The sequence below is a fragment of the Podarcis raffonei genome, chromosome 2 (genome assembly GCF_027172205.1).
Source record: "Podarcis raffonei isolate rPodRaf1 chromosome 2, rPodRaf1.pri, whole genome shotgun sequence".
NCBI lineage: Eukaryota > Metazoa > Chordata > Lepidosauria > Squamata > Lacertidae > Podarcis > Podarcis raffonei.
Genome location: NC_070603.1, coordinates 61437664 through 61715870, shown reverse-complemented (window position 1 = coordinate 61715870; position 278207 = coordinate 61437664). Strand labels below are relative to the sequence as shown.

Genomic DNA, 278207 nt, shown 5'->3' with positions numbered 1-278207 from the left:
AAGTTGTTTTGGGTGGCTGTTGCATGAGAGCTGCAGTGTTTGGACCCACTGTTAAATCTATTGAGGTCTCTTTCCATAATGGTTTTCAGCATCTGGCTTGGAGGTAAGAGACCCGACTCTGAGAAACCTTAGAGAACAGGTGAGTTGCTGTAGGACTGGAGAAAGAGCAAAGGTTGTCTTAATCTTCAAAAGGGGGGGATCTGGCAAACCACACACCAGTCAGTTTGCCTTTGGTACTAGAGAAGATGCTGCAGTAAAGTTAATAAAGGGTACTGTATTGCTGGAATCATTGGTTGCATTTCTTATTGAGTTCCCTACCAGGAATGAACCAGAGGGGTAGTCTCAGCAATACCCTTGATAAACAGAATGTGAAGCAGCCAGTCTGTAAGCATCTTGATAAGCAGTGATTAGCAGAAGCCAGAATTGATTTGTCAATAATAAATTCTGCCCAACTAATCTTATCTTCCTCTTTTTCATTGGCTAACTAGTGTAATGGATTGTGGAAACACAGTGGATGTGATTTAACAAAGCATTTGGCAAAGTCCCCCGTGATATTTTGATTGGCAAAGTGGTTAATTGTGGGCTAGATGATAATACTGTCAAACAGATTCAGAGCTGGCTAGAAAACTACTCAAAGAGTGCTCATCAGTGTTATTCATCAAACTGGAGGGTTTTAAAGTGGAGTGCCATGGTGCTTCATCCTGGATCCGGTACTCTTTAGCATCTTTACCAATGATTTAGGTCAGGGGTGGATAATCTTTTGTTCTCCAGATGTTGACAAACTATAGCTCCCATCATCTATGACCATGGGCAATCGAGTTTTGAGTTCAGCACCTGAAGGGGCACAGGTTAGCCACCTCTAAGGATAGGTGGATGCTATCCTAATCAAATTTGCAGATGACACAAAACTGGGAGAGATTGCTTCAGAAGACAGGATTTAAATGCAAAATGACCTGGATGGAATGGGAAGCTGGGTCGACCTTAACAAAAAGAAATCCAGGTAAGCAAAATGCTAAAATCCTCCACTTGGGTGAAGTGGGGAGGGAAATCATGCCAAGGTGTAAGGCGAGAAACACATGGTTTGGCAGCAGTACATGTGAAAAGAATCTTGGGATGGCAGTAAATCAAAAGTTGACTTCGGCTTGCACAGTGGGGTTTCCCTTTCTTCTTGTCGCCCTTGCAGCCCCTTGTGTACCCTCCAGATCTGCTGCAGAGGGTTATGGAGTAAATTTAGGGGAGTATATGAAGGGTTGTGGGGAAAGGGGGTGGATCTTGGAAGTCTGTTTGCACACCATTGTGTACAACCAATAGTTTCCAAGTCATAGAAGTAATAGTTTCATTTTATTATGTACTAATAGGGAGACGTAATCTGGAACATTGTGACCAATTCTGGGCATTTCAAATTGGTTCAGAGGAGGGTCAAAGGTGTAGAAAATAAATCCTGTGATCAAAACTGAAGGAACTGAATGGGGAGGATTCACCTAGCCAGCCTGTCAGCAGAAGCCCTGTACAAGGACTTCCACTTGTGCGATGGGGCTACCCTCCCTCCACTCTCCCTGCCTGCCCTCCACACACCCCAAAATTGGCTCAGTGGAGGTTAGGAGAACCTCCAGAACTACACACAGGGAGAAAAACGCTATATTGAGTGCCATTCGGTATGTTTAGGCAGGAAAAGAGAATGCTGAGGGAGGACATGATAGTACTCCTCAAATATCTGAAAGACTGTCCCACAGAAGAGGGCAGAAGAAGACTGGACTAGAGCAAGTAGGCTTAAATTACAGGATGGCAGATTTTTGTTGAGCATTAGGAGAAATTCCTTAATGGTAAGAGCAGTTTGACAATGGAATCAGTTGCCAAGGAAAGCAGTGGCCTCTCCCTAGTCGTTGAAGTCTTCAGACAGAAGTCTGTTGGGACTGATCGAATTTTGGATTTCCTGCATGGGCCAAGAAGTTAGCAGGTGGACTCCAGTTGTATGATTCTATGAAGCAAATGTTATGGCTGCTCGTCGGACATTACAGCTGCACTCTATAGTTGCAGCATTACACATTGACCAATTTGGCTGCACTGATGTTACAGGGGAACAAGAAGTTGAAAACTAAGTCCATTCTCCTTAGTTTAAAAAAAAAAAGCTAGTTGGTCCTGGATTATTCACCCCGCCCCCCCAAAAAAAACACTTAATAAAACTTTATTGGTCAATTAATAGGCTGTTTTGGGGGGTATGTTTTTAGGGAGGCTATCTGATAACCAGGATGATAAAACCAGAGCCAGTTTTGATATTCCTAAAGAGTTTGCTATTAACATTTGAATATGTGCTGATGAAAAGAGGTCCTTTTCAGCTTAACAGCCTTCTGTATGAAATCAGTCCCAAAATGGTTTCTGTGTGGACTCCGTAGATTCCAACCAGTTCTAGAATATATTCATGAATAACAATCAAAGCCATATGTGCATTCTCTAAATGGCCATTCGCTTAAGTACATGCATCTTTTAAATTGCCTGTTTATGACTATAATGGCTAACATTATGTGGAAGTGGTGAATGATGATCTTGCGTTTTAAAAGTGAAAATTCTAATTTGTTTTCAGTGGCCCATAGCAGATATGTCTGTAGGAAGTAAAACCGAATTCCCAACAATGTATAATAGCACTCTGGAAAGATGACGTACGCTCTGATCCAAAACGGGTGTGCTTGTACATCTGCCTGAGGCAACAACATACTGTCTGATATTTGAAAGGCATAGCTCTTCATCTTTCTGCTCCTAAGCACTTGCATGCTGGTGCAGATAGTCCTAGAATTGTAGTAATTCCCTAACAATAAATCATACAAGAGTATTTGGTATGTTGTCTGAAAAGAATTCTGCAACTCCAGCTGATCTTAATATCAGGGCATCTTACTGGAAGGTAGACTTGTCAGACGTTGAACCGCAACTATAGATTGTGAAGATATAAAACAAAGCCATATATTTGAATAAGTGGCCTTATTTCTCAAATGTGCTGTTAAGCACCTTTTTAACATTGAAAGGCAGCTGAAAATTCACATAAGGCTCACAGCATTAGAAAAACTGAGCAAGGCTTTCTCTTCACTGTTTATTGAATTGGCTTCCTGTGGTGATGTTCCACATCACTACAGAACAGCCCTTATGTATCCAGCAGTTTGTTTGTTTGTTTAAAGTCTGTCTGGCTTGAACATAACTGCAAACAATCTAATAATTGTACATCAGGTATCTGTACATCAGGTATCTGTGAAGAGCTTAGATTCCTAAAAAAAATAAAAATTAACTTCTAGGAGTGCTTTGGTTTTAATCAAGTTTAGCTTTAATAGTTGTAAAAAATATTTGAAAGTGTGCATGTGCAGTCAACAAGAGTCTCTATGGCAGGGATAAGGAATATTTGGCTCCTAGGTGTTGTTGAATTTCAACTCCCATCAGCCCCGGCCAGCATGACCAATGGTCAGGGATTCTGGGAGTTGGAGTCCCACAACATCTAGAAGCCCCATCCCTGCTGTAAGGTTAGGATGGAATGAGCTTCTGTGCCTTGTTTTGTTACTCCGCACCCAACAAAGGGATACATTTTATTCAAGAACAATATCTCATATTAATTTACCCGCCAACTTCCTTCCCTTACGCCACTCTTTGCCTGCAACCAAAACTCCAGGGGGGAAAATGTAAAACTTCACAAAAAGTTAACCACACTTATGTAAAAGTAGCCAAAATTTGCATATACTGTTGATTTTAAGTAAACATATTTTAACTTTCTTGGGCAGGCTGGAAGATCCCAAAAATGGATGCAAAGGAGGCTGCTTTCCTGGCCACACTGCAATTTAAGTGGCCATAGCCACGCCCCCAGGCAAACCCGATTGGCCGGCTGGGGGCGTGACGCAGCTGGGGTTCCTACTGGCATGGGCTGCAATACTCTGCCCACTGCCAGGTTGCTGTGAGGACCTGGATTCCCGCCCGCAAAGCAGCCCCCCCGAAAAGAGGGAGCTGACTTGTCACTTGGTGACATTGACATTCTGCAGCTCCACTTAGCACCTGCAAGCATTCACCGAAGCAGCTCCAGTACATATAATAGCCCAGCACCTGGAGTACCTCAGTGAATGAGTGATTTGGGAAATGGAATTTTCCAAAAGACTTGTCATATATACCAGCTCTTTAAAGTGATAGATTACCTAAACTATTCCACAGTAGCTGGTAAAGACATTTCCCTCCATCATTTTAGTTGACAGAAGCTAAAAGAGTAGCTCGTAGCACCCATGTCCTGGTCCATTTTAAAGCATGCTGTGGCTGACCTAACCTCTCAGTAGCCAGCTGAGAACTGCTGCTGATGTTTAATTCAATTAACTGCACTTGTGACAACTCCCTCTGTGGCTGCTACGTGTGAGGAGCAAAGCAAATTATTCTCCAGAAATATCACATGAATATATTATACAAATCCTTTCAGTGAGCAGTGGCATAAATACTCTTGTTTAGCACAAAAGGATGTTTGTGGGGAGGTGAGGTGAGAGGAGGAAGAGAGGTAATTGAAATAATTCACCTAGATCTCATCAGAAGCAACTATGATAACCCCAGTGGTCTGTTATTTGGGTCAAAATCTCAATTAATTAGTAGACCTAAAGGCCCTGGTTTATCTACTTGTGCTCCACTTAGCTGTTGCATGTGAGTAGAACCACACAAGAGTGGATGGGACTTGCATCTCCCCCTCCCTTTTTACATTTAATGGTAACACTTTATTATAACAATATTAAAGAGATGGGAATTGTTACATTTGCCTAAGTCTGTATTGGATATAGATTTGTTCAAGAAACAAAAATAGGCCAGTGGTTTATATATGTTTTAACTAGAGCAGGATATTCTCTCTCCCCCCGTCCCCCTGGTGTTCCATCTTAAGACTCCCATCAATAAGAAACTAAAGAGAATGTTACCACAAAATAAGTAATAGGGATTCACAGCACTGGGACATTGGACCAGCCTTCTAGGCTTTCAGACAGGAGTCTCCCAGTCCTACCTGGAGATACTGGTAGGGGCCTTCTGGATGCAAAGCACTTACCACTTAGCTACAACTCAGTGCAATATAAAAGACTATTATTGATTAGATTCTAAACTATCCCACAGGAGCAGGCAAAGAAATGTATTTCTACCTAAAAGGAAACAGTTGCCAGAAGTGGCCTGTCCTGGTTTGTTTTAAAGCATGCTAAGGCCGAGTAATGCTGACATAACTGTTGGCAGTAATTCTTGTATTTTTGCTAATCATAAAACTATAACCAGAAAAACAAGGGGTTAATATAATTACCTAGCTTAAAAGGGTAAAGGGACCCCTGACCATTAGGTCCAGTCGCAGACGACTCTGGGGTTGCGGCGCTCATCTCGCTTTACTGGCCGAGGGAGCCGGCATACAGCTTCCGGATCATGTGGCCAGCGTGACTAAGCTGCTTCTGGCGAACCAGAGCAGCACACGGAAACGCCATTTACCTTCCCGCCGGAGAGGTACCTATTTATCTACTTGCACTTTGATGTGCTTTCGAACTGCTAGGTTGGCAGGAGCTGGGACCGAACAACAGGAGCTCACCCCGTTGTGGGGGTTTTTGAACTGCCGACCTTCTGATCGGCAAGCCCGAGGCTCTGTGATTTAGACCACAGCGCTACCCACGTCCCCTAATTACCTAGCTTCGAAATCATTAAAATATTCAAAAACTGAATGATCAGAATCCCAGACAGGAGACAATTAATTTTTCAGTGTCAGTGCTGCTGCCTTGAAATACGTTGCCATACTAGCAAGAACCTACTAGGCTGGTAAGTAATTTGCATCATCTGCCATTGGGATGGAGAGCAGAGTATATGCTTTCAGATATACAAATGCAGTTTCTTGGGGATGTAGTGCAACCTTGGAACAAAGCTTTCATGGCTTTATCAAAATAGTGCTAGCTATTGTTAATATTCACTGTGAGCCAAGGACAGTCCATGCATATGAAACAGCTGTTTTTCTTAGTTTTGAAACTCCAGTATGCGGCTTGTTTTTAATTAAAACAGCAACTGAAGCATATTTTCGATTACCTTATAGGTAATCTAAAACGCTAAACCAAGGTTTGATGCTACAGGAGCAAGCCCTGTGCTGACATGCTCCTTTTTTCACTTCCACACTCAGAGGAGCTTGTTATTTCCCATATTGAAACAAATGGTAGTATGCTATTACTCTGAACTGGCAAAATATGGTGTGTGTTTACTGTGCAAACCATGATTGTATCCAGGAATCAAACCCTGGCTATAATCCTAGTACAGTGGTACCTCTGGATGTGAACAGGATCCGTTCCGGAGCCCCGTCCGCAGGTCACGATTCGCCGCTTCCACGCATGCACATGACGTCATTTTGAGCGCCTGTGCATGCGCGAGCGGCGAAACCCAGAAGTAACGCGCTCCATTGCTTCCGGGTCGCCGCGGAGTGCAACCCGAAAATGCTCAACCTGAAGCTACGTCAACCTGAGGTATGATTGTATTCAGGGCAAGCACAAGCAGTTTGCCACTTTGGATTTATAATAATAATTATTTATTATTATTATTTATAACTCACCCACTTTACTGGGTTGCCTCAGCCACTCTGGGTGGCTTCCAACACACATAAAAACAATAAAACATCAAATATTAAAAAAACTTCCTGATATAGGGCTGCCTTCAGATGTGTTCTAAAAGCTCTTATCGTTATTTACCTCCTTGACATCTGATGGGAGGGCGTTCCACAGGGAGGGTGCCATTGCCTAGAACAGTAAACGATACATAACCAAATAATATAAAATGATTATTTTAAAAATGTCTTTGGAAATGAAAGAAGCAACACACAAACACAGAGCTCGCTCATGAAGCACCACCCGGTGGCAGCTGGAACCTGCATGTAATCCACCCGCCACCTCCCCCCCAGGAGAGGTGGCGGGCGGACACGGGCCCCACGCCGCCTTTTCTGGTGGCGTGGTACCTGCAGGCACCTAAGCCACCGTGTTACTCCCAGGAGAGACACGTGGTTCTGGCACACTGCAGCCCCCCCCATGGTAAGGGCTGCTCCCACACTAAGTAGCTGCCCAGTTGCACCCCACCGCCCTAGATACGCTAGTGGCTCATGGTTTGTATATTACGCATGAACCAACTGTACTCTCCCAAAGGTACAAACTGTTAACTCAGCAGATGTTTCCAGATGTTTCCTAAAATTACAAGTGTAAAGGATTTATACTGCAGACCCGTATGTGGCTACTTCCAGGCAAGCCCCAACAAGTTGAGTGGGACTTATTCCCTGGCAGTCTTCAACTCTTAAACCACAGTCCCAGAAAGCTATGTGCTAACCAGGGAGAACCTTATGCAAAAGCAGAAATGTCTTTGAAACTTGAAGCTGCTACTACAGACACACAAACACCTGGATGAGCAAGATGTTATTTCAGTTGAAAATCAGCTTACCTGTTTTGGTAAGCAAGCAGCTAAAGGATATATTTTCAAAGAAACTTTAAACTTAAGCGGTTGTCTCCCATGTACACACATATATTCTTAGTATAGCAATCCTTGTTATCTTCATATATCACTTCACTTTCAAGGAGTGAAACTGGAAAACTCAATTGATGTGTTGATGTGCACAACAGGACTTTCCTTTCCCCTCCTCCTGCTGTTCCCCTCCCCCTAGATTTGCATTGGGAGACTGTCTAGGGCAGATGGGGGTGGTAAAGGACAAGGAGAGGAAGGGAACTTCCCTTGAGAAAGTGGAAATCCTCTCACACCATGTTGGCTATACCCATGTTGGCTATACACAGAATTATTTGGCTCCTTAGGTACTGCATTTTATTATAAACAAGTAAAAATGCACATTAGAATTCAGATCTACTTAACTGGCAGCATACAATACCCATTGGGTTGCATTGCTATAGAAGATTTGTCCCTAGAAGCTAGATAAAGGACCATAGTTAATTTTAGAATAGCAGCTGGACCTGCTGAGAATATGTGTGGTTTTTGTTTTTTTAAAAATAGCGTATGTTAGGCTTTTACAATAGCTATGGCTATTTTTATAAAAAGTCATTTACAATGTTTTCCAATAATTCTAGCTCTCTCTGGTGCTGCCACTAACAGTGGTAGATGGCAGATTAGTGGTAATACCCCCACTTCCTAAACCCTGTGGGCTCGCTGTGACCACAGTGAGTGCTTTTCTGGTTACATAATATATAATCATTTTTCACACACACCCCAATCTACTGTGCCACCTCCAGGGTTGGCATAGTTTACAGCACATTTTCAGGGGGAGGTGATAAGGGAACAAGGCCATTTATGGTCCTTGGTTCTGAACAAATCTGCCCTGGGAAGTCCTGTTTTGGGCCCAACCAACTGGTGGAACACCAGAACTTACTGCAGATGCGCCTCCAACTGCAGAAGTGTTTGTAGGTCTCACTGTATGCCAGCAGAGCAGCCAGCAGAGCAGCACATATAGCACTTCAAAAAACCTTTGGGCAACTTTCAGATAATAATAATCTCTTGACGTCAGATATGATAACTAGAAAAGTTGCTTATTATTTAGGCAAGACAGATTCCACTCACCGCCAAAGAAACCTGTTCTCATTTATTCCACTACAAAAACTGTCAAGGCTTGATGATGTGCCAAACAACACGTTATGTTGTAATTTGAACCTGTGCTAAGCGGTGTGTGTGTGTTTTCAAATCATGTTTACTTGGAAGATGCAGAAAGGACTCGTTGAAAGTGAACGAGTTCTGGTTCTGCTATTCACAAGCCGTTTTTTAAGGTAGGAAATCCAGCACCTATTTTGTCCAGCAGAAAGCCCAGCGCAGGATTCTAGATCATGGTCTACAATACATAATTAAGGTTGCAAATGTAAACTCATTTTGGATTGGGCAGCTTTCCAAGTAACTAGGACTGGGGCATGAGGCAAATGCTTGGGAACAGCTTCCATCCAGAGAACATAGTTGTGCAGAAATCTGCAAATTTCAAACATTTCATTTATTTGTGTATAACCCTTAATTATACACTTGTTATATTTTATAGACATGACCTTGTTGCAATAACAAATGCCTTTGGAAACTTATGAGCATGTTAAAACATCTTGCTTCCCTGCAAACCACCTTGCTTTATACAGGAAGATAGAAAACAATGTAACCATACATAAAATCAATTTTATTTTTATGAATACTGAGTGTGAGAAACAAAGTACCTGAATTTGCTCATATGAAATCGTACCAACAAATTGCAAAGCTATTGCGGTGTTTAATCCTGCAACTAGGACTGTATGCAGTGTTCTGCTTGAACACTGGTGTTTTTTTGGGGGGGGGAGGTTGGCAGCTTTGCACTTCTGCCCCATGTGTCTCTCAAAAATCTGCTCCTCAAGTTTGGAGAATCTTCGAAGCAGCAGCACAAACGGCTGCACCTTCACGTTGCACACGGCGCCCTTGGGCTCCCAGCCATTATTCTTACAACTGCATCCTTAGTAACTTGCCATGGATCAAAGACTTAATAGACAGGAGGGAAATCACTGCAAAACTGCATGTCAAAAATTATAAAAGAGTTTCTGCATTTCAGAATGCCAGGTTCATGCCTTGCAGTTTCAAATGTGTGTCCGCTCTGTTTACCTTCAAACATTTCACAGGATTTGCCATTGCTGCTCTAGGACTAGCTTATAAATGCAGCAGAATCACATGGTAAAGCTTTTCCAGGTTTGTACCACTGTTGGTGGGGGATTCCATGTCTGCTCTCAGATATAAAATTCTGGCATGTACAAAACTAGCATGCTTAGGGGAACGCGTTGCCTAGCTTTCTCCCTGGCATGCTATTGTGGAGGCAGTAGGAGGAACACTGAAGCATCAGAATCTGTAGTTGTATAGTGGAGGGGGGAAGTTCACCGCAATTTTGCCTACTGTATGAATTGCCCTTTATAGTAGAATTTACAGAGCAATCCACAGCCCTGTCTGGGAGCAAAAGGGTGGAATGGAGCCACAAATTTGACCACTGTATCTGAAGCCCTGTCCGCGAGTGCTGACCAGGATGGATGCTGGAGGTATTTTTCCCCATTTTGCCATGTTAACTCCAGGCTGGCACACCTGAGGAACCCAGATTGAGCCCCTCTCTGAGGAGTGGATTGGAATCTCCCATTTCGGGAGCTCCTGCCAGGTCATCACTACTGACAGATACAGACACAAAACAACACACCCCAGCCAGTGGATGGGGAACTCTGTTACATCCTAACCTCCAGCAGCAAGGGGTCAGGGAGTTAGAATTCTAGCCTTAGATGCATTCCTATTCATTTCAAACTTCAGAGAGGATCCAAAGAGCTATTTTAGGCATCCCTAAGGGGTTTGGGCATGTTCTTTTGAGATCTGATTAATATTCCCTTTTTAAAAAACAGTAGGCTGCCATATCATAACACAAACTAGGTCTGAATTCAACCTGCTAACTAAACTAATAGGAAATAATCTCTAAAAAGACAAACCATTTTAAAAGCTAAGAACATAAAGCAATGGAAAAGTAGAATATACAAACACTTAAGCAGTTCCCCAAATATGTAAGCATGAATATTATGTGTAGATATACCATCCCTCCCAATTGGTAATTTGTGTTTTCAGAAACAGCTCTCTTCATATTGTGACTTGCTTTGTTATTTGAAGTTCTCAAATTATTACCAATATTTTGACCCCCTTGGCAGACAAACAGTAGGGTACTTGGGGTGGGGGTGGGGAAGGCTGTTGTTGTTTTGTGGTTGTACATATCTTTACAAAATGTTAATGGTGATATACTTACCCTGCCTTTCATTAATACTACAAAAGAGCATGGTCATAAGTAGATGATAGCTGTTGGAGATGAGCCATCCCATGTGGCATTCTTGTTTTCAGTATTCATCTCCTCCCATGCTTTTTTATACTACTGTGGTGAGATTGTTATGAAACCCTTTTGTCAGTCACATACAAGCTAATTTACCTATGTACAGAATTTGTATTACAAGCCTAATTTATACTGTGTTTTAACAGTTTGCCTGAACTGTCTATGATTTCTAAATTTTGTAATGTGGGTGTAAGATTAAAAACATTGACATGTGGTTAGTCCAGACTTTTGTCTTTCTTCAGTGTGTACATATTTTTATTCTTGTTTTCCCCTGCTATGCAGTACATAGAAGCAGTTTCCTTTACCTCATCTTTATAGGAAAGGTACCTCCAACTCCTGAATCATTTTATTGCCCTTTCCCAGGTCTTATAATACAACTATTCTTTTCCTTACTTCTGTTCTAAATAGTTAAGGTGATGCATTTGGTTGAAGCATGGGAAGCATGGCATAGTGGTTAGGGTGTCTGACTAGGACCTGGAAGACCAGGGTTCAAGTTCCCACTCAGACATGAAGCTCACTGGGGTGACCTTGGGCCAGGCACTTACTCTCAGCCTAACCCACCTCTTAGGGTTGATGGGATTAAATGGGGAGGGAAAGAACTATGTATGCTACTTGAGCCCCTTGGAGGAAAGACACAAATGTAATAAATACAAATGTAATAAATAAAAATAATGGTAGTCCTTATATAGCAGGTGCTTACTGTATCAGTTTTTTTCAGTAGCTATTTTACACATCTTATTCTCACAGTGAAATACAGTGGTACCTTGGGTTAAGTACTTAATTCATTCCGGAGGTCCATTCTTAACCTGAAACTGTTCTTAACCTGAAGCACCACTTTAGCTAATGGGGCCTCCTGCTGCCGCTGCACCACCGCTGCACAATTTCTGTTCCCATCCTGAAGCAAAGTTCTTCACCTGAGGTAATATTTCTGGGTTAGCGGAGTCTGTAACCTGAAGCGTATGTAACCCAAGGTACCACTGTATAGCAACAAGCCTGATATCCAACATTTCTTTTTACACAGCTGTGGCTTAGTGGAGATCATGTGAATTTGTAGGCTGCTGGAAGCAACCTGGTGCTTTTTGCTGCCATGCAATAACCCCTGGACTGGGAGTTGTGCTTAAGCTCTCGCCGCACTAACCACAAACTGCTATGGTTTGCTTAGTGCAGCAGCAGAAAGGACCAGGGCAGAGCAAAGTGGTTGCAATTTTCTCTCCAGGAGCCTGCACAGTCTTACGGTACTAAGCCATAGTTTGATTTATTGTTTTTTGTTTGTTTGTTTACAAACTGGCTCATTGCCATTCCCTTTGCTTTACCAGTGTTGCTCTTCTTGCCTTAGTACTTAGATGCTTACTACAATTAATCTGCAGCTTTGCTAACATATGAACTAACATAGTTTTCTTTATTTCTGGTAAGCAGAACATAAAAACTATGGTATGGGAGGGATATTTTGGTCATTGAACTGTGTAACCCCTTCATGGTCTCAGAATAGACCTTGTTATTCAAAGACATGCAGAATGCAAGCAGGCTATAGCTGTAGCGCTATTGCCACCTGCTGAACAGTAAGAGAACAAGTAACAATTATTTAAAACTATGGTAACGTTTCCACCATTTCATCATTTTAACATAAACCAGGGTATAATTTAAGAGAACACGATAAAGATGAGCAATGGTCTAATGTGCAGCCTCATCACAGGTTCAGGACCATTCAGGATGCAGGGTGGATAAATTAAATTTAAAAAGCTTTAACAACACTATTTCACTAATCTATAAAATAATTTATGATTTACTTATTTCTAGCTCTCCATCATAAAGGCTCTGGGCGAACAGCAATATACTAATTATTCTAGCCTCCCTGTCCTTAATGTCTCAATGCCAGTTTGAATAGAAATATCTTTGTGAAAGTCCATACAGTTTTAAACCTTTAAAAAGGTTGTGTGTGTGAATACAAAACAATTACTAGTTTGCCAGTAAGCTTTTACAGAAAAGAACTAGATATGTGCCAGATTAAGTTACAGGATATATATTACCAGATGGGGAAAATACAGCTAATTTAACAGCCTTTAGGGATTTTTAGCATTGTTTGGAGAAGAATATTGTGGTTACTATGGCTGCAATCATAAAGTCCACTGGGAGTAAGCCTCATTTAACAAGACTTAACTTCTGTGTAAACATGGTTATGATTGTGCTATAAACCATTTCCAAGATTTCAGGGTTTTTTTAAAAAAACACCTTCATTTCAAAATATTTAACCGGAAGCACACATTTTCAGATTTAGCATTTGATTTATGGCACCCAAAACTTTCAGAATTTCAAGCTTCAGAAAAGGAAACACCCCATATTTCTTGCCCTCCCACCTCTGTTGTTTTAGAAAGCTAAATAAGTAAGTAAGTAAGTGAGTAATTTCAAGTTTCAGTATAATGTGTAACAGTTCAGTACTACTTAAGCTGCAAATTTGTGCCTACCTACTGGGGAATTTGTTCCATTAAACTCAGTGAGACCCAGACAGGTTTAGGTGAGACCAGGGATCTCCAACCTTTTTAGACTAGTAGGCATATTTTAATTTTGTGAAATACAACATGGCTGCCATGAGGAGCACGACATCCAAAATCAGAGAGAATACAGCCATTGCTGCTACTCCTGCCCACCCCACCCAGGAGACAACATCATGCTTACTACAGGAAGTCAGCTATGTCCGACTGCAAAGATCACACAGTACAGTATTGATTTCTCACCCACACACTCACATACACAATAATGCTGCTGCTGTCTAGTTAAAGGGAGCGTTCCCCAGTACCAGATAAAATACAAGGTAGCCACACCACACTCACTGCACTTATACAGACCATGGACACACAAACAGCTGCATCTTTTTCACTCATATGCACACACCATACACACATGTCACATATACATCTCTCTCACACACAGAGATCAACTAGTCATGCCGCCTTCTCACTTCACATATATCTCCCTTGCATAGATGGCACATACCGTCTCCCTCCTCTCATCTCGCACTGACTCACATGTACATAAATCTGTCAGGGTGGAGGTAAAACACCAACATGGTAAAAGGTAAAGGTAAAGGGACCCCTGACCATTAGATCCAGTCATGGCTGACTCTGGGGTTGCGGCGCTCATCTCGCTTTATTGGCCGAGGGAGCTGGCATACAGCTTCCGGATCATGTGCCAACATGACTAAGCTGCTTCTGGCGAACCAGAGCAGCGCAGGGAAATACCGTTTACCTTCCCGCTGGAGCAGTCCCTATTTATCTACTTGCACTTTGACATGCTTTCGAACTGCTAGGTTGGCAGGAGCAGGGACCGAGCAACAGGAGCTCACCCCGTCGCGGGGATTCAAACCGCCGACCTTCTGATCGGCAAGTCCTAGGCTCTGTGGTTTAACCCACAGAGCAGGCTAATTTCTCCCACAAACTGAGAATAATGGGGTTTGTACCTTTTGCCTAACATTTCAGGTTCTAAAAATGCTAGAAACTTTTTTTTAATGAAAGCTGGAAACCTACATATTATGGTTCATCCCAAAAAAGGCATCGAACCCCACAGCCCTAGGCAGGTGACCCCTGGGCTAGACAGTGTCCTGTATCTTGTCAAATATAATTGGCTAAGAACCTTTGGTATTAGCTATGAATGCCTATTACAGCAAAGTGACAAAATACTCGGGTTTTGAAAGTAGAGGGTGCTACTAATTCCATCCACCCTGCAAAATCACCTCCTCCTCAGTTGTGCTGACCCAAAGTTTCTCCTACCTTTTCTAGCCATACTCTTCCCAAAGAAAGATCCCGGGAGGAAGTATTTACAAGTGCTGCTACCTTTTATTATTGGAGATGCCCTCTCCTATAGGAAGAACTCATTTTGTGCAACTGTACCAGAACCACAGAAGAGGAGTCTGAGCCCTAAGAAAAGCCACAACTCCACAGACATTTTTTCCCCCAAGCCCAAGCATGCAAGGTAATGGGAAAGCACAACACATTATTATTTAGTAACATCTTAAGGATTGTTCCAACTTTAGCTCGGGGAAATCAATATAACCATTACTGAACATGTGTAGATGCCTAATAAGCCTGCTTTAATAGCTCACATACTTTATATTATGCATTATTATGTACAGCTAGTTATTGATGTACCGTATTATTAGCAGTATGTTACTTTCACCCGTGACCACCTCCAGCCTAGATATACCGGTAAATCTAATTTCAAATGTGAATGCAAAACTCAATTTCCCTATCCTCTACGCAAAATAACCTCCCAAACCGAGTATTCCTCCAAACATTCAAAAGTTCACTTCCAACCACTTATTTCTCCCCAGTCGTGCAATCTTGAACAGCACTCACTAGGTAGATAAGTCCCCATTAGATCACTAGGGCTTACACCCGAGGAAGAGTGCGTAAAATCGGGCTGCAACTGCGAGCACAGCAGACGGATGAGTTGGGAAAGAGGAGCTTGCTGCTCCTGACATCCAGAGCAAGCCTAAGCATGTTTGCTCAGACGTAGGTCCTACTAGATTCAGTGGCGCTTACTTACTCCCAAGTAAGCAAGGCTGTTCTCATCCCCACCACCATCACTCGTCTAGCCAACTTCTGTCTGTCCTCCCAGCAGCAGTCCCGCTGTGGGCGGGGCCTCAGCTGGAATGAAAACGCAGAATCTACATTCCCCGCGCCAATCCCGCTCTATATAGAGATAGGAAACTATAGAGGAGAAAATCCCATTGTCAGGAGACAGTTTTCAGGTTGCATTTCATGCTGTTTCGAATTCACAGGGCTGGAGTGCAGAACCTCGCAAGATCTTAAAGAAGCGTGACTCCCTCCCCGCCACTTCAAACAACAGCAAAACCCCAAAAGGTAGCATCAGAAACAGAGGACCCCCCCTTTCAAAAGTTGGGAACGTAAGAGCCCTGAGGTCAAAGGCTTATATAAAATCCCAACCAGTGGCCAACAACTAGATGCCTTCGATAGCAACAACAACATTTATACCCCGCCTATCTGGCTGCTTTCCACTAGCCATTCTGGAGCGCTTAGAGCGCTTATATATATATATGACCCGCGCACAGGAGAAGCGCTATTTTTGGCGCTGCTTTCTGCCGCAGCTGCTGATACAAACCAGAAACAAAAAGCGTAGTTCACAGCCCACGCAGAAGTCGGGCATTGTTTGCGTGTGTCCGCGCGCCTCTATTATTATAAGTCTATGCATCAGCACGTGTGACGCAACCCCGCAATGACGGGCGTGGCTAGGGAGAAGGAGAGGGAGAGGGAGAGCAGGGAAGCCGCCATTTTGTTTGTTTGCAGACGGAAGAAGACACGTTTATCCTTCGCAGCTCGCCGTTGAGCGTAAGTGGCGGAGAGACGGGAAGCGGCCTGTTTCTCTCTCTCTCTCTCTCTCTCTCTCTCTCGTTAGGCCTTTTGTAGAGGCGGGAAACCAGGTCCTTTGTTTTGCTCTGTGGAGCTTCAATTCCTCTCAAACCCCCCCCCCGACAGTCGTTGGGATATAGAGAGTAGGAGGATGCAAGGTAGGGAATAATTTTTTACGCGTTAAAAGGGTGCTTTTTTAAAAAAAGACCTCGCTTGGAGGGGCGGTTTTGAGCTTCGGAGACGGAGGCCTCCAGCACTTCCTAACATGTAAACCTTTCCCTCACCCCCTGGACTTGTGCAGCCTGAGGTGGGAGGGGCGTAGGTGGGTGGGCAGGGCCGGATTTAGGTTTGATGAGGCCCTAGGCGACTGAAGGTGATGGGGCCCTTTATATGTCCAGCTGTCCTTTGTCAACAACAAATTGTCGCTGTTTTTTGTGTTGAATATATGCTATATGGTAATTTATGGACCTAGTAGGTATCTAAAGCCATTTGCACATAACAAAATATGTGATATTTTAGGGAGCAGGCTAACAGGTGGGGCCCATTACTTACATCATAGGAGCCTACACAACACAAAACACTGTTGCTGTATGTAGGTTTTATTTTATTTGTTTTTTATCTTATATTTTGGAAATGTACATCTAGTTTAAATTTTTGGGCGGCCCCCAAGAGAGTGGGGCCCTAAGCTATAGTTTGTGTAGCTTATAGGTAAATCTGGCACTGGGCAGGGGGGAAGGACCCTTAAGCAGGAGAGCCTGAAGTCCCTCTCCTGATGAAATGTCAGCTCTCCTTGGATTGGGGACAGCGGTCTCTTCCATGCGGTAGGATGCAAGCGTGGCTTCCAGAGAGTGGCAAAGCCCAGCATTTCTAGTTTTAGAATTAAGCCTTACCACGAAGAAGCAACACTTCTTATAGCTAATGCATATTTTACACAGACAGCCTTGATGGAAGCATTGGGTTCAGGGTGCACACAGAATAAAACACCCAATTAGCTTTGGAATAGAAAGCATGTTTTGTTTCATAAACGTTGACGGATGTGACAGTTCAATCCGAGTGTTTAGACATGCGGAGCTTACCGTTAGAATTAATTTTAAAACATCCTGGAAGTGCAAACGAATAACTTTCTGACTATGGGAGAATACCTTTCATGCACCAAGCGATCGTGGGTGCAGAAATGTAGGCTTGGGGGTGGTGTCATTTTGCAGGCCATCTAGTCCAGCCTACTGCTTCATGCAGGAAATTGAGTCCCAGAGCATTCTTAGTTGATAGCTGCACAGGTTATGTCTCAATCCATTTGGGATTAGTGGAGATACCATTCAGATCCAGTGTTGGCTCCAGGCTTGAGAACGGCCCTCTTTTTATTTTAGAAATTCACCGACCAATTTTGAAACAGTCCTCCAAGAAGTTGGAGAATTTGTAGCTTTCTTGGCACCGCAGATATTCCAGGCTTGATGGGCTTATTGCATCACTATCTGCTTCACACTCTTCTCGTGCCATTTTGAGTAACCCCAACAGCTCTTCCCTCCCCAACTCAATGTAAGCTGAAATGGCTATTTAAATGAGAGTCCAATTAACCAAAATACAGGAGCTCAAATAAAAGTGTCAGTCAAAAGTGTCAGTCTCTTCCAACTCTATGATTCTATGATTCTAAAATTTTTCATCCTGGTGGGAATGGAAATTTGGTTACTCAGGTAAACAGCAGAGGGTAGGGAATTGAAGTCAACCACATGAACAGGGATTTTTGTTGTTGTTGTTGTCTTTAAAGTATGCCCCCCCCTTCTTTTTAGTATGTCCCACTTTTTAGAACAGGTTGTGGAGTTATATTGGATGGAATATTATACTCCGGTAATATTTTGATACATATTTAATTAATGTCCTGTATGGATATTTTAATCATGGAAAGCTGACACAAATTATGATTGAGTTTGATTTGTTTGTGTCCATAACTGCTGAAGTCTTGAGCGCTCTGCCTATGAGAAGACCTATTTTATTTATTCAAATATTTTTATGGTGCTTTCAGTTCCAATATGCTTGAACTTTTCAGGTTTTATATAGATCTGTAATATAATATTGAGAGCTAACAGATGATGAAATGTTATCCAGCAAGGTAGGATTTAAGTTACACAGCTAACCTTCAAATGACTAATGCACAGTGAAACCTTAAAGCGTATACCGTATTTTTCGCTCCATAAGACACATTTTTTCCTCCTAAAAAGTAAGGGGAAATGTGTGGGCGTCTTATGGAGCGAATGCAGGCGGGAGAAGCAGCTCTTGCTGACTTTTTGGCGAGGTGGAAGAAGGGACCGTCCCTCCTTCCGGCTCATTGGAAAGCCAGCAAGAGCTGCGTCGAGCGTGTCTGCCGCTCTTGCTGGCTTTTTGGTAAGGTGGAAGAAGGGACTGACAGGCTGACTGTAATTCAAGCAAAGGGAGAGCCGTTTACACGTGTGTAAGTAGCTCTTACTCTGCTTGCTTTACAATGAGCTGGAAGGAGGGGCAAAGGGCAGCCCCTTCCACCCCTCCCCCCAGCTGACTGTACCGTAATTCAAGCAAAGGGAGAGCAGCTTACAGGGCTTCTGCCCCAGTGTCTCCTCCTCCTCCTCTTTTTGCTCCTGTTCCAGCAAGGCAAGGCAGCTGCCCACTACAAGCATGCACAAATGTGAACTCTCCCTCCCTCTTCCAACTTCAATAAAATATTGGGGGAGCAGGTAAGCCCCACCTCACATACCGCAATTCAGCCTTTCTCAACCTGTGGGTCCCCAGATGTTGTTGAACTACAACTCCCATTGCCCCTAGGTACAAGGCCAGAGCTCAGGGAAGATGGGAGTTGAGGGATGATGGGAGTTGTAGTCCAATAACATCTGGGGACCCACAGGTTGAGAACTACTGCGGTCTTAAGACAAAGTGCATGCACACTATATGAATAACTGCCCATCAACATTGGGGGGGCGACTCCCTCAAATATTTAATGGGGGGGGGAGCGAAGGCACCTAGGCCTCTAGGAGTTGGCTTCTATGCTTAGGACAATTCAAGAAAGTGATGCATATGCTATAATATCAATAAACTTTTAGGGTGATACTGTAATTTTTTTTATACAGACTGTATGTTGGCTATGTTTACTGTGATGCCATTAGTTAAAGGTATGGTCAGCACTCAGTGGTAAACATTGGAGAAACCGTACATTACTGACAGTTTGTACATCACTGTATTTTCTTGCAGAAAACCTCCCCCATTCTGATAAGGATGATAAAGCAGAAAAGACTAGCATATAAAATTCCTTTTAAACTAGAGGTAGTAAAATATGCTAAGGAGCATGGAAACAGAGCAGCGGAGAGACATTTTGGGTCACCTCCAACTGAAAAAATGATAAGAGAATGGAGGAAGCAGGAGGATCAGCTGCAAAAAGCAGATAAAAGTAAGCACACTTTTCGTGGAAATGCTGCAAAGAGGCCTCAGTTGGACGTGGCCATGAAAGAATGGATCAAAAATCACCGGAAGAATGGCATCGCAGTCTCTACAAAAATGATAATATATGAAGCCAAACGCATTGCTGTAGAGAAAGGCATTCACGATTTTACTGGATCACCATCATGGTGCTACAGATTTATGAAGCAATGTGGCCTTGCTATGTGCACCAAAACTAGAATTGCACAAAAAATGCCAGAAGAATATGAATCTAAGATTCTGTCTTTTCATAAATTTGTAATTGATGCTAGGAAGAGAAATGGATTTGAAATTGGCCAGATTTGGAATATGGATGAAGTCCCGCTAATCTTTGATGTGCCATCTAATAGGACTGTTGATCTGAAAGATACCAAAACTATCGCCGTGAAAACCTCAGGACGTGAGAAAACCTATTGCACAGTTGTGTTGTCTTGCTGTGCAGACGGCACCAAATTGCCACCCATGTTAATTTTCAAAAGGAAAACATTTCCAGAAGAAGTGATTCCACGAGGAATTGTTGTACATGTTCATGAGAAAGGATGGATGGACGAAAATGGAATGAGAGTATGGGTTGAAAAAGTGTGGTCCAAACGTCCTGGAGGGCTTTTGAAAAAACCTGCCTTATTAGTACTTGACCAGTTTAGCGCACATATTAGCGAAATTACAAAAAAGTGCTTTAAAGAAGTGAAGACTCATCTAGCTGTAATTCCTGGAGGTCTTACCAGCCAGTTGCAACCTCTTGACGTTTCCATCAACAAGCCATTTAAGGTCTTTATGCGAAAAGAGCGGAACAAATGGATGGCTGCTGGTAATCATGATCTGACACTTACTGGACGAATGAAGGGGCCCACTATCACTCAAGTTTGTGAATGGGTGAAAACATCATGGCACTCAGTAAAGGAGGAAATCGTTGTACAGTCATTCAAAAAATGTGGCATTAGCAATGCTTTGGATGGAAACGAAGATGGTATTTTATATGAAGATAGCGAAGAAAGTGATGTCAGTGATTGTGAGCAACTGGAGCTTCATAAATTCTGACTCTAGCACTGTTGAGTTCTTAGGGTTCAAAGAAGACTAGAAGAGTACCCGAACCTTAAAGTCTCTCTTCATTTGTTAATGAATGTGATGATGGTTCTTAATGCCACTGTTGACTGCTGTTCACTTTACATGGTTGTAATATGATTCTGATATACCAGTTGTTTATTAAATCGTTTAGTACAACATTTGATTCAGAATATTTTTTTCTTGTTTTCCTCCTCTAAAAACTAGGTGTATCTTATGGTCGGGTGTGTCTTATAGAGCGAAAAATATGGCAGCTTGATTCTTAAGAACAAATTAGTGTGGGAGGGTAGTTTCACAACCAATTTGACATATATATAGTATATCAATCATATTTAACAATGGATGAAGAAAATAGGTTTTCATCCATAAGTATTTCTATTCATAAAACATAATGGGGTAGGATATGCAGTTCCATATCTTAAATACTCTTGGTTCTATCCTCTAAGTATATATTTCTAGTCCTTGTGATTGCAAAGTTTGAAATACACTAATCTTGATTGTTTTGTACAGTGGTACCTCTGGTTGCGAACGGGATCCGTTCCGGAGCCCCGTTTCCAACATGAGCAGAACGCAACGCACGTCTGCACGTGCATGGGTCGTGATTCGCCGCTTATGCGCGTGCACATGGCGTCATTTTGCACGTCTGCGCATGTGCGAGCGGTGAAACCTGGAAGTAACCCTTTCCAGTACTTCTGGGTCGCCGTGGGACGTATCTTGAAAGAATGTACAATGAAGCGGACGTAACGAGGTATGACTGTATATTCGTTGGTCTTGCCTTATGAGATAGATAATGTAACCTAGGTCCAAGTGAAACAAGGGCAGGGATACCAGAGCAACAAGATGGGGCAGCTGAAAATAGTCTGTATTGATGATATATTCTCACCCCACACTTGTTTTATTTCTTCACATTTTCAGTTGTAAATGCCTTTCACAGACTAAAGTTATTTCACAACCCAATCTCTGTATGTTCACTCAGAAGCCCCTTCCACTGTGTACTGTGGGACCTACTCCCAAGTAAGTGTGCACAGGTGTGTGCTATCTAGGCGTTAGCCCTGTTTAACATCTAAATAAACACGTGCAGGAGGGGGTTGTTAATCTCTCATCTTTATTTTCTCATTGAAATGTAACCTTTTTGCTTTGGTATATTTTCCTGTGTTAGATGAAGCACTCAAAGCCAACGCAGTGCTCTGGGCAGGGTGAAAGAAGGAGCTGGGATGAAGAAAAGAGCACACATAGCCAAAAGCGCAGGCGGAAGTCACATAGCAGTGAAAGAGAAGGCAGATACTATAAATCACTTAAAAGTGCCAACAGGTAAATGACTCTTGACTTAATGATCATCTAACTAGATGTAACTTAAATCTTTTATTGATTTACATTTGTCGTTTTTAAGTTTTCATATTGCAGTTACAATCAAGAATTTTTCACTGGTAGTTCACTTAAAAATAAATAATAGTTGCTGTGATGTTAATCATTATTTCTTTCAGCTTGAGAGTATGGAAATGAGCAAAAGCTTTTAAAGCACTATTTAAGAAGGTAATTGTGGTCCAGATTGCTTTCAGATATATCTCTGTGTGCACACACATATGTGTAGTTATGTGTATATGTAGACAGTACCGTATTAATACATCAGTATATACATATAAATGAAATAAGATTCTTTTCTAATCCATGCTTTCTCCCTCCATGCTTTCTGCCTGAAATTGCTGCAGCCATCTCTCTTGCTCACTGATTTGTCTGATCTGTCTCCCTCCCCCAGTGATTTCTGCCCACCAGCAAAACACAAATAAGGAAGTGGGCAGACTCTCGTTTGGTTATCTGATTCAGCTATTTGTGTAGTGAGGTTTTGATATAATACTTTGTGTTTGGATAAGTTGAGATTTTGGAGAAAGTGTTTCAATAGTGGGACCTTTATATTTACTGATATAAATAAAAGTCCAATTTGACTCGTGACTTGTTTTCTGTACTGCTTTGTATGGGTTTCTGAAATCAGGCCCTTTGAATTGGTAGTTATTTTGCTCTAGGCCTTCACTATTCACCTAGCTCTTGACTGTTTTTAGTTTTGAAGGTAACTTCATGAGATTTAGCAAGTGAGATAGAGCAAGGCTGATGAATAATAAAGCTGTCCTGAGAAAGCAGTCATTGCCTTTGAAGAAGAGGCAATTCATGACTTTCTTGTGAATCCAAGTGATGCATTGAATTAGTGATTTTCCTTTTGGGAGCACTCCATACTTGCACAAGTTATTTAAACGCAGGTTTTCATATTGTTGCAATGTACATGGGAAAGTTTACTAGACTTTCTTGAAAATCTAGCAGGAAGGGTGTAATTCTTGTGATGAGCTCAAGATAATAAGTGTCTGTGATGGGATGATGAGCTGCTTGTGCGTGAAATTCCTAGTCCCTCAGAGTTTGGCTCAGTCCACAAACCTCTGTCTGTAACGGAGCTCCTTAAGCATGGCTCCGTTAGTCGCTTGTAAAATCCTACAGTGGGCGTTTACGGAATTTCTTCCAGCATAAAAGCTCCTTAACGGAAACGCGCCTTCTGGACTCTCGGCGTGACAGTTTCCGACGAGGAGTGGGTGTCCCTATAGGAGGTCCTGAAACCTCCCCACTGTTTTCGCTGGAAGTGTCTCTGAGCCATCCCTCCGCCTCACTTTCCCTTGGAACTCCTTCTCTCCCCCTGCTGGTTCCCTCCTCAGCTAATAAGTCTCTCCCAACCTCTGTGAGCCCTTTCACCTCCTGTGCTTCCGATGGCAGTTCCCTGACAGTGTCTTAGTATACTTTTAATTCATTTACATTTTGATGGTGGGTAGATTTATCTTTCAACAAGATTTTTTTAAAAAAAAGTTGAAAAAATAATTTTTATTTCTTTTCAGCAGTTACTTGGAAGATAGATCCATAACTAAGAGAGACCGTCATGACCGAAGATATGTTGAGGAGTATATAAATGACTTCCGTGATGTAGATGACTATAAGCATTGCAGAGAGTATGAAAAGAGTCGCCAACATCATTTTAGCAAATCCTCTGGTCAAAGTGGGAAAAGTAGTCATAAAAGAAAGCATAAGAAACATGACCCCCATGACAGCTTGTGTTCGGTATGCATACTTTAAAAATGTATTAACAATGTATTAGTGTTTTAAGTTTCTTCACGGAGTATCAGATTCTCTGAGTATCAATATTTAAAAAGTTTCAGTTACCTGAGCTACAATTAAACCTGGGTTCTCTTAATCTGCTGTAAATATATACATAGCATGTATTCAGACATTTGAAAATGTTTACATAGTGAGTGGTGCCAACCACATGAGTTTTTGTCTGAAGCTTTCAGAAACTTGAATGATTTCTTAGTTGAGCTGGTAGAGAGAAGCAGTCAAGTGCTGTTCTCATTTGAATGAGTTTTATATCCTTTTGAAGCCACTCTTTCCATCCCATTTCCAAAGACACAGAAGGTATTAATTTACATGGAATTAGGCTGTGAAAAAAGTCTAATGAATTCAGCATGTTTCTATTCAGTAGTTTAGTTCAGTCCCATGCAAATTTTGATCATTCACTGATCTGTCAGAAAGCATTCCCTCTACCAATTAGCAAGGAAAGGAGTTTGGATTTTCCAGAAACAGTATGACACTGCTGATGTCTACATTCAAATTTAGGATTATTATGGTTTAAATAGTATTTGTACTTCTGAATCAATACACTCAGAATATTAGATTGTAGACTGCATTTCATGAATTATGAATATTTTCCCTTTAGCTTTTTGAAATATGGAAGAAAAAAATTAATTGCTTTGAAGTTCTGCTTTTTTAATAATAATTATTTTTTTAAAATACTTTGCTAGATATTCAAGGAGATCAGACCTAGTTATGATTTCAAAAAAGTAGACACAAATGACAATTTTTTTTCAAATAGCAAAAGTAAATATTTACATTGCAAATTTAAATTTTAGTCTTCAATTAATCCATAATTTGAGAAAAAAATTGTGTTGTGTTTCTGTTGTCTTACTACTCTTAAATATTTATCTGAAAATCTGTTCCTTGCCATGTTTTTCTTCTGTAACATAAACTGTGCCCTGTGAATTTCTGGGGACTGAATTTGAAATTGCTCCTGCCAACTGTTCGTGGCCTGGTGCGTAACTGAATGCCTGAATATCCCCGCTGAATGAATTGCGTATTCTACCCTGAATTCACTCTGATATATTGATTGGCTGGACGATCTTGGTGCCGTTTCCAGAAGAGTCACCGAAGGAAAAGATCCAGGAGTGTAGAGGATGAGGAGGGTCACCTGATCTGTCAAAGTGGAGACGTACTAAGAGCAAGATGTATAGAATATTTTTCAACCCTTTTTTTAAAAAATCAGCAAAAAAATCTGTTTAGACTAGTATGTTAGAAGAGGAGTAGGGGTGGGGTGGGGATAAAAAAAAAATCTTCATTGCCCTCTCTTTTCTTTTGTCTTTGTATTATTTTACATTTCTTTTCATTTCTGTATTCTTAAATATTGCTATTCAATGCTACAATAGTAAATGCAGCTTAAGTTTAGACTGATAGCTAGATAGCTGTTTCATGACACCTATCCAATAAAATAATGCTTTCAAAGGCAAACACTAAGTTAGTGTTTTTACTACGACATGCTTAACAATGTTAATCTTTGTTCAGCTACTTCAATAAAAGCTTTGGTTTATTTTTTAGATGAAATTATTTCAACTTTAGGGGAAGGTGCTTTTGGAAAAGTAGTAGAATGCATTGATCATCACATGTAAGTATGCAATGTTTTCAATAGTATCTCTGAAACAATTTTTTCCATCTGAAGGTAGAAATCCAATGTACATGCTATCCAATGTACATGAAGTTTTGTGAGACTTAAGAACAGAAAATTAGACAATAATATTTCTGTAATACAGTATTTTGAAATAAATAACAGGTGCATTTCAACAAACACACCATCCCCAGTAAGAAGCAGTTCTCCCCACCACCAGCTGTTTTTTCAACTCTCCTTGTGGGCATCTGGGTGCACCTGGCTTTAATTTGTGTAATGCAACTTTCAATCATACTTGGGCTAACAGTAGAAGTTATTTCATTCTTAACATTAATAATTAGATGGTCACTGCAGTTGCTATGTTCTTCTGTGAACGTGTACAACAAATAAAACGGATGATAGCACAAAGTTGTTAGCTTTTTTGTCTCAAAAATAAGTGTTATAATAAGTGTAAAATAACCATGATTTACCGATGCATCCAGTCTACAGTAGAATGCTTGACACTTGGTTGAAAATGGGCAAATTTAATTGACAGTATTTTACTTTATTCCATAGGAAAGGGATGCATGTAGCTATAAAAATTGTGAAAAGTGTTGGTAGATACCGAGAAGCAGCTCGTTCAGAAATTCAGGTATTGGAGCACTTAAATGCCTTGGATCCTGGCAGCAGATTGTAAGTATAAACTAGAATGAAAACATTATTTTAAACAGTATTCAATTACCAATTGTTTTTATTCAGTTATTGTTCTGGTTGCTTTCTTTTTTTTCTAGCTGTTGTGTACAGATGCTGGAATCGTTTGAACATCATGGCCATGTTTGCATTGTATTTGAGCTGCTGGGACTCAGTACTTATGACTTTATTAAAGAAAATAGCTTTTTGCCTTTTCCTATTGAACTTATTAGGAAGATGGCTTATCAGATTTGTCATTCTATAAACTGTAAGTACGTTTTAAATTTTAAAGAATTTTTCCATAACCTGAAATTATAGGCATTGATTTGAGTTTTGCGTTCCTACTTTCTCTCTCTCTTTTTTTGGCAGTCTTGCATCACAATAAGTTGACTCATACAGATCTGAAACCTGAAAATATTTTATTTGTAGAATCTGATTATATAGTAAAGTATAATTCTAAAATGGTAAGTTCACTTGCTTTAAGACTTCTTCCCAGTGGGCTGTTTCTACTTTTTTATGGTCAATACAATTTCATGCCATATACAATTTCTAAGTTTTGCTCGCATCAAGCAGCCTTTACCATAACACAAGATGTATTCAAGTGCATATTCAGGTATTCTACTTAAGTGCTTTGTGGCTGCTAAGACCAAAATCTATTGATAAATGATAGTAAAGGCCTTGAACAGAAGATCAGTCATTTTTTCACATTTATGTGAAGATGCAGCAGATGTGCTGATGACAAAGCAAACCAGTACTTGTACTACTAATTGTTATGTTGATGTGATTTCTCACAAGGCTTATGGATATAGTATAACTAAGGAACTGTGAAACTATGGATTTTTGAATTTCCTATGTAAAAATTAGTTCACCTAGGTTAGCTGTTGTATCATTGCTCTTAATATGAAAAGCATGGCTTGTTAAACTACATTTGCCTTAGGTAAGTATAGAGGCTTCCCCCACCCCCAAATAGGAAGAAGGAGAGTCAAGGGTATTACATTTTGCCAATTCCATGTGCATGAACAGTAGACACAGGACGGAGTTAATCTGCAGAAAGCATGGTTTGTTAAGTCTTTGTGATGAGAGCAGGTTAACAATGAGATTCAACTTCTTTTTAAAAATTAATGATGTTCATTTTGACTTTGTTACAGAGGCGGGATGAACGGACACTGAAAAATACAGATATTAAAATTGTAGACTTTGGAAGTGCAACATATGACAATGAACATCATAGCACTTTAGTGTCTACGAGGCACTACAGAGCACCTGAAGTTATATTAGGTTAGTAGAGAATTTTCCTGGAAATGTAACAATTCAATGAAACATATTTAAATAATATTTATATAATTTAAACATTTGAAAAATTACTTTTAATATTCATGTATAATATTACTGCTTAGTTGTGTTCCATAAAAGTGGAGGAAAATAGTAAATCTAAGAATGGTGGATGGTTTATGAAATAACCTCAAGATTGTTCAGGAGATGGCTTTCTAGTCTGGATTGAATTTTCAACTAACTAATGTTTTGTGAATTGTGTTATAGCCCTTGGGTGGTCCCAACCCTGTGATGTCTGGAGCATAGGATGCATTCTGATTGAATATTACCTTGGTTTTACAGTCTTTCAGGTATGTGTATGTCATTTTTATTTAGAACTTTTCACTTGAGTTACAGTTCAAAATCTGGTTTAAAATATATGTTAATGCTTTCATTTGATTTTTGGCATTTCTACAAGTATGTAGAGTTGAAATGCTCGAAATGTTAAATGTACCCTAGTCCTGCAAATGTTTCATAACACACTAACATTTAAAGACTTTGGCTGAGATTGTTTGGAGAACAAAGTTACTTTGTAAAATGTGTGGAAAGAGTTTGAGCTGCATCCATTAGAGCCACTCAGCTGACGGTAAGGTCTCCACCTGCAGATCAGGGAAGGAAGTTTTCAGCTCTTACCCCAGGGTCTCCCTTAAATCCTCCCCTGACAGTCCCCAAACCCTCTGGAGCAGATTTAGGGTGGGCTATGAAGTCAGAAGGGTGCAATCGCCAAAAATTGCACCCCTTTCTGTTCGGTTTAAGGAATCTGTACCATTAACTGAGTGTCACTGTTGGATACAATCCAATATATTTATGGTATACTTGTCGATAACATCTTTGGAGGGACTGCATGCTTTTTGGTATAATGTAGATCTGAAACTGCTGCACATTACTGGGGCTTCTATCATGCTTATGCCAGAATTCTATCTGTTATCAATTTTTATGGGCCAGAACAAGGATATGCTATTCAAGGACCTGCTGTTATTTCTGTTGGTCATTGCTAGACAAACAGTTGCTCAGCAGTAGAAGTTTCTGAACACTTGGGACTTGCTGTGTGTATTAGAAATGTCTGGTTGGTGGTGACAGCAGAAAAACTGACACATAAGAGACAAGGAAAAACCACAGCCCTTTTATGCCACTTGTTGGATATTTATTACATCTGCTTCTAGCAACAGCCTGCAAAAAACACAGTTTCAGTTAATTTCAGTTATTTGGGAAGTTTAATGTTTTTCTGACCTCATTTGAGACTTAATTACAAATTTCAATTCTCTGTATGATCTTGATTATACCAGTTCTTTTTTCTGTTTTCTTTATTCTGTATTCCTTGGTTTGTTTCCTTCTGGTGTTCCATAAAGCTGAAAACCTGAGCGGTGGGTGGGAATGTTATACTTAGAAGATTAACAACACTGAGTTAGAGGGGGAAAACAACGCCTCTATACTACTGTATAACTTTTTAAAATCATGTTTATGGGCAAAGTATATTTTGATTCTAACTTCAGCAGTTGGTAATGTGACAAAGAATAAATATTGCATACATTCAATTCCTGCCCCTCCCCTTTCCAGACACATGACAGTAAGGAACATCTGGCAATGATGGAGAGGATACTAGGACCTTTACCCACACACATGATTAAAAAATCAAGGTAAATTTATTTTAAATTGTATAAATGTTCTATACAAGTGGTTAAAAATATGCTGTTTTCTGTTTTTGTAAACTACTTAAGCATGAAGTTATAATTGTATATGCCACTTACACATTCTGCAGTTAAGAAATTAAACTGAACAAAAATTTCCATTTCATTGACTGTTGGAATTCTTACATGATTTTGTGATTGTTATTACATAAAAATGCTAAGAACAACAGGAGACACCAGTAGTTATTATGAAACAAGGGGAGTTGGTCTGTCCAATTGAAATTTATCACTTCAATCCTGTTGAGCTACAACATACATAATGGATCTGAATATGTACTCTGGGCTCTCCCTCTCTTTCTCCCCTGTATTTGAAATTCGCAGTTGATTTTAGCAGCAGCTGTTTAATTTCATTGTTTGACTTGTAGAGACCAAAGTGGTAGGGAAGCTCTCTCCCCCCCCCCCAACTGCTCTATATTAAGGTGCTGCTGGAGGATTTCTAGACCTTCCTCTTGGCTTCCTGAGGAGGAGAAACAGCAGAGTAAGACCACAGCAATCCATGAGTAAATAACAGAAGGGTGATGGGGAAGTGAGGAAATATGCTTAAGAGATGAAAGAGCACAGGGGAGCTTAGGTAAGAGACTTGCAAGGATGGACACCCATTCTTTGAAGCTTGCATTTAAGCTGCTAGATTTAAGACTGATATCCTATGTACACAGTAGAATACATCCACTGATCTCAGTGGGACCTGCTTCCAAGGACACGTGAGGTAGCAATGGCCACAAAGCTGACAGTGGTCAGATTGTTCAGAGGAAGAACTTTTGGAACCTTAGAAACTATTGTCGGGAAAAGATCTGATGAAGATTATACCTGTCAGGATGTGTAAAGGAAGTGGCCCAGAGCTCACAGAAATGGTGAGAGAAAGGAATCAAAGAGAATCAGCTGGAAATTAAAAATATCTCAAGGACAAGGGGAAGAAGGCTGCACTTCAACAACTAAAAAAGAAAGGATATATTTCATGCAGCTTTTTTGTATACAGGAAACGTTACTTCCACCATGACCAGTTGGACTGGGATGAACATAGTTCTGCAGGTCGCTATGTTAGGAGGCGGTGTAAACCACTAAAGGTAAGAGCACTATTTTCTTCCCTCTACTTGATTCTGGAATCCAAAGAGATGTATCTAAAGTTTCTTTCTCTTTTTCCAGGAATTCATGCACTGTCATGATAAAGACCATAAAAATCTTTTTGACCTTATTCGTAGGATGTTGGAGTATGACCCTGTCAAGAGAATTACTCTAGATGAAGCCCTGGAGCATCATTTTTTTGACCCTTTAAAAAATAGATAAACTCATTTGATCTATCTTCCTCCAAAGAGACGATAAGACTGTGTCAGTTAACAACATAATGTGAGAAGATGTAAATAATAAATTATTTTTTCAATTTATTTTGTAAATATTACCATAATTTTTTTGTATCGATGCTGTGGCTCTCTTGTTGAACAGTTGTGGTATTACTGATCATGGATGCATTAATGTACACATTAAATTTTTTCATTTTCTACAAGTGATTGCACTTTTTTTAATTGATATTTTGAAGACTGTAACATGGTTAAACATTGTTGGACCATTTTAGTACCGAGTGTTTTTGGGACTGAAGTCAGTGTTTGGTAAAGGTCCTTTTTTAGGCTCAATGTTTCCTTAAATTGTTGTGTTTAGGCAGGTTTAAAATTTTATTAACCTTTTAAAACACTACAGTATTTGAAATGAGATCTAGTTTGATTGCCTGCCTGCCATTTTATTTTTCAGAATATATTTACCAGCTATTTTAATTAATGAGTGCATTGTTTCCCCATTTTTATTAAGTTGATTTGTAAAATCTACTTTATTTCATTTGGGAGATATTAAAGACAGTTGAAAAGTAAAAGCATTGTATTAATTGGGTGAAATCCAGTGTTGTTCATGTGTGAGCATTCACACTTCCACTCATGTAATGGGACTTACCCTTTTTCTTCATGCCTACAGAATCAGCTCCACAGGAATCTGATCCTCTGGAGCAGATTTGGTGGGGTCAGCTGCAAGGGGGGGGGGAGGAAAGTCCAGTTGTGCAAGCAAAACTTCACTTGTCCACTGTTGGATTTCACCAGTTGTCCTTATGAATGTGATTGTTTATGGTAGGCAGATTGTGCTCTCGGTGCTTGAATATTGGGGGTGTGGATAAAAAGCCATGCTTTACCTTTGCCAAAAATTGCTAGATAATTCTACTTTCTGGTCTGCTAAAGAGACCAGAAATTGCAGCTAGCGATATTATTCACATTTTCATTATCAACTTTAAAGTAGCATGTGTCTCAGCATTGAATCTTTTAATATTATATTTAAGGTCTGTTACAGCATTTGGATTTATGTAATGAGCCTTGTAACATGATGTTTAACATCCTGTATAGTAACTTCAATCCAAGGAAAAGTAATAATAAATGTACTTACTACATGTATAGCCTGTTCTTCACCAAGATCAGTGTACATAGGATTCTTCTTATTCTCACAACAGTCCTGTGTGGTAGGATAGTCTGAGAGATGGCAACTAGCAGTCAATGATGTTAACAAAAGAAAATGTCAGGGAATATGTATTGTCACAATCCAGATAGGGTTGTCAAATCAGCCAATTTGCCCAGTCAAATGATATTATTTGGTTGTCACTGTGTTGGTGACAGCTTGTAGCAAGAATAAGAAGTGAGGAATTCTTTTCTCCAACCATGTAGAAGTCAGACGCGGCAAACCTAGAAGCACAGGAATACATCTCCTGCTGCCCACCTGCTATAATTACAATAATCTCCAACTAAAGAGGAAGACAAGTAGTCATCCCTGGGCAAAGGTGACCTATCAGTCAGTGGCTCCTCATTGCTGCAGGAACCGGCGAGCACACCTTTTGTTGATCTATCAAGCTCCAGTGAGGAGTTAGACTGATCTAAGAAAACAAAACTCAGTACAGTGGTACCTCGGGTTACATACACTTCAGGTTACATACGCTTCAGGTTACAGACTCCGCTAACCCAGAATTATTACCTCGGGTTAAGAACTTTGCTTCAGGATGAGAACAGAAATCATGCTCTGGCAGCGCGGCAGCAGCGGGAGGTCCCATTAGCTAAAGTGGTGCTTCAGGTTAAGTACAGACCTCCGGAACGAATTAAGTACTTAACCTGAGGTACCACTGTAGTGTTTGAAAATACTGAAAGTACTACATGGAGTAAAGTACAAGAGATGATGCTGCAAATGAGACAATGCATTTTGGGAAGTTATGAAAAGCCAAAAATCTAATTAGAGTGAGTTGGGTTTAAATGAAATGTAAACTAGTGGCAATGAAGCAGGTTTGCATAGTTGCATTCAGAGAACAAAACTTTGTTGCTCCTGCCTGAGATAAATGAAATAAAGAAGGAAACCAAATACAGAAGCCCTCAGAAGGGATTCAAATGGTTTTCATTTTGATAAGAATTTTTCAAAGTGAAATGGTGGAAAGAGCAGATTTCAAACTAATGAGCACGAGAAGCTAGCAGTGGTAAGTAAGCCAAGTTATTTCATATTTAGAAATGGGTATGATATTGAAGTAGGATAACTGAGCTGTCTTTGTAGGTTGGTAGTTTACATTTTAATTTAAGGTGGGGCATTTCATCCTGGTAAACAGCATAACATTTATATTTACTTAAGAGCCCAGGGCAAAGGAACATGTATTCTTCCAGATGTTGGGTTTCAGCTCTCATCTACCTCATCCAGCTTGGTCAGTGGTCAGGAATGATGGGAGTTCTCAGACAACATCATCTGGAAAATAATTCACAGGTTCCCTGCATTAGATGATCAGTCACTGGATATGTACCATGCCTTTTTGTTAACTGATCTATATAGAGCCTGATGGGTGGGGATCCCCAAATTTACAAATTTAGTCATTTACAAACACAGTTTGAGGCATCATTTAGGTGGAAGTATATTGCAAGTAAAAAGGTAGGATTATTACAGACTAAAAGTAAAAATACCCTGAGATTATTTTATATCCATTTATTCACTAAAGTCTATTTGGAAATGCTCTCCTTTTTGAATTTTTTAAGGTGTGTCTGCATGGAAAATAGAACATTGTAAGTGTTTTGGGGTTTTTTAGACTTAAACTGAATTACTAATACACATTTTAATTGGAAGTGCTTGAAGCAGGCGTGTACTGGCTGTTATGAGAGTGGTAATATCTCTGGTGGGTGACACAACATGCGCCTTCTGGGATAATTTGCCACCTTTGGTCCCTATCCTGTGCTCAAGTCTCCATGTGTGACAGTAATGCCACCCTGAGAAACGGCTTTGACAAGTCGGCTAAACTAGGTGAGGGTAGCCAGTGGGTCTGGTGAGGTGAGGTAGAGACTTCCCCTGCATGCAAAGACAGGCTCTGGTGGATTGAGCAGATGAGACCAATAGTGGGTCCAACGGTCAAGAAGACAGTTTCTGTGTGTGCTGTAGAGGGAAGTGAGGGGCAGATGGGGTTTGTTAACCTGGGAAAGTAGCCCATCTAGGAGAAGAAAAACACTGATCTTAAACCTTCACTGCCTTGTGGGACATCTTTGGGAGAAGAAAAGGCTGTGGAGGAAACCCTACACAAATCCAGAGTGAAGTCCCTAAAACGGTTGGATGGTGCCTTGTACGCCTCCTGAGAACTGCAGCCAAGCTGGTGCCAAATGTTTTGCTCTGTTTTATTTTGGGCCACATCAGCAAGGCCTTGTAGTCTGGACAGCCCAGGACTTCTATACACACTGCCCAGGTTTGTGCCCTGGAAAGATCACTTCGGAGCTGCTAACGCAGCCATTTGACTTCACCCCTGGAGGCACACTGTCTCTAGAAACATGGATACCAACAATAGCTTGAAGTGGACATGACAAGCGTCTTCTTGTAAAAATGAGTATCAATGGTCCTGTTTGGCAGTGTTCTATTTAAATATATTGATGTTTGTGGTATTAACTCTCAGAAATGGAGGGTAGGGGGTAGAGTTATAAGAATGTTTAGGAGTAGAGAATAAAAGACAAGATTTTTCTCAAGACATTTTGAACGTATTTGCAATTTGGGCATTCTTTTTCCACTAGGTGGCACTATATGCTAGTATTTAAACGCAATAAATTCTGAACTGTTACATTATTTTGCTTTCCATTTCCAGCCTTTCCTCTGAGGAGCTCAGGGTAGTGTACTTGCGGTCCTTCCACTTAACATTTTATCGTGCAAAACCTTGTGAGGCAGGTTAGACAGATGGTGACTGGCCCAAGGTCACCTTGTAAGGTTTATGACTGAGGATTTGAACCCTGGTCTTCCAAGTCCAACACACCCTAACCATTATATACAGGGTTTAGAACTGGGGCTAGCAGCCAACACAGAACCAGAGTTTTCTATTGCTATGTAGCCAGGATAGGAGTATATGTTAAGAGCTTCCATGCTGAGCTGCTGTCAGCAAGAGACTTAGGCCCCATCTCTACTATCCATTTGAAGCAGTACCATCCCTTCCCTCAAACGGAGGTTTCTTAAAGGTGCTGAGAATTGTTAGAAGACCCCATATTCCCCTCACAGAACCATAATTTAATCCTCCTTCCCAGGAAACTCTGGGAAGTGTAGTTCTCTGAGGGGAATAAGAGTATCCTAACAAGTCTCAGCACCCTTAACAAACCACAGTATGATGCAGCTTAAGTGCAGATGGGACCAAAGGTGCTAGAGTCTCACAATCTGCTTGAATGCCATTTCCTTTGTTTTCCTTTCCCTGAGTAGCCCACATAAAATAACGGGAAAATCCATAATTTCTGCATTGTGGTAACTGGGCAACTGCATGCTTCCCTTTCTTCCCCTCCCCAACAAAATGTACCAGTAAAGACATGCATCTCTTCAGATTGAACCTGAAGTAGAATGAATGAGTTGCTCTGGAATATTTGTTTTCAAGAGGGGTAGCTGTAGTAGTGTCTTATAGGAAAAACAATGAAAGAATTTCTACCTTAAAGACTTAACAAATGAAATGCAGAAAGTACAGGTGGTGATAACTGTGCTATTGACACTGACCATACACACAAAACCAACAAAAAAACAAAACTGACGATGAAGAACCTGTGGCAATCCATAAGTTGTTAGACTCCACATTCTATAAGCTCCACAGGTTCCCTATCCATGGTGTAATGGGTAATGTTAAAACAGCTTGGTTTGGCTTCCCCTTCAAGCTACCTGAAGAGTTCCCTGCATGTTTGTAGATTATCTAAAAACACTTTTTTGTGTGTGCCATGAACAAGTCAGATGAAGAGGAGCATTGCGAAAGAGAATCCCTTTCTCTCCCCCTCCCATCTTGGGTTTGTAGAATGGGATCTTTGGCATTTCCGAATTGTGTAACAGGAAATAAACCCACAAATTAGAATATGTTATGGGGACTTTGTGAATTAAAATGGTTAGGCATACCTGGGAATGTTATCAACGCACATTTAGATTTAAGGAACTTCCAGATGTTCGCTTTCGACTGTGCTTGTGCCAAACCAGGAAATGAAACAGGAAGTACCTCATAAAAGTGGTTTTTGTTATGCTGGTGGACTGTTGCTACCATTACTGGTTTTGGATGGCAGTTGCTATTTTGTTCCTCTGTCTTGATCCTGCCAATACTTTTTGTAGTAGAGGGCATCAACGCGAACCAGTTACCTACAGAGAATCACAATCTTAGCAAAAGACAGTACAGTGATACCTCGGGTTAAGTACTTAATTCGTTCCGGAGGTCCATACTTAACCTGAAACTGTTCTTAACCTGAAGCACCACTTTAGCTAATGGGGCCTCCTGCTGCAGGAGCACGATTTCTGTTCTGTTCTCAACCTGAAGCAAAGTTCTTAACCTGAAGCACTATTTCTGGGTTAGCGGAGTATGTAACCTGAAGCATATGTAACCTGAGGTACCACTGTAGATTAAAATTGCTACAATTCTGCACATGTTGAACAGCCGCAGAATTAAAAGTATAACAGTTGAATGTGGTTTTATATTGTTTTCAGTTTCATTTTACATTACAGTCAAACCTTGGTTGTCAAGCATAATCCATTCCGGAAGCCCATTTGGCTTCCGAAATGTTGGCTTCTGATTAGCTACAGGAGCTTCCTGCACTCAGTAGAAGCCACGTTGGACGTTTGGCTTCTGGAAAACGTTTGAAAATCGGAGCATTTACTTCCAGGTTTTTGGTGTTTGGGAGCAGAAACGTTCCAAAACAGAGGCGTTTGGGGACCGAGGTTTGACTGTATTTGTTTTTTAGACTGTAAGCCGCCTAGAGATGAAAAGTCGGCCATCATTCATTTGATGGTTTTTCTGCAACAACAATATTTACAGAATAGGTGCATGTTCTTAGTAGCCTGGACAGAGCTGATCAGGAACATGCTCTAAGAACAGAGGGAGAACTTGTTTTTTCTAAGAACACTTGGTTTGCCCTTAGGCACAGAGATTTGATTATGTCAATGTCCCATGAAGCACAATCCTAAGTATTTTTATTCAAAAGCAAGCATCAGAATTTAATGGGGCTTACTTCCAATTAAATGTAAACTTTATTTATTTTTAATATGTTTAATATGTTAAATTTATTTATTTTTAATATGTTGGCTTTCAGAGATTACCCTTCCCAAGCAGGAAGCCAATATTACAGTTCTGAAACATGAAAAAAACGATAACCAACTGTTGCTGGCATCTGTCTGTCTCAAGATACAATCTGTGTGCCTCTGGGGGGTGAACTCAAACTGCTGTGTTAGCAGCACTGAAGTGATCTCCCCTGGGCAGTGTGTGTGGAGGTCCTGGGCTGCCCAGATGACAAGATCCCCCTCTCAGCCTCACTGATGTAGGCTAAAGGAAAGCAGAGCAATATGTTTGGCACCAGCATGGCTGTAGGAATTGCTGGATGGAGACGTACAAGGCACTATCCAGCCGTCTTAGGGACTTCACTCTGAATTTGTGCAGGGTTTACTCCTTCATCTTTTCTTTTCCCAAAGATATCCTGCAAGACAGCAGAGGTTTAGAATCAGAGTTTTCCTTCTAGATGGGCTACCTTCCCAGGGATGGGGTGTATAAACAACTAAGATACCCCAAAAGATTATAACATCAGTTGTTAAACTCGTCAGAAAAACAGCATCAACAGGTTTCTGAAAAGCAGCAAAGCAGACATCAAAACAGGAGCAGTTAAGTATAAAGCAAGTGCAACAGAACTTCCTCCCCTGCCCCATGCTCCCCAAATGTGCTCTGGGTCCCCCCCCCAAATCTTCTGGAGCAGATTTGGGTGTTGTGCAATGGCGTGCAGGAAAAGGAGACGGGGGAAGTTCTGTCATGCTCATGGCAGTTCTTCAGCACACAATGATTTAATTGGTTACAACCCAGAGTGACTGGCCCAAGACCACCCAGTAAACTTCAAGACTGAGTAGGAGTTTCTTTTCAGTTGTAGCAGAACACCCTAACCACTGCACCACCCTAACTCACAGGGACAGCTTATTGTTACTGAAGTAATCAGGATTCAGCTTGCTAGAACTTGTCTTTGCCATGTTGTTTTACCAGATAGGAGCAACCTCAGCCATTTAGCAGGCCCAACTTTCTCATTTAGTAGTGGACATGGATCGTAGGACCACACAGAGAACAGGATTATTTTTCAAATGAAAGCTGCAATCCTATCCACACATTAAGGAATGCAGCCCATTGAAAACAGTGGGACTTACTTCTGAGAAAACGTGGGCAATTATGAGCCAGATTCCCAGCTTGTCCTTATTTTATTATGATCTGCTCTGAAAAGATTGGTGGTGCTCACTTCTCCTTTTTCAGTCTAAACTGTCCTGAAATATAGCCGTTTGGAAATTACAGAGTTTATTTTAAAGTTCCCTGTTTTATTTTCAGAACTCCTTAATTCTGGGAAACAGTCGCCACAGAGACTGAATCTGTTCTAGGGAAGGGAATTAGCTCAGTGTGTAAGGGCCATGGTTCTGCCACTGGGGGTTGCTGGGTTGTGGTGACCCATGGCACAGCCTTTTTGGTGGTGGTTCCCTGTTTGCTAAATCCCTTGCTTAATGATGTATTTCAGTCTCGCTTGCTATTGGCTTTTGGGATAAATGTTAAAACATTCCTGTTTACCCAAGCATCTGATGGTTGAAAGTTAGTTGTACTGGTTTAGTATTTATGTGTTTACCACTCTGGACCCACTTTGGGGAAAGTGCAATATATAAATGTAATAAAGAAATAAATACAGAGCTCAGTGGCAGAAGCATCTGCTTTGTATGGAAAGGTTCTCGGGTTCAGTCTCCAGCAATTCCAGGTAGGGCTGGGAAAGACCTGCCTAAAGGCCTGAAGAGCCATTTCCAGTCTGGGTAGACTGTAGTGATCTAGATGACTCGTGCGACGCAGTTTCCTGTGTTCCTTTGTTGTTGTACACACTGCTTAAAGTACATGAGAGATGTGTTGCAGCGCAAGCAAGTGCTAGAAGCTGTGTTCTCCAACCTAAACACACTTTCCTCCCATTGCTACAAACTTTCTGTGGTTGCTAACTGGGGACAACTCAGGGACACTGTATTTTTTTCCAGCTGGTAAATGTATTATGTGTTTTCAGATCCAATTCAGTATATATTTCAGCATGCACACTGAACACACTGCAACTTACTTCTCTGCTATTCATTGCCCCACCTTTCCTCTTGGAGCCCAATCCTAAATGACTGTACTCACTTTTACAGTTAATGGGATTTGTGTTTTTCAAGTTTAGTATAGACCCTTCTCTAGCAGTGTTGCAAGTTAGCCTCACATCAGCCAAAGGAGCCAATCCTATGAATTAGAAACAAGCCAATCCTATGAATTAGAAACTCAGAAACAAGGCCAGAGGAACACACAGGATTGCAACCGAAGTTGAGCTGGGATTTGAATTTGTGCTGCCCACAAGAGCTCTAAATAAATGCTTTGGGGGGTCAGGGTTTTGGAAACGGGCACCGTCGCTTTGCCCTGGCTCAAATTAATACCAACCCTCCGGCTGTGATCTCCTACCTGCTTATTTGGGAGTAAAAAGGTAAAGGGACCCCTGACCATTAGGTCCAGTCGTGACCAACTCTGGGGTTGCGGCGCTCATCTCGCTTTATTGGCCGAGGGAGTCCGCATACAGCTTCCAGGTCATGTGGCTAGCATGACTGAGGCGCTTCTGGCGAACCAGAGCAGCGCACAGAAATGCTGTTTACCTTCCCGCCGGAGCGGTACCTGTTTATCTACTTGCGCTTTGACGTGCTTTAGAACTGCTAGGTTGGCAGGAGCAGGGACCGAGCAACGGGAGCTCACCCTGTCGCAGGGATTCGAACTGCCGGCCTTCCGATCGGCAAGTCCTAGGCTCTGTGGTTGAACCCACAGCGCCACCCGCGTCCCTTATTTGGGAGTAACCCCCAGTAATTCCGTGGGAATACTTTCGACTGGCATGTTGCACAGTTAATTTCCCTGCAGTTCAAATACTAAGGCGCAACGCTACGCATATCTACTAAGAAGTCCCACTGATTCAACTGCACCTCCTTCCAGATAAGTGGGTGCAGGACTGCAGCCTAAGGACACTGATATGTTTTAAAACAGTTTTCTTTCTCTCTGTGTGTAAACCTTCCTGCGGGTTTGAAGGACGGGTTGCCCATAATAAGTGAAGCGTCACAAACACATGCCTCTTTCCGAGTGGCTTCGTTGGGGTCTTTCGGGACTTTTGTGGCCCTTCCGTTTCGCAAAGTCGGGGCAAGGAAGAGGAGCCTCAACCCCGCCGCCTTCCACGTCCCTTGACAGACCTCGCCGGCTGCCTCCAGCGCTTGGAAATAGTCCCGGTGGCTTCAAGGGACGGGACCCTCTCCCAGAGCAAGCGACGGACAGGACGGCAACGATCACCCTCCTCAAAGCGCGGAGGCGCGCGGAGAGAGGAGAATCCTGCCGCATTTGACACCTCCGCAGCTGCAGGCACGACTCGAGACTCGCCGACGAGCCCCTTCTTAACCCACCTCCCGCTTTGGAAGCGTCCTTCTCCCCTTTCAGCCGGGGCTATTTGCGCAGCTCCCGCGCGCGCTGGGAGGAGACTGAGGAGAAACCATGGGGGGGGGGAGAGGCTACCCGCATCGGAATCCCCAGGGAGGACGAGGAGTGGGCTGGCGAGCTTCTCCCCCTCCCCAGTCCCAGAGCGCTGAGGGAGGAGGAGGAGGAGGAGGAGGAGAGTCCACCACCCACCTACCTCCCCGCCCCCGCCCCGCGCAGCTGGAGGGCCATGCTAGGGAAAGAGGCCACGCTTCCCAAACTTCCTGCCCCACTTTCCTCAACAGCCGGCTGCCAGGAGGTGCCGCCGCCGAGCGCGCCCCAAGTGTGAGGAGCGAGGAGAGAGCCGCCTCAGGAGCCGCCGCCGCCTCCCCCCTGAGGGGACCGTGTGCCCGCCACCCTCCCCGCGCAATGAGCGAGCCCCGGGAGAAGAAGGCGCCCGCGGCTTCGCCCCCCGGCGGCACTGGCAAGGGCCCCGCCGTCGTCTCGCTGCTCTTCTCGCTCCTCTCGGTGGGCGCCTGCTTCCTGCTCAACGCCAAGACCTCTCGGCTCGAGGGCCGGCTGGTGGCCCTCGAGGAGGAGTTGGCCGCCGGCCGCGCGTGGAGCCCCGGCGAGCAGCTCGGCGCCGAGCCCCTGCTCGCCCTTCTGCAGCCTCAGGTGGACGGGCTCCTGCAGGAGGTGAGTGGGCAGGGAGGCGGACGGGCTGCAGGCGCCTGCGACGCCTAGGACTCTGGAGGCGGGCAGGGCTGCGGCAGCTCTCTCCGTCTCCAACTTCTCCAAAAACTCGCGGTGATTGACAGGGATCCACCGTGGCGTATGCCGAGAGCCCTGAGCCGCATGAAGAGTGCCTTCCAAGGCTGACCAAGCCTGGGAGCTTCACGAACGGGTCGTGGCCAGAGCTTTCGATCGGATGAAGCGCTGGCAGACCGTCGCTCCCCCAAGCGCGCGCTGTGCTATGTTCGCCTTGAAAGTGCCTTCCAGGACACTGGTGTCGCTTCTGCTGCAGCAGGCGAATCGGGTTACCACTTCTCACTTAGCTGCTGGAGGGGCAGGCAGACTAGCGTCTCCCGCTTCTTTGAATGCGAAGTTTATGGGGTGCCCTTGGTTGCGTGCTGTTATCCTCCTCCTCCCTCCAAGGAGTTTGGAATAGCGTTCCTTATCCTTCTCTCTCCACCCTCTTCCTCATTAAAACAGCCTAGGCTGAGATATATCGACTGGCCCAGTGTCTGCAGTGAACTGAGTGGCTTAGAACTCGGATTTCCTTGGCCCTTGTCACACACTGCCAGGAAAATATGTTCAGATTCCAGGGCTATGGGTTCCAAAAGGTGGGGAGCAAAAGAGTGCTTTTGAGCATGTGCAGAATGCTGTCCATCAGTACACTACAGCCAGCTCCAGTACATCTGGGATTAGAGGAGAAAGAGCTTTCAGATTAAAGGGTGTGATTTCATAAAATCATAGAATTGTAGCATTGGAAGGGATCACAAGGATCATCAAGTCCACCCCCTGCAGTGCAGGAATCTTTCACCCAGCATGGGGCTCAAACCCAGTACCCTGAGATTAAGAATCTCATGCTCTACCAACTAAGCTATCACTCAGGGAAAAGCTTGGCCATTAGCACCTTTTGAAAACATACATTGGTGACTGAATCAAATTTTCAAAAATAAGTGCTATGGACCACTGAAGAAGTTTGAATATTACAAACATCACATTCTGTAAGACTGATAAAATCCCCATCATTTTAACAATAATTCCTCAAAATAAGAGGTACTTTAGTAACCTTTTCATGTTAGTGCTATTGTAAGATTTAAAGAGAAATTTAATTGCATTTCTCGAGTACTTCTGAATAGAGTTGCAAAGGTTTACAAAGTGTGACCCATATCTTGGAGCTTGTGTGCTAATTGCATGATGAAAAGCATTTTGATGGATGCTAAGGCTTGTATGGAAGCAAAGTGCCAAACATTTTACTGCTTACAAAAGTTAATTGTGTTTCCTCAAGAGGACCTTCCTAATTGCCCAGCTTCTTTGATCCGTGTGGTGATGAAACTTCATGATTCTCCACTGGTGGGTTCTCTTTTTGTGAGAACCACTAATATAAATGTGAGAAAGAGCCTTGTGGCACCATAAAGACCAACACATTTATTTATTTATTGCATAAGCTTTCATTATAATATAAATATACAAGTCTTTAAAGTGCACAATGTTTTTTAATTATTCTGTTGCAATGAGCTAATATTGATTATCTCTCCAGAGACTAGTGTGAAGGTTCATGCCAGAGGAGACAGAAAATGATATTGAACCAGTAGTTTTAGATAACATTAATGATGACACTTAGGGTTTTCTTATCCATAAGACGTTGGAGTATGCGGCCAGCTGTTTGAATTCTGGAGATCATGAATAGACTTTTTAATTGTTAAATGCTTCAGATCCAGACTCGCACTAAGAGCACAGTTTCCCTGTGAGTTGTCTTGATATTAGATTGTACAAGACAGCTCAGGTCTCTTGGTTGTGAATACTTTATGAAAAATATATGTAAAATAAGCTCAGAGTAAATCATTATGTAGGTATAGCTCCATTATGGAAAAATTGCCCCCAAATTGCTCAATGTTTAAACCTGACAGCAGTCTATATAGGCTGTCTTTAACCCGTTTTGCTGTTGATTGTGAGCAGGCAAGTCAAGGAAATAGTAGCAGGGAGTTTTCAGATGGACCTGACGGATACAGATCTTGCAGAGCTTCAAATATCATCCATCAAACATGGACAGTTCTGGATAGTGTGGGCATGCTTTCCAGGCTACATGGATTCTTAAGTCTGCTGTATTACTAACAGCTCACTCATGTAAGGCAATTGTCCAATAACTGTTAAGCATATTCCATGCTAATCCCTTTGCTGTCACAGTAAAACTTGCAGTATATCCTGGAGTGCGCTCCTGGCTATAGATAGAGCACTTGTATCAGTATTTTGGATTTGGGATGGAATTTCTATGTCGTTTGTATGATCAGTTCAAGGTTATTTGTATGTGATAAATAACTAGAACAGCCTTCCCTAGCCTGTTGCCCTCCAAATGTTTTGGACTACAACTCATATTGGCCCCAGCCAGCATGGCCAGGTTCGTGAGGACTGATGCAAGCTGCAGTCTGAAACATCTGAAGGGCACACGGTTAGGAAAGACTGATCTAGAAGAGCAAGAGGGGAGGAGTGGGGAAGTCGCTTTTGGAGTAGGAGTAGGAGTAGTGCAGCAAAAGGAACTGACATAGCAGAATCAGTTCTTTACTTGGAATGATAATTACGGATAAGATATGGACAGCGTATATATGTTGGTTTGATTTTAGGTTGAAGAGGCATCATTGTAAAGATAGCAAAATACAGATGGGAGGCAAAATCTTAGCTCTCTAATGGGAACTTTCATTTCTGTCCAGATACATTTTGCAAATCATTAATTTTTGTATAGTATTACAAATTATTTCTTGCCCTGTAAAATGGAATTCGATTGTTGGATAATATTTAATTGTTGAGCATATTTGAGAAATTTTTTGAAGTCTTTTGACTGTACTGAAGCACTTGGATGTTAAATCAATGAATAATTAACACTGTTGATTAGCCATTGATTAATACCATGTATGGTATTATTATTATTATTATTATTACTATTATTATTATTAATTATTATTATTATTATTACTATTACTAAGTCAGCTGCTTTGTTTTAAATGAGTGCCAGTGAAATTCTATGTGTGTCTGCTCCAGGTTAAGTTCTGAGCTTATATCCAGTTATGCGTGTGTAGGATTGCAGTCTAAGTCTGCAAAACTTTACACATTTAGTGGTGTATAAGCCCCATTGAACTCAGTGGACTTCTCAATAAATGCACCTAGAATTACACTATAATGTCTTGCAATTATTGGCTACGGTGAAGGTTACATTTCCATGATGGGCATTTACCAAGATCATATTTACGTTCATATAAACAAATAATATGGAAATCCATATGTTCCTTAGGGAATGCTTTCTTATTATTTATGTTCTTATGATGATAGGGTGGCCAGGTGAAAGAAAGAAAGAAAGAAAGAAAGAAAGAAAGAAAGAAAGAAAGACCAGGGCTCCTGCTCCTGTATTAGTTGTGTAGAAGAGAGAATTTTATGTAAGCTACACCTGCTGAAATTTCATTCTCTGCAAAACTATTAAAGCTGCCAGAGCCCTCACCTCTCTTTTACTTGGCCACCCTAGTAGTAGGCTCATATCCTTAGCAACACTCCCTGAAACTTACTACTACATGTTAGGTGTTTGACAGTTAACGATTGTGCATTACTTGTTGCATTATGTGAATCACTTCCTTTTATGTCATGTATGTCAGAAGATAATTCTTACCCTCAAAATCCACAGTATGAAGAACTAGTTCTTCATTGCCTTCCTATATTTTATAAGATGGTTCACTGGTTTCCTTGATGCTATTTGCTCATGTGCATAAGCCACAAACGGACTTGATGGCTTCAGGATTTGAACAATTCACTGGTTGACTAAGGAATAACGGAAGGCAGTATAGAAAAGCAATCTTAAACCTTGGAAGTTCTTTTTGCTAAAGCGTTTCCTTAAGGGAAGCAAATGTAATGTTGCCTATTAACTGTATTGCGAGTTTGTTATTTTTAGTTGTTATGGGACAGTGCCAAAGAAGGGAGGCGATGTCACTGAAGGGAGATCAGTGATGGCATGCTAGCTGAAAGAAGAGAGCTCCAAGGGGGCATTGCAGCATGTGGTATAGCTCACTCTCATACTGCACAAAATGTCCCAAGAGTATGTCTGTAGGTGAAACCACACAGTCATGGAGATCTCAAATGAACTTGCATAGAAATATTCTTAAGGACAAGAACAGCTTGTCATCAAAGGGTGAACATTTCTCCCAGGCTACCACCTCTCTGACCTGTCAGACCTTGTCCTAAAGGAAACCTGTAGAATTCCTCTAATCAATAAGTTAGGAAATCTTTGGTGAATACACAGAACCAATAGGCTAAGTAGAGAAACTTCTCTGTTTTTGTTAATAGATTGTATACAGCTGGGCAAACTGCCTTCCTCCAACGAACATTCAGAGTTACTTTGGAGGCAGCCAGTTTGCCCAGCTATATCCATCATAATCTTGGAACTGGTCCTCACCAACAGGGAGAAACTGACCAACAACGTGGAAGTGCTGGGAACTTCTGGAGGAAGTGATCGTGTCCTTTTTAGTTTCATTATACAAAGGCATTTTGATTCAAAAATAAAAAAGATTAATGCTTTTCATGAAATATTTTTCCATCTTATCATGCATTTGCCACTTTTAGTGAAATCCTATGCAATCTTGTTCAGAGGCAAGTCCCATAGAGTTTAATGGAGTCTACTCCCAGGTAAATTGTGCATAGGATTACAGCCCAAATGACAGTTCCAATTTGTATGTTGTGCCCTGCATTTTTTCATTTACAGTGGTACCTTGGCTTAAGAACAGCTTAGTTTATGAACAACTTGGATTAAGAACGCTGCAAACCCGGAAGTAGGTGTTTTGGTTTGTGAACTTTGCCTTGCAATAAGAACATGTTTTGCTTCCTGTTGAGTGTGTTCCATTTGTAAAATGCTGCTATGGGAAAGCACACTTTGGTTTAAAAACACTTTGGTTTAAGAACGGACTTCCGGAACAGATTAAGTTCATAAACCAAGGTACCACTATGTTTGCACTTGTCCTTTTGTCACTTTGGTTCCAGATAAATCCTTAGGACGGCTTAGAAAATCAAACAACTTAATCTTTTTTTATAGAATAAATCAGTTAAATCCCCATAAACAAGTACAAATTGTACTCTAAAAAGTAAACATAAAAAGTTGCTTGAAATAACACCCAACTCACTTCTCAAACCCCTGCTAAAATTTATGTTTTCACTGTTCTCATGTTAGATTGGAATCTGCCGGCAGGCTTTCCTGGGAAGGGAATTCTTATTCTTAAAATTTATATACCACCCTTCACCTGAGGATCACAGGGCAGTTTACAATATAAAGAGGAGCAGTTAACTACTGAGAGAGTCCTGCTCTTTTGTGTCTGCCAATCAGGGCAAAGAAAAGGCTCTGGGCTGGGTCTCTTCTAAGTGTATTCTGAGTTTGACGAAAGAAATTTTTCCTCAATCTTGGCTGTGGTTGTTTAGGGCTTAAAGGTTAAAACTAGCACTCAGAATTGCACTTGAAAAGAAGGTGGAAAGCAACTGGTTTTAGCATCTGGTTAATGTATTCCATTTGACTCACCCTGTAACTAATCAGGCAGACACTTTTGGACCTGGCAAAGTTTCTCAACAGTCTTTGGAGGCAACCCCATACAGAGTGCATTACAGTAGTCCACGCTGAAGGTTACAAAGAGGCCATCCTTCTGTAGGAGTGACCACAGCTGCTAAATGAGTCAAAACTGAGGGGTATTAATAGTAATAATAATAATAATAATAATAATAATAATAATAATAATAATAATAATATCACAGCCCTACTTGGAAATTCAGGTGTGTTTTATCTTGTCTTCTTTTGATTGTAGAACTTTTAAAGGCAGGGATTATCTCTTACTGTGTTAGAAAAATACTTATAAGTGGTTTTAGTTAGGAATGTAGGTGAGCACTATATAAATAATCTAAAGAAAGCAAAGAAGGAAATATAACAGTGAATGGTTAAAACTGCTTTGGACTCTGGACATGTGGATTCTTATGTATTCTCCATGAGTGGGGATATAGTTTTTTAAAAAAACATGACAAAACTCAGCAAGGAAAAATGCCATTCTGACCTAACTTCTTCTTTGCTGTCATGTACACTTCAAGCTCTAGATATGGCAGTTCAGCATCCTCCACTTTGGATTCTTATGACATCATTAATTGCATATCATCAATGTGAATTTTACATCTGGAAAATTAATTGTTATTTGAATTTGCAACATTTAATTTTTTAGAAAATTGGTTTCAGCAGCTAATATTTACACTTGATTTTAATGTAGAATATTGTTAGAAATGTCTGTCATTGTTTAGTTAAAATTTGAGTCATAGGGCATAAAACCAGCAGAGACATTGGGAAGTAATTAAAACTTTGCAGGGGGTGCAAAATCCGAATATGGTTATCTGTTCAAATATTTAATAAGTTTACGAAGAGCTTTTTGGAAGTATAGCCAAATGAAATTCTAAATAGTGCAGTCAAAGGCTTCTCTGTAAACTTTACTTTGGTACCAAGTTGCCATTTAACTAAAAAATTTAATGCATTAACACCCCCTGCCCAAAGACTGGGATGTAGTAATACCTCTCTACTTGTTCTGAAACAAAGACTTCAATTCAAAGTGGATGGTCTTCATGCTAGAGCAGAAATGTTAATGAGTGCAGATTAAAGAAGTATGTAGTTGTAAACAAACAACACTGGTTTAATTTACAATAGCTATATTGTTTCCTAGTAGCCTTAAAAACATTCAGCTTATTGGCCAGTCCTAAAACTTGGAAGTATCTGCAACTATGGTTGGAACTAGACATTTTGGAACAATATGGTTTTGCAATTGAGGGAGTGAATCAAAATGTGAATGCTTAATCCTTTCCTTGAATTCTCCCCTGCATGTTCTCCCAGACCATAAATGATCTACACACACCCAAAGGAAATCCCTATTTAAGGAGAAACACTGTGGCTTGGCATTTGTGGGAGAGAATTGGAGCAAAACATGGCAAAATGGTTGTGGTGTTTGTGCTACAAGCAGATCCATTATGATTGCTATTGCTGCTGTTTTTGTTATTTAGTATTATTTACCGTATTTTTCGCTCTATAAGATGCACCAGACCACAAGACGCACCTAGTTTTTGGAGGAGGAAAAAAGAAAAAAAATATTCTGTATCTCAGAAGCCAGAACAGCAAGAGGGATCACTGCGCAGTGAAAGCAGCGATCCCTCTTGCTGTTCTGGCTTCTGTGATAGCTGCGCAGCCTGCATTCGCTCCACAAGACACACACACATTTCCCCTTACTTTTTAGGAGGGAAAACATGAGTCTTATAGAGCAAAAAATACGGTATTAAATTTATATACTGCCCCTCATCAGAAGACTGCAAGGTGGTTTACAACATACAGCACAAATATCTGTACAATACAAAAACCAAAACTTGCATTTCTTCATCTTAAAAGACAAAACAGTCCCATGGATGCTAGCTTATGTGAAATACAACCAAGAGTTGTTTAGTGTTGCTACCCATGTTGTTGGGAATTCAGCAGTCTTTCTAAATGACAACCCTTAAGCATTTCATAAAATAAATAAGTTAGGGATTTGTAGGTAAGCCTTCTAGAACTCTGCACAGAAGAACATGGAGAAGTACGCTAGTCACTAATGTACTAAGATTGTTCTGTTTCTGAATCAGTTCATCACACTTGGTTTAAAAAAACCCATCACCTCCACCAAAAATGACCCCAAGATTAGAAAAGCCTTCTTCATATACAGGCAGGGACAACCTTTCATACCCTAATAAATTTCCACCATTGCCATGTATTTGGGAGTGCTGTATCATAGAATCTCATAACTGTATGCTAAAACAGTGAAATGGACTTCCTCAAAAGGGGTGGACTCTCCTTCCCTGAAGGTTTTTAAGCAGAGGTTGGATGGCCATCTGTCATGGATATTTTACTTGAGATTACTGCTGTGCAGGGGGTTGGATTAGATCAGGCACCCCCAAACTCAGCCCTCCAGATGTTTTGGGACTACTATTCCCATCATCCCTAACCACTGGTCCTGCTAGCTAGGGATCATGGGAGTTGTAGGCCAAAAACATCTGGAGGGCCAAGGTTGAGGAAGCCTGGATTAGATGATCCTCAGGACCCTCCCAACTCTACAATTCTGTGGTTCTATGAAGTCTTCTACAAAGAAAGTTAAGACGGCACATCACATGCTAACAATACAGATTGTGGTCAATCTGTACAGTTTTAAATCTCACAGTTTCAGTGGGCGGGGGGGTGGATGTAAGCATGTGCTTAACTTTCCTAATGAAATCAGCGGGCCTTAATGCTTAACTTCGGATTGTATGTATATGAATAATAGCAGTAATACAGTTTAAAGGGCGCGCTTGCATGCATACACCCACACCACTTCTTTTCTGTAATTACATGTTTTTGTCCTCCCACCCCCCAACAGAAACTGAGTGAAGGATTAGCCAAACTGCGTACAGCAAGAGACGTATCATCTGAATGCAGGTGCCCACCAGGTATGTAGAATGGTCACTTGTTGTTACTGAGAATGTCTTACCAGAAAAATATGAAAAACACCTGCAGTGATTTTTTTATGACGAGAATTGTCCTCCTGACATGCATTTGCCCGTGTGCAATTGCAAAGAGGTTTTGAGTGTAGAAAGGTTATCTTCCCTCTCAAAGTAATCTGACAGACTTTGCTGCAGATGGTAAGAAACGCGTAGCTGATGTGATAAATTCATTGCCTTTTGCGATTTCTACATTGGCTTTGCTCTCATCATGCTATAAATTATGCCTGATATATAAATTATACACTTACATGCTTTTTCTGTTTATCAAAAGTAACCCTTATCAAATCTCCAAGTCCTTTCACTGAGTCGGTGGCGGACTTTGAGCTCTCAAATTTCAGTGGCGCCCTGTGCGACACTAAAATTTGGCATCCCTCCCCCCTCTTGCTCCATTCTACAGCATTGTTGTGGCGCCCCTTGCAGCGCAGCGTCCAGTTCAGCCACACCAATTGAACTACCCTAAAACCACCTCTGTAAGAACTGCTTTTACATAGTCACCCTGTAAGCTTTCCACCGCTCATCGTAGCAAATAACTCAAATGAATAATTGAATGGTTTTGATATGTTTTTGTTACAGCTGTCTTTTGTGAGGTCAAACTAATGAATAAGTGTCTAATGGCTTCAGTATGGACAAAGTATGCAAATACTCAGTTGTTTGTATGAATATTGCCCATAATACTTGGAGCAGCATGAAGCATGCTATCCCATATTAGACATGTCTGCGCATCATATGAGCAGGGTCGTTTTTTAGATGATGGGGTCAAATGCTTCCATATGAATATCTTTGTTTTGTACAGAAACCAAAGTCCACCTACACATCGTTGGTTCATATATTATTTAGTAATGAAAACATCGCAGGCTCCAGCATTTGGAACCATAACAGACAAAAGATTGTATGCAGGAATTTTCTTGACCTAAGTGGACATAAAACTTATAAGTCTGGCTCAGCATCGTTTCTGAAATCGTGAGAAAGGGGAAAGCATGCTATCTTCTTTTGATCTTTAAATTATGTATAATAGTTTTAAATATTCGACTTATAGCTCTTTTAAACGTAACAGGATAATTGTAGTCCTCTTACTTAGCTAACCACTAGCAAATAAATTGATAGCTGTCTTTAAGCTCAAAGTCTAGACTGACTTTCTTTAAAATAGGCTAGATTGATTGAGACGTTAATCTAAAATTCTTTCTTGCATGTCAAAATGTCAGTTACGTTTGAGGAACAGGAAGTCTGTCTAATTTTTAAATGTATGTTTTGGTTGTTGGAGCAGAATGAATATCTTTCATTGGGGTTTCCGATTACAGTCTTGTGTCCATTTTGCATTGAAATGTATGCTTCCACTGCAGAGTTAGTCTCAATTCCTAGCAGAGTAGACATAGCATTATTGTTACAATGGGCTGGGCATTACTGTTGGCGGACCTTATCCTTGGCACGAAAGCACTTGTGAGGCTGATTTGTAGGATTGAGCTGTTCCATATTTTTGCCTTCTCTTTTGTGTTAATACCTACACTTGAAAACAAAATACAGCTAGGTTCCCTGATTATGATGACACTGGTCTGCTAGCTAGGAAAAGTGATGCAGGATCTGGGTAAGTGAGAGAGTTTGGGGTTGCATTTGACATTTTGCAGTCAACTGATATCTGCTAATGTTAAGTGGTTAGAATAGCTTAGAAAGTTCTCTTGCTGGCCTTTTGTTCACCCTGCCTTCTGGGTCATAAAGCCACCATCTTTCTGAAGCTAAGCAGGTATGAGTCTGGTCAGTGTCTGGAGGAGTGACTGCTTGGGAACCGCATGTGTGCCATTTTGAGCTCCATCTCAGGAGAACAGTGAGATATAGATGCAGAATTAAAAAATATGACAGGAAGACAAAATAAGAGAGTGTGACGGGAAGGATTGAGGGAAACCCGTCTCCTTCTTTATGTGCTTCTTTTTGTCCTTCCATTCTTCCTGAGAAGCAATCTTCTTGCCTACCTGCCTTCTTCTCCATCCTCCTCCATTCTCTGGTCTCTTCAGGGCCAAACTGGACAATAAATCTGCACTCAGATTGCCAGTCATTTTAAAGGAAGATATATAGGGAGAGGTTTGGATCAGGGCTGCAGTGCTGAGGGGAGGGACATTTATCCCTCTCTGCACATGATTTCCCCTATCTGCATTGTTCCTCACTGTGGGGGAAATCATGTCAATTTCTGTATGGAACTGAATTCGTGACTTGGGAACAAGGGAAGCATGTGGCTGTGGCTTTCAGCTTGGCAACTGCCATGCCTATAGTTCTGCTTTAAAAGGAGAAGAAAAATATTCCAGGAACATGGTAAAGTTGCCTTCCAGCAGAGTGATTATACTCATACACAGACTAATTTATTGGTAGATCTACTTACTGGGCAATTACAGGAGTTGCGGCCAGTATTGTGGCAAAATTCTCATTTAACTGGATCAGTATATGAGGTGCCAGTTATGGCCAGCATCCAAAGAGCTACCACTTAGCTGTGCTCAGAGTCTTGGGGCATGGCCAGTAGGACTGGCCTTTTTAATTTTAAATAGCAGACACACATGTGATGTAACATAAACTATTTTGGAAAATCACCTCCACTAAAAAAACAACATTTGTTGCATGGGATATAGGTTGCTGATTGAGACATATGGAACCAGTGGTATAGGCTCTTGGGATCTTGGCCTGAAACCACAGAACCATGATTCATTAAACAAAAAAATATTTGGGTTCAAACACTATTATAAATTGCAACACATGATTGAAAATTGATCAAAAGATTCAGACACTTGCCCTCCTCTCCTTGCTGCCTTGGAGTCTATGTTAGGACCTATTGCGTGTCGAGACCCCGCAGCCACCCTCTCATTGAAAATAACACACACAAGGACACAGATATCAGGTTTATGTTATTGGGCAAATTTTGGCCACAACTTTATTGAATTACAGAATGTGAGCGGTATTGGCTTAGGCATTGATTGGACATGACTATATCTGACTCCTGCCCATTGTGCAGGAAGTCCAGTAAGGGTAAGCCACCAGTAGGGGGAGCCCTTCGATGCGAACTAACTCAAGCTCCCCCTGGTGTTCCCGTCGGGGTTGTGTCAAGGCCCTAGCCCCCAGCCGGGCTTCGGACAAGATCAACACTCCCGGATTCCTTTAACAGAATACCCTTAAGCATGGAGGGGCAGGTGATGGCCACACCTCCCCTCCCCCATACAAGGTCAAAAAATGCCTAACCACAACCCTAACAAAATTGTGACGATTGCTACGAGGTAGGCGAAAACCAAGTGGCCAGTGCCAATTTGCCAAGAGGAAAAATTCCTACCAGGCCCCTCGGACAACCAAGGCAACCAACCGAAGTCCATAGCAAGGCCATTGCCTAACCTGCAAGATAGGGAGGGAGGGAGGATGATTGAGGAAGCGAGCCAAAGTGGAAGTCCTCTGGCTCGCTCCTCAGTTTAAACGGCCCCAGGCCACGTCCCCCCGGCCAGCGGATTGGCCGGGATCCCCCAGGCAACGGGGGACAAAGTCCCCTGCCCCCGGTGGGGAGTAGGTGGCCACGCGGTCCACCGCAACTCCTCCCCACTGGGAAGTGGAGCAGATTTGTAATATCACTGGGGTATACCGCTCACTTACGCCTGGTCCAGTGATCAACAGGCGCCACAGAGGCTGTGGAACCCTTTAAACGACTCTAGGGAGACATAGGGAGGGCAGATGAAGTAACTGGGGATTAAGGAGAAAAGCATAGAGGAGAACCAGAATGAAGGAGGATGGCTGTTTGGGACATGGGAAGAGGGAAGACAGTACTTTCAACAGGTGTTCCTGAGGAAGGAGGCAAGGCAGCCAGCAGGAGTAAGTGTCATTCTGGGCAGTGAGAGGAAGGCAGGGTGGGGAGAGCAGTAGGAACTTGCCCACTTGAAAGAGGTGATCTATACTCATACCCTTGGCAAAGAACAGAGGCCCTGGGAACAGCAGTAAAGTTAAGCTGGATCCTTTATTAAAAATATTTCTTAATTTAAAACCAACAAATAAATGAAAACATGAAACAAGACAAGAGTCGAACAAAAACAGAAAAAATTTAAAAACCCACAAAATCATTCAAAATGTTTGTGCATATAAGTAAAGCTATGAATGTTGGTGCCAGACATGCCTCCTTAGGAATGACATTACAAAGGTGGGGTGCTACTCAAGAAAAGGCCTTCTGCTAAAGAGGCTACCTGATCTTAATTCATAGACACTGTGGTATGGTATTTGGATCTCAGGCTGTTTAGGGTATTCAATATAAACTGGGCATTCTTTAGGAGAGGAAAAAGGTCCTTCTAGCTGGGACTCATGGACACCTGACGTGGCCTGGCACAACCTGGGTAACCCCTGAGAGGCACGGGTGGGACCAGGAGAAACTTGTGATTGGAGACGAACCATTCCACTACAAAGTATGAGAGAGATGACTCTGGGAAAGATCTGTGGCTGACACCCCAAGGACAGCCCTTGGGGGGCCACAAGAATGCTTCTTCAGGTCCACAGCGGGTGCTAGACAGAGCTCCGTTTCTTGAGAGAGAAGCCAGACTATAGACTTAAGACCCCTATGCCAGCAACATAAAATAACTGTTTAGAACTTCTCCATGTCCTGTCTTTCTTTATGGAGCCCATGGATGAGGGCCTGCTCAGCATTAGCCTTACTGAGGGATAGGATCACAGTTGTCTACAAATAACCAAATGTTCTTGATCTTAAGTTAACTTTCTGTAACTTTCAAAAAATAAATTGCGAGGTTTATTGATCTCTCATTAATGCAGAGGCTCAATAGGACTTGCTCCCAACCAAGTGTGTACAGGAACACAGCCTTAGCCACAACTAACTTAAGTTGTGTGGAAAATGCAGATATTACACTGGAAGTGTCCTCTGAAACTCTCAAGTAGCGATCTTTCTATAAAGCCTTTGGCATAGTTGACCACCAGAGGGAGCTAATATTATTTCATGAATACCATAGAAACCAAAGTATTGAAACCATTAAGAGAAATTTGCTAATAAATCATCTGAAATCCATTCTATAATGTGGAAAATTGCTCTAGAGCTTTGCAAGCCAAATAGTCTAGAAAAACTGTTCAGTTTCTCATTTGTTCTCTTTATTTGGCTATTAATGCATCTAGATAATGTTTTCTGCTGTAGTGTGACTGGAACTTCATGCAAGTGCCATAGCTCAACTACAGTCTCAACAGTATTGTGTGTACAATATTGTTTGTACAATAAGGGCTTTTTTACACTTTGGACTGGAACATTGCATGATGAAAGGGAAACTGAATCAAAATACATTTTGTACAAGCAGAAGGACAGTAACTGCTACAGAACCTACTAAACGTATCACAGTATGAACCTAGTGCAAGCATTTTTTGAATCTTACTTTTTGAAATAGTTTTTTTCCACTTACGTTTCTATGAATTTAAGTAGAAATACATTATTACATTGGAAGGTTGCAACATTGTAGAATATTTCACCAAAATATTCAAGTTGTAGAATTTATTGCTAACAGTGCTTTCCTCCCCTAATGGGCACCACTGAAAAACAGTGTTTATGATTTGATTTTAAGCTGAAAAGTAAATTTGTGCCCTAATCCAATTTCTCTCTCTGTGTGTGTGTTACACAACCACCCACAGAGTAGGTGTGGTATGTATTTATGTATCATAAAACTTGTGTATTCACAGGTTTTGGATTCAGATTAAAGCTAGCATGAGTGAGCACTCGTGGGAGGTACCTCTGCTCTCCTTTCAACAATGTGCCTCTCCTTTCCTTCAGCTCCTTGTGCCACAGTCATCAGGAGCAAGTTTGTTTGTTTGTTTGTTTTTGAGATGGGGGCTGCTGGGGTGAAGAGGGGGAAGGAAAATCCATTTTTGGCAGGCTTGTCTTGGAGCCATGTTTTGTACATGACCAGGATTTCTTCTTCATTACCGTTTGTAGACGAGAGCCATTCTTCACTGTGTAACAAGGGATTTCTTTTTGCAAAGTTAGAGGCACAGACCAGTGTTGTTAGTGTTAGATCTGAGACAAATATTCATTCAATAATTGATTGCAACACAACCTATATAAAGTAGGCCATTTTCATTTGAAAAATGCATTGCGAGGCAGGCACATAACTGTCACTCTTTCAGTAACAGACATCCTGAGATTGTCAGAACTGGTAATAGATCCTAAGGGGTTTACCTTGTAATCGTTTTTTCTTTCATAATTCCTATTTGTTATATTGAGGAGCAACCTATAGGGTGAAGGAGAGTAACTCTCATTTCTGAAAGCTTTGGACTTCTGAGCAGATCAAGATCCTTCTTGTAAGAATTTTACTCTGGTGTGTGAAATAACTGTGTGTCTAGCAAATCCATGACTATTTCACAACAGTACTACAGTAGCTAGCCTCAAACAAGCAAAAAATTGGAGAATAAACCTCCATTCATAATGTCTTGTCTCCTGAAGGATTAAAAAAAAAAAGATGTTTCCTTCTCAAATTAATAATGTCTGCATGTATAATTTTATGAAAGATTCAGGGTTGTTCGTGGAACATTAAGTTAATTCAAAACAAGTATTTCCCAATATTGTGCTGGTTTACAAAAACAATGAAATGATTCCTGTTAATGCCACATGTTGCTTCATTTCTCAGAGTGAATGCCATGTGGCAAGAATAGGTGAACCTAAATTAATTTGGTGGGCTCAGTGACTCCACATAGGACATGGTAAGCAGGTAGTTACTGTTAGTAGTTGGCAGGATCTCACTTAGGTGGTTGAAATAAAGGTGCATAATTGTTAGCTGATGTTTGGTAGTAACCTAGGAACTTGGCCCATGTTTAATCTTTTTGTGTCATCTTTCTCCATGAGAAAAACATGGTTGAATTTCGTGGTGAATTTTTACAAAATCAGAATATTTCCTGCACTGCAAATTAGGCCAGGCTTTAAAGTATTATTATTATTATTATTATTATTATTATTATTATTATTTAAAGCTCCCAAACTTTTAAAACATGACAAATTATTGGGAAGTTGATTTCAGTCTTTTAAAAACAAAGACAGAGTGGCACACTTAGAATATCATATGTTCCAGTCAAGAGATCTGTTAGCAATTTTGTTTAAAGAAGGAGCAATTGGCAGTATTATTAGTTGTAGACCTGTTGCCAAATCTGTCCCCATTGCACTTTCCCATGTTCATGTCCAAAAGATGACAGAGCTGCCCTTCCTGGCTCCATCTGCATATTTATGACAGGCCTCAAAGGGGCATCTGGAGTGATATCTGTGCACCACATGTGTTGATGTTGCAGCAGAAGGTTGGCTTGTCCAAGCAATTACCTGCAGTAGTTAGCAGTGTCCTGGAAATAAGTGAAGTAATGCACATCTGAAACGGCTCTCAGGAGCAAAGGACTTCATGCTGCCTGAGAACACGGTCAAGAATATGATTAATCCATAGTGAATAATACTCCATAATATGGAATGAGAAACACTAAGCATGTCTTCCATCTATAGCTATATTATTATCTTTAAAGACATAGCAATAAGAATATTGAAACGAAGAGACCCATATAAACCATTGGTTCAGATTTTGAAGAAGAACAACATTGAATTTAGGTGGGAATTTCCGGAGGGAATTTCCTTTTTGTACAAAACTAAAAAACGAAGATTGACGAGTCCAGAAGAAACAGGTAAATTTCTGAGGAGGTATAAAGAACTTAAAACAGAAGAAGAGGCAGCGGAAGAAGTTAAAGGTGCAGGAAAAGGTGCAGGTGCCAAGGATGAACTGGAAGAAGAGAAGGAGGATAAGACGGAAGATGAAGAGGAGGAAGAAAAAGAGGATGAAGAAGAATCGGCTAAATTATAAAAGACTTTAAAAACAAATAAATTTATTTAATGGATAATCAAAATGGCACTAAAGTTGTGGAATTGGAATATTAATGGGATAAATGAGGGGAAAAATGGAATAAAATCGAACAATTTTTAAAAAAGAAAAAACTGGACATTATATGTTTACAAGAGACACATGTCGCAAAGAAACACAGGAAAATTTTGATCAACAAGAGACTAGGAAATGAATTTATATCATCAGACAAAGAGAAAAAAAAGAGGAGTAGTTTTATACATCCAAAGCAAAATTGAAGCGCAGCAAATCTTTAAAGATGAAGAAGGAAGAATTATAGCAGTAAGGATCAAATGGCAAGGCGAAACTTTGATAATAGTCGGGATCTATGCACCTAATGGAAACAAGACTGATTTTTACAAGAGGTTGGAAGAAATGCTATTTGAATATATGGACCAGAAAATTATAGTAATGGGAGACATGAATGCAGTGGTTTCATTGGAGATGGATAGGCTTAGAGATGGAATGAGTAAAGAAGGAAAATTACCCAAGACTTTCTTCTCAATGGTTAAAAACTGCAATTTGATAGACATTTGGAGACTCAGACACCCATTGGACAAACAGTTCACTTATTTTTCAGAACCAAATCAGTCGTTGTCAAGAATAGATCAAATATGGGTCTCGAACGACTTGACTTCAAGAATCCTGCAAATTGAGATACAACCAAGAATAATTTCGGACCACAACCCAATAAAAATGGAACTGAAAGGATTTGAGGAAAGAACCTTTAGATGGAGAATCAATGATTATCTTTTAGATGATCAAAAAATTGTTGAAAAAGCACGAAAGAAGCTAACAGACTACTTTGTGGATAATTGCAACAAAGGAACGAAGATGAGTGTAGTTTGGGACGCAAGTAAGGCAGTGCTAAGAGGTTTCTTCATCCAGCAGAATGCATTGAAGAATAAGAATAGAGAAAAAGGGGAAAAAGAAATCTTAAAGCAGATAATGGACAATGAACAAAAACTTATCAAAAAACCAAACAACACAAAAATAAGACAGGAGATCAAGGCTCTACAAACACAGTTTGCAATGATCATAAACAAAGAAATAGAATTGAATATCAAAAGACTAAGACAAAAAATTTTTGAATTTGCGAATAAATCCGGCAAATGGCTTGCGTGGCAAATCAAAAAAAGGAAAGAGCAAAATACGATTAATAAAATCGTGATAAAAGGAGAAGAGGTTGACAATCCGAAGGAAATCAGGAAAGGATTCGTGGACTATTATAGACATTTATACAAAAACAGAGAAAGAAACAATATGAGAAAAATAGAGCATTTTTTGAAAGAAAAAAAGGTGCAAAAGATCCCGACAGAAAAGAAAGACCAACTGAATGCCCCAATAGGAGAGGAGGAGTTAAAAGAAGTCATAAAGGAATTGAAGAGAGGGAAAGCCCTAGGACTAGATGGATTTACAGCAGGTTATTATAAAGAAATGAGAGAGGTTTTAATGTCGCCACTGAAAGAAGTTATGAATAATATTTTAAAGGAAAGAGACATCCTAGAGACTTGGAAAGAAGCATATATTACGTTGATTCCCAAACAAGACTCAGATTTAACACAAGTTAAAAACCATAGGCCTATCTCACTACTTAATACAGATTACAAAATATTCGCAGGGATTTTAGCGAATAGATTGAAAAAAATACTGCAAGAAATTATTCATAAAGATCAAGCGGGTTTTCTTCCAGGCAGGCAGTTGAAAGATAACATAAGAAATGTAATTAATATTTTGGAATACCTGACTGCCAGGAATGAAAAACAAGCTATGTTAATGTTTGTTGATGCAGAAAAGGCCTTTGACAATATTGCTTGGGACTTTATGTTGAAAAACTTAGAGTTTATGGATGTGGGAACTGAGTTTTGCAATGGGATAAGGGCAATTTATACAGAGCAGAAAGCAAAGTTAATTGTAAACAATGTAACCACAGAAGATATAAAAATAACAAAAGGAACTAGACAGGGATGTCCACTCTCTCCACTACTATTTATAACGGTCCTGGAGGTCTTCTTGAGTGCAATAAGACAAAATAAATTAATAAAAGGGATAACAGTTGGTCAGAATGAATATAAAGTTAAGGCCTTTGCAGATGATCTGGTAATCACGACTGAAGAACCATTAGAAAGCGTAAATGAGGTTTTGGATGAGATCGAGAAATTTGGTAGTCTGGCAGGGTTTAGACTAAATAAGAAGAAAACAAAAATAATTACAAAAAACATGGATCAAAATATGATAGAAATAATGCAACAAAGAACAGAGAGAGACAAAAAAGGTTAAATATTTAGGAATTTGGCTAACTCCTAAAAATATTGATTTGTTTCAGAACAACTATATACCGGTCTGGAATGGAATAAGGAAAGATCTAGATGTGTGGGGAAGAATGAAATTATCTTTTTGGGGTAGAATTTCCACGATAAAGATGAGTGTTCTCCCGAAGATGTTGTTTTTGTTTCAAACTATCCCCATACTAAAGGGGGTAACAATTTTTAATGAGTGGCAAAGAGTGCTTTCAAGATATATCTGGCAGGGCAAGAAGCCGAGAATTAAATATAAGTTGTTAACGGACGCAAAGGAAAGAGGTGGCTTTGCCCTGCCGGACCTGAAATTGTATTACGAAGCAGCAGGTCTTTGCTGGTTGAGAGAATGGATAAAATTAGAGAATAGACAGCTATTAGATTTAGAAGGTTTTGACAACAGATTCGGATGGCACGCGTACTTATGGTGTGAAAAGAGGAAAATTCATAAAGGCTTTGGGAACCACATATTCCGGAGTTCATTAATGGAAATATGGGACAGGTATAAAAACCTGTTAGAGCCAAAAGTTCCACACTGGTTGTCACCACTAGAGGTAATGACTGTAAAGAAAATAAATATGAGAGATAATTGGATTACATATGGAGAGTTGATAATTAAGGAAGGAGGAAAATGGAGATTAAGGCCATATGAACAAGTTAAAGAACATGTTTATGATTGGTTGCATTATTTTCAAGTCAATGAAATGTTTAAAAAAGATGTTAAAGAAAGGGGCTATGCAGAAAAAGATTCAAGGTTCCAAATAGAGGTGATAAACAACGAGTGTAAAATTTTATTGAAAATGTATAAAATTTTGTTAGAATGGAATACGAAAGATGAAGAAGTTAAATCAGTGATGATTCAATGGGCCAGGGACTTTGGGTACAATATACAGTTTGAAGATTGGGAAAAACTGTGGAAAGAGAACTTAAAGTTTACTGCTTGTACGGCACTAAAAGAAAATGTTATGAAAATGTTTTACAGATGGTATATCACACCGGTAAAGCTTGCAAAAATGTATAAGACGTGCAATAAGTGTTGGAAGTGTAAAGAAAAAGAAGGCACGTTTTATCACATGTGGTGGGAATGTAAGAAAGTGAAGGGCTTTTGGGAGATGATTTATAATGAAATGAAAAAGATGTTAAAATATACATTTGTTAAAAAACCAGAGACCTTCCTTTTAGGAATTACAGGAAATGAAATAAGAAGGAAAGACTGTAAACTTTTTCAATATGCGGTTACAGCAGCAAGAACTCTACTGGCCCAGAAATGGAAACAAGAAGAAATTCCGACGATAGAAGAATGGAGACTGAAGTTGATAGACTATTCAGAATTGGATAGATTAACTGGAAAAATTAGATATCTTAAAGACCAAAAGTTCATCGAGGATTGGGGGAAATTTGTTGAATATCTGAAAAGAATATGTGACGTGCAAACAACGCTGGCAGGGTTTCAAGAAACACTGTAAAAGTTGAGATATATTGTTAAAAAGCAATAGAGGTGGGAGGGAAGATCAGTGGCAATATAATCAGAGAAATGCGTAACTGAGAGGTAAATATGGATGATTATCAGAGAAGCCGAAGGAAGTCAAAAAGGAATCAAATGTATGGAAATTTGTGCAATTTGTATAATCGTTTTGGAAAATTAATAAAATTATATATATGGAGCAGCTTTCACCAAAAAAGAAAAAAAGAAAAAAAGAGAGAAACACTAAGCATGTAAAACTAACATTATTGAAGCAACTAGTAATTGAAAACACTGCAAGCCCTTAAATGCTGAGTTCTTCATTACGTATTCTGAAAAATAAAATAAAAATGGCTTTTATAGCATGTGCTGGCTAATAGCTGTCTGATTCTGTTTTCCAACCTTCAGAGCAAAGAGCATTAATTAGGTTAAAACACAGTTGTTCCTCTCTAGGCTTCAGGGTTTTTTTTAAAAAAAGATCTTTGGTTTCTTAAGCTCTTCAGGAACAAAGCAGTAGCATATAAATTAGAATGAAATGAAAGGGACATCCAAAAGAGAAAGTATTGTAGTAATGCCCAATATTTTTCTGCCTTCAGGGAGAAAGTTGTCACAGGGACCACAAAATAACCATATCACAAGGGCGGTGGGAAGTCTTCAACCAGAAAGAAAGAAAGAAAAGCAAGCAATTCTCTCCTCTCAAAAATAAAAACACAGGGGTAAGAAGAGCAGGCAACAGCTCCACCCTAAAACAAAACAAAAACAAAAAATAGGAAAGTCTCAACTCTTAACTGAAGTAATAAAATAAAACTCTGTGCCCAAGGACTAGAACATGGTCATGGTTCCGTGAAATTATAGGCCAGTTAGCTTAATGTCTGGGTAAATTGGTGGAAAGTATTATTAAATTCAAAATTATCAAGCATATAGAAGGACAAGCCCTACTGAAGAAGAATCAGCTTGACTTCTGCAAAAGTGAATCTTGTCTAACCTTTTCAAATTATTTAAGAGTATCAGCAAGCATGTAGATAGAAGTGGTTATCTGAAAATTGCATCTTTGTCTATACAACCCTGCCTGGATGCCAAGGTCCTCGGGTGAGCACCTTCTCTTGGCCCCATCAACATCAGAAGCACAGTTGCTGGTGACATGAGAGAGAGAGCCTTTCCTGTGTCTGCTCCCATATTGCCGAATTCCCTCCCAAGAGAGATCTGATTGGCTCTCTCCTTTTTATCCTTCCGCCAGCAGGCTAATACCTTCCTAAGGCAGGCCTTTGAAAGCTAAGGTGCAGGTGTTGCTGACCACTGCGTTGCTGTCAGGGGAAACTGTATTTGAATGGTGGTTCTAAATGTATTTTAACTATTGTTTTTAACTAGCTTGTTTTTATTACTTTGCATTTCATAATGATATTTTTAAATGTTGTAGGCCACCTTGAATCCTAGCTTGAGAGAAAGGTGTGATATAAATGCATTAGTAGTAGTAGTAGTAGTAGTAGTAGTAGTAGTAGTAAGTACTTAGATTTTCCAAAAGCTTTTGACTCAATGGATAGCCACAGAGGAAAGTAAGAACTGTGATCTCTGAAGGATTGTATTGGCATTTCTTCTTTTATGTAGTTAGATGGGAAACAGTGAGGTGGCTGCCCCAACTGGGGTAGTAAAACTAAAAAGGATTGCAGATGGTTACAGATAATTGCTACAGACTGGGTGAATGGGAATAAAATGTCAGATGCAGTTCAGTGTAAGTGTGAAGTGATGCATGTTTGGGATAAAATGTTAACTTCATATATATGCTAAGGGAATCTGAGCCCGCAGTGACTGAGCAAGGAAGAAATCTATCATCTTCATAGTGTGATGAAAAGGTTGACTCAGTATTAGCTGTTAAAAAGGCAAATTCTATTATAGGGAGCATTAGAAAAGAGACTAAAAATGAAACTGTCAATATAATTTGTTTATGTATTTATTTCTAACGTGTATATACTGTTTCTAATCGCAATTTGGTCATAAAGCGTTTCCAAAACTATCAATGAAACCAGCCACCTAAAATAATGCAACACTTTAAGCACTACGGCTAATAAATGTCATAAAATCAGCATGGCAACAACAGTACTGTTTCAGTATTATAGCATAATATCTTTATACACTACTATGGAATGACTACACTCGGAATACTGTGTCTAGTTCTAGGTTGCCATACATGAAAAGTATATGGTAGAACTAGAAATGGCTCAGAAAAGGGCAACCAAAATGATCAAGGGGTTGGAGCAACTGCCCTTGGGGGAAAGGTAACAACATTTAGGGCTTCTTAGGTTAGGCAGATGGTGAGTAAGGTTGGTGTGTGTGTGTAACATAAGCAAGATGTGTAGAAAGTGGTTAATCACACATAAAAAGGTAAAAGTAAAGGACCCCTGACAGTTAAGTCCAGTCGCGAACTTTGCATTGCTTTGCATTGCATTGCTGCTTCTTATGAAAAAAAAGAACCTGCTAAAAGCAAAGGGACATTGTGCATGTAGAATCATAGAACCTGTTTTCTTCTAGAGTCAGTTAGTTAGAGATGCTGCTCTTAGATTTTTTGAGTTACAGAGTTATTTCCAGCTGGAAACACCTGTGACTGACCATTAGCGTCATAATGCTGAATGATTCAGATTACCTCACCATGAAATGAATGCCGTACTCTATTCCAAAATTCCAAACATTGGAATTTCATGCAGGGATGGAAGGTTAATTTTAAATGGCTAATTAATACAGTGTGTGTTTATGCGTGTGGCTTTTATGTGGTTCTTTTTAAAGGTTACATTAAAGGGCAAACTACAGGTTTATGCTGAAAGAATAGTGTTTAGCTATGTCTGTACTTCTTTTTTAGTTACAGGTGTGTGTGGTGTGTGTGTGTGTGTGTGTGTGTGTGTGTGTGTAGGAAGCAAGATAATCTTCAGGAGCCTGACATGCAGAGATGACATTTATCTATTTTCTCTCCAGCCATGATCATTGAGGAAAATCTTCCTTCTCCACCCATGGTAATAAAGCTTAGAAAAAGTTTTCATTGTTGCTAGTTGGAACATTCTCTAAACCTCAAAGCTTTATGTGGAGGATCCCAGTTTTCTTTAGGATCATAGCTATGGATGGTGCTGCAGTCCCAGTGATGTTGACTAAATGAAAACACACAGCTCTAGCCTTTAATGTAACATGTAGCTTGATTCTTCAAGCCTGTACCTTGAAAGACTCACAAATGTAAATGGAACCATTTTAACTGCCCATCTCTTATAACAATATACAGTGGTACCTCGGTTTATGAACTTAATCCGTTCTGGAAGTCCGTTCTTAAACCAAAACCATTCTTAAACCGAGGTGCGCTTTCCCTAATGAGGCCTCCTGCTGCCGGTGACCTTCCACTGTTCAGCTTCCGTTCTTCGACCGAGGTATAGTTCGCAAACTGAGACACTATTTACGGTTTTGCGGAGTTCGTAAACCAAATGGTTCTTAAACAGGACTGTTCTTAAACTGAGGTATAGTGATATTTGTACTCTGGTAGAGCATAAAGAAGAAGATAAATGTTTATGACCAATTCACAGCTTTTAAAAACAACAGCAAAAGTACAGATGTGAAAACAATAGTCAAATCCTCTGACACTACCACCAATGTGGTGAAAGGAACAAGGATACTAAGAAGTGATTCTAGCTGTAAATCAATGAGATGGTGGTGGTCATATGTGTGCTAGTGGTACTATTGTTTCAGCATGTGAATTTTCCTACTGGTTTATTGTTTAACTGGGATTGAACCAAACCTCTAAACTTGCTCGAAACTTGGGTGAGAGTTGTTGTTGTTGTTGTTACAGTGCAGTTCAGTGGGTTCATGCAGTAAAGTTCCTGGAAAAAAATCTGTACAAGAAAACTGTGGTACATGCCATTTTAGTGTTTTCCTAGGAAATTATGCATGTTTTTTTAACTTGTTACATGTTAAGACAGATAATCTTGTGGTAACACTGTTTTTAAGTTGTGGGTTTACAAATAACTCATAATGTCATCATTTGAGGCATTTTCAGTTGTTGCTTTGATTTTCCCTTTGTTTCCCTTTGAGTTGCTTTCCTTATTGAAACTGTTAATCTGTTTGTCCATGGGTCCTGATTTAGCAGAGGCAATGATTGAGAGTACTGTATTTCTATTTATAATTGTGATATCTCTGTATCATCTCAAGAAATCAGTTGTGGAAAGAGGCCTTTTTGCCAATAGTTGACCTCCAACATATGGAGCATTTCTAATACTGTGAGAAATTTAGCACCAAGTTCCTAAGGAACTGTTCGGCAGAGGCCCCTGCCAACCATGCATGTCAACCATGTCATAGAATCATATAACTGTAGAGCTGGAAGGGACCCGAGGGTGATACAGTCCAATTCCCTGCAATACAATGTCCTGAGGCAGATGACTGTATTGGTCAACATGTGAACATACAAAGTTGCCTTTTACCAAGTCAAACCATTGGTCCATAAAGCTCAGTGTTTTCTACACTAACTGGCAGTGGCTCTCCAAGGTTTCATATAGGGGACATTCGTAGTCCTAGCTGGAGATGCAAGGGACTGAACCATGTTTAGGCTACAATCCTATATCCACTTACTGGGGTGGGAGGAGTACTTGAGTAGGAACTGTTGTGGGTAATTGCATAAAGGGGCTATATAAACAGAGATGTGGGGTGAAATTTTTTCCAGTGCTATGTTTTTCTGTGGAATATTTCACATTTCATAAGATCATTATTAAAAATGAATGGACACCAAGTGCAAATGTATTAGGAAAGCTTGGCAGTTTTAAAGTTTTTAGCTTTGTTTACTAAATAAAGTTTATTAGATTTTACTTTGTTTAGTCAGTAAAATAAACAAGCCAAATTAGATCACTCAGTAGGGCATCAGAAGATTTTCCAGTGCAAACTGAGAGCTTCCCAATACAAATTACCCTGTGCAAATTGTCCTAATTTGCATAGAATTTTTTTACTAAAATGGAAAAGCCCACATTATTGGTGATAAGTAAACTTATTTAGTATGTGGCCTGTGTAATTCATGCAGACACTGTGCATTTGTATAAAGATTATGATTAAATAAAACAGCACATATGAAGAGTTTGTTGGATCAGGCCACTGGTCCATCTAGCCCAGCATCCTGTTCTCACAGTGGCGAACCAGAGACATATGGGAATTCAAAAGCAGGACCTGAGTGCAAGAACACTCTCCCCTCTTGTGGTTTCCAGAACCTGGAATTCAGGGGCATGTTGCCTCTGAGTGTGACAGGAGAGCGTAGCTATTATGGCTAATAGCTATTGATAGCCTTATTCTCCATGAATTTGTCTAATTCTCTTTTAAAGCCATTGAAGCTGGTGGACAACACTACATGGATGGCAAAGTAGTGGGGAAGCAAATTCCATATATTAGCTATGTGATGAAGTACTTTCTTTTATCTGTACTGAATCTTCCAACATTCAGCTTCATTGGATGTTCCAGAGTGCTAGTGTTAGGAGAGAGGGCGAGAGGAAGAAAAACTTTCTCTACCCATTTTCTCCATGCGTTGCATAATTTTATACACATCTATCATGTCCTGAAAGTTTTGAATGTACCTACTCCAGAGTTTTTTTATCTACCTAAATCATTGCTGAAAGGGTTTATACTAAATAACATGTCTTAACATACAAAAATCTGCTGAAGAATAATAAATGAATCCTTGAGCAATATTGATGTTCTTTAGGCCATGAAAGTAAAAATCCAGTTGAACATCCCAGTGTTACCTCTACTCCCCTCTTTTTTCTGAAAAAGTAAAGCCACATTAGTTTGGCAATCTAGGAAGAGAGTATACAGGTCCTGCAGCTGTCAACATATGGATTGTACATGCATTAGATGTCTTGTGGGGTTTCCTTGATGTTGTGTGAAGAGTCAATATGAAAGTAGAACTCAAGCATCCCTCTTTACCCAAGAAAGAGATAACTCAGTGTCATCAATATTACGTATAAAATTGGATAAAGACAACAGAAACAAAGCAAATCATTAAGTTGTGAAGGTGTTTGCTTAATAGCTTTTTAAAAAAAAAAGTTTTCCAATACAGTGGTACCTCGGGTTAAGAACTTAATTCGTTCTGGAGGTCTGTTCTTAACCTGAAACTGTTCTTAACCTGAAGCACCACTTTAGCTAATGGGGCTTCCCGCTGCACCGCCACTGCGTGATTTCTGTTCTCATCCAGAAGCAAAGTTCTTAACCCGAGGTGCTATATCTGGGTTAGCGGAGTCTGTAACCTGAAGTGTCTGTAACCTGAAGTGTCTGTAACCCGAGGTACCACTGTAGTTGGCTCTTGAGCAGGAAAGTTAGGCAAGGAGTTATTTTAATGTGCGCTTTTACCTTTTGGCACAAGAAACACACACCTAAAGTTACTCCTAAACATCTTATTTATGTTTAAGAAGTGGTTGGATGTAGCACAATTAAACTTAGTAAGTTATCATGCTTGTGTTTGCTTTGGGTTATTCCACTTTTAAAAAAATGAATGAGCACAGTTTGCCTTGGAGTTTGCTGTTTGTTGATAGTTTTAAACATCCTTTTAACTTCCATCCCCATGACTTTATATTGCCCAACCCCAGAGAAGTGACTCCTGGCAGATGGAGAGGGAGAAGAGGAATGGGAGACGAGGCTGGAACAGATGGAAGCCATTTGCTCTCCCCAATCCCATCTGGCTCTAATGTGCAGACAGGACTTTCAGCTCCCTCCCCTCCTAAGGGGAAAGAGCCTTGTGGGAAGCTGGGGAGGATCTGAGCCACAACCTGGGGTGGTCAAACAGCTTTCAGTGGGAAAGGTGAGTCTGGTGCTCTCTCCCAGGCTCAAATGCCTCCTCAGGAGAAGGGATAAGACAGACCTGCTTGCAGGCTAACAGCTTGTGAAAGGAACAGAGCCTCTTGCAAGTAAGAGCTGTTCCAACTTCAGCTTTAAAACTGGAGGGATGAGCATGGAAAAATTGGTAGAACAACTTCACAGCTCTCATGCAGTCTTAAACTTATTTTAACTTACCCTGAACTTGTGAACCTTGGCCCTTGTTCCTAGACTGGTCCCAATCTTGCCAGACCTTTGCCTTTTGAAAGCTCTGGGACTGGAATAGCACTTTTCCTGCTGCTGTGTCTGTACTATTCCTCTGCCCTAATGAAAACCCTTACCTACTAGTAAGAGCGTCTACTGCCATACCTTGGGATGGGAGCCAGGACTCAGAGAGGAATCTGCACCTTTCAGTCACTCCAGTATTAAAAGAAACAGCACTGCTAGTCAAAATGAAGGCCAGTGAGTTAGCATTGCAAAGGGACTGAGTAGTAGACTTTTGTCTAAATCTCAGTTGTTTAAATGATTTACCCGAGAAGTGGATTGTTGTGTGGAGAGAAATAATAATTCAGCGAACTCAGCGAATTCAGAGTGGGGGCGAACATGCAAAAAGTCCCCACTCTTTCTCTAGCTTCTCTAGGTTGGACTGGGAAAGACTTCTGAGAAAAGAGAAGTCTGGGATAGAACCACTACCAGTCATTGTGGACAAGCTAGATGGACCAGTGGGTCTCACTTGATAAAAGGCACATATGCTCATGAAAGAATGATTGGTCAAGATTTTTTTTAGAAAATCTTGTAATTTTGTATATATTTTTTAGAAAACAAAAATGCAAGGTAGCCAGAGAAATACTACTCTGCAAAGCAAGAAGAGAATGCAGGGGTGTGGGTGTGTGTGTGTGTGTGTGTGTGTGTGTGTACGTACCCCATATTGATTCAAACAGCAGAATGCTTCAGGTCAGAACTAGAATATTTGCATGTGTGTTAGTATGTTGTGCACCCTTAACTTAAGTTTTCCTGAGACCACTCCATAGAGGATCTTGCAGAGGACAATACCTTCCTGTACAGCCAGTTTCGCTGGATATATTATTGCTGGTGAGTGGTGAACTATTTTCAAAGTCTAATTAAGCTGACACCTGTTGTTGCAACATCTCTAGCTGTCATAGGCAAACTTTTCCCTGTGCGACAAGGGGGTCAACATTCTCTGCTCACATTAAAATTTGGCAGTGTGCAGAAATATAATGCACTGCTTTAATTTTATCCTCACAGCAGATATGTTTGATACAAATATACTTCTGGCTTCAGTTTTCTCAATACTGTACTACATTGTCCCAGCAGACAGTTTTCCTCTTACCCATTTGCTGAAAAGTTGCAACTTTACAGTTGTGTAGCTTTGTGTCTGAGTTTGCTTTTTGCTTTTTGTTCCAGCCTGATCTAATACCTGTTTCAAGTCGCTCTCTAGTTATACCCTTAGGTTATATGTTATCTCCTCTAGATCAAAGAAGCACAATGGACTTAACTGACCTACATAAAGGAAAATTTTCTAAAACACTTCATAATTTGTTTATCAGGACAGACAAGTCTTTGGCAGCAGTAAACTAACTTCTTAAATTCCAAACCAAACTACATACACTTTTTAGTTTCGTCTGATTCCTTCACAAGATGACAACAAAACCATCTGTGAACTGAAAAAACACATATGTGGACACACAGGTAACCTGAGGGGATCACTTATGAAAATAATGATGCTCCACAAGGATCCATGTTTTTGTGTCATGGCAGCAGCAGAAAACACCTGATCAGTGATCAATGTGATTATAAATCAATGTGATTATTTTAGTGATGATGAATTTCAAGAGGATCCATTCTCCTGGATCCCTTCTTTCTTCTCTCTCCCCCTAACCCTGACCCCTGGCCTTCCATTCTCTCTCTGTCTCTACTGCTGCAGCACCCCCACATTCTCCCCCCCACCCCGGCTGCTCCATTTTCTTCCCTCCAGCGTCCCATATCAGTGCCCTTTGCTTGTTACCTTCTCGGTCACTTGGCTGCAAAAGTAACCTTGAAAAGCACAGAGCTGGAAGAGGAAGGGAGAAAGTGTGTCATACTTCCTCCTTCAACTTCAGGGAAGGGCGAGAGATAGCTACTCTTGACACCTTATGTTGAAGGAGGCAGTGAGTGGAGAGAGGAGCTCAGAGTCTTCATGGGTGCCTGAAGTGTTTCTATGGGTGTTTTTAATCTATTAACATGTTAATCTGTTCAAAGCAAGGCAGTAAATGGAGTGAAACATTTTCTATATTTTTAGGTTGCTTTTCTGGGCAAATGCCCATCTGAAGTTGCTTACAGTAAATGTTTACAGTCCTATTGGTTACATTTTTGTATCACCCTTTGTTATTTTCACACTAATAAATCAATGATGTGTTGGTGACTCAAGAGGAAAGTGGCACGCACATGAGACCAAAGGTTACTATTGTGACAATGCCAATCAGGTAGTATCCTAATACTTTAAAGTGTTGCAAGTCTTCATTTTTGCTACATTTTCACAACATAGATCATTTTAATCCCCTGGTGCCTCTATATAGGCTTATCCCCCCAATGTGGCAGTCAAGTTGATGCAGGAGGCAACAGAATTGAAAGTTCTTGCCTCTGGTTAAGTTCACATTGGAATATTACCTCACGAATGTGGACAATATTATCCTTAGAGAAATGTAGACAGAGTGGGGATGGGTAGCATTAGCATAAATCTGTGTCAGACCATTCAGTCCAATGCTGTCTCCTGTGACAGGCAACAGTTCTCCTGGTTGTTGAAAAGTTGTTTCTTCTTGTCAGGCTGCGAGGCAAGGCTTACCTCCCCCCATCCCCCGTCTCTGTAGATACCAGCACAAAGCCAAAGTAGTCTTTTTACAGCAACAGGAAGGTTTATTAAGCACAGCACAAAATCCAGCGTCTGCTCTCACCGAGCAGGTGCTCCCAATTGAGTTCCTCCCACTTCCCTCTAGCTACTTCCGTCTTCCCGCCTCCTAGCCACATGATCCTTCCACCATTGAGCCTTCTGAGAGGCTACACTATCCAATTGTCTAGCTCTAGGACTCATAGGCTGCATACTTTCTATTGAGGGAGAGTCAACCAGCTCTCTCTCCTCCCATTCCTCTTCCCCTTGTGGTTCCTCTGCAAACCATTGCTCTAGGTCAGGCATCCCCAAACTTGGCCCTCCAGATGTTTTGGGACTACAACTCCCACCATCCCTAGCTAACAGGACCATTGGTCATGGATGATGGGAATTGTAGTCCCAAAACATCTGGAGGGCCGAGTTTGGGGATGCCTGCTCTAGGTCGATACTATCCTCCTGCTCCTATGGAGCTTCAGGATCCCAGCCTTGTGCAGAGGGAGAGGGGGGCTCAAACCATTCCTTCTCAGAGCAACACCCCTCAGCCTGATCCCTGACACTTCTTAACACACACAATTTTCCCGAGAAGAGGCCATCTGTGGCCTGGAATGTGTTGGCTTGTAGTGTTCTTTAAAATGCGGAATAATTCTGTTTCTGCACCCTTCAATGGACTGTTCTGCCACAGTCAGGAGCTTCTCCCTTGCTAGATTACTGTACTCTACAGGATTGAGTACTGGAAAAGTGTGATCCTGTCACTAACAACAATCATTGATGCCTTCTCATTGCTTTATAGTCCCAGCTGATGCTTGAAATGCTAATGCAAAGCACATTTAAACCATATGATTCAATATGCCTTAATGTTTCCAAACAAGAGTTGACACTTTTGATGTCTGGTGCAGTTCATCACTAGAACTCATGGACATCCAATGAAGCTGAGTGTTGGAAGATTCAAGACAGATAATAGAAAGTATTTAAATAATAATAATAATAATAATAATAATAATAATAATAATAATAATAGTAATAGTAATGTTATAATATATTATATAACTATATTATAATATGATATGGTTAATTTATGCAACAGATTTCCACAGAAGTCAACCAACTTGGATTACTTTTTAAAAAGATTAGACAAATTAGACAGATTATTAGAGGGTGATCCATGGCTACTAGCCATGGATACTCCTGATAACCATTTGCTCAAAACTACAGGAGTGGAGAAGGCACTTGTTCTTGAATCCTGCTTGCTGGTTTCCCACAGGCATCTGGGTGGCACTATTGATAACAGGATACTGGACTTGATGGGCCATTGGCCTGAACTATTCTTATGTTCTTACAGTTGGCACTGGGCTGCAAATATGGATTGGCACTTTATTGAGTGTCTGCCATGTTCAGCTTGGAGTTTGCTATTTCCCACCTGTCTCTGGAATGCCGTATTAATGATCATCTATGTGCTCATGCCATGTGTGCTGCAGCAAAGAGGGAAGGGCCCATCTGTACTACCTCAGTAGTGATATTTATTACATTTATTTTATTTATTTTATTTATTTATTTATTTATTTATTTATTTATTTATTTATTTAATTTCATTTATAATCCTGCCTTTCCTCCCAGCCCAGGCTGGCAAACACAGAAGCAGTAAAATCAAGAAAAGTAGTATCTAAAAGTACCAATACAGATGCAGACTGGGAAAATTTCCAGCTAAGAGGCTTGTTAGAAGAAGAAAGCATTTAGTAGGTGCCAAAAAGACAACAGTCTAATATTTAACAGGAGGGGAATCCAAAGGGTTGGTGCCACAACACTAAAAACCCAATTCCTTTTTTGCACAGAATGGGCCTCCAGATAAGATGTTATCTGCAGGAGGCCCTCACTCGCAGAACACAGTGACTGATTGATTACTTAATGGGGTGAGATGATATTTCAGGTATCCTGGTCCCAAGCTGCATAGGACTTTAACCACCAAAAGCAGCACCTTGAACCTATCCTAGTGGCTCCTTGGCAGACAGTACCAACTGTGATACGTGTGCGCTGAAGAGTGTGATACCTACAACAGAGCGTAAATAGATTTTTTTAAACTGCTGGGTGATAGCAAGGGGTTACTATTCTTTTTGCAATTTAAACCAACCTGCTCCTTTGAGGATGGGTGACGGGTGGGGAGGAAACAGGTATGGGGATCTTTTTTGATGTTTGAGGTCAGCTTGAAGGTTGACCCCTAACAGGTCAGGCAGTGATTCACTGCAGGAGACCTGACAGAATAGCTCTTGACCAGTCAGTGGGACAGGTTGCAGTGGCGATCACTTTGATGCACATTGTCAGAGTGATGTAAAAAGCGCCCTTTGACATGGACACAGTGGAATTTCTGCCATATTTTGTGCCAGGCTGTGGCTCATGAAGTTGGGATTCAAAACACATCCGGAGGGCACCAGACTGGAGGAGGCCAGCTTAGAATGTATTTGCTTTTGTGAGTATTTATGCTTTCTTTCAGACCTGCATCTGTGGTCTGAGAAGGCCAAACTTTGTTCAGTCTCTAATTTCAAATTTTTATTGAGGAATCCTGTTAAGTGTATTATAAAGGAAACAAATATTGAATTCTGAATATAATGGAGAACTAAAATTACTCCATAGTTGATTAAGTCACGTCTTAAAAATGGTATGAAACAGAAAGGTTTGCAGTATATCTAGAAAATCATCAGGCTGGGACTTTGGTGAGGCCAGGAGCAGAGAATTCCTCCATTATGGAACATACAAGTATCTGAGTGTTCATTAGCATGTTTAACACATATGGAGAATTGTTGCATTGGATAATCCCAACCTCAAAGACCATATCTTAAAATCCACCGGGTCCGACTTTAGTTTTAGGAATTTGAGAGATGGGAAAGGACTGAACATATTCAAGTAATAACTAGACTAGCAATCATGTTATCAGATCCCGTTATCGTGTAGAGGATATTTTCCTGCTGCATGTTCTTTCCTCCCTTTCTTTTCTGTTTTTTGTTTTGTTTTGTATTGCAGAGCTCAGTTGAGTCACTATCACTGAGTTTCCTTTTCCACTTCCCTCCTGACAGTCTGTACAGAGAATAGAAGTTCCCAGAAACATTGCCATCTTTTCATGTGTGTGTGTGATTTTCTCTTAAACTAGGGCACGTAAAAGATATTAAGGAGGTGTTGGTGATGGGTACACCATAGAGAGCAAAGTGGGGGCCTGTGGAATCGAAGATAACCTTTATATGAAGAGAGGACCCAGTTCTCCAGTCACTTCCCACTTTTCCACTCTTCTGTGATGTGCTTTGTCACAGCACCAGTACCAAGGGAGAGTTGGCCATTTTTGTAGACACATTTCAGGGTTTTTGCTCCTAAGTGTATCTTAGGGTAAGGGGAGTGGGCAAGTTTACTGCTGCAGCAGCCTTCTCCGTGAAAGCATTCTGAGGCATGTGTGCATATCTACAATCAAAATGGGGGTGGGGACAGATGAGAGAAATAGTACATGAGCTGATAGTACAGTGGTACCTCAGGTTAAGAACTTAATTCATTCTGGAGGTCCATTCTTAACCTGAAACCATTCTTAACTCGAGGTACCACTTTAGCTAATGGGGCCTCCCGCTGCTGCCCTGACACTGCTGCATGATTTCTGTTCTCATCCTGGGGCAAACTTCTTAACCTGAGGTACTACTTCTGGGTTAGCAGAGTCTGTAACCCAAAGTGTTTGTAACCCGAGGTGTTTGTAACCCGAGATACCACTGTACTTGCTTAGATACAAAAGACTTCAGTTTTCACAGCAGCCATTGACCGAGCTACCATGTCACATATATTTATACTTTGATGTCTTAATTTCAGGAAGAGGCAGAAGATTCTTTTGAGTTATGCCAACTGGGCATGCCTTGGATGGAGAGAGGAAACTTGTTTCATTTCTGTTCAAGACAAGTTCATTCTGTCCCTCTCCTGTCCCTTGCAAGGGTTCTATCAATGGCAGTTTGTTTGTTTTATGCAGAATTTGGAACTGCTGTAGAGTTCCTAAGACCAGAACACAAATCAGACTAAAATCTTGAATGCAAAACTTTATCCTTTTACATTTGGCCAGCAGTACCAACAGCTGGTTTTCAATTGATTCAGTGCACTTTAGATTAGCTGATAAGCCTCTGCAAAACTGCTGTTAGATAAAGAAGCTCTGTTAGGCAGTGCAAAGTTGCAGTGTATATTTTTGTGGGTGGAAATCTCTTAATGCTTGAAATTTGTGAAGAAAATGTTTATACTGAAATTATAATAGTAGGGAATTATCTTACTCAATATATCTTATATATATATCAATATATCTTTCACTTAGAATACTTCTGTGCTCTAAAACCTTGTGCTTCATTTGGTGTTCAAGGTATGTGAATAAAGTAGATGTAGACCGCAGGTCCTGGAGGTTTTGCTAAATATGATAAGAAGGGACCAGCTGATTCATGGTGTTCAGGTCGGAGCAAAACAATATAAACTTAAAGCCTTTGCAGATGATCTTGTATTGACATTACAAGAGCCAGTACCTAGTACCAAAAGGGCTTTAGAATTAATCCAGGAGTTTGGTCATGTGGCAGGTTTTAAGTTAAACAAGTTAAAAACTAAGGTTTTGGAGAAAAACTTGACACCAATGGAGAGAGAGAGGTTTCAGAAAGAGACAGATCTGACATTAGTAAAGAAGGTAAAATACTTGGGGGTGAATATGACTGCTAAGAATGCAAATTTATTTAAAGATAATTATGAGAAATGCTGGTCAGAAGTGAAGAAAGATTTAGAGATTTGGTCGAATTTGAAGCTTTCCTTGCTGGGTCGGATTGCTGTCATTAAGATGAATGTACTGCCGAGAATGTTGTTTTTGTTCCAATCATTACAAATCATTGACAAGATGGATTGTTTCAAGAGGTGGCAAAGAGATATCTCTAGATTTGTCTGGCAGGGCAAAAAGCCCAGAATAAAAATTTAAGATACTTACTGATACTAAAGACAGAGGGGGGTTTGCCCTGCCGGACTTTAAACTTTATTATGAATCAGCAGCTTTTTGCTGGTTGAAGGAATGGCTACTTCTTGAGAACACTGACATCTTAGATCTTGAAGGTTATGACAATGTATTTGGGTGGCATGCATATTTGTGGTATGGCAAGGTTAAAGCGCATAAAGCATTCAAAAACCATATTGTCAGGAAAGCACTATTTAATGTCTGGACAAGATATAAAGACTTTTTGGAGAATAAAACCCCAAGGTGGTTATCACCTATGGAAGCTAAAGCTATGAAAAAACTTAATATGGAGGCAAAATGGCCAAAGTATTGTGAAATTTTGGAACAGGAAGGTGACAAGCTGAAATTGCAGAGTTATGAGAAGCTCAAAGGGAAGGTGCAAGACTGGTTACATTATTTTCAAATAAGAGAGGTTTATAATCAAGATAAAAAAATTGGTTTCCAGGTGGAAAAATCAAAGTTGGAAACAGAATTGTTAGAACCCAATGCTAAGTTATTATCAAGAATGTATAATTTGCTGTTGAAATGGAGTACTGAGGAAGAAATTGTAAAATCTGCTATGATTAAATGGGCACAAGATATTGGTCATAATATTTTGTTTGCCGACTGGGAGCAGTTGTGGACCACTGGGATTAAATTTACGGCATGTAATGCCCTAAGAGAGAATATTATGAAAATGATGTATAGGTGGTACATGACCCCAGTCAAGCTTGCAAAAATATACCATTTGCCCGATAATAAATGTTGGAAATGTAAAGAAATTGAAGGTACATTCTTTCACCTTTGGTGGACGTGCCCGAGGATTAAGGCTTTCTGGGAGATGATTTATAATGAAATGAAAAAGGTATTTAAGTATACTTTCGTGAAGAAACCAGAGGCCTTTCTCCTGGGCATAGTCGGCCAATTGGTGCCAAAGAAGGATAGAACTTTTTTTATGTACGCTACAGCAGCAGCAAGAATACTCATTGCAAAGTATTGGAAGACACAAGAATTACCCACCTTGGAAGAATGGCAGATGCAAGTAATCGACTATATGGAAATGGCTGGGATGACTGGCAGAATCCGAGACCAGGGAGAAGAGTTGGTGGAAGAAGAATGGAGAAAATTTAAAATTTATTTACAGAAGTATTGTAAAATGTATGAATGCTGATGACATTGAAATAAAATGAAGGGGTTCTAGTAATAAGAGATAAAAAATTGAAATTTGGGAGGTAAAATATATAAGGATAAAGTAGTAGGATACGAATTTGCTGAACTAATTGTTAAAAAGGGATATAAAAAAGGGAGGTGTGACGAAGTCAGGAAAATAAGTTAATTGAAGATGAATAATTAGAAAAGAGTGATTTGTGTTTTTCTTATTCTATTTTGTGTGTGTTGATTGTTCTTTTTTTCCTCTTGTTAAATGTTTGTACTTTATGTATTGTGAAAGTTTTGTATTGTTGTGTTTTATATTTTTTTCTGTGTTCTTATTGTCTTATTTCTCTATTGTTAAACTTAATAAAATATTATTATTATTATTTTAAAAAAATAAAGTAGATGTAGACTGCAGAGCCCAGACACATTACAGAATAATGAAGAAAACCAGTGGTGGGTGGGGGTTACAGTGGAGTTCCAGGACACTCTGCCACTGACCATAAGGTGGCCATAATGGAACAAAGGGACTTCACACTACCATTAAACAAAATGTGCAATGCATTTGTGTATTGAATTGGTACAATGGATTTTTATTCCGCTAGATGTGTCAGTGACTTACCAATGACAGGATGTGTGTGTTATAAACTGGGATATTTTTTGTGAATGGATGTTGTCAGTAATGTAATTGTCACGCTCTGTACTTTTCTGCATTTCATTTCCTTCAGACCTCACTGTTTACAAGCCACCATCGCCACACATTATTGTTGTTGCTAGTTTTTAAAATTTGATTTATATACTGCCAGTGTGGTGTAGTGGTTAAGAGCAGTGGACTCGTAATCTGGTGAACTGGATTTGCGTCCCTGCTCCTCCACATGCAGCTGCTGGGTGACCTTGGGCTAATCACACTTCTCTGAAGTCTCTCAGCCTCACTCACCTCACAGAGTGTTTGTTGTGGGGGAGGAACAGAAAAGGTGATTGTTGGCCGCTTTGAGACTCCTTAGGGTAGTGATAAAGCGGGATATCAAATCCAAACTCCTCCTCCTCCTCTTCTTCTTCTTCCCAAAGTGGCAGACACAGCAATGATAAAACAAACACACCAAAAAATACTGAATTTTTTAAAAAAATGTTCTAAAAACAGATCTCAGGGTTGCCTCAAAGAATATATTTCAGCCACCAAATGCCTTTATGCATCTGATGAAGTGGACTGTAATCCACAAAAACTTATGCAATAATCAGTTCATTAGTCTCTTGCACGAAGAACAACAAAAAGTCTCATGGCACCTTAAAGACTAGCATCTCCCCTTGTAAAGAGACTTTAGTTAGTTGCAGTTAGATGGCACATATGTGAAAATTAGTCATAAGTAACTTAGTCTGGATCCAACCCACTATGCTGGTGTCATCCTGTAGATTTGACTGAATAGTTTTCCATTGTTTCCAGTTGCAGACACAGTGTATCCCTGAGAAAAGACTAGGATCTATTTGATGTACTTTTTAAAAACATTCCCAATAATAATGCTATGTAAAGACACCCATAAGGGTTGACCTTGTCCTTTCGGATCACTTAGAGGATAGAACTTTTGGAATTGGAGCACCACTTTAGAAAACTGCAGTTAACCAACTTCCATTTACAATCTCTCAGGTTCAAAGAAATGAAGATTTTATGAAAGGGAATTAAGTAGCCTTTCCAACTGCCTGCAAGAATGGCCCAATGCCATGTTTCAAAGATTCCCCCACTCACAAGCAACTATTCCGTTGTTTTTCCCTTTGAAATTGCCCTGGGTACTCTGATCCTCTTAGCATGCCAGACTGTAAAAGGGAAATTCACCAGGTATGCAAAACTCTTCTGACTAGAATGACTGAAAAATGTCACTGAGTTCCCTGCGCCCAGAGATTATATTAAGTAGGTTCTCTCAAGACATCTCTGTACTTAATGAAAAAAAGGGATGTTGATGTTTTTTGTATTATGCTTTATTAGCCCCAATGTGACATTTTAATTTAATTCAGCAAACTTGCATGTAAGCTTGACGTGGAGAACATAAATTTTTAACAGAATCACAGAAAATTGTTGAAAGTAGCTAATGGTTCAACAAGTTCAGTCCCTGACAGTAGCGTAAAAATCCTCGTTGACAGAAACAAATCCTCTCTTTCCTTGCCCCCAGGGACAAATATTTTTAGACAAAGGGCTGGAAATGATCAGCTTTCCCTCATGGATCAAATAAATTTAAAACAATACAAGCAAATGCAGTGGCATCGTCACTGCAGAACATTAAGATCAAGGCTGACCTCGTAGTACTGTATTGCTGGATAGGCAACTCCACTAGCCTACCATCCTTGCATTAGGAAAGCTCTTCCTGAGGCCCAAGCTGAATCTTTTTGGTTGCTGTCTGAGTGTTGTATTTCTCATTTTCTGGAAACATGTGGTCATATGCAAGGAAACCTGTTCATGTTTGGAAACTGTTTCTCCACGTGGATCAGGTCATCTGTCTTTAAGGTGTTGCAGAATTGGTGGGGCAGAGCAAGGGATGTCTGTATATTAACTCTCCAACAGAGGTTCTGTCTTCAGTGGCTGTCTGATGGGCAGTAACAAATGAGACACAGCTTTTCCCTAAGAGGAGATGCTCAGAAAACTACTAAATGCACAGAAAATGGCAGTCTACCTGGTCTTGCCACATATATCTTGGTTTTGGTGTGGGCCAGGCTTCATTTGGCTGCTGCCTGATACAGTATATTCTGAGAACTGTCATCTAGAGTTTTTCCAGTACAATATTCTTGTACTTTCAACCCCTCCCCTTTCTCCTTTTCTTTCTCAACAACTAGAAGTTTGGCCCCAAGACAAAATGGAACAAGGCAAGGCAGCCAATGCAGCTTCAACAATCTCTTTTTGCCTACTGATTAAAGTATGGAAAGAAAGCAACTAAGTAAGAACATACTGACTTTCTAATTTAGCCCAGTTAAATTATCTGTATATGGTGACATTTATAATGGCAGTAGCTGGCTTCAGTCTGTTGCAAGTCAGCAAGAGCTCAGTATGACTGCAGAGGCCCTAGTGCATGGGTAGGCAAACAAAGGCCCAGGGGCTGGATCTGGCCCAATCGCCTTCTGAATCCGGCCCGCAGACGGTCCGGGAATCAGCATGTTTTTACATGAGTAGAATGTGTGCTTTTCTTTAAAATGCATCTCTGGGTTATTTGTGAGGCCTGCCTGGTGTTTTTACATGAGTATAATGTGTGCTTTTATTTAAAATGCATCTCTGGGTTATTTGTGGGGCATAGGAATTCGTTCATTTCCCCCCCAAAAAAATAGTCTGGCCCCCCACAAGGTCTGAGGGACAGTGGACCGGCACCCTGCTGAAAAAATTTGCTGACCCCTTCCCTAGTGTTTCACTTCTGGTAGAATGTGGAAACAGATGGGATGCCATGGCTTTTCCCCTGAGAAACCTCACTCCCCCCTCCCCGGCCACTCATGGGAAGGGTTGCCATACATCCGGAATTTCTCGGACATACCCAGAATACTGCAGTCAGAAGCTGTGTCCAGGCGGTAATCAACAAAAATGTCTGGGAAAATCCAGGCGTATGGCAAGCCATGTTGGTAGTGTCATTTTTGCTGATATTAGCTGAAAAAGTCTTGGTCCCCTTTGGTCCCGCCCCCCCCCCAACAACTTTTGTGTCCGGATTTTCACTTTTTGAAATATTGCCACCCTACTCATGGGTAAAGGGACAACATCTATATGAAAGGGAATGAACAGGACCATGTTTCCAGCCCAGCACTTCTCATTTACAATTAAACCATTCCACATGATGTATCTTCTTGAAGCCATGCCGTATATTTTTCAAAAAGGAATGCACAACCCCATATTGCCAAAAAATGAATAATAAGCACATCAAAGCACTCTTAACAGGTCAGGACTACTTGCTCTCAGCATGTTTTTTTTTTTTACAAGGCAGAAGGCACTTAAGTTCCAACTTCTAAAAAAAACAAGGCCAATTCACACTCTAACAGAAAACCCAAACAAACGCACTTTGAATTGAATTTTTATAATATATAGAAATGAAAGAAAGAAAAGAAAAAGCAGTCTATTATAGCCAAAATAAGGCTTCTCTCTCCAAGCCCAAGACACAGAAAGTGTTTTAAGGGGCTCACAACTGTAGAGAGAAGGGTTAACCCTCCCTGTGTGCTGCCAAACCACCACCCCCGGTGCCCCCATGCTGCAGTTGAGTTTGGGGAAAGCCTAATGGCTGGGGGGCTGGAGGCTCTTTCTATAGAGTGCAGCTGGGGAGGGAAGGGTTAACCTTCCTTGATAAAAGGCAATATATGTTTTACATTAATGAATGTGCTATGTGTGGGACAAAATGGTTTCTTACTGAGAACAAATAGTTATGTTGTGTATACATGGGCAGTGATTGTTTTTGTCAAGAGTCCTGGTAATTGGTTGGATGTGCAGTTCATGTTAAACAGGAACTTTGGTCTTGATTTCTGGCTTATATCATAGTTTTTATAGAACTGACTTTTCAGAAGCAATTATAGAACAGTAACATCAACCCTTTGGATTTTTAACTAGAATTTAACACATATGCATTAGTAGAGGCCCCATCTTAAAAATAATCAACTCTGAAATTCAATATATGGTTATACTGGTGACTTCCGGGTTGGCGCCATTGTTTAATGGCGGATTCCCTCCGAGCTCCGGAGGGAATCGGCTCCGTAGCGTCTGGGTCTGGCCGCTGCGGCGAAGCGGAGACCCTTAAAATCACAGGCGCGGATACCTGTGAACATAGAGACTCGGCGGGCACCATTTGCGCCCCCCCAATCCGCGACGGAGCCTTTTTAAAGGCTTCGGAACGGAGGCAGGGTGAGGCGTGGTGCTGAGAGTACTCCCTCGCCTACGGAGTGAAGCCGCAAGCCATTGACAGAGAGCGCCAACTTCTTCCAAGACCGACTGGACTCTAAAATATAAACCCGTGAGTAATACGGAGATTGGAACCTTAAAAATTTAATTTTGGATTTGGAACGAGCGGGAAGGGGCTAAAAAGGAAGTCACCCCCCCTCTTTGTAAACAATTTAAAGCAAAGGACTGGGCAGCTAAGGTCGAGAGAATCTGCTTCTTGTTTTTTAATGAAAAGATCCTGACTTCACGGTTTTGACACTATAAGAAGATTTACTGGAGGACAAAAAGAATTTGGGGAGCTGAAATTTCACACCCCCCCCGAGACCCGGGAACGTCCTATGAGAAAGCCTGTTGCATGGAAGATTTTGACAGCTGTCAAGTGAGCTGTTAGTCAGCTAGTTGTCAGCTGGAAAAAGAGAACATTGTTTCTGCTGTTTCTGCTGGTTTATTTGGTACAACTTTGTTGAAAACAAGGAGGGCTGATACAAAATAACTGGACTTTTGGTTTTGAGCTGAAAGGAACATTAAGGAACTAAAACCCCCCTAGAGGGGTAATAGGGACACTACATTACAAAAATGACTGGAGTATGTAAATTCCAAGCAGAATTGGACAGAGCACTCGTTCTCTTGGGAAACTTGAAAGATGAATACAATGCTTTGTCTACAAAGGTATCACTACTATACTGGACAGTAAACAACAGTTTTGAGCCTGATAAGGACTTGAAACAGGAAGCCTATTCAACTGAACAAATAAATGAAACTGAAAGTGTAGATACGATGGAGCAATGTGTTGTTTTTGAAGAAAATGAAGGAGGAGCAGGAGATTTGCAGGAGTCAAAGGAGAGTTACAATATGAGGCCTGACATGATGATAAAAAAGGACAATAAAAATTGGATGTGGAAAGCCTGGTCTGAATGGGAGTCTGGAAAATGGAGAGATCTCCTCTGGAGGAGATCTGAAGACCTGAGGATTACAAATTTGTTGAAGGTGAAAGCTGGAGCTTTGGGGACATTTAGATCTGTAAGAAATTTGAAACAAGAGTTGGAGCACCCCATAGGCTTTGCTTTTAAGTATGGAGGACTGGCTGGAAGCAACATGGATTCTGTTGGGCCGGAGCCCCTCCGAGACTTGGGGCTTAACATCAAGGACCATCAAAGAGACCGGCAGAAAGGAACTGAGAGAGATATAAGGGCCTCGGACGTGAGATCTCCAGGCTAAATAAATAACATAAAGACTGATAGATATTGGTTGGGGACTGGAACCGGGAAAAGGGTGGGTGGAGGTTGGGAATCCAAAGGGTACATAAGGATAATTTGCTTTTTATATTTTGTTAGTGGTAAGGAAATTGGGTAAATCGTGGAAGGGAAATTTCGGTCGACTTTAGGAAAAAGGTTTAAGAATAATTAATGAGGTATAAGTATTGATGTGTGATTTTAATAAGGTAAAATTGGTTTTTTCTTTTTAAATTAATTGAAAATAAGACTGTTAAAAATAAATTGAGGAAATGGAAAAAAGAAGTAAAGTAAAACAATAGTATGTTAGAACAAATGTTTAAGTTAAGGTAAAGAAATAAGTTAAGGACTTGCTGAACTGACAATTTAAATTGGAATACAAGAAGGGGAGGTGTGAGGAGGTCTGAGAAATAAGGTTAAGAATAATAAGTATCAGAAACTTTATGTGTTTTTTCTATTTTTTTGTTGTTTAGTTTTGAATATTATGTACTTTTGTGTTTTTTTTGTTTTGTTTATTTCTTGTTCTTGTTTGTTGTGTGTTTCTTGAAAATGCCAATAAATATTTAATAAAAAAAAAAATAGAATTTAACACATATGCATTAGTAGAGGCCCCATCTTAAAAATAATCAACTCTGAAATTCAATATATGGTTATACTGGTGTTAGCAACTAGTACCTTTAAAATTCAGGGTGTTACACAGTAGCTTTCATGGTTCTCACTCCAGGCTTATCCAAGGAATGACGAAGTTTCAGTATGACTTGAGGCCTCTTTCCTTCCCTGAAGAGGTCATATCACAATCTTGCTGGCTTGCATCACCTTGTTTATTGACACTCTAATTTGGTTCTGAGCATCTAATACAAACTAGTTCTATTGTTCTCTTGCTCTGTACTGAAAGATTGTGGGAGAGGCCAAAGGCCACCATGCTTGCAGTAAAACAGCTATTTCACTTTTGGCTTAAAGCTCCATTAATTAGGGACTTCTTGCTTTCATGTCCATCACTGTCTGTTGCATGTGAGTGCTATTAATACATGTTGCTTGTTAGGAGCTTTGTGGAGGGAAGCACAACTTTCTTGAATGTACCTTTCTCTTCTGGTGAAGCCCAGTCAGAGTTGCCATGTGTGCAGTTCAGTCTTAACTTTGGGCATTGTTGAAAATAATTATTTAATGTAGTTATTTTCTGCCGTAATGGTTCTTGCTTGTGTTAAGAGGTAGGTTTTATCAAAAACTTCAGTAGGTGAACTAAAGCCATATTTAGTTTCATCTGCCCATCTTTAGTTGGTCCCTGGGTTCTAAAGGAATTGGAGTGTTCAGTTGTCTATTCACTTTTTTGCAAATAACATCATTTAGTATTGAATAATACTGAACCAAGCATTTAAAGCACTGCTTCTGTGTACTTCCAAGAGGAGTTCAAAGCTCTCTTTGGTAATGCAGGAACTCTGGAAAGGGGAACTCATTAGGCCTGATTAGAGTAAAATGAGCAGAGGAAAATGAACTAAAAACAAAGGAGCAGAGAGACCAGCAACTGCATTCCTTTTTGCCCCAATGAATAAACTTTTATTTCCTCTTATTGAGTTTCATTATGGTTTTTGATTTAGTCCAATTATTGTTGACAGTTTGCTTTTATTATCTTTTTAATGGATGTTTTTGCTAGAATTGTGTGTGTTCTTGAGGTTGCCACTTCAAAATTTGGGCATCCATTTAACAAAATCTATATCCTATTACCATTAGGCTGCTGTTAACTGGTCTATAAACATATCATCACTGTAAAGAAATTTTGTTAAAATGTTTTTGAGCTACACATATCCTTCAAGTCTTATAGTAATTGAGATAGTTGCATGTTTGGAGAATGGGTGTTAGATAGCAAAACTGTTAGATAGCATTTTCAATAAGAATTATAAAGCCTAGTTTTCAATAAGAATTATAAAGCCTAGCTTCTGCATCAATCCTTCAAAATTGAAGGTGAATTTTAAAAACAGGTACTGTACTTCACTTCTGCTTACACGAGTGTTGCTAGAACAAATCCTACCCTCAGAAGCATAAGTACAGGTCCTGTGTCATCTAATAGTGTGCTTATTCAAGGATTCCCCAACCTTTTAAGGTCCAAGGGTACATTTGGACATCTAAGAAAGTATTGTTGCTTCCATACAATAACAATTTTGCAAAGAAAAACTGGCAATCTTCAGACTTCACCAAAACAGGCAAAATACCTACACTCCCCAAAACGAATAAAACAAAGAAGCAAGCAACAAGCCACAAAAAACAGGTACCTGCAACCATAGTACAAAAAGCAGGCAAAAACTCATTTCCAAAAAGAATTACCGTAAAAATAGGAAGGGGTAGAGGACTTGGACATGTGTCAAGGAGGTGTCTGAGGGTGCTGTCATGCCCACGGGTGCCCCACTGAGAACCAGACTTAGTTTGTACCAAATGCAAAGGTCATTCATCAGTTTCAACATTTCTGTTCCCCATACCCAGTTAAAGGGGAAATGTTGACTAAGGTAATGATAGTGGGGTGGCAGAAAGTGACTGGGCATTTGGGCACATAGGACAGCTTGCATTTTCAGGTTGGCCAACCTTGTCATACATGGATGTGTAAAACAAATTCTACAAAATGGAACACTTGGAAAGAATTCATAACTGTTCAGGTACTTCAATTTGCTCCCTGAATCGATAAACAATAAATTTTATGCTTTAGATAAGGTTTTTAGAAGAAGAAGAAACATGTCACTGTGGGTATCCAGGGTGGTTAACCTGCAGCCCTTCAGATACTGTTGAGTTCTATGGACAAAGTAAACTTGACAAATGCGTAGAATGCTTTCTGCTTTGTATACTCCTTTGTATGTCTGGTTGGCTATATCTGCACATCGCAATAAGCCATAGCTAATGGTGGCTGGTGCCCACTGAGACTGGTAGAACAGAAGGCAGAGAGGCCAACAGCAGGTGGAGCCAATGACAGGAGCAGCCAAGTAACCACATCCTTTTCCCTGCTGAGTTCTTCAAAAGCAGCTTCTGATATTAAGAAGGAAGAAGCCGTCAGGCAGTGCTACCCTCTGGACTGGTTGTAAGTAACAAACCAGGCATGTGGGGGCTGGCTGAGAGCTGACTGAGGTTGGTGGAGCAGTGCCCCATTTTCCCCAGTGAACCAGCCTGCACTGGCCATAATATAATGTCTATGAGCTAGAATGAGCCCTCCATCTCCTTGCACCCCAGTCAGCTGAAGAGTCCTGGACACTGCTCTGGGTAGTCTGGTTGAACTGTCTACCTGACAGCAGCTGGGAGCTGAATATATATATACAAGTCTTGCCAAATGTACCCTGCATAGCAGGCACAGGCTTTAGGGCCCTTCCAGATATACTGTTTGACTGACTCAGTTGTTCACTGCCTTACACTTTTGTGGGAGGAAAAGCTGAGTGGTTAAAAAAAAAAAGAAAATAAGAAACTAGGGATGCATTGTTTTCAATTATAACCCCTGTGCACAATTATTTTTAACATTCTGGATAAAGCAGTCTCAGCACTTTCTTGGTTCACAGTTTGGAATATCTGACATTAGCCAGAACCAAGCTCTGAAATCCCACTGGCAAACATGCTGTTATTATGAGAAAGATAAGAACAAACAAGGGAATTAGATTTGACTTTTCTATAAAGACAGCCAAGCTATATTTTGCTTTGTAAAGTCCAGGGCGAAGGTGGGGGTAATAGCAAGGAGGGCTAAATGTCAGCCGTGCAGAACTATCAGAGGACTAATGTGTAGATTGCACTGTAATTTATTTTGTAAGCAGAAAACTTGCAGAAAACTTTTTTTAAAAAAAGGAAAACGTGTTTTGTATTTCCCCCCCTTAAATAAACACACAAAGTACACAGATTAGAAAGACAAAATATTATGTAGAAGTCACAACTCAAAGATGTCTAAACAAAATATTCATATATTGCCAGACTTTGACTCCCATCATCCTTGACCATTGGCCATGCTGGCTGAGACTGAAGGCAGCTGAAGTCCAACAACATCTGGAGGGCCACGCGTTCCCTATCCCTGCCATAGTGGCACCCTCTGTATAGAATTCTTTGCACAAGGAAGCCCATGTAGCCAGTTCACTCCTGTTGATTACAAATATTACTTATTTATTTGTATTAGTCTTGAGGAAGATGTTTTTCTTGTTGGGATCAATTAAGATCTGCTTTATTCCTAACTGTCTCTTATGCTCCTTTTTCGCTGTTTAAGACTGAAATTTCCATACTGTAGTTGTAATCGCATTTGTGTTTTTAAGAATGGACTGCTTTGAAAGCCCTTTGGGGATGAAAATGCTTGATATCAGCTTTTGAATAAAAATAAAACCTTATTAACTCTTAAGTGAATCTGAAGGAAGGTGAAATAAGGGTGATATGTGTTTTTTCCTTCCAGTGATAGATTCATTCTGCTAAAAGGTGTAAAAGTCACAAGGGATCTGGTTGATGGTGCAGTATTTACATTTGTGGCTGGGAACCAGCATGGTAAGAGGGGCCAGTAAACAGGGCAGTTAAGAGACAGGAGGCAGCAGGGTTTGGCTGAGGAAAATGAGGTTGGTAGGTGGGGAGCTGGCAATGAAATGCACTGCAGGGATCTAGAGGGAAGGAAGCAGGAAAGTGAAGCAAAGACACGGAAAGAGACATGCTAGGAACAGAAATCTCACACATGGCCTAATTGGGGATGAGAAGTTTATTCTGAGTAATTGGATACTCTTCCTATTGCTAAACAGCATATATGTGCTGATGTTGCTCCATGTTCATTAAGCTTCATTCTGAAACATAATTAGTCATTACTGACTGTGTATTTTTAACACGATAGTGGCTAATATTTCTATGATGTAAGAGACATAAAGGTGGTTTCTGAGAGACAGTGGGGGTTTTTTTGTTTAATGTTTATTCAGCTATTGCCATTACTACTTCTTCAGAGTGGCAGTGATTGTGGTGAAATACGAATAGCTAGCGATACTGCGTAGAAACCACAAAGGTAGTTGTTTAATCTTAATCCTTTTGGTCCACTTGTTAACCAATGCTTAAGCAATACTAGAATTCCTTTTACTCACAGTAATATATAGTTTAGCACCTCTGATTTCCCTACTTATATGGAATCAATAAGCTCTGGGGGAGGAATTAGAATGATGCAAAGATCATAAACAGGAAGAAACAATAGAAGCTATCTCACGCTGGCTGATTTAAAAAGCTGAATAGTTCCAAAAGCAGATTTTTTTAAAAAAAGAAGAAGAAGCTAATATTAGTTTGTCTTTCTCCCATGATAGCCTTTCCAGCTCAAGTTTAAGCTCTGAACTTCTGCTTCCTTAGGTCAGGCCCCCCAGGCAATCACTTAGAAAAGATTGAGTAGGCTGTCACTTACTTGTTTATCCTTAGCAAAAAGCACAAATCATTGGTGTTAAATATGAGTATTTCTCTATTCTTTCTGAGTCCTATTAGAGAACTAGAAACCATATTGAACACTGATGAATTTATTTTAAAATGCATATAATCCATCTTTCTTTTCTTTGGGATCCACAGACTCTACCATGTGGATACATATAAATGAATAGAAGTTTTGATTGTGATGACAGCTATCATTTGCATGCTTCATTTACTTCAGGGAGCCTGTATATGCTGTCTTTTCCCCCTCACAACAACCTGATGGAGTAGGTTGGGACTGGGAAAGTGTGACTGAGTCAATGTCATCCTGGATGACAAGGGTTTTCAACCCAGGTCACTCTAGTAAAAGTTTGGTATTCTAATGACTGGACCTTGCAACCCAATTTGGCATATAACCAGAGCTGGAATTCTCATTCAGAGTTGTGCCTTGGCATGTAAATATTTTTTATAGAACACACAGTGAAGGGACTTTTCCTCAAAGTATTCTACTGGAAACCACCATCTCTCTTCCGTTGAGTGCAATGTTGTGATTTTAAATTAAGGCAATCTGCAGTGTTAACGAGTCTGTGTATATGTAAGAGCTCTGGGAAAGCAGATTGTCCACAAGATCAGCTCAGTCCAAAATAACTGCATAGCAAAATTCCTTGTTTTCCTCTTACAGCTGCCAGCACATTGAAGGGAAGCTTGGAATTTTGTGGGCCACAAAATCATCTTATCTCTCTCTAATAACTATACAGGCCCAAACCATAATAGAGGTTGGAAACGCACAGGTCCTTTTATTTGCCTTTCCACCAGTCACATCACAACAGACTGTGCACGCAAATTTATATAAGATAAGCATGGAAACAGCAGTGCCCTTTCAACCCATGCAAAGTCATGACATTTAATGAGATGAAGTATTTGCTGGGAAGTAATACTACAATTCAGATTCCAGAAACTTAAGACCATTTCCTGCTTATATATTTGAACCAGAACATTCATGAATAAAATAAAATAAAAATTCACTGAAACCATATTATTAGTGACAATGTAACCTAAAGTTCTATAAATTACTTTGATATATGTAGTCAAGCTTCTTGAATTGATTCTAAATAAATATGTATGAGTCAAAGTTTTCTGTTATGCCCAGAATTTGTAAAGCGAGGAAGGCTAAGCTCTGGCCCTCTCAAGTGTAGTCAAACTCTCAACTCCCATCAAGTAAGGGACAATGGGAACTGTAATCTAGCAACATGCGGAGGACCATAGGTTGGCATCCTTGTTGCAAAGTATGCCCAACATCTATGCTAAATAGCTGGATGAGGGTTTTTTCTGCAACATGAATAATTTATAAATGCATTGGAATGATCAAAGTCCTACAAAATTTATTATAGGGTAGTGAAGGGACTGGATAAAGTAACAGAGGACTGACAATGTCTAGGGTGGTTAATCCAAGCAAGGTGGAATCCAGGAACTCTCTAGACCTGTAAGCCACTAGAATTTTCTTTTCTTCTTTTCTTATTCTCTAACACTCTCTGGACCATGTGGCATATGGAAAAGTCAGCAGACTTTTAGAGCTATTGTTTCTGCAACTTTCTGCACAGTTTAGAGTTCTGTGTTTTCTTTGTAGGTTTATCCCTAGTACAGTGTGCAAGCTCCAACTTTGACATTTTTACGGTATAGCACAGATGTGAAAATTTTCCATTGATTTTTTGGCAGAAGTCCAAACCTCTATGTCAGGGAAGAGGAAGCTTAAAAACACTTGGGTGTTGCACATGTAAGCTCTTTGTTTAAAGATCTATAGGGGCCCTGTGCTTCTTTACATACTATGTACTACTATTCAAAGGAAATAGTCAATGTAAGATCCCACATCACCATTCTAGCTTTGTGGTTTTCTATCTGAATTTATTACAGTGGTGCCTCGGGTTACATACGCTTCAGGTTACAGACTCCGCTAACCAAGAAATAGTGCTTCAGGTTAAGAACTCTGCTTCAGGATGAGAACAGAAATCGTGCTCTGGTGGCCCGGCAGCAGGAAGAGGCCCCATTAGCTAAAGTGGTGCTTCAGGTTAAGAACAGTTTCAGGTTAGGTACGGACCTCTGGAACGAATTAAGTACTTAACCCGAGGTACCACTGTATTGCTGACTTGTAAGAGAGAAAGAGAGAGACTGAGTGGAAGATGTTTCGAAGGCTTCTTGGTGTGGTTGCCATTTCTCTTACTCCCATTCTTTTTATTACATTTATGATGGAAACCTGTAGTCAGTGGAGGAGGGGCATCCTGGGAGCCCTTTTGTGAAGCTTTTTTTTCTATGGCAAAGAGAAAGGTACATGGTTCATGCAGGGAAGAGGGTCCACCCACTTGGGCTGCCTCATTGCAGCTACTGATTTCCCACAGCTGTCCCTCCTTTGCTGTTGATGGACAGGGCAAAAATAAGGTTTTTTATTTGGCATAGGGTGTTGGGAAGATTGAGGGAAGCTTTGGTCCTGTTGTGTCCAAAGCTCTCCTTTCCCCCTGGCACACTGCTTGAAGGGGCGGCGGGGTACACTCAGAGCTCATCTAAAACCTTTATTCAAAAAAAGCAAAGACTGAAGAAAGAGTAGAGAAAGGGAAGACACAACTTGGCAAAGCTTTGTATTTTATGGTTCTTCCACCTTGAGCTCTCCTTGCCCAGCTCCTTTTGGATTGCTCTAGAAATGTTTAATATATCTGAAAAAAGAAGATGGTTGTGAATTATACACACAACGTGCACATGTAAATATAACTTGCATTCTACAAGCATAGATAATGGCCACCACCATTCCTACCTTCCTCTACCAAGAAATAGATAAAATAAATGATATATCAAGGCTCAGCTTTTAATCCTGTGTTTGCCTTGACTTCCTCAGTCCTGGAGTTGTGTCCAGAGTGGTTATCCTCCGTTTGATCACAGTCATGTGGAAGAAGAGAGCAAGTCCATGTTTTCACTGGCTTAGAATGGTTCTCTAGGGTTTCAGATCGCCTCCCCCAAGCCCTGTAACTGTGGAGGAGAACCTCCAACCTGTTAGGCCTAATTAGGCCTACCAACCCTTGAATGTTAACCCACCAGGTGGTTTTGGGATGACCATGACCACTTTTGCCATGTCAGGTGAAGGGAAATTCAAGCTGTGGCTAAAGCAAGAATTGGGAGTGTGCCCTAAGTGCATCCCAGCCAAATGCCAGTGCTTTTTTTGTCACCTTGCACAACTGTATCCTCTTCTCTGACTCACTCCTTGGAATAAACCAAGTGTGCTTTTGGCTGTGAGAGGCAGTAATTCATTGAACCTTTAGATTTTATTGAAGGGTTTTTTTTCAGTGCAGGGGGTGTCTGGGGAGTCCTAGCTTGACTCTGATTTGGGGACATCACCTAATTGGGGGTGGTTGTCTGGAACAGGGAACTGAGGGGCTACCCTACTGGGTGGAGCATGGAAACCCTTGATGCCTTGCAAGCTAAGACAGGAGCAAGTCTGATCAGCTCAGAAGCCATCGCACAGGGTGGGGCGGGGTTTACTCCCTATCCCTCACTCCATGTGATCTGCTCTTTGAATGTCCCAAAGAAAGGGGATTTTCCAAGGGAGAGACTGGTCAACGCACTGTGCAGGAGAGCCCAGGGACAAGCAGAAGAACTGGCTGCTCACAGCTTCCGTCTTCTTCCTTCAATGGCTCCCTGTTTAGTTCGTGCCCTGTGTGGCTGCCCCATTCGCACTGCCTTAGATCCACTTCTGATACAACCACATTAAAATTACCTTCACGGCCTTACTTGATCTTATAAAATTTAAGTTTTCTCAGTGGTTCATTTCTTTAAAACAGTCAGTCTTAGGCACTCTTTGTTCAATATATAACATTTTACTCTTTAAGGAAGGCTTTAGTAACATCATGTTTTCAAATGCTGTTATCAGTCTATATAGAAGAGGACAGTATAATTTGCTGTTTTCACTTCAGGACAAATGTGACGCCCAAAGTAAGAAAGAAAAGTGAATTTGAATTTATACAGATATTTGTGCTTTGCTCCTGAGATCTAATCAGAGTTAAAATCCAGATTTTTGAATAATGTATACCTTGCAGTGGCTATTTACAACAACAACAATGCAGCAACAACAACAACAGAGAAATGTAACTGAACTATATCATTTAATAGAGAGTTCACTTTAACTTACGGTGGCTGAATTTAAAATCTTATACTTGCATCGTTAGCTCAAGTAGTACTACTTCCAGAAAGATGTTGGATAGTTTAGTGTTCAAGCTTATCTAAAAGAATGTTGTAGGCACATGTAATTGATTTCATTTTTTTAAAGTTTGCCTTAAAAAAGTTGGTTCCATAGCTGTAGTTAAATATTTCCTAAGTTACCCAATAGATTGCAGATGTGTTGAGCGGCATAAGAGTGAATCAAATTTTAATAATTGAATAAATAACTTGCTGTGAGTGGAAACTTAATGCTATCACTAGCAGGTATTTGCCTTCAAAGCTGTTGTGCAGCAACATTGGTAGTTTTATGTAGTGAGTGTCGTATGAATCTTAATTATTGGTAACATTCCTTTAACTTTTAAAAAATGTGTTTTAAGTCTGCTTTACAATTTTAACTGAGGGGTGGGTGTGTGTGTGAGAGAGAGAGATTTATGGGTTGCATCTAATGAAGTTGCTCCATTAGCACAAGGACTTCCAACTGTGCAATGGGACTTCCTTTCTCTTTCCTCTCCCTTTGCACCCACCAATCTGTTTTGGGGTGTTGGTGCAATAGGAGAGGAGATGGCGGGCAAGTCTTGTTGTGCAGGCCAATATCTTTACACTAATAGGATGACTATTTTGGATACAATCATTTTTTTTCTAGCAGTCATAACTGCTAGAAGCTGTGGTGTGTGTGTGTGTGTGTGTCTGTCTGTCTGTCTATCTGTCTGTTTAAGTTTAAGTTTTAATTAAATATCCTAAAAATGACCAACTTGTGCATTGTGTATGTAAGCTCTTATAACATGCCCGGTCTGCTAGTTTTCATCTTGAAGAGATATTTAAGCAACTAGACAATATGAGAGAACATTTGGGAGAAGGAAGCTATCTATAAATAACACTCACGGGGGGGGGGGGGAGCCAGTGCCACAGAAGAAGGAGGGAGGCTTTCAGCTGGTGAATTCTGCCATTACAACCTATCTTCCTTAGCTGGGCTAAGTGCTAGGAAACTGAGGAAATAGCCAATGCACGTCTCCTAAGTGCCAATGGATAGCTTTGTGTTTATTTTCTGTGTGAGAAGGGTAGCTGCCATGGCTTCAAATGACCTGAATGTCTCAGCCACAAGAGTACCCAGAGTCATAGCAAATTATTTCACTGAGCCATTAAATTCTGTGAGAAGAACATAGAGAAAGTGTGAGAGCCTGGTACTTGTTGTTCTGTCCCTTTAGAAGTTGCCAGTGATGATTAAGATATTCTGTGCCACTAATAAAACTCCAAAATACTGCTTGATTCTAAACATTTTGCTGCAATGTATTGATTTGTGATTTTGGTGCACTGGTGTGACTATGGTATGTTTCATTCTTAGCACTTAAGTGCTGGCACAGCTAGTCTCTCGAAGCAGCCTGTTAACATGCACAGGATGTTTATGCAGTGATTTGTAGAAGAGAACAACATTTTCCCACAGTATTCCAGCAGGCCCTGTTACATCAAAGGGCAGTTCATTGTTGCTCATCAGATTCTGTATTATTGACTTTTGCGAATATAAGACTGCATGTACACTGGAGGTTATATGTATTTACGTATTATGAAAAAAAGATCTTGCCATTAATCTACTTCATTAGAAAATAGAGAATGGCTTTTAAACATGCTTTCTACTACCCTCACTAGAAATGTTCTTGAACTACAGCAATACAGTGGTACCTCGGGTTATAGATGCTTTAGGTTATGTGTTTTCGGGTTGCACACCGTGCCGAACCTGGAAGTACCGGAACGGATTGCTTCCAGGTTTTGGCGCTTGTGCAGAAGTGCCAAATCGCAACCTGTGCGTGCGCAGATGCGGCGCTGCAGGTTGCAAACGCTGCGGGTTGCAAACGTGCCTCCCGCACGGATCACGTTCACAACCCGAGGTTCCACTGTAGTAGGATGTGTGGGCCCAGGTTTGGAATAACGAAAACATAAGAACCAAACTAACAATAAAAGAATCTCAAGGCAGAACCAGGATATAAATCTAATAAGATAATGGTAATAATAATTTCATTAACAATATGACAAATTTTGGGAAACCTTGGGGGCCCACAATAAAAAATTGTATATGACAGGAGTCAAGTGGATAGCCACCTCTGCACTAGAAAATTGCATTTTGCCAAGATCTTATACCATAACCATTGAAATGGTTTCGGTTGCATGAAAACACCATTTCTTAACACCATGGGTTGTTTTCCTTACCCACAACAGCCTTTATCTCCCCCGCCCCCCCACCCTCATATTGCATTTTTAAACATCTACCCTGATGAAAAGTTCTGGAGAAACAGAAAGCTTATTTTGTGGTGTATTGGTTGCTCCAATAAATATATTACCCTAATAAAGATTTTTTAAAAATAATAAAATGGACCAGCATGGCTGCTTTTACTCTTGGCATAACTGTAACTTCATCGCATGCTAAAGGAAGTTGTGTGGCTGTAGTTTGTCACTATAAAGCAAGGTAAAGGTAAAGGTAAAGGGACCCTTGACCATTAGGTCCAGTCACGGATGACTCTGGGGTTGCGGCACTCATCTCGCTTTATTGGCCGAGGGAGCCGGCATACAGCTTCCGGGTCATGTGGCTAGCATGACTAAGCTGCTTCTTGCAAACCAGAGCAGCGCACGGAAATGCCGTTTACCTTCCCGCTGGAGTGGTACCTATTTATGTACTTGCACTTTGACGTGCTTTCAAACTGCTAGGTTGACAGGAGCAGGGACCGAGCAACGGGAGCTCACCCCGTTGCGGGGATTTGAACCGCCGACCTTCTAATCAGCAAGCCCTAGGCTCTGTGGTTTAACCCACAGCACCACCCGCATCCCTATAAAGCAAGGTATAACTGAGCAAATCCTTAGAAGAGGCTTTTAAAGTTCTTTCCATAAAATGGCCAGACTTTGTTATACTGCACTAGAATTTTGTTTCCTGGAGATAAAGATAGCCTTACTGACCACCAAATTCTGTTTTATAATGGTCTGCTGCGGATCAGGACATTATGTATATTTTGTTTTTACTTTTTCCAAGTCTATAGACACTGTTAATTCCTTTTTTATCCATGTTAATCTGTTCTCTCATGTATTTAGTAGAAGAGGGCACACCTCAATCAATGACTTTCCATATTGTAATCTCAAGCGCCCTTACTTTGTGAAATGAGGAATCAAATTGTCATTTTTACACTCTTTCTGCATTCAACATTGATGGGTCCATTGATACAAAATTTTGTGAACTCCTCATATATCCACAGACATAACCAGCAGAGTTAATAAGTTCTGTGTTGGTTACATGTTCTGCTTTAGTTATAATAATCTTAAATGTAGAAGAGATTTGCAGAAAAACTCCTAAACAGCTCATTCTACAAAGTTATGCATTTGCACATACTGTATTGGCAATGGACTGAGATGTTGTTGGCAAGCTGTTACCTGTTAGTATCAATTCCTGTTGTGCAAAATAGAAAAAGTCTTTGTGTGCTAAAAGTGCTATGGAGAAGATAAAAACTGAACAGGAAGTGGATTATCTCTATGCTGTCATACCCTTGCTGACATACAAGCACTATTAATGAACTTCAAAACTGTGTAGGAAGATTTGGAAAAAAGATTATTTCAAATGTTACATGCTTGCATCTCTTGTTTCTTTCCACTCAGACCATATGCCCATGAATTCGGGGAAATGTGCTTTGCCTCTGAGTTAGAAATCTATAGGGAAAAAGAATTATAATGAAGTTAGAAATTGTTGAAGTATCTAGTTGTATTTATGTATAGCTTATGCTTAAGGAACAATCCTTTAGAGGGGAAAAGATTACATTAGTTTTGGGAAAGTGATGGAAATATAAGTTGCTAAACATCACATTTAATTTCTAGTGGGGCTGGCACAGTGCTTGGGGATTTCTGCAGCTCTGCAACTACTTTAACTACTTGCTGAGTGTACTAAACTACTGTATATCTATACTGAACTGTACTTTTCACCTCCACACTGTTGTGGTTCTGTTTTCTAAAAGCCTGGCTGTATTTTATACCAAATAGACCTCCATCCCTGGGCTTCATGAAAGGGGTCAAAGGCACTGGCCTTGTGAGTTCATGTGGAGGTTTGCAGCGAGAAGGTTTACACTGGCCTGCTTTGCACATCATAGTAAGTCAAGGTCTGTGCAAATGTGCGGGGCTACTGGAGAGAAGCTCTGAGCTGCTCCTGCACCATGCTGACTTAAGCCAAGGTATGTCTTGGGAGTGAAAAAGACTGGGGGAAGAGCAAAGCAGCTGCAGATTCTTCTCCAGGAATCCACAAATTCGAGCATTTCCAGCAAGACATGGTTTGGAAAATTGTAGTGTGTGAACCAGACTTGGTTTCCCTCACTAGGATTTGATTTGATTTGATTAGTTACTAATAAGGAAACTCTTGGGTGGTTTTTGTGATTCACACATTTGACCTGGGATAAGGATACACTTTCATGGCCTGCTCCAGGAGAGATGAGCAAGGACAAAATATTATGACACATTTTCAGTAACTGTTTGGGCTTGAAAATAGAATAAGGCATTATTGTCTCTAATTAGGCCTTTAGTGGCTATGGCAGAACTGCAAAAATAGAGCATAATTTTATTGGATTGCATACACCGAGCTATAGGTGCATGCCAAATCAAATATTGGAAAGTAGTATCGCCATGTTGCTCCATGAAGAAGAAATCTATGGCCCTCCAAATGTTGTTGAATCCCTTCTCTCATCAGCCCCAACCAGCATGGCAAATGGCTAAGAACAATGGGAGCTATAGTCGAACAAATCACAGTTTCCCACCCCTGCTGTAAAATATTTTAGAGTGACACCCCTGTGGCAATTTTGCGTTTCTGGAAAATTTGATATTTTAAAACTAACTTGATGGCTTAGTGATGAGTATGATTTGTTTGTAGTGCATGGCACTATACAGTGGTACCTCAGTTTAAGAACAGCTTAGTTTATGAACAACTTGGATTAAGAATGCTGCAAACCCGGAAGTAGGTGTTTTGGTTTGTGAACTTTGCCTTGGAATAAGAACATGTTTTGCTTCCTGTTGAGTGTGTTCCATTTGTAAATTGAGTCCTCTGCTGCTATGGGAAAGCACGCCTTGGTTTAAGAACACTTTGTTTTAAGAACAGACTTCTGGAACGGATTAAGTTTGTAAACCAAGGTACTACTGTATATGGAATAATGCCTATTAGCATGTTGCATAGATCCAGGGAAGGCAGGTGCATTAATGAGCATTGCTTCCATTTTCTATATTAATAACTGATGTGGGACTCTCTCCTCTAGTGAGATGCATGGGTTCCCATTTCACACCACATGTCTGATGAAGCCTCATGTAATGTACAGTATTCAAAAAAGGGGAAGAGATTGAGGCTGTTTATATGTTACTAGTTTAAAACACAGTTAGGTTATTCTTTTTCTCAGCTCAGATCAAAGTTGGTCTTTGGGGAAATGTAACAAAATGAAGGGTAGATATAAGATAGCTATGGATTGTGGCTATGGTTGTGTGTACACTTCTTCCCAAACGAGCAGCGTTAGCACATTGGATGCATAATGCATATACAGCCTGGGACTGAACATCCCAGTTCCTCTAATGAACTGCATGACTTGGTCCCACTTAGTTTGAACTAGGCGCTCTCGTTTTGAGCCAGGTTGAGCTCAATTTTTTGAATTACAGATTGTTTGGAGAACTGATAATTATTTTCTTTAAGTTGCATGGAGTGATCTGTACAGGTTTTAAAGGGGAAAATACGTAGTTTTACATGTGAACATGTCTTTGTTTGACTTTGGATGCATGACTCAAACTTGATAATTCACAAGGCTAAACATTGTCTGGATACATATATCAAGAGTCTGTTTATTTACCCAGCTAATTTAGATTTGTTTATGGTGTCCTCTGTGTTTATGGCTCTCCCTGGACCTTCTTCTAACCAAAAATCATGTGGCTTTTACATATCTAAAGTTTAAAAAACACAATAATTAAATGTTTATTGAGCAGCTAACTGCTAATTAATTATGTTTGTGAATTTATCGCTGATGCCTGTATTTGCTATAAATGTTTCTGTTCCAAATTCCCTTCCTTTGCTATTACTGCTATTCATAAATGTACTGACATTGCCTTGAGATTGAAATTTGTTATGTTGCTGATGTTTCTTCCAGTCCAAGACATGATTTTTCCGAATCAGGACACTTTAGAGAGAGAATTTGTTGACATAAAAACATTCACTGCTAATGTCAACTTACTGTGAAAACAATGACAGATGAGTCACTGCAAACAGCCATGAACACTCTATAAATGTTGATTTAGAATTGTACCATGCCACACATCTTATGCATACCCCTGATTACCATGTTTATTAACTTGGATTGCATATGTGCCTCAGGTCTCCCGGTGGAAGGAGAACCTCATACGCTATTGAAAAGCCAGTCCATATTCTAAAACAGTTGTGGCCTTTAAAAAAAGAGTCAGTGAAAGTAAACTAAACATGATCTTAAAATCTAAAAAAACAACTTTTTAAATGCACTTTTTCTAATTGACAACTAGAACTGTGCATATGCCCATTGGTTTCATACAGAGTCTCTACTGGAACTGTTGAAGTTTGTGTTGAGCATTCTTCGTTGTTGTTGCTGCTGCTGCAATGTGTGTGTGTGTGCGTTTATTCTCTTTCCTCTTAGGACCTTCCACAAACTGTAATGCAGACATGATGTTACTGTTGCTACTTAAATTCTCATGGAAGAAGAAACCAGTTTGAAATATCTTTGGGATGGTTTGCATGTTTGGCCAGAGAAATAGGATGTACTAAGGCCTGTACTATTTGTCTGCTGTTGCACACCTGAAGTAGCATTTTTAATCAAGGTATACACATAAACAACATACCCAAATTCCACCATCTTTCCTTCTTGATGGCCATCACTTTATGAGGAGGTGGAATCAGGAAGTAGGCTACATCACATGCATATCATGAATGTGGCCAATCCATCTTCCTCAGTGCACAGAGGTGGTTTTACGGTAGTGCAAGCAGTTTGGCCGCGTTGAGTGCGCAGGGGGCACTGCAACAATGATGTAGAACAGAGCCCAAGAAGGAGTGTGTGAATTTTAGCATCGCAAAGGACGCCACTGAAATTTGAGAGATCCAAGTCTGCCGCTACGCATACCTAAGGTCTTAATGCAATGTTACAGTTAACTCAGGGATCATCAACACAACCCCCTCCAGATGTTATTGGACTCCAGCTCCCATCAGGGCCGTCTTTACCCAGGGGTGCAAGGCACCTGCCGCTGAAGCTGCCTAAGCTCTTAACTATCCGTGATCACTGGGTCATTTCCGTTCTCTTTTGCGGAAGAGCTGCAGAATCAATGTATCTGGCAGCGCCCCCTAGTGGTGTCTTTCATTTTTGCATGATTGCAAAAACGGAAGATGGAGTTTTCGCTGCTGCTTTTTATTTTTTCATGTTAGCGGTTTTTGCTGCTCCCTCTCCTTAAAAGCTCAACAACTTAAACTTGTGCCCCTAAAGAAAGCTCAACAACTTTGATCTGCCCCCCCAGGGGGGTGCTGGGCGGATCTTTGCAACCCGGTGGTGAATATGCTAAAGACAGCCCTGACTCCCATCACCTCAAGATCTGGAGGACCCATTGATGATCTCTGCATTACCGTATTTTTCGCCCTATAGGACGCACTTCCCCCCTCCAAAAATGAAGGGGAAATCTGTGTGCGTCCTATGGGGCGAATGCAGGCTTTCGCTGAAGCTTGGAGAGCGAGAGGGGTCGGTGCGCACCGACCCCTCTCGCTCTCCAGGCTTCAGGAAGCTATCAGCAAGCCTGGGGAGCCCACGGGAGTTCCCACAGGGCTCCCTAGGCTGCAGATAGCAGCCTGCTGCCCAGAGCGCAGGGCGTGCTGAAGCAGAGTGCCCCGCGTTTCGGGCAGATATCAGCAAGCCTGGGGAGCCCTGCTGGAGTTCCCGCAGGGCTCCCTAGGCTGCGGATAGCAGCCTGCTGCCTGGAGCGCTGGGCACGCTGAAGCTGCGGCTGGGGGAATAATTTTTCCCCCCTTTATTTCCCCCCCAAAAAACTAGGTGCGTCCTATGGGCCGGTGCATCCTATAGGGCAAAAAATACAGTAATTCACTTTTTGTGATTCTCTTTCACGAAAATACACATGCATCTTTCACTGCAATGCAACCACTACTGCACATTTGCACCAACATTTCCAAGATACAAGCAAAACAAGTTCACTAAAGAGCTTATTGGGACAGGAAATATGAATGTGTGTTCCATGGCTAATAAAACATTTTCAGAGAGCTGGAAGCAGTATTATAAACTTATCTTCTGCATGTAGTCCTATTTACTGTGTTTGTGGGATTACATCTCTGAGGACTGCAACTTTTATATAAATTCATTGACCATATACACTGTTGTAGTGGCATGCAAGAGAAAGATTATTTTAAATAAGCGTAAACTTCCTGTTTTTGGTTTCCCTCCCCAAATTCAGTCACTAACAGATGTTTTTTGAGCGGATGTTTATCGCTATTTGTGTGTTGCTGCTGGTGTGTTTTCTTTTGGTCACCATCTTTTAACGATTTTACATGGTTTTATATGGTTTCATATCTTACACAATGATGTAGTTAAGTTTAATCTTTACAGAACAAATGAAAATTCATACCCTTGTCCAAACAATTATATTTTCTATAAGCATGTCGGCGTTGGTTATTGGTTGCAGTCTTGCTTTAATCTACCCAGCTAAATTGTGGTACCAACATTTCTCGTGTGTTGGGTTGCACAGTCTCTGTTCTTCTGGGTACAATATAAGCCTACCTGGTTTGCTGTCATTTGTTTATTTTTTAGATTGCCTTGTTCATTCTTCTCCCAACCTTTAATTATACAGTTTATGCAATTATTCATAGGTGTTTTTTTTAAAAGGCAGTAGTCCAGCAATATAACTGGGGGAGTAAAGTTCATTAGGAAAGTAGGGAAACAGCTTTTTTGGGTGACATGACAACTTACACTGTAAAAGTAGATCTGTAAAAGGGGAGATGTTCAGGAACAAAAGCAGTTCAACCCCTGAAATATGCCAACATATATTTGAACTGTGTTCTGCTACCATGTAGACTAGTTCTTATTAAGCTAATGAATCATGTTAGTATTCAGTTGCTACATGCATTGTTTTTTTTGCAGATTATTATTATTATTAATAATAATAATATCTGGAGTCCGTATTTCCAACTTGTCACAGTTAAGGTTGTATAAATACAGTGACGCAAGTGATCAAGATAAATGATGACATTTTATGGGTTTTAGCTGCTTCTTTTGAAATCTGCTACTGCAGTAGCTTATAAATGTAGACAGAAGTTGGCTACTGCTTATGCCAAGTCATATGAACTTCACCACAGCAGAAGTGCAGTTCCTGTGTTTCTTCTGTGAGATATGAATCCAGATGGATGAGAAAATATAACTGAAATGGAGTGGAAAAGAGTGTCCCATTTCTAACAACCCTCAGAGGAGATATCTTTGACTGTTTTTTCTCTAAACTTTAGAAAAAATCCTTATTAACCTGAACTCTTCAGGCAGTTCTATGCTTTTACATATAGTCTTGCCACTGACAAGAGTATTTTATAGATGAAGTTTTCTTATACTGAATCAGACCGTTGATCCATTTAGCTGAGTACCCTTCAGACCATGTGCGCTGTCATTCTTGGCCATTGCCAATTCAGGCTGGGATTGGTGGAATTTGGAGTCTGAAAACAGCTAGTCTATGCTATATTGGCTACCATGGATTTGGGCTCTAGTCTCCTCTATCCTCACTTTAGTTGGGTTGAGTAGGTCATATGCAAATTCATCTGGCTCCCATTTTCTTGACACAATTGCCCTTGCTTTGCAAGTGGGCAATTAGACTGCAGATTAACAGGCATTGTTTCATCAACAACAGCCTTTCTGGGTTTTTTTGGTATTTCATTTAGTTTAACTCAGTATATAAATTTCAGCTAGGATGTGGAAATCAAAGTTTAAAATCTCATATGCTAGCTGAAGCCTGGAAAATAAATCATGGAGCCTCACATGGGACTGTGCACAATGGGTCTGTAAATTTCAGGTGCTTTGTGGTGTTTTTTAAAATTAGAAACCATAAACCATGAGGAGTTGCATATATGTGACATAATATCTCAGTGCCATTGGAGGGACCATTATACAGTATATCCTTACATTTGGCTCTGTTACTTTCTTAGTCATTCACTGTGACCTCTCTCTCTTTGTCTGTCTCGTGTGTGTGTGTGTGCGCGCGCGCATGTCACATTAGAACGCCGCAACCCCAGAGTCATCCGCGACTGGACCTAACAGTCGGGGTACTTTTACCTTTTTACAACTCTATGAAACTTAGTGGTTGTCATCACACCTTGAATTCTGAAGCCATTAAAGCAGCACTGAATGTAAAAACCTGAATGCGAAAACCTGGGCATAGCCTGGGCAGGGAAAATTGTGCGGTATTCATATGGGGTGTTTGGGTGTGTGTGCGTGTGTGAGTGAGTAAGAAAGAGAGAGAGAGAGAGAGAGAGAGAGAGAACTCTCTATGATGGTTGCCACAATGTCCAACCTTTCTTTTGTATAATGCAGAAGCAGATTCCCCCGTTACCCAAATCATACTCCGTTATCCGCTTCTTATAGACCCTTTATTAATGGATGATGGGAAAGTAAGATCCAAACATACTGAAACAAGGTCACCTTGGTGCATTTTCCTTCTGACATTCGAGGATGTCCAAATGCAGATAATGGATTTTGTAACAGACAGTTGTTAAATGTCATCTCCTGCCTTAGCCAAGCTTTTGCATTGCTGGTAAATACCATGCTACAGGGTGGCAGAACAGATGGAGAAAAATGCAGTACTAAGCCCTCAGGGAATCTAGAGTTTTCATTCCTTTCACCAGTGGTTTTTTTCTGGTGGTACTCAAGGGTATTCAGCACCAGCACTTCTTTTCCTACAAGAAAAGCACTGGTTAACCGTGTGACACTTACTGCAACAACTTCATGGTGAGTACAGGTACCAGCACCATATTTTCTAGAAGAAAAGCACCGCCTTTTACATTTATGTTATTCAGTGAGAATGCTCTTTTTGAGAGCCTTGCAGGCATTGTGGTAATCAGCCTGTTTAGTTTAGTTTTTTCTTATATATATAATTTTTTATTAGTTTTTTTTAACATATCATTGTTTTTTCAGTGTGTAAACAATGTCTTTGCTGGTTCACTTTTAGCTCCACACTTAAACCCTTTCTGAGGTGCTCTGATTATCAGTAAAGTATTCTACAGTTATCTTCTTTCAAAAATAATAATCTTGAACCATTTAAAGCTTCCCTGAATGAGCATCTAAAATACAGACACCACATTTTGATAGGTATTTATCCTGAAAAGAAGGGTTGTGTGAAGGAAAAGTGTGTTCTCCTTCATGGAGAGCACGGGTTGCGGTGGAGGCCGACAAGACACTCCAAAATTGTGGGGCGGGCTAATTGATATTTGGCCACTGTTGTGATTGGGCTTCCCTTGTTGTTGGGATGAAGTTAATGTTGCCATTTTGTGATTGACAGCTAGAAACGTTAAAACTCCCTGCACGAGGCGTAGAGCTTCCTCTTTTCACTCCATGCATCGGATTGCCCGTCCCCCCCTTCCTATATTTAGGGTTGCTCGCTTTGACCTTGCTATGCCTGTCATGGGGTCGTCTGCTCTTGGGGCAGGAGCCCGGTAGGAATTTTGTCCATTTGGCTGATTGGCTGGGGCCATTTGGTTTTTGCCTACTGCACAGCAAATCGTCACAACTTGTAAGGTTGCGGTTAGGCATTGATTTTTGGTTTGGTTGGTTGAGGGGCATGGATTGGTTGTGCCTTCCCCTCTAATGCTGCTGCTGCAAGGGTATTCCGTTAAAGGAATACAGGGGCTCATCATTGCTGGCAGGTACAGCGCTCTGCTGCTTCTCTGGACAGAAACAATTTACTATATATCCCTGTAATTACAGGTCTGTGTCTAGGATCTGGATCTGGTGCTGTAGAATAATTTCAGTTTTGGCTTGTCTTTAATGTCCAAATATACCAGCATTTATCACTCTGTATTCAGCTGGGATTTTTAATCCTATTGGGTGCTGGATAGTTGCATATGGATAGTTACACCGCTGTGTGAGCTGTTAGCTGCTCCCTCTGCTCCCTCCCCCCACCTTCTTTTGCCTCATCAGCAGGTATGGTATCAGATCTTGAACTGCTGCAGAAACAATATTTTTAGAAGGCTGCGTTCTGCAAGATATTTGAAAAGCCTAATAAAGCACAATGTTCATACTACAACCCATTGGACTTTATATCCCCAAGCCTTTTAAGTTTATTGCCTATTCCAGTGCTAATGTAAGATGCCTTAAATTCCATCACACTGTTTTATGTTACTTTTGCAAGAGCTGCCTCTGCTAGATCTTGGTTTTTAAAAATTGGAACACATTTTGGCTGAATTGTCCCAGCAGTGAGTTATCCCCCAACAGCATCTTTCCAGGGTCAAGTTAGTTCAGGGAGGAAGTGTGACTCCATTGTGTCTGCTAGCAGGCTGCTGTCATACTGTCAAATGCCATAGGAAATTGCTCAGGCAGAGAAGACAAGTGTGAGCATAACTGTGCTCTTTTAATGTTAGTAGTTCAGTTCCAGATGAAGTGCATTGGACTGTTTGTGCACTGAGGGAAGGTTTGTGGGACATAAACTAAGAGCTTTGCTGTTAGTGTTTCTTAGGTTTGAGGAACATTTGAGGCTGTAGCAAGCAATGCATCAGCTCACTTTGCAGTACACTTATTTCTATGGTAAAGTCTGTACCATAGAAATACTTATTCAGATATGTTTACCTGGCACATTTTTGGTTAATTTTTTTTAGTGCAAGAGTAAGTCTGCCCTGTTCTTTTGTGCCCTCAGCGGCTTTTTCTCTTTTAGTTGCATTTTTGCTGTCATGCAGTGTTCTCATGTTCTCCTTTCTCTCGTCTACTGACCTTCCTGTTTTATGGTTTTATTATTAGATCTGCTGCCTTTATGGTCCTTTATATTAATTTGTGTGTTTCTGTTTATTGTTTTAGTGTGATAAAAACCTCTGCTGGTTGCAAATACTCTTTAGCCTGTTAAGAATCTATATAACATACACACAACAGTGACCACATGTTCTGATTCAAATACTGCTTTGTGGTGTACATGAATGTGTATATGTATACATACGCAAGTGTAGGTGTGTCATGCACACATATGCAAAAAGGCTTCTGTTTAAATAACTACAGCAGTAGAGTAGAGGGCACTACCATTGCTTTCTAAACTACAATCACTATTTTCAGTGTGTTTAAACTGCTCCGGAGGTCCATTTGTAACAGGAAACCGCTCATAACATGAGGTGCGCTTTCGCTAATGGCGCCTCCCATTGCTGCCGCGCCACCGGAGTGCAACTTCTGCTCGTATCCTGGGGCAAAGTTCGCAACAAGGGGCATCTACTTCCGGGTTAGCGGAGCACGTAACCCGAAGCATTCATAAGGGGGACGGTACGTAACACAAGGTACCACTGTATGGAGAAGACTGTTAGGCATGGTTGCTGAACAACTCCAGGCACACCTGGAAGAAGCGGACCATTTGGATCCCTTCCAGTCGGGATTCAGGCCTCATCATGGGACTGAAACTGCCTTGGTCGCACTGGTTGATGATCTCCGGCGGGCTAGGGACAAAGGTGAGAGCTGTTTCCTAGTTCTGCTGGATCTCTCAGCGGCGTTTGATACCATCGACCATAACATCCTTCTGGACCATCTTGAGGGGTTGGGAGCTGGGGGCACTGTCGTACAGTGGTTCCGCTCCTTTCTCCTGGGCCGTGTTTAGAAAGTGGTGGTGGGGGATGAGTGTTCAGACTCCTGGGCTCTCACTTGTGGGGTGCCTCAGGGTTCTGTCCTCTCCCCCATGCTTTTCAACATCTATATGCAGCCGCTGGGAGAGATCATCAGGGGATTTGGGCTGGGTGTTCATCAGTATGCGGATGATACTCAGCTCTACCTCTCTTTCAAATCAGAACCAGTGAAGGCGGTGACGGTCCTGTGTCTGGAGGCGGTTGGAGGATGGATGGCGGCTAACAGATTGAGGTTGAATCCTGACAAGACAGAAGTACTGTTCTTGGGGGACAGGAGGCGGGCAGGTGTGGAGGATTCCCTGGTCCTGAATAGGGTAACTGTGCCCCTGAAGGACCAGGTGTGCAGCCTGGGAGTCATTTTGGACTCGCAGCTGTCCATGGAGGCACAGGTCAAATCTGTGTCCAGGGCAGCTGTTTACCAGCTCCATCAGGTACGCAGGCTGAGACCCTATCTGTCTGCGGACTGTCTCGCCAGAGTGGTGCATGCTCTGGTTATCTCCCGCTTGGACTACTGCAATGCGCTCTACGTGGGGCTACCTTTGAAGGTGACCCGGAAACTACAACTAATCCAGAACGCGGCAGCTAGACTGGTGAAGGGAGCGGCCGCCGAGACCACATAACACCGGTCTTAAAAGACCTACATTGGCTCCCAGTACGTTTCCGAGCACAATTCAAAGTATTGGTGCTGACCTTTAAAGCCCTAAACGGCCTTGGCCCAGTATACCTGAAGGAGCGTCTCCACCCCCATCATTCTGCCCATACACTGAGGTCCAGCGCCGAGGGCCTTCTGGCGGTTCCCTCATTGCGAGAAGCAAAGCTACAGGGAACCAGGCAGAGGGCCTTCTCGGTAGTGGCGCCCACCCTGTGGAACGCCCTCCCATCAGATGTCAAAGCGATCAACAATTACCTGACGGACTTCCGGGTTAGCGCCATCGGCGAAATGGTGGAGTTCCTCCAATCGGAGGAACTGGCTCCGTGGAAACTGGGTCTACCCGCCATGGCGAAGGTGGGGACCCGCTAGAAATCCCAGGTAGAAGAAGCCTGGGAATGTGGAGTTCGGCAGAGCACCAGGAGTGCCTCCCCTACTCGCGGGGGACCCCATTTTGGGGCTCCGGAGTGAAGTAGGGTGATCGGCGCGGTGCTGCGAACTGACTGCTATTTTCACGGAGGGAAGCCGCATTGCCATTGCCGGAGAGCGCTGACTTTTTCCTGTCGACAATTGGACTCTAAACAAGTACCCGTGAGTAGAAATGGAAAATTGGATCAAGAAATATCTTAATTTGGCACCGAGGCGGGAAGGCTCAAAACAGGAAGTCCGCCTTCTGCTTTCTGTAAATAGACTGAAGCAAAAATCTTGTACGCTAATAGACTGGAAAGTCGCTTTACAAAGGTCGAAATTTCCTTCATTTACAACCATTAAAACCCCCTTGGAAACAGGAGAAAAGGGGGGGAAATTAAACTGTTCAAGCCGGCTGGAGAGGGAGTAAAGGAAAATAAGTTTCCACCGTCTCAAACCTGGGAACGGGGTGTCAGAGACAGAAATTATCGGAGACGTCCATTGACTGTGAATGGAACATTTTGACAGATAGCAAGAAAAAAGAGAAACAAATTGATTCCAATGTTGCCTGTTGCATTCTAAAGAAACAAAATATTTGAAAATTGAAAGTAACTTTCTTTTGTTGGACATGATTTAAAAAGATGGACACAAATAGAAATTGTATCCTCTAGAGGGAGCTTGTCAAATTGTTGCTGCAGTTCACTTGGGGATTTCACAGCTGCGAGATTAACATCGTGGGACCAGACTGTGACCTTGAATAAAAATGTGTTTGGAAGAAGTCCTGGTGCTTGCTTTTTGCAAGACAAGTGCTTTGTTGGAGCAGTTGCATGAGAAGGTGGATTTGATGAATGAGAAGTTGGATTTGATGACTGTTGTAATCAGTGAATGTGAACAAATAGGGAATACTGACATAGAAATTATACAGGGACCAATCCAGAAAACTGGTTCGACCGGGCAAATGCAAGGGCAGATAATAATGGAGGAAGCTATGGTGCTACCTCAAGCAACACAAATGGAGAGACCCGAGGCCCTGCAGGAGCATAAGTCGCTGGTTTGGAAGAACGAACTTGAATTAGGCCAGAGGGAGTTTGGAACTGAGGAGGCTCTCAACTTTGGAGAGACTTTGAAATATGCTGTTAAAGATCTTTTGGATTATATTGATGACTGTGGGGAGTGGGACTGTGGGGAATGGGCTGGTCTGATGTGGGGAGATGGACATGAGTATAGGTGGAAATTCCCCGGAGACCTACTCCCTAAGGAGAAAGGAAAGAAACTAAGAAAGAGACCAACAAAAGATAAGGAAAAGTGCAAGCATAAACAAGAAGAAAAAGATCTGCAGAAGGGGCATGGAAGAGACTTAAGAGCCACGGATATCAGACTACCAGGCTGATGGACTAGATGGAATGGATAGTAAGGACTGACATAACCCGAGACCAGGAAGAAGGGACGTTGGATAAAAATTGGAAGAGTCTATAAAGAAAATTTTTATTTTGGGAATTAGTGTAAAATTAATGAATATTAGGGAGAATGTTGAAATGAAATTGTCTGGTTTTAGCAGAAATGATATAAGGATAAATAAGTATTAAGTTTTTAAGTCTTAAGGTATTTTATGGTATTTTATGGTAAGATAAGGTTAATGTATTTTATGGTAAGATAAGGTCAAATAAAGTAAGGTAAATAGAATAACAGAATATGGTAAAAGATGGATAGGATGTATAGAGTTAATTAATTGGTTATAAGCTAAAGTATAGAAAGGATTTGCTGAAACAATGATTGAATCAGGATACAAGAAGAGGGAGGTGCGAGGAAGTCGGGGAAATAGGCAGATGAAAGATAGGATATGGAATGACTGATTTGTTTTTAACTATTTTTATTTTTCTGTATTTTGTATCTTTTTGTCCTCTTTTTCTCTTCTTTTTTTCTTTTTCATATTTTTGTATCTCCTCTGAAATTTTCATAAATATTATTACAAAAAAAAAAGATCAACAATTACCTGACATTCAGAAGACATCTTAAGGCAGCCCTGTTCAGGGAAGTTTTTAATGTGTGATTTTAGTGTATTTTTTGTTTCTGTGGAAGCTGCCCAGAGTGGCTGGGGAAACCCAGCCAGATGGGTGGGATACAAATAATAAATTATTATTATTATTATTATCATTATAGACATGAGAAACCAAACCTTTTGTAGTTGCCATTTTTCTAAGTTCTCTGGTAGAAATTGGAAGAGTGAACATGGATTCTGATGTCAAGCCATACATATATTCGTGTAAAACTAAAGGAAATGGGCTACATTCTTTCTCCATTCTTGTACTCATACTTATTGATGAACATTATTCTGCTCAGGGTAGCACTTAGCAGTTCGGCTCACACATAACTTCAGATAATGGTTTGGTATCGCATGAACAAACCTTAGGTGCACACACTGTTCTTTTATTTTGTAGGGGTTTTTTGCAGCAAATCATTGTCAATCTAGTTTGAATGAAAAAGGCAGGGAGACAGGGCTTCAGACTGCTTAAGGAGGAGGGAAGGGAGCACACAAACCTGAGAGTGTTCATGTAACATCAAACCATCATATGACTGTAATATTTGGCTGTCTCCTTGTTTAAAGGTCTTTCAAGAATAAACCTTGTTTGTTTTACAGGCTTATGTATCTTATGTCTAGTTCTATGTATCTTAGCATAAAAAGGAAGTTGTGTTGATTTAGACTATATAATCATACTACTAACTTGCAGCAGATAAATAGTAAGAATGGGATTCCTGCTAAGTAGCTGTCGGAAGCATTTATGAGGTGCTAACCTTTTAGTACCAGTTATCTTTCTGACATGTTGCTAGGATGATAGCTTTTAAAAGCACACATTTCTTTAGCATGATCTGAAGACAAATTGAAGCTCTGCCTTATTAATGAGGTGACTAAATTTTTCTAAGGGTCTGGTTGAATAAAGCAAACGTTCCTAATTTTGTCATCAGAACATCTTATAGTGCATCTGTATATTAGGATTGCTGAAATGTTACAGAATGTGTTGTAAGGACATGTGCCGGTATGAGAAAATGGAAAGGATCAGAAATTTTAAATATTTAAATCTTAGAAAGTTTTCAAAGTTTTTTTAGAAGATGTGTGGCCGTCAGGTGCTTGAAAATGCCTAATGCTGATGGAAATCGCTTAAAGAGCATTGTAACTCACTAATATTTCAGTTTGAAATGATTTGCATTGAAGATTACAGAAAAAAATATCAGGAAATGTTTTCTCTCCGAAAGGACATCTCAAGCAACAGAAAGTAAGTATGGCACAATCAGTACAACTGTATCAAAAATACAAGTAATATAAAGTTGATAAAATATGTAAATAAATTAATGCCAACAAATTCATAATGATAAATCAACAAATATAAAAAAATTCAGTGGCATCAACATTTAACTAACAGTCTCTGAACAGCAACAGAACAATACATTAAGATACACAGCCCATGCTATTCTTATTGGTGCTACTCTGAGATAGCCTCCTTTGATTATTTTACAGTCCCAGATGCCTTTTCTTGCTCCCTTGCTGTTTATATGTTGTCCATTGTGCCAAAGGTAACAATGGCAGCTTCTTTGGGTGGATGTGACTGCTCTCTGTCCCAGCACAACAGAAAAATGAAAGGCTTAAATATTGCCTACTTTCAAGTGTTGTTTCTTTAGATAGTTTCTCTCTTTTTTACTTCAAGCAAGTTTTGGGGAATTTTGGATAGTTTTCTTGTTAGGGTCTAAATAAAAATTGAAAAATGGGGAGAATGTTTCATAAACCACTGATAAACTTGACACCCTGATAGGAACTGCCTCTGATCCTGCATTACTTCACATCTGCCCAAGGTTGTGTTTACACCTGGAAAAGTGCTGTGCAGGATCAGTTGTCAACATAGCAGTACTCACAGACCAAAATATCAGTGACCTGGTGCGTTTGAAATAAGACTTCATGCCAAACAGCTTTCAAATTACAGATATAGAATTAGTATGCAGTGAGTAAGTATTATAATGTAATCTTTATAACTACTGGCAATTCATGCCTTGTTGGAACAACACTGCAATGGTTGCAGCAGTCTAGGGACTGTCAAAGCCACAGTGTCTTTATATGTTATTTTTATCTTGGACTATTTCATTTATGGAGAAAAGAATTGGGATTGGTAATCACAGTAGAAAAAGAACTAAATTCACCTTTAAATGCATTTATACATTTTACAACAAATGTGGTGAAAAACACAGAAACAGGAAAATGTTTAGGATTTTAATTTCAGCAGTATGTCTCCAGAATACCTTCAGCATAAATAAATCAATCTGCTGTGAATAGCAGATGACGAGCAGCTATAATGCTGATCAGCAGTTGCTCAAAGTGTTATCACCCTGCAGCTGACAATGTTTTTGCACTGCAGGAAACATTTAGAGGGATTATATGTTTCATGGTAATAAAGCAGTTACCCTGATTAGTTTGACCTGCTTCACGCTACTGTTAGGCTAGAAAGAGAGTCATCAATATGGTATTCATTGTTGTGACCCAAACATCACAAATCAGATTACCATAGAATTGGAAGATTAATTAATTTAGTTACTTATTTAAAACAGTTATACACTGCTTTTTCAGGATGCAAACCCTCCCAAGGAAGCTTTCAACAATCGGTATGTGTCAGGGAATGGCTGGACACTGAGGAGTGGTGGCTGGATACTTATGAGTTGGCATTGTGGGTTGGGGACTGACTTGGAAGAAGGAATCGGTGGTCTGGGGAATCTGTAACAGCTGGGAGACGAGAGTCAGAGGTAGGAGAAGCTGCAAGATTGGAGAGTAAAGAACAGGAGGAGGTGGCATGAAGTAGGAGGGAAGGAGAGGTCAGGTGGGTATAGAAGTCAAGGGCTTCTTCTCCTGCCCCACTGTCTCCCAGGACCAAAAGAGAATTGAAGCAGAAGGAGCAGAAACAGGTTACACAAAAGCATAGTCTGTTTCTGGTTGGGCATAGCTTGGTGGGGGGGAGGGTACATAAGGTGAGATCAGGGGTGGGGCCTTTCTGTTGCTGCAACTGCCTCATCAGGAGTACACTAGGAGTAGCTGAGAGATGTAGGACTGATGAACATGCCTTTCCCTAACTAGTAAGTGCACTTTTGACAATAAAGAGCTAATTCCTCCCACTGGACATTCCTTGCCTGACAGTGCCATGACACTATGTAATATAGAGAACAACAGGGTTACACACAAACATGCACAACTAAAAGTTAAGGACAGATAAGAACCAGCATAAAATAAAATAGAAACGCATCCAGCCCAGTTATAATTATGATTTAATTATAATTATTTATTGGCTCTAGCATTAAGATGCAATAAGTAACTGTAGCTAAAAATTCAACAACCCAATAAAACAAAGACCTCCAATAATTTTGCATTTTAAAAACATAATTATTAGGTTACTTTTAAAAAAGGAAACAGTGGTGAACACTTCTGTTTTTGACATGGTACTCCATCAGACAGAGAAGAGGCTTCTCTGTAAAAAAGAAGACCTTCCCATTAATTTGTTTTACAACACTGGGTTTGCTTCTGGTTTGCTTGCCTGCCTCTGTGCTCCCCCCCCCCCCCCCCCGCTGAGTATGTATTCCTGCTTGCTAGAATGTGTTTGCTTGCCCATGCCTCCTCAACAATTTTGGGGTCTTCTTAAAAAAAGCTAAATAACTTTGTGGCAACCCTACATATGGGTGAAGACAGTCTTTCAACTAAAAGTGGAAGCAAATGCATCCTAACTCGTCCTAGCGTTGTTGATGGAGTGTACAAGCCTAAAGCTTACTGCAGCTCGTAGACATCACACTTTTCCCACATTGCATTATAGGACATTTTCTGTGGGTGGCATCACATTGTGGAACTACCCCCCCAAAGAGGTGCAGATAGCCTCAGAGCTGCAAATTTTTGAACTGGTCTTATGAAGCCCATCTTTTCCAGACCACTTTTTCCTAACTTCCCTAAGTAATGACCTTATTTATTTTAGAAGGGGTATTGATGTTTGTGATTAGTTTCAAGTATCCTGTGTTTTAGGTTATTAATACCATTGTTACTTTTAGATTGCATTGTTTTTATGATATTGGAGTAGGTGGGAGATGCCCAAAAAGAGGCACACAAATGATTTTATACATAAGAAATTTAATAAAATGTAGTTAAAATAATGTGTGGTTATATCCACGACATCCTGTTCAAGCACAATATTGAATTTGGTTCTTCGTAAATAAACTGATGGTATGGTTTTGAAACAGGCTACATGAGTGAATCATTCTGCTGAACCATTTTCATTAGTATATATGTCCACTGAAGTAATTTCAATAGCTGTTCCTTGAACATACATGGGAATTGGCTCCTAATATACACAGGAACTGGTTCCTAATGAAACACTTCTTTAGATGTTACAATGGAAGTTTTCCAGATGTATGATTCTGAAAAGCAATCCATTTTCCGGTCCAATCCATATGTGCACATCAAAATTTTCATTTTTCCTTGTTGCATATGTTTTAGAAAGGAGGAAAAGGAGTTGGGAACTCTTGGTTTTCTAGAAGGCTACAAGTTTTGCCTTTAGTAGCAAGTCCTTAGTCTAGTGCTCTGGAAAGATGGGATCATTTACTCCCTTCTCATTGCCTGAGGCACATTCAGATACATAGGAGTCAACTCCTAGGGCCAAAGTCCTTTCACTCCCCGCCCCATAAAATATTCCAGCCCCCCCCCTGCCCCAGTCAGTGGGCATTGCCATTCAAATGGTGTGTGTGTGTTTGTGTGTGACATCTTGTGATCAATTAACAGCCCCACCCAGTATTTATTCAAGTTGGCATCCCTGGTGACAAGAGAGTCTTTCTGCTTTTGAGTCTTGTTTTGGTCCAATGTCACATGAGTGAACTATTCTGTCCTGTACTTGAGAGGGAAGATGGGCCTTTCATGCTGTGCCATGCTTTGGAGAAGCAGTAATAAGAGCTCTGAGCAAGTTTGGTTCTGACTGCAGGGTGTGAGGCTGATTCTTCCCTCCCCTCCCAAAACATCTACTCATGCCAGAAAAGTGGGAGAAGGGCAAGATCCTTCTTTTTTTTCTGGGCTGAGAGTTCTTCCCCCTCCAAGTTCAATAAGAGTAGGATCCTTCACTTTGTTGTCTTTCACATGTAAGTATAATCAAGAAAAGATTCATTCTCACGATTGGTGAACTGCTGAGTGCATTTATGGAAGCCTGGAGTGCTGCTTTTTCTTTCATTGATGAAGTCTGTTGGGTAAGGAAAAAAGTGCCTTTGTGTGTTCAGTTTTCTTCATTTCACTGAGGTTCTTGATGTACCCCTTCTCTACAAAATTATGGTGCATAAATAAATCTTTATAGCTATGTTCCAGGATTTGTAAGAAAATGAAATAAAGCAGACTGTGACCTGCTTAATTTTATCTTGGGGGCTGTCAGTTTGCCTGATCCTAATTGTTGACTTCGGCAGTCTTGCAGTTTACTTGTTTATCTGAGCAAAGGCCAAATCAAACAGCACCAGAATGTGTCTTTAATCTCCAGTGATAAAGAATACCTTTGAGAGGAAATTACACTGTAATGTTAGGAGAAAAGGAATGTCAAAGGACAAGCGAATGAATGCTTTAGTCTGCTTTCTTCAAAATATTTTCCCATAGCGTTTTTACAGATTTTGAATTTAAAATCTTTGAGAAGTCTTAAGAATAATTTTTAATCCCAATAACATTTTAAAACATAGGTTCTCACCTGAATAAACTATAATGCAGTTAAGAATCCTGAAATCCCCAAATCAGCTCAGGTGATTAAATTGCTGTGCATAAGATTGGTAATGGGCTAGATGAGGATCAATAAACTGAAAACCCTGGTAAAACAGAGGTACTATGGCTGGGTGTTTCTTTTTTGGGGAGGAGGGATTCTGTTCTGGATAAGGTTGCACTCCTCCTGAAGGATCAGTTTTGCAGAGTTGTCGTTTAGGGATGTTCCTTGATACAGATTTGACACTGGAGGCCCAGTGTCTTCATTGACATGCAGGGTCTTTTACTAGATGGGGTTGGTAAACCAAATGCAGCCAACTCCTGGACAGGGACAGCCAGGCCACAGTCATCCATCTCCTGATAACCTCTTAGAAGCCAATACAGAATGTGGCTTCAAGACTTCATTGTAGCAACTCACTGAGAACATATTTTTCCAGTATATATATTTTTTTGTCCTATTCAAGGTTAAGGTGTTAACCTAAGCAGCTTGGGTCACAGGCTTACACTTAATCCCATATCAACCTGTCCAAATGTTAAGATCATCTGCCAATGTCTTCCTTCAGGTTCCTCCACCATCAGAGGTGGTGGTCAGGGAAAGTAATGTGATGATGCCCCATTTGCGGAAATCTCTCCCTCCTGTTACATTTAGGTGCCAAAGTGTTTTTACTTTCCAAGAGTCTCTGTGTGTAGATAATAGATACATAAATGTTTGTTTTTATGCTGATTTATATGTCTTGTTTCTGTTGAAGCTCTCATATGTAAATGGGCCTGGACTCTTCTCTGAAGGATGGTGTGCATGTGCTGTGAATGAATTCATATGTTGGAAGGGCATGGGAGACAAAAATATAATTCATGCAGGTTTAGAGATCAGGAAAGTGTAGAACCATTGAAAAGTAGAGCCACCTGCTCCTAACTCAGACAGTACTAAAAGGATACTATGATAGACTCTGTCAAATGTAGCTGAACATTTCAAGAAAATTAATAGGGTCATATGTCTTTGTATTTTGGGAGCATAGATCATTCATCAGTGTGAACAGGGTAGTCTCCATCCCAAACCAGGTGAGAGGCTAGAGATTAACAGGTCGGATAATCAGCATTATCCAAGAATGCTTGGAGGTGGCATGCCACTAACCACTTCAGAACCTTGTGCAAAAATGGTGCAATCCTTGATCAGTTGAGTAAAAGCTTTGCTACTGCCTCCTTTAGAAGAATAAAACGTATGACTTCCAAACTGACCAGGCTAGCCAGTCTCCCATTACATGTGTTTGATTGGACTTTTCCAAGTACCCTGACAGAAAGCAATTCAAACTCTGTGTCTTTGTCTCTCTCTCTGTGTGTGTGCATGGTCATTTTAATGGTTTTAAGTATTTACAGTGCTGCTTTTAATAAAGTTACTTAATTGTTTTTAATATCATATTTATTGTGTATGTTTTAGTTGTATCTCTTTTAATTTATGCTGAGAGCTTTGTTGGGTCTGGCACTGGGAGAAAGGCAGGATATAAATAAAATAATTAATTAATTAACTCATCACTGATTCATTTCTTAAGCAAATAAGCCAACGGAGACACCTTGTGGCGTATGTTCACTTAAAAAATATGAAAGCAAAACTCAGTACAAATTTATTTGGGCTATGGAAAATAATGAAATGTGTGTAATTTTTGAAAGTGAAAATAGTAAAGAAGAAACACACTTCTAAATAAAAGTACATAATGTACTAATTATATGGAGCTTGCTGTATAAATTAGATAATTATATTGTATTCTTAATATTATGGGAGATGGTTGCTAAGTATGGTTGCTATTAAATAAATGCAACTGATTACCAGATTCTTCTCTCCAGCTAGTATCTGTGTGATGATAGCAGCCCAACCTTATAAAGGCTTTCAGATGGTTTTCTGCTCATAAAACTGCTATTGTGCTGTGCTGAGTAGAGCTGGCTTCTGTCAGTATTTTAACTTCTTATATATAGCAGGGATAGTATCATTAGAGTCTTTCATCGGCATTTTTGGTGGAAATGTTTTACTACCTTTTAAGCACATATGTAATTTTTAGTGGAAGTCTCTCTCATGGAAACAATAGAATAATTCAATATCATGGAGGGTATACTAGCCATGTTCAATATTTGCAGCAGTGCCGTAGTTAAGGGGTGGGCTTTTAGCCCTGGATGAAGCCTCTCAAGGGGTGCCACTGAGGTTCCCAACCTGTGTGTGTGGTGTGTGTGTGTGTGTGTACGTGTGTGTACGCAATTGCACATGGTGAGGGTGCCAAACTGACCTGGATGAAATAAGCCTAGTTTCGCTCCTGATGTGCAGTATATAGAACGTTTATATAAATGAACACTGAGGTTCCCAATAATAGTTAAGATGCTGTGAGCTGCAGAAAGGGAGGTTGTTCGTTTTCCTTTCCAAATGCATCTCCCTTCATTCCATGTTGAATCTCACTCCAGAGGGTCACCTTATTTTCAGAAGCCGCTTTCAAGAGTGAGAAGGGCTGAAGTGGAAGGGTATGTGAAAACCTCCTGTGTGTGTGTGTGTGTGTGTGTGTGTGTGTAACTCTATACACAACCTGTTGGGGTGGTGGTACTGTCTATTTCTACTGTTTATTTTATCTGTTAATGTTTATTCTATCCTTCTTTCAAGAAGCCTAGACCCAGATGTATTATTCTCACAACCACCCTCTTAAGATGAGATGGTGATGTCTTCAGAATTACCCAGTGATTTTCACCATTGAACAGGAGTGTGGGCTTCTTATGTAGGGACATTGGGTGCTACACCACACTGGTTTCACAGCTACCTCAACCATGGTTAAGCAGAAAGATGGGACATAAGTATTTTAAGTAAATCATAGAAGTCATCTAGTGCTATAACTGACGAATATACTTAATAACTGCTGGACAGGTTCTTGTAGAGTTCTAATTTGCTACCTCTTTCTAAAACTGTTAATAAATGTTTTTGGAGAAGTGCGCTTTTTTGGTTAGTGAAGAGCGCAGTAACTAGACTTGAGAGAGAGGGAGAGAACTGAAGGAAAGTCTTTCAGACATGCACGGCTGATCTTGACTCAGATATTCCATTCTCCTTGGGAGTTCCCCTTCTTTAGGGAACACTGAGTATCCAAACCCAGATCTGCCATATGGATCTTAGAAGAAAAGGTTGCCTTTTGTTTGTTCCTATTATGTAATATGTTCCCTTGGTGGCTTATAGATTTCATCCTGTCTGATTCCTCAAATAAGGCAGATTTATTTGATATTCCATAGTTGGGTTTGTGAAAGGGATGGGGCCTGGGGAGGAAAATCAAAAACGAAGCCCCCCCCCCACTTAATTCCTTGCAATCAGTAAGTTTGGCTTAAATTTTCTATGATTCTCAGTTTATAACTGAATATACATTTGTCTCTTTAAATTAAGATACTGTAACACATTGCAGACTGCATGTTATGGCTTCACATTTTAATTTTGCATGCAAATGACAGTATCAGTCATAAGAGATCCATCATTTCGTGCTGTGGCCTTGAAGTGTCCAAAATGTTCAAGTAGTTATATTTGCATGCATTGCACACATCTGAAAGAAATCTTCTACTCATGTCTCACTAGAACAATGTTGTAAACAGAGGCAGCATCAAGTAGTTTAGTTTATTGCTACTTCTGTTGTGACATCCCGCTTCTGCCTTGGTGGATGTTAATTATGTTCAGGTATGTCAGCACATATGATGTTTAGTATCAACTGTGTCCTGTTGAATGTAAAAGTCAGAAAGCAGATCAGTAACAAAACAGAAACCCCCCTTTTTTTCTCTTCTGGAAGATGCTTTTTGTTAGATTTTTTAAAAAATTAGAAATGTTTACATTACTATATGAACTGAGTAGTACTGAAATGGTGTCACAAATCAGAATCAAAGCATTTTTTTCTTCAGATCTATTTGTCCTATTATCTGTGAACATATTTGCATCAGTAAAGTAGTCGTTCTACAGGTGACTTGATGCAGGGGAGAAATCTATGGATTCAGTGTCAGTTCTGTGACATTACTGTTGTAGTGTGCCTTTTTGTACTCACAGAAGAAAGAATTAGAATGCATGATTGAATTCATTCTTCCAAAAGTGAAAACTATGTTTAGTACTGAGAATATCATTGGTTGCCCATTTTCTTCAATATGTGCAATCTGGCAGAAGCAGAAGTTGAGCTATATTTTGGAAATATGTTGGAAAGCAACTGGAGGAGTAGGAGAGGACAGAGAGTAAAGAAAGATGTGTGTGTGGAAGGGGGCCCCATTTCTCATCCCAGACTCCCTGGGAAACTCAACAAACCTGCTGCACCTGGAACTGGGTGTGGAGACTGCAGCCGAATAGTTATGAGCAGCCTGAGGAAGTACCGTCCAGCTTGTGTTTGCCCATAAAAAGCAAGTCTAGAGTGAGAGACTAGGGTGATGACTACTGTTTCTAGGTATTCTTCTCGTTGTGAGACTTTTGTGGGTGAGCTGAGCTTGTTGGATCCTGGCTGAGAACCAGGAGACTGAGAGAGAGGGTGTGTCAGAAGGAATATGAATGGATAATTTTTTGTAATATTTGGTTTGTTGTCTGTTGCTTCAGGTTTTCGTACACCACTTAGACATATTAAGTGGCATATAAATTAAATAATTGATCAAATCAAACAAATCAGATATGCTAATGAAGCAACTTCAGTATGGTCATCGTGTCTGATTTGCATAAATGAGCAAACTGAAGATTTGGGAGCACAATAATGCTCCAGCATGATGATGAGGCAGTGTGGAGCAAAGCAGAGGGACAGAAGCAGTTACATAGGAAGCTGCCTTCTACTGAGTCAAACTATAACTCCATCTGGCTCAATATTGTCTACACTGACTAGCAGTGGCTCTCCAGGGTTTCAGGCAGGGGGCATTCCCAGCCCTACTTCAAGATGCCCAGGATTGAAGCTTGGTCCACCTGTCTGGCAAACTAGTACGGTACTTTATCACCCTTCTCCAATTCTCTAGGCCTTCCCCCTTGCTCTTGCTACTTTTAGGGGCCTATGTGATACGACGAACAATTTCCTTGGAGAGAAATATTTAGTTAGGTGGCCATGTTGGTTGAAGGAAACATAGTTGAGGGCACAGGAAATAAGACTGAAGACGGCAGGCAAGAAAGAACAGATGCCTGTGTGTGTACAATTAGTTGCAGTTGTTTACAAGTTAACATGAATCAGCAGCAGACTGAAAGGTCAGAGGAAGACTATGCCTCTTGCTAGTATTAAATTTTGGCCCTGAGGACTAGAAAAGTGAGATAAAGGCACATTTGGACCTAATTAAATAAGGCAGGGAGCTATGAAAGGCACATCTGAGGCAATTGGTCACCCCTGTTTCCCTAGTCCTTGTGTTCCTCTTAAATTCTTACTAAGACATGATGCATCACAGACTGGAGATTCACAGTTCAGTATAATGTTGACCTCAAAGTTTGTAAATCTGAATATATTTCTTCTTCATATGATGTATGATGCCACTGCAGACTTGTTTTGGGCTGTTCCATCTTTCATCTATGAATTTCCATAATAACTGTATAGGCTTCTGTTTCAGTGACATGTGTTGAATCAGTCAACTCTTTTTCTTGGCATAGATGCTTGTTAGAAGTATGCTTTCAGGAAGCTTATATTTGGGGACCTTATTTTACTACATGACAAAAAGATAAATTGTGTTCCAAAAAACCCAACTGTATTACTAGTAGAAACTATTTTCTGCTGTTAGTAGAAACTTCTAGGTGTGGTCAGCAAAAACCTCACTCCCATATCACTATCCCATTATAGCATGACTGCATTTGTCCCGGCATCCCAAGGTGCTTTAAAAAAGTGGAAACTATCTCCCCCACCTTTATTTGCAACATTTGAATGTGCACAATCTTTCCTAAGTAAACATGCCCAAATTTTATGCAAATTACAGCTTTCTGGTTTTGCTTTCTTTAGAACAATTTTCAACCTTAGTATTCTGCTACCTTTTGGAAGTTGGCTTAGGTATAAAGACATACTTGTACTTAGATACTATCATGCTTTTCTTAAAACATATGTTGCCGTTAAGTGCCTAAAGCCATTGGAAATTTGTCTCATATGCCTGTTGGAAAGGGTAAACTTTTTCTGCACTGCGGATGGTTTAAGGAAATAATGATTCTGCTCTCAGCCCCCTTGATATTAGATGTGCTTAAAATTCTTGAGGGTTACCTATTTCCGTTTTCCCTTTAATCTACTTATCATTTTGGATTTAAGTGGGAATTTAGTTTAGGACTTGGCAAAGCAAGATGTTTCCAAATGTTTCTAGTTGCATTTAACATATAACTGCTTTAGGTAATAAATTACAATTTTATAATAGCTTTAGAAACTTAAGATTGTGCATTTAACTTTAGTTTCGGTATTAGTTCTGTTTTTAAGTTAGAGAATTTACTTGGTATTTTCAGCTGACGTAAGTCCTCAGGACAACCTCAGAAGCAGGAAAATATTTTGACCTAGATAAATTATTCATCAAACATGAAGCTACAGAATTGATTCACGGAAAGTACAATTTATGAGCATACCTGAAGGAGCGTCTCCACACCCATCGTTCTGCCAGACACTTAGGTTCAGTGCTGAGGGCCTTCTGGCAGTTCCCTCGCTGCGAGAAGCCAAGTTACAGGGAACCAGGCAGAGGGCCTTCTCGGTAGTGGCACACGCCCTGTGGAACGCCCTCCCACCAGATGTCAAAGAGAACAACAACTACCAGACTTTTAGAAGACACCTGAAGGCAGCCCTGTTTAGGGACACTTTTAATGTTTAATAGACTATTGTATTTTAATATTCTGTTGGAAGCCTCCCAGAGTGGCTGGGGAAACCCAGCCAGATGGGCAGAGTATAAATAATAAATTATTATTATTATTATTATTATTATTATTATTATTATTATTAAATAGCCTTTATCCTGAAGCTTGCAGTCAATATGCTGAAATCTAACCCCCTAACCCCATTTAGCTTGGATACTGGTAACTAGTAAATTAATTTGACTGTATATTTTGTAATTTATCACTGATAAAACAACTCCTCCATTTCTGTCAGGAAGTGATGAGCTTTTTTTTTTTTTTTAAAAAAAGTATTTTGTAGTTACAATAGTTTACCTTTAAGGTGCAAGTTTTGTGGCTTACATGTGCAGGCAGTATTCACAGGCTATGATTAGCAATAGTTAATATGTTTACTGTGAATTCATAGATGACTCATGTGCTTCTTCTCTCAAAGGACAGGCAGTCATTATAGGCCACAATCACTGGTTTACTGACACATCCAAACCAGGGATAGTGGTTTGTTTTATTCCCAACAGAACATGATATTAAACCAAGGCTTGTTCTTGGCTTACTAACCATGATTTTAGATTCAGGTAGGTAGCTGTGTTGGTCTGACACAGTCAAAATAAATAAAAAAATTGTCCAGTAGCACCTTAGAGACCGATTAAGTTTGTTCTGGGTATAAGCTTTCAAATAACAAAAATGTTATTTTTGTTCCAATCATTGCAAATTTTGGACAAGATGGACTGTTTCAAGAAGTGGCAGAGAGATATTTTTAGATTTGTCTGGCAGGGCAAGAAGCCCAGAATAAAATTTAAAATATTAACTGATGCAAAGGAAAGAGGCAGATTTGCCCTGCCAGACCTTAAGCTTTACTACGAATCAGCAGCATTCTGCTGGTTGAAAGATTGGCTGCTTCTTGAGAACACAGACATTTTGGATTTAGAAGATTTTAATAACGTTTTTGGGTGGCATGCATATTTGTGGTACAACAAGGTTAAAGCACATAAAGCTTTTAAAAACCATATTGTCAGGAAAGCATTGTTTAATGTCTGGATAAGATATAAAGACTTACTTGAAATTAAAACCCCAAGGTGGTTGTCACCAATGGAAGCAAAGGCTCAGAAAAAGCTCAATATGGAGGCCAAATGGCCGAAATATTGGGAAATATTGGAACAAGAAGGAGGCAAATTGAAATTGCAGAGTTTTGAGAAATTAAAAGATAAAGTGCGAGACTGGCTTCATTATTATCAAATAAGAGAGGCCTATAATTTGGACAAAAAAATTGGCTTTCAGGTGGAAAAATCAAAATTGGAAACAGAACTGTTAGATCCCAAAACTAAGATAATTTCAAGAATGTATAACTTGCTGTTAAAATGGAATATGCAGGATGAAACGGTTAAATCTGCTATGATTAAATGGGCACAAGATGTTGGACATAACATTATGTTTGCTGACTGGGAACAGTTGTGGACCACAGGTATGAAATTCACGGCATGTAATGCCTTAAGAGAGAATATTATGAAAATGATATACAGGTGGTACATGACACCAGTCAAGCTTGCAAAAATATATCATTTGCCCGATAACAAATGTTGGAAATGTAAAGAAAATGAAGGTACATTCTTTCACCTTTGGTGGACGTGCCCAAAGATTAAGGCTTTCTGGGAGATGATCTATAATGAAATGAAAAAGGTATTTAAATATACCTTCCTGAAGAAACCAGAGGCCTTCCTCTTGGGCATAGTCGGCCAATTGGTGCCAAAGAAGGATAGAACTTTTTTCATGTATGCAACAACAACAGCAAGAATACTTATTGCAAAGTACTGGAAGACACAAGATTTACCCACCATGGAAGAGTGGCAGATGAAGGTGATGGACTATATGGAATTGGCGGAAATGACTGGCAGAACCCGAGACCTGGGAGAAGAGTTGGTGGAAGAAGATTGGAAGAAATTTAAAGACTATTTGCAGAAATACTGTAAAATTAATGAATGTTAAAATGATGTTGGTCTGAAAATAAGCGGCATTAGCAACAAAGTTAATAAGAATATGCAAAAATGGATTGATAATGGATGAAAATATTGAGTTATAATATGTTAAGATATAGAGTTAAGATAAATGAAAGAGGGTAAGGATTTGTTGATTTAATTATGTAAATGGGAATACAAAAAGGGGAGGTGTGAGGAGGTCAAGGAAACAAGCTAATGAGTTTAAAGATAAAAAAAATGGATTTGTTTTTAATTTTTCCTTATTTATTAGTTTCTTTTTTGCATTTTGTATTTTTATTCTTCTTTTTTCTTTTTTCCATTCTATGTATCTTTGTATGTTTTTTATTTCTTTCTTTTTATATGCTTTCTTTTTATTTTGTAAATCTTTGTTTTTTGTAAAATCTCAATAAATATTTTATTAAAAAAAAAAAAGAACATGATATTAAACCAAGGCTTGTTCTTGGCTTACTAACCATGATTTTAGATTCAGGTAGGTAGCTGTGTTGGTCTGACACAGTCAAAATAAATAAAAAAATTGTCCAGTAGCACCTTAGAGACTAATTAAGTTTGTTCTGGGTATAAGCTTTCATGTTGGTCTCTAAGATGCTACTGGACAATTTTTTTAATTTTTTACAATTTATTTAACCATGGTTTGTTTTGAGTGAATCAAATCATAATCCCTGGTTCAGAGATGATGCTGAGTCAGAGATCATGGAGGTTTGCTGCACTAAGGGGGAAGCAAAACAGGAAAACGCTCTTTATGTTTACTGTGCATCCTCAAGTGTGGATTGGGCTAGCATGTAGAAATGGTTTGAAACATCATATCTATGTTGCTTTCTCCCGTTGTTGATTCACCATTAAGGCTGTACCAAGTAGCTCTTTTTATGAAATGCATGGAGAATATTTTCATGCAGCAATTGGAGATGGAATGGACACTTGCCATGTGATCCAGAAGAGCCATCTTATGAACTTTTCTACCCATTACAGTAGCAGATTGAAAATGCCATTTGGATGCTGTTTGGATGTTGGTTCCGTGTAGTGAATGTAATATATATGAAGCGATCATTACTTTCCCAAGGAACAATGTAATGAGAAAAAGGAAGTCCATACCTTGTGCCTTTATTCTACAAAGCTGCTAGGTGACTTTTGGCCAGACCCTTAACTGCCCTGTAACCAATTTAAACATTCCTTTCTCTGTTTTGGAGAATTTAAGGTATCCCTGGATACAACTGATCTACCCTCACAAGCCTCTCTGTTGTGGGTATAGAAACCTCTGCTGTCCTTGCTGGTGCACCATCCAGTTCTTCAGTGGAAGTAGTTGCAACAAGTGGGCATTCAAGGGATGGATATTGTGCCTCTAATCTAGATTAGGGAAAAGAGTAAACCAGCTCCAGAACTAGCATACGTAAATTGCCATCCATTGAGACCAGCAGCTGGTAAACAGAGAAATGAAGGGGGGGGGAACAGTTTGGAATTTGGAGGTCTCTCTGCCTTGGAGTCTCCCTCTTCCACCGCTTTAGTATTGCTCGGCTTGAGAAAGCTTTGCCTTTGTCCAGCTTCTGATGCTGCATCAGTGGATCACGTGTCAGTTAATGCAATGTCCTAACAAACATGTTGGCTTTTCAATATGTCTAAACGGGTACAACTTCCTTTAGTTTAAAGGAGAAGACTGGATGTGCCTCCCTAAAAGATTCCTCTTGTAGAGCAAGGGAGAAAGCAGTTATTAAATCTGTTATGAGCAGCTTAAGTAATTAATTTGAAAGTTACCATTTGTCCAACATTTTATTGAGCCAAGTCTTGGGACTGCTGTGTTAATGCAGAGCAGCTCTTCATTCAAAATCTTAAATCAGGCAGCTCTAAATAAAGAGGAACTCTTTCCATAATGGTCTCATGGTGAGCAACTGAGATCAGGGGGACCTTTATGCATAATGACATATAAAAGCATATTGTTAAAGTAAATGGGCATGTATATGTTTCCAATTTTGTTGTTGTGTTTGACAGTCCACTCTTTGCTCCTGTTGTTAAATGCTTGGTAGGACAATGTGTGTGTCAGTGTTCCAAAGAAACACACCAATTGTAATCTGAAAGTGTTTGGCGGTCCCTGACTTTGTGATGTGTTTTTATGGCTTGCCAGCTACACTTGAGGATGCACGTAAGTCGCTTAGGGCCACCACAAAAATGTTCTCTTATGTTCTGCCATTTTTTTTTAGTAAATGAACTGGATGGATTCTCAGAGACAAAAATGACCATAAAGTGCCCTTCATTTTTACATTCAGTTGGCTTTCTTCCCCTTCTGTCTCTTGTTTTGAGAAAAGAAAAAATTGCCGCGCAGATGTGTAATGATTAGAGAGCATTGTCCCAGTGTTTCCTCTGGGCAGCTGTTGTCATTTCCGTGTGTTATATTAATATATACAAGTGTTAAGTTGCTTAACAATTCCTGTTGTTAATTAAGAGATGTTTCCAAGAAGAATGCTGTCATTTTAAATTATGGGGAATTTCAGAAGTGGTGGGTCAGTTTTTTATTTCTCTAAAGATTTTGTATTTCCGTGAGGAAAGAGCTGATGAGAGCCTGAAGCTACCTGGAAATTCCCAGGAGCTAGGAAGTGGAAAGCAAAATAGCCTCTAAGCCACCATGTATATTTCTTCTCTCCTATTTTATGTACGTGTCAGTTGTAAATGTGTCATTCATTACTCATTCATTTACTCATCATCTTTCCCTTAAGGCAGAGTTCTCTCCCCTTGTAAACATTTGTCTCTGTTTTTTTAAGTTACTTTAAAATCCCCATTTATCTTAACCATCTCATTGGATTTAACATGACAAGATTAAGATTTTTAAGTAATAGTAGGGAAGCCGGCCACTGAGGAACTGAGATGCTTAGTTAAGGTCAGAAGTGTTGCTGGAAACTAGGTGGTTACATTGCGTGGCAATTCTTCCTTATTATTCTTCAACATGGATTGTGTTCTTTCGCTGTTTGGAGAGGAGAGGGCATTTGTTGGCCCGTTTTGAGAAACAATGAAGCGCACCTCTGGGGGTGAAGTCAAGCCGCTGTGTTAGCAGTACAGCAGCAACCTTCCTGGGGCACAAGCCTGGGCGGTGTGTATGGAGTTCCTGGGTTGCCCAGATATCAAGATCGCCCCCAATCCTGCTGATGTGGTCCAAAGGAAAGCAGAGCAATATGTTTGGCACCAGCTTGGCTACAGGAGTTGTCAGAAGGAGGTGTACAAGGTGCCATCCAACTGTCTTAGGGACTCTACTCCAGATTTGTGTAGACTTCTGAGCCTTTCCTTCTTCCAAAAGCATCCCACAATTCAGTGGAGGTTTAGGACCAGAGTTTTCGTTCTTCAAGATGGGTTACCTTTTCAGATTGACAATCCCCATATGCCCTTCACTTCTCCCTACACCACGTGTAGAAACTGCCTTCTTGACCGTTGGACCCACTATTGGTCTCGCCCACTCAATCTGCCAGAGCCTGTCTTCACATGCAGGGGAAGTCCCTAACTCACCAAGGGTTTGAGACTCATCAGCTATCGTCACTTGGTTTAGCCGACCAGTCAAAGTTGTTTCCTGGGGTGTGGCTGCTGTTGCATGTTTATAGCTTCTGGGAGCCACATGTGAAAGCTGAGTGCAATGGTGGATTAGCTACCCCAAAGATGGATTAACATGTCCCCCACCAGAGGTACTACCCCTCCCCTAACACCCCATACACCCCAAGAAAGAGGGTATTAGTCATTCAGATAACTCAGTCCTGTACATGAAGTCTTACTAAATGCAGTGGGTATTATGGTAAAGTAACAGGATTCCAGTTTAAGTGAAACACTTTTATGTGCCATGAAATTTAATGGAAGTGTTAAGCACATGTTTAAATTTCTCCCACTTAAAACTTGAAAGCATTTTTGTCTGATTGTGCCCTAGGTAGGGCTAAGTAAAGAATCCTAATCTTAGTTTACGAATTTGCTGCAAACCAAGGTTAAGGCCTTAAAAACTAAACCCTAGATTGAATAGATACTTCCCCCATTGTACATAATAGAGATACAAAACATTTCATTTATAAACATTTAGGAGCACTTTAAGTGTCAGACTAGTGAAGATAACCCAGTGAAGGAAAGAGGGATAATAGCAGAAAGAGCTTTGTAAATCTTAGTTTGGAAAGCCTTGTAGATGAGCTAATAATAACACCAAAATATGTGAGGTCAATTCATTATCTATCAAGTGTGCTCTTACAATAGGTTCAGAGCAGAGGGTGTGGGGTTTAAAAATTCTGCTGTATCCTCACATTTCCAAGTTCCATATGTATTCTTTCTCCCCCCACTTCTAATTCCGGACTCAGAAGAGCAATTTGGACGTTGAGACCACCTCTGAGCTATTTCATTTTTGTAAATATGGAGGTATCATCTTTCCATTATATATCTGAGATTCCCTTGGAAGCTGAAATACTGAGACATAAGTATAACTATGTTTAGATGGTGTGTTTTTTCACCTGGAGTCCTTGTGTGGTTCGGGTTTTTTATTATTATTATTTGCTTGCTTTCAAGATCATGAACATACCAACAAAACTCAAAATCTGCATAGGAATCTTTTTTCCTCAAATTAAAATATGAACAGACTTCCCTCCTGCCTTCTTATCCATTCTATAACACATGAGAGCCGTAATCAAAATTAATCAAATATTATACAGAAAACACATTTTATGTGAGAATTCAGCACCTCACCTTGTGCCTGTTATCTCATAAAATCATGCAATATTGCCTTTCATTCTTGCCCCACTGCAGCAAAATGGACCAGTCCCTCTACACAGATCCAGACTATTCCCAGAATCCCTGTTATTACAAAGCTATTTATTGGCATTAAATTTGGTGTGCGTCTGTTGTGGGGGAGGTGGGGAGTAGAGTTGTAAATCACATCTTAAAGACCACTTGGCTGTGATAAGAGCCAGATACAGTGGTTCCAACTCTGCAGACCAGTATTGAGTAGCTACATTTTCATAAGCAAGCTCAAACCGATTGGGGGTTAGCTTTGCCTCCCCTCCCTTTTCTTTCTCAGGTCACCCTTTGAAGTAGCCTTTGCTCCATATCATACAGAAAACATGTTGTGTTTAGTCAATGGCCCAATTGTTAATAACTTCTACGTGTTGTTTATATTTGGCAGTAAGACAGATATTAGAAGCTATTTACAAAAAAACCAAACCCCACCCTATTTTAAATTAATAATAATATTTTCCTTTAAAGAGTCTATGCTGCTCATGCCATTTGGTCACCAGCTGACTGCTTTGAAATCAGCCAGAATGTCCATGCCATCTACAATTCCCACATTTTTAACTGGGTGTGGCTCACCTATATGTGGGTCTGTTTGTATAACTATGCTTTAAAGTCAAGAAATATATGCCAAACAAATGGGAAACACACCAATTTTTGAATTGTGTGTATTATAGAAAGAATCTTAGACATGTTTTTCATCCTCCCATGAAATGCAAAAACCAAGTTGGTGCCATGCTCAGAAATACTGGGAAATTTGTCTAATGATCAAAGTAAAGCAACGATTTGACCCGATAAAAAAAACAACAGTTTTACCTATCTTCATCTGATGGGTTTCTCTTACAAACATAGAATGAATAAACATAGAAAAAGCATGGGGAACTGCAGGCTTGGATCATATTTGGCCCTTGGGAATCTCATTAGCTGTGTCCCTTCCCCAGACCGTACCCTTTTAGGGATGCCTGAAGGCCGTTTTACACAGAAAAGGTCACCTGATGTCATTGCAACTACCAAACTTGTCCCGTTGGGGAGGTTGGTGTGGCTTGGCCAAAATGGCCCCATAGGCCAAATGGGGAGGCCTGGCAGGGCCAGAGGTTTCTCACTCATGATTCAGTATGTGATACTGAAATGTTTGATAGGAGCTACGAGTTCCATCCAACCTTGTGTGAGCAAAAGTCAAACTCGTGCAGTGCATCTGTCCCTTCTTCTCCAAAAGACCAATCAAACACTGTCAATTGTAGCCTGTTCAAGACACAGTCCACAATATTCTGCAGACCCCACCATCTTTTGGTGATATACAGTGGGCTGCATGTGGGAAGAAGGGGAGGAAAAATCCATTCCTTGTGCAGCCTTCTGCTCACACAGCATTGGAGACAATCCCTGGAGTCTGCCGTAACATTGCACAACAGCTATTTGCAGCTTATTTTGAAGTGACTCTTCATAATACATTGAGCACTGACATAATATTACGTAAGTACAACAAAAATACAAGTGCTGCACAACTGAGCCATACAAAATAGCAGTGGTTCTTCAGCTGTGATCTCTGGTGCACTTCTAGGTTGTCCCCTGAGATCATAAAGAGGTTGTCTTTCAGGTTTTGACCACACTCTGGAAAAGCTAGCTGCACTTACTCAACACTGTCAACTCTGATAATCTGATTTATGTATTACAAACACTAGCAAATGTGTAATTTTTAAGAGCTTAAACACATGCCAGGTTGTAATTTTTAAGAAATTAGAACTGCATTTAATTGATTCTACAGCAAACTTTTCGTTTTCAGATTCTGGTTACAACATAGTGCAGCTGCATTGCTTTGCCAGATACATTCCAATGCCATGGGTACACAGGTTAAGAAACAGTGTATAAAAAAAGCAAACCAGAATAGTGATGCTTAGTATTACAAAATGTAAGAACATAGTAATGTAACATTATGGTCGAAAAGTCTTAAACACTGAGGTCAAGCTCTGAGGGCCTTCTGGCAATTTCCTCACTGTGAGAAGTAAAGTTACAGGAAATCAGGCAGAAGGCCTTCTTGGCAGTGGCACCCTCCCTGTGGAATCAGGACTGTAGTTGAGGGTAGTGAGGTGGGCCCCTGCCAGGGGCACAGACGATGGCAAGGGGTCGCAAAATCAGCTAGAAATATGTCTATAAATATAAATATTGATTATTGTCTCATAAGAAATGGTTTTAAATAGAGGGTGAATTGAATGGGTGGAAGGGCCAGGGGGGGTTGGAGGAGAGGCAGAAAGAAGAGCTCATTTGTCCGTGGCTGGGGGCGCAATATGGACGATTCTGCAAGGGGTGCAAGATCACCTAGCTACGGCTCTGTGTGGAATGCCCTCCCATCGGATGTCAAGGAGATAAATGACTATACAACTTTTAGAAGACATCTTAAGGCAGCACTGTATCAGAAAGTTTTTAATGTTTTTATCATCATCATTATTATGTTTTATAGGTGTTGGAAACTGCCCATAGAGGCTGAGGCAACCCAGCCAGATGGGCAGGTTACAAAAAATAAAATTATGATGATGATTTTTTTTTTAAAATAAATATTTTATTAAATTTTCCATAATATCTCCAATCATACAATTTTAACATCACATATTTTAAATTATTGGACCTCCCTCAACCCCTCTGACAATCATCCATAATTGAATTCCTATCTTCACATTCCTTAATTATAATATCGCCTTTTAATACATTTTTCTATCCTCTTTTACATTTTTGCGATATTCCTTGTTTTTTCACAAAGCTTCTTTGAAACACACTAGCGTTGTATTTTCCTCACATACAGTTTTCAAATAATCTCTAAATTTTCCCCAGTCCTCTACAAACTTATGGTCCCTTTGAAGTCTGATTTTCCCAGTTAATTTGTCAAGTTCTGCAAAATCTGTTAATTTTGCTCTCCATTCTTCCAGATTTGGTAGTTCTTTCTGCTTCCACCTTTGAGCCATCAGTATTCTTGCTGCTGTTATTGCGTACTGAAAGAGTTTACAGTCCCTCTTATTTATGTCGTTTTTAGTTATTCCCAATAGGAAGGTCTCTGGCTTCTTTACAAAGCTATATTTCAGCATTTTCTTTAAATGATGATGATTAAACCAGATACAGTACTTATGGTTCTGTAAAACTTGCTATACAAAATGATGCCCACTCAGATCAGAGTGAAATTTCTATAAATAGGAAAGAAAGGTCAGTTCCAGTTGCTGTAGCTCATTAAACCTCCTTGCAAAACATGGATGCTTAAACCTCCTTGCAAAACATGGATGAATTTGCAAGGTTGCCTGTGTGGTGCCTACAAGATTTTAGAGCAGCCTGTGTTTGCTGGAATTGAGGAAGCCTCCTTTTATTCATTTGCAATTTTTTGAAAAGAGGTAGGAAGATGATACATTATTCCCCAAAATGTTCAGAACCTTTGGTCAGATCCAATAAGGGAAAGCATTACTGTTTTGCTAATTATATGGGAATATAGTCAGATATGGCAGTTGCTTTCTTGTGTTTACGTCACATACCTCTTTATTGATAGAAGTTAGTCTCCCATCCGTTGGCGTTTAGAGTTAACATGCTCACAGAAGCTAAACAGAACCCTGCCCCCTAGTGGAGGAGCACACTTTACCCTGTGCAAGTTACAGTGATTTGCACTGGGGAAAATTCTGATGTTCCAGACTAAAGCATTATCTAATTTGGCATGTATATTTTACTTGTTTTTGTAAGTAGGTGGAAAACTTTGATGCCCCCAAGTTTACCGAATAATTCATTTGCAATTGGTATTCATTCATTGCTCACAATGAGCTTTAAAAATGGAAAATTTTCTACAGGAAAATAATGTACTGGAAAATTTATGCTCCACATAACTGTCTACAGTTGGACAACTATGTTTATCTTGAGAACTGGACTATGAGGAAGCTGAATATATACTATATTAGATAATATTGTATCAATGATGGTTGTATTCTATTATTATGTATAATAATATATTATTTATGGCTGGGAAATTGCTGCAAATTTATCCACACATAAGAGAGGTATAAAAATAACTTTAAATATCATTGTGGAAGTGAGAACTTTTGTTTGCCATTCCTTGATTGAAAGCCACTGTATAAAAGTTGTAGGTTCTATTTCATTATGAAGCATTTCATATTGTTGTTATAGCAGCCATACAGAGAACAAAGAATTCTAATCCTAAACCAATTATATATCACCACACAGTGTTTCACAACATAGTATTGCATTGCATTGGGGATTTAAAGTAGTGTTAGGAAAGTGGGAGAGTTGGCAAAGTTTTCCCCCTATTATCACTTTAAATATTTCCTTTAAAAAGCAACCCAAGTGTTGTTGCTATTAACACAGTAAATCTTGAAAATCTGAACTGATCTATAAACTGAGAAAATGAAACCTAAACCATTTTCCTACCCAGCCATTTCAGATATCGTGTTTACTCTGTATCAAAGCACATGGTTGTCTTCTAAACGATGTACTTCACTTATTTATGCTGATTGTCTGGATGTTAGTTTAATCTGCTTAAAATCAAGACTATTTGTCACTGAGGAATTTCATTGCACTCATGGATTCCCAGAGGCCATGCCAAAGTTTGCTCACATTTCCTAACAGTTATAGAGGACACCACAGTAAGTTGCAGACCAATCACTTCTATATTACTTGTAGGATTAGTGGTAAAACTTGTTCAGACATTTGTGCAACTGCAGATTAAACAATGTAGAAGTAAACCTGGCAAGGACTTGAGTTTTCCCCAGTCAAACAATATACTGCAGGGAGAAGCAGTAAAGTAACTTTGGTAAGGCCTTGTAGATACCACACTGAGCCCATATTTGTTAACCAGCAGCATTCTGAGGCTCACTTTTAATACAGTACCAGAATATTGTAGAAGTTGCTTCCTGATGTCTGGTTCCTGTTCCACTATGGAAATATTTACATAACTGAATCCCATAGGATTGTCAGGGTCTGTTGAATGCTACCCATGCCAGTTTCAGCAACCGATATTGGAATGTGTGCAGTGGACTTAGGTGTGGTGGTACTCTTGTCCTGATGTGATCGAGTCATCCAGATGTTATCAGACTAGCATAGGACCTAGCCACAGTGTAGTATCAAATGTATTGTTTCAATATACGGTATAAACTGGGTTTGTTTTTATAACTATGGATTGTAACACTTCTCTATGTTTCCACAAAAATTAGATGCTTCAGTTAGTCACCACATGATTATAGCTGTGTGTCAGGGCAGATGCCAGGAGCAGATCAGCAATAACTCACATGCTCTTCCTGCTTACTGAACCCTGTTACCTCTTCAGCTTCCAACATCTCTTTCTCCCAGACTACTCATCATTGTCCCACCACCAAACCCATGGTTCTGAGTCTTCTTTCCTTGGGGATTCTGTAGCTGGTGCCTTCCATCAGTTCTCTCTATCCAGTCAGTCCATGACATTGTGCGTATATAGAAGGGGGAAGGAAGGAAAATGGAATTCATCAATCTGAATGAAAAATAGTGTAGGAAACAGAACAGACTGTGATAGGCAGGGAAGGGTTGTAGCTCAGTGGTACAGAGCATACTTTGCATGCAAAGGATCTCAGCATCAATGCCTGGCATCTCTAAGTAGATCTGGGAATGACGCCTATATGGAACTCTAGAGGGCCACTGAAAGTCAGTATAGACAGTACATTTGGCAGGAAGAGCAAGTAAATGCAAAACTTATTACTAAGAATACTATATGAATGAGACTCACCAGCACAAATCTAGCAGTCCATTTGCATCAAAACTGCTAATATGAACTCCTCCCCCCTCCCTCCCCCACAGAGTCTTCGGCTGTTATAAGGCCATTCCTATGTTCCTAATCAAGAAGCTTCTTTTCAAAAATCAACTCATGATTTTACTTTTCTCATCTGCCAACATTAATCTAACACAAGGAGCAGGTTTGCCCTCTATCCAGGCCATCACCATGCTTTCATCATCTGGAAAGGGGCTTGATATTTTTACCCACCCACCCCTTTTTAGCTCTCTCTGTTGCTTACTTAGGATCTGTAGGATAACTTGAACCCTTTTGTATGATCAATATTTTCATCCATGTTACCTTGATAGTTTGTCACTTTGTGTACTTCAAAGCTTCTCTTCTCGGAAAAACGAGAGATAGCAATTGTTTCTGATTTAGATGTTAATTGGATGCATATGTGAACTTTATTCTCTAGAACCTCTTTTGAAACTGCAGATGGTCTGTTCTGTTAATTCTTGGGTATGGGAGGAGGGGTTTTCTCGTCTCATTTTCCCTTCTGTACTATTTGTATGACATGTTAAATTAGAGTTGGACCTAACAGAAGAGGTAATACCCTGTTATGATCCTCTTAGGCTGTGAGTACAAGGTCTGTGGGGTGATGATCAGTAAACGTAATTAAAGTGAGCTGTAAGCAGTGAATTCCAGTTTTGCCTTCAGGTCTAGTCCAAGAGATTGCACTGAGATATGCAGGGATATTTTAGGATAAAAGGGGACCATGCTGACTTCTCTTTATGGAAAGAGATTGTCTTCAAATGTAATCAGTGTTGTGATTTTCAGCACTATTTGACACACGTTGTTATGGTCAAAATACAGATGGTTTCCACCCCCTTGCTTTTTTAATGTAAAATCTGCCTGCTCCCACTGATTCATACACTTGTACTACTCTCTGAGGGTTCTACAGATAATCTCAATAAATAACTGGGATGCAGATCAAAGACCCAACACTAATAACTATGCTTGCTCCAAGTACATCTTATTTTATAATACAGAAGTTGCCATACAAATCTGAGAAAGAAAAACCCCTGGATATGATTCTGGATGAGATAGGCTGTTGAGCGTGTCGAGTGCTATGTTTGTTTAAGGAAATATAATTTCCCAGCTCTGAAACATCTTCGAAAGGTGCTGAGTAGCTTCAGCTTCCTGCTGAACTCAATGGATGGGACTGCCAATAACGGGCAGCATTTCATATTAGAGCATCTGCTAATGCTATTGAGTTCTGGTTAGTCACTGGTTTTGTAATCATTTTGACACCTGAGCAAATAATAGTGGAGTGTGAAGCAAGTGAAGTTGTTCATTCCATTCTGTTATCCTGCTGGGCGTAGCAGCTGGATTGTTTTGCCAAGCGATCTAAGTTTGGTGGTCCTTTCAGGGTCCTCTCTAGACCCCAGTGAGCCAGATCCCTGAATAGAGTCCTCTTTGATTAGTTTGCAGAGCATGCATGACAAACCTTGAACATGATGAATGAAGTATGTGGTTCATGCATTATGGATGGGTGGGAAGGTGGCTAGCTGGGAGAGAATGAATGATGGATTTGGTCATATTTACATTCATTCTAGTACCACATAAGTGAATAGGTACAATAATTCATGCTGTTGGAAATTGAATTTATTGCAGTAAAGTGTAAATCTTTTTAAGCAACTCTGTGTTATTCATGCCTATTCTCCTTGTGCTTCTTTCCTCCTTTCTATGTATGAGCATGTTCAAATTACTCATGCTTACCCTAGAACATAATCTCATCCAGTTAAGTGCCCGATATTGAAATTAACATCATATTGGAGATCCCACAAGATTCTCAAATGCTTGTAGTTTCCATGTTATAAGCCTTTTGGTATGAATGTGCTTCCAGTTAAGAAATAGTTGTGAGCTATCTTCCTGTGTTTATTATTTGTATTCTGTGCAAGCTATGAGTGAAGAAGAAGCATGGTATCTGAAGCTGCAACAAGACTTTTAAAAAGTGTTGGTCCTAACAGGGGTAGGAAGGGACAATCTGGGCTACTGTCTGAACTATAAGGGCCAAAAATAATGCTGTCCTTGTCAGAACACAATACAAAGTTGATACTGTGGCGAAGTTTGTTAAAATTGCCCTGGAGAAGGACTTTTATACACCAAATGAATGTTGGGATTCCCCTCATCTCATTTTTGAAAATTGATTTTTGGCCCAACATCCCATTTATATATATATATATATATATATATATATATATATATATATATATATATATTGGCAATTCAAATTTTCAGTATCACACAGAGAGAGTAAAGAACAATACCAACAGAATTTGTAGCCATTTTAAACTGTAATCTAATTAACATTAGAGCAGAGAAGGAAATTTTGAAACTTAAGAAACAACAATGTATTCAATAGATGCATTATACTGTTCCTTTCCCCCCCAAAATATTAATGGTTACACCCCAGAGAAATTTAAGAAGCAGCACAAGTACTTTATTTTTGAAGTATTGCACACTCAACACAACTATCATCATGATAAACTTCCTTGTAGCCACCTTTGTTACATCAGATCAAATGCCCTCTATGCATCTTCAAGAAGGTCTCAAGCACAGTGCATGAGATTGAGATTGAAAGATGAAAGCCAAGCAAAGAGAAATAATGGACAGATTATATAATGAGTATTGACATATAAATTACAATTTTACAAAGGCTGTGCAGGGAGAACTTGTGGTGGTAAATGTGACCTATTATGTTGATGTTAATTGTTAATGAGGTTCTTCCTGAATTGTGAAAAGGACTTAGTGAAGCAGAAATCTTTTATTTTATGTGGTTATCACAAAAGACTCCTTTTGCTGCATGAATTCTTAAGCTGAGTTTGAAGTTAGCATTTGTTTTGTCATGGATATTTCCACTAGTCCCATCTTAGATATGTTTCATTTTGCTCTCTCCCACAGTCTGTGGAATCAGACTACAGTTTATGATTGTGCCGGTGTTTTTAGAAATATCAGCAGTACAGTGGAACCTTGGGTTAAGTACTTACTTCGTTCCGGAGGTCCGTTCTTAACCTGAAACTGTTCTTAACCTGAAGCACCACTTTAGCTAATGGGGCCTCCTGCTGCTGCCATGCCGCCGGAGCCCGATTTCTGTTCTCATCCTGAAGCAAAGTTCTTAACCCAAGGTACTATTTCTGGGTTAGCGGAGTCTGTAACCTGCAGCGTATGTAACCCGAGGTACCACTGTATATGGATGAATAAAGGCTGTGTTTGCATATAATGTTAAACCATGTTGCCACCAACATAGTGCCTTCCCAACATCATCGGACTTTAGATCCCATCATCCCTGGCCATCAGGGCAGCCCTTCCTGAGATGAAATGGGAATGTTCTGCTCCCTGTTCCCCCACCATGCCATGTCCTACCCACATCCACCATCGTGGGAATGCCTGCCCCCCTTCCCATGGCAGGAGCTATGGGGTTGGATGCTATGTTACTATTTGCTGTATGATTCTATAAAGCAGGAATGGTAACCTGTGACTCTGCAGATGCTCCTGGACTACAGCTCTCATCCTCTCTGACGATTGGCAAGGCTGTCTGGGGCTGATGGGAATTGGAAATCCGAAAACATATGGAGGGACATAGGTTCTCCATTTCTACTTTACAGCATCAAACAGCAACTAAAATAATCCACAGAAATATTATTAGTATCTTGCAATGCTTGGTGGAGAGAGAAAAATAGGCACGCATTTAATGTTTGTTAGGTTGTTGTTTAGTCGTTTAGTCGTGTCCGACTCTTTGTGACCCCATGGACCAGAGCACGCCAGGCACTCCTGTCTTCCACTACCTCCCGCAGTTTGTTCAAACTCATGCTGGTAGCTTCGAGAACACCATCCAACCATCTCGTCCTCTGTCGTCCCCTTCTCCTTGTGCCCTCCATCTTTCCCAACATCAGCGTCTTTTCCAGGGAGTCTTCTCTTCTCATGAGGTGGCCAAAGTATTGGAGCCTCATCTTCAGGATCTGTCCTTCCAGTGAGCACTCAGAGATGATTTCCTTCAGAATGGATAGGTTGGATCTTCTTGCAGTCCATGGGACTCTCAAGAGTCTCCTCCAGCACCATAATTCAAAAGCATCAATTCTTCGGCGATCAGCCTTCTTTATGGTCCAGCTCTCACTTCCATACATCACTACTGGGGAAACCATAGCTTTAACTATATGGACCTTTGTTGGCAAGGTGATGTCTCTGCTTTTTAAGATGCTGTCTAGGTTTGTCATTGCTTTTCTCCCAAGAAGCAGGCGTCTTTTAATTTCGTGACTGCTGTCACCATCTGCAGTGATCATGGAGCCCAGGATAAGTAATAGTGAAATAGCTTACCGAACTCCCCCCCCCCCAAAAATACTGCAAAATACTGTTCCTAGTAGTCCAACTGCTCTCTTTCCTGAAGTATTAACATACTGTATTGTGAAACTCACAATTCAGTTAACACAAGCAAAAAGATTGAATTTATATTTAAAATGGATTGCAGTTTTGGCAACAAAACAGGCAAAATTATTAAGCAAGTAGCAATGTAATTTCTGTACACAACAGGAACCTGTATACAAAATGAGAAAATAGAGTTGGAGGCAATATATATAACAGAAATGGTAATCCTTGGTTATATCTAATCTAATCTATCTCAGAAATGGTAATATTTGATTCAGTTTATCAGTGACCACAGATTTTAAATAATGATTTTATATACCTCAAGCTTTGTTTTGTAGGTTATACTGCAGAAATCAGCCAAGCTGGCAAAAGAGGGAGAGAGACAGATCTTAGCAGTCCAAGCATCCATTGTGTTCAGCTCCTATATTTCAAGGAGGTCTGTTTCTACAAATACGTACAGGGTTAATTAAAATTACTAGTGGGTGGTTAAATGGTCTTGGAAGGTTATCACCGTAGTATCAGCTGTATCATAATTGAAGATACAGCTCTTATCTCTAGGCTGATCGCTTACATTCTTGTTGACATTGCATTACTCTGACAGGCAAGTCAAATGGAAGGCACAGATCCTGGTGTGCTATCAGCTATCTTATCTTTGTCAACAGTTCATTTATTCTCTCTCTCTCTCTTTGTTACTGGTCAATCAAGAAATCAATTACAAGTTAAAGCAAATATCTCATTAGAAAATAGATTAGGCATGATAAAGCTGAGTAAAGTGACACAAAACTGAAAGCAGCTGCTACTACCCAATTGTGCCAACAAACTAGTTCTCAGTTGTCAGGCAGTTTGGTGGGGAATATCCACTCTCGAGAATTACTTATTTTACATGGTTGGACAAAAGCAATAATTTCAATAAAAGTCTTTCATATTTACACCTGTAGTAGCATCATAGTCTTACCGCCCCCGCCCCCATGGATGATGTTTAACTCTTGTGGAATTGCTGAATTACTGATTTCTCCTTAATATGTAGATTCAGCCACATGTATTATCATTTATTTCATAACATTTATATGCCACTTGATTGTAAAAAAAAAAATCCTCAAAGCAGCTAACAAAAAGAATAAAACATAAAGTTATTGGTAAAAACAACTCATTAAAACAGAAATAAAATAAAAATAGACATGTAGATGCTCCCTATATCTTGATAATCTTGGAAGTTTAGAACTTGGATTATTTAGACTTAAGTCATATAAATACTTATCTGGAAGAAAGGATTACATTGTTCCCCCTCCCATAATGGGTACTATGTGTGTTTCAGATTACTTCCTCCTTGTTAACTATACATTATAGTATTTACTTTATTCTTATATGAAAGGTGCATTTTCTGTTGTTTATAGGTATTTAAAATTTTTACTTTATCTTTCATTAACATTTGAAAATAAAAAGAGAGAGGAAATCCAAGTTAAAATGTTAAAACTCGGGAGTTTGTAGCACACTTAAAGACTGTAGTAACAAGAACCAGAGGAATTTCTTGACAGTGAATTCAGTGCTTTCAGATGCTATTTTGTAAACGTTGCCAGACTTCTCCACATACAAGGATCTGGTTCCCACCTGGTGGAATACTCAGCTTGCCTGCATTTGATTAAGTGACAGTTGCTCAGAAAGGTTGTACGTATTCATACTTCAGGTAAGAACTAAGAGGGTGATTTCTCCCAGTTCCCCTCTGCAACTTATTTCAGTGGGGGGAAACTGGGCAACCTGAAGATGAGTTAAGAGAAGAAAAGCAGTGCATTCAATCATAAGTGAGTACACACAACTTCCTTCCTGTATGCATGTGTAAGAGTGGAGGATGGACTGCGGCCACATTTCCTGGCCAGGCCCCTGAAGTTGCACCCCCTGTGGACTCTGTTCCCCATTGCTCATGAATAGCCATCTTTTTTTCAGACAGCCAAGCTCTATAAAGTGGAGGGCAGGGGAAGGATTTGTGTGGAGTAAAGTACCAGAGGCTAGCCGTATATATGGAGGAGCATATCTGAATTAGGGATTTAAAAACAGACCAGACATATTTGCAGCTTTACATACAGTCCAGTCCTTAGCTGTAACTGATGCCTGAGGTTTGTTTGAGGTATGTTATCCTCTTCTTGAGGAATAAGTCATCTGAATTACACTTGATCATGAGCAAAACTGAAAAATCTGCTTGCCACTTCTCAACCTATGTTTAGAAGGTTGCATTCAAAATGGCAGCTTCTTCTCGTGTTAAAATTATTCACTCACTCAGTTCTCCATGGTGAACTGGGGGTAAACATGAAACTTTAAAAGCATTCTGAATTTATTCCACTTCTCTCTCTCTCCCTCCCTCTCCCTCTCTCTCTCTCTCAGTGTTCATGTTGTTGATATTTAATTACTGTGCAATTAAGATGTTGTTTGACATGTTTTCTAACAGATTACAAAATGTCCCCTGAGAGTTGTTTGGAAGGGTCTACAACCTTTTCATTAGAACTATTGCATAGTGTCATTCTTACATTGCTTTTTGCAAAAGTGCAGCCAATTGTTGGATTGCTTTGCATGATGTCAATTGTCTGGTTGCCACAAGTGATGGTGTGTTCTTTTTTTCAGATGCTTGCTTTGTTGTCTGCCAGTGAAACTCTGCAGCATCCGTATAGCCTGTGTCCTAATTGGCTCACTTTCCATGTAACCCCTTATCTTTATGTTTGATGAGTGGTGTAAGATATGTTCACCATTTAAAAGCATTTCTAAAAATATCCCTCTACCATCAGTGATTATAACTAAGTTTAAGATTCATTTTACAATTGTTAATGAATATTGAAACATTTATTTTCTCCTTACAACCCCCTCCCAGCTGTAGAAGAAAGCACCCCCACCCACCCCCAGATGACATATCTGGCTGATTATCTTTCATTTGAGGGTAGCAATTTTAACAGGGTTGAAAACTCAGGCTTGTATAGAGGTTGTGCATGTTGTGTTTTCCTAACTAGTCATGAAAAAGATCAGCAAAATTTGTTTTGCTGGCAAATCATATATCCTGAGTGGCAGAGTTCGGTGGCATGTGTATATTTTGGAAAACAGGTGCAGAAGAAAGAAAAGAGTTATAGCTTATACATTGTTTTTGTGAGAGGCTGTTTTTGCTCTGTACCATAAATAGTTGTACTGGGAAGAATGCAAGAGACGTACCAGAAATGTAGTCTTTGTGAATCTGGAGAAGTGTTGTGTTTTCTGTTTTATCTCTAGCAGTAATCTGTTAGCAATAAATTTCCCTCATACTACTTCTGCCAAACAGCTAAGGGGAATGAGCAATAACAAATTGATTACATTGGCATAGTTAGAGAAAACTTTTTTCAACATTTAGAAGTAAATGCTCTCAGGAGTTACTTAATGTGACCATGTTTCCAGTTGTATAGATGCTCCATTAGAATTGCTAGACATATTTATGTGTACAAGATCAAAGCATCTCCTCCTGGGTTTCTGTCAGACAGATTCAACTGAAAAGAGAATGCTATTGCATATTGGGAGAGTAGTTGCCTGGGACCTGACTTTCTCACTGTTGAGCCATAGAGTCTTTAGTCTAAGGAAAGTTGTGGATGGTCAGGCAGGGAGTTGTTTTTAGGCCCTCATGACTAAGCTCTCAAAGAATGGAGAAGACCAGAGTGGGTCTAACTGTCCCTTTACAGAAACTGAATCCAAATGAGAGCTAAGGAAGTCTGGGTAAAGAAACAGAACAAGGGAAGGGCCTCATATATAGTGAAGTTTATATCTGGATCACTCAGGAGGGTCATCTTTAAGAAAGCCGACTTCATAAAACTTAGGGAAGTGCTGGGTGAGATCCCATGGACAGTAATACTAAAAGGAAAGGGAGTTCATGATGGCTGGGAGTTTGTTAAGAGGGAGATAGTAAAAGCACAACTTCAGGCAATACCATTGAGACGGAAACATGGAAGGTGTCTAAAGAAGCCAGGGTGGCTATCTAAAGAACTTTTAACTGAGTTAAGATTAAAAAAGGATGTGTACAAAAAATGGAAAAGGGGGGAAACCACCAAAGAGGAATTCAAACAAATAGCCAGCACGTGTAGACACAAAGTCAGAAAAGCTAAAGCACAGAATGAACTCAGGCTTGCTAGAGAGGTTAAAAGCAACATAAAAGGCTTTTATGGGTATGTTCGTAGCAAAAGGAAGAACAAAGAAACAGTGGGGTCACTCAGAGGAGAAGATGGTGAAATGCAAACAGGGGACACAGAAGGGGCTGAACTCCTCAATGCCTTCTTTGCCTCAGTCTTCTCCGATAAAGAAAACAATGCCCGGCCTGAAGAATTTGGAGCAAATGATTCAGCAGAGGAAACACAGCCCAGAATAACTAAGGAGATAGTACAAGAATACTTGGCTAGTCTAGATGTATTCAAGTCTCCAGGGCCAGATGAACTGCATCCAAGAGTATTAAAAGAACTGGCAGATGTGATCTCAGAACCACTGGCAGTCATCTTTGAGAATTCCTGGAGAACAGGCGAAGTCCCGGCAGACTGGAGGAGGGCAAATGTTGTCCCTATTTTCAAAAAGGGGAAAAGAGAGGACCCAAATAATTACCGCCCAGTCAGTCTGACATCAATACCAGGGAAGATTCTGGAGCAGATCATTAAGCAAACAGTCTGTGAGCACCTAGAAAGGAATGCTGTGATCACCAATAGTCAGCATGGATTTCTGAAAAATAAGTCATGTCAGACTAACCTGATCTCATTTTTTGACAGAATTACAAGCCTGGTAGATGAAGGGAACGCAGTGGATGTAGCCTACCTTGATTTCAGCAAGGCATTTGACAAGGTGCCCCATGATATTCTTGTAAAGAAGCTGGTAAAATGCGGTCTTGACTATGCTACCACTCAGTGGATTTGTAACTGGCCGACTGACCGAACCCAAAGGGTGCTCATCAATGGTTCCTCTTCATCCTGGAGAAGAGTGACTAGTAGGGTGCCACAGGGTTCTGTCTTATTCAACATCTTTATCAACGACTTGGATGATGGACTCAAGGGCATCCTGATCAAATTTGCAGATGACACCAAACTGGGAGGGGTGGCTAACACCCCAGAGGACAGGATCACACTTCAAAACGACCTTGACAGATTAGAGAACTGGGCCAAAACAAACAAGATGAATTTTAACAGGGAGAAATGTAAAGTATTGCACTTGGGCAAAAAAAATGAGAGGCACAAATACAAGATGGGTGACACCTGGCTTGAGAGCAGTACATGTGAAAAGGATCTAGGAGTCTTGGTTGACCACAAACTTGACATGAGCCAACAGTGTGACGCGGCAGCTAAAAAAGCCAGTGCAATTCTGGGCTGCATCAATAGGAGTATAGCAGGGGTGTCAAATTCAAATTCATCGGGGGCCACATCAGCAGTTTGGTCACCCTCAAAGGGCCGGTTCGAGTTCGAGTGTCTTCAAAGCCCATGACACCTTTAACAGCTGGATTAAGTAATGCAGAGCTTCTGGCTCATGGAACACTACACCTTGATTTCATTTGAATACATATATGAATATAAAAATTGTTTCCTGTTTGGCTTGGTGTTTAAGTTACACAAGATATGCAGGTTTTAATTTTTCTCATTCCCCAAATTTTAATCGAGCATTTGTTTGGATTTTTTCCCCTTTGCTACCTACCCTAAACCTTTGAGGAGGGCGGGAACTGATCGCCGGACCCTGTAATAACATTGAGGGAAAAATTGCATGAAATAAACCAATTCCTTATCAGCTTTTTTCCCACATATAAACCAATATAAACCAATTCCTTATCAGCTTTTTCCCCATATATAAACCAGTATAAACCAATTCCTTATCAGCTTTTTTTCCATATATAAATTTTTGCAACATGCACCCTGCGGAAGCCGCGCCTGACGTTATTTACGTATCGAATTTGCTTTTGAATCGCAAATCCCCAGAGGCAGAGGATGCTGTTCATTGGGCAGCACGGAAACGCGCCTAAAGAAATAAATAAAGAAAAGCAAAGCAAAAGCACGCTGCCCTGAGTATTCACAGGGCGCGCTCCTGAAACACAAGCGCGCTCTCAGTCTCCCTCTCTCCAACGCGCGCGAAGCCGGCTCTGCCCTTCTCCGCGTTCCACCTCGCGCAGGTGCGCTGCGCTCCCGCCGGGACTTATTTCACCCCGGCGAGCCTGAAAAGAAGTTGAGAGCAGCGTCGGCAGCCTCCCATATCCAACCCCGCCCTCGCCGTGTCAAATAAGTCTCGGCTAGGTAGCTGGAGGAGGGGGAGGTCTGCGCCTGCGCAGAAGGGACCCGAGGCGCCCTGCGCGTGCGCCGCAGCCCAAGCTTCCCTCACAGATATATATAGACCAGGCTACACGGGCCACATGACGAGGTCTCGCGGGCCGCATTCGGCCCGCGGGCCTTGTGTCTGACACCCGTGGAGTATAGCATCTAGATCAAGGGAAGTAATAGTGCCACTGTATTCTGCTCTGGTCAGACCTCACCTGGAGTACTGTGTCCAGTTCTGGGCACCACAGTTCAAGAAGGACACTGACAAACTGGAACGTGTCCAGAGGAGGGCAACCAAAATGGTCAAAGGCCTGGAAACGATGCCTTATGAGGAACGGCTAAGGGAGCTGGACATGTTTAGCCTGGAGAAGAGGAGGTTAAGGGGTGATATGATAGCCATGTTCAAATATATAAAAGGATGTCACATAGAGGAGGGAGAAAGGTTGTTTTCTGCTGCTCCAGAGAAGCGGACACGGAGCAATGGTTCCAAACTACAAGAAAGAAGATTCCACCTAAACATTAGGAAGAACTTCCTGACAGTAAGAGCTGTTCGACAGTGGAATTTGCTGCCAAGGAGTGTGGTGGAGTCTCCTTCTTTGGAGGTCTTTAAGAGGCTTGACAACCATATGTCAGGAGTGCTCTGATGGTGTTTCCTGCTTGGCAGGGGGTTGGACTCGATGGCCCTTGTGGTCTCTTCCAACTCTATGATTCTATGATTCTATGATCTCCATGAAATAGGGATGCCAGGGCAATTGAGTAGCTTGGAACATCTCATGAGACTGTTGCTTTTCTAGTACAGTGGAACCTCGGGTTAAAAACTTAATTCGTTCTGGAGGTCCGTTCTTAACCTGAAACTGTTCTTAACCTGAGGAACCACTTTAGCTAATGGGGCCTCCTGCTGCTGCTGTACCGCCATCGCACGATTTCTGTTCTCATCCTGAAGCAAAGTTCTTAACCCGAGGTACTATTTCTGGGTTAGCGGAGTCTGTAACCTGAAGCGTCTGTAACCTGAAGCGTCTGTAACCCAAAGTACCACTGTACTACAGATACAATACAACCAACATGGGTTTTGTGCGTGTCCAATGTGAACGCCAGCTCCCTGGGCCTGAAGTGAGATGAGCACTGCACCCCATAGTCGCCTTTGACTGGACTTAACCATCCACAGGTCCTTTACCTTTACCTTTTTACCAATGTGAAATCTGCCTCTCCCTGTAATGGATCTGGTGAGCTGAGTTGTGCACATCTTTCTTTGTTGTCCATCTGGTCTCTTCCCTCTAGTTTCATTAGCTATTTCTATAAGCCACATTTATTCACTGAGCCAATGAGTTATACTTTGGAGGTGTCAGGGTTCATATTTCTTGCCCTCAAAATGCATTTTTTAAAGATAAGAAATTTTAGATTTCAAGCTCCCCACCTTGCCTATGATAAAGGTTAAGATAAGAAAATAATAAGAAATGCCTGAATGTATGTGAGGATTCAGATCATAATCCTAAATTTAAACTGAATGCAAAAAAAGTTAGATTTATTTATGCTTAAAGGACTGATGAACCACTTTTCTATTAAAATGTTCAAGCAATGTACAAAATATTTTTTAAAGCAGCAGAATAAATAAATCTGACTTACTGAATAAGTTTGTTAAAACAATAAAGAATCATTTAAAACCTTAGGAAACAAATACGGTAGATTTTAACTTGCTTCCTGAAGGCAAAGTGTTAATCTGGCTCTTATTTGCTATGCTACTTGAGCCTGGACATAAAAGCACCCCTAAACTGTGAATCAGGTCTTTTTAGGGCAAGTTCGGCCTCATCCAGAGTGGGGAAATATTGCCACCTGGAGCCACTGAACCATCAATGAACAGTAACTGTATTATGCAGCTCTTTGGGGACAGACTAGTTTCTTCAGAGGATAATTGTTGCTGCCTAAACCACACTAGCAGGTGATCAGACCATGACAAAAGAGTCTTCCTGCCCAGTGAAGAAAACCAGATCAGAGTATGTCCTACTAAGTTCATTAGGCCAGTGACAAGTTGGGGCAGCCATGTGCTTGCCATGGTCTTGAATTCCTCAGCTGTACAAGGTGGCCTGAATGTGGATCTGAAGGTCTTCCAGACCACCATCCTGAAGCTTCTCAACAACAAATTCAAACAGATTCAGGTAAAATCTTTTAGAAGAAAAGCACCCTGTATTGCCAATGCAGTAGCAGCTAGCCAAGCATCTCTGGGAAGAGTATTTCAAAATCAAGGTGCCACCACTGAGAAGGCCTTTCCTCTAGTAACCACCCATCTCATTACTCTTCCAGTTTTCTTCAGGGTATTTAGCTTTCAGTGGAGAGTAACACACCTAAAGTCATATGTGTGTAAAGCCATCCTCAGTCTGATACTGTATAGGCATTCCTTATATTTGTACCTTATGTACAAATGTGAAGAAAGTAGACTATATGTCTGGTTTTTAATTTGCATTAAATGGACACATTGTAAGGGATGCAAATTACTAAAACTACAGTGTAGTGTGGAGATTTCTCTTTAGATCCCTTACAAAGAGCACTGGCTATTTGTTTTTGTATGTCAGTGTAATTTTGTATATTAAAGCTAAACATTAAGATGTGAATGCCAAGCTCTTGAAAGATGCACATTTCACAAGCCCTAGGAGACATGAAGGAGTAATCAGGGGTGTAATTAGTAGTGTTTTATCCCATGAGTTGATGTGGTAATATAGCACATGGGGTCTGTGATGATGCATCAAACATTAACAGCTTTGCATCATTACCATTAAGGGCTGGAGATTAAAGGCTAAACCTCTCTCCTTTTGTTAAGTAATTTTGATATTTTTAGTTTATACTCTGATTTTCTTTGCCAGCTTTGATTGTTTCTAGCTCTTATTTGTTTGCCAAAGTTATGAATACTAACTCGCTGTAGTGGCAAACCTCGTGTATTGTTGTGTTTAAGTCCATCTGCACATCTTGTGCAGGCCTTAGGATTTTACACAAACAGTTTTTGTGAAGTGGAGTTGTTATGTTTTGAATGTCAGCACCTGCTTGGCTCATTATCATATATTCTCTAAAAATAGTGCATACTATGTTGCTGTGGTGTGTTGAGGAGGAGATGGAGCTAAGAATGTATGCAGAAAGAAACTTGACTCTTTCCACCCCCTCCTTTTAAATACCAGTTATTGTCACTGCCGTAACTGTACACCAGATAAGACAGACAGACAAATGGCTATTATCAAAGTCAATAATGCCAGTGTTGAAAAAAATACTCCTGAATATTGTTTCCCTTTTTTGTTGGATAGATGTCTGTTACACAGAGTACACATTTGATCGGTAGTAATTTCTATGAATTTCTATTCATCTCCACTCTTCCCAGACAATTTGGTTATCTGAATTCTTTTGGCAAGTCTGTGCTCTGCTCCTCCCGCCTCCAGAAAATTGAAAGGGGGGGGGGATTGCAGGCTTCAAAGAGAATGCCTTTTTATTTCTCCAGTAAATATCATAGAAGGCCAGCTGCTTGACAGGGTGGAAGTAATTGGCATGATCCCACAGTCTTCTTAATGGAATAGGCACCAGATTTACAAATTTACTTCAAATTGGCTAATGCTGGTATCTTTTCTTGAAGACATCAGAATTCATAGCCAAAGCATGAGAGGTCTCTTGTTAAAAAATTATTAATCTCATCCAAATCTGGTCTTTGCATTTGCCAGTTCTTTTTTTTTTTGGGGGGGGGGGTGTCTTCGCGCATTATAGTTGTTCTGCTTATGTAGGCATTTTACCTGACAAAATGAAGCATGAATTAAGTATGCTTGCTCTACCATTTTCTGGTCTTGTGTGAAGTGTAGGAGATAATGCACACCTATCATGACAAGATGCATGTTCTCCCTTTCATGCATCTTACAGAGGTGGTATACAGTTCTCTTCTCCTTCAGTGGAAGCCTTGAAGTGGTTTGTTGTTGTTGTTGTTGTTGTTGTTGTTGTTGTTGTTTAGTCGTGTCCAACTCTTCGTGACCCCATGGACCAGAGCACGCCAGGCACTCCTGTCTTCCACTGCCTCCCGCAGTTTGGTCAGACTCATGTTTGTAGTTTCGAGAACACTGTCCAACCATCTCGTCCTCTCTCGTCCCCTTCTCCTTGTGCCCTCCATCTTTCCCAACATCAGGGTCTTTTCCAGGGAGTCTTCTCTTCTCATGAGGTGGCCAAAGTACTGGAGCCTCAGCTTCACAATCTGTCCTTCCAGTGAGCACTCAGGGCTGATTTCCTTCAGAATCCAATAAGCAAGGTTCACTCATGCTGCTTTGAATGAATATCTCTGAACCCATCTCTGGAGTAACCACTAACTTACCTTCTGATAAGCAAGTCCGCCTGATAAGCGAGTTTCCATTTCTGTATGGGAAGCTTCTAAATAACAGGTAAAAGAAGTGATTACCACTGATTGCTTGGGTTTTTGAGGGGAGGATTATGCTCAGATTCCAATTCATAGTTCCTAATCTCCTTGAACTATTTCCACCCTGAATGGTCTTTAGAAGAACTTGCCACTAAGAACTGGTACCTGTGTTTTTCCCTACCCCTCTTCCTTCCATTTGCTTTGTGTGCCATGTCTTTTAGATGGTAAGCCTGGGGACAGGGACATAGCTGTCAACTTTCCCCTTTTCTTTTGAGGAATCCTATTCAGAATAAGGGAATTTCCCTTAAAAAAGGGAAAACGTTGACAGCTATGGACAGGGACTGTCTGATTTTATTGATGTGAAAACTACTCTGGGGGTCCTTTGTGACTAAATAGCCAGATGAAAGTATCACACATTCACAAATCCACCTTAAAAGCCCACCAACCCCCACATCTGCTCTGTGGGCTGGAATTTGACAAGCACGTAGAGTTTATGTAAGGATTGTATTTACTGGGAAGTACTGAACTGGGAAGTACTGAACTGACAAATACTCCTTATTTCGGCATTCACTAGAAGCGTTGTCCCCAAAATACATTTCACCTCATCACGAAATTTTTTTTTGGAAACAGAAAAAATATATATTGTGTTTTCAGTTAAGTCTTTGAGGCCATTTGACAATATCAATTCTAAGTTGCTAATTTTGCCGTTCACTGGTTTTAGTTATTTTTCTAGTGTAAACCACTTCTACACAAATTTCAGTTGTGGCTGAGGCCAAGGAATATGGGTTTTCTCTGTTTCTCCTCACTTCATTTGGTTGGGCGTTACAGTTGCATAGAGAAGTATGATGAGCACGTCTAAATAAGGGAGGTACAATCTGGGCTCGCCAGTCTGCATCGTGTTCCTTGAAAATATGAGCAGTCACAGGTTTTATAAGTATGAGCATGCACATACACACCCACCTTCATTTTTACATCAATTATTTTTATGCCAAGAAGGAGACACAATCAAAATTAGTAGACAAAAGAATAGTGAGAATATTGCTTCTATTCTTTTTTAAAATGGCATTTTCTCACATCTTCAGTTACTTGCTTTTACCCTCAGCTGTCAAATGTAGACTTTTTTTTTGTTTCTTCTTCCAAGTTATACATACATCTGCTGTCCCCTGGAGGCCATTTTGTCCCACATTCAGAGGACCAAAGATCTTCAGTCTTGATTTATATCAGACTGTGTATGTACACTGTAACTGTACCTCAGTGCAAGTAATGTGGCATGCCAATTTCTCAGGAACTGTTTGTCTGCAAAACAGTTGGTCATGTATCATTTGGGAGAACTGAATCCCTTACAGTGTTGGCTTGGGTGTGCTTGAAGTTGATGTTCAGCTGTTGGCAGTCTTTGATATGTTGGACAGCACAGCAGAGAGAAGTGACTAGTGAATGAGTGGGTCTTAATCAAATATCTCCTCACATGTTTTCTCATGGAATGGGCTACATCGTTTGATGGCGCTTGCGGAGCAACTGTGTTGAATATCGTATAAAAACAAAACAATAAACCAAAACAACAAAATGTTCCTTGGTATGTATAGCAAAGCAGAATGCAAAAACATTTCCAAGTAGCATACTCCAAAGAGGATATGGAAAAGAGACTAAGGCCTAGTCAACCATAAAAATAAAAATGGGAAGGATAATATGGAATGCTCTTTATTGCTGATAGTTTAGGAATCATGTGTTTTTTTTAATGTTGAGTGAATTTTAGTCAAACCATTGCACATCAAGCTGAAATGTTTTGGTAAAGACAGTTAAGATATATTTAAAATAAATAATTATATATATATATATATATATACACAGCACAGTAAAGACCTGATAGCACAATTAAGATATGCTATTGTAACAACATGTTCTCACTAAGTATTTTAATTTCATAATCTGTGTCAATATTGTGTGTGGTTCATTTATAAAAAGAAGAGTACTACTGTCTGAGGGATGACTGGATGTTCAAAGCTGCTTTTGTATACATGTGTGATATTTGGAGTGTAGCATGCTTCCAGAGTTCTCTAGAAATACACACTTTTATGTATGTCTGTGCATATTGCTGGGTGGCTGCTCTGGAAGTTGTAAATGCACATGTAACGCTGTCTTAAATGAACATGTTAATTACTTACTGTATTGCTAATATTGGTGTGTGTTTTTTTCCCCTTTCCATGTTTCTTCTGTCCCCTCTGATGACTCGGACGTCTTTTGTTCCACGATATCTTTATATCTTTTGCCCAGGTATGTCAAGTGTTTTTAAGCTTGTATGCATCTCTAATAATAAGATTATGTAGAAATTATTAGTTCCTGTTTGCAACTCTTCCTCTTTTATTGTGGTTCGAGGACCCGACCCCCGCAATGTGAAATAAATACGCAAGGACACGTGATATAAGGTTAATGGGCAAGAAAAAGGCCACAACTTGAGACGACGGAGAAGAATGAGGCCGAGGAGAGGCTGGCGCCACAGCAAAAGGCTGCTGTAAACACCCCCTTGGAGGCACCTGGTTGGGTGCCTGCCGAGGGGCGTGGGCGCCAGCCAGGTGAGAGGAGGAGGCAGGGGGCTAACGCCCCCTGCTAGGGGCGGAGCTCGGGCTCCCGCCCACAACCACTCCCCTCTCTTCCAGGGAGGAGAGTCTTTGTACATCTCTACTGCTTAGTAACTTTTAATTTAGTCCTTAGTGTGAGATTTTGTCCAGTTAATTATGTCATCTATAAAAAAATCTCATGTGACCTCATTTGACATGGCACCAACACCCAATGTATGTATATTGAGAATAGCCAATTGGTTAGTTGCTGAAAGTACAGCTTTTTACTTTAGCTTTATTTTATCACCGTTGAACTATTTTGCACATCAAAGTAGGAAAAGCTAATTGCAGCGTCTAAGGCAACATTCCCAACTTTGTGACCTCCAGTTGTTTTGGATTAGAACTTCTAGACCTGCTGGCTGGACTGTTGGGAATTGTAGGTCTATGGTTTAAGTGGTGGTTCTTAACAGCATGTTTGAAAAACTGATCTGAGACAGTAATAAGCAAATAGTGGATTGATGTTAGAAATGAGGTGACCAGTAGCTGATAAATTACGATTTCTGTGTTGGTGAACAATGATGATCCTGGTACCTACAGTCTTCAGGTTCTTGTGTTATCTACCATATGATCCAGCAAATCGTTCCACCAAAGAGGCCTCTTTACTGTTCCATTAAAGATACCTAGATGTTTTATTAGCAACACAAATGTATTATGTAAAATAAAACTCTCATGCGCCCTACTTTCCCGAGCAGTGATAAATTCAATGGGCTCCACTTACCTTGATAGGGCTTCCTTTTGTGCAGAGGTGAGGGACCTGTGGATATTGTAGGACTCTGTCTCCCATTAACCCCAACTAGCATAGCCAGTTGTCAAAGATGATAGGAACTGTAGTCCAATGAAACCTGGAGGTGTTCAGCTTCCTGCTTGAGCGGAAATACCTAGTTTGTTGTAACACCTAGTTTGTTCTATTTTTCCAAGTAGAGCATTGGCAGCTTAAGCACATCAATAAGTTGCAGATCCACTGTTCCACATCAGATTATGAGAGAGGGGAGGTATATTCACCCCGCATCTCAAAAACTTGCTTTTTTTCGGCCTCTCTTCTATTCCAAATCTATTTCTTTTCATACAATCACTGTTCCAGTAACATTTTTATAGTTCCTTCCACACACATATACACACACACATATACATCTAGCTTGTCTTATCCTCTCAACTGGACAGGGAATGAGTGTTCTCCCCAAATTCTGATGGGTTCCACATTCCGAAATATCATTTGACAATTAGTTCTGATGAAGTGATAGTCCTTGCATAGCCTGGGTAATTACTAATAAATTTGCTTGACGAAAGGTATGGCCAATCTAGCATTCATAGCTATGGATTGGATCTAGACTATGTTGGTCCCACTTGAGCTCCAATAAAATCATTTAGCTATTACAAGGAATATAGATAGATTGCTCTCTATTCTGTTGCATTCAACCCTCAGCTATCAGTTCCCCACCCCCACCCCACTCCCCACCCCCAAAAATATACACCCAAATAACTTTTTTATAAGTCAAATATAAGCCCAGAATCACCTCCATATGTTATGGTTGCTAGAATTTTCCTTCTCCCTTGTATGGATTTGGCTACTTAATATTTAATCAGATAGTGACTGGGTGGGGAACGACTGTTGAAATGCAGCAGATCTTCAGATTCTTGCAGCACATATTGGATTACTTTTATTTGCTACACATTTTTATCACTTTCTTGCTGCCAATAGATAATGTAATATCTTCAGTTTCCCCCCAAGATTTGGACCTATAATTCTTCACAGATATAACCATATACTTTAATTCCACAATTTCCTTTACAGTTCTGCACACCCCAAGTTCTCAGTGGAAGTGTCCTTTAAATTATGAAATGTGCAAGGGTCTTTGAAAAAATAATGCACTCTGAAAATGCATACCATTGATATTTTGTGTGCATATGACTAATATAAATATTCTACTAAATGAAACTCTCGCTGTGTCCAAATTCCAGAGAGACTTGTGGTAGGACATGTATATGCAACAGGTCAGAATGTGAAACTAATAACACACACTTGGAATAAAAAACACATGTCTTTTGTTGCCTAAACTTGCTTCCCACCCCCTTTTAAAGCCGTTTTCTGAAGGATATAGGCTTTGAAGGGCTGTGAACTAACATCCTGGTCCTAACTGACCTACTTCAAAATAAATTTCATTAATTTCAATGGGACTTAATTCTGTTTGTGTTTATGATAGCAACTTAAATGGAACTTCACTGGGGAGGGGGAGTTAAATTCCACTTAGGCTGCTATCCTATGAGGAAAGAGGCCTTTCCCCAAAAGGTTGGAAATGTTTCTTTGTGATAGGAATGTGTGTGGGAGGGCGGGGTTTGCATGAAACACAAGATCTTTAAGTATAGAAGTTTGTTGAAATGTGAAAGATAAGTGTGGAAATCTTGGCTCCAGAGCAGTCAGTGGGGATTTTCAAACATTATTAGGACTTTGCCTCTTGTTACAAGCTGCAAGGCTCTTGCGTCAGAAACTTGATAAAGCAGATGTTAATTTTGTTTTATTTTATCTTCAGGGCTTTAAAATGGCAGTTTTAAAGACTTCTTTTGAAATGATATTTTTTTAATCAAGCAGTAACTTAGTGCATTGTACATTAGTTATTAGATAGCTCAGTTGGGTAGAGTGTGGTGCCAATAACTCCAAGGTTGCAGGTTCAGTCCCTGTATGGAACAGCTGCATATTCCTGAATTTCAGGGGGTTGGACCAGATGATCCTCAGAGTCCCTTCCAATTCTACGATTCTCTGCATCCTAGTGTGGGTTACAAGAATAAATACATAAAACAAAAACCTTTAAGATCAACAATATAGTAAACAGAAGATATGTCAGTTTTCTGAAGTCCAGGCATATCTGTGCATTAAAAAAAGCCAGACAGAAGAGAGAGGTTTTTATCTGGTAGCTAAAACTCTAAGGGAGTGTATCCCCTCTACAGGGAGTGTATTCCATATGGGGGTGCTACCCTGAGACCTCTGGGTATAGAGTGGTATACAATGGTACCTCGGGTTAAGTACTTAATTCGTTCCGGAGGTCCATTCTTAACCTGAAACTGTCCTTAACCTGAAGCACCACTTTAGCTAATGGGGCCTCCTGCTGCCGCTGCGCCGCTGCTGCACGATTTCTGTTCTCATCCTGAAGCAAAGTTCTTAACCCAAGGTAATATTTCTGGGTTAGCGGAGTCTGTAACCTGAAGCGTATGTAACCTGAAGCGTATGTAACCTGAGGTACCACTGTATAAATTTTAACTATATATATATATATATTGCAAAGACCCCTCAGATAACTCACTCTCAAGCCATTTAGGACTTTACTTGCCCAGACCAAAATCTTAAATGGCACCCCCATAAAACATTCAGGAATGGTGCACTTTGCAAGATATATTTTCAAAGGTATGCCATTCTAATTGTTCCTTTACAAGAGGCGCAGTTTCTATGTCATTGGTTTTTTGTTGATTCTGCACGTATGTGGAAGCAGACAACTGTGGTACACAGGGCCAGGTTAATGCTTGGCTTTACACAACCCATTTCAACGTCTTTATTCCAAATGTCAAACAACAGCATTTGTTTTTAATAATGTTTAAATATTGTAATTAAGAAAATAACACTGCATTATTAAGCACAAGTTAAAAGAAATACATTTTTATCACAAGGGTTAAAGTAGGCATATCACGCCTTGTAGTCTACAGCTAAACAAGAGATTTGACACCCAGAAATGCAGTCCATAGCAACTAAGTTAGTTAGCAGACCTATCCACAAAGCATTGCAGCACTCAGCACTGTTGAATTCACACACTCCCCTCACCCCCCATGACTCATGGTCTTCCATTCAAAAGACACATACACATAATGCCCATAGCAGCAACTCCATTCTGAAGGCTTCTAGGGCTCTGAAGGTGGGGCAAGGTAGATGGAAAAAGCCCTTGCCTGACGACCAGCAGAGAGTCTCATTCCTCTCACTGTGAATAGTACATATATATGCCTAAAAGTACATATATATGCCTAATTTTCAGTGTTATGGAATTACTGAGTCTTGTCCATTAAAAAAGCCCCTGCATATGCAGCTTTAAGAATAATAAAATATAGTATATATCTTCTAAACCAGGCATAGGAAAACTCGGCCCTCCAGATGTTTTGGGACTACAATTCCCATCATCCCTGACCACTGGTCCTGTTAGCTAGGGATCATGGGAGTTGTAGGCCAAAAACATCCTGGAGGGTTGAGTTTGGCTATGCCTGTTCTAAATACTAGGGGTTTTTTTCATATTCAGGTGGACAGTCCAAGAGTAAATATTCCACTTCCCCTCCTCCATGAATAAAAGGGGGCAGCAGAGTGACTTATATAAAGACTTGGTCCTCTGTCAAAATCAGTTGTTTGCTAAGGATGAACAATAACATAAATTTCGCTTGATTTTTTTTTTACATTACTTTGATACAAATTAATATATTTGGTGAATGAAGGTAATTAAACAGAGTTTCATTATGTGTAAATATTTGGTTTTTTCCTGCTCCATGTTGAAAGATTGCTACTATAGGCAAACAGACAAAGTACAGTCAGAATGTAAGACATTTTTATTCACATTAGGAGTCATAGGATGATTTTAATTATAAATAGGCCATGTGGCTGATTAAGACTAAGTAATATGAGCATCAGGATGATTAATGTTAAATATTTGTGGTAACTTGCCATACTCTGCGTTTAAATGATGGAATGTATTCTGTTGGTTTTGTAACTGCTTCAGCGTGAGTGGAGTCTTGCTTTTCTGTTCATATATGGGATAGTCTGTTAATTCTATTTCAAGTCTTAGCGTTTCCCCTAATCCCTTAGAATACTGGTTTTCTGTCCTGTTGTTCACTGTTTGAACAGACCCTTTATTTGTCCTAGACAGCCTAGACTTTCCCCTCCTGCTTCTATATCTGTTAGAAGCTTCATGGTGTTGATCACAGCATGGGATGAAATGTTCTATCAGAAGATTCCCTAGTGAGATGATCCATCCCATAATGGATGCTTGGAATGCTCTGCGGTTAGTTTGATATCTACTGAGTGAAGGATTACAGGATGTACTGCACCTTTCTTTGCCTTCTTTTGGAGTTAAAGCTGAAGATGTCTGAACATTATTTATACATTTTGGGTTGTATCCAACACTGTCAATCTGTTGCAAGGGTGTTTGCACTAGTGGTGGTTTATTTCTTAATGTTGTGTAGCAGAGGAATCTAATGCAACAGATCCACCGGCAAAACTGTTGTGTAAAAGATTGTGCCTGTGGAAATAATGCAAAGCTACATGTTATTTTCCTGTCTTCTGCAGATAGTGTATACAATAAAATCTGGTCGCCTGTAGAACCTCTTGTACAAGATCTGCTTTATGCAAGTTGATCTGCTTACAGAATGCAACCTGCTAGCAGAATTATTTCAATGCTAGCTCATTCAGTTTAGTGCTGTGTTGGATATAATTCCATGATGTTTTTCTTGAGTTGCAAATTTCTTCAGAATAGGTTAGGAAGTTCATGTTCTGAGAAAGTGTATACATGGAGAACTTCAAAAGAGAAAATTCATATTAACTCCTTAAGGGAAATGCAAGAGGCAGAGGCAAAAATGGGTGAAACCATGGATGCAAATTTTAGCTTTTTATAGTAGGCAAGATTCTGCACATGCTCATACACCCTGCTAGAGGAAACTTACTAACCAGTGTGGGAAATAAGAAGACAGACTAAATGAACCCTTGTTCTGATCCAGCAGAGCTCTTCTTAATGTTCTTAGTACTTGGCACAATTGTGGTTCTTTTCCTTATTTTTGTGCCATGTTTGTATCTTCTGATTTCCTAAACCATTAGTATATATATATATTTTTAATACTAGGTTATTTATTTGAGTGAGAGCAGTAGTTTTAAGGAATGTATTTAATGCTGTTGTTTGAGTGGGGTTCTACTAGTTCTTTGGTGATTCACTCCTAGCTTTGTGGTGGGATTTGTTCAAAGGAAGTGTGTATTTGTTTTAGTTATGAGTCCTGCACTTGTTTTTCCTATGGATCCTGTAAACTGCAAATAGAGAATAAGGAAAAAATAAAGGAGGAGAAGAATGAGCTGGTCTTTCTTTTGTGTGTGTTCTTCTTCTTCTTCCCTGCTGCTGTAACATGGTGACATCTATCAGTCCATCAAAGAGCCTAGCAGAAAGGTAAACAGCTCCAGTATACAAGAACATCTGGCTCTCATAAATTAATTGGCCATTTACACAGTGAGGGCTGTTTGCATGCAGAAGCAGGCTTTCCTGCTAATGTTGTCATAAGCTTTTGATTCTCCAGGTTCATCCATTTCTTTTTATTATTTTTTTGCTTGTTCTAGTCAGTTGGTTTTAATTTATTTTACTTTGTCAGTCATGAAATGAAGAGGAACCAGGCAACCATGAATCGTATCTGACTCTGGTGCTCTTGTTGTTTGATCCTTTGGGATCTTGGGTCTATTTTCTCTCAGAACAAGAAAGTCACAGATGCTGGCAGAGGTGAAGGTTAGGGGTGAGGTTGTTCTTTCCTTCCAACAAATGCAAATTCAACATATTCACTACCTTATTGGATTTTGAATTGATATTTGTATTCTTCTTTTCCAGCAACAAATATTGAGCTCAAAGAATTATTTCACAGTAACAACAATAGCATTATAATAATGGTTATTTATTTCATAAAATTTATATACCGCCTGATTGTAAGAAACGTCAAAGCAGTTTACAAAAATTATCCAACATTGCAATCACTATAATAATATAAAAAGACAGTGTACTGTGTAGTAAAGGCTACACAAAATAAACATCTTTCCCAGTCTACATCTGTATTGGAATTGTTTTGAGATGCTTTGATTGTGTTATTGCTTGTGTCCTTGCTGCAAGGAACGGCAGTTTAGTAATAAATGGAGGAATTCAGTAAAGTGCTGTGCTTTACTGCTTTTCTGCTTTTCAGACAGAACTCTCCTCCTTCTCCTTCCCCTGTGCACTGTTCTGGGGATTCTCCACACACACACACACACACACAGACACACACCAACCAGAGAGCTACGGGGGGGGGCGTCTTGAAGGTGGAGGAGTGGGGGGAGTCCTTGTGTCCTGCTTAGCGGGACTAGTTAGCTGAATCTGGCCCTCATAAATTAATTAAAGGAGACATCTGCCTCCAATGCTGTTCCTTGTCACAGACTTGGGGAACCTTTGGTCTGACAGATGTTGCCATCATCAACATCAACACTGCCATCATCCCTGGCCATTGGCCATGCTGATTAGGGCTGATGGGAGTTGTTGTTCCCCATACCTGATCTAAAGTGTATGAGACTGACCCATACAAGCAGATAGCTTCTCCCTTGCTCCTGACTGTGTTGCATGGGGGGGGGGGGAAACAAGCAGAGTCTGGCTTGTCAATATGTGGGAACCTGGACTTATTGTTTGTTTCTCTCTCTCCAAACTAGAATATATAAGCAGAAGCCAAGGTCTGTTCTTGTTTGGAAGAAACAAACAATGAGACCTGGTTCACACATCACAACATGCCAGTTTCTGTCTTGCTTCCTAATCCTTAGTTGGCACTGTCAGAGGAGGAGCAAATGGTTTGTGTACATTAAGCCATAGTTTATTTTAAACTGTGGTTTAGTGTTGGATGCAAGCATGGCCAGTATATTATGATAAATGGCTAGAAGTGTATTGATCATTTTTAGAAAATTGAAATGCTAGAACCAATATGTCATGGAAGTAAACTGAAGGGAGGTAGCCTTAACCAGTCCAGTAAGGAAAGCCAAGGAATGCAAGTGTCCTAGGACCTTGTACAAGATGGTCAAAATAGTAATTTTTCATATCTTTATTAGACAACAATGACTATCTAGAAATTTTACTTCTTGTTGTGACTGAACCAGACATTGGCATAGTCTCTGTAGTCAGTAATTGTAATTGTATTCATCTGTTACTACAACACTTTCTCTTGGCACTTGACTATACCACATCATTGGCTATTAAACATTTCTCAGAATAACCTTCCCAATCTGAAATTGTACCCCCTTATTTTTATCATTTTGAAACTTTTAAAGTGAAATGATATGAACTGCCTCAAACAATTTTGAAGATTCCAGTTGTAGAGTGGAACTCAGAGAGAATTTGCTTTTGTAAGAAACATTTGTTCAGATATATCCATCTATTGCAGTGAAACTCAATGCAACAAATTTAATTCACTCTTTATCATAAACTGTATGAGCAAATTTATTGGAGCTGTATAAACCAAAGGTATCTTTTTGGAATATATGAAATGATATATTCTTTAAACATTTAGTTTGTATTCATCACTCTAATTGCCTAATAACTCTTAAAAGCTCATGTGCCAGGATCCAAATAACTATACATGGATCCAAGGGAGCTTTGGATGTGCTTCTTGAACAGCAGCCACAATCCTGATGGAGAGTTGTCTTTGAAACTGAAATGTGTTTCAAAAGCAGAATGTAATAAAACCTTGGGGATGAAGGGAAGGACATCTGCTTTCCTACTGGGCATTTGCAAACCATTTTGAATACCAAAATATGTTTGAGATCAAGCACTGTTAGGATCCACACATGCACGCACACAGACAACTCTGAGCAGTAGTCTGAAGAGCCAGTGGAAGCAACTGGTATATCCTGTGCTGAACTGCCTTTATTTGTTCAGGCAAATAATTGAGGATCTGAGAAGCAGGGTCATTTTTTCCAAGCATACTTCAAAAGCTCTGAAACTTGTGAGGTTACCCATACCATATCTACTCAGAAGTAAGTACCATTAACTCCAGTGGAGATAAATATGCTTAGGATTTAACCTTTTATATTGATCTATAACACAGCTTTTGGGTCACCTTTCTACAAATTCTCAAGGTGATTCCTGTCTATGTGCTAAAATGAAAAGCTGAGCAAGGCACTTTACTGAAAGGGGGAAACTGCTTCATTAAAAAAGAAAAGAAAAGGATTGTATCCCATGTTTTAACAAAAAAAGTGTACCCCAAAGTATGCTGTAAAATTCATAAGAACAAACAGTAAAACAGCAATAGTTCTAGTATTCTGCGCTGTTTTGCATGATTGTGATTGCTCCCCAGCCCCTTTGACTTCTTCAAGGGGATATCTTTTGGAGCATTCTCTGGATTGTTTGATCCTACATTCCTTGACTCACTTTGAGGGAAGCGTAGGGGGAAGCCTGATGCTCCAAGGTGCAGAGAATTACCAACCCTTAGGGGAAGCTGCACTCTCTATCTCTGCACTGCGTCAGTGCTCTGGGCATTGCTCCTGATTGGTAAGATTCATGCCCAGGAAAGTGCCTGAGGCTCAGAGTTTAATTGTATTTAATGAACTTATGCCCCACCCTTCAAAAATAATATTTTCCAGGGTGGCTTATAAACAGATTAAAAACAAAGAAATATGAACCATAAAATCCACAAAATACAAGTGAAAACCACAAGTACAAACAGCGGATAAAAGCAGCGTGGACTAATCAGGAATTTAGAATTCTTATTTAAAGCACTTGTTAAAGCAAAAAGTTTTCACCAGGCACCCCACCCCACACCCTAATGACAGAGTGACTGCCAAGCAAGCCTCTTTGCAGGAGAGCATTCCAAAACCAAGAAGGTCCTCTCCACACTTGCCACCCACCATAAACCAGAGGATGGAAGTACCCAGAGGGAAGATGATCTCATCATATGGAGAGAGTGATGTGGAAGTAGGTGGTCCTTCATATGCTCCAGTTCTAAACCATGTACGTTCACTCTATCCTGAGTGCAAATCGTTGTGCTTCTCTGCACTGGTTGTGATTAGGGATCAATCATACCAACAATCAGATGTGGACACTGTGAAACTACCAACACCATTTGTCTGGCGGTGAGGATTTTTGGCAGGGGGCACTAATGAATCAAATAATTGATTTCTCACAGCACAAAAGCACTTTCCTTGAGCACATTAGTGTGGTGCAACACACAGTTTGGGAAACACTGGTGTAGATCAATGCCTTTTCGTTAAAATGTGTAAGGAAACAACTGTAAAAAAAAGTCCAGGCACCTTTTGAAATTCTACTGGTCTGGTTTAAGGTATTTGTTTTGCTAAAATATTTGTTGGCATCTTGCTATAATAGTACATAAAATGGAAGTGGCAGTTGAAAGATAAAGAGAGTTCATCCCCTTGTTTTCTTCTACACACCTATTTGCTAAATGTTGAATCCACTTAACTCTTTTCTTTTGGGTTGAAGAGATGTGTTGAATTGCTGGTATTTCTTAAATAGGAAAGATCATGCCACAGCTAGATCTATCACTATTAAGTAAATAAATCTGAAGATAGCAGCAAGTTAAACTTTTAAAAAGAATTGTTTAAAAAAAGAATTGTTCTGGAAGTCAGTAAGGAGAAATCTTGTGTTTTTGATGACTGTGTTTGTGGACCCATGCAGGCACAGGAATAATCAACAACAAACACATTCTGATTTGGATAAAATGGGGCCGCAACTTTATTGGTTACAGTACAGTAGGTTTGGCCTGGACATTGGGCATGAATCTATGCAGTCAACCAGCCTGCCTGTCATTTGATAGCTGGGCTTGACCAATATGGCTGCCCACCACAGCATGGACCTCTGTATGGTGAGTTTCCCCTTGTAACTGGCAGTGGATACCATGGCCCATCAGCCCCTGAGCTGGGCTTCTGGACAGGAATTGCCCCTACCAAGATTCCTTAAGTGGATCCCTCATGGGTGCCCATCCCCTGCTCCTTCTTTAAGGATCCACTCCATTGTCCCCTTTGCCCTAAAAGTTGTGACAATCTAAAAGAATGGGGAAGAGGAGTTTTTGTGAGAAAGGTTTCTCACTGTGATGCTTCCTTCAGAAAGGATCTTCAGAAAACTCAAAAGTGAGCAGCATGAACCAAGCACTAAAGTAATATATGGGTACAGTTCTATTTAGCAATCCAATAGGAATAAGCATATTTGGCACAGGTATAGATTGATGGTGTTTTGTAGCTGAAGCTTTGTAAAGAACCATAATGTTATTTATTTATTTTTGCATTGTTCATAGTTTCCCTTCCACATACCTCTTTTCCCAAAGCACTTTGTATTGACAGAGTATCATCAAGAGCACCAATGTCAGCATCAAAGACTGTCCCCTAGAGTTAGTCCACTATCTGCTGTTGTGATTCCTTACTGCGACTGTGTAAGGGGATTGATGGGCATTTTAATGGCAAACTCTTTCCCCCTGACAATTCTGGTAACTTTCTCGCACCTAATGTTTTCTATTCTCATCTATAGCTTTTATTGTTTTTCATTCCCCTTTGACTTCCCCTCATCTTTAATCTCCCTCTCAATAAGTATTTAAACTAGTGCATGCTGTGCAACAGAAATCAACCATTTAAATCATGTTCCCAGCATATTTAATGAATAACAGAAAACAAGGGAATAACGCAACTGCTAAAATGTAATGTCTGACATCAGTTCACAGCATCATTGTACTTGGTATGATGCATATAATATGAACCGAAATAAGTTCTACGGGCAAGTCTACCACCGCAGAATGAACATTTTGAAAACAGGAAACAATTGTCTACCCACTGGACTGGAATGGCCAAAAACTCACTTTGCCTCAGATGTTGGCATAACTTGTTAGAAGTGGACTGACTTGTTCCCCCTGATGTTTAATTTGATACAGGCTCATAAAGCTTACAACTGTACAATAAAATTAATTCCGTCATGCTTCTAGTGGCCAGGGGGCGGGGGGTTGGAAATCCAGAAGTAAATCTTACATTTCAAAGTTGCAGAGATACCTTGTTAGAAACTGTTAGCAGTTTCCTTGTCTCTACTTGTTAACCACTTTGCTGTCCTCATAGCCGAGGTGTTATCTTCCCTTATCTGTAGTATACATTCCAGCTGAGCTTATATTATTATGGTTTTAAATAACCAATGCACATTCTGGAGAAATCTGATCTTCACTTTCCCTTTCAATTTCTTTTTACCAATCTCCCCCACTGCCCTGTTTTAGATGTTTCTACCCTTGAAGTCAAATATGGCTATGTTGGACTTCCATGGCAATTCCCACTTACATATAGGTTGTCCATTTAGCCTCCTGGATAAGGAGATTTTTGTCAGAGAAGTGGACAATGAGTGGTAATTAAGAAAGATGTTAGGTGAGAATTTGGGATTCTTTCAGGGAAGTGGACATTGAGGACACTAAGTGCTACCCTCTAGTGTCCAGTGTGGTATAGTGGTTAAGAGTGGTGGACCAGGTTCTGGTGAACCAGGTTCGCTTCCCCGCTCCTCCACATGCAGCTGCTGAGTGACCTTGGTTTAGTCATAGTTCTCTGAAGTCTCTCAGCCTCACTCCCCTCACAGAGTGTTTGTTGTGGGAGAGGAAAGGAAAGGAGAATGTTAGCCGCTTTGAGACTCCTTCGGGTAGTGATAAAGCGGGATATCAAATCCAAACTCCTCCTCCTCCTCCTCCTCCTCTTCTTCTTCTTCTTCAGCTTGATTTACACTCTTAAAACAGACTAGTTTTTAACTTTTAAAAAACTGAACTGAAAGTTGAAACTGATTAGGGTTGTGTGTTTTAAAACAGAGCAAACTAGTTTTTACCTGCTCTGAAATATGACACTTTTAACTTGGACCAATGCTCTACCCCCACCCCCCAAAAAACACTTTTAGCTGATATGCTTCCCTTTATAACCTAAAACTGAAACCTACACTGAACCTGAGCTGACGGCTAAGCCTACCATTTTTTGTTTTTCTCTGCCTTGTCCAGTAGCTAGGTCTGTACGGAATTTAATCTAGGTTTCTGGTTTTTGTTTAGTGCAGCCACTCAAGACTGTACTGCAAGGTAAACTACATTCCTCTAGGCTCATCCACCCCTAGGATTCAGCTCCCACACATTCTAGAAATATGAGGGTACAGGAGCCTCCTCATTTCAGAAGAACGCTCTTCATTTTGTGAAGGGCAATCAGAATGGTGACCCAGAGCAGGGAGGCAAAGCTAGCATGCTTAATCGCCCTTTGCCCTCCCCACTGCATGCTTGCTTAGCATGATTATAGAACTTCTAAAAAGAGGTATGATTACTCAACTCTCAATATCTATGGCTAAGAGTTGGAACAGTCTTCTTTAATGCATTTGAGGTGAGAGATGGCGATGAAAACACTTTATCTGTGGCTTTGGTCTATGGCAATTAATTCACACATTGTGTAGCCCCTAAATGGCAGTCATGCATGTTTAAACCAACCCTCAGTTGGCCAGAATAGTCTTGACTACAAAAGCATTTTGAGTCACCAAGAGCAGTATTGGAATCATGACAGTTACCCCCACTCAGCCATGAAGCTCACTGGGTGACCTTGGGCCAGTCATTGTCTCTCAGCCTAATGTGTTTCAGTTCAGAGGGTTGTTGTGAGGCTAAAATGGGAAGGGGGGGAGGGGAACCGTGTTTACCATCTTGAGCTCCTTGCAAGAAAAGGTAGTATATATCAGTAATTAATAAAGAATTTTCCCCAACTGTAAGAGAAACAAAATATTTTGTGAGAAACCCTGATGTAGCAGTCTTTTTAGAAATAGCTTTTTGCAGAGGGAGTGCAAGTGAGAAGAGGGTATTGTGCAGGGGCATATATGACCTGGGGCCAATCATATAGAGAAGGGATGAAGCAAGGGTAGTTTGAGGGCATCTGGATCCATGAAAATGCCCAGGGAGAGATTGTGGCTGAGTGAGCAAAATTCCTGCCTGAGGGGCTCAGGAAGTATTTTTAGGCTTGGGAATGTGGAGAGTGTTATTGCTTTAGGTTGATCACCGAGTCATTTTCTTAAATTCATCCATGACTTGCTTTGTTTCTTTCGTATTCAGTGTCATGTGATGCTAAATGATAAACAGGTGCTTGTTTCACAATGGCATTTCTTGTATATTGTCTTCATATGGTTTCTGTACCAAGTAACCGTATTGTCAAAAAGGGCTCATTTTTGTAAGAGCATGCTAAGCCACATCAATTGGTCGCTGCAAGGATGTTATTAACACAATTATTAAATATTAGCAATTGCACTTTATAGTAACTTGCAAGAGCTTGAAACGGATAAATATGACTTTCTCCGTTGCATGTGTGCCCCAATTCCTTTGGCTATTTAAAAGGTCTTGGGGAGGTTATCCAAGGACATAAGCTCCACTCCCTGTTTATACATTTTTGTGTTTGTTCGCAGCATTCACCATGCTAAAGATGGAAATTTTTGCTTTATACTGGGGCAAGATTTTTAAAACAAGCTTCTTAAATTCATGTGAACTATTGCCACCAAAAACATTGTTAACTTGTCTTTCTGTAGTAGACAGAGGTAAAACTGGTTGTGCATGCACAAATTTCAACAAGCTTTTAGTGTGACTTCTAACTTTTTACCTTTTTATGGATATAAGTCAAAAAATATGCTAGTCTGCCGTCCTAATGCACTTATACCTGGGAGTAAGTCTCAAAACCCCCCGAAGATCATGGCCACTGGACCCATCACCTCCTGGCAAATAGAAGGGGAAGAAATGGAGGCAGTGAGAGATTTTACTTTCTTGGGCTCCATGATGGTGACAGCAGCCATGAAATTAAAAGACGCCTGCTTCTTGGGAGAAAAGCAATGACAAACCTAGACAGCATCTTAAAAAGTAGAGACATCACCTTGCCAACAAAGGTCCATATAGTAAAAGCTATGGTTTTCCCAGTAGTGATGTATGGAAGTGAAAGCTGGACCATAAAGAAGGCTGATTGCCGATTGGAGCATGCAGGGGGAGGAGAGGAGAAACTTTCATGAATAGGGCAGTTTCATTGGTTATAGCCCTAAGGATGCAGTTGTAACCATGTCTACTCAGAAGTAAGTCGTATTGAATTTAGTGGGGCATATTCCTAGGAAAGTGAGGTTATGATTGCAGCCAAAGTCAATTTGATACTGTTGTTGTAATTCTGTAACATTAGCTCCTTTGGGAGTAATCTGTTGCAGGGGGTGTGTGAGTTTGTCAAATGCTGGCAATGGGCAGGGCCAGAACCAAAAGTGCTTTTTCCTCCTTGTCAATCCACATGAAATTAGGCTGAGGACCACAAACATCCTTTGGCTCTTAGGTTCCCCTTCCATGTTTTGGGCTGAAACATATCATATTTTGGAAAACAAATTAGTATAATTAACTCAAGCATAATACTCTGAAACCAAAGTAATCTACATTGCATAGTGATTGTACTATACTCAAACATAGTCATGATATCTAAGGTGCTACTGGACAATTGTTTAATTTTTAAATTTATTTCGACTGTGTCAGACCAACATGGCTTCTACCTGAATCTATAGTCATGATCTTTTAGTTCTTGGCATTAAACCAGTTTTGAATTACTTGTGTGTATTCCAGAATATGGAATTGGTTACTGAGTGTTCCCCCATGAAAAATACCAAACCTCTCAAACCAGTGGAAGAATAAGTGTGTTTAAAAAAATGCACATACTATCTCCTCTAACAATATGATATACTTTGTACACAAGCAGCGGTCTCTTGCCTTAAGTAATAATGAGTGGCTTGCTGCCAGTTTCCAAAAGAGATACCATCAAAAAAAGTGTTGTTGTTTTTCACTTTTGTGTTTGCTTTTGGAGATCTCGCTTGATAACAGGGAGTAGATGTACAGTTTTGATTCTGTCCTGTGATAGAGTGAAGGTGTCCTTGCAATTTTAACAGTCAGTATTTGTATGAATCCTATTCTAGGGAAGTACCATACTGCCTTGTGTCTTTTCCCTCTGAGTGCTCTATGGATAATGTAAACCATCTGGAGCTGGGTGAAGGATTTCAAGCATGCCTATAAAAGGCTACCTTATCCCACAAGGGAAAGAGAAGGGCAGGCTGGAGCAAGGAAGAAGTTGTGTGTGTGTGTGTGTGTGTGTGTGTGAGAGAGAGAGAGAGAGAGAGAGAGAGAGAGAGAGAGAGGTCTGCCTCCTTGGGGATGTTTAATCCTTGCATTTATAAAATGTTTATTTTTGGACAAATAATACTTTAAAGTCCAAAAAGGTAAAGCACCAAGTGAGGGAAAGTGGTCCAAACACTTTTCTGGCTATCCTGTGACATATCCTGTGTGATATTGTTGACTGAACATCTGACAATTGTTTTGAAGGTTCTGTTTCTATCAGCAAGGCAAGTTTTAGGTTCAAACTGACCCACCAAAGGTAGATAAAAACACGGTATTTTATCTTAAACTGTTGATATAATGTGACATTAAACTTGTTCTGTTTTGTGCTTGGATAGTTAGGTCCATGCACCTGTCTGTTCAAGGGCAGCAGTTTGTGTGGGCTGATGAGGCAGAATTCCAATGAAAGCACTTGGCGCTTCCTCTGAGGAAATAAGTAATAACACAGCGTATATCGCTGTGAAATTTGGTTCCTAAACTTGACAACAATTCTGCAATGCTTGGCACTTACAGCATGCCTGATAAATTAAAACCAGGGATGTTCATTTGCTGCACGGCAGCAGACTGCAGAATAATATATTACATTGTGATATCGAGTGTATCCATCTAGGATTTTTAAATTATTATTTTTTGAAAGCCAGCTTGAGTTCATTATAAAAATAAGTTCACACACAGACAGCTGTTTGCTTGGGACCAGATCAAAGTGCTATATTTTTTTACTATACATTCATAAACATGTAAAGGGTATACAAAGTGACAAGATTTCTGCTTCATAAGAATTTGATATCGTAAGAGCCATGCTGAATCATACTAAAGTTCTATTCAAGCACCCTGCTTCTTGCAGTGTTTAACAAGACGCTTCCAGGAAACACAGAAGGAAGACATGAAGGCAGTAGTACGTAAAGATTCCATATATAATCACTTCATAGCCATGGAGAGAGGTCCCCTGTCAATTTGCTCAACCTCTGTTTAAAATAGTTCACACCAGTGGCCAATATGACATTGTGTAGAATTGGGTTTATATATTCATTATGCACTGTGTGAAGATGTTTTTTCTTTGGTCAGACCTGAATCAACTATCATTCCAATCTGCTTCATTGGATGATTTCTGAGTTCTAGTTGTTGCTTTTATTATTAATTTACTAATTGTCTTCTACACAAGCATCTCCAGGTAATGTACAATAAAAATGATAAAAAGTTTAAAACATAAAAACCAATAGACACACACACACAGGATGCATCAATGGCAGATGGTCATTCATTCATCCAACCCTTAGATCAATTTAGCTGACCCCTTTTTCATTGCCAAAAATTATCTATAAAAACATTTTTAAAATATGGGTGACAAGAATGGAATACATTATTCTGGAATTCCCCTACCCCCTCTTTTTTTTTTACCTGCCACAACTCATGGGGTATTGAGTTATCTGTTACGACATCACACTGCCAGTTCAAATACCATCTCTGTAAATGTGAAGTTAAGATTTTTTTGCTCATATGTGCATTACTTTACAATTACCTCGATCCTCATTTGCTTGGGTTTTTTTTGCCCATTCATCCAGTTTAGGAAAATCCTTTTTTGGACTCTGTGAAGGACTTTTTTCCACCTCTCTCCACAAGCATGGGGAGGGGGTTGTAAGACAGAATTACTTCTCTTGCAGCCCTGTTTCTTTCAGTAGTCATGTATGCTTTTATGTGATGCATAGTGTACATGTGTGCGCACGTGCAAGCATGCAGTTTCTCTTAACAGTGTGTACGTTATGCATGCATGTGAGAGTGTATGTATATGTGCTTGTTGTTCATAGTGGAAGCAAGGAGCAGGTACAAGTCTATTCTTCTGTCCTTTTTCCATCATCAGGAAAATGATCATACTTCTCAGTAGAGGAATTCTTCACTGTGGAAATAAACCGAGTTTGTCCTTTTCTTACTGTTGATTGTTTCCATGAAATTTGAAGGCAGACGAAACAGACATGTCTGGTTTTGTTTAACAAACTGGTTCCACTTCCAGTATATCTTCTCATGCCAAAGTGACTTTGTACCCCAACCTCATAAACTGTTGTACTTTGGGAAACTGTGTCTTTGTACTAGCAGCTGTCAAAAACACAACAAAAAAAGGTACTGCAACTTCTCAAGTTTGGTTTTTTTTCTTTTCTTTTTGGTTGCTGCTTAAATTAGATGTATTACTCTTTCCCCCAGTGTATCAGTCCCTACCTAGACTGTCAAGATTCTGAATTTGACATTAGTTGTCTGTGACTTCTTGGTAGCTAATAACTGCTATTTGGCTTTCCCTGTCCCCATTTCAAAATGATGCCACTAGTTGGTTTAGGGAATACTGCAAACCCATATTCACAATGCTATATTTTCAGTATTTTCAGATTTGTACTTAATTGCAGGCAAATGGCGCATATACTCCTAACGATGAATAGGTTATGGAACAATGCACAATGCACAACATTTAAATGCTAAATGCACTGTTCCTGTGAATGAACATTTGTTACTTTCATGGACGCGATGCACATTATACAGAAACTACCGGACAAGGTCCATATATCCAATGCCTACTGCAGTTGTCACATGTGGTGCTGTTCTCTCTGTGTCACATCACAGATGATGCCCATAGGCACCATGTGTGCCTAGAAGGGCACAAATGAGCATAGATTGCCTCCACATAATCTGGAACCAGTGTGAGGAAGGAGAAGCACCACACAAACACTGCTTCTCTGGCAGCAACACGCCTTCATGTAGTAGAGCAATATTCACATAATGTGGAACCTGGAAGCCCTTGGAAGGAAAAGAACCAGCCCTGTAACTCCCAACAGCTCAAACAGCTCAACCGTCTTCCACTTAATTGACTGAACTGAGAAAAAAAATTCAAGCCTCTAATACTGCTAAATCTTGGATGTTAACAAAACCAGGAATACACATCTCTACTTCTGCAGAGAATTTAATCTTGTGTGTCTCCTAGGTGTCCAGCCAAATTGAATTGCTTTGCATTTTCAATTTTGTTTGTTCAAGCAGTGCTGCTGCCTTTGTGACACTGCTGTCCCTCCTCCAGAGCTATAAAGCAGAGCTCTATTGTAAATCTCAGCAAGCCTTATGTAACACTGATTGACTAAACATGGATGTTTAGGCCAGTCTGTAGTCATCTCATTAAATTCACATGTTGCTTTCATTAAACCATAGCAGCATTTCTTTTTTTAAAGCTTGGGGGTAGTTTAGGGATGGAATAAAACTAGGCCAAAATCAGTTGCTGTTGGATCAAAGGTTTGCTTTTAATTTGTTTGCAATTCAGGGTGTCCCCCCCCCCCTTTAGGTTGAAAAAAAGAGGCTGCAGGGCAAGAGGGTTTTATGAAGTGATAAGCATAAGGAAAAAGAATTCTGTGGCCAGTGTCCACGGACCTTAAATTTTCAACATTTGAGTGCTACATAACTTTATCTATTAGGTACTTGTATCTTTATCTTTGAGTTACTTTTATACTTGACTCCTACCTCTAGAATTCTCTTTCCCCGCCATTCTGAGAATACCTCTATGAACCTCTATTGGTCATACCTAGTACATAGAAGAGAATCCTCAAAAACTTGCCATCTCATAATTATTAGTGCTGCATCATAAGGGATGAGACTTTGTGAAATGGTCATATACAATCTTAGATTTAGTTATTTGATTCCCTTGGCATTCTTAGAGACAGCTATTTGCTTTTGTTCTTTTTTCTTTTTCTTTCTTTCTTTCTTTTTCTTTTTTTTCCAGACATATTGCTTCTAGCATATCATGCTTGGATGTTTTCCTCCAGAAGATATTTCTAGCTGCTTTCCTTGTAACCGAAGAAGAATTTATGAAGTGTAGAGGCTACTTTTCCCTAATAAGAACGATAAAAGTGAAACTGAACTCACTACAGTACAATTTTGTTGTTGATAATAAATCTTTAGTAGCCCTTTTACTGGGGTATATCATTAAAAGAATTCCACTGTGCCTATATTTTCCAATTGATAAATCATATTCAATGAAATCCATTTTGACATTAATGAGGAAAAATGCTGAGACTGAAAATGGAATCTCAGGCAGCAGTGATTAAATAAAAATAATAAATTGCTGCTCACACTCACACCAAAATCCATGCACTTTTACTGACTGATTAATTGTGGATATCGGACAATAATTCACCTTTCTTTTTTCACTTTTCTGTGCTTTCCTATAGTTGGTAGTTGTACTCTCCCCTTCCGCCTTTTAAAAAAAGGACTACGAGAGCATTTCATAAGATCTGTAATTACCATGGTTAACCCATTTGGTGCAGCTCATAACTGGAATACAAGAAAGCAGATTGCTGCTTTGTTTTATATTGGATCTGGCAGCTTTTTTTCTAAAGACCTGGAACAGATATCCAAGAGGCCATGGAAGGACCCCCTTTGGTAGGAAATGCATTGGAGAGATGGATGTAAGGAAAAATTACTGTATCATAGCTGAGAGGCAAAGGCAGGAAAGGGAAGAAGTGAATGTAAAGCACCCCTTTCCCCTCCCAACCCCTTTCCTCTTTGGCATCAAATAAAACAACATCTCGCATGGTACTTGATGAGCATATACTGTCTCAGTACCACCCAGGGTGGGTCTGGTTCTTATTGCTTACACACACGCGCACACACAATGCCAGAACAGTTTGCAGAGCTCTCAAAACGCACCACTGCTTTGAGATCAACTATTTATCTAACATTATAGGGATTGTCCAGGAACAATGTGCACCCAAACAAGCAATGTGAAATACAGGCACTACAATGGAAAATAATAAAATTGAGGGAATGTTATTTCTCTCTTTTTAGACTTTCCCTGTGCCAGATGATGCTATTGCATGATTTACCATATCTTGTTTTTCAGCTTTCAGCCAGCATTGCATTTTGCTAGACCCAGCTTATTTATTTTTGCTGTTCCTCATCAGATTTAAATGTAAATAAAAATGGCTATGTTGTGAACTTCGTTTCGTTTCGGTGGAATAATACTGAGCTGGGCTTTCGAGTTGCAGGGGAAGACCACTTCGAGACTGGTAAACAATTTCCCATGAACTGATCTTGGGAAAGAAACCATGCTCTCTAACAAAGGTCTCTCATCCAGGGCCGCCACTTGTGCCTGGCTTCCCTTTCGATGTAAGCATGTCATGACCTTTTGACACTGCCTGGGAATTTTCAGTACCGGCCCTGGAATTTACAATAAGGACACCATAGCATATTGGAGATTCTTTCTTGGCCCCAGATAGCAAGAAAGGTTTTTTTATAAAACTTCATTCTTTACTCATATAGGATTCCTAAATTTATCAGTGTTGCTCATAGTAGTGGGTATTCACAGTTAACCTACCTGAATATTTTTAGAGATATTTACTGTTGGAAGGCAATATTTACATTTCACAGTTTCAAGTAAATTGTATGTATCATATGTGGAAGTGTCTGCGGACAGCGCTGGCTCCCGGCCTATAGAGTGAGATGAGCGCACAACCCTAGAGTCTGGCAAGACTGGCCCGAATGGGCAGGGGTACCTTTACCTTTAAGTTGTATGCGGCAAAGAAATATTCCACTTGAAGTTTAGCAAAGTTGGATTAATAATGTGTTTCATAATTCAATATCAATGTTATAATATCATATAATTATCAAAAACAACTTCCTGTGCAATAGGCAGCAGCTCCCGCCCTCAATTGAAGGGCCTATTGTGTTGGCTGGTGGAGAGGGAGCAAGAGCACTGCAAGCAATGGAACATGACTACAAACCACATTGTTCTGACTCGAATGTCCTACTTGGCTCCATCCAGTGGCAGGGATAGTTTAACAACCACAGCCCAATGGAGGATGACTGTGGGCGGCAGGCCTTCTCTTGTCTTCTGCTTTGCACCATTTATCTTCCCAAGTTGCACTTGGTGCTCTGACATCATAGTCCCTACTTTCCTAATGACACAACTTTTGAAAGATAGTTATCCAGCAGGGTTCTGGCATGCTTCTCACACAGCTGGGCTTTGTGTTTCTCTTCTTGTTCCCCACTGCAGGCACAATTGGGTTGTAGAGTACTCTATTTTAATTACCAGATGCTGGAAATCATCAACTTCTTTCCCTGCTTATGATCTTCCAGAGGCATCTGTTGTCCATAGTTGGACTAGAGGCCTGCACTGTGTTCTAAGTCCATTGCTTTTCTTGTGTGAAATTACATTCTTATAATTAATGTGTAGTTTGACCCTCTGTGTATGGGCCCTAGCTGACTCTGCAAACACTCCCATTTTTCCCAGGCTAAGGGCACCCTGCTTCTAAACAGGAAGTGTGGAAGCAGGAAGAATAGCAGCCAGGTGCTCTCTTTCCTTCAGCTAGAGCAAGGATGGGCAATCTTTTGAAGCCAAGGGTTGCATTCCTGCAGGGAAAAGTGGTTGGCTGCATACCAGGCAATGTCAATGGCAAAAGTAGGTGGGGCACCACTCCTTATGTACTCACCAGCCTCCACTCACGCCCTGCCTGCTTGCCTTCTAGCTATTCTGAATGGAGGAGTTCAGAGCCTCAGCCCCTGGTACCCTAGTGTACCTTCCTAGGAGTCCTGCTCAGCCTTCATCCATTCTGCTACATGGTCTTTCTTCAGATCAATAGCCATTGCACATCACATCCCTCCCAGTCTGAGGCCGATTCATGTGCATGAATCTAAGTAGGTTTATCCTTGGTGCAGTGCTGGCCTCTAAAAGTAATTGTGTATCTCCTTCTGTGTGACACACTTTAACTTTATGCTGCAGCCACAATGAGAAACAGAAGAGGCAGCAGAAAAGCTGGGCATGAGCGCAACCCGACATATACTACTCCATGTGCCACACACAGCCCTGTGTCCGAACCACAGTGCATGTGTGCCTAGAACAGAATAGGAACAATGCTCTCTGAGGTTGGATTGTACATCCTGACAGTTCTTCTCTTTCTCACCACAGCTGCACAGGGGTGGCAGTGGGCTGCACAGAGAGAGGCTGCAGGCTATCCACTTGTGATCTAGAGAGTCTGTCCCCATTCTGGTGTCTTCCAGATAAAATTCCCATCAACTTGGGAAAGTGTGAGGTGGTAGGAAATCCCAGCCCTACTGGTGCATCCAATCTGATGGTTGCCCCAGACAAGTGAAAGTTGTATTCTGATAAAAACGTATTTGGGAACATGGGGGTTGGTGGTAGTGGGTTTTGGTCTCAGTTACATCTTTGAAGATATTCTCTGCTAATGTTAATGAAATATTTTAAACCAATGCTGCATGTTTATTCTGTGGCTTCAAAAAAAACAAAAACCCAACCCGTGGGGTTGCAAGAGCCACAGTTTAAGTATTTTACATTGTTAATGTGTGCATTTTGTTTAAATAATGAAACCAATTTCCTTTGAAGATGACACTGTGGTATTATGTTCCTTAAGCAAACATTTTAATACATTCCATATTTTAGGTTTCTGCTATGAGATCATGGGGTGGCTGTTTTGTTCTCAGTCATTTGTCCTCGCTCATATTTCAGATACTTGTGCATTCCACTCTGTTATGTGCCCATAACCACTTGGAAGAGCCAGTGTTGACTATGCTGCACATGGGGCTCGAGAGAGAAATTTGCTATTAACAGTAAGGTTATAGAAAGGAACCACCTTTGCAAATGCATGAGAAATAAATGCAAACAACAACAACAGCATAAAAATCCCCACAAAAACAAAGATCCCTTTCTTTCTCCCTGGCATGAATTAAGTCTAGGAAGAAGATATGCCAAGGCATAATCCATAGCTGACAGAATGGACAGGTAACACATGTATAATTTTTTTTAAAAGACAAATGAAGAGAGTTACTAGCAAGTATCTTTAATGTAGAATACACACACAAGCAAACCCTTATAAAACCTGTCTGTGTTAATAGAGAACATACTTCTTGCAACCTGCAAGAATGAACACGTTCAACAGAAAACCTATGCATTTGAGGTCAATATTCACTTGTTGCATCTTTGTGGAATGATATATGAAGGCAAGGGTCCGTGTTACATACAGTGCCTGAAAGCAGCATCTGTGTTTAAGATTTAGGTGTGTGACTAATGTTCTGCTATTTATTTAACATCACAGTGTTCTCATGATTGCTGTGGCAAGTGTGTGTGTGTGTGTGTGTGTGTGTGTAATTTGCAAATCAGCGCCGTATGTACACAACAACTTAAGGGTACCTGTGTACACCACATAAAGCAGTTGAGAGGTGTGTACTCATGTGAGTGAGTATGTGTAGTTCAGCTGAAGAGCCACTGTTGTGGATTTGCATCTGTATCAACAGCCAGCTACTGACTATACCTGCAGGTTTGCTATTTTTTTCACAGTGAGAATGAAAAATGAAATTTCTTACCTTTTTTGTCCACCTTTAATGAAGGCTGCATGCTTTACAAATACTACAATACCTTACATATTATAGTATCCCTTGCAGTCATCCATGCTTCCTTCTCTCTTGTCTTTTAGGATTACCAGACTGTCACTCTTTATGATCTGTTTTATTGAGGCTGTAATTTTGTTTTTATTGTTAATAGTTGGTTGACCATAATAGATTTACTGCTGTCAAGCCTGAATTAGCTATGTACTCTAATAGATATAGGATGAGATCCAGTGTTAGTTGGATAACCTCATTTAAATCAATGACCTTCGGTAACTTGCCTGTTAATGTCAATAGGTCTGCTCTGAGTGTCATTTGCATTGGATTTCACCTATAGAAATATCAAATCATAATTTTGTTTCTGAACTGCTGGTTAATATTCAGAAAGAAATAGACTTCTGTGGTGGGCTATTTCTATAAGCCAGTGATGGCGAACCTTTTATAGACCGAGTGCCAAAACTGCAACCCAAACCCCACTTGCTTATCACAAAGTGCCAGCATGGCAATTTAACCTGAATACTGAGGTTTTAGTTTAGGAAAAAAACTCATATATTAACATCTTTTGTCTTAAAAGAAAAGCACAATAACAGAGCTTTCAATGATACAAACAACTTATAAAAGTTTACATTAAGATGATCCAAACCAAGTGCTTTCATTGACTTAAAATTTGGCAGAGAATCCTACACTTTAAGGATTCCCTACTTTTAAGCTCCAGTCCAAGCAAGCAAGCATTTCCGGCATAGGCCTCTGAGCGTGTGCAGAGCGGCACCCCTCCATCGCTCCGCCGTTTCCTGAAAGGGCCCCAGGGGCTGCCCCACATGCTAGCTCTGCTCCCTCGCCCAGCCCCGCCCAGCCCCTACACAGGGTGTCTGGTGTAGCCGGAGAGTGTATAAAGCATCAACCTCAAAGCAGGAGGAGGAAGGCGACTGCTCGGAACTCTCAGCGGCCCATGCCTTTGAGCATGTACAGAGTGCTGCACCCTCCCCACCCACAGCAGAGGCTTCCCTAGGGACAATGCATGCCCTGGGGGTTGTGGCTCTGTTTTGCACCCCCCGACACCCCATCTGAGGTGCTTCTACTCGGATACAAGTCCCAGGATCCACACCCAGCCTCTGAAAACAACATGAGCGCCTGCTTGGGGATAGAGTCACATATCCGAATGGGACTAATGCCCCACCCGGCCCTTCCCTTTGCGCCTCCCTGGCCATGAGGGCGCCTTCTCGGTCTGGGCATCCCACGCAGAGTGGCTGAGCAAAAGGAGCCCTAAAGGCACTGCAGCGGACGGGCCAGTTTGGGGATTTTGGCTCTTTATTGTCCTGCTCGTGCAGCAACCAAAACTGAAGGCCCACCATAATCATTGCCGGTGCTATTTTGCAACCTGCTCGCTCAAAATACTAATTGCCACAATATACTCTGGAAGCCTCTGTGCAATTGGGTGCAACGAACTCAGGCCAAAGAATAGCTGTGACCTCCGTTTTGGAGAGAGTCAGCGCCCTGTCAGGCATCACATCCTGCTCCTGCCGCACAGTTTCCTGTGCTGACCTGCCATGCATATGGCGCTCCAGCCGCCCAAGTTGAGCTGAGGACTCAACACGCCACCCTCACCTTCTGCCAGCTCTGTGCTGGGGCAATGGCATGCGTGCCCACAGAGAGGGCTCTGAGTGCCTCCTCTGGCACGCGTGCCATTGGTTCGCCACCACTGCTATAAGCTGACTTGTAGATGATGTACTAGTTGATCTTGCTTGACCTATTTAATTTAAATACAATCGATATTGATTTGAGCATATAGGCTGGCATAAGTCTAAATCAGTGCTGTGCTGTTTATCTAATTGATTAAAAGGGGAATCTGCTTCCTCTTGTAATGTGGGACAAGAGTTGCAAAGGCTTTGTGGGGATGAAAGGTCACAATCTGGACTTCCGGGTTAGCGCCATCGGCTAATGGCGGATTCCCTCCGAGCTCCGGAGGGAATCGGCTCCGCAGGAGTTGGGTCTTGCCGCGGCGGTGACGCGGGGACCCTCAGAAATCACAGGCGGTGAAGCCTGTGAACTTGGTGACTCAGTGGGCACCATTTGCGCCCCCCCGACCCACGAAGGAGCCTTTTTAAAGGCTTCGGAACGGGGGACGGGGTGAGCGGCGCGGTGCTGAGAGTCGACTGCTTCTCCTGCGGAGTGAAGCTGCATGCCATGGTCGGAGAGCGCTGACTTCTTCTTGTGAACAATTGGGCATTAAAAGCAACAACCCGTGAGTAGTACGGAAATTGGATTTACAAAGAAAATTTTTTTTGAATTAGGCACGATTGGGGAAGGCGCAAACAGGAAATCCGTCTCCCCGTCTTGTAAATAATCTAAAGCAAGGATCAGCTAACTAAGGTCGAGAGATTTTTTTCTTGTTTATTGGGCAAAAGACATTAATTTCACGATTTGGCAGTATAAGTAATTTTACTGGAGGATAAGAGCTAATTTTGGGAGCTGAAGTGCCACCCCCCCGGACCCGGGAGTGATCCGCAAGAGAGCCTGTTGAAGAGGTATTGAAGAGTTTGACAGCTGTCAAATTAGCTGTCAAGACTGAAAAAGAGAACTTTGTTTCTGTTGTCTCTGCTGGTTATATTTGTTACAATTTGGTTATAATTTGTTGAAAACAAGGAAGAACTGATACAAACTAACTTGGCTTTTGGATTTGAACTGGAAGGAATTTTAAGTAACCAAAATCCCTCTAGAGGGGGTTTTGGGACATTACAAGAATGGATGAAGGAGGGAAAATACATGCTAAATTGGACAGAGTTTTTGTTCTCTTGGGAAAGTTACAAGGCCAAATTGATGTTTTGGCTACAAATGTTGCAACTCTGGATTTAACAGTAAATAAACTCATTGAATTTGATAAGGACTTGACTCAGGAAGTCCATGCAGCTGGACAAGAAGAGAAACTTGAGAACTTTGAGAGTGTGGAGAAAGAGATATATGTTGTTCCTGAGGAAAAGGAAGGAGGAGCTGTAATGCTGCAGATGACAAAGGAGAGCCAGAGGCCTGACATGATGGCTACAAAGGAAAATAAGAACTTGATGTTGAAAATCTGGTTTGAATTGGAGATTGAAGAACGGAGAGATCTCCTTATGTGGAGATCTGAAGATCCAAGGATTACAAATCTGATTAAGGTGGAAGTTGGAGCTTTGGGGACATTTGGACTTGAAAGGAGTAAGAAACATGATTCGGGCTCCACTTTTAAGTATGGAGGTCTGGCTGGAAGAAACATGGATCCCATTCGGCTAGAGCTTCTTCGAGATCTGGTGTTTAATATTAAGGACTATCAAAAAAACCGGCAGAGAGGAATTGAGAGAGAATTAAGAGCCTCGGACGTGAGATCTCCAGGCTGATAGTAGATTAAGACTGATGGACATTTGTTGGGGATTGAAACCGGGAAAGGGGGGGTGGAGTTTGGGGAACCAAAGGGTGCATAATAACAATCTGTTTTTGTTTTTACTCTGTTTTGCTATTCGTATGAAAATTGGGGAAGTCATGGAAGGGAATTTGGGTCGACTTTAGAAAGAGGTTTTAAGAATGAGTATTGATATATAAATATTGATGTTTATAAGGTAAAATTGGCTTTTTAAAAAATGAACTAAATAGAAAAAGGTCAAAAATTGGGGATAAGAACTTGTTGAACTAACAATTTGAATTGGAATATAAGAAGGGGAGGTGTGGGGAGGTCAGGGAAATATGTTATAGAAAAATAAGGATTGTAAACTTTATGTGTTTTTAACTTTTTTTGTTTTTTGTTTTTTGATTTTTTAATGTATTAAAGTGGAAAATTTCAATAAATATCTTATAAAAAAAAAGAAAGGTCACAATCTGGTGTTCAGACGAAAGATGTTAGAGATGGTGTTGTCCAGACTCTTTAAAAAGGTTCCATGACTTCAAAGAACAAACAACTGGGGTGTTCAGGCCACCAGGTCACTTCCTGTAAGTTTGCCAGAAGAGTGTTCAGAGAAATTCAGTATCTGAAGATTAATGACCTACCCGAGGCATTTTAATACACATAGGATCATTTTTCTTTTAAAATATGTATTAGACAAATAAATGTTTTTACATAAATCTTTTACTCTTAGTAACATTGATGACCTATTTCTTGTGTTGTCTTCATTACAATAACTAATTCCAGCATTGCAATTTTTAATGGTTGTTGTTGGTTTTTTTTACAGCTCTTTGAATTGTCCATTGATTTCTGCTTTGAGTTTCAACTTGCCTTTTATCTGTTAGGACAGCAGTTGATTTCACATTCATTGGGATAAATTATAGAAGAGTAACCATGTTAATCAATTTCAGCAAAAACAGCAAAGAATCATGTCCCATCTTAGAGACTTATTTATAGTGGCATAAGGTTCCTTTGACATTTGGCCTCATGTCTTGTCTATGAATGTTCTTGCTTCAGTCAAAGTATTAGTTTTAAGGAATGCTACAATTTTCTTTTTCGTGTTTAATATTCAGTATCATTATAGTTAAACATATTTTACAGGGTAGCATCTACTCTTTCTTGTTCTTATAATACAAGAATGTCCATAGATTTCACAGTACCATATTTTAGAATATATTATGGTCCCTAATGTTATTTTGATGGATCCGCAGACTCATTCTCAAAATGTCTCTAACATGCCTCATGGATTTTTATTTATTTTTTTAAAAAACAAGATTTTCACTCTAGCCCCAGATTCAGAGAAGCCACCACTAGTTTATACTAAGGTTAGGGAAGCTTTCCTTTGGTCTGCAATTCTAGTGTACTGAACTAATTTGCACCTCCCTGACTAATATGCAGTTTGGAATGCAATTATCTTTCAGATTTTACTCTTTTCTGAATTTTGTGATAAAGTTCTTAGGTCAAAAAAGTACCCAAATGTATGGGGGGGGCGAGGATAAAATAGGTTTAGAAATGTGTGCCTTGGGATATGTGTTTCAATCTAAGTTACAAGTTAATGTGAAAACAAGATGGAACAGGCTTATGAATAAACACATGGGGTGGAATTCAATGTAGTGGTAAGGCGAGTGTTACATCATCAGCGCAAGCATATCTGCTTGCCAGGAGGAACAATCTCCCCTTTCCGACCCTCCACATACAGTTCTGGGAGTTTTCCCAACCCTCCCAGGTAAATTTGAGGAGGGTGCAGGGGTGTGCAGGAGTGGGGGAGAGAAGAGGCAAAGGTCCTGTTGAGCCAGTGGGACTCTTTGCACTGGCTTTCATTAGCACAGCAGCTTAGTTGAATCTGGCCCATGAAAAAATTATGGATGCCTCTTCAATTGTTTTAGTCATTCCATTTGGCATGGAGCAGCCCTGTGGTGTGTTCCCAAAATGAACTAATCACGGATGCATTATGCACCCAATTGTATCATACAGCCCTGCCCTTGGACATGAATATAATCACAGGGCAAAAGACAGTAAGTGGCTAGTTTCCTGGAACATTCTGAATTATGCCAGTTAAGTTTTATGCCACAAGGCTAAAGTTCAGGGCACAAGCTTGTATCTACGCCTCAAGGTGATCTCATCCTCGCTAAAAGAGAGATGAGAGGAGACATTTTAGGAAATGCAAAGCGGACTTGATTTAATTTACAGCAGGATGTGCTGTTGGCTGGCTCTCATTCATTCGCAATAGATGATTAATGGCCAAATTATAATAGGCGTTGCTTGTATACGATATGGCACTGGGGTCCAGAAGATCAGTTGGACAATTGCAACTAACTGCATGTGGCTAGCATGTGCAGAAATCCATGCTGACTTACACCTTAGGGTTTTTCTCTGTTTTCTTCAGTGACACACTCATTTTTTGGAGCAAAGCCGAATCACAAGTAATGCAAGGTTCCCAGGAAGTATCTCATATAGGCAGCGACTAGACCAAGACCTCTTGCTTTCAACAAGGTTGCTGCTTCATTTGCCCGCAGACCATGCTCTGTAAAGCAGCTACATTCCTCTCCCCTTAACATAGTTCCCTTAAGCTGGGGCTTGCACTTGGTTACTAAAGTTACAGTTCTAAATCTACTTTATTTAAAGGTGGGTAAAGTGGGATGACTTGGACAGAAGTGAAGATTTTTTGAAGACTGGTCTAAAAGAGTCTAGTCAGTTTGTGCCCAGTTCCAGTAGAGGACACATTGGATATGCCATAACAATGACACTGTACATTATTTTTGTTGTACCAGAGATACTACAGGCTTAGAAGACAAATAAAACATAGGGCATGTTCATTTAAACAAATAAGCTTTCTTAGGGCATTAAAGGCAGGGCTTCTCTGGCCAGCCTTTGGACTTAACATGCTTGTGAATGTTTTTACAGAGAATATAACTACTGTTTGAAAGAGAAGACTGTCTGTGTTTCTACTCCTACATGCATGCTTGGTAGTGTTGGAATTTAGGTTGCTGGGATATTTTTGGCTTTGTTTGCTGGTACATAAACACAACAGTAAAGACTTTGTTGAGCTTTGTGAATTTTGCTTGAAAGACATTAACTGTAGAGTGTTTTGATGCTAATTTGGAGAGGGGACATAACTCAGTGATAGTGCACTTTCATTATACAGTGGTACCTCGAGTTACAAACGCCTCAGGTTACAAACTCTGCTAACCTGGAAGAGTTACCTCAAGTTGAGAACTTTGCCCCAGGACGAGAATGGAAATTGTGTTCCAGCGGTGCTGTGGCAGCAAGAGGTCCCATTAGCGAAAACATGCCTATATTTAAGAACAGTTTCAGGTTAAGAACAGACCTCCGGAATGAATTAAGTTCGTAACGAGAGGTACCACTGTATGCAAAAGATCCCAGGTTCAATCCCCAGCACTTCCGGGTAGGGAAAACTGCTGTTTGAAATCCTGAAGAGCTTTTGCCTATCATTATTGACAGTACTGAGGTAGCTGAGCCAATGGTCTGACATATTGCAAGGCAGTTTCCTATATTGCAGATGTTTCATTTTGTAAGCTGACTTGTGTTTTCTGTGATAAGAGAAAGCAGTGTACAGTGGTACCTCGGGTTACATACGCTTCATGTTACAGACTCTGCTAACCCAGAAATAGTACCTCAGGTTAAGAACTTTGCTTCAGGATGAGAACAGAAATCATGCTCCGGCAGTGCGGCAGCAGCAGGAGGCCCCATTAGCTAAAGTGGTGCTTCAGGTTAAGAACAGTTTCAGGTTAAGTACGGACCTCCGGAACAAATTAAGTACTTAACTTGAGGTACCACTGCATATATAATTGAAATAATAATACTAAATGGCCTAGATGTACAAGTACAAATTTGCACATGAATTATTGCATGCAGGGGACTAACACAAAACTCCACACTGGCCAGCTACACAAACCATGAATGCTCATATTTTACAGGAGAATACTGAAAGAGGATAGAGAGAAGAGATTAGGATGCAGCCATCCATTGCAGGAGGAAAAAAAATAACACAGGTCTTTTTACTAATGTTTAAACTATCATAAGTGCTTGCTGATGCTCTGCAAATTGCCTAAATATCAATCTACCAGTAGATCTTGAGCTACTTTTTGCCCAAATCTGATATATAGTAAGCTTTCCAAAATGTTGTGAGTTCCTGTCTACCATTCTCTAACACTGAAGTTCATAACAGTTTACATGTATCGAGACTTTACTATTTGAAATGGCTGGAAGATGCTGATGACAGTGAAGAGCCATTTGTTAGGGATGGGTTTGACACAAGCCCTTTCCTTTTCAGAAATATGAGATGGAAAAACTTAACCTGTGGACCTTCACCATGAAAATAATTTGTCAGTAAGTGACACAATGTGTATGATTTTATAGCACCATGCAGGTTGAAGAGACAATAAGCAGATCTGCAACCACCCAAAGAGGCATTAAAAATGAAGGTTAGCCTTGTTAGCCCTAATGAGATTGTTATGCTGTCCATTCTCACCTGCTTTATGTATGCTGGCCATGCTATCCTGTAGTTCTGGCAGGAAGTCAAGCTCTGTCCCTGACGTTCAACACTGCCCAGTTTCACTGTGGGAAATCTTCCTTTGAGAGTACATCTGCAGCAAGAAATATGCACCTCTGACAATATTGCCCCATCCAAGAGTCTTTGTTGACAGTTGAATTTTTTCACAAAGGGTGAAATAGTTTCTTGTGTCGTCTCCAGTGGAACATCTGGGGGTGATTTTCTTTTTTCTGCCCCAGTGCACACACACACAACCTTTACCCTTCTGCTGCTGCCTGGTCATTTTCTGGGTGGTGAGCTTTCAAATACAACTTTGATTCATCTGTGTGCCAAAAAATGCACAGTTGTATGTGTCCCTTTGCTGTTCCAGCTGTAGAGCAGGATACGTGCCAGTTATATTGACCTTAAGGCATATTGCAGAAATGGGATCCAATGCTTTCTATAGCAAAATTAATGTTAGCTTTAGAAAATTTTGCGCAGTATATGGGAGGAGGCAGGGGAAATCATCCTATGTAGAAGGGGGGTGCGGGAAATGTGCTTTGGGTAGATACTTGTCAGCACAAAACTGGAGCCAAGAGTTGCTGGAAGCATGGATTTAAGAAATAGGCCCTATTTATATTTTATACCTGCCAAGACAATTAGTTAAATAACTTTATAGCAGGTTTGTTAAAATGTCTTTTTTGTTTTCCTTCGGTTGTTACTGATAGTTGTGGTTTTTGTCTATATATCCCACTACAGAGACTGTGGAATGACAGAAATTGTGCACTGCATCTAAAAACTGGAAAATAACCCCTCCTTAAGCTAAATCTGGTCTCTGTCAGCTGATCAAAAGTCACTGTTTCAAGTGCTGTGTGGGAAGGGAAGGAGGACAGGGAGGCAGGCAGGAGAAACAAGCAAGGAGGACAGGGTGGTTTGTATAGCACAGGCTCAATAATTTTCATCGTTCGTTCTTTCACTCTCTCTTGTACTAGCTCACCTCTATTCTTGTCCTATCTGGGTGAGGAATAGCTGAACAGGAGTAGCATACTTGTGTATCATATTTGGCAGATTGTTCATAATTGTGGTATGCCTTTTCTGATTTCATGAAATTCACAACGTTGCTTTTCATTTATCAAACCCACAAAATTACTAAGGTGAGGTTGACTGATGGTAAGAGGTGGTAAGATTATATGGTGTTATATTTCTGTGTCCTCTGTATGTGTAGATGTTTTTCTGTTGAACACTCTCTATTTCAATGTAATTCACTTTTCCCTCTCATTAGCTTGTTCCTTAGAACATGTGATATTATGACATAATTCACCAAGTTGAGTATCAGCTTAAGGGGAAACTAATCAATAAGTTGTCCAAGATATCTAATTACAACTGTAATTATTTAAAATGAACAGTATTTACAAACATTTGTTACTGTCTGGATGTTTGCTTTATACTTGAGATATATTGAATGAGTTTTGATATTTTTAAGATAAAGGCTAAAAAGTCCATCAGTAATCCTTGATAAATTGCAGTCAGATGTAAGCAATAAAGTTGTAGAAATCCTTAAAAAGTTTGGTGTACAAATAGAAAATGGCATATAGCTATTCAACAAAGCTAATGGAGTATGAAGCTAAGGATGGGTGTCGTTTTTTATGTTCCTTGTACTTAACATTTAAAAAGCAAATTCCAGTGAACAAAAAAGAAAGCCTGTGTTTTTCCAACAGTAGCATTGAGAAGGAACCACACAACTTGCTGTGGTCAGTAATTCTGGAAAAGCTGCAGTTCCTGGCAAGCTCAATATTTGTGCTTTACATGCTAGCAGTGTGACAATTTGCAAAAGTCAGCTTCAGAGGATAGGCAAACAGCGCTGAAGAAACTGTCTGAGGCCAGCTGTTGATTCACGTTCTGAGTGAAATTTGCTAAGTTAATGACTATATCATAGTTGCTTTTCCATGCAAAACTGTTTTGTGGCAAAATACTGTTCCCTGCAGTGATCCTCTAGTGACCACAAGATTAATTATGTTCAAGACTAGACTAGATTGAGCCTAGCATAAAGATGCCTCAACATAAAATAATTTAGCCAAACTAACTTGTGTTTTTTTATGCTTTGAATTACCTATCTTTAACTTCTAACTTTTGGTATAGGTTTCCTTATCTCTTCTTGCCCACTTTCACTGAAGACTGGGGTCTTATTTCTATTTAATTTAATTATTTTATGTCTATTAATTTTATGTCCACCCTGCTTCTCTACTTTCCCTTATGCCTTCAGATTTTCAGTTTATCACTACGAGAAAACCCAATACTGACCAAGGTACAATATTGACAAAGGGGAGAAGCTGTAGTGGGTGCTTGTGGCCAGTGAAAAGGGAAGACAGCCATGTAGACTAAACAGGACTACTGGGCATAAGTTTTAAGACAAGTTGACCAAATTTTCTCATACTGTCTTCTTTATTCTGGTGTTTGAATACGACCAGTGCAAATAGGGACAAGAAATGTAAATTAACAATGTCCACCCCCCATCTCCACCTACTTAAAAACTTTTCAGAACTATTTTATAGAAAGGAGCAATGAACTAGAAAGCAGCTGACCCCTGAAGGCAACTAAGGAACTCCTACCAGAGGCAAATGTACTCTGATGCCTTGTACTATAGCATAGTAGGATGCCATTTATCCACTCCATGCAAAGTGACTTCACTCAGGTGAACTGCCCAGTTTACATCCAAGTACAGTTCATCTTTCCATCCTAATCAGATAGACAACTACACCATTTCTGTTTATGCTTGGCTGAATGAGGACATCCTTTCATCTCATCTCACTTTTCAGTCTCTTTAAGGTGCACAGAAGTATATGCTAGAACACCTTAGGTTTGTTTTGTTTCTGACTGTGAAAAGTCAGGTCCAGGCTGTCTTTCTTGGCTTCCTTCATAAATTCACACACACCCTCCTTTTGTGTGCTAGCTTTGGCAGAATCACCCATTTAGTCCAAATCGGGGAACTCTGTTTTAATCTTTCTTAACTAACCTGCATAGTAATTGAGGACCTGATCTAACCCCTAAAGCTCTGTCATAATCAGTGGTTTAGTATGAACAGAGATCAGCCTTTGGTGCTGCTCTTGCCACTGTCACTGAATACACAGATTCACTGTACCTCTCCATTCCCAAGCATAACCAAATTCCCACCTGGAAGGCATTTCTGTGTAAGAATTGGCATGCAAGACATGTATAGGTTGCCAGATGTAAACATATCATATATTTTCCTTTGTGTGCATGTGATTGGAAGCTCTGGCAGATCCTTCATGTGCACAGCAAAATGCATGTGTGGTGGCCTGTGTCCAAACTTGCGTGCAAGTTGCACCCTCATTCCTATGCAGCAATCCTCTTGCATGCCAAATTATTATAACATATGATGCAGCTGTGATAGTCAGCTTCTTGGTGCTTGAAAGTATGCAGAGGACCTTTAAGAAGATGAAGGTGGTGAAAAAGAGTCTTACAATGGCCATGAAATGAAATGCATTTTCTCTATATTTGATTGTGCTGAATGATTGCCATAAACTTGCTTGCATCTTGCTTAAGTTTTGGGTGATGCTAATAGAAGCATTATTATTATTATTATTATTATTATTATTATTATTATTATTATTATTATTTCATGACCAGGGATGCTTATATTTCCCTGTGACTTCAGTGATAGTAATTCTGCTCTCTCAATGAAGATGTCAGCATCTGCTGTCCATTTTTCATGGGCAATTGTGATGACACTTGACTGGTGCATAGATGATGGCAAGCCAAATAAAAAGCAGTATTTGTCACATTCCAAATAAGAGCAGCTCACAGTGTCATGTGGATATGATTACATAGTCACTTTTGCCCTAAGGAAATGGTCTGCTCTCAATATTTTATTTGGCTTCTAAAAACAGCCCCATTTCAGCTAATTAAGCATACTGCATGGTTTTTAGTCATGTTTAAGAAAATGAATGCAGTAAAATGGTACTTCATTTCCAAACTGCTGTATTGAATTTGTGGGAATTATGGAGCAAAACGTCCTTTTAACCAGGAATGTCTGAAAGTTAAAAGGAGTATATATAGAGAATAAAATACAGAGGAGAAATCTGTATTCTTTGTATAATATTTGAAGAACCTTTTTTTAAAAGTACATGATATTTATACATATTAAAGCTGCTTTTCCTTATGCTTAGAAATTAAATAAAGCTTAAAGATATTAAAGGCATTATCAAATGATTATATTTGTGTTTTTCATGGTCCTTATTAGAGCAAGTTTTTGTGTCCCAGCCTCACACTGGTGGGCTTCTGGGAGTGGTGGCCATGAAATCCACAACATAATAATGTATAATGTGGCATTTGTACACAAAGATGGAAATTTACCATGATGAAAATAGCTAAGGAATGAATAAGGTAGTGTCTAAACCAGATCTAAGTGTGATCTGAAATCAGAGTAAAATGTAAGAACGATTGTAGCTGGACCATGAACTCAGCAACTGAGCCATGAAGTTCACTGGGTGAGCTTGTGCCAGCTACGGCCTCTCAACCTCATCTACTTCACAGGGTGGTTCTGGGTATTAAATGGGGAAGGGGAGAAACATGAGCTCCATCATGAGCTCCTTGGAGAAAAGTTCAGATGCAAATGCAATAATTAATTGATAAATAACATCCTATTGTTTTCTCAGTGAAACTGTTTATTGGGTACATTGCATCATATTCTAATTCATCAGATTTAAGAACAGTATTAAGTTGATTAATAAGCGCTGATTGTCCTGTTAATCTTAAATTTCTGGATGTACTTCACACAGTTTTAAGCCAACTGTAATTTGGTTCCCAGAGTTTCCCTGAAAGTTAAAATCACCCTCTCCCAAACTGCTTTTCTTCTCACGGAGTAAAAAAAAGATTGGGCATGTAATTCCTTTCTTCAAAAGCAACTCAAACATCTAGGCTGGAATCCAAGCACCTAGGCTGAAATCCAAGCAATCTCATAGACAGTTTAAGTAATCTGTTACTTTCCTCAGCGGTCAAACAGGAAAGCATGAAAGTATTATGGAGGTAGACTTGAAGGCAATTTACTCAAATTAGCACACACATTATTCATTAATACGAGATTCTGTTAGAGAGCCTAATGTAGGAATATAAGAACAGCAGGAGGAGTACTGTAACAGTAAAAATTACAAAATTACGCTGTATTATTTGACTTTAAATTTCCATAAGTCTCAGTGCTCAATTATATCTCCTCTTTCAATACCAGCAAGTAGGGATTCCCTGAGGAATTTGGTCTTTGATTTCTGCTGTACTGCACTGAGTAATTTGTGGATTACAACCAATGAAGACTGGGAGTGGCCGCCGGGACCACATAACACCGGTTCTGAGAGATCTGCATTGGCTCCCAGTACGTTTCCGAGCACGATTCAAAGTGTTGGTGCTGACCTTTAAAGCCCTAAACGGCCTCGGTCCTGTATACCTGAAGGAGCGTCTCCACCCCCATCGTTCAGCCCGGACACTGAGATCAAGCGCCGAGGGCCTTCTGGCGGTTCCCTCATTGCGAGAAGTGAGGCTACAGGGAACCAGACAGAGGGCCTTCTCGGTAGTGGCGCCCGCCCTGTGGAACGCCCTCCCATCAGATGTCAAAGAGATAAATAATTACCTGACATTCAGAAGACATCTTAAGGCAGCCCTGTTCAGGGAAGTTTTTAATATGTAACGCTGTACTGTTTTTAACACTGATTGGGAGCCGCCCAGAGTGGCTGGGGAAACTCAGCCAGATGGGCGGGGTATAAATAATAAATTATTATTATTATAATGAAGCAGAGGTTGCCAGTGCTATGGCCACAAGGGCCGATGCAGATAGTGTCCACCGCTTCTTCCCTCAGCTGCAGTCAGGCTTCAAAGACACCTTCTGTTGTAGTCAAGAAAGACTACAAAGGTGTAGTAGGGCAGTTTTAGAGGGGTTTCGGCTGGAGAGAGGAGAGTTAAATCTCCCCTCCCCACCGAAAGCACCTCTCCTTGCCACAGGTAGGCTTAAAATGAGCCTTCTATGGCACCGGCAAAATTCCTCACACACACACACCTGCCTAACTGTTCTGTGTCTGGTCTCCCTGGCTATTGCCACTGGGGACGGAAGATTACGTTTTACACTCCCCAAAAAGATCTCACATACACCCCAATTAAGACTTGGGGGGCGGAATTGCTCCCTCACCCTACCACACACACACAGCTGTGGTATTGTATGGTACCCACAACAATTTCTTGGTTTGCAGATATACTGATGGTCTCAGAAGGGTTGGCGACCCCTGGGTTAAAGACTCAAATGTGTAGATTGTAGATGTGCTACAACTGGTCAAATGGCACATGTAGAGGTTTATTCCCCCTTCAAAAATCAAGAGAGTTCCAAGATTCTACAGATTTTCATTTATTTCCTGATAGCAGTTGAAGCAAATATCAGAGAGATGTGGAAGTTGGCATTACTTAAATGGTTTAAAGCACAGAATTCTGTGTATGAGGGTTTGTTTGTGTGTGTGTATCAAATATTACAGGAATTTGTGAAAATACCTCTCTTCTATTTCCCAATACTAATTTCTGGCTTTAATACATGGAACAGTTTTTGGCTATAATTCATAGGGAATGAAAGTAAAATCATATGTACTTCTGTTATTCTATGCAAAAAACTGGAAAGGCATGCAGCTTAGGAACTGAAATCAATTTAACATTTTTAAAACCTTCACATTTCATAAAGCCAATTAAGGGTTTTCAAAATGGAGGAAGGATGGTTTTGAAACACAGAAGTTACTTGGGCAAAAGCTAAACATGGTGCATGCAAGCCCATCTTTATATCTTGCTGAATTTGCACTAAATTGAAATTTATTTATTTTTAAATGTACTTTATACAACAGTAGAAAGCAAAAGAAACTTCTTTTTAACATAAGCTATCCATGGGAATGTTGGCTTCAAAAATATCTGCTTAAAAAAAGGATTTACACATTAGAAAATGATGCATTGTTCATATCTCTGTCACATTGATCCAGCATTCCAGGTTGCTACAGGAATGAGGAAACTTTCTCCTAACTTTTACCTTCTTGTAACATGGATAAACACTTATCATACCACTAGAAACTCAGGGGAAAGGAAGAACTGGAAGCCAGTATCCCGTGGTAGCCCACCCTGTATAAAAAAACAAAGCATTGAAACATTTTAGTTAATGTCATAGATATACTCAATAATCACAACATTGTAGGTCAGGCTGGCATTCATCTGTCTTGGGAGACAATGAAGGAGTGCACCTTTGGAGGTGAGGTCAAGCTGCCATAGAGTTGCAGTACCTGCTGTGGCTATAGAAACCAAATCAGGAGAGACATGTTTTGTTGCAGCTGAAGTAGATGAAGGCATCCAGTTGTGCTGCTACAGATGCACCATGGCGTTTCTTCTCTCTGTGGTCCTCCCAGTAGTCATTTCTCCTCTGGTCATCGCTATGGATACATTACTTGATTGCCTGTCTTGAGACACTGCAGTTGTCTGCAAGGGATTCCCACATGGAAATGTTGATGTTGCCAGCTTTCATGTCATGTTTGCAGAAATATTTGTAACACAGAGTTGGTCTGCCAACCGCCCTGGTACCAGAAGCCAATTTCCCATAGAGCACGTCCTTGGGGATCCTGCCATCTTCCATTCTTTGGACATGACAGAGCCAGCATAGACATCACTGAGACAGGAACAAGCTGGGAATGTAAGCTTGGGAAAGCACATCTTTGTTTGAAATTCTGTCCTGCTATTTGATCCCCAAAATCCTCCTGACACAGCACACGTGTCGCTCCTGACGGTTGTAAGTTGCCCATGACTCACTACCATAAAGCAGTGTGCTCAACAATCAAGCCTAGTAGACCTTCATCTTGTTATTGGACATTAGCATCATATTCTCGCATACCCTTTTGGAGAGGTGAGCCATTGCTGCAGCTGCCTGACCAATATGTTTGTCCAGCTCAGCATCGATGGAGAGTTTGCTGCTTATGGTGGAACCCAGGTAGACAAAATTGTCTACCACCTCAAGCATGTGGTCACCAATGCTGAAGCGTGGAGTGCTGACGATGTCCTGATCCAATATGTTGGTCTTCATGAGGCTGATGGTAAGGTTGAACTCCCTGTAGGCTTGGGGTAGTTCAGGCAAGCAACTGATAACTGAGACTACAATCCTAACCCCACTTACGTAGGAATAAGCCCCACTGAATACAGTAGGACTTACTTCTGAATAGACATGATTAGGTTTGTGCTGTAAAGTAGTTGTAATTCAGAAAGGTCTACTTTGCTCCAGCCCCTTCTCTAGTTGTTTAGATGTTGTAACCAACATTTGAGCCAACTGATTACTCCAATAGCCTTGTGAAAGTTTAGTTCAGCCTCATCTGTACTGTTGGACTCCCATTCCTAGTGCTTGGCACACATGTTAAGAAGCTTACTAACATATAGTCCCCATGTGGAGCCCAGCCATGTGGTAATAATTTTCAGTAGCTGTCACGTGTGCACTGCAGTGTTTGAATTGACCCTGAAAAGAGCCAGCAAAGCCTTGCTTACCCACCTGCACTTGACTAAAGACCCCACAGCAAGTCAGTGTTTCCTGAAGCCAAAACAGGGAGCAACTTGGTCTGATCCGCAGACGCCTTTATCCAGCTGCAAGGCCCCTCTTCAAGCCAAGCAGAGAGGAGCTGATGATGTTGAGGCTTAATTATACTGGCCTGCAACCAGGCTGATGAATCAAATAACTGCTTCTCATAATACACTGGTACAGATAGCCAAATACAAAATACACATGCCTCATGTCAGTTCTGAATAGTGTGTGTGTGTGTCTATTTAATTGCAAAATACATAGAAAAAAGAGCTGATCAATTTTCCATCACTGCTGTATATTTTTCCAGGAAAAATGGTGATTTAAATGTGCATGAGTGTTCATGTGTTGAAGCGATATGTGTGAATACTGTATGCATCTATCTACATCTGACAACAAAAAATAAAAAGTACCCAAAGTATTACCTGTAAGATTGCTACTACTGCAAAGGGGACAATAGCAATTATTTTAACTAGGTCCAGATTAGTGCTTAAAGGGCTTTCACTAACCTAGTGGCCTCCTGTTAACACCAATTATGAGCATGCTGGATGGGCCTTTTAACATTTTACTTATTTTAACATTTTACTTATTTTAACATTTTGTTTATTTAAACATTTATGTTTAATAGTTTCAATATAGTAAATCCAATTTAAAAAGCAATAAAAGCATTCTACTAGGAAATGGTGGAGGGGGGATATAGAAAGCAGAGAAGAAACAAAGGAATATATAAAAAAGAGGGTATATAGTATACAAAATGTATCAGAGAAGATCATACTATACATTGAAACTAAAGGGAGTTGAAGTAGATGACCCTTGAGGTCTCTTCTGACTACAATTCTATAAACATGTTCAGATACACTCACACACTGAATACAATGTTGAGTTTAGGGGAACCTGTTTTTTGCATAATTTATTCAGATCCTACAGGAATGCTGAGGCACTTGGATATTTCCCTGATAACTGGGTAAGCCCATGAAAGCTGATGAGAGTAATTTGACTGATCAGATCCTAGACTCTTTTTAGTAAGGGAATGGTGTTATAGCTATCACATAATAAAAGGAGGCGGGGACTTTGATGTGAGAGTAATTGAATTGAGAAAGCTTTTAATACTCAATATCATTAGTATTTTTGAACAAAAAAACCCCCTTGATTTCTCTTTATTGAAGTATAGATAAGAAGTTGCAGAACAATCTAAAACAAGCCAGTGTTCTGTATTCCTTTGCCCACAGGTATACTTATTCTAAAATATATAGTGATGGCCTCGCTAAATCATTATTTTAGAGTACAAACATAATCATTCTTATAAGTGTTTTGCAGTAAAAAGTTGGAGCTACAGGGTATAGTCTACTACTGTACATCCAGAACCTTCAAATGTTGAGTCCAAGAAGGAAATGAAGTTACAATGAAGTTAACTATCTTCTGAAGTTACGTGCTTCAGCAGTGTAATAAGTTCCTGTCATTAACTTTCAGTGCAAGCCAGGGCTTCGCATGATGATTGTTCAAGCACAGCTGGTGAGGGTCTTGGAAATGCCATAGATACATAGCATTTATATGGTGCCTTTCATCTTAAGCACTTTACAAATTGCATAGATTCACATTAGTTGGCTACTACTAAAACGTGGTGATACAGGAAGGGGATGAAAAAATTGAGCAGCTGCTGATACTCATACTTATTACTTTGATGAGGCAGCAAATAAATATAAAATGCTTTGTAGTAGAGAGCATCAAAGGATTTTTTTTGAAAGGGTTGGTTGTAATTATCCATATTAGAATTCAGCCACTACTTCAGGAGTTATGCTCCTGTGCTCAAGTGTTAGAAATTTCAATTACATGTCTCTCTCATACACCATACATCTCAAAATGTGAGGAGAGTATCCCAAGTGAATTGTTGCTTCTCTCTCTCTCTCTCTCTCTCTCTCTCTCTCTCTCACACACACACACACACACACACACACACCCTTTCTACATATGTATTTATTGCCCTTAGTTCTACATATAACTTGTCAATCTGTGAACACATGTGCCTATTTCCTTGAGGAGTGTACAGGCCCTCACACACCAAAAAATAAATAACAGATAACATTCAATTCACATGCTAAACACACAGACTTGTACACCCACCCACCTGGTTTACATAATCACTTGTTGTTGTTGTTGTTGTTGTTGTTGTTTGGAGGTATAAATCAAATGGGCCACTTGTACTGTCCCCACGTGGTAGACTACTTCAGCTGTGTGTTAGGAAGGAAGCTTGTTACTGACTATTACAACACCCACATAAGACTCAAACACTTTTTCTGGGGGCTGTTGAAAGAAGTTGTGCTGGCTAATAAAGAAATTGAGGGATTTTATTTCTATAGGATTGCTGCTGGGTCTTGTTGTCTTACTTTAGGTATTTTTGTGAAAGCTTAAACAAACTGTGGGGAGTCATTTTGGACTCACAGCTGTCCATGGAGGCGCAGGTCAGTTCTGTGTCCAGGACAGCTGTCTGTCAGCTCCATCTGGTATGCAGGCTGAGACCCTACCTGCCCGCAGACTGTCTCGGCAGAGTGGTGCATGCTCTAGTTATCTCCCGCTTGGACTACTGCAATGCACTCTACGTGGCGCTACCTTTGAAGGTGACCTGGAAAGTACAACTAATCCAGAATGGTGGCAGGTAGTCTGGTGAAGAAGTGTCATTTATCCTATTTCTGCTCCTGAAACTAAGCCCCCTTATGGAATTAGAAGGCTCCTGTTCCAGAATGTCTAGAGCTGTGAAAAGAAGCAAGGCTTAATTGTTTCTTTATAGAGATAATTATCTAGTCACAAAACAAAATGTGTAATCTAAACAGTGAGGGCTGTTTAAGTAGCAAGACAAACTTATCTTTGGTTTCTTGGACATCTGAAATGGTTGGAATGAAATCCTCATAAAAATTTCTCTGTGATAATTGTAGCTGCACTATTAATCTGAAAACCACTATAGTAATATTCTCCATGCTAATGATAAAGCACAGTGTTTTGAATTAAATGTAAATTGAACACACTCATCAAATTACAGCTTTAGTAAGTAACTTTATCCAAGAGACAGCATGCAGTTCTGAATGTAGGAGAATGGACTTCTCAGTTATGTATGTCACTCCTTTGTTGTCTTTGAATGTAAACAGCATTTCTGTGAGCTCTGGCTTCTGTCATGATATTCCGTTGCGCCAGAAGCAGTTTAGTCATGCTGGCCACATGACCTGGAAAGCTGTCTGTGGACAAATGCCAGCTCTCTCGGCCTGAAAGCCACACCCCATAGTCGCCTTTGACTGGACTTAACTGTCCAGGGGTCCTTTACCTTCACCTTTTACCTTTGAATATGCCCACACCAAGGCTGCATGTGGATCATTTTAAGCCTGAAAACCATATGACTTAATGGGACAAACCAGGGTTACCAAAAAATGTGCTCACTTTGTATGGTTAGTGTTAGTGTTGTAGCTGAGTTTTGCTCTCTGGCTTACAGTTTGTGGTTTGTCTTGGGGAGATACATTTGACTCTGGGCTCATGGTTTAACGCTTAGCTCACAGCACCAGGAGTGGAGGAGCAAAGCAGCCACAGTGTTCACCCTGAGAACCTGTGCCGTAGTGTTTGTTCACAATAAGCCATGATTTGGCTTAGTGTTATGTGCTAACAGGGCCTTTGTTATGGATGCTGAGACTTGTTAGGAGACTCCTTTTCTCTTCACAGAGCTCCAGTTCTCTGAGTGGTTTGACAGCCAATGCTTCTTCCTGGGGAAATCTGGGAAATAAAGTTCTGTGAGGGGCACAGGTCTTCTAACAACTCTCAGCAAACTTATGACTGCGAAGAAACTTAAGACTGTGAAAGGACCGTGACCATCTACAGTGCTTCACTAAACAAAAAGTAGCAACAAAACACTGCAGTAATGCATAGAGGTATAGGTCTTCACTCCATGGCAACAGAATAAATCAGTAACTAGGGGTGGAGTTACGGCAACCATGGAATATGACAAAGAGAGACATGACTGTCTGCACCGCTGCCCTTTACCCCACTTTTAGCACAGTGGTGGCCCTGCCATTACACACACTGATATGAGTTTGGGTATCATGAAAGGGGCAACAAACTGTTTATTTCTAAATCTTGATCTTCTCTTACATAATATGTATATTATGTATAATATGTATAATAAAGCCACAACAATGAAACAATGAAAAAGATAGGTCAAGAGAAAACAGTATCCCCACCACCTTAAAAAAATAAACTACTACTAAATCAGATTGTGCTATTGTTGGAGACAGAATATCAATTAATACAAAAGAATATCAATCTGGTTGGTGCTGGATCATAAACATACTTTTGTTCTTTGATCTCCCTATTGTATAATTTAATTATAGCTGCTGTAATTGGCTTAAATCCAGTGTCATTTCTCACAGTATGCTCCTTTCACTGTTAAGTGGAACTGGAATGCCAAAACAAAAATGGAATCCCTTTGAAAGAGAGCTGATGAGTATCATGCAGTATTAGTGATGTGACACCTTAACCTCATAAAATATACTTTTACTTCTATCACTTGGCTGTGAAATTTTGTCCCTTCAAGGTGACTTCCTCAATGTTCTTATTCCCCACCCCCCAGCTGTAGCTAGGATAGCTTAGTTGATAATGAATATGCAGAAATCACCTATGCAAATACTGTTTTGAATCTTTGTTAGAACATAAATATATTTTGCACTTTTGAAAATAATTCTGACAGATGATAAGAAAAGTATGACTGTGTGCATTAGTATTTTCAAGAATTCTGTATATTAATTTATGTACCTCATACTTTTTGTTTTTGTCTTCCACAATCTTAAAGTACAAAGCTTGACAAAAGGGGGAAATAAGAGGAAGGGCAGAGGTGGAAAAGGCATGAAATATGACCAAATAAATTTACAGAGGTGGAAGAGGCATGAATCATGGCCAAATACATTGACAGAAGGGGATTCAAAGTAAGCAAAGAACAGGAAAGAATGAAGTTGACCATTGTCAAGAGAATGGTCACTTGGGAAGTTATAGTCAGGTTGTTCAGGAAAAGACAATCTTGCCAAAAGCTAGAGGGGAAGGAATAAAAGACCAGATGTGATTCAGGAGAAAACTAATAAATCACACTGACATGACAGGTGCATGCTATTTACTCACTGGTGATACCATTTTTTAAAATGGGTAGCTCTACCTATGATTCCCCCAAGAGATGATTTGACTAGGGTTAAAAATTGCAGTTACTTATCCCAGTTTAGCTACTTCTTAATGTCTTTGTATTTGAAAGTTTGGTTTAGAAATACAGTTGAAAGCTGCATTTGAAAGTTTGGTAAGGTAAATGCTTAAAATCTAGTCAATGATGGCAATGGTAATCTAATAGAGAAAACTGCATGCAAGTTTTGATTTTGCTGTCAAAGTATCACAAACAAGATTTTCTCTGGTATTAATATTGCGTTAAAAAGAAGAAAGAAAGAATAAGAATTTAAAAGTACATAAATTAAACATTTAGGTTCTTACCACAATTGGCAGATGCAACATATTATTTTGGCATTTTATGTAGACTTTGTTTTCTTTAGTACAAAAAGTGTATTTGCATGTAAAAAAACCTACTATTGGAATAAAATACATGTTGGAATTAGTGAAATGTATTAATGCTGCTATTAGTGACTGATGGATGCAGGAAAAATAAGTATCACATAGGAATAGGCTGCCTTCTGGCAAAGTTAGAAAAATAACAGTACATTTACAGTTCAGAATGGCAGGTAAGATTTTAAGGACACCAAAATAATAATAATAATAATAATAATAATAATAATAATTATTATTATTATTATTATTATTATTATTATTTATGGAGCTGCAGACTTTGAGAAGGAAGGGTATTTAGAAAATTGTCTCATGGCGGGGCACTGGGTTCTAGGTGAGTGGGAGCTTGTGCTGATCACAGAGTCCAGAGACACCAGCTCATGTACCACTAGCACCAGTTCCAAATCCAAGAAGCAGTAAAATGTTCTAGTGAGGCATGGTCAAACACAGCAGAGAATAAGTCTAGGTAAGCAATGGTCAAAGTCCAAAAGGCAAGTAGGGGAAGGGGGGAAAGTAGGTAAGGGGCTTTTTTAGGTCGGTTAGTTCCTAGACTAGGAGGCAGGCTTGGCTATTGCTCGAAACAGCAAACCAAGACTGACCCTTAAATAGACCTGCTACTTGCTTTGAGCAACAAGCCCCACCACTACGGAGTTGAGCAGGGCCATCACATACTCATTCAGCAGACACATTCAATTCCCAGTCAGATATGTCCTCTGAATCCATGGCTTCTTCTCCTGATGATAGCAAATCTGAGCCCTGGCTCGTATCAGAGGGTTCAATTCCTTTTACCAACAACTCCCCCACTTCATAGGTGAATGAGAATATTATCATGTACAACTAGTGTGCTTCCAAAAATTTATATTGCATTCCACACCCCCGCCAGCATTTCCCATCAATTAATGTTCTGGTGGATCACTATTCTGGTTGTCATGAAAGTGGTGACTTTCATTAATGTGCTAACACTACTAGCTAGTTCTGAGTAAATTAATGGTAAGCTTCTAGAATCTTTTTTCAAAGCTATTGCTGAGGAGCCAGAAGAGGAGGGTTTGGAAGGCATGGATTTCCTTGAAAGGCCAAAGCAATTCAACCCCCCAACCCTCAGTGGAGGTGTCCCTATGCTCAGCTTTCTCATGTGGGCAGGAGGCCCAGTGGTGTTATCCCTGCCAGCTGAACTCAGGGGAAAGTGTCTAAATGGGGTGCTGCAAGGCTGGGGAACCCTGGGATCCACTGGATCCTGAATCAGTCTCATACCCATCACTGGCTGGAATCAGGCTCAGTTGTTGTGCCCCACCCCAATCTCTGCTGCCATGAGTGGCCAGATGGCAAATGCGGCAGTCACTCCACAAAGCCCATCAGGTGGGGGGGGGGGGGTTTAAGGTTGCAGCCTTAGCTTTCCCAGCTGCCACCACTGCTGAAATGGTTAACTCAAATCAGCTGAGGGTAAGCTGTTGAGAAATGTCTTTTCACTCACTTTACGCACAAGTGTTCACACCAGCAAACTGCACAGTAGTAGCATTAGGCAATACAGCATACTTGGAATTCTGCACACTGTCTCTCTGTTTATCCATTTTTTTGGAAGCAGTTGACTTAAACAAGGCCAGAATTCTATCGGAAGTCATAGAAGCTGCCAGTAAATCAAATAATTATCTGCCGCATATAAATGTTAACAGAAATGATTGGCTTCTTAGTATTTTTAGTGTCCAAGTATTTAATATATTAGTATCTGCTTTGCCAAGTAGTCGAAAACGGCAAGGTTCTTTTAAAAAAATTCTTCTTTATAGTTTAAGCTGTTTCCCCCCGCAAGTTGACACGTTACACTACACACCTCTCCTTAAAGCACAAAAAATTGCTAAAAACAAAAGGGGGAATCTTGGAAAACACTTCACTCCATATTTTTGACCTCTTTTGTATTATTTGCAGATTTGCATGGGTTTCAGTTGCGCATTCCACTGGTTAGTGAAGTTTGGGGTATTTGAAAAATATACATTGCTGCCAAAGTAGTTTTGTGCTATTAACAAAAAGGCAAATTCTATTCCAAACTATCATATGCTTTTGAAAGAAAACCCACTTTATATTAAAAAAGTATCTCATAGGTCAGGAATATTTTTATTGTAGATCAGCTTTTGTTTTAGAAGCACTGTGGGAGTATGCTAAAATTGTTATGTACTTTATAAATGAAAAGGGATAAACCAGCACTCACATAGTCTTGTGTCTGTTGCAAGGCATATAGTAATGCTGAGTGTTCCTCAGAAGTTTTAGAATCCAGGCTCTGTGCAGTAGGTGGAGGCAGTTCCATTTTCATTCTTCATGTACACCACACGGTACCAGCAGCGACGACAACATCTTCCTCTGAAGTTGGGATGCTTCCTAAGCAGCACCAATTGGCTTTTGAACCTAAGGACATCCCTGACATGAAATATTTATGCTGCTATCCCTCAGCTGTCAGGAGTTTGAGTTAGGCTACTCTGTGATGCAAGTGAAAAGAACATGACCTAGGATTAAGCACAAGCATACACACTGAGTACTGTCTAATAGCATAACATGTCTACTAGATTTTGTTCATAGTGATTATTGCAGAAGCAGTGGTTTAAAATACATCTGATGCATGCTTTTCAACAACATGGTGTTGATAGAAATATACCCATTGCAAATGCAGGTATAGTTTCACCTGTGGTAATGTCTGACACAGTTCTCTAGTCTGTGACTCCTATCAATTTCTAGGGAACAAGGTATGGTGGTGGTATTTTGGTATGCAGATGAGAGGAACCTAATGGATTACCAATACTGAGAGTGGGATAGGGGACTGCAACTGTGCTTCTACTTGATTTCTCAATGACTTTTGATATCATTGACCCTGATATCCTCATGTACCAGCTCCGTGGGATGGGTATTGGGGGCACTGTTCTATAGTGTGTCTGCTCCTACCTACAGGGTCATGGCCAGAGAGTAGCATTGGGGGACTGTGTTTTGGCCTCATGGTCTCTGCCCTATGGTGTACTGCAGGCTGCAGGAAATCAAGAGAAGCTGTGCTTGATTTCTACTGCTCTATGGGTGCAAAGGTGGAGTGGATGAGGTCTAATTATTTGAGTTTAAACTATGAGAAGATGGAGACAATGGGTTGGTGGTTCTAGTGTCCAGGAGACTGGCCAGTTGCCTGTTCTCGATGGGCATGCGCTTCCTCTGAAAGGACGGGTTTGGACTCCTGGATCCATCTTTGCTGCTGGAGATTCAGGCAGCCTCAGTGGCTAGGAGTGCCTTTTACCACCTACAGTTGGTATTCTAACTATGATCTTGCTTGGACAGGGATAATCTGGAGACTGTGAATAATGCATTGGTAACCTCAAGTCTCAATTGTTGCAATGTACTTTATGTGGGGCTGCCCTTGGGCCTGGTCCAGAGGCTCTAGTTGGCACAGATTGCTGTGGCTAGACTATTGATATCACCAGCACATAACTCCTGTGCTCAAAAGCTTGTACTGGCTGCCCATATGCTACTGAGCCAGGTTCAAGGTTCTTTTATTAATTTAGAAGGCCTTTAACAACTTGGCTCCAGAATACCCCAGGGACTGCCTGATCCCTTATATCTGTACTCAATCACAGAGGCTATATATTTAGTATTATGGTCTCAATTTTGTGGAACTCACTTACAGTTTGAGTTCAGGCATGCCCCTTTCCTGTTGAACTTCTGGAGCTTACTGAATACTTCTTTTATTCTAGCAGATGCTTTAATTGAATTCTGATTGTATAGTTTTAACTCATTTTTATTCTTATTGTTTTTGGTCTCTACGTCAAGACGACTGTGCTTAATTGGTACATGAAATATTGAAATAAATAAACCTACTACTCATTCCAGTCACTGGGATCATCTGTGCAAGGGAGACTTAGCTCCTAAAAGGTACTTGGGAACAAGAGAGCATATCCATAATGCAGATGGATACTGCATTATCCATCTGCTACAAACAGGGCCCACGGGTCTCCTCATATAGACATGTACATCACATCGTAGTGGGAGACATTTCACAAGTTTTAAAAGAAAGCTGAGAATCTGGCACTGATGTTGCCCTCTCTGGGAGCTAGGTGAAGTGCCTGAATCTAAGGAAGTCTGAATAATAGGGCATATTTTATTAATAAACTTGGAAACTTGCAGAGGAATTTATGGCCAAATCTCCACACATGGTTATTTCAGTGTCAAGTGCCCATTTAATTGTGTGCTAAGTAGTGGTCAGAAAGATACTTCATCTGGTGTTAATTTATGTAGAATGTACATCAATAATAGTCCCTTTAAAGTTGGTCAGTACTTTTAAAAAAAGTAACTGGAGCAAAGAGTCTCGTTACTTTTGAGACTTAGCTGGATAAATTGGTGAGGAGTATTGCTGCAATTAATAATAATCTGACTCCAATAGTGGTGTGTTAGAGCTAAACTTTTGTGGTTATTTTTACTTTTCTCTGAGGAATCAGAGGTGGCCGCAGCTGTAAATGGGCAACTGGATAGGAATAAAATACTACAAGACAGCTAAATACGTTTTCTTGTGAGGCAAAGCTTGGTGGGCAATGATGCTTTGCTGCATATCTCACTACTCAAGTTAACAGGAAGAATCTTGTTCTTAGATCAGATTAGTTAGTACTATGATTTGCTTACTGAGCCCTGATCACAGGCATCTGAAACAGTGCACTCTAGCCTTCCTTGCTTCCCATTTGTTCCATGCTAGAAGCTGGATGATTAAGTAGGTGGCTGCCTTTATTATATGGGCTGTCATTAGGAATGTTGAGTATGGAAGATCCTGCACTGGTGGAGGCTATTAGATTACTTTTGAGGGTTCTTCATTCCTACAGTTCTGGGATTCTCTGATGTCACTAATCAATATTTGCTTACTCTTTTGCTTCTAAACAAAACAAAATAAAATTCACCAGCTTAAAGAAACAAACTATTAGAAGCAGCTCTGGTCTGCATGTAATTCCTCTGCTGTATTGTTCTTGAAATGCTAAGTGACACAGTACAAAGCAAGCATGTCCATTTAAGAGTGGCATGTTGAGCTGCCATGTGTCCAACTGGAGATTAAAACATAGGATTAGAAATGATGCAGGTGCTCGGATAACATTTCAGATCCCTGTCAGAGGCAAAAGTTCAGAGTCTAGACTGCTGGTGCCCATGGACAATTACGTGGAAAGAAGCCAGCATGGCTGTCGCTCTTAAGCAGCTATTCCTACTGACCATCAGTCACCTGACTATAAAGCCCCAAAGGTAGAACCTTCTGGTTCAAATGCAGATGGGTTGAGAATACAGGCTGCAACCTATCTCCCACCAAACAAACCTTTAAAACAAGGTTGGACACTTTAAGAACTGGATGTTGGCCCACATGGGACTTAAGTATGATCCTGCAGGGCTCTTTTTATGTTTCTATGTTTTTAATACAGCCCCAGAACCTGATGAAGCACACAGGTATGGGAAACTTGTTCAGCACCACCACCATATTTATTATTAAATTAAAATAAACTGAAAAAGCCAATAAGTAGTAATGAACCTGTTAAAATGGCAGAGTGGAACTCGTTCCTGCAGTTCAGCTGATGAATGATCCCCCTGTTGAACGAGAGGAAGGTTCAGTTCTGAATCATGTAGAAATAATGGTCAAATACAATCTCTCGATTATAACTGCTACCAGCAGTCCCCTGCAATTCTTTATATGGTACTTCCTGCTTTATGTTGGAAATCATGGTGTGCTGGATCTACATGGCAAGACCTTGCAAATAAATATATTTCTATACATATGGAAACTCTATGCAGTTGCTTGCCAATGTTTATACAAATCAGCTCAAACAAATTAAGTATGGGCTAAACAAATTAAATGTTTTAACTAACTGTGAAAGTACAAGGATGTGAGAGGTTGGCTGTGAAGTTGACTTGATCTGAGTTCATAGGCAGTCATGAGAATCTCATACACTTGCATTTTCAGGGTTGTAGAAGAAGCCCTTTTTTCATTCTCGGTACAAAATTAACTAAGTACGCTCCCATAAGTTGTGATGGAAAGTAGCTTGATTACTATTGAGATGTTGTCAAGTTACTGCAGCCTGATTCAGGCAATGGAAATATGAATTGCATGACTCTTTCATTCTCATGTGTAAGGAAGGGCATGGCAATATGCAGTAATTTCTTTTGCTTGAGTAAAAACAGGAGCTGGTAGAAGTTAAAAGCAACAAATAATTGACTGGGCAGAGATGCCTGTAGCCTGATGTTTTTACTTAAAAGGGGAAAGTATGCCACTTAACCAAGGTAAAAGGAAAATGTTTGCAGTAAGCAATCACTGTGACGTTCTGCCGTGGCCTGACAATGAGAGCTGATTAACTCCAGAGATGCATCTTTAAATGAAAGTGGCTGTTTGTCATTGTCCATCTTAGTAACTGTGGGCTAAGATGTGGAGGCTCATTGTTTTGAAAAACAGCTTGAGGCCTTAACTGCATACATTAGTTCAATGTGTTCAGCCTATTAGAACATTTTTAAACACAATCAAGCTTCTATAATTTTATTTAAAGAATTAATTTCCATAGTCAGTAAAAATAGAATATGTATATATGAGTAAGTGAGTGGGAGACATGTTTTTCACTTGGTCAGAGTGAAAGCCAACAAACAGGTGAGATGTTCTAGGCCAGGCACCCCCAAACTCAGCCCTCCAGGTGTTTTGGGACTACAACTCCCATTATCCCTAGCTAACAGGACCAGTGGTCAGGGATGATGGGAATTGTCGTCCCAAAACATCTAGAGGGCCGAGTTTGGGGGTGCCTATTCTAGGCAAACAGTGAATTTCAACTCCTGAAATTAGTAACTGCTCAAGCTCTAGACCATAGCATGATCATGATAATAATAAAAAATCCCGTGTCATAATGACATAGGCACAGACTTAAAATAAGGCACAGACTAAGTTACTCCAACTGTTTTCTGGTTCAGCTGCTTGCTTAGAAGCTTTGCATTCTCCTGTTATAGCATGCCAAATAGAAAAGTTCCCTGTATTTAAATTATCTAACTTGTTAAATTTCTTGGCTTTCTAATCACTAAACATGTGTAGGCAGTTTATTGCACTAAAGTTGGGACTTTGGCTTATGCTTAGAGTTGTTTAAACTTAAATGTTTACCTCTCCAATAAGTGCTTAGCCTGATTAACTAAACTAAACACCTGATGGGATTTATGAGGAAATTGTGCTCATTTGGCTGTAGATCTCTAGTGGATCTAGGCATCCTTTTCTCATCCTAATACCAGTCTACCTCTGCAGTCTGCATTTTTACAGCCTTGTAATTTGAGTTTTCCCTGGTGTTTCTCATTTTAAGGATCTCTCTTTTTCTACAAAAGAATATCCTTTATTTCAGAAAACCCCGCTGTTCAGAAAATAATGAAAGTTCTTATTTCAGATTGACCATGTTTCCATCCAACATCAGTTGCAAAAGAAATGTTCTTTATTTGTGACATTTTTAACTGGCAACCTTATCCCAGTCATGAATCACCCAGGCGTAAACAGTAGTGTGTTAAAGTTTCAGAAAGTTGGCCTTGACAGTTCTTTTTGTGTATTTTCATAATGGGGAAATGTTTTAAATGTATTTGCTGACTGGGTCTGAGGGTCATGAAGTCTACAGCAGTTCATGTGTGATATTGTGTAATAATTAAAGAATACCTTATAGAACCTACTCCTGTAATCTAAAAAAAAATCACATAAATGCCTCTGTGTACATACAAATGCTGTTTGGGTTCTCTCTGCTTATGTCCTATCTAATTCTTTACTGTTCTTGAATTGTCCCAGTTGCATTACTGCATTGACTGTAATATCATTTCAGTATCAGTTGACAGCAGCCAGCACTTCATTGAGTGATCCAGTGACTCAATAGCCACAAGGACATCTATCTTAGGGCTGGCTCCTAATGTTCAGAACACATTGCCTTATATAAACAAATGAAGGAGCCATGTACTGAGTCAGATCTACTCCAGTTGGCAGCAGCAGCTCAGGAAGAGATATTTGGTACCATCCATAGAAGTCAGGGAACAGAGAAGAAGTATATGTTAAAATGAGATAGTCTTATAAGGGCAAGCCCTTAATTTGCAGCCCCACAACCTGGGTGCCTTTTAAACGGAATGCAGATTATGTACTCAATTACTGAACTACCACCACAGCTATAAAAGGTTATATCCAACAAAGTACACTGCATGAATAAGATGACTTCTGCTTGTGCAACAAAGTTTTCTCTTCCTCTCCTTCCCTTGTGCCCTGTGATTTGCCCTGAGCTTTTCTCCAACCCTCTAGAGTAAATTTGGGGGTGTGGATGAAGGCAAAGGGGAATTCCATTGCGCAGGTGGAAAATGTTCCACTCACTTTGTGACTTGGTGGGATTCAACCCAAAGTAATAATAATACACTTTAAGAGCAAATCTTAGGTGGAGGCTGTAGCCAGGCCTCTTGACCGTAAAAGTGTAAAGATGACTCTTGAGTGGTATATGGGGACCTCAGCGATACGTTTTCTTCATGCAGCACAAATACAGGTTTACAAACTTTTTTGAGAACAGGTGGGAATCTTCTGTACTAATATTGCAAATCAGTTCAAGTGTTCAACTTTCTCTAACCCTTGTGAGCATTGCCCACAATCCGCCGTCACAAGCTTAAAATGTTTAAACGTATTGCTGCTCCTAGTACTCGAATATTGTTTTGTCATATGGCTTTCACATGGTTTATTGTATTATGTGCTACAATTTTCTGAGTTGCTATGTGCTATGAATTATAAGGAAGTGCAAATTGTGTTACCACAGAAATGGGTGTGCCTCTCAAATGTTAATTTCATCTTTTGAAGATTGTTAGAACAAACAGTTCCCTTTTATTAAGAAAAAATGGGCTCATATGTGTGAAATGCACTTTGCACATTTTAAATGCTAAATTCTACCTAATGTGAGACTGAGCATGGTGGGGTGGGGTGAAGGTGGCTTGCCACCCAAGTGGTGACATCACTGGGCAAGTTTCCCTTTTAATGTACTGCACTCGCTTTTGATCAGACTCTTGCAAAAATCTGGGCCTGTTTTCCTGGCTCCTGTATGACTGGAATATTGTCACAGTTTATTGTGACCCTAAGTGTCCCCAAAGGAAGAAAGCCTGTCTATAGATTGCAAGGCAGAACCTTAGAATCAGAGTCATCAAGACACCCTCTCTATCCCCATCATGTTAAAATAGAATAATTATACCTAACGAAGGCTGAGATCCAATGAACTTCTAGTTCTGCGTGCCTGGAGCGGCAGGGCTTTTATTTCTTAAATAGTAGCCCACCGTGCCACAGGGAAAGCCACTTTTGAACCTGAGGGGGCTTTGAAAAGCAGGTTGTGCTACAGCTTGGGCACCTGCTCTTAATAAATTAAATTAATTAAAATCCCATGGGGAATGCCTAATCCCGTAAAAGCACCTAAAGTATTTCTTCAGATCCTGGTCATGGTGCCTGCCTTGTAAAAAACAAAACTGGTAAATAGCATCTTCACAAACCTAACTTTTATATCTTCAGTTTCTTCAATTTGCTTACAAGCAGATAATTCTTCCTCAAATTTAACCTAAATATTTATTGAGTAGCAGTATTTAGTCTTATGCTTAAGCCTTGTTTACTCTCAGTAGCCACAAAGAACTATAGTCTGTTTAAAGCAGCTGTGAAGTATTTGAAAACAGTAAGCCATAATCCTTGTCAGTATTTTATTCTACTTATTAAAGTGTGGCGAGTTCTTTTATGCTTCAATTATAGCATTTCAAAACTTTTAATTTCATGGCTACACTCTTAAACTTTTTCTGCTTTGTCAACATACAGCTTTTTTGTAGAGGACTCATTGACATAGAACTTTTGCAGCTCTAATCCTACAAATCTAAAATGTCTAAAATTGCCACCAAAAACAGATAGGACTGCCAGATTCAGTATATGACAATTTACACTTGTGTAAGGAATTTTCAGCTAATGTATTTTTTTCCTGTCGTAGTATTGAGGAGAAACTGCACAGAATACATATCTCCTTTCTGTAGAAGAATTAAGAGCACTGTTCCGTATGGAATCTTGCGACTTTGTACATCACGTTCATATTTTCAAGATAAACTCAAAAGCTGCTAGGTTAGTCTTTGACACATTAAAATGTACCATGTGATGATTTTAGACGAGTGAATGATTTGTGAAAAGTTATCTCTAACATCTTGAAATGAGGAAATGCTGTAGTAATAGATGGCATCCACTACCCTCACATAGACTGAGTGCATGTGTGTTCCAGTGGATTGACAGCTCATTAGCAGGTTATTGTCATTATGTAACACCACTGCTGAAAGAATTGCACTGGCTGCCAATTAGCTGCTTGTGCTGGTGTTCAAAGCTCTATAAGCTTTGACCAGGATACCCAACCAATCACTGCACTCTACAGAATAAGACTTGCTGCAGATATTGTCTCATCAGGAAGTCTGTTTCATACCTTCCCTTTGGAACTCCCTTGTGATACATGTTAGGCAGATGCTGCCTCCGTTGTCTTTTATGCACCTATTCAAGACTGTCCTTTTTCAACAAGCTTTTTAAACAGAGATTTTTATCTCAGTTTGTATCTGTATTTTGCTTGATATTGCTTTTATGTATAAAATTATTTTTGTATGTCTTTATTGTTGATGTTTCATAAGTGATTCCTAAATAAAAGCGAACAAATAAGCATACTTTAATCATAATCGAAATGTCAATAACTAATTTTAATTTACTACTTAATATGAGAAGCTCTTTAAAATAGCACTGCAGGGTGCCCTGTAAAATATAGGGCTCAAATAAAAGGAATCCCATATATTTCTTCCTTAAAACAAGAAAATAAATAAAAGCAAGTGTTGTGAGTTTTAAAAGCTTCTTGATTCAGGAGTTTCTGAATGGCTGGCAACCATAAAGATGGCACATCTGGTCTTAGAACTTAGAGTAAGGCTGTTCAAACCACATTAAATTGTTTTTGGCAATCTTTAAATAACAATTGTACCATAAGGAACTTAGTAGCTGGAATATCTGAGGATCAGCCAAAGTTATTCTACTGTCTTGTTAAGACAACACAACACAATGAAATATATATTACATTGGGGGGAGGGAGAAAAGAGAATTAAACCTAGAAGAGAATTAGAGTTGTCAGTTTGACTCCACCCTCTTCTAGTTTAGTTGCATGCATCACAAAGAAAAATAGAACTTCATAGAAAGAATACATAATTCTGTGTGTCATTAAAATAACTTAAAGCAATTTTGCATTTGCTTTGGAAATCCCAAAGAGACTTCTTAATATCTAACTCTGGTAGGTTGCTTTTTATGCCATATATTAAAGTATGGCTTTGGGTGACACTCAGAGAACTGCTATGGAATGACTTCTAACATTCAGAAAGTTTCCAGGAGAGACAGTTGCTTTTGCTACCATCAGAGCTTCTGGAACAACCTAAGCAGAACATGCATTTAGATGTTTTAAGAAAACATGAGCACCAAAGCAGTATTCTGACTAGTGTTCTTCACTGTCATAGGACTGCTGTACCCATGGTGAATTTCCATCACATGTATCATTTTCAAATATGAAAAACTATACACATGGATGCATAGCCATCTGATTTGCTGCCATTCCAGTACAAAAACACAGTTATACAGGCTCATATATTTCTTTGAGGTTGTGTGCATGCAGAGTTCTAGCAATTACAATTTCATAAGTAATATTTGTGTAGGAATTTATTGTATACCTACAAGCTGGTGGAACACATGCTTTCTGGTGGTGCACATGCTGTGTATGCAGTGGGTTCCCAGTCCAGTTCCTATCATCTCCCCTTCAAAGGCACTATGGTAGCAGGGCTGGTAAAGAGCACTGCCTGAGTCTTTGGAGATCAACTGTCAGTCAGGATAGGCAATACAGATTCAGATGTCCAACATGCATGGAAGTGATAGTACCATCTAGAAGAAGTGAAGACTCCCATTATCTGAAACACCAGAGCCATATCTATTATTGTTGAATAGTGGGTAGACATGGCAGATGACACAGCGATTTCTCCAAAGCAGCTCTTTATTTTGTAAGCTGGAACAGAAAACTGACAGCAAACAGCTCAGCCGGCCTGCTTTTATAGGCAGCCAGCTATCAACATTGTAGCAACAACAACCCAGGGTTTCCCGCCTAAAATAACTGACGTGGACCTGAGTGAAAACTATCTACAGTATCCCCCTGCTGGCCCAGGGTGAGAACTTCAGTACATAACAATTATAGAACCAGCTGTCCAATGTAAAGTAACTGCCTGTCACCTGCTCAGGCACAGGCTAAGAAGAAGAGCTCACCTCTTTACTTGCAGCATCCCATTTTTGGACACTGCAAAGGTTTTCATTCTCATTATTTGCTGTACATAAAACATGTACACATGTGGTGCTTCTGCAGTTTATTAAGAAAAAATTATGAGTCCTTATCACACCACCCATTATCACTTCCTATCTGTTGTCTCCGTTTCAATCCTTATGATCATGCTAACATTCAGAATGTGGCTGCATTCTTTCCCTAATAATAGTTTTTTTGTTTCACTCTTTGGGGTATCATGGTCAGATTCTCACAATGCATTAACGAAAAGATGAAATGTCATATTTCCTAGAGAGTTATTCAAGGCAGGCCACTGACCATCTGTGCCTTTTGCTGCTAAAATAGAGTGTTGATTTATAGCTAAAATGTACAAATCAAATTTGATAAAGGCATGAATTTATTTTTTAAAAGACTTCTGAAGTGTATTTTCTGAACAATGCAGGCATTTCTTTAGTGAAATCAGGATGGAAATACCAGAGGTAGACGGCAGATATAAGTTCTTCCTGAAGTGCCTAATGTAAATGTCCTAATATATATTTACTTTATCTAAAAGATTTACAGGACCTTATAGAGCAGTTTACAGAGTCAAGATATGACACAATATTTACAAGAAAAAAGCAGGGGTCCCAGTTACATCTGTTTATGTGTACAGTTGTATGCATGCATAGATTTGGCTGTCTTCAGACCTTCAAATGAAAGTACATAGATCAGAAGTAGGGCCTGTCTCCATGGTCTTTTCCCTGCATTCATTTGAAAACATCTGAAAGGGGCTCTAGTCTATCCTAGATGGTAACTTCTCTCTTTTAAAATATACTGCAAAAGGTGGTTTAGGTATGCTTTTGTTTAAAATCATTATAGTTTAATGTTGGTGTCTCCTTGCTGTTGAGGTGAAATCCCTGGTGCATCGAATATGGCTGGCAATAGTTCCTCTGATTTTGCTAAGCAAATATACATGAAACCATAGCACTAATATATCATGCATACCTTATTCTAGGATGTAGGCTTGGTGACCATTTGGATTTGTTCTGTAAAACAATGTGAGCTTCTCTCCAGAGGTTAGATTTCTAAAACACTTATATTTACAATTGGGTAATGGAAGCTGGCAAGCTGTATGGCAGAGGGTGTTAGAAACAAAGGAATGCAGACTCTTTCTCTTGGCAGCGAAAAGGAGCTGTTGGAAACATTTCAGGGAAAGGATTAAAGCTTGCTGCTCTCTGGGTTGATGTTGGGCTAATTGGGATAGGCAGAGGTAGATGTTCTCAGAAATAAAGGATTATTGCAGAAGCCAAGATACAGTAATCTTGAACTGCCTAGTGAGGCAGAAAAGTTGTATTCCAAGAAGTAATGCCCACATCAGACGTGTTGTCTTCGAAAATATGTTTATGGCACAGAGCTGAAAGATGAGGTGTATGATGAGCAGAAGTGTAAGGATCACATGTGGCTGGAGAGATATTTTTCAAAGCTGAAAGACAAATGATTAGTGACACTATTCTTTTTCATAATGACAAACTGTAGTTCATCTTAAATAAACTGAAACAAAAGTGACCATCAATCATACCAGGTGATGCTTGAAAGAAAAATGAAAACAATGGGTGAAAATGCTTTATGTATAGCAAACTTTATGTATAGCAAACATTAGGACACTGTGCCAAATGTAGAAACTTGGGCAAACCCCCATCATAGGGCCAGATTTAACTAATCAGTCCCATTACCTGAAGCCCCTGCAAGGATTTCCACCAGCGCAGAGGGGCTTCCCTCCTGAGCTAAGTGTCTCCATCTCCTCCCAAATTGGCTCAGGAGGGTCAGGAGCACAGCATGGGCACAGAGGCAAAGGGAGACCATTGCATCAGGCAACCAGTAATGTTTCCACTGATAGAGTGATCTCCTTAGAGATACTGTACTGTTTTAACTATGTATCCAGTTCATGTTTTTCTTTTTCCAGAACAGGGACTGTTTCTTCTAGTAATTGATTTAATTACAGTTGGTGGGGAAGAGATTAAGATAGTGTAATTGGAAGAGGTTTTACCAATGTACAAATTTATAATACAGTTGCATTCTCAATTATATGCCTCGTTGTGGGTAATTACTCTGCTTGAGCAGTACCGCGTTATCCAAACACTATTTGTGGCAACACTGAATTTGGAGAGCTTTATCAGTTGTGCAGATGACAAGAATATTGTTACGAAGTCCATGCTCTTTTCTGTTTATTTTGCAGTTCCAGCAGCTTAAGTTGCATTTCTGGCAACTGCCTGTTTGCTTTGGGCAGATGGAAATTAAAGTCTAAATGCATTCTAATTATTCTGTCAAATGTTCAGCGTACTTCAATTTTTAAACAGTTTCCTGTTGAGGTCAATAGGTTTTCCGGCATGGACTCCTCTGCAATGCATCCTATAGTGTCTTATTCCAGAAAGTGGGGTGGGGGGGAGAATCTGAATGACATAAAATAAAGCCAAGCCACATGCTTTACAGGAAACTTAGTAAATCTATTCATCATTTAACAAAGGAAGGAAAATTTGGAATAAGTTCTGAAAATCCTGTGATTTGGTCTGTGAGGTAGAGACAATTTTAAATAGATCCAACTGACAGCACCAAAAAAATAGTGTTTATCAATTCTATTATTTATTGATTTTATGTAGCACAAGCTATATTCAAACATGAGGGAACAATAGAAAAGGGGAGGAAATGGAGACATGGGTGGGCAAGGGGAAATACTTTGATTATGTGATTATTTCAAAAATTAAAAAATTGTCCAATGTACAGTGGCACCTCAGGTTACATATGTTTTAGGTTACATACACTTCAGGTTACAGACTCCGCTAACCCAGAAATAGTACCTCGGTTTAAGAACTTTGCTTCAGGATGAGAACAGAAATCATGCAGTGGCGGCGCAGTGGCAGCAGAGGCCCCATTAGCTAAAGTGGTGCTTCAGGTTAAGAACAGTTTCAGGTTAAGAACGGACCTCCGGAACGAATTAAGTACCACTGTATCTGAAGTGTGCATGCACATGAAAGCTTATACAGTGGTACCTCGGGTTACATATGCTGGTGGCACTGTGGATAAAACCTCAGCTCCTAGGACTTGCCGATCGCATGGTCGGCGGTTCGAATCCCCGCGGCGGGGTGCGCTCCCGTTGCTCGGTCCCAGCGCCTGCCAACCTAGCAGTTCGAAAGCACCCCCGGGTGCAAGTAGATAAATGGGGACCGCTTACTAGCGGGAAGGTAAACGGCGTTTCCGTGTGCGGCTCTGCCTCGCCAGGGTAGCTTCGTCACACTGGCCACGTGACCCGGAAGTGTCTGCGGACAGCGCTGGCTCCCGGCCTATAGAGTGAGATGAGCGCACAACCCTAGAGTCTGTCAAGACTGGCCCGTACGGGCAGGGGTACCTTTACCTTTACCTAACAGACACTTCAGGTTACAGACTCTGCTAACCCAGAAATAGTACCTCGGGTTAAGAACTTTGCTTCAGGATGAGAACAGAAATCATGCAGTGGCGGCGCAGTGGCAGCAGAGGCCCCATTAGCTAAAGTGGTGCTTCAGGTTAAGAACAGACCTCCAGAACGAATTAAGTTCTTAACCCGAGGTATCATTGTACCCAGAACAATCTTAGTTGGTCTCTAAGGTGCTACTGGACAATTTTTTATTTTTAAAAATTTATTTCGACTGCGTCAGACCAACATGGCTCCCACCTGAATCTAGTGATTTGTTCAGTTATGCATGCTTTGAGTTATGTTGGCAATACTCCACACAGTTACTTTGTCTCTGTATGAACATGTCCATCGCTCCAATACTTTTTCTTAGCTGACAGGCAAGATCCATTACAGTGCCACAAAGTAGAAGCTTGTGTAATATTTGCATACCGTATTTTTCCCTCTATTACACGCAGATTTTTTCTCCTAAAAAGTAAGGGGAAATGTCTGTGCGTGTTATTGAGCGAATATGTGGTCCCTGGAGCTGACAAGCGTGAGTGAAGGCAAAAATCAGGCAAATATCAAATCGTCCGGAGAAGGGAGGAAAGCTGCTGCTTTCCTGCATTCTGCCTCAGGGTCTTACTGCCCACCCGCTTCTGTTTCCTTACTGTGTTTGCTCAAACGGAACAAAGAGCAGAGAAAACCCCTCCCCTCCAGGCAAGCAGAATCCTTCTAATTCCTCTCCGTGCGTCTGGGACTTGAAGGCAACATGCAGGTTGGGGGGGGGGGAGAGAGAGAGAGCTGGCTGGCTTGTGGGGGGGGGGGACTTTTGCCTTCCTTTCCTCCCTCCGGTAAAACCCCTCTCCTGCATTCTTAGCCAGCTGCTTCTCTGCACACCCCTCTCCTTGTCGCTTCTATGTTTTTCCTTCCCTCCCTACTTAAAACGTGGTTCCAATCACGGATCCACATGGATCCTCAGGATCTTTGCATTGAGTCACCCCAAATTCACCATCAGATCACATAGCAATGATCTGATGCAAAAACAGGGCTGCAATGGTGCAAAAACATGGTTACAAAGCACGGATCCACATGGATCCTCAGGATCTTTGCATTGGGTCACCCCAAATTCACCATCAGATCACATAGCATGTCCATGGCTACAGCCTGCACCAAAAAAATCACGCACCCACTGTTGCCTGGGGCTGCAATGGTACAAAAACGTGGTTACAAAGCATGGATCCACATGGATCCTCAGGATCTTTGCATTGGGTCACCCCAAATTCACCATCAGATCACATAGCATGTCCATGGCTACAGCCTGCACCAAAAAAAATCACGCACCCACTGTTGCCTGGGGCTGCAATGGTACAAAAACGTGGTTACAAAGCATGGATCCACATGGATCCTCAGGATCTTTGCATTGGGTCGCCCCAAATTCACCATCAGATCACATAGCATGTCCATGGCTACAGCCTGCACCAAAAAAATCATGCACCCACTGTTGCCTGGGGCTGCAATGGTGCAAAAACGTGGTTACAAAGCATGGATCCTCAGGATCTTTGCATTGGGCTACCCCAAACTCACCGTCAAATCACATGTCTGTGGCCGCAGCATGAAGCACAAAAATGATACATCCACTGTTTCATTCAGAATTTTTTTTCTTGTTTTCCTCCTCTAAAAACTATGTGCGTGTTATGGTCGGGTGCGTGTTATAGAGCGAAAAATACGGTATATGGCATGGATAGATGTGTGGAGTCCTAACTGGAAGCCAGGAGGTGTTGAGTGGGGGAAGAGTGTCAGAAGGAGAAGGAATTGCTAACCGTATTTATATATGTATTAGTAGTTTATATTCAGGGCTTTTTTGTGTATTTTTGTAGCATTTGTTGTTGCTTCTGTTATCTTTACACCACCTAGAGACAGAAACCTATAGAAATTGCCTAAATAAATATACAGCCGTTTCATAAAAATGCTTTCTGTGTGGGAAATCTGTGCGGTCAGATTTGTATGCACTAATTCTGATACCACAACAATCCTACTGATGTGCTACTGTTTCAAAGAATGTTCCTGGAAGTGTTCACAAGATGCTTTATATTGTGGCATCCATGGGCTACACTGGAGCATCACTTGCTTATCCTGGCATCCAGAAGTGCAGGGCTGAGGTACCTCATATATCAGATTAAGTGCATGGCTAGTTGCTCCAGCTTTACAACTGGGACTAAATCCACCCTAAAATCCAAAAAAGAATTTTGTAGTTGATACCTACTTGATAAGTAGTTGATACCACACTCTTCCATATTGATGGAAAGAGATGTAATGAAATTAGTGAGTTACAACTACATCAGTTTCCATTCTCAAGTCACCCAACTCCCCTAGAATATTAGTGTGTGTTTTCTTCTCCTAAACTTGACTGAGAAGACCAAAAGAATTTCCCCAGATCAGAACTCACCAATTTATTCTATGAACAGTATAGATTTGTAGTCAAGGAAAATACACAGAGCAATATGTTCATCCTAGCTTCTAAGATGTGCCCTAGCTGACGTGATATACAGAAAGGTACTATCTTCTTCTCCTGGCCTCTCCAAGCAGTGATGAGTACAGATCAGGAGCGGGGAACCTTTTTCAGCCTGAGGACCGCGTTTCTTCTGGGCAACCTTCCAGGAACCACATGCCACAGGTGAAGAAGACCAGAGACAAAAAACAGTGAAACCAAGAATGTAAATTTTACCTTAAACTCACTCAGAAGCCCAGCTCTATTTTCCATCCCAACAAGCAAAATGCATGATCAGAGTTGAAGGCAGAAACACTCAGGGTGCAAAGCAGTGCCGCTCAGGGGGTGGCATTGGGGAAAATATCAAGGGCTAAATAGGCTTGTAGGGTGGCATTTGGTCTCCAGGTTTGAGGCTCCCTATCCCTGATGTTAATAATGAAGTGGCATCTTCCACTTGTCCTGCACACTTCCTTGGGAGGTTGTAAAGATTGGGCTAGTGGGGGAGGACAACTGAATGGGCCATGGTGACAATGGTGAGAAGCGGAGGCCCAAAAACCCTTGAGCTAGCACTGATCATAGAAATAACGGAACACAAGAACAGGAGATTTTCTGACAATTGTCTATCAAGCTAAGCATTATTTATGCCAACTGGCAGAGGCACTCCAGTTTTTCAGACAGGAATTGTTCCCAGCTGTACCTGGAGAGGCCAGGCTCTGAAGCTTTGCATGCAAATCATGGATTCTGCCATTGAGTCATGACCCTTCCCGTGAATCACATTATTAAACTTGGGGGGGGGCAGTAGACCTAATACTGACCAAAATTCCATGCCATAGGGCATGGGTAGGCAACCTAAGGCCCGGGGACCAGATCCGCCCAATCGCCTTCTAAATCCGGCCCACAGACAGTCCGGGAATCAGCTTATTTTTACATGAGTAGAATGTGTCCTTTTATTTAAAATGTATCTCTGGGTTATTTGTGGTGCCTGCCTGGTGTTTTTACATGAGTAGAATGTGTGCTTTTATGGGTTATTTGTGGGACATAGGAATTCGTTCATATATTTTTTTTCCAAAATATAGTCTGCCACCCCCCAGAGTCTGAGGGACAGTGGACTGGCCCCTGGTGAAAAAGTTTACTGACCCCTGCCATAGGGTGTGGGTGAGTGTGTAGTTGAAAAGTCAGTAAGAATTTAGCCTGCTCTCAGTTTTTATTTTCCCTAAGGCTATTTTCTTCAGGAGTACAAACACTTATCTCTGGATCTGACTTACTTCCTGATAATTTACTAAAAACTTGTGGAATGGGCATTCATACTAAATAAAAGCATAGGATTTAAAAGGCTGTTGGTTTCAACTTTATATCCTCACTAAATTAGCATCACTCTTGTCAGAGTCAGCATAGCTAAATAAGATCCTATAGTTTATGGAGCAGCTTCTCTGTTGGATCAGATGTTGACTTTGACATCTGTTTCCATCAGCTCTGCTGCTTTGATGGCAACTACTCAAAGAGCACAGGCAACTGTGAAAGAAACTCTCAATTCAATTCATTCCGTATTTATATAATAGTGTCATTTCCTGGCAGAAGGAGTTCATTGGAATTTGTAAACTAATCTATGCATTTCTGATAACAGGGATAGAACTTTCAGCAGCGTTTCAAGGAATAGATTTTAAGACCCTTAAAAGCATTGACTCTTATTAATATTCTATTTGCCAAAGAACTCTCTTAAATTTCCACAGAAATCCAGTGTTTTATGCATAGTTTCATGATATATATATAATAAACATTTTATAGATCTTAAAAAGAGAAATGTTTTCATATATGCAAAAACCATTCACTGAATACTTTCTTCTGTCACCACAGAATACTGCTGGAATCCATTAAAATGCACACAGCCTGCATTTGACACACACACTGATTGTGTTACATACTTTAATGCTCTAAACATGTCATAGGGTTTCAGGGTCTTTTTAAAGATTATTTATTAATCCAGTGAATCAATTTAAACATAGGGTAATAATATAAGATACATCATTCTTATTGGTTATATGAAGTGTTACTTTAGAAAATAAAATTTGATACCGTAGTTTGGCTTTGTGGTCCATAACTGAGAGCTGAACTTGCAGCATGTTTTTGGTTTTTGAGGGGGGCAGGGTTCTTCAGTCTTGAGCCCACACTTAAATAAAAATTAAAAGGCTTCTTTGTTTGGAAATAAATATATACTTGCCCAGAAATCATTTCTAGGGTTAAGTATTTGGATTAAACTTTCATAAGCATCATGTGGTTTAGGTCCCTCGGTTATATCACTTTAGAATTGTATGTTTATATGGCAACCCACCTCAAAACTGCCCATACCTAGAAAGCTAGCAGGTAGAGATAAGGGGTTCTCTATACCCTTCTGCCTCACATGGTTACTATTCTTCAGTGGTTTGTTGCTGTTGTTGCAAGGATCTTAGCAAAGCATCTCCTAACTATATCCAAGGATACACTTCCTGAATCCCAAAATGGTTTTCAACCTTCTAGAAGGACAGTGGATATGATTTTCACTGCTCGACAGCTTCAAGAAAAATGCAGAGAGCAAAACCAACCCCGGTATATGGCATTTATTTACCTTACTAAGGCCTTCAACACTGTAAATCGCACTGCCCTGTGAACTGTCCTTCTGAAAATCGGCTGCCCAGATAAATTTGTGAACATCTTTCAGCTCCTCCATGGTAATATGACAGCAACAATTGTGGATAACAGTGGCTCTCTAAGTGAAACATTCACAGTGGGATGAGGCGTTAAATGGGTGTATTATCACCCCAATTCTATGTATTATCTTCATCACCATGATCCTTCACATTGTCGAAGGGAAACTCCGCATCGGGGTAGAAATCATATATCCAAAAGAGGAAAAGTTCTTTAATCTGAGTAGGCTGAAAGCAACAAGTAGGGTTACCATAACTTCTGTCATAGAGCTTCAGTATGCTGATTACAATGTAATGTGTACACACTCAGAGGATGACCTCCAAACCATCCTAAATATTTTACGGAAAGCTTGGCCTATTGCTCAACATCCAAAAAACCAAAGTGCTGCACCAACAAGCACAAAACAAGCCCTCTGCAGCGCCCACAGTTGGGAAGCCCAGCTACTCTTCCCCCCTCCCTTTTTAGTCAGGCATACATAGAAGGGCATACATAGAAAAGTGTAAGCCTAGAGCATGTGAATCTGACAGCAGGTTAGACTGATGTTCCATCAATTCATGTATGCATGAATTATGCAGATACATGTATTGAATCCCTCCCTAAGAAAACAGGAGCATAGTTGTTTTCTTAATAATTCTGCTTGAGACTCAAGTCCTCATAATGCTCCCTCATTTGTGCTCATTTGGTAGAGGACCTTGAGGAGCCATGCGATGGAGAGTCTAGACACCATTGCATTGGAACTTAACTAGCTATTGTAGTGAAATCTTTTCTCTTGTCCCTTTTCTATGGGCTGACTAGTGCCGAAAACAAAGCCTTGCAGACTTTGTGTCTGTCTCAAGATTTATTTTGGGTTTAACAAGAAGCAGAATTCAGATTGTTGTGTTGCAAAAGAAGCATTAGACACTAATTTGATTTTATTTAAAATCCAGAGACGCAAGGAGGCTGGCATCACATCAGTAAAATATGAAGTCTCTTGTCACTGCCCTTGTTTGTGGGAATTGTAAGAAAAAGAACTCCTGTAGTAGTAGTTGCTCTGTTGCAAAGGTTTTACATGCAGCATATGCAATATGTTGCATGAAACTGTTCTTTCTAGAGCAAGTTGCTTATGCAGTATTTCTTCAGCACTCTTAACAATCTTCCCGTTGTTGGTTGTTTCTGAAAACTTTAGTAGCGTGCAGATATTCATCAGTGGTTGTACTTAGATTTACCTCCTGTGGCCACAGGACTTTACTAAAGTAGTGACTTTTGTCGCTTGTTATGCATTAAATTATCAACAGCAGATATCCAGTTCTACCACAAATTGTGTCAAACTAATGGGTGGTGCTTCTAAGAAATAAAAAGTAGTGTTATGTAAAATTACATGAGTGGAGATACAGCAGCAGCCTACAGTGGTTGTGGTATTTTTTCCCTCTTCTTGCTTACCTCTCCAAATACAGTGGTACCTCGGGTTAAGAACGTAATTCATTCTGGAGGTCCGTTCTTAACCTGAAACTGTTCTTAACCTGAGGTACCACTTTAGCTAATGGGGCCTCCTGCTGTTGCTGCGCCGCCGCTGCACGATTTCTGTTCTCATCCTGAAACAAAGTTCTTAACCTGAAGCACTATTTCTGGGTTAGCGGAGTCTGTAACCTGATGCGTCTGTAACCCGGGGTACCACTGTACAGGTTTCTACCTGAGTCAATAGTCAAATCATTGTTATTGTATAAGTGAAAATAATCCAAATACATATAGCTGGTTTAATAAAGTGGCTTAGAGACTCTGCTAAATCTCTTGTTAAAATCTCACCTCCTTCATTAACTTACTAGGTGGCCTAGGACAAACAACTCTTTTTCAGCAGCCTATCTGGAAATAATAATATTGACCCACCTTATAGGGCTGTTGTAGGAATTACTGAAATAATATAATACTAAGTGCCTTGTCAACTCAGAAAAGCTAATATTTAGTTATTTGATAATTTGGTTTATATATTTCATACACACATGTCTAGATTCATTTATTTCATCATTAGAAGCATCCAAGATAATTGACTGAACTGCTGAATACAATTTTTGTCAGAAGTTTAGATTGTTCAGTTAATGTTTGTCATATGGCTGAAAGGTAGTTAAACACACTGAGAATTCAAGAACTAGGCCTAAACACCAGAACAAGAGAATGACCGCTTAAGTGAAAGTCTGCCGTAAAGGTTGTTCCCTCTTCGTGTTTGTTGTTCAGATTTTTTCATGGTGCTTTTCATTCCATTATCAAGAATAAAAATGAGCATGGCACTTAGGCACAAATGTAACTTGAGTTTGGGCCAGAATTCCTTTTACTGCTCTTATGTGAAATGAAAGCCAAACAGCTGCTTGTAGCTTAGGTTTGACTTAGCAGCCTAATGCAATTGCCCTGCTCTCCAGTTTGAGATGAGCAACTGCTGTGCCATAGCCTCGGACAGCTTACCTGCTCCCAATTTGTGAGAACAAAGCAGTTTGATACATAACTTTGTATGGGTCAATGGATTAACATTTTTCTATGTAACCTAAACCCCAGTGTGAGAACCAAAAATGATTTACACTCGCTGTTGTTTTTCCCCCCTGTGCAACTTCACAACAGTACTGGGCAAACTAAAGAGTCCTGTTCCCTCTTTGCACCGGCCCTCCAATCACATCCCAAAAACTATAAAATGTTGTCAGAGAAGAACATGTTATCTTGTTCATGATGCACTTAAGGATAGCCTGGTCTTTAAACTCTCATTTTAAATTTCCTGTTCTGTCACAGCCTTACCGTCTTAACAGGGCCTAGTGTGCCTTGGGTGTGCTCTGTTAACTTTTGGGGGCATACATATTGTTTAAATTGCATGTGTGTGAGCTTTATGTAGTAAGTGGAGACAAAAGCCATTGGCACTTATGATCTAAAGTCTTATTGGAGCAGATCCTCAAGCATAGGGGTCAGCAAACTTTTTCAGCAGGGGCTGGTCCACTGTCCCTCAGACCTTGTGGGGGGACAGACTATATTTTGAAAAAAAATAATGAACGAATTCCTATGCCCCACAAATAAGCCAGAGATGCATTTTAAATAAAAGCACACATTCTACTCATGTAAAAACACGCTGATCCCCGGACCGTCTGCGGGCCGGATTGAGAAGGCAATTGGGCTGGATCTGGCCCCTGGGCGTTAGTTTGCCTACCCATGCTCAAGCACTTCTAGTTTGCTCTCAGTTAAGTTTGCTGTCCTATGTACATTTCACCGTAAGAGCCATTGAGCTCTGTGGGATTTACTTCTGAGTAAACATGCACAGGATTGCATCACATGATAGGGTAGGTATGGGGGGGCAGTTGTTACTACATTTTTTTCTTCAACTTTGTACTCCAATCAGATAAGGTGGAGAAAAGTTTCTCAAACCATACCAATGTTGTTGTTTTTCTCCTTGTTGTTTAGTCGTCAAGAGGTGTTCAAGAAACTGAATAATAAGGTGACCTCACTAAAGCAGAATAACATTTTACATGAGCTAAAAATATCAAAATGAATGTCTCCTTTTCTTTTTATTTTGGAAGATTAGTCACAATGCAGAGAACAGTCTAGAGTCTTTGCTGCAGATGTGGAGGTTGGGGCTTAGCAAAGGGTGGGGGGAATTTCTTGACTGCTTGGGACCTATTTCAACAGACTATCACCCATCAGAATCTTCCCATGCCAATGGATCCCAAGCTCTCCTTGCTAATGCCAGCGGAGTACTTGGGAGACCCAAGGTATTCACTTCATGACTATAGAATATTCCTAGTCAGTTTCCATGCCTGAACTGGCATGTTGTAAATACTGGCAGAGTCTCCCAGCCAGAACCCTCTTAGAACCCTGTCTTAGTTTAAGGCTATTAGTTCCTCTTTGCCTGTTTCAAATCCTAGCTAGGTTCTTCGATGTAATAATCTTGTTCTCATACCAAATCTAGCATAAGTTCCTTTTTCATAGATTCCTTGGAATAAGCAGCATCTCCCTGCTATTTCCGTTCTGTCAAGCACTCAGGTATCAAATACTTTTTGTTGATAATCATCAAGCACAGAATCTTTTAGAGGTAAGTTATAGCCTTTTATGTTCCTTGGCTCAGATATTATCACACTTTAAACTACAGTGAATGAAGTCTGCATCATTGTTTCAGTGCTTCACTCATGATAGTATTGTGTGCCTTATTCAGGTTTTAGGGTTAGATACTATCTATAAAATCATGTTTTATATTTGAGGCAATACTATACTTTGCCACTTATTAATAATAATTTTTATTGTACATCTGTAAAGGGACCCTTTGGATCTTGCTCTCTTTTGTCCTTAATAATTTCGTAATGGATCTCCTGCTTGAGTAATAACACAGTATCCTCCTATATGATGCTCAGGAGCCCTTTTGTACTCTTCTAATTTTGAATTAAATTCTCAATTTACAAGGGGAATCCCTTATGTTTGCTACCCTTTCTTACCTTGTAAGAAAATGCATCACTTGCAAACACTGATAAAAGGGATGATGTTGTACAGATTTTGACACTCTCAATAAGATATAATATTGCTACTCGTATAAAGATTCATATTTCCCAACTCCTGCTTTTGAAACTGTGTGCTCACTCTGAGGGGGAATCATAATTAGATGCCGCTTCCCTGTAGTTTGTTTGAAATTTAAGTGTAGCCACTTAAAAATCATATGCATGGATAATCTGCAACAAGTACTTGCTACAATGAAATTGTAGAAAATTGTTTATCTAGAATGATGGGTAATTATATAGGAAGATGGAGTTTACAGTAATTTTAAATAAGAATGCATTTTGAAACAGTGCATCTTTTGCAACAGATCCAAAGCCTTTGTTGAGAGCCACTGCTCTCAGTAAGGGTACATGAATTGGTTAAGAATTCTAGGAGTTACCTGTAATGCTTTTTTCTGGGAAGATTACTTATTTGACTCCACTTGCTCTTCAGGATTTTTAAAGGGATAGATCTGATTAGTGTTTATTAGAAAATTAGCTTCGCTCTGCGATAGCTAGCTTAAAACTACAAAGCTTTGATAAGGAATTGGCAGTATGTCTGCATTCCCACTCAGTCACATACTGAATCTTTGCATTGTAATCTCTTGTACGTGCCTTACGCACAGAGAAATCTGATTTTCAAAGAGGCTGAAGAGGAAGGGTTATTACATACATATTGAGTACTAAATGTGTTGCTGAAGGAACATCAGAGTTCTGTTGTGCCTCAATATTTACAGCATATGAAGTCATGGAAGGGGGAATTTTTTTTTAACACCATTCATCAAGTAGACAACTGTTAGGAATGGGAAATAATCAATGTGGGAATTCTTTTAACAGCTATCACTGTCCCAATTGTTCATAACTCAGATTTGTACAACATGACACTATAGGAATAGAAATAAAAGCCCAAAGACAGGCAAATTGTCCCCCCGCCCCCAGATTTATTTTATGCTATAATTGTGCAAATTAGATGTTTCTCTTCAAACAAAGAGTGAAAAAAGATTTCTTCCCATTTTAGCAGGAAAGTTATGAAAATACATTTTATAAACTGGGACAACATGGGCAGAAGACAACTTAGGGCAAGTGGACTTGTGCTTGCACACTGGAACTTCATTTTCATCTCCTCCCTCTGCAGCCCTCCCACATGCCTCAAAGATCTGCTCCAGAGGATGTTCCAACCCCCTGGCACTGTGGATGGGAGCTGCATGGGGAAGGAGAGGATGTTACATGAGCAGACGCCTGTTACACATGCACACAGCCAGTCTTGGATATGACCTGATGAATTGCAGCTTTGTTGTTTAGTCATTTAGTCGTGTCCAACTCTTCATGACCCCATGGACCAGAGCACGCCAGGCACTTCTGTCTTCCACTGCCTCCTGCAGTTTGGTCAGACTCATGCTGGTAGCTTCGAGAACACTGTCCAACCATCTCGTCCTCTGTCGTCCCCTTCTCCTTGTGCCCTCCATCTTTCCCAACATCAGGGTCTTTTCCAGGGAGTCTTCTCTTCTCATGAGGTGGCCAAAGTATAGGCGCCTCAGCTTCACAATCTGTCCTTCCAGTGAGCATTCAGGGCTGATTTCCTTAAGAATGGAGAGGTTTGATCTTCTTGCAGTCCATGGAATTCTGAACACCATAATTCAAAAGCATCAATTCTTCAGCGATCAGCCTTCTTTATGGTCCAGCTCTCACTTCCATACATCACTACTAGGAAAACCATAGCTTTAACTATACGGACCTTGTTGGCAAGGTGATGTCTCTGCTTTTTAAGATGCTGTCTAGGTTTGTCATTGCTTTTCTCCCAAGAAGCAGGCATCTTTTAATTTCGTGATTGGGTATAAATTGGAGACTTTCTGTGGAATTCTAAAGTTAATCTTTAAAATCTGAAAAATGCTAACAAATCAGTAGTATTCTTCTGAAATAAAAATAATAAATGTAATGAGTGCTTATGAGAAGTGTTAACCTAAGTACTAATCTTTCCCCACCGACACAATAAAACCAAATTCAGGAAAGCATGAGAGAAGAAGACTGACAGGGGCTGTTACTGATAAAAGGCAAGGTCCAAGCAGTAGTACAGATTTGCCCTCAGGCCAGGTGAATGAAGAGACCACCCTGCCCATGCAAACCATCTATGCAAAACTGGGAGGGGAATGAGAAGGAAGTACCAGGGTCTACAAGGCTGCTGCAGGCATACTGCACAACAGGCAAAAATTGATTTCCTACTTTTGGGAGTCCTACTTTCATCACATGTGATTTATGGAAGCTGTGATCATGGAGTCACCTGCACCATTTTGTCATTCTAGTGTTTGCTGGGTGCTGGTATGGGATGACGTTACATTATTTAGATGACCCATGTATCTGAATTTTTCATGTATTTAACTCGTAATAGTCTCCAGAGTTGTGCAGCACTCAAGTTGCAATTGGAGGCTTGAAGAGCTAAGGAGCTGGACAAGGAGCCAGACCAAATTGGGGGCTTTGAGCCTGCTGTTGGAAATCAGGAGACCACTGCACCTGAGGCTCAGATAGGTCCCCCAGAAGAATCTCATGTACCACCAAGGCCTGTAGGGTGCCTTCATAGGTGGCTTCTCCTGAACCTTAGGAACCAAATTCCTTGCACAGTACCATACAAGTACAGTGGTGCAAAGAGTGTTCTAGAAAGGAGGCTATGGAATAGAGGAGGAGCACTTATCTGCAGACCAAAGGGTTGGCCCTTTTAAGAATCTGAAGTTTTCAAGAAGGAAACGAAATCTAGGAGAACTGATCTGGAGGCAAAGACTAAAACCTATCTGCGCCCTTACAACTCCTGATCTACCTTGCCATGTGCGACCTGGTATCAGATGAGAACACAACATTACTGATGAGGAGCCTAACCACATTTTTGGTGCCTGCCTTACTATGTTGGTAACATGGGAATTATGCCTAGTTCATTACAGAATTTGAGGTAGAGTCACTTCTGTAGTTTATTTGTCAATCAAATGTGGTGCTTGAAGGGATGCAAGTCATTAGTTAAGAGTTCAACACATGCGTGTTCTGGCTGGGGGAAGTTCAGGCCATCTGGGACCACTGACTGGGACTTGTTTTTCCACTGCACCAGAAATCAGCTTTATCCAGGCAAACTAAGTATCTCCTCCCAAATCTGGGCCTCTGACACTATTTGACAATGTTAAGCTTTCCCAGTTCTGGGCCTCTTAACAGACATTACACTACAATAATAATCTTTTCTCTACAGTCATGGAGGCTCAAAATTTTTCAAAAGAAGCTGGAGGATTCTAGGAATTTTAATTTTGTGCCTGGAAGACATAGGACACAGTTCATTAAAGTTATGTCCCTTTATATCCCATTGATTTAATAGAGAGAGCCAACTTTGGCTGTATTGTCCTCATTGTTTTGTATGTAACTTCCTCAATATGAAGAATATAACACATATGTAGCCAATATTTTATCTGTTATGTTTGAAATTATATTGAAAATGATGGCTTTTAGTGCTAGAACAAACATACTTTTCCAGTCAACAAATTTGTAGTATTTGTTTCAGTGACAGACATCTTGAATTTTTTTTGCAATGAGAGGTGGTAAAATTTAAACAAATCCAGATTGTTTCAGCTTTTGTATCTAAGCAAGCCATTCTAAATATAATTAATCAGAAAAAATGTGCTGCTTTATCATATCATAGCTCAATTAAGTGTTTGTGTCTACTGTAATAATCTGACTGGTGAGCCTCAAAATGTGTGGTTTTTTTCTGCAGAAACTGCATTCTTAGGAACATGACAGTGTCAAATGGCTGATCTGAGCTGGGGTCAAATTTCTCTTGGCTAACAAATTACTGTACCTTGAGAATGGTAGAACACACTTAACAGTTCATATTCTGCCACAGCACAATTACCGGTATATTCTCAATATGCTTTCCTTACAAGTATATTTATAGAGAAAGGTTTTTTGGAATCATGCTTCATTCAGAATCAGACTTCAATATCCCTTACTCTAAAAAACAAAACAAAAAAACCTAAAGTACTTGCTGGTGAATTTTCTTGTTAATGGTACAGTAAAGGTCCAAATGAAATATATTGTACATGCTGAACTCATTAAGATGGGAGTAAAACATAAGGAAAATATGATGCTTTCTTTGAAGTCCACAGTGAAGACTTCTTAACAGGTTTCTGAAAATTATACAGGGATGCAATGGTGACATTGAAATAACACGAATCTGTTTGAATTGTGAAACAGGAAAGCGATAATTTCCATCCCTTATAAAATGAACTCTAGCTGTTAGTGTCAGCTTTGTTGCCATCCTGAGAATCACTATCAGGAACTATTTGTCCTCTCATCCACCCCTTGTAGATTTTGGGCATCTTCGACAGTTAGCATGTAACCAATTTTTATTACATTAATTTGGCTGTGAATTGTGATAAAAATCCTAGAAGAAGTCATCATCGTTCTTTAACGATGTTTTTGCAAATGTTCATGTATGAAAAAACGCAACATGAATTTGATAAGAGTGGATGCAATGTAAATGACATCACTCTTGAAGATGTGGACAATTATACAGTAGTGCATTTGAGATTTACTGTCTTCAAACTGTTGCTTTCATGCATGTACGTAACTTTATTGTTTATTTCAATTCCAAGAATTAACAAAGTAGGGTAAAGGTGCTCTAAGAAAATAAAAGTGAAAAGTACAGGAAAAATCAATGCATGAGATCCAACATTGCACAAGTTGGCGTCTACTTGCGTGGGGAACCTTCTCCTTCCTCTCCTCCCCCTTGCAGCCCCCCCCCAACCAGTTCCAAAGGGCTGGGAAAGATTCTAGAGCAGATCAGGGGGGGACACACAGAGAAACTGAAAGGGGGGGCAGTAACCAGAAGTCCCCCTGTTGTACAAGTGGGCAGACACCACAGGATGTCTCCCAAGTTTGTCAAATGAATTGTTGGTTTCAAACGGCAGTGCTTATTGTTACAATAAAGTTGATGTGCAGAAAAATAATGATCGTCTTGCCAAAAAGGATGAAATTAAACGATATTTCAGCAGCAACTGCATCCTTTTTGCTATTATGTAGCTTTCCACAATCAATGTTGAACATGTATCTCCTGTTTTTACTTGTGTGTTGCTCTTTGTGGCTGAATATCTAAGATTAAATATGGTAGAGTAAGCAATTTAATTATGATTGAAATAATGACTTCCCTAAGTTTTGAAACTATTCATTTTCCAGATTTACTTTAAGTTCTTGCATCAACAGGGTAGCCTAGAATTATCCATGGTTATATTTTTTTTCAAAAAGTTGAAATCCCTACAACATTCAAACTATTTTATCTCTGGAAAAAAAATGTGTATGCATCCTTTGTGGAATTATTTAAGGCAACCCTAAGGAATCTGTTTTTTAACACTGTTCAGAGTGGGGAGGGTACTTGTCCCTGAGTGATGCTACTATCCCACTTGCAGAGGCATCAACTAGTGTAAGAGGAAGGAGGCAGTTTTCTCTGGTTGCCCCTTCCCACTGCAGCCTCTTACTCCACCTTTCATGCTGTTCTGGAACAAATCTTTGGGGTTGCAGGTGGAATCGGAACATTGCTTCTCATGTTAGCAGATGCTTCCACAAAAGCAAAAGTTTTTTCCACAAGTGGGACTGTAGCAATGGATTTCCGTCTCCCCACCCCCCACCCCCGCAAAAAGTCATAGTATTGCAAAATCGATTCCTGTACAGTATTGGTCTCAAAAATGCAAACGGCTAGAATAACTAGATTGTCCTCACTTATTCTTAGGAATTGCAACGCATCACATACCATAGGCTTGTCTTTCACTGTTGAAACATACTCCATGGTTGCAGGTTGAAAATGAATACTTCAATCTTTACAGTCTTTCACTTGTTCAGTTTACTTCTTTCAATTTTCATTTGTTTTGTTTGTTTAATTTCTATACTGTCCTTCATCCAAATATCACAATATAAAAACAATAAAATATGTCCCACGATAACAAACAAAAACAGAAACACCACAGCACCACACACACACACACACACATCTAAAAGGGCTAGCTGACTAAAAACTGAAAGTTATTTTGTAACTTAATTTATAAATGATGTAGTAAGAATTGAAGTCTTTCCATTACTATCTCATCCCCATCATTGATTAAGACAACAAAATTATATCATCTGTATCCATTAAAATAGTGATTTGCTGCGGGCCTTTAAAAAGTTTAGTCACATTAAAATAATGTAAACTTTTAAAAGCAATCAAACAAGCACTGCTATTTTTACATATCTAGAAGTAATATGATGGGGTCTGAATTGGCATCAAATGCTAAAACTTTCTTTAATACATGAGATTGCAAACCTCACTGTACCAAAGTGAGTGATCTCTCTGGTCATTATTTGACTTTTCTGGTTTAGACCAAAGTTGGTCCCAAATTAATGATCAAATGCTGAAGTAAAATCCAAAATTATAACAAATAATATGCAGTTTAATTGTATTTATATATTTGTTACAAATAAACAGAGAAGTAGAACCAACGTTTGGCTTTTTTCTTTTCTTTTCGGCATCAAGTTTAAACAGAAGTAATGCTTGGAGGCTATGACAATCAAACAAATTGATATGAGGTCATTTTGTCAACTTTTGGTACAATGGTATAATAATTCAAGTACATTTGTTGATAATGTGTTATCTGGTTAATTTTAATGGAAGATGTTATTTGATCATATAGCTCTTGCTGTTTAGGGCATATGTACAGGACACTTCATTATGTGTGTCAGTTGTAATTAAGTTGCAATGTCTCAGGATAAACTGTCATGATTAAGCAAGCAACTTACCAAATATGAAAGTGAGCACCCTGCCCCAGCCAACACCATAAAACAGGCGTAGGCAAACTCGACCCTCCAGATGTTTTGGGACAACAACTCCCATCATCCCTGACTACTGGTCCTGTTAGCTAGGGATGATGTGAGTTGTAGTCCCAAAACATCTGGAGGGCCGAGTTTGGCTATGCCTGCCACAAAACAACCAAAAGCTGTTAATTCTGTGCATTCTGGGTGGACTGCATTTCTTATGTATACAGATCTAGCATATAAATTTTTATGGCCTCTCTGTTATCAGGATCTGTTGCTGTGTTCCAAGAATGCTTTCATTTGATTGTGGATCACTTAGAGCTACAAAACCATTAATCTGTTTGCAGCACAATTTTCAGCATGCTTATTCTGAAGTTGGTCTCACCAAGTTCAATGAGGTGCATCTGTTTTTGATTATAGCTATGCAGCATGATCCAGTGTATATTTCTTCTGAATGAATCCCAATAATCTTCATAATTTCTCCAATATGTAAACTTACTAATATCACATAAGCAAAAAAAAAACTTTCCCCCAATTTTACATTAGCCGATTACAAGGGTGCAGTGAGATTTGAAGGACTCTGCCCCTTGATTATCTGATTGTCAGAAATATAAGCACTCTAATATAGTTGTAGACATTTGCCAGACCTCTGGTTTTCTTATGATGATGTAGTTTTTCTGTTTACATATATGTATTACATTACATATGTATTTTACATATATTATACTTGCTGTTGCTGGTGACCAACATGATAGATAAAAGTAATCTAGTCTGCTTGCTTGTATGAATAACTTCCCATTGTTGGACGCATTTCCTATTTCAGCACTGCCCACATTTTTTGAATAGAGATCTTAGTTTCATATAACCACTGCATTCATGAAGCTGAACCAATAGTAAAGCTGAAAAGGTTTCATTTACATTAGCCCTGAGTTTTAAGCTTGTCTCCTTTTTAAGTACAATTTTTTATTTATATTGAAGGAACTATGCAACAACATTAATGTTATTTTCTTCTAATGTAGAAGTGCCTCGCAATTCATGGAAATGTTCAAGGGAGAATAACATTCTTGTCAATTACTTCTTTACATTTTTGTGATGTTCATGAAGTGGAGCTTATACTACTAATAAAATTTCAGTGTATGTTGTTACCTTCACGAAAAGTCCTCCTTGTTGTATTTTAGGGTTTTATAAATAAATGAAAACAAGGACTGTAACCTCAAGAGTATGGTAGATTCCAGACACTTTAATATATGTTACCCTGTTCTCCACAACTTCCACCCAAGAGTATGCTTTTTGATTAACTTTCATTTATCATTTATTCTTATAACACTTATAGCATTTGCGTCCAGTTGGCGCATGAGATTCACAAGGGAAGCAGGTAGTGCCCAACCACAAGTCCAACAGAGAGCATACAGGACCTTGGACAGCTCCTTAGAGCTCTGCTAAAGCAGCTACAACAGACATTTCTTCTACAAGGAGCTAGAGCAAGTAATCATGTTTAGACTGAGCAGACCTAAAGTGTGGTAGGCTCTGCCTTTCTAGAGGAGTTGGCTGGCTGGTTGACTGGCTGGCTGGTTAAAGGGCTTGTGCTTAATTGACGTCTCAAGGTTGGAGAGACAGAGGCTCATCCTCTGAGTCTGAGGATGTGGCAGGACTGTGTTCTCTATACTTAAAGAAGGTTCTGGTGGTTCTTCCCCCCAAGTCCTCCACCATGCAGTGCAAGGTCACAGGGTCATAACAATTTGGAAGAGAGGTGTTTTTTTTTTTGTAGTAGATTATCTGTTGCCAATGGGACTTTCCACAAAATGTTTCATTGTAGAGTCCCTGTTCAGAATTCCACCCAATCCATTCCATTTCCTCTCCATATTTTCCATTCTCCCTTATCCCACAACAGTCAAGCATTATTCCATGCCTAATGAGCATGCTTGGTCCTCATCAGGCTGAAAAATGACTTGTTTCTCATTTTGTCCTTGTAATACCAATCTAGGTTTGGTTAGTGTTATGTACTGAGTTGAATAGGATCCAAAATGCAGCAGTCTGATTGGTCCTAGAACAATGCAGCAGTATGATTGGTCCGCAGGAGCCACCCAATCCAGCTCCAGGTGGAAGTTAATCCACAACCTGATTGGCTTACAGGAGAATCCCGGAATTAGCCAATCATGTGCAGCCCATTGTGTAAATATTGTATATAAAACAGATATTGTGGGGGAACTTCCATTCCTCCTCACCACTATGAGCTGAATAAAGAGCATGAAATCCACTCTCGACTCCGACTATATTTCAGTTAGGTATAGGTTAGACTGGCACATTGTGATTGGCTACAACCCAGTGTGGAATTAAGAGTGATTGATTAATCCCATTAATTTCAGTGGCCTTAAGGGTTTTTAAGTCTGTTAGATCATAGTCAGTGATCTTAATTCAATATGTTTTGGCTTTACTCTCTCATTTTCAGGGTAGTTAAGCATTGCAAACAATCAATGTAGGTTTTAACTAACATGGGGTTAAATTAACAGTCCCTATGGAGTGCATGAGTTGGATAGATAAGATACATGTAGTGGCCAATATTCTGAGACATGATAAGGATGAGAACATATGCATATGTTTTATGTTTGGAAGAGAAAAAAATTCAAACTGTATCAGCTTTTCTTTTCTTTTTTTCCTGAAATTTTAACTTAAGCAGCTACCCAGAAGCATATGTTCAAAATAGAAATCTGGCCTTGAACTGTTTCTTCCCCTCCTCCAAACATATGGAAGCATAAACTACTGCCAAAAAAATAAGCATTCTCTGTTGGAAAGTGTATATATAAAGTGAGTGTTCGCGTCATAAATTCAGTCATGCTCACCCTTCTACAAGGGTAGTGGCAGCAGTGCCAGGGAGCTATCAGAAAATGGCAGGGATAAAAGCAGCCACAGCTGAGAAAAATGACCAGCTAAAAGTACCTTTGTGGGTTTGGTGTCCCTTCTTATTGTACAGCTTACATTTTCAAAAATCTAAAAGCCACTTCACATGGCTAGCTTATAATGAGGTGATAAACCAAATTAAGCTCTCTGCCGCATGTTTCTATGGCAGGAAGAATGAGAGACTATGTTCTTTAAGAACAGAACATAGACATTGAGCACTGGGGATTTTCATACCACTTGTGTTCTTCTAGTGTGGGAAGTCTGGATTTCCAGTCTCAGCCCGTCAAGGCCAAGCCAGGCTGGAGCAGAATAGGAGAGCAGCTGCAGGGAAGCAGGAACTTGGGAATGTCAGTCCTTTATTTTTGTTTCAGTTTCGTTTCAGTTTCGTTTCGTTTTGTTTCCTTGTTACTGGTGCTGCCTGTTGTCAGGTGAAGGAAGAGGTAGCTTTGCATCTGCTAGGAACACTCTTCACTCACACTGGCAGAAGAAGAGAAGAGTTTGGATTTGATATCCCGCTTTATCACTACCCGAAGGAGTCTCAAAGCGGGTAACATTCTCCTTTCCCTTCCTCCCCCACAACAAACACTCTGTGAGGTGAGTGGGGCTGAGAGACTTCAGAGAAGTGTGACTGGCCCAAGGTCACCCAGCAGCTGCATGTGGAGGAGCGGAGACGCGAACCCAGTTCCCCAGATTACGAGTCTACTGCTCTTAACCACTATACCACACTGGCTCTCTGAGTAAGAAAGAAGCCAAGGTCTGGTTTTCTGCTGCAGCTGCCATCTCTGCTTTGCCCTGACTAGGCTTCTGCCAACAGTGGGTGGAAATCACTCCCAAAATGTGGGATCCACCTCTCCTGACCTCCAGATTGCATTCACTTAAGACAGTTTGATGCCACAGCAACTTTCATTAATAAGAATAACATTGAGTAGTACTGTCTGTGACAATTCAGTGTATGCCTGGTAACAATTTGCTAAGAAAATGACAGGTTGGAAGGGAGGTTTGGAAGCAACAAGGGGAGAGGATTTGTAAACAGCTTTTATGTGCCCATGACCCCCCTCAGAAAACCGAATGCTAGCCCTTACTCTGCATTTTTATTTTTATTTTTTGTTTCCCTTCACTCAGTTGTGCCCCTTCAAAACATCACTAACGCTGCTCTGCATTCAGCCGCAGCAGTTTTCTTAGCATCTGTGTGCTGTAGTCATTGGGTGGTGGGATGTGTGTGAGAGATTAATGACCACATTTTCTTTTTATTGATTCAACTATCTCCCAGACTAATAATACATACATAATTATTTGTGGCGCTCTGCACAATGGTGAATGTTTACTCTTTAAAGGTAAAAGTTAAGCATTAATTGGATAGGAAACTAGCTTTTTCCCCCTCTGTGTAGAGGATAAATGTTAGCTGAGCAATTAAAACTAATCCAGCTCCTGTCTCGCTGCTCTGAGAAGGCCAATTGGGTAATTGATATGCTTTGACCTGTTGGCAAAGGACTTTAGAGTAAAGTGGTTCCTAAATGTGTTTCCTCTCTTGATTGCTTGTGAATGCCATGGGAGGATTCGTTTTAGACACCCTGCTTTTTTAATCCTCCCATGTCTCTTGACAGAATACTTCTGGAGGAGCTTAAAGTAGTGTTATTATGGTGTCAGCTTACTACAGCTCTTTGGTTCATGTTTAGTACAAAACCAATTTTCCCACATATAGTCATATTATGTTTGTTGGCTATGGGGTATGCGAGCGTGTGGTGTTCATGAGACAGAGATGCCTTGATTAATGTGCATGTGTCAAATTTGTCTACTGTCTGATATTAGCTGAGGTTTTTTTAAGGTCATCTAAGTGGCTAAGCATCGGGCTTATTTTGAAATTATACTTGGAGTAGTCTTATGGTGAAGCTAGGTTTTCTCACAGTGATTCTTGATTTTTGAAGTACAGAGTACCAACTGTCAAAGAAGCCTACTCTCCAGAAGGTGCGAAGTCACAAACTTCTATTACCACAGCTTTTCCCAACCTGGTGCCCTTTATCTGTTTGGGGTCACAACTCACTTAGTCTGAGACAACATGCCCAACGGTCAGGAAATATGGGACGGGTTATCCAGCAACATCTGGGTTTTGGAAGATTGTATTACTGAATGAATTTTAGCATTCAAAGACCAGTCCTGTTCAAACGCTCTGGCACTAGTAATGGAAATGAATTTGAAATTGGAGGACTTTGGATTATGAACTTCCCCATTTAGAAATCCACTCCTTTCTATGAACCTGGCCCCTCAGAACCCAGGCATAGTATGTACAGTAATGCAATTTGCCCCCCCCCCTCCAGGCAGTTCTCCCTACAGACCCTCTCTTCCAGCCATATTTTATTCCAAAGGAAAGATGAGTAAGTTGGTAGCAGGAATAGTTCACTGGTTGAACCAGAAAATGCTGTATGGGCCTCTGCTTAACTGCAATGTTAGTGGGTTCATTCCTAGCTTCAGTAAGCCATTCTATCATTGTTCCCAGTTCCCCCATCCTTTCATAAGTTTGCTTGGAGATAGTATGTTTATATAATTGGAAGAGAGAACCAAGGACTCCCTTCCTCACATTTGTTTTTGTCATTCTTTTTCAGAAGTGGCTTAGAAGGTTTTTTAAAAAAATCATTGAGAGTGTGTAGAAAAATCAAATGGTTTCCAAATCATGCAAAGGGTAGTTCAGTCGTCACTGGTTAGTATTTGAGGATGCTAGTTGTGTTAAAAAAATTATTTATGCATTTCACTTCTGCACAGAAATATTTCAGCCTCTTAGATCCAGTTTGCAATGCTTCTGCTACACAGTGTGTTCATGTCTATAAGAAAGAGGGAAATGTTGTCATGTTGGCATATGCTTGTATAACAGCACAGGACTAGGAGGTGGAAGCTGAAATATGTAATTTAGCCAAATATGTAATTTATTTGTTTTATTTTGAATAGTTCTTGAAATAAATGCTGTTGGAATTTTTATAGCTGAAATTCCCAGCATGAAATTGTCTCTTGAAATTGAACATTACAAATAGCTCCATTGTTAGTTTTAGGCCACAAAATAAATTAAATTTCATTTTATTTTTGGAGTTCTGAGTATTCCCATACAAGGTATCCTACATGTATTTGACTGCCTCTATAAAAAAGAATATTACTTTTTAAATACTGATTGAACAATGCAAAAGCTTCCATATGTAAATGGGTGGGGAATTATGTGCGGGACCCCACACACACACAGAGAGAGGTTTGATTAATGACTGAGTCATAAGACCCTTCCATACCTTCACTAGAACACCTGGAAAGTTTGGGGAAAGCTGCATTTTGTTTGCTGCTTGAAATTTGGTCATGTTATATAACTTTTTACTTCACAGTTTGAATTCCTAATTCAAATATTACTTTTGGTATGGAGGTAGGTAGGAAAATCCTCAATATTAGTTATTACATTCTAGAATGCTGGTGAAATAATCCCTAGTGTTAAAAATGCCTTTGGCAATTTTTTATTTTGCTTATAAAGATGCATGGTTGAATTCAACTGCATTTTCACTGAAAGGTGTGTCATTGTATCTATGCCTCTCTGGAAGATAGCAAGTCAGTGCTAGGGTTTTAGATAGTGTTGTTTTTCTAGAAAAAGAGGTGCCGGAACTTAACTATGAACTCTCTTATAATGGCAATGGTCCCCAACTGAGAGGTGGGGAATTCCAGCCTGAAAAAAGTCCTTGTTTTAGGCCAAGTCTACCAGTACATCTTCCCCCTACACAAGCATTCAGAAAAGGGGTGGGAGGATAGTATCTCAGTGATAGTGTAACTGCTCTGTATGTAAAAGCTCCTGTGTTCAATCTTTGACATTTCCATGTAATGCTCCCTCTCTGAAACCCTGCAAAGCCTTTGCCACTCAGTGTAAATAGTACTGAGCTAGATGGACTAGTGGCCTGACTCATTTTAAGGAAGATTCCTATCTGCTTATCAAATATTGTGCCCGCCCCATGCATGATAAATTTATAAAGTGTGGGTGGCATGCTTCACAAAAGTCTCCAATTGCTAGGGATATTCTGATAGCAACCTAAATTGCGTCTCAGTTTTTGAAAAAGAATGCTGCCTAGTTCTTCTCAGGTTTCCTGCAGTTATGCTTGAAGGCCCCTTGGATGATGCTCACCAAATTAATAATGAAATGTACTTAGTTGCTCTGGCCATTTAGGTTTTAGAAACTGCCAGATGTCAATTGCAGCACCACTAGTGCCATCTTGTACAAATATTTGGATACTTCTCCGAGCAGTATTGCTTCATATCTATTTTTATATAAAATTGCCTCATTTCACATTGCTTTGTTCTTTCAATTTGAACCAATTTTCCCATAGGAAGCTGTAAAAAGGGCTTACAGAAAGTGATTCCTGATGGCGGAGCACTACACATCCGGCATAGTTTAAAAGTCGCCCATCCTGTTTGTCATACAAAGTATGTGCAGCATCCATGTCACTATCAGTCTGTGCCTGGGATTCCAAGTATAATCCAAATGAGGAAATGTTGCCTAAGCTTTTCCCCACCTCCTGTTCTTCGCGTGTGTGTGTTGAGAAAGTTTTTTTTACGACTAAAAAAACAATTTAGGATTAATGTGCTGTAGTTCATGGCAAATGGGGGCAGGCAGTTGGTAGAAGGTTTGCTAAATTGTGCTGTTGTAATGCTGCAATATTACTTGGTAATGTTTGCTGGGTGTTCTTCCAGTTTATAGGCATATTCCTATAGTGAAGCGGTACTGCAGGAAACACTCAGTGGCCTCGTTTCCACATGATGCTAAGCCAAACTATGACTTAGTGAAAAGCAAGCATGCAGGGAGCCTCCCCCAGGCAAGCCAAGTTGGGCCCAACATTGGGGGAGGAGGCATCGCATGTGCATGACATCACACATGCAATGCACCCCCCATACCCCTGTCTGGCCAGGTCTGCTGGGATGGGTGGGCATCCCTTTAAGGCAGGCAGAGTGTGGAGGGTGAAAACCAGCGCTCTTGGCCTCCCCAGTGCTGCTGCTGCAGTGATACCCAGAGCTAAGCTATAGTTTGGCATATCATTATGTACCTGCTGCATACAAACTGCAAATAGTTAACCAAGAACAAACCTTGCTTATAGCTCAGAGTTTGTTTGAATCGAAACAAACTGTAGCCCAGGTTTGCATTTAACACAAAACCAAACTATTGCTTAGCTCCAGGTCTTGTGGCAGCAGGAGGACTGGGGGAAGAGCAAAGCAGTTGTGATATTCTCCTGGGTGCTTCACATAAAGGAGTGCTGCTGGGCAGAGACGGCTCTGTTTTTGTTTTTTAAAATTGTTTTTATTTTTTATCGATGTTATTTTAAATTGTGATACTAAAGCTGTATTCTTAGTTTTAGATTTTATGATTTATACGGAAATTGTTTTCCATTTGGTTGTGTACTTTTTGATGTGTTTTATTTATTGTTTATGACTTTTGTTATGTTGGTAATTATGTAAATCTTGTCATGCCTTGAGCATTGTTTTAACTATGGAAAGGCAGCATACAAATAAAAGGATGGATGGATGGATGGATGGATGGATGGATGGATGGATGGATGGACAGACTCATTCTCATTAAGTCATAGTTTGGGTCCTTAGCATTACAAGGTGTCTACATTAAAAATAATATGCAAAATTACAAAATTAAATTACCTGCTGCCACAGGCACTAATCTGTAGGTGCTTATGATACCTGCACAATCCTATTCTACATAGAGCATAAGAAAAGTTCTGCAGAATCAGAGCAAAGCCCCATCTAATCCACCATACTGTTCTCGCAGTAGCTAACCAGATCGCCATGGGAAGCCCACAAGCTGGGAATGAGCTGTGTGAAGAACTATAAATTGTAAAAGGAATGAAGGTGATTGACTGAATATTATAAATTGATTACTGAGGAAATTGCAGTTTCCTCTCAGTAGAAGCACTGGCAAACCACCCATGACAACTGAGTAAGAATAGGTCATTTCCAGCATAGTTGTAATTAGACAGACGCTGTGGGTTAAACCACAGAGCCTAGGGCTTGCCGATCAGAAGGTCAGCGGTTCGAATCCCCACGACAGGGTGAGCTCCAGTTGTTCGGTCCCTGCTCCTGCCAACCTAGCAGTTTGAAAGCACGAAGTGCAAGTAGATAAATAGGTACTGCTCTGGCAGGAAGGTAAACAGCGTTTCCGTGTGCTGCTCTGGTTCGCCAGAAGCGGCATAGTCATGCTGGCCACATGACCCAGAAGCTGTACACCGGCTCCCTCGGCCAATAAAGCGAGATGAGCGCTGCAACCCCAGAGTCGTCCACAACTGGACCTAATGGTCAGGGGTCCCTTTACCTTTACCTTTACAGCAGAGCATAGTGTAACCATTCAATAGCCTGTAGTGTTAAATTCTGGTTGAGTTCTGTCTATAACTAGCAATAGAAGGGGGAGGTGTGTAAATAAAATATTCCTCTTTTTATAGGGATGTGATGGCAGCAAATACTTTATAAACTGGTATTGATTCCTATATTATTGTATGTCATACTATTTACTCTTCCCAAAAGAACTAGTAAGGAGAATAAGGGGGGTTTCTGTTTGCTTTTAAAGATCAATGCTTAGCAGTAATTAAAAGTTCGTGCTTTTCACAAAACATACTTTTTTCATTCTGGTGCAGCCTAATTCAGATTTCTGTCTCGTTAATGTCAACGCAGCAACAACAAAGATGATTTCTTCTTGTGGTTCTTTGAACAAGAGTCCTTTATTTACATTTTTATGGAAGTTTTTTGTGAGTGCAGTGTAAATACAAAGCATAAAACAGCGTACTCCTCAACATCTTGTCACATTCCAGCAAAGCATGCCTCTTTCTATAGGAATATTGAGCTTATTAGGAACAACAGAACAAAAGAAGAAACACTTCACAATCTGGAAACATTATGAGGAATTGTTGATATACATCATAAAACAGTTGCCATTTGATAACAAGTGATAATCAGTCCAGTTTACTAGTTGGTGCTGAAGTTTCTTTATATTCACTGTTGAATGGCTAGTAAACAAGGCATTAAAATGAGCATTGTGTTAGCACTCATCACTGACAACAAGATGCTGTAAAAATTAAAAACAGTACATATTCTTCCACTCAATAAATTGCAACCAGTTAAACTACTTTCCCCATGAAAGTTGGAACAGGACTCTTTCCCTGTTGTACTGTTCTGCAATCTAGCTGTCTTATTCTGGATACCTTGGTGCAAATCTTATATCCAGGTTATTTATAATGATTTCCATTGCCACATACTGCTAAAATCCAGCAATACAGATATAATAATAAAGCAACAATAAACAGAAGAGATAGTACGGATTTTCAGTAATATACTATCCCTGAATAAGATAGTATTGTTAAAAACTAACAAACCCAAGACTGTAGGTATCTTGCAGAATATAAAAGTATATGGAAATATTCATTGGCCTTAGTCGTAGCTACTTGTGATAGATGGTCATCAGTTTTCATCAAGTACACAATGGGATTTGTATATCAAGTTATTTCAATGGAATACAATATAAGCTGATGATCAATTGTTCTAGCTGCTTCTCCCCCTTTCTCTAGGATGGGGGTAGCTACCCTGTAGGTCTCCAGATGTTGCTGAACTACAACTCCCATTGTCCCTTACTATTGGCTGTGCTGGCTAAGGCTGATAGGCGCTGGATCCAACGTCGTCTGGAGGACCACATCTTACCCAACTCTGCTTTAGGGAGACTATCCCCTCATACATTGAAAGAACCCATGAGAGGTTTAATATATCAGTGCTCATCAGAGTTGTCATGTTACAAACAAGCTTAGGAATGCTGAACCAAAGATTTAAGCTCCCTCTCGACAGGGTGGGGAATACATAACTGTATACAAACTGTTTACAAACCAGGACTTTTCCCACTGCCCACATTTGCCGCCATGCATGTCCAATGAGTATGTGTCCACCTACAGTCAAAATCTTCTCCAAATTTGCTCATGGTCTCTGGCCCCAAACAGCCAACCCAACATACCCAAGCCTTCCCGTCCCCACAAAAAAAAAACCCACACAAAAACAACAACCAGCCTGTGCTCTGTATAGCAGTCCCTGTGGAAGAGCCTGAAGCAACTGGCAGCTTCAGCATCTCCATTTAAAATAGACTTCTTTCATGTGGATTCAGTTATGAGGAAGGAGTCTTTCTGCTTCATCCAGCTGTCTTGTAACTGGCATTGGGGAAAGGGATGTGTATGCCTTTTCCAAAATTTTGATATTGCACACCTGTAAATAAACAACCCCCCTGAGCTGTTTTGAATCATAAGGCTGTCACATAGCTGTCAACGTTTCCCTTTTTTTAAGGGAAATTCCCTTATTCTGAATAGGATTCCTTGCAAGAAAAGGGAAAAGTTGACAGCTATGGTATCTCATTGTATGCCTTTCATTCCCCTCTACAACCTTCCTAATTTTGGATTAGTCGGAATCCGGGGCCCAGTGCAAACCTAGCAGGAGTTTACCTGGAAATCGAACCAGCTAGAAACACAAAGCCCTCCAATAATTCTATGTATAGTAGGTAATATTAACCAATTTATTGTTAGATATTGATATCATGTGAGCTGCTGTCCTGATAGAGTACATTATGAAATCAAGTGTGTGAATCAGCATGCTGGTGCTTTGACACTACAGCAACTGCTGGGTGGCATAAGGCAGGGCAAGACGACACAGTACCCAAAAAAGAAATTAATCTGCAATGCATATCTGTAATATTTTACATGGTTCAGTTTGCCACAGGATTAAGGTTTAGAAGAAAACTATTATGAGTACACTGACCTCTGTGCTATGCAGCCTCTTTAGTATGCTTATATTGCTGCAGTTTAAGGACACTGCCATCTTCAATGACTTGTGGGATTTTCACATACATAACTGTACAATTAAATGTGTTCTCCCTCTTGGTCTGTATACAGTATATGAAATTTCCCCTTGGGGTTCACAAGAGTATTGCAGTGCAGGCAAGACTATTAACAAGTGTTGTTTGTATTTCAAGTATCTCTAGATCTTGGCTAATACCTCTTTTACATATGTAGAAAGGAAACATTTTTTTGGCAGTTCAACAATTATTTCATAGACTGGGAATGCCTAATAGTCTAGATCTTTTTATATGGTTTCCACTAACTGAAGCGTTTATACAACAATGCAGATGATGAAAACATGCAGCATTGTAAAAGCTGACAATACAGTGTTACAGATGGAAAGCTTTCTTCTTGTTTTTTTAAAAAAGGAGTAGTACTTCTATCATTTTTCTCACTGCCTGTTGATTGCAGTGGCTTCAGATCTTCCCTGCTGAATAAGCAAGACCACCAACCACAGACATATATCTCTTTCCCACTGGCACCCCATCACAAGGCCCATTCCAGCTTCCTTCTCTCCTTCCCTCCTATTCTCCTCTCTGTCCCTCCCCAAGGCTTGATGCAAGACAGGAGGGCCATTCCACTTTCCCCTATCCCTCTATCTTTCTGTCCCCCTCTCCCCCATACAGCAATGCAAGACAGGGAGCCATTTCAACCTTATTTGTTTAGAAATTTTCTTAAATTTAAATTCTGCCATTCTTCCATCATGGATCTGAAAGTGACATACACATGTGGTTTCCAGGCAATCAAATGCTCACCAAACCCAGACCTACTTAGCTTCAGCAGGGTGGTGGCCTCATGTGCCTTTGGGCCACACCTTAGTTTTGGTTTTCTCCTCCCTTCACCTCTCTGTCATTCCTATTATCCTCTTCCTAACAGGACTGCTTTGGTTCCACACACCCTTTCCTTTCCTCCCCATCCCCCACCCACTGCCCCTTTGCTCCCATTCTTGCCTGTTTTTGCCACCCACACCACCTCCAGGGATGCCCTGCAAGGCAGTGGTGTCATGGAATCATAGAATCATAGAGTTGTAAGACACCCAAGGGCCATCTCATCCAACCCCCTGCAATGCAGGAATCTCAGGTAAAGCATCCATGACAGATGGCCATCCAACCTCTGCTTAAAAACCTCCGAGGAAGGAGAGCCCACCACCTCTTGTGGGAGTCTGTTCCACTGCTGAACAGCTCTTACTGTCAGAAAATGTTTCTGAATGTTTAGTTGGAATCTCCTTTTTTATAACTTGAAGCCATTGGTTCAAGTCCTACCCTCCAGAACAGGAGAAAACAACCATGTTCCCTCTTCCATGTGACAGCCCTTAAGATATTTGAAGATAGCTATCATACCTCCTCTTTTCCAGGCTAAACATACCCAGCTCCTTCAAGCACTCCTCGTAAGGCTTAGTTTCCAGACCCTTGATCATCTTGGTTGCCCTCCTCTGCACACGTTCCAGCTTATCAACATCCTTCTTAAATTGTGGTGCCCAGAATTGGACACAGTATTCCAGGTGTGGTCTGCAGAATAGAGTGGTACTATTACTTCCCTTGGTCTGGACACTAGACTTCTGTTCAGCTTCTTTTTCCCTGGCATTTCTCCACCACTGCCATCAATCCGTCAGGAGTCAATAGCATGTGAAGGTGCTTGAGGGGCATTCGAAAGAGGCAGATGTGGGCCACAGTATCATAGGGGGCTGATGGCACATGCAGCTGAATGAAATTGGAGGGCTGCATCTGGGCTGCAGATTCCTCACCCCAGCACATGATGCTATTGCATTGTGAAAGCCAAAGAGGCCTCTCAACCTGGTCACTGCCTCAGTGGAAGACTGCTTGGGATCCCCATGTAAACTGGCTTAAGATTTCTGAAAGGTGGATAATTGGGACCAAAGTTACATGTATGTATTTTTACCCCCTGCACAGGTCCACCTGGAAGGCGAGGAAAGGCTGGACGACGAGGAGATCCAGGTAAGTCCCTGTGTCTTGTGCAAAAATGTTAGTAAGCTGTCGACATGAACTAGGAGAGGAAAGTTTGAAATGGTGGTTTGAAAAGTAGTGTTCTCGTTCTCATGCATAATAGGCCACCAACTGTGAAATGTTTACTGTTTTCTTAGCTATAGGAGCAGCCTATTGAATTACTGACTACCAAATAAAAACTTACATGTTCAGCCATTTCTTTCTGTTGTAAGGGCTAATGCTGGGTTCAGATTTGACTTGTCCTCTGCGGGCCATTTTTGACCTACCTGTCAATCACCTGACTTCACATGATGTCAGGCGATTCAAACTTCAAAGAAAAATCAAGAGCACACTTGTAAGTGTGGTTCTGATTCTTCCCTTCTTTTACAGCCCCAACTTTAATTTAAGCCAGGGCTGCAAAGAAAGGTTTTGTTTTGTTTTTTTGGTTGTGTTATGTTTTGTTTTTGCAGCCATGGGTTGAATTCAAGCAAAGATTCCTTCTGAAAGCATGGTTTGCATTTAGTGTTTTCAGCAGGGATCGACTCTGATTGGGAGCTCCCAAGTGGAATCCATCCCAGTAGAGCTTGCATTTGGCACCAAATTTAAAAGATGCAAGCCATGCTTGCCAAGGAAAAATCAGGACCATGCTTTAAGGCTCCAGATTGTTCCTTTGCAGCTGAAGCTTTCCCTGCCCAACACCAATGACTGGGAGAAATAGCTTTGCAGGCATAATTTGGCCATGGGGTCAGAGGTTCCCCATCCCTTCTATAAATAGTCGTAACATCCTTAATGCAGAGGGGGATGAGGAAATATACAAACCACATGGATATAAGCCAGGGGTCAGCAAACTTTTTCAGCAGAGGACTGGTCTACTGTCCCTCAGACCTTGTGGGGGGCCACACTATATATTTTTTTTGGGGGGTGAACGAATTCCTATGCCCCACAAATAACCCAGAGATGCATTTTAAATAAAAACACACATTTTACTCATGTAAAAACACCAGACAGGCCCCGCAAATAACCCAGAGATGCATTTTAAATAAAAGGACACATTCTACTCATGTATAAACACGCTAATTCCCGGACTGTCCGTGGGCTGGATTTAGAAGGCGATTGGGCCAGATCTAGCCCCTGGGCCTTAGTTTGCCTACCCATGGTATAAGCCATAGGAGAGCAGCTCCCATACATGCCCTAGTTTAGGGAGCTAAAAGCTCATTAATAATCTGAGGCTGAAAATTGTTATAGAGAATGCTGCATAAAGGGCCAGTCCTGCTATTTAATTTTTTGTACTTAAAGATGACTTAAAGATGACAAGGAGTAAAGCACACTTGTATCTATACCAAACTGACTGCCCCAATTGAGGCTGGTCCTCAACCATAGTCCCATCATAGTTAATGGGATTTTTTCCGGTTACTACAGATTGAAGATGTGGACAGGTATACTTGCAGGGTTTAGAGTGACCATCTGCCCTTTTGAAACTTGCCCATCTTGGTTTGTGAAATCTAGGAGGGAGAGATCGACTGCTAGGGATGGAGTGGGGTGTGTCCAGGGAATTGTGAATGCCTTGAGATGGAAGAGAGTGTTGCCCAGAATCACTGGTGGAGCAACTTATGAAGTCACCCTCCCTGAGCACACTGAGGCTTTTGGATAACTACTGCCCATTCTCTCCTTCAACCCTTGGCACTTTGATCCCATATTGTCTCCCATGCTATTTAATATCTATATGAAACCACTGGAAGGAGGCATCTGGGGATTTGTAGCACCAATGTGCAGATGACACTCAGCACTTAAGGCAGTAAGGGACTGGCCAAATAACTGAGGCTGAATCTCAATAAGAACAAGATGCTGTAGATAGGTGGTTCCTATGTCCAGGAATTAGGGAGACAGCCTGTTCTTGATTGGTTATTGTGATGGAGGATAGAATGGAATTTAATAATCCAAGAACTACTGTCTAGTGCATTGTGTTTTACTGACTTTTATTATAAAAAATATGGTCAGTAAAAAACAATATTTGTTGTTAGTTGTCCATGGTTCCTAAAGGAGAAACAGTGGGATTAATTAATTAATTAATTAATTAATTAAGTGAAGAATTCTGCTACTGAGCTGTGTAGGTTCATACATTTGTGGGACTTACTGCAAACAGAGCTCATGTTCCACCACTGAGGTATTTTTCCTCAACATATGAATTTTACTTTGAAACATTACATTTTGGAATTGGCCACTATGTGTGTCTTGTGTACAATTACATTTTCATTGCTAGCCAGGGATTTTCTCAAAAGAAACAGTGTAATAATGATGATGATGAACAATAACAGTTTAGAACAAGAGAGAAGGATGAAATACACAGCCAAGGCTGCACGCCTGATCAGCCTGATCCATGGATGTAAAGAAGAAGAAATATATTGCTATAGATCTTAGTAAGAAACTCCTGCTCTTCTGTATTGGGAACCTTTCTTGGAGCAAGAGCCTAGCTATTAATAGCTTCAGATTTAAACCTCATGTTTTTTTTATTTGTTCTTACAGATAATACAAATAGCACTAAGGCAATAGTTCTGTCAGTGCAAGCTTTCCAGCTTGCCAAACAGACTAATCCCTTTTCTCCTCCACTCACATGCTGTTCTGGGGGGTTCTCTGGGGGGTGAGCCAAATTTGTGGGGGTCACTTAGGGGAGAGAGAAAACAACGCTCCATTGCACTAGTGAGATCCCTTGCACTGGCTTCTGCTAGTGTGATTCTTTAGTTGAATCTCACCCCATTGTTCTAAAAAAAAAATCTGATTTATTTGCATTGCATAATTGAATTCCATGCTTATATCCAACTTAGAGATGAGTGTACTAATTAAGGACAGACCTTAATTACATTGATTATTTAGTGTGTGGTGTAATCTATCCCTGTGCCTCGGTTCTGATCAGTCACTTTCCACAGCTTTTGTTTCTTTCTGCTCCAGCGCTTTTCCAGAATTCTGCCTTGGGGACCAAAGATTAGACTGGAAGTGTGCGGAAGGGCAGAGCATTAAACATAAACTTCACATATTTTTATTTAATGCTTTAACCACATAATTATTGTTCATCTGCAGCAGTAAAAGGCTGCCTTTGGGTCATATTACAAACACCGCCAGCAGAAGAGGAATTATAAAGAATTAATATGACTCAACCATGTCTATTTAGATTTTTCTGTAATTGGGGAGGAAAACTAAGAAGTGATTTTAGTTGTTCTTGGCAAGGAATCCCATGCACTGTATCGTTTTTTAAGCAGATGGTTATATTGATATATTCTTCTGTAATAGAGGGAAAGCATATATAAAAATAGGGACGCGCAGGGGCAAACACAACGCAAAACTGAAATACAACATGCTGGATAGACAAGGGCTCTGTAATGTTGTGCCAGAGAATGCTTGCCGTTATCTGTAATACAGCCTAACCAAAGAGCAGAAAGCTCATGGTGTATTGGTTTTGGCTTAGCTGCCGAATGTTTGTTATCACAGATAGCTTGGATATATATTTGTATATTTGTTTCGGAGCCTTACCACACAGAAACCAGGTCCTTGCTTCTTTGCCACAGCTGATAAATGGGAGTAGAAATTTATTTGCTCTGTATGATAGCATCCCTCCCTAGAGGCTTGTATGTGGTTACAACTTTACAGCTTCCAGACAAATCTGACATAGAGCCAAAGGCCCAACAGTAGTTTGGCTTGCTTGAGGGAGCTTTGTGCTGGCTATCGAAATGAAAATTTTAAAAACTTTATTTTATTTTTTAAAAAACCTATACTGTATAGTGAAACCCTCACTACAGCACTTTCAAGCCAGGACATTTTGCCAACTTCAGCACAGAACAGCAGCTGAGTTATTAGTTATTGTCATAATTAAGTCAATTCACAATCCACTGGACCCTTAACTCTTTTACCTTGCAAAATAATTTATGAACTGTGATACTCGTGGACCAGACCTCTGGAGTGTGATACTGTTGGACAGGTAACAAAAACATTTTTTGCTGTTTTCCATTGATAATTGTTTCTTCTTTTTATCTGCAAAATTACATTGGGGTTCAAGCCAACCAAGTGGACAAGTGGTGGAGTAGATAACCATAAAGGAACAGGGTTTTCACCTTCACCCCATGGCACAGAGTAGGAAAGGAAGGGCAACAGTCCTTTCATTTGGTACAGGGTTTGCAGAAAGAGGTGAGGAAGCAGCAGCACAGCTTCCTCTTGTCTCAGGCACTCTGTACAAAATTTCAAGGTTGAACTCCTGTCTGATTCATATATGTGCAGCAGTTATGGAAAGGCAACCATCTTAGCAACGTCTGTTGAGATATTTCTTCACTCAAGAGAGGGTAGGAAGCCATTTAAAGGAAGAGCCTGTGACTTTTCATGATGCCTGCCATTGGGCAGAAAGGAGAAGTAGCTGCTGCAGTTCGTTCTTTCAAGGTTGGCCCCTACTTCCCACTTAAACCCCTGCCTGAACTGGAGTGGCGAGACACAGTGCCCAATCCTATCACTGTAATAATAGAGGGGGAAACATGATTTCCTTACATCCAAGGTGGCCCTTACCCAATAAGTTGACTGATGATGTAGGAAGTTCACCACCTGAATGGTTGACCTGTGTGGAACTTACTTCCATGTAAATATAGCGAAAACTGAACTGTAAACTATCCGTTACCAGCCATTTTGTGCCAGGTATAATCTGGCATCAGATTTCCTGTATATTTTGTCTTATGTTGTCAGGTGCTGTTGTGGTTGCTCGAGAGTAAGGCAGGACTCCGACCTGTCTTTTACAGGCTTTATTTTGGTGCAAACTATTTACAGTCAAGAGCATCATAAGTTCATGTCTGGCTCAATTGCTAGCAGAATCCGGGAGTGGTCTGTTCTTGTAGCTCCCCCAACATAAAATTTTCATCACTCCCAGCCTTTTCTGCCCCTCCCTGTGCCTCAAACTACTTCGCATGAAGGGCAAGGGCAGGGGTGTGCTTCCCTCCTCTCCAGCTTGCTCAGGCGTGGTGTTAAGGCTCTTTCTAGCATCCTCTGGTCCTTGCACCTCTTCTCCACTGGAGGTGGGGCTTTCCTCCTCGCCGGAAGAGGAACTGCTTCACAAGATTTTCAGAGGCTCCCTGTAACACAACTCCCCCTCTATCTCTTGCCTCTGAGCCAATGGCAGTTCCCTGACATATGTTAACATTTTAGTTATTTTTGTTTGCAAAATATCTTTAAATCTCAAAATCTCTTGAATCAATTGTACTGTTAGCCCCAATCACTGATGGATCTTTTTTCTCTCTCCAGAATTTCTGTAATGACATACACATACAAAATTCAGACACTAGGAGTTTCTTCAGGCCCAGCCCAATGTATTTCTTCCTCTGTTTGTATTTTCATTGTGTCGTTGACCTTCATTTCTAAACAGGAAAAGTTCATTGATTCTGAAGGTCTTTCCCCTGCAGTGTGTATATAGCAAGAAACTCAAATATATTGAGTCACTTGATTCTACATGATCCGTTTTATGTATTTCTGGTAGTAATTTGGTTGCTTCATTTAATTGTTTCCACATGTCTGTCTCATGAGAGCAGTCACTGTGCACTTCGTGGTATTGGCTAGTAAACTGCAGTGTTCACTTTGCTAATAGGCTTTATGGGGTAGCCTCTTTTGAAAGAGGCTGCTCTTTAAAATCAATTGGTTTTACAATTGGACTATGACTTCAAGATGCTTAAAAGTGACCACTTGGAAAACCTGGTCTTCTCCAACCTTCTATGATGTGCCTCTGCATGAAAGTAGTTTCCTTGCTTGCCTTGCAACAGTTCACTAACGCTCTCAACAGTTCACTAATGCACTGTCTATACTTGCTTTCAAACTATCCTGCAAAACACTGGGTTTCTTTGCAACCTTATTGAGGGCTTCTCAATTAGAAGATTAGTAACATTTATTTATTTATTACATTTTTGCCCCCTCTTCTCCCCAGGAGTTCCTCCCCCCTCTCCAGTTTACACTCACAGCAAAACTTCGTAGGCTGAGACACCATGACTGGCCCAAGATTACACAGCATACCCTCTGACATTTCTCCAGTGAAAATAGGGACATCCTATCATACTCTCCAACATTTTTCCAATGAAAATAGCGACATCCTAATGATCCTAAGGACATTCTGGGATCAAAGCAGAAACCAGGATGGCTTCTCTGAATCAGGGTCGCCCCTGGAAAATAGTGACACCTGGAGGGTCTGCCATAGCTGAATTGGGATTTGTATCTTAGTCCAGATGTGGAAGCCTCTGAGAACCTTAAAATCCACTCCTGATTGTTCCTTGGCAAGCGAAGGATGCTAGGGGTGCTGATCAGCTAATTGGCGCTAACCACAAGTCCCAGTGGGATGGGATGCAATACAGAATTTCGCAGCAGGCGCTCCATAGCACATCCAGCCCTACCAGTGCTTGCTGTGCTGTATCATTGGTGATGACAGTAATGGGCAGGGCTGCATTGTGAAATTCCCAGTGGGAAAACTCTGTAGTGTATTTGAACTCTCTGGGATGTGCTGATATATGTGCAAGTACAAATATTCATTGGCAACTTGAATTCAAGCCGGCAGTGCAAATGATGATTCTCTGCAGGCATGACTCAAGCTGCACCTACAAAGGAAAAATGTCCCTTTATCTCACAGCTTGGATTCAAGTCAGCAATGAAAATAATCTTTGTAGGCACAGCTTGATATTGCCAGTATCTTAGATCCAACAAAAAGGAACTCTGGTCTTGAAGAAGATGGAGATTTCGGCAGATAGTATTTATATTAATACTCTGCATGGATTAAATATAAATGTACCATACAGGAATTCGAGAAAATAAACAGCATTTATAGTTGCTCAAATGTACAGCAAACCCCCCGCTCCCCAGCCATTCAGAAAGGTTAATTATTTCCAGCACTGCTGTTGTTTTAACAACTTTCCACAAAATATTCCCAGGACAAAACTATCTAACAAGTCTCAGCAGATGTTTGTCTTGTCCCAAAGTACGATTACAAAAGTATATAAAGAAGAATGTAAGCAAGTGAAAATCATGAATAAAACTTGGATTTTAATAAATAATAATAATAATAATAATAATAATAATAATAATAATAATAATGTAACATAGTGCTCTTCAGGTTTTTTTTTGTTTTATCTTTGTCACATGGTGGCCATAAATTTTACAAATCTCTCAGAATAGCTTGCGCTGGTAGCAGTCGTTGTTACAGGGAGGAAAAAACGAAGGTCACAGTTGTGCTTTAACTCCTGGGACCATTAGAAAGGATGTATTTATATATACAGGACTCTCTTTGGAATGAAGCTCCCATTCATAGTATTTACATGATCATAGAAAAATAAGGAAACGCTCTCCTTGCTCTGAGTGTCTCAGTATCTTAAGATTACTGCACACTGGGTGAGTTGGAAGTAGGTGATCTTCCTGAAAGGCAGGTCACAAGCACAATCCCGTGTATACTCTTTCATACATTATATTTGTATTCAGCACATGTTAAAGACTTTTTTGGTGTATCCATTGAAATAGCTATATGTCAATTTTAAAAAAAGTACAAGTATGTAAATTAGGGAGCAAATTTACTTAGGTACTTAAAGCATTATTAATCCTGCTCTTTAAACTTACTACTACTACTACTACTACTACTACTAATAATAATAATAATAATAATAATAGTGGATACAGTTTTAGGAGATAAGTGCAATGAGTGAGTCAGTTCTGACTGGAGATGATCAAGCCCATAGGGTTTGGTATATGTCAGGCATTCCCCACAATGTCTGCAGGCACTAAGAAATTTCACTTTGGTAGATGCACACTTTTTACGCCTGAAAGGCAGAAACAGGAACTGTGAATGTTTGTTTGCTTGTTAGTTATTTTAAATAGATTTGTATTTAAATGACATCAAGCCAAATAAGTGTGAGCTCCATAACAAGTCTGCATAGCCACATGTTTTCCTCGTTGCAACTCTTCAGTCCCTATCCTTGTTTCTCTTGATTGTTTATCTGAGCCGTACTTCCAGCGTACACAAAGCCAAGCTTTCTTAAATGCTAGCAGGACTGTGTTCCAAGGCTTCAAACTCTTTGGAAAGAATTCTCTCATCTCATCACTTATGCTCTCTCTCAAGTTCCATCATGTTATATGTTCAACAGATACAAAGTCATATTTCATTTTCTAAAATTGGGAATGGAAAATTCCTGTTCCGGTCCTGTCATCTAGCCATCCTCTGAAGAACAAATATGGTTCAGTAGCTAGGAGCCAGGACACAAAAAAAATATGACTGAACTATTTAGTATTGGTTTACTGAATAAGTCGGTTTTTACAGAATAGTATTTGTTTACTGTTTTAACTGCTGCTTGCTTGCATTTTTGGATGAGGTCATTTAAATTGTTGTTCAATTTTGATTTCAATCCACCATCTTTGTAATTTTGAGAATTTTTAATTCATTAAATGGGGTGTACATTTTTAATTAATTAAGCAGGGTGTACATTGATAAATAGATTTGTACCAAGAAGTCTAAAGGGCATTGTTTTCTCAGGCAGCATGTAGTCTTTCAGCTACATGCAAACACCATGAAGAAGAATCTCATAAAGTGTTTGTGGCGTGATCAGGGCCAGTTAATATGTTCTAAAATCCTCCACATGGAGAGATGCAGCCACATAGAGGAGGTAACATATAAACTGGTGTGGCCATATTGTATCTGTTATCACTTGTCCATCCTAATGAGGTGGGTAAATTGGTTACATAGATGGGCAAGTCGCTGTCTTTTAGCTTTATTCCTCCTCTGTGAAACAGGAATAATAGTGACTTATGTTTCCTTCTTTCTTAGTAAGTGATATGCGGTGGAAGTCTATACACGACTAATCAGAAGCATGTTTCATTAAATTTAACAAAGATAGAATTGCAACCAAAGATGGCCAGTTTTTGAAGTGCTGTAACCATGGTACTAAGTTAGCACTAGCAATTCTAGATGGGCATTTGGCCTGATCCAGTAGCCTCTTCTTACATTCTTAGGTTCTTTGTTTCACAATATATTGCTGTCATGTTCTTATTTTGCCCTGTAAAGCATTCCTGTTTCTCTGCCAGTTTATCTCATGGTACATTATGTAGAAATTTTACTTGTCACCTAATTCATACATCACTTAGGCAGTATAGGTCATAAAATATATCCTGGAGAGCATATAAATTTCTCTTAAGAGGAATAAATGAAGACTTGTGATTTTCTGACCAATAACTTGTAACTAAGCCAAACCACAAAGTCTTTGTACTGGTCAACTTGAGAAGTAAAACCAATTCATCCTTCCATTAAGTTTCATACCTCAGGACATGTTAGGGTTCCGGCATGGAGCCTCCTGGTTTTGTAAGTACGTGAAAACTTGGACGGAAAGGGACAGTCTTGACTTCCTAGGCTCCATGCCCCAAGTAGTCTATTGGTTTTTCCAGGTCAGGATTTGATTATAAATAGTTCCAAGTAAAGCCTAGATCTTTGGCTAGATGACATCAAGATTCTGGCCTTGTCTATATGAATCTCTACTTTCCCTTTAGAATACCCACAGCTAGAGTCCAGATTGTCTTCTGGTCTGCCACATCCCAACACCCACACACCCACCAGCACATCAATGTCATCCAGCTCCCTTGTTCTTATGCCTGCTTGCCTTTCAACTTGCTGCTTCCCATCATCTTTGTTCTAGTAAACTGCTTGGCTCAACTGTATTCCCTGGTCTGTGACTGATCCTGCTTTGAGATTTACCCTATTATGCAATGTTTGGCTTAGGCAGCTCTTCCTCTGCCTTTCAATAAGGTCTGATCTATTGCAGTCTCTGCTTCCTGGATCCATACTTTCCACACACTGTGTGTTTGCCTTTGGCCCAGCTCTGACAGTACGTAAGATCACATCATGGTTACCATTTAACACATTTTCACAGTGTACTCAAAACCCTTCAGGTCTGCATTAATTCACCCATCATTAGCACCATCACCCAATTACTTTCAGACTTCAGTACTGTGCATAGAAAGGAAGGAATATTTCAAACTTTTTTTTACCAGTCATTCAATTAAAAGATGCTATGCAATAATTTATATTTGTTGAGCCATCCGCTATTATTGATACGGTTATTACTGTAGAAAACAGCTCTCTCAAAGCATTATGCAGTGGACACTCGGGTTGCGAACGTGATCTGTGCGGGAGGCACGTTCACAGCCCGCAGCGTCCGCAACCCGCAGTGCTGTGTCTGCGCACGCATGGGTTGTGCTTCGGCGCTTCTGCACATGCTCAAAGAGTGATTTAGTGTTTTTGCGCGAGCGCCAAAACCTGGAAGTAACCCGTTCTGGTACTTCCGGGTTTCGGCACATCTGTAACCCAAAAACGCACAACCTGAAGCATCTGCAACCCGAGGTATGACTGTAACAGCCTCCCACCCAAGTAGCATCATGTGAAGGAGAACAGGGACAAGCATGCTAAGATACACCTTCAGCCCTGTCACCCATTGTGGCGTTCGTACGGAGCCCCCGGTCGTCTCACGAACTATTGACCCGTACACCACTAATCCGCTGCCACCAACCAGGTCCTCCCTGGTAAAATCACTTCAGTCTCAGTCAGCTTTTCAATTAATAAAGAAGAGTGTATTTTATTTCAGGCATAAAACAAAACTTTTACAGCATTCCAAACGGTGTTCCTCTTTCCTTTCTTAATCTTATGTTCCCCTCTCTATCTCTGCTACCTCCCCACACTCAAGGACCAACTGCCCTAACTGTCTCTCTATTACCAACTGCCTTTCCCAACCAGCCAACCCATGAAACCCAACCAACTGCCTACCAACAACTCCCAACAAACTCCCCCCGGAACTCCTCTCAGAACTAGTTTTATAGACCCGCTGACTCCACCCCCTGGGTCCTGTCTGTGCAACCTATTTAACTATTTCCCCTCCAGCACTCTCTCATATATGTTAACGTCACACCCATCACTACTTGTCAAGCAGGGAGCTTCATGTACTTATGGAGACTCACTACATGATTTAGAATGCTGGAATATCAGTTTTCTAGATTGTTCAGGAATCTGCATGAATACGGGGTTTCTGATGTGCCCCTTCCAACTTGTGGAGGCTACCGGGGTAGCACCAGCAGTGGGTAGAGTCTCCCTCCCACGTAGTCATCTTCACATGGGAGATGATAGTGCTGGATGTGAGCTAATAAGGTTAATTACTTTGTCATTTAACTCTCCAGATTGCACTCACTGTTTAATGTAATGTTAAAATGTGATATGCCTCCCAGCGCTCCAGGTTTCTCATTAGTTACTGTTGGGGTTGGCAATTCAATTTGGCTGAAGATTTTGAACATGAGTGGCATTTGATTGCAGTGGTGCTGATTAGAAAATAGCTAGGTTCTGTTAACAACATCAAGAATAGTTTATTTCTACCCCACTCTTCTGCATTTGTACTTGGAATAATTTACAACTAATACATAAAAGGCAAGAACGGGCCTTTTCTGCAGTGGCTCCCCATTTGTATAATGCTTCATTAGGCATGATGCAAAAACATTCGTTTTTAACCAGGCCTTTGGTTGATTTGATTGACATCCTATGCCCTTTTAAAATGTGTTGGGGGGAGTTATTGGGTTGTTGTTGTTCTTATTTTGATTATGTATTTTGTGGTTTTATATTCTGATTTTATTCTGTGAACCTCCCTGAGACGTGAAATACCATTAGAGGGTATTCAACACTGATATAATATGAGGACAGTATTGTAGACATGTCATGGTAAAAGGTATATGGTGAAATCAATTGCTAGTCATCCTCAGAGTAGACCTGTTGAAATCAATGGACCTGGACCCATAGAATATACTGAGAAGCTTGACTGAAGGCTTTAAAAGAAGACTATACAATAGAATGTGCCTCACAAAAAATACCTAACTTGTTTTGAAATGCACTGTACTGAAATACAATGCCTGCTTATGGATGATGAAATGATGCCCCCCTTCCAATTATGTTGTAAAACTTAGTGTGTGTGTTTCAGATTTTCTTCACTTAATCACAGCTGCAAGTATTTCATAGCCAAGTCCAAGAAAATGTCCAGCAACATGGGTTCCTTGTGTTAATGTGGGTGATCATTAACAAAATAATTCTGGAAATGCAGGGAACTAATTAATCTTTGAAATTAATTTTTCCCCCTGTAGAGGTTATTTTCATAATGAAAGAAAGTGGTTATGTGATGTAACACATGTCAGCTCCACTTGCCAGCTAATTATAGTGCTGACCCAAGAGCCTAATGATGGCCAATGCAAATGTTTTTATTTTTTTTAGTTGCAAATTGTTAGGCCTGTTGAAATTATGAGCTTGGTTTAAGACATGAAACTACAGTGGTACCTCGGGTTAAGTACTTAATTCGTTCCGGAGGTCTGTTCTTAACCTGAAACTGTTCTTAACCTGAAGCACCACTTTAGCTAATGGGGCCTCCCGCTGCTGCTGCGCCACCGGAGCACAATTTCTGTTCTCATCCTGAAGCAAAGTTCTTAACCTGAAGCACTATTTCTGGGTTAGCGGAGTCTGTAACCTGAAGCGTATGTAACCTGAAGCGTATGTAACCCAGGGTACCACTGTATTTTGATTTTATGACATTTGAGACTGCAATCCTAACACTACTTATGTGGGAGGAAGACCAGTTTGAACAGTAGAACTTGCTTCTGTGTAGACATGGCTGTTGGATTTGCGTTGCATTCAGTGTAGTGCTAAGCAAAACATTCCATCAGCACAAGGATTTCTCTTTGCACAATAGAACATTCTCTAATGTATCTGCTTGTGTACAATCCCTAGAAATGAAAGCAGTGTTCTCCAGCTCAGATCTCTACATATACAAAACACATTTCCTTGTATAAGAAAGCCTTTTAATTTCTGGTCTAGACTGAACTTGCTGTGCTTCCATCTACCTTTAGACATAAAAAGCCATAGTTTCCTGCATAAGGAGACCATCATCAATTCATGAACCCCCCCCCCGTACCCAATGTATGGAAGTGTTGTTATGATGTGCAAAAGGTTGGATCCACACTAAACATGAGCAGAATTCTTCTCTTGGGAAACACAAGTGGCAACTGGGAAACACAAGAGGCAATTTTGATTAATTCACCCTACAACCTACCACCCTTTAAAAAAGGATTGGATAATGTTTTGGAGCAGCATGGGAGGCAGGGTTGGAGACTGCAGGGAATACTGGTGAAAATTGCATCACTCTCCCTTCCTCAAGCAGTAGCCCCTGCAGGATCCAAGTCTGCATTCAAACACATTAGCTTTAATAAAAGGCTATTTAACTGGGGCTGGTTTCCCACAGCACCCTGAGCTGTGGCTCTTCAGCAGCAGCAGCGTAAGTGATCTGGGGATCAGACAGTAAGGCACAGTGAAGTCAGTGGATTCTGTAATGTGCCTGTGATTATTAATTCCATTCTTCAGGTTGATGATGGTATTAAAAGAGGCTTTAAAATAGGTTTAGTGTTTGAAGATACTTGCATAAACAAACAAAAGCATGTTTCTCATTTTATATTGTTTTCCAGGGAGTTCAGTTTTTCTTTAATTTTTCCCACATTCCCCCCCTCCTTTAATCCTTCTGGTTTTGATCATGTAGGAAATGGAGCATGAAGAAGCTAAAAGAGAAAGAAAAGAGAGTGTAAAATGCCTCTTTTAAATAGGAGTGAAATGTGGATTCCATTAGTCTCTTCAAACTAAATGCTCACCTCTGTGTTGGGCAGGGGTCTTTGTGGGGATATAGCAAACTGAGCTGGGGTATGAAGAGTCCGCCCTTATTGGCGAAACAAATATTAGCGCTCCAGAGGTTTCACTTTATTGTGCTTGACTGCGAGCCAATTTAAATATACAAAAAAATAGTTCAAGGTAAAGTCTTCTTTAGAAAGTACCACTTTAGACTTCAGATGGGGGGCTATTAGCATGAGAGAGAGAGAAGGCTGAAGCCATTGTCTTTGATTTATTAGCTGCAAAGTAGTCCAAACATGTGATCCACCACCTGTAGTGTCCAAAAAAGACACATATGTATACTGTGTCTTCCTTTGTAGGTAAAATCTCACACATGAAGATACGAGAGATACCTAGGAAGCCTTTCCAAGAGGGAACTGATTCCAGCTGAATTTTTCCTTCTGTGTGGGGCAAGGAAAAGATACATTCTACCAGCTTCTTGGTTAACGTATATATAAGCAGCTCTTGTGGCATGCAGGTTGAAAGCTTAACAAACTAGAAGTAGGATGGTCACCTGCCCTATTTAATCTGGCCCCAAAATGGTATTTTTTTGACCCTACATTCTTCCAGCTTCACCCTTAGGAGTCAAATATGTTCTGTCCTTTCTAATGGTTCAGCACTCATACCGTGAAGTAGCCTTACTATTTTCTTTTTGGGGAGGTATTTTTCTTTTCTTTCTAAACCTTCTATACTAATTTTCTTAACACTACATGATATCACACTAAGAACTGATGCTACAGTGTGAAATACCTGTATGTTGTACTGTTCGTGCTTTGGAGGAGAGCAGTTCTCACACAATTTGTCATCCTCAGAATGAACATTTATATGGTAGGAAAATACTCTCTGTTCTCTGTAATTAATGCTAAATGTGTTGTGTTTTGTTTTTCAGGTCCTCCAGTAAGTACATGGATGTTACTCTTGATCATGAGTCAACAAAGTTAAGGCATTTATTTTCCTTTCTGTGTCATTTCACGGGAACAGTACTTTTGGTAGAGGTGTGTCTAGGGCATAAATTGGTACCAGATGCTGCTTTCCCCTGTGCTTGTTATAGGAATGTTTGGGAAATGCTTTTTTCACTCTCTGCCTACATGGCTTTTTGACCATTTTAAATCTAGTAAAAACATTTTTTCAAACATCTTTTTGTAGGTCTCAAAAATAAATGAACAATATGCCTGCTTTATGCTTGTATTATTTATTGCAAATGTTAAATTGCCTCACCAGCTCCCAGCAGCCTCTAACATGTCTGAGGGGTGGTTGCTACTGATGCTGATGGCACAAAGCTGTGACTAAATGCACCACATTGCGGCTGGGGAGCTGCGCAATTGAGGTTATTCAGAAAGTTGTAAACACTGCAGGCCCAGAACTTACTCAAAAAAAGTTTTAAACCAGTGTTGCAAATGTGTTTTAATGGGACAGTCATCTAAATCCTAGCTCTGCTTTCCATTCCTACCTACACTCTTCACCCTTACACGTGCTGCCTTAGCAATTACATGAAGAGAGACCAGTTATATGCTCTATAACTTTAAAGCACATTTGAAACGCATTTCCCCCCCTCAAAGAATTCCAGACACTGTAGTTTAAGAGTTCCTGGAAATCGTAACTGTCTGAGGGATTGACTACAGTGCCCTGATTTTGTGTGTGTGTGTTTCGGGGGGGTGCTTTGTACATGCTTTAAAGGTATATTCTGACATCCAGCCAGGCACAGTGTACTTCAGCAGCACAAAGGCAAGTGGGAGGCAGCTATAGTGGGGGAAGAGGAGGCAGAGCTGGCCTCCCCATGAGACAGGGTGAAGTGCCCACCTCAGGCAGTGGAAGTGCAAGAGGTGATGCTCCGCCTGCTCCGCCACTTCTGCTGCCAAGAGGGAGGCGTTCTGGCATGCACTGTTTCCACTCATCTTCCCCACCTAAAGGTGGAGAAGCTGAGTGAGCAGCAACCGTGTAAGATTGCCCCAGCTCCCACCAAGTTTGGTGAAAGCCAGGGCTCTACCACACTGCCAAGCAGCTCCCTCAGCTGCAGGGAAGCTGAGCGGCAGCACTTTATATAATAATAATTTATTATTTGTAACCCCTCCCCATCTAGCTGGGTCTCCCCAGCCACTCTGGGCGGCTTCCAACAAAGATTAAAAATACATTAAAATGTCACACATTAAAAACTTCCCTGAACAGGGCTGCCTTCAGATGTCTTCTCAATGCCAGGTAGTTGTTTATCTCTTTGACATCTGATGGGAGGGCGTTCCACAGGGTGGGTGCCACTACCAAGAAGGCCCTCTGCCTGGTTCCCTGTAGCTTTGCTTCTCGCAATGAGGGAACCGCCAGAAGGCCCTCGGCGCTGGACCTCAGCGTCCGGGCAGAACGATGGGGGTGGAGATGCTCCTTCAGGTATACTGGGCCGAGGCCATTTAGGAGCACCCTGGCTCCTGACGGATTCGGTGAGAGCTGGGGCATTCCTGTGTGCCATGTTGCCCATCTGCTCTGCTTCCCTACAGCGGGAAGCCAAGCAGCAACTCTTTGAGCAGCAGTTTGGCGAGAGCCAGAGTGTGGCAGCAGCGGAAGTGGGGGCACAGCACAGGGGCAGGAGGCGGCAATTCCTGTTTCACCTCAGGAGAGGAAGGGTGCCTTGCATGGGTGATCTACCTAGCTTTTCATTTTACCCATTAAGTTTGGTTGGGTGTGATTTGTCAAAGGGTCCAAGGGAAACACTGTGTCAGGCTGTGAAGCTGCTTTGAATAACTTTGCTCTCTGTGGTTTCATCAGCTGGGCTCATAAAAGTTGTATAGAGAGGTTCCTTCAAATTAGTCAGTTCCCTCTCAAATATAAGAGCAAATACAAATAAATATTTAAATTTATTTAGCGTCTGGTAGTAAAACAAACAACCAAAATCTATCAAGTAAGAAAATACATATTTGGAGCTCTGTTGAATTCTGCCACTTGTGGCAATTTCACAAAAGTGGTAGTAAGTGTGTTTTTAGTTTAATAATCACTTGTGAAGCTTTTGTGCCCCATTTCTCATCTTTCTTAGCACTTGCCTGCAATTGTGAATGGTGGAAATGCAATTTAGTATCCTTAAGACTCAGAAAATGCTTTCCATATAATATTTAAAATGTAACATAAAAAACCCCACTTCTGTATCCCCTGCATAAACATCCTTCTAATACAGCATTGGCTAATATAAATTTTAAATTGTTTGAGGTTGGATTTGAGGTTTCAGATATTTAATTTATCAAAGTGCCAGTTTTGAAATTTGCTGTTGTATCTTGAACATTAGGCATGCCGTGCAATAGGAGTTTAAACTTTTTTTTTCCTTCTTGAGTTTGCTGCAGAAAAATTGGAGGTTGTAGAAAACTTGTTCTTGCTGTGCTTTGTTATCCTGCATGAGCATTAAGCCAGTGATGGATGTTATAAAGAAAATTCATGAGAAACATATTTTAGTGGTATATTTTATTCTACTGGATTCTTTGAAACAGATCTGCTCAAAGTACTCTCCAGTTCAGGCTTTAAAATATAGATACTGCACTAATCTACCGGTTTCATGGAATTTGTGGGTCACTGGTAATTATTAGTAGAATTTGACTATGGCAGTGGGAGCCCATTTTAAAACCATTGCACTGAGGATTTATGCTGGGCTATATGACAGCTTGGCACTCTGTTTAGAGTCTTTTAGCCAATTCTGCAGGAACTGCTACAATAGAATTTGCAATGTGTGCTCACTGATAATTCATGAGAGACAAAGTGTGGCCAACTTGTTTATAGTAACTTTTCACTGGATTTTTTTAAAATCATGGAGATAATTAAATGTTGTTGCTTGCCATACCTCATAATATTATAACTGAAAATGTAACCTTAATGGGTTCCAATTTAGCTATCAATAACACATGTGAATTATCATGGTGTGTTTCCATGAGGAGCTTCATAGATGTTAAAAGGACTGTACTTGGTTGCTTTAGATTGCATCCATTGCTACTTGCAAGACCAGACCCTGATACTCCTTCCACTGTGCAGTTTGTTTACTTTTTAAATTGGACTGTTCATGCAAGATTTATTCCATTTTTGCATCCAATCAGTTTCATTTGGAACTGATGTACTATGACTGAATTGCAAATATGCCTTTTTCACCTAAATAAGGTTTTTATTTACTTCCGTATAATACTTTTTCATAGTTGCATAGCATAGTTTCTTTCTAAGCCTTAACTACAACAATGACAAAGTCCTTCTACTGTCCACAATATTTTTGTATTTGGACAGCATTACATTTAAGACAATTGGTTTCTTCTGAGTATGCCCCCCTTTATTTTCTTTCTTCAGCCATAAGGAATTCATTACTACACATACCATAAAGCATCATACTATGCCGAAAATTCATTCTTCACTCCCTATGCCACCAAAGCTGCTTGTTACTTTTCAGTTGCCATAAATTGGGTTCACATATTAAATATTAAACTTTGTGGTTCAGTATTTATGGCTACTAGATGACTGACCATCCTGTCTGCAGAATGAGTATGCTGTTCAAAAGTGCTTCAAAAGAGCTGGTTACAGAGGATATTAAAGTCACATGCTGAGTAGGTAATTTCTGCAGCCTGAATAATATATTTACCATGCTCTCATAATTTAGCACCAACCATACAAAATATTATAAAACACTCTGTATGGTAAGGTAGAGAGTATGGAGGGTCACTGACACAGGAGAGTTCTGAACTGCATAGTACATACTGAGTCCATTATTATTGGGTTTTCAGTATTATTATTACAATTACCACTACTACTATTACTACTACCTCTACTACTGTTACAGAAATGGGTAGGCCTGTTGGCCCTAGGCACTCCCTCTGGTAGTGAGAGGTGGACATATGTCTCTCATTTTAGAGGTGACATGAACAAAGCAGGTGAAAAAAGATAAAATAAGTGGAGAGACATATTCTTTCTCCTTTTTCACCTTCATCTACCAATTGTCATCTCTAAACCTTCCTTTCTTATGAGGAGTTCCTCTAATCTGAATGTCACCCATTGTAAGAAGAAGTGAGCCAGCTTGAAAAGGTACTGTAAGGAGTGCATGGATTGCCTCTGCCCCAGATAATCTTCAGATATCTAGAACCAATCCTATATTTCGTTCTGAGTTCCTATTTTGCTAAGCAAAATTATCGCAATGGGTCAGTTTGGTGTGAGGAGAATTTTGAATGGATCAAAGTGCTCCATTATTTAAAGCCGTTGTTTCTTATTAAGCATTTCAGCTATGGAACCAGGCAGAAACTTTAAAAAATTGGAAGAACATTTGTCTGAAGGTGTAAACTGAGTTACTGTTGTCCAGATATCATTCAGTGATCCAGATGCCAAATATATATTAAACTTATGCCCATAAAAATACTTGCATATTCCCCTTCGGCTCATGACCTTCTCAAGGGTTGTAATAGAAGAGGCATGAACTTCGCAGCATAGAATTAAAGAGTGTGTCAGCTAATACATTTTTATGCCACTACTGCATGTATATATAAATAATATAGGTTTATGCCTCTGTTATATGTACACACTGCATAGTGTAACCTGACCCTGCTGTACAGATGCAGCTCTTGCTGCCTTACATTTGCAGAAAAGAATTTATATCTCTGGTTGGAAGCAACATTAGGCAATGGGCCAGCCTAAGGCAAAGCAAAGGGGTCAAGGAAGCAAGCTGCTCTTCCTCTCCCTCTGAGAAGGACTCATCTCCCCCCAGCTGATGTCCACTTGTAGCTCAAAAAGAAGAAAAAGCAGGGAGGCAAAATTCACCCATGTACTCTAATTGCACTCTAAGTTCGCCATGAGTATTCCAATTGCACTTGAACAGCATGACCATAGAGCTACAGAATCAAATATTTGGCTACAATTGTTTTTTAACAATGAAGGTGATTGTGTGTGATCCTAGTGACTTGAACATGGTGATGCGTTAAGGACTACAAAATCAAGTGGGATCATGAGGGCATGTTTGGGGAAAGCACCACATGCATTAACTAACAGAGACACTTGAAGGTTACTTTTCAGCTGAATTTTGGGTTTTTACACTGCTTTCAGTTCTTAGATATACTGTATCAAGTATCCCCTGTTAGTAGAAAAATTACTCTTAGAAAAAGTTGTTCTATGTGGACTAATGCAGATTAATGCAGTGTTGGGTCTAAGCCTGCAGGACGAGAGTTTAAATCTTTGCTGGTATTCAACTAAGTTTTACTCAGTGTAGACCCATTGAAATTAGAGAACATGACTAAGTCCATTAATTTCAATAGGTGCACTCTGAGTAAAACTTAGCTGAATACTACCCATAATGGAGAATGGTCTTAGGCAGATCACAATCTGACAACCCAGTCTACCTCATATGGTTGTTGCACAGATAAAAATTAAAAAAGGATATACTATACCCAGACATGAGCTCTGTTCTGCTCTCCTGCTGCTCAGGGGACAGGAGTTGTCCCCTGCAGAGCTTCTGTTCCCTTTCAGATCAACCCCTGACTTTTTATATTCTATGATGCCTTGCTGTTGTTAAGTGCAATTGACTGATCTTATTGTTTTCCTTATTTAATATCACAGGGGCAGTCAGGACGAGTTGGTTACCCGGTAACTTTGCCTTTCCCTTTATTTTGTAATCTTTTCTCCAAACTGCACATCATTCTGAACCTCAGTCTTTTTACTATCCCTGTCAGCACACACTCTCTCTCCCTCCCCTCCCCCTTCCCCCTTCAATCATTATCATAGTTTTAAGGTTTTAATATTAAATCTTTGAAGAGATGTTTCCAAATGCATTGGTAGCAATTTATTTAATTGGCATTAGTGGATGAGCAACTAGAATGCAGGTTGGCAGTCTTGGATCTCATCCAAAGCTACATGAAACACCCACGTGCACAGACTTCCACCTTCTGTCCAGTGTAAGGGGGAAGGCATGTGCATGCAACAGAATATGCATCTTAGAAAAACAGAATAAGCATTCTCAAAGTCTTCATTCACACAGGAATTACAAGCCTGTTTGGCTCGGTTTGTTTGTTTGTTTTTAGGAAGGCCAGTGCTGAAACAGATTTCCATTGAGATATCTCAGCGTTTGCTTAATTGTAAACAGAGAAAGGCTTATATTTAGTTGTGATCTACAGATTATTACAGTACAGCAAATGCACAGTTATTTATCTGGCTGTTAAAGAAAAGAACAGCTGGGGTGTTTTTGAAGTCATTTGCATGAATATGTGTTAGGGCTAGTATCTGGGATCTGCCTTGCTGCAAGATCAGTTGATAGGCATTTGTTACGTATTGTCTACTCCAGATATATTCTCTCAAATCTTGCTTCTATTGCTGGAACATCATCATTATTATTATTATTATTATTATTATTATTATTATTATTATTATTATTTCCAGCATGTAATGTACCATAGTTGTATCTGGGGAAATGCAATTTGTTTTCCAGATAACACATCCATCGTTGCTGTTTTTACTGTGTGAAATGTGGTTGCATGGCTATCACGAATACCTATTTGATAATGCTGTGATAGAAATGATAAAGGTGTCTTAAGTCCTTCCCAGTACCTGTGCAATTTTTATGACTGTTTGTTTAGTTTTATTTAATAACTTTTTCAGCTTTAGGGTGCAGTTCCAAGTGCATTTTACCTGAAAGTAGCTCCAGGTTATCTCTGCCTGATTTCTGAGTTGATTATACGATTGCACTATTAGAGGCAGACACGTTTGTCATTTTAGTACTCCAGTATGACAACATCATGTAGCAATAAAAAAGTCTGTTGAAGCAAACATTAGCAAGGTTACTTCCTTTTTACATACCTGCATGCCATTTTTTAAGGTTAAAATCAGACTGTGGTGTATTCTTCCTCTGTAAACACTGTACAAATACACTACTTTTGTTTGAGGGTTTTTAAAGAACAAGTGGCATGCTCCTAGCTCTTTTTCCCATTCATTACATTGGCATAGCATGAGAAGCAATTAAGTGTAGCAATTAATTACTGATAATGTGAGTTGTGGGTGGGTGGGTGTGGTCCTAAGAGGAGAAACACTTCTGGTGATGTCTGTATTAAAGACAAATATAGAGCATAAATGAGCATTCTAGATAAGAGAAAAGTTGGACCAGCTATAGAAGTAGCAAAGATTTACCTACTGGGTGGAGTTCTGCGAAGGGCAAAAGCAAAAAATAGGTACCAACTTGTGTAAAAACCTTCTTGGCTTTCAGGCACTAAGAATGTAATTTATTAAAGATTAGGCAAACAGGGTTTGTTCTAAGTGGTCTGCTTAAATATAGTCGCTAGGAATTTGAATGCTCATTTATGAATTAGCATGGGCCGTAGAAATACTCTTACTGACTACTCTAATCGTGTGTGTGTGTGTGTGTGTGTGTGTGTGTTTTTAAAAAAAGCTTATTTCTTGCAGTCTTAGCTCTATTTTTAGTCACAATCCCCTGCAAACAGGAAATGTTGGAATGTACTAATCCCCTATAGTTACATACCAATGGGTCTGTAATACATTTATAATCTGTCCTCAGTGGAGGGATGCTTGGATACTGGCACATTAAAATTCATTCCTGGGCTCACCCTTTGTTCCAGAGCAAATGATCCATTATTGTCCTTGGCAAGCATCAAATTACTTCCCCTGGACTCAAACTGGTATGTAGTACTCCATGAGCACAGTTGAGAAACTCCATTTTAAGGCTCCACTATTAGCTTTGTTTTCAGTGTGACTACAAGATCTCCATTGAGGTAGAGGGACATAACAACTCCACCAACCTTTTTGGACCAGTGGGCACATTTCAAATTTTGAGAGAGTACTGTGGGCACCAGTCATAAATGACCACAGACTTTTGAGTAGACCTGGATTTCATTGTGCTCTAAGTTTACTATACAGTGAATCCATAACGACTGCCTGGCCTGTACTTCCTGCACACCAGGAAACATTCCTAAACCTCTGCAAAGTTTTCACATTTTGAGAGGAGAGTAGTATTTGCAGAAAATAACTTCTAGGGACACAGGAAAGATGCATCCTGGTTGCTGAGGAAAAACAAAGGGAGATTCCAAGGACTAGAAAAGAAAGAAGCAGGAAAAGTGCAGTAAGCAAGGGGACCATAACTCTTTAGATCCCCAGGGTGTCCAGCCATTTCCTGGTGTCCAAACAACTCAAATTATCAGTCATAGCTCTGACTTCATACAGCGGGTAAAAACACTGTGACAGGCAGGAACTGCCAAGCTGACTATGTCAGAGAAAATGCTTAGAAGGATACCTGCACATTTTGCTTTATAACTTTCTTTCTAGGAGGACTAGATACTTACAATAAAACAAAACAAAACAAAACACAATAAAAAGCTCAGTCTGGGGGCCTTGCCTGGGGGTAAGGCAACGCCTTCACAGGTAATAGGTTGGCAAACCCTGACATAAAACAACAGATCCTTTTTGGGAAGTCCCAATTACAGGTGCAGTGACCTGATCTGGCTTGGGACCACAGTTGAGTGTAAGAGGTTAAAACCTCACATGTACTAAGGAGTTGAAGATTTCTCCTTCCTCTCTGTAGTTTGATCACTGCACTTGGGCGTGACAGCCTAAGAAATATGAAAGAGAGAGAAGTACAGTGGTACCTCGGGTTACATACGCTTCAGGTTACATACACTTCAGGTTACAGACTCCACTAACCCAGAAATATTACCTCGGGTTAAGAACCTTGCTTCAGGATGAGAACAGAAATCGTGCTCAGGCGGCACGGCAGCAGCAGGAGGCCCCATTAGCTAAAGTGGTGCTTCAGGTTAAGAAGAATTTCAGGTTAAAAGCGGACCTCCAGAATGAATTAAGTACTTAACCCAAGGTACCACTGTATCCCACTTCTGCTGGTATGACAACGTTTGATAAATTCCTGTGGGTGGAACTGATGTTTTACACACTTACATTCTAATAATGCTACCCATTGGCTGCCTTGCCAATCACTTCAGTTCTCTTCAGGCCAGTTAATCCTGGTAGTATCATAATCCTTGCCAGCACTAGCGTAGCTGATACCAATTTAGCTTCAGCCTTCAAATAGCTATTAAAAGTACAGTAAGCATTATCAGGTATTGTGGCCAAAACAAGAATGCAATCGCATGGTCCTTCGAAGAAGAAAGTGGATAGATCGAATAAAATGTGACAGTCACAGCACCATCTGGTACGGAATGTTCAGAGTGGGGAATTAACTCTTTATTGTCAAAATTATACTTGCAAGTTAGGGAAGAGTGTGTCTATCAGTCCAGCATCTCTCAGCTTCTCCTAGGTGTGCACCCAATAAGGCAGTTGCAGCAACAGAGAGGCCCTGCCCCGACTTCAGCTTATGTATCTCCCCTATCGAAGACTCCAACTGTGTGATTATTTTAGGGAATCAAATGAGAACTATAATTGAGAGCTAAATGTGACACCATTCATGCAATTAGCAATTGTGCAATATTTTTTTTAAAAAAATCTGTAAATAGGAGGTACAGCTGAGGGGGGCTAATCCAGATCAGGAGTTTGCCATGGGAGGAAAGATCCTCCTGGATCTAGTGTTGTCACTTGAGGCCCAGGTGGCTTTAGTGGATAGGAGTGCCTATCTGCAGGTATGGCTGGTTCTCCAGCCAGGTTTTTCCAGGATAGAGAAAGTCCAGCTACAGTAACACATGCTCTTGTAACCTCCTGTTTGGACACTTGTAATGCGTTCTTTGTGGAGCTCCCCTTATAGATACTACAGAGGCTGCAGCTAGATCAGAATGCAGCAACTAGGGTCCTAATGGGCGTCACCAGCCAGACACATATTATGCCAGCCTTAAAAGATCTGACCTACTCATCAGTTTACTTCCAAGCCTCAATCAAGGACCATATTTAACATACGAAGCCTTAAATGACTTGGGCCGCAAATATCTAGGTGGAGAGACTCCACTCATATTAACATGTCTCTCCACAAAGAGGCCCTGGTGAAGTTCAGGCAGTGGTAGCGCATGTGAGGGCTTTCTGCATGACAGCCCTGAGGCTGTGGAATGCATGCCCTTCCAAGCTACATTATATGCTTTTTCAACATTACAAGTTTCCTCCTGTCAGACCTAATCCTCGCCAGTACCAAAATACAGGCAGGCCCACGGTATTTCCCCCTAACAAGTAGCAACCAAGAAGAAAATGAACACAGGTCTCATTGCTCCTGGATTCTGCCAACTGAAGGAGGACCTTCCCATTGCTGCTTCTGGGGGAAAAAGCATCACGAAGCAAAAAGGGAAGGAAACAAGTTGTTTTCCCAATTAAAGTCTGTTTGGATGTTTTATAGTGAACTAGTCCAGTGATTTCTGTTTCATTAAACTTTATTATATTCTTCTCATTTAATGTTATTTTTTGCCAGTGTGTAGTCATTATTCACATATTTAACAGAGAATTCTTACCTACCCCGAAATATATAATTATTCTAAAGGTTGTACAGAGAAGCACCTCATTGATTAAGCGTGACAGCAGGCCTACTGACCAGTTTTTATGAATAGTATGCATGTACGAGCCAGTGTGGTGTAGTGGTTAAGAGTGGTGGACTCGTAATCTGGTGAACCAGGTTTGCTTCACGCTCTTCCACATGCAGCTGCTGGGTGACCTTGGGCTAGTCACACTTCTCTGAAGTCTCTCAGCCTCACTCACCTCACAGAGTGTTTGTTGTGGAGGAGGAAGGGAAAGGAGGTTGTTAGTGGCTTTGAGACTCCTTAGGGTAGTGATAAAGTGGGATATCAAATCCAAACTCTTCTTATCTTCTTTGTTGGATTCATGTGTTGTGTAAAAATGTATCATAAATGGTTATGGCGGAAAGGAGAAATAATATTAAGTGCATGCGGCTCCTTGCTTCCGAAAGCTATGGGAAGATCCAGATGCAGCTGCTGAAGTACCTGTTTCCTTCTAAGGAGAGAGAACTGGCAATTTAAGTTATTTTTAAGATATATATTTGATTGCAAAGTTAGCCTGCTGCCTAGGTGCAGTGGAGAACTTTACCTCATCACCAGCATTGAAGTAAGAGTCACCTGCCTGTCTTATTGGTTGTTGTGCAATGTGCAGGCATCATCCTCTCCTTTGTCTTGGGCAGCAAATGTCTCTTTCTAGTCCATACTCGAGTATCTTGTGTGTGTTCTAAGTAGTAAAAACCAACCATCTTTGCCCATTCATGGAATTTCTTTTAGGATCTTCAACTAGCTCTTGAGACACCAGCTGTCCACCTGCAAATAAATCTATGCTCACAACCAAATAATTAAAAAGCAACCTTTTTACTTTACACAAAACAGCATTACCAGTGCAAAGTTGTTTCGGGTCAATAATGAGAAAATTCTGAGTTTTTTAATGCAGGATTTTCCTTTCTTTCTTTTTAGAAGAAGATAGCAGTATAAGGCAGTACTGTTTCAGTACTCGTTCCCCATTTTAAAAACAAATTGCAAGACAAAAAGAAAATAAATCCAAAATAACAACAAAAACCACCCGGAGAAACTGAAAACTAACACACAAATACAACAGTAAAGCACTAATTAAAAGGAAACCCCACCACAAATGGGTGGTGTATGCCCACCATACACATACCACAAGTACATTTTGGGATATGGTTTGCTTTCATCTTGCAATTTGGTTTAGAACTGGAAATGAGAAAACTCTGCAAAAGGCTTGGAAGAGAAAGCAGCAACTTACTGTGCTTCATCCTAGAACTATATTTATGAGAACGGCTTTTGTCAAACAGAGTAAAACCATTCTCTTCCCTTTTTCTCCTCCCTTTCTCTATTGCCTGTCACCAAATGTATTTTCGTTTTCCAATATTCTTGCAACTGCTGAGAAGCAAAAAGTGTTTTCCTTGTGTCTTGCGTCCCTAAATCCCCCCGGGACTCACCAAGAAGCACTTTGAATCAATCTAAAGGTCTGATTGGATTTTAATTACAGGGAATAGGGTTGGAAGGTTAGTGACCTTGCCTGCTCCTCTCCGTGCCCCGCAGAATGAAAACCACTTGAGTTCAATTTACTGCTTTCTGGCATCCCTGCACACATTGGTGATCTCCAAACAGTGTCTCTGTGTCTGAAGTCTGTCAAGTCAATCCTTCAAGAACTGCAATTAGGTCATGCACAGTTGGGAAATATTGGGACTCACAATATCATTGCAATGTGAGAACAGATTTCAGTACCCATTATATTTAAATTAAAAGTTTCTCAACAAAAGCTTTAAAAAAGCAATTGCAGAATGCAGACCACCATTAGCTCTCATGCGTCCAGCAGGCAGTGGGGAGTTGTCAATGTGGTGTGTTAACAAGCAGGAAATGATTTCCAATATGATGGAAGACTGAATAAACTTGCTGAAAGAGGGTTCCATGTTGGGGGGGGGGATAAAAAACGAAGAATTCAAAGTTTATGTGGAGACGGATTTTGCTAGAAATAGGAGAAAATAAGATTAGGCAAAATGTTTCTCTCCAACACCTGCAGTATGTAGCTTGGAGTGAGTAGAATTGACCTTGTCATTAGAAAAGTACCTGGGGCACCACTTTATTGGGGTCCTGCAACAACCAGTTTAATGCACATGTTACTCGGGAGCTGCTGCTTCTTCTTTGGCGATCACTCGCAGCCGAGTAAGATTGTCTTCCGTAAACATGGTTTTAACAATGAGTCCATAAGTGACTGTGGAGGCCAATTCTGGACCCACACATCTTTCCATAGTGGGGACATTGGTTTCCGGGCAGGAGTTGATCACGGTGTGGATTTGCCAGGCGTGCCTTCCTCTTAGCACGTTTCTCCCTTGCGTTCTGAGTTTGAGTGACCCTGCTGGGAGTACAAGATTCCCGACGGCCTCGCTCACAAGGGTCGTGATCCAGTGAGGTGACAAGGTGATGATCCAGTGAGGTGAGACTCAGGAGCAATAGGATGCAATAGTAGATCCTGCTCTTTGGGGGGATAAAAAAAGAGGAAGTTGAAAAATGAGGTGTTTTGACCACAAGAGAAAGGCACTCTACAGTAATTCATTGGACCCAGGGATGGGAAATATGTTGCATGAAGCTGAATTTGAATCTGGGCTTTTCACGTCCAGGCCATAACCACTGTACTTTGAATGTATGGTAGTTTTTTAAAAGATAAGTGGAGGTGATGCGGTTTCTATGTTTACTAGAAATGCTGGGCAGTAATCTTATCTTCTTCAGTGTTATCCAGTGTCCTAATGACACGTGTAACCCAGTTTTAAGAAGGGGCAGGTTAAGAAAGGTCTGCTGTGAGGGTGTGTGTTCTGCACACACACACACACCTTACTTAGTCATGGTGGGCAAGATGAAGGTGCACATTTGCTAACTGGATGTACCATCTCAGGAGAAGTATGAGTACCTCAAGAAAGAACAAAGGGTCAAGGAGCAAAAATTATCTAATATTTCTTCTTAACAATGAATTATTATGATGTAAACTTGCCTAAAAATATTTATCATCCTATTCTCTTATAGTATCTAACTTTTGAAACAAGTGTTCAATGAATGTGTCTGCGTATGTATTCAGGTACTGATCTCTGATTGTGACAGAAACCTTAGTCATGATCTTGATCTTCTTGGATTTGCTTTCTCTTAATGTGGGCGGCACTGTGGGTTAAACCACAGAGCCTAGGACTTGCCGATCAGAAGGTCGACAGTTCGAATCCCTGCGCGACGGGGTGAGCTCCCGTTGCTCGGTCCTTGCTCCTGCCCACCTAGCAGTTTGAAAGCACGTCAAAGTGCAAGTAGATAAATAGGTACCGCTCCAGCGGGAAGGTAAATGGCGTTTCCGTGTGCTGCTCTGGTTCGCCAGAAGCGGCTTAGTCATGCTGGCCACATGACCCGGAAGCTGTACAATAAAGCGAGATGAGCACCACAACCACAGAGTCAGTCACGACTGGACCTAATGGTCAGGGGTCCTTTACTTTTTAAATGCAGGAGGCAGGTAGAAAAGCTTTCATTGAGTATCTCCAAGTAACTTAATGAGGTTCTTTTGCTGAATATGGTCTGGAGCTGAGGCAGTGCATCAAATTGGTACTATGTCCCAGATAGGGATTTCTGTACCCTCCCACTGACCTCCTGGCCAGATGGAGTTCTTTCTTCCAGTGGTCTCTGGGCCTCAGAATATATATGAAACCTAGTTGAGTTAAGAGCCAGTTTTGTACTCCCAGCAAAGGGACTCTAGCCAACACACTGAGTAATTTGCCAGACTACATTCAAAATGTGTCGTATTCCTAGAGGTAAAATGAAACTTTATCAGCATTTTATTTCTGTTAGTTAGTAAAAGAGCTAAGCATTTTAGAATGGTGCACCAAACATAAACTTTTTTTTATATAGAAACAGCCACTCTATTTTTATAGTGAAATAGAGATTACATCCTGGCAAGGAAGCATATTCATAGCTAGTTTGAATGTAAGCAGTTTTGTTTTAGCTTAGGTACACATAGCAAGTGGTAAAATGTTATGTGCTTTCCCCTAGAAAACGTAATAACCCGCTCCCCACAACAAATTGTTCTATGTATTCAGAATTAAACAGCTGCACAAGGAGGAAGACATAACGAGAAGTTTTGTGTTGTTGAAAGACTGCCTAGTCTATCCATGCAATTGTGTAGACTCATCTGCATCAGTTATTTAATGTCCAGTTATTTTTAATTGTGGGCAAAATCACTAGGCAAATTCAAGTACAGCCCAGCATCCACAAGCAGAAGGATTTCCATAGGGCTCAAAAGAACCAAATTTCCCCAATTTATGCACATAATGGTTGTGTGTGTGTGTGTGTGTGTGTGTGTGCAATCAGCACACCAAGTAATTACAGTGGTACCTCGGGTTACAGACGCTTCAGGTTACAGACTCCGCTAACCCAGAAATAGTACCTCGGGTTAAGAACTTTGCTTCAGGATGAGAACAGAAATCGTGCTCCGGCGGCGTGGCAGCAGCGGGAGGCCCCATTAGCTAAAGTGGTGCTTCAGGTTAAGAACGAATTAAGTTGTTAACCCGAGGTACCACTGTACAAGTATTTGGAGTTTCTTTCCATGCCTCTTATTCCTGTCCAGCCCTTCTTACTTGTCTTTGTATGTGCCAAGTACGGAGAAAACAGGGCTGCACTGAGTCCTATGATAATTCCTCTCTGTATGAGTACTGCACATGCTGGGATGGAATCATTCCCATAATATGTTTAAAAGGAGAACGTTACTCATGAACTTAGAGCTAGATGAACCGTTATTGATTCCCCCCCCCCCCCAGATAATCAGAACTGAAGACTTTGCTTAGTGTTCGAAAGTCAGGGTAGTACTAGCACATTGTGATTTTTAAATTGTCTGTATAATGTACATTACCTATTGTAATTATTGGCTTGTTATCCCTAGTATTTTTTTTTAAAAAAACCTTTTATAATAAAGTAGGGTCAAATATGTCAATTTCCTATTCCAAGGTGCACCAGCTTATCAACAGATATGAACCCAGAGAACTGGAAATTTGTTTGTTTGCTGCATTTATATCCCACCTTTTTTACCAAGGAGCTCAAGGTGGGGTACATGGTTCTCTTCTCCTTCACTTAATCCCCACAACAATTCTGTGAGGTAGGTTAGGCTGAGAGGCAGTGACTGGCCCAATGGCACCCAGTGGGGATTTGAACCCTGGCCTCGCAGGTCCTACACTAACACTCTAACCACTGGTTCTCGGTTCTAGAATTTATTTGGCTCCATGATTCTTGGGGAGCAGGTGATATTAGCTTATCTACAGTCCTATGTACATTTAGAATAGTCCACCCCAAAAGGACATAGAATTAGAATTCATATTGAGCTAAAGTGCAGTATTAAAAATATCATGTGCAGCAGTATCCTGGTTGTATGGTAATGATCAGGTGACAAAGGGAAGAGGCAGAACTTGTACTTTGTCTCAAAGCAGCAGCTTTGAAAGTGTTTTCTTTGGACTGCTTGTAGGGGCAGAAAGGAATAGATCAGCCTCCTTAAGGAACCAAATTTGATACCCTCACCTTGCTTAACCTTTTACCATCTTGGAGCGGCCCTGTTGAACTATTTGAGTAACGAAGTACGAGTCAGCATAATAAAAGTGACAGGCTCTATATTTGGAAGACATTTACCGGCCCAAGCACCTCACTGAGATTTAGGCATAACTTGGCTCCACTTTAGTAAAGAATTCAAGTACATGGTCTAAACCCCACCGACATAAACAGAGCTTGAGTTTATATTTTGGGGGTTTTGCTAGTTAGAGAATTTCCCACTGCAGCTGATAAAGATCCCTAGTGGAAAGCTCAGCAATCTACACTGGGAACAGAAATTACAGTCTTACCAGTGCTACTTAGAAGTGTCTAGGAGAAATAAGAAACCACCTTCTGCAGCAGGGAATCCCAGAGCTGGTAGACAAGACTCTTTCTTGCCATACCTAGTTGAGCTTTCCCCATAATACATAGTATTCCTCTCCCCGTAATTAAAGTTGCAAGCATTTTGGCTAATCTTGGTCCTTAGCACTAACAAACTTGGGATTCTTTCCTACATAGATAGGAAAATATCATCCATACCTGTAGGTACTGAGAGTTACTTGTGTAGACCACAAATATCCTCTCCCAACTCAATTTTTATTTGTGTGTGTGTGTGTGTGTGTGTGTGTGTGTGTGTGTGTAAAAACCAGCACTCTCTTGATGCACTATGGCTTATGCATGGGGTTGTCCATGTTGTATATATTTTATAGTGGCCTTACAAAACAACTCATTTATCCTGTTTTGAGTCAAAAGCTTCTGTGTGTTTGTGTGCCTTTCTTCTTTTTCTACCTTGCACATTTTTCCTAAGCTTAAAGGCGCCCTCTAGTGCTTTTGGGGCTGCAAGAAGACAACAGTCTTATGTTCTGTTATTTCAGGAAAGTGTTTACTTCAAAATATAGCTATTCCCAGCTCTTCTGTGCACTGATCTGTATCTAGATGCAGTATTCAGCCACAGCAGAGATATAAAGCAGATGCAGAAACAAAACAAAAGCTTGAATCAGTGGGATAGCTAGGCACCACGTAGTCCTACAGTTGACACTGCAACTAGACTGCTGTCGTTGCCGAAGGGCAAGAAGGAGTAGATTAATTAAGAGGTAGGTATCAAAAATATAGACTATTTTAGAAAGGAAACACCATTTTAACATAAGATGAGTTCTTTAACATTAGAGTTTACATTTTAATCTAACCCAAGAACCCTTTAGCATCTAGCCTATCCCAGCTCCTCTGTTCCATCAAGAGTGAGCTAATGGCAGCCATAGAGAATCTGGCAACCCCACATGTAAAGCTCTTTTGTAAAATCAAGCATATCAGTCAATGCCAATCAGTGAAAGGACAGGCAGAGAGTTCAGAGGATATGGAATGGAGTTAAGAAATCGTACAGAATTTCTTAATCAGCATGGCTAACTTTAATATATTGTGCAGATAAACTTTTAACATCATTTCATTGATAAAATTGGATCATATTTGGATATATTTGTAATATATCACATCTGAAATAAGAATGGAGCTGTGTAGAGGCAATGGCCGGCTTCACGTTTTTTCCCACATTGTGATTTTTGCATAGTGCACGCACACACACACACACATCATGATTCGCAATACATTGGCAGGTCAAAAATTATGAAATCAATATCATGATATGGACTTGAAACCAGTTTTGGAAACCCAGCCAAATGGGCAGGGTATATTGATTGATTGATTGATTGATTGATTGATTGATTGCCCACCCCTAACACACATCATGATTCGTGATATATTTCCAGGTCAAGAAAGATGAAACCAATATCACGATATGGACTTCAAACCAATTTTCTTTCAAACACAGTCCTATTCCGGACTACTAAATAATAATTGCTGCAGAGACAATGTTCACATTTTCAGTATTCATCAGTTATGCAGGATTGTTTCCAGGCCTTTTTGCACACTTTTTTCCAGTACACCGTGACATCTTACAGTTTGATTGAATCAAGAGTTCGAATGAATCAAGAGTTTGAATGAATAAAAAGTTTCTGCAATTATGGGACAGATGGCAAAAAGCAAGAAGCTGTGCTACCATTGAGTGTAAGTGAATGATGGTAGCAGAAGCTTTGCTATTTTCCAGTGAGAACAGGGAAAGATCTCATGACAGCTGCCTGCGTTACTTCAGAAACTGATAGACTCAAAGGATGGTGAGGTGAGCACATGAACCTGGACTGTTAAATGCAGTTCCAGGAGAAAGGCAAGTTACTTCTATGAGCTACAGAACCCTTGTATCTTGGGTCCTGCCACAAACCTCATAATTAGGAACTAAAGAGCACTGAAAAGAATCATATTTTCACTGTAGCTTTGCAGATCTACAGAGTTTTGTATCTTCTTAACCAATCCATGGATGTCTCAAGCAAAGATTTGATTCACCGGACAGTTCAGGTTGCTTAGCCAGATAATCTGATGTACTGGTTTCAAAATCCAGATGTTGCAGCAGTTCTTCAGTGCAGAGCTCTGTGATCTCCTCGTCCTGCAGGTGGAGCTACTCTTTCAAAGGGGCATGCACTTCCTGATACTGCTGCCACCTCTGGACCAGGGACACAACACAGGTCCAGAGCAAATGCTTGTTGTGTTCAGTTGTTGTATACCTCAGGTATACAATAGCTGATTCAATGCATAATAAACCAAGGACCGACTTTTAAAGTTTATTGTAGATGTCAGCTTCTTGGCATTTCTGATTATGTATCTGCTGACACCCCTCTATGCTTTCCTATCACTGGCTGGCAAATACTTTTGTTGTTGTTTAGACAGGCCTTTGGCTGCTAACTGGCCATCGCAGCGGAGTCTCTGAATCATGGGTGGTGTGTATTTTCTTCTCCCCTTGCTGTTGTTTGAAATGGTTACAAGTTGTTATGCTTCGGTACTATTTTTAATATGGTAACTTTTTTTGGTTAATATTGATAACTGATTGACATGTCTTTTAGCTACACCTGTTTTTAATTCATGTTGTGAGCCGCCTTGAGACCTGTACTGGGAGAAAGTGTCGAACTAGGACCTGGGAGACCAGAGTTTATTTGCCCACTCAGTCATGGAGCTCACCTTGGGCCAGTCGCAGTCTCTCAGCCTAACCTACCTCCCAGTGTTGCTAGGAGGATTGAATGGAGAGGAAATGAACTATGTATGCCACCTGGAGGTTCTTGGAGGAAAGGTCAGGTGTAAAGCCAGTAAATGCAATAAATACGCCGGTGGCACTGTGGTCTAAACCACTGAGCCTAGGGCTTGCCGATCAGAAGGTCGGC

The 278207-nt window shown here is 40.4% G+C and overlaps 2 protein-coding genes across 7 annotated transcripts; both read left to right on the top strand.

Moving 5' to 3' along the window:
* Positions 1-16091: 16091 nt before the first annotated feature.
* Positions 16092-30622, top strand: LOC128407917 (dual specificity protein kinase CLK4-like). Of its 3 annotated transcripts, XM_053376932.1 has the most exons (13): positions 16092-16185; positions 21869-22020; positions 23583-23802; positions 24932-25019; positions 25387-25453; positions 26009-26125; positions 26224-26390; positions 26492-26586; positions 27271-27400; positions 27662-27744; positions 28991-29070; positions 30098-30185; positions 30265-30622. In XM_053376932.1, exons 2-13 carry the CDS (start codon positions 21869-21871, stop codon positions 30403-30405), a joined length of 1428 nt encoding a protein of 475 aa, XP_053232907.1. In that variant the 5' UTR covers positions 16092-16185; the 3' UTR covers positions 30406-30622. The 3 variants fall into 3 exon arrangements, with proteins under 3 accessions (XP_053232907.1, XP_053232908.1, XP_053232910.1); XM_053376933.1 differs by lacking the exon at positions 16092-16185 and having other exon boundaries at positions 20931-22020; positions 23586-23802; XM_053376935.1 differs by lacking the exons at positions 16092-16185; positions 21869-22020; positions 24932-25019 and having other exon boundaries at positions 23698-23802.
* Positions 30623-39916: 9294 nt separating this feature from the next.
* Positions 39917-259798, top strand: LOC128407920 (homeobox protein engrailed-2-like). 4 transcript variants are annotated; one of them, XM_053376939.1, is made up of 4 exons: positions 39930-40762; positions 49222-49291; positions 244252-244296; positions 258894-259798. In XM_053376939.1, exons 1-4 carry the CDS (start codon positions 40145-40147, stop codon positions 258944-258946), a joined length of 786 nt encoding a protein of 261 aa, XP_053232914.1. In that variant the 5' UTR covers positions 39930-40144; the 3' UTR covers positions 258947-259798. The 4 variants fall into 4 exon arrangements, with proteins under 4 accessions (XP_053232913.1, XP_053232915.1, XP_053232916.1 ...); XM_053376938.1 differs by lacking the exons at positions 244252-244296; positions 258894-259798 and adding an exon at positions 187393-187638 and having other exon boundaries at positions 39917-40762; positions 49222-49293; XM_053376940.1 differs by lacking the exons at positions 244252-244296; positions 258894-259798 and adding an exon at positions 171709-171930 and having other exon boundaries at positions 39927-40762.
* The last annotated feature ends 18409 nt before the right edge of the window (positions 259799-278207 follow it).

What these genes read in the sequence shown, in the direction of transcription:
- LOC128407917 (XM_053376932.1), top strand. Translation starts at nt 21,869, where the DNA reads ATGAAGCACTCAAAGCCAACGCAGTGCTCTGGGCAGGGTGAAAGAAGG. An exon ending in GAATGCATTGATCATCACAT is followed by an intron (nt 25,454 to 26,008) that starts GTAAGTATGCAA and finishes TTTATTCCATAG; the next exon opens with GAAAGGGATGCATGTAGCTA. An exon ending in TAAAGTATAATTCTAAAATG is followed by an intron (nt 26,587 to 27,270) that starts GTAAGTTCACTT and finishes ACTTTGTTACAG; the next exon opens with AGGCGGGATGAACGGACACT.
- LOC128407920 (XM_053376938.1), top strand. Translation starts at nt 40,145, where the DNA reads ATGGGGGGGGGGAGAGGCTACCCGCATCGGAATCCCCAGGGAGGACGA. An exon ending in TGGACGGGCTCCTGCAGGAG is followed by an intron (nt 40,763 to 49,221) that starts GTGAGTGGGCAG and finishes ACCCCCCAACAG; the next exon opens with AAACTGAGTGAAGGATTAGC. An exon ending in AATGCAGGTGCCCACCAGGT is followed by an intron (nt 49,294 to 187,392) that starts ATGTAGAATGGT and finishes ATAACCAAATTC; the next exon opens with CCACCTGGAAGGCATTTCTG.